The following is a 243,793-nucleotide window of genomic DNA, read 5'->3' as shown; positions in this document are numbered from 1 at the left end:
CTGATGGTCCTCCATCAGCCAGCTCCCCACCATGATTACCAGCCCCCCCACATCTCCATCGGGCACACAAAACTCAAAACGGTCAACCAGTTTACCTATCTCGGCTGCACCATTTCATCAGATGCAAGGATCGACAATGAGATAGACAACAGACTCGCCAAGGCAAATAGCGCCTTTGGAAGACTACACAAAAGAGTCTGGAAAAACAACCAACTTAAAAAAAAAACAACCTCCGGCACTATCCCCATATCTAATGACATTTGAAAAATTACCGCCAGAGCCTCTGCTATTTCCTCCTTCACTTCTCTCAATGTCCTGGGGAAGATCCCGTCTGGTCCCGGAGACTTATCCACCTTTATATTCTTCAAAAGCCTTAAAACTACACCTTTTGTAATCTCTATATTCCCCATATTTACCCAATTTGCTTTTTTTATCCCACATCTCCCAATATCCTTCTCCTTAGTGAATACCGAAGAAAAGAAACTGTTCAATATTTCCCCCATTTCTCTCGGTTCCACACACAGTTTTCCACTCTGATTTTCTAAGGGACCAATTTTGTCTCTAGCTTTCCTCTTACCATTAACATATTTGTAGAACTCTTTTGGATTAGTTTTCACCCTGCTTGCCATAGTTTTCTCGTACCTTCTTTTAGCTTTCCTAATTCCTCTCTTAAGATTCCTCTTACATTCAATGTATCTTTCAAACATCTCCTTAACTCCATGCTTCTTATATCTAATGTACGCCTCCCTTTTTCTTCGAACCAAGTTTCCAATATTCCTTGAAAACCACGGCTCTCTCAAACCTTTTGCCCCTCCTTTTAACCTAACAGGAACATAAAGCTTTTGCACTCTCAAAATCTGATCTTTAAAAGACTTCCATCTCTCTACTACATCCTGCCCATAAAACAAATTGTCCCAATGCACACCCTGCAAGTCCTTTCGCATCTCCTCAAATCTAGCTTTTCCCCAATCAAAAACCTCAATCCTTGGCCCTGATTTCTCTCTTTCCATAATGACATTGAAGCTGATGGCATTATGATCACTGGACCCGAAGTGCTCGCCAACACAAACCTCCGTCACTTGACCCATCCCATTTGCCATCAGTAGATCTAACACTGCTCCTTCTCTGGTCGGCACCTCTACATATTGTTGTAAAAAACTATCTTGCACACATTTCACAAACTCTAACCCATCCATTCCTTTCACAGAATGTGTTTCCCAATCTATATGTGGAAAATTAAAATCTCCCATAATTACAACCCTGTGCTTATCACAAATATCTACTATCTCCCTACAGATTTGCTCCTCTAGGTCTCGGTCCCCTCCGGGTGGTCTATAATACACCCCTACAAGTGTAACCTCTCCTTTCCTACTCCTCAGTTCCACCCAAATAGCCTCCGTGGATGTGCCCTCTAATCTATCCTTCCTAGGCACCGCTGTAATATTTTCCCTGACAAGCAATGCAACCCCACCTCCTCTTGCCCCTCCGACTCTATCACACCTAAAACAACGAAACCCAGGGATATTCAGTTGCCAATCACATCCCTTGGGTAAAAAACACAATGAACCCAATTCTCAAGGATTGGGTTTCCAAATCTCTATATAATTCAAGTCAAGTTTATTGTCATCTGATTCCATAAGCACAAAGTTCACCAGTCCTCAGTGCAAGACACACAACCACACATTACACACGTGCAGACAACCAATTCATATGCAGGCAAGCATTCATAGGTACAAATAAATATATAAATAAATTTTATCTCATGAACATGAGTGTCTTGGATGGTTAGTATGAACAGTTCCCTTGATTGTTCAGCATTTTCACTGCCTGCGGGAAGAAGCTGTTCTTCATCCTGCTAGTGCTGCCTATGAGACTCCTGTATCTCTTTCCCAAAGTGAGCAGCTAAAAGTTTCTGTGTGCAAGGTGGAAGGGAACCTCAATGATTTTGTATGTCCTCTTCTGACAACATTCCCAGAAGATCATGTTGATGGGGGAGAGGGGGACCCCAGTGATCCTCTCTTCCCTTCTTATGGCCCAATGGATTTATCTCTGATCCATTTCTCTGCCACAACCATACCACACAGTGATGCAGCCAGCCAGGACATTCTCGGGAGAGCTCATGTGGAAGGTTGACATAATGGTGGCCAGTAGCCTTGCCTGCTTCAGACTTTTCAGGAAGTACAGTCGCTGTTGCGCCTTCTTGACAAGTGACGAGATCACTAGTTAACTGAACGCAAAGAACCATGGTGCTCTCCACTCTCTCTCCACTACATTGCTTGTTCCTGTTCTCAAAACCTATTGCAATGAAGACAAAAATATTATTTGTTTTCTTGGCTTGTATAGGAACATCTTGCTATATCCATATGTTTGCTTTTATTGGTGTTCAAGGACAATTATGGAACACCTTTTTCCAATCTGTCTCCCATTAAATTTGTCATAAAAGCTGCAAGATAATTTAAAAACTCATAAATTACTGATATATTGAGAAATTAGCCAATTACCGGTATATTAAATAGCCAAAATGTTCAGGAAAATTATTGAAAACATCAATCACCCTCACAAGTTCTCCCTGCTCACCAGTAAGTTGTTCACTGTGCACAATTGGATTCCAAAAAAGTCATTTAGCTGTAGTTGTGTCTTTCACTTCACCATGATCAGAGCTTAAACCAGAAGAGAAGTGAGCAGGGGTAAAATGCGAAAGTCTGCAGACACTGTGGTTGAAGTAAAAACTCAATGCTGGAGAAATTCAGCAGGTCAAACAGTGTCCTTTATATAGCAAAGATAAAGGTATATATCCAATGTTTCGGGCTTCAGCTCTTCATCAAGGTCTGAAAAAATGTAGACAGGCGTCCAAACATAATAGTGGATGGGGGAAGGGGAGGAAAGAGATCATAACAGCAAGCAGGATGAGGAAGATGTGAATGGAGAGGGAAGAGGGTGGAGAACTGGAGAAATGAAGACAAAAGAAAAGGGAAGGGAGAGAGAACAGAGAGTGGGCTAACAGAAACTGGACATGTCGATGTTAATGCTGAGACAGAAAATTAAGTGTTACTCCTCCAATATGAGGCCATGGACAGACATATCAGCATGGGAGTGGGACACAGCATTGAAGTGGTTCACCACTTGAAAGGACTGTTTAGGACCCCAAATAATGGTGAGAGAGGAGGTGTGGGTGCAGGTGTGAAATTTGGAAGGTGCCAAGGGGGTGATTGGTGGAAAGGGATGAATAGATGAGGGAGTTATGGAGGGAGTGGTCCGTACAGAAAGTGGAGAGGGGAAAAGAGAGGAAGATGTGTCAGATGGATAGATCATGTTCTAGGTGGTGGAAATTATAAAGGATAATGTGTTGGATGCAGAGGCTCATAGGTTTGTAGGTAAGGACAAGGGGAACCCTCTGTTTGATACATCTGGGGGCAGAGGGGCCAGGCAGATGAGCAGGAAATGGAGGAGATATGGGTAATGGGTGACTTGATGACAGTGGAAGGGAAGCCACATTAGTGGAAGAATGAGGATATTTCAGATGATCTGGACTGGAAGACCTCATCTTGGGAACAGATATGGCAGAGTCAGAGAAATTGGGAGAAAGGAATAGAATCCTTGGAGGGAACGGGGTGCAAAGAAGTATAGTTGAGATAGTTACAGGAGTTAGTGGGTTTGTAAAATATGTTGGTGGAAAGCTTGTTTCCCAAGATGGAGACAGAAAGATCAAGAAAGGGGAGAGTAGCACCAGAGATGGACCAGGTGAATTTGAGATCAGTGTGGAAGTTGGCAACCAAGTGAATGAACTTGGCAAGCTCATCACGCTACATGAGGCATCCCGATGTCGTGTCAATATTGAGGAGGATGAGTTGAGGGGCCTTGTCTGTGTTGGCTTGCAGTATAGATTGCTCCACAAACAGGCAGACGTAGCTGGGACCCATGGCTACTCCTGAGATTTGAAGAAAGTGGGATAAGTCATCCATCCCAACAGGGAAATAATTGGGTTCAAAGAAATGGGACGTGGTGCAAATGAGGGGCTCTTGTTTGTTTTGTTTTGTTTTTGGCCCTAAACCCTTTTTTATTTAAGTACCTGGGGGTTTTTTCTCAGTTTTTTCCAAGTGTCGTTGACCTCACCAGGATTTTTATAATTTATATAACTTTATTCTTGGATGTACTGGGGGTTGGGGGGAGGGGAGGGGATAAACAGACTTAGCATGTTATGCATAAGGGTATTAACAAAGTGTATCATTGCCTGAATTTATACGAGTCTTTGAAAATCAAAAATAAAATAGTCAAAAAATAGAAAATGGGGTACATCAAAGGAGAAGTTGTGTGAGAACAAGTTCTGCCAGATGGAGGAGGATGGTGGAGGAGGGAGATTGGCAGGGTCTCTTGTCAAGAAAGAAACAAATAGAAATGAACCTGAGTCAACATTGGTCTGTCTTCCCATTTCTTTTCAGTCAGAAAAAATACCTTCTGTATTGTTCATTTTTCTGTTGTAGAATTTTTCTTCATAAGTCCATTCACAAATGCCTCACAAAATATAGTTTGCTATTTTAGATTGACAACATGGGCTCTTCATTCAAATGCTATGAATGAAATGAATTTAAGTCATCCTCGTAATGTATAATAGTTGAAAGAATGTTAAGACAATCCAGACTATCAACTATGAATCCAGCCATCTCAAAGAATAATTTGAACTTAAACTGACAAAAAATTGATGAAATGCAGATAATTTTGTTGTCAAAAAGAGCACCAGGCATTTGGATCTTGCTACAATATAATGGAATGGGATCAAATTCAAGACTGAAGAGAAACAGCAGAAAATCATGTTTTTTTATTATGAAGTCAAAAGTCAGGAATTTATGATCTTTTACTTGGCAACTAATGATTCTTGCTGAGGTTTGTTGATTTTTTACTGGGAGGAATGAACTTTTTCAACAGCATATCAGGAGTCGAGAATTTTCATATTTTTGTCCTTCATTGCAACATTCCACTAACTTATCTGTAATAAAGAAGAAATTGTTATATCTGCATTTCCCCTGGTGCAACCATTATGAAGCAAACTCATTGAAGACATTTTACTGCAATTATTTAAATGGATATAAGGTGTTTGTACATTCACACCGTGTATACATGGGTTTCCTCTGGGGGCTCTGGTTTCCTCCCATCGTTCAAAATGTTCCGGGGGGGTTGTAGGTCAATTGGGTGTAACTGGATGGCACGGACACGTGGGCCAAAATGGCCTGTTACCATGCTGTTTGTGTAAATTTAAAATTTAAAAGTTTTAATTTTAATTGTTTAAATTTTTTAATGTAAATGTCATGGATACTGATACATCAATCTGTTGAGAAATGGCTTATATTAGAACATGAAAATACAAACTCTGCTATAATATTTCATGCAGTGTTAATCCATGCTCATAATCTTTTGATGAAAAATCATTATCACTACATTCCATGACATGCCTCCATTAAAACTGAGAGTAAAACAAAGCCTCTAATCCAAAGTTCTGTTATTTATATAATTTTCACATCTCTCTTAATTTCAGTTTTGTAAGTAGGTATTGCTGGACAGCATAATTGTCAACATTGGCTGATATAATAATCAGTGCTGGTTCTGATTTGGGCTTACTTTTATGTTGACCCTCACGTCCTGGTTGTTCTTCAGGAATCGGATTTCAGTTCGTGAATATGCCAATGATGGGGTCCACAGTCAAAAAGACCACATGACCTCCCCCACATTAACTCTGAGTGCTTGAGCATCTTTCTGGAGATGACGTAGAAGGCTCTAAATCATCTCTGTATCTAATGTGGGTGGTCAACAGCCAACAATAGGGCAACACTATAATTCCAGAGAACTGTGAACAGTGAACCACACAGCACCTTTTGGCCTGCTCACTGCTGGACACAACTACAAAGACAATTTTTATCAACACTTCTAAGGAAATATATTTCAAGAAAAGAAAGTTAGGTTGACTACATGGGCTCTTAATTCAAATGCTATGAATAAAATGCATTTCCAAATGTTTTTAGTCAATCTCACAGTATATAATAGTTGAAAGAAACACGTCCAACCCAGAATGTTAAGACCATCCAGAATTTAACTATGAATCCAGCCTAAACTGTTAAAAATTCTGGAATTTCTCAGAAATTAATGTTGCCATTCTGATGGTATAAAGGATGAACAAAATTCTATTCAATGTATTCCCACAAACAGAAATGATATGATGATATGATAGTCTGTTGACCGAAAGATAAATATTAGCCAAGGTATCAATGATGGCTTCCCTGATTTTCTTTGGAATGGTGCCATTGGTGGTTAATTTGCATACACCTGAAAGAGTTGTCAGAGCTTTCTGTCTCATCCAAAGGATGCTTCATGAAGTCAGGTCTCACTTCATCAGTTAGCACTGGGATTTCAGCCTCCATTTTTATTGCTCAACTGCATGGAATAGACCTACCTTCTGACCCAAATGTAAAAGTTCTATAATTTAATGAATGGATTTCAATAATCTCTCTCTCTCTCTCTCTCTCTCTCTTTAATATTCATATGGTTGAATTGTAATTTTAGGCTTTAATTCAGCTGCTAACTCATGAAGACAGAAATGAGTACGATGAAACACAAGTTTCATCTATTTTCTCCCTCTCTACTTTTTGGATCGCACCATCTGCATTTAACATCTAAGATAAGATGGAAACTTTCACCCAGTTATCTACTAATTAAAATGTGTTGACTAATTAATGATTATTGAGTAATTAATTCAGATTGAATTACCTTACAGTTCTACTCTTGTAGATGGTCTTCAACCTATCCCAATAAAATGGGATTGGGAACTTGCTGTGTAAACCCACATCCAATCAATGTGTTATGAACTGCAAATGAACAAATGGAAGAAATAGCCTTGCAGTTCAACCCTTACTAAAGGTACAAACATTATTGAGCACTTGATGGGGAAAATTGGGAATTAATGCAGTAGTTATATCATTACTATATTGGAAGAAAGCTAATATGTACAACTTTTTATACTGTTGTTTCTACTGTTTGCAAGAAAATGTTTCTGTTGATGTAGGTGTGTTTGATGTAGGAAAGGTGCCAGAGAGCACGCGTGAAGATATAACTATCTGGCAAATGCATCAAGAAAAAAAAAAACTGATAATCAGTTACCAGTTAGTTTTTGGAGTATATTTTAATGACTGTTTGTCAATGTTATGGTAGTAACGACACAACTCTAGAGGAGAGATTATAATAATAACTATTTACAGGTAAGTAGGAGCTCTGTACGTGGTGGCCATACTGTGCCTGGACTCCTTGAACTCCAGCCCGCCAATCTGGAGCTCATCAAACATGCAGAGTCTATATTTATCCTCCACCCCCCCCCCCCACCCACCCTTGTACAACTGAAAGTACAGTCAATTAAATTACCTTGATAACAAAATGAAAAACCAAAAAAATTCTCCCACCCTTTTCCCCACTCCCAGTTTATCTTTACCCCCAGCACCATTTTGAGACATGCCCAGTGCATCCATCTATCTCTCTCCCTTTCCTTGAGCTCCCTGTATTCATTCTTACATCTAATATACATTCATCTTTAAACATTAACATTATGAAAAAAAACCCATCCCCCTCGTATTCCTCACAATTATAATATTTATAGTCCATCTTTCCCCGATTCCCTCTTTCCACCTTATTTTACATTTACATTTAATCCCGAAGCGGTGGCAGGGTTCTTACCAAATCCATTGCCTCCCTTGGATCCTTAAAAAACTTTCTTTCCCTTCCTGCCCTTCACTATCTTCAGTGTTGCCGGGTGAAGGAGGGTAAACTCAATTCCTTTTTGTTTAAGGCTCTTTTTAACTGGGTCAAATTCCCTCCTGTGTTTCAAAAGCATCCGCGCTTATGTCCAGGTAGAATAAACCTTCTCTCCCACATATTCCACCAAACTACCACACCACCCCACCCCCCCCCACCACCTTGCCTTCGCACACACCACTGCCCACAAAATCCTCTCTCTATCCTGGTAGTGAAGGAGCCTTACCAGGATAGAGCATGGCCGTTGGTTTGGACCAGGTTGGGGGGTGGGGGGGGTGGGCTAGAGATTAGTGGGCCCATTCTATTTCCAGGTTTGAGAGGGTTGGTGGGGGGGCGGGTGTGAGAGACTGGTGGGCCCATTCCAAGTTATTTCCCAATTGTTCCCAGTGAATCTGGGATCCACTTTTTCAGGAACTCCACCATGTCTCTCCCGTCCACCCCCACAATTTTAACCATGCTCCTCCTGCTGATGTTTTCTAAGGGATCTATCTTCTCCCATATGTTTTCCCCATCCCTTTCCCATGCATCTATTTCATTCTCTCTTTTTATCCAATCTTTCTCAATTCACTCTTCTGTTTCCTAAACCCTTTCTTTGATTGCCCCCTGCCCTGCCACCACTGTCTTCAAAATTCTTTTTACCTGGTCAGTGGCCTCCAGTATCTCTCTGGCAAAGGGCATCAGGCCCTCTGCCCCCTTTATCTGTCTTCTCCCCCCCCCCCTTGTAATGTCCTTCTTTTAATCCCTTATTTTTCCTCTTCCTCTTCTTCCTCCTCCTCCACACTTTCCCACTCAAGGCTTTCCTGCTGAATCCCTTCTGGCCACACTGCTCCTGGAGTCCACCAGGCCTAACACCTCGGAGTCAACCTCTTTGCACACACCGGTTAGAGCCAGTAAGTCTTTATTTTCTCCTTTACTGTTTATTCCACTCCGCAGGGTCCCTCTCTCCACTACCACCAGCATTGCCGTCCACTCCTCGGCTCAGCTCCCCCAACCTTGGCCCCCTGAATTGTCTGTGCCCGACAGCAGCTGGAACCTGTACTTGAGGTTCACCTTTCTGGCACAATTGTGCACTTTTTTTAAATTGGCATCATGTTTCTCTACGTTCTTGGCACCCCTTATGCTACTAGACATGTTGACTTGATGCATTGGCTTGACTTGTTCCCCTTTTCTTAGTCTGCTGAATGTCTTCTGCAACATGACATTGCACTTGGCTCCTGTGTCGACCTTCATTTCCGCTACCTTGCCATTGACCTTTATGGTTACGGAAGCTTCATTGTTTCCCCTAATCCTTTGAGTTCACTGCCATCCGCAATGTCAGCCCATTGACAAAATATGTTTCTTTTGTATTGCTTTCATCCTGTTCAGGCTCTAGTTGGTCAATCGTCCTTCTAGGTCTGGGCCTAGTATTGAACTGCTGTCTGAATCTGCAGCATCTTTGGAAATCGTTCCACTTTCTGCAGGCTTGATACTGTTGGCCGAAACCTGGACATATTTCCTTTCTTGCTGCATGGTCACCACCACAGTTGTTGCATTTCGTAATGGACGATGATGTGGTTTGGTCTGTCTGGCTCTTCCTTCTGGTCTCCAGCCATTGTTTCTTTGTGGATCCTACCTGGAATGCATCAACGCTCATGGTAGGCTGCTGTGGAGAGGCCAACTTCTTGCTCTTCTCCTCAGTCATTTCATCAATCAGACAGGTAGAGATGGCCTTCACTAGCATTAAGTCACTGTCAGGCTGAAGCCCCTACCTCATGCTGTCATTATAAATGCCACAGACTAGCCTGCCTCTGATTAATTCCTCGCAGAACATTCCAAAGTTGCAGGTCTTTGCTCTTATCTTTAAGTCGCTGATGTATGAATTGATCCATTTGCCAGGCTTTTGATCTCTTGAATTAAATTTGTGCCTTTTCATCATGATATTCATGTGTGGATTGCACTTTTCTCTACATTTCTTCTGCCAACAATCAGGGCCCTCTCTTGATTCTGCCGGACTAGGAATCAGCTCCCCTTCATGAACTTCACTTGCATAAACACATGACCTCTCCTTCTCTATGGCTTCCAGACCTGTCAAATTTAATAAAATGTACACTCTGGTGTGGGCAGGCTTGTCTCTCTGCACCACTGTGATAAATATATCATACTCTGTTCTGAAATACGCCATTTCTCTGCAACGTTATTCTCGAAGATGAGTGGGTTGGGTAGTCTGAATCGATCCACCATGGCGACTGTTACAACGTGGTGCTGGTTCTTCACTTGCAAATTGACTGGGAAGCTTCAAGCTCGGGATGCTCGGCATCCCATTTCTGACACCATGTTTGTCGATGTGGTAGTAACGACACAACTCGAGAGGAGAGGTTACAACAATAACTATTTACTACTCTCTACAGGTTAGTGGGAGCTGTGTACGATGGTGGCTGTACCGTGCCTGGACTCGGTTGAACTCTAGCCCACCAATCTGGAACTCACGCATGCGCAGCCCGCTACTGTGGGTACGGTGGCTGCAATGTGATTGCAGCGGGTGCCAAGCGACTGCTCTACAATTCACCTGCAACTTTAATTCAATTTTAAATATAGACATACACCACAGTAACAGGCCCTTTCAGCCCAAGTGCCTGTGCCACCCAATTACATCCAAGTGATCTAGACCCCTGTACATTTTGAAGGGTGGGATGAAACCAGAGCATCCTGAGAAAACCCACACAGAAACTGACAGAACATTCATCAGCGCTGGATTTGAACCCCAGTCACTGGCACTGTAACAGCCTTGCACTAAACATAATGCTAACCGTGCCACCCTGAGTGTACCACAAAATAAAAAGTAAGAAGGTTGCGGGTGTTTACTGATTATTCTCTGCGGTGTCTGAAAAGAGTAAATTTGATGGTCTTTTGTCATTGTCATACATTCTTAAGGAAACTAAAAAGAAAAAATATGAGACAAACACATAAAATATAAAAATGATGTCACTTTATAATTTCACTGGTCATCTGTCACTCAGCTGGCTTTGTTAGTTGAAATGCATGGGCAAGTTTCTTAATCCCACTCTTTAAACAAGGATGACCTGCTCAAAGAAAGGATTTCATAGTTCAGATTTATTGTCAGAGTGCATACATGACATCACATACAACCCTGAGATTCCCTTTTCCTGCGGGCACGGCAGAATTACCACTTATTGGTAGTGCAAAAAATAAACTGTACTCAATGAGATACATATACATGTTAACAAACTAACTGTACAATCCAGAAAGAAAAAAATGTTAGAAATTGAACTACAAAATAGTACGTCTGTGAGCTGAGAGCACAAGTTCACAAAATTTACTTAACTGTGTAATGTTTCTCCTCTTGTGCTGTATACCTGAAAGTTCACATTTATTGTCAGAGTACATAGCTGACATCACATATCCCCATGAGATTCTTTTTTCCTGTGGGCCAGGCAAAATTTCTACTTGTTGGTAACTAAACTGTACTCAAGAAAAAATATACGTGTACGAAAGAAAGAAATGTAAAGAAATAAATGTGAACAATTTAACTGTGCCATACAGTAAAAATAAAGTATTCAGTGACTCTCAGGAATTTAAATTTCCTCACAAAGCTATAAAATTATTAAAGGCCAGGACTCATAAATGCCAATCTGCTAATCAAAATGTGAACTGAAAGGCCAGCGAGACCAAAGAAAATGATTGCATATAATTGGAATGATTATAATCAAATTAATTCTCTGAGGCAATTCTGAGATTTAAGGTTACAAATGGTGTCCACAAATTCAAGAATGAAACATGAACTGAAATGATAGACTGATTATTATTTTTTCTGGCTATCTATCCCGAAGGATGATGATGGTTCATTTCAGTCAGTTTGTGGGGTTTGATATGAGGATGGCCCACACCTCAGAAAGGAACAGCGTGTGCATGAATAAATTTAGGTGAGTAGGGGGTTGCACAGGTCTATACTCACCCTCTCGACATCCCCTCCGGATCCAGCGGCATGGCAAGGTCCAAGACGGCTGGGGAAAGTTCTATTGCAGTGAATGGCCAGACCGAGCTTTGATGCAAGGAATACCTTTTCCGCACTTCACGGCATGTGTTTGCTAGAGGGCCATTGACCCTACGAGAGGCTCGTCCACCCTTTGACAGGTCTTATTTTTCATCCTGCAGGGTTTCTGGCCACCCTCTGCAACAGGCAACTGGGGAAATATATTATTTTTTGGAATGTTTATGCTGCTTATTGGAACAAAACAAATATTGGATTGTTTAGGAAAGATTGATCTATGTTTCCCAAAATTTCTGGAACTCATTAAGGAAGTAACTTCAGCAGTAAACCAAGTTTATCCAGGGATCATGATATGCTTCGGTTTCCAGAATTAGTGGATGAAGCTCTATTTCCAAATCTGATGGGCGTCCAGGGGCTTGGAAATGCTAAAATGCCCTTCATCTGAATTGAAAATTGACTTGTTGATGGAAACCTGAGGCAGACAAATAAAGAGGCTTTAAATGGGGAGCAGCATCTAGCAACATTCAACACAGATTTGTTGCAGATCACCCACTGGTAAAACATTCAAAAATACAGAATAGTACTTCTGTGGTAACACAACAAAATTAGAAAACAACAATTCACAGTCAAGGAATTGACGCCCGGAAACTCAAGCATTCGATCGTTTTGAATAAACAGGAGAAAGAATATTATGTACATAAATCTGTGCTAATATTCACTAATGCTTAAAACATGTATTTACATTTAATGGTGTTGTAATTTCATGTTAAAGATTAATAGAATTTTATGTTCACTGCTAACATAGAAAGGTGATGCTCTCTCCATTTGTCCAGCTATGTTTCCAAGAATTGGAATGAGCTGAGTCAGAAAACTCTATTTGGGGTCACTTGGGATGAATTCAAATGACATCATTTTACAATTAGCTAGCCCTTAGAAGAACTATTCTGATGAAAGTTCATCAACTTGAAAAGTTTACTCACTACAGATGCTGCCTGAACTGTAGCTCTAACAGACTCATTGTGATCCATACACAGATGAAGGCAGATGATTATACAGATCTGTACACATCAGCATTATAAGAACAGGTTGTATGTTAAGACTGATATGCCAGCATCAAATCTTTTATTATCTCTAGCTTATTTATGTATTATGACACAGAAGGAAGCCATTTGGCCCATCCATTTAAATCCCTGCAAGGCAATCCAATCAGTCCCATTCCTACTGGCATTACTTCAGATTTATTGTCAGAGTAAACACATGACATCACAAGCAACCCTGAGATAGTTTTTCCTGCGGGCGAGTCAGAATTACCCCTTAATGATAGTGCAAAAAAACCTGTACACAATGCACACATGTAAACAAATAAAGAACTGTCAACAGATAATGTAAATGAAATGTAAACAAACTGACTGTGCAATACAGAGAGAATTTTAAAAATCAATGAAGTGCAAAATGAGTCCTTAAATGAGTCCCTGATTGAGTTTATTGGTGAGGTGTCTGATGGTGGAGGGGTAGCAACTGTTCCTGAACCTGGTGGAGTGAGTGCTGTGGCATTTTTACCTCTTTCCTGATTGTAGCAGTGAGGACAGAGCATGTGATGTGGATCCTTGATGATTTCTGCTGTTCTCCAACAGTAGCGTTCCCTGTAGATGTTCTTGATGGTGGGGAGGGTTTTTCCTGTGATGTCCTGGACCTGAGTTCACTACCTATTGCAGGGCTTTCCATTCAGTGTATTGGTGTTCCCATACCAGACCATGATGCAGCCAGTCAGCACATTTTCCACCACACATCTGTAGAAATTTGCCAGGGTTTTTGGTGTCACACCAAACCTCCATAAACTGAGGAAGTCAAGTTGCTGACGAGCTTCCTTCATGATGCCATTAGTGTGTTTGGTCAAGGAAAGATCCTCTGAGCTAGTGACTCCCAAGAACTTAATCACCCTCTCCACTTCTAAATCCCCGAATAATTACCGAATCATATACCTCTGGCTTTCCTGAAGTCAACAATCAACTCCATACTTTTGATGACATTGAGTGCAAGATTGATATTGGTGCATCATTCAGCCAAGTTTTCAATCTCCCTCCTCCTCTATGCTGACTCATTACCTTTTTTTATACAACACACTACTGTGGTTACGTGGTATTCCCAGTAGTCTTGCAATTTAATCCATCTCAACAACCCCTGCTTTCATCCTTTTGACATTAACCAGCACAATTTATAATGGCCAATAAACCTCCCAACACAATTTTTGGATCTAGGAGGAAGACGGCACCCAAAATAAATCTCACAATCATGGTAAAAATGTGTCAAATCTCCACAATCACAAGGTCATGATCTAATCCACTGTGCCACTCTTGACATTTGCTTTCCTGGTCAGCATCTCAATATCCACTCTCCATGAGCTTAGTCAAATCTCTCTTCAATCATAGCAATACATTTCATTTGTAAAGCATGTTTAACAAAGCATAGACCCCAGTCCGCATCATGGGCCACAATCAAAAAATTTAATCTTCAGCCATGTTGGGTATATGAAGGCAATTGAACAAATATTGATCAAAGAGGAAATAAGATGGAGAAGTTTGGGGAAGAATTCTAAGGAATAAAACTGTCAGCTAGATTTACAACTGCTGGGGAAATTCAGGAAACTCAAGGGGCTGGAAATGGAGGGGCATCAATATCTTGAATGGTTGGGGTGCTGGATAAGGTTGTAGATACTGGGTTAGTTACTGCTAATGGTGCTGAGGGAGCTAGACAGAGGTTTACCCTCTTGATATTGATATGAAGCTTGTGTCCTCAATAACTCAATGTGTTAGTCAGTGTTTAATAAAATTAAAAGTGTTGGCAGCACCTTGGTTAAATTATACTTCTGTTTTGAATTTGCTGTATTGAGATTTATTGTCATTCTTACACCAACAAAATACTTCAACTTCCAGGATTTTCCTCCACCACTGAGTAAACAAATCATGAGCAGTAATTTTATTCTTTCATTGAAAATTTAATAAAGATCTTTGGTTTGTTGGAGAAAAGTTACTTTATGTCAATTTCACTGTAAAATGTGAGTTCAGCTTGCCTAGGGACGGGGAGGACAGTAGTTAATATAAAGATCTTGATAAAAATGTCATGTAAATGCCGTGCCAAATGTGCTTTAAATTTATAGAACGTATCTGGTGACATCCAGTGGCAACTTTAATAATTGCATCAACATTTTTAAAGTGATTATCATGTCAAGATCAGTGGCTATTTTGTTCAATAATTTATATTAGTAAGCACCACAGAGAACAAAAAATATTCTTATTTACAGTGTTTATCACAATAAGAATGGGACAAACTCTGAGCTGTTGAAAAGCTATTGATTCAGGCTGTTGTGGTGATGTGCTGAGGAGAGGGTCTAGATGCTAAAAGATTGTCAGTCTACATTTGAATGGTGTCACTAACATAAAGACAAGTGTATGTAACTTAGTTATTTTACTTTATTTAATGTTATTAATTCTTTGCTGATGCTTCAGTAGGTTTCTAATGATATTTATTTAATATTTTAAAAATAGAACAGTGACTTAAAGTTGTCTGAAGAGTTTTTAAATACCTCTGTGCATCAGAGTCATTTATCAATTATTACAAAGTGTTTGTCCACGCTGAGTTGTCAAGCACTGACACAGCATCCTGGAGATGAGCCTTCAAGATGTGTTCCCTGAGGCCTGGTGACCACTTGGAACTCACTCCACCATTGCCTCAACTTATTTTCCATGTCTGTAAAAATATGCCCAGCCACTGTGCAGTGGAAAAAATAAGGCTTCAGATCAATAATTCTGAATTTTTTTCCCTTGAATAATTCTTTGCTCCTTGGAAAGATATATATATATATATATATATAAACTCTGAGATGAAACTTGTGTATTGGCTACTAATGCTTCTTATAACTGCACAATAATTAGTACTAATAACTGTGATTGACTGATGATAAACTATTGAGGCAGCCCTAAATATAACCACATTCACAAATCTGTAAGATTAGTTTCAGGTTTTAATTAGCATAAGGGATAAATGGGGGGAGTGGGTGAACATTATGTATTTGGACATTTGCTTTCCTTATCACGTGGGATTTAGGGTGGTCCTGACATGCATTGACAATCAGTTAGTGGGTGACTAGCAGGGAGTGGAAGTAATGGTGTAATTTTGTTTGGGAGGTCAGAAAGATAGAAGTGAACAAATGGAACATAAGATGGAAAAGTTTGAGGCCATCCATCTACTTCAGTATAAAAAAATAGAAATGCAGAATATTTTTAAAATGGTTAGAGACTGAAAGATGTTGAACTTCAAAAGGGTACAGAAGGCAAATAGGAAATCAAACATGTTAACCTTTATTACAAGAAGATTTGAGTACAAGGGTAAATAGTTATAGACAGCCTTGGTGAGACCACACTTGCAATATCATGTACTGTTCTGATATTCCTACTTAAGGGATGAGATACTTGCAAAAAAGGGAGTTCAAAGAATGTCCATCAGATTAATTATTTGGATAGGGTAGTCTCTTATCAAGTGATATGAAGAGATTGAGCTACACTCTTTTTCATTTAAAAGAACAACTAATCACATTGAAACATAAAATTCCAATGGGATTGACAGGGTGGTTCAGTGATTCTCAATCATCATAGATGCTCTGTGGTTAATAAGGAATTACTTAAAGTTGTACATTGAGTGGGGGGAAAAATGGTTGAGAACCACTGGTTTCGAACAAATTGTCACTCACTGAAAATGAAAATCAGCTAATCAGGACAATGATTAGAAGAAATTCCTTCAAATAATGGGTAGTGAAACTTTAGAATTCTTCTCCAAAGTAGACTGCAAAAGCTTAGTTGCTGAGCAGCTGAAGACAGATCTTTGGATATTAAGCATATGAAACAAGTGATTGGAAAACAGTGCTAAGATTAAAAAAAATCATCCATAATCTTGTGAATGGTGAATCAGCCAAAAGAATCTGAATGGCTTATTCTTATTGCAATATCTTAGGGTCTGATATTGAGCTTCCATTATTTTATTATGAAAGAGAGTACATCAGCAGAAAAATAATTCACATTTAAATTATTCAAATGACTTGAAATATGCTATGTAAATAAAGATGAAGATCAGTTCAAACTTGAAATCAAGGTCATCATTTAGAAGACCTGCTTTATCTTGCAATTTGATTTCCATTTAGTTTGCATCAGTCATCTCAAAATAAGCAAGCGTGTCCAATTCATTCTGAAAATTGAACTTAGCATGGGTAATAATGCTCTCTTCTGATGAAACTGTCACAATTTTTCACACCTAAGTGATTTACATTAGAAAGGTAGAAATCGAGAAACCAAAGATAAAGGTGCAGGTGCAATTAGACTGTGACTGAGGTTCAGGGCATTTTGTACATCACACAGAGAAAACAATGTGCTATCAAAAATGTTTCTTTATTTATTGGCTTTCCGCAGATTGTTTCTCTGCCCAGATGACAAAATAATTGGAGTGATTAGTGATAAACTACATGGCTGGTTACAAATCTTTCGCTGCAGTTCCATTGACTGATTGATTGTAATTTAGGTATTCACACTTTTATAACATTGGTTACATTTGCAAAACATATTGGATACTGTGCAAATAATTATACCTGAGGAAGTAAATTAATTCTAAGGCAAGAAAGCTCAGGTGAAGCTATCTTGACTATTTCAAGCACTTCTGTTTGCAACTGTTAATGGAATTGTGGTCTCCTCTAAATCAGTGAGGCTGGATGGAGACTGAAAACTCTGTTTGCTGCAATAGCGGACCTCCCAGTAACCAACCATTTTCCTTCTGTACATTATTCCCACACCAATTGCCTTTCCTTGGCCTCATGCCCTGTCAAACTGAGGCTACCTGTAAATTGGAGGAACTGTACCTTATATTCTGTCTGGGCACTCTCCTACCAGATGGCATTAGCATCAATTTCTCCAATTCCTCCTCCGTCTCTCTCTTTCCCTATCGCTCTCTGATTTCCTCCACCTCCTCTTTCCCCTACATCTCCTATCAGAACTAACCTCCCCTATCGTTTCTCAGCATTTTTCCTCTTCTACCCTCCCACCTGTATCCACCTATGACCTCTTACCTGTTAGCCTGTACTTCTCCCCCTGCCCCTTCCTCCCTCTGCTCCTTTCCCCTCCCCCACCTTACCTTCTGATTCAGGCACCTGCCTGTTTTTCGCTCATGCATTGACGAAGGGCTCAGGCCCAAACCATTGGTTACCCTTACTTTTTGCAGATGTTGCTTGACAAGCTGTGTCTGTGTATTGAACACAACCCCAGTGTTATATATAGAGAATTTAGGTTAAAATGGCTTAAGTTAAAATGTGATGATTAATCATAAAAAGGGAAGCCAGAACGGACAGGGAGCTTACTAGCAGCCAAGGACAAAAGGTTCAGCTGGATATGTTTTTTTAAACATATCTTTCCATGGTCATAGTGAGAGACATGCAGGAGACAAAAGATTGATAAGAAGGGTGAGAAACAGAATTTAGTGTATGTAGAGTTCGCAGCGTACGTAACGAACGTGATAATTAAAAATGCAGTTGTACTTAGAATGCTTTTGCAATACTAACCAATTAAAACAGTATTAATAAGTAGGGGAAGGGCAAACAACAAGGGTATAAAAATCAATGCACTGTATGTATCGGGGCTTAACTGGTGAGAAGCCAGTTGAGTCCAACTCTGCAGACTTGTAAATAAAGCTTGTCGTGTCATCAGTTTTAAAGAGACTCATGTGTGAGAAGTTTTATTTCTGACAAATGGGGGCTCGTCCGGGATCTACACTCCGGCCGTGAGGGGAGGCGAGAAGAGGGACATCGGAGGTGGTGCACCCCGCTGAGTTCAGCGGCTCCTAGTCCCTTGCTCGTCGCTTCGGGCGGCTTGAGCGAGTGGTATCCGGACAAGATGACACGACAAGACGGAGAGGAGAAGGGTGACGGTTCAATCCCCGAGAAGACACCGGTAAGTGACGACTTACGATTGTGGTGTGGGGATTGGGTAACAGGTGTAACGGGATACACCTGTTAGGATAAAAAAACCTAACGTAATAGATCAGGTATAGAGCTTTTGTCGTGGCGTGAGGACCCTGTCGTGGGACTCTAGGATAGACCCCAGAGAAACCTCGGCGGTAACCGAAGGAGGGACAGCACCTCCGACGAAGTGCCGAGAAGAGAGGGGTCAACCCCAGGGAAACCTCAGCGGTAACCGAAGGAGGGACAGTACCTCCGACGAGGCGTCTGAGAAGAAGGGAGTAGGGTCCAGAATGAGAGGGTCCTCAGCAACGATAAACGGATCTAGGTGGGAAAATGGGAGGATCAAAATCTAAGGGCTCGTCTGAAAATTCAGGACAATTCCTGGGAGTTCCCCTTGACAGCCCTTTGGGGAGAATGTTTGAAAATTGGGATAGTAAAAGATATCGAGACAAAAACAAGAAAAAGATGGTTCAATATTGTCTCCTTTGGTCGAAACAACCTATTAAAGGTTCCTCGGTCTGGTGGCCGAAATTTGGATCTGATGAGGATTGGGTTAGACAAGCATTAAACATATATGTAAATTCGAGACCAAAGGTGAATCAAGAAGAGTCAGCATATGCATTTTGTTGGGTTCCCTGGCCAGGATCCTTAACAAAATGTTTTAAATTGAGGGTAGCGGGAGAAAAGAAGTGGGAACCTCTGGACAACCTTCCCCCTCCTTATATTCCCCCGGTGCCTACTGCGCCCGAGGAAAGCTCATTACCGGAGGGGAAAGGTGATGAATCTGATTGCCCCGAAAGGGGCCGGGAAAAAAAAGAATGAATTAAGGGAGTCGGACCCTAAACTTCCACCGGTAAACCGACCCTGGACAAGATCCCAGACTGGTCCAGGACCATCAAAGTTTTCAATAAGCCTAAATCCCCTGAGGGAAGTTCCTATGGGAGGACCGGGAGGGGGAACGGGATATGTGAATGTTCCCCTAACTAGTACAGAGGTGCGGGGATTTAAGAAAGAAATGAAAAAGTTATTGGAAGATCCTATAGGACTGGCCGAACAGCTTGACCAATTCCTGGGACCAAACACATATACGTGGGAAGAGATGCAGGCAATAATGGGAACATTATTCTCACCCCAGGAGAGGCAGATGATTCGACAGGCTGCCCTCCTCATGTGGGAATATGAACAACCTGGGGACCCCAGACCCCATGAACAAAAATATCCCTTAAATGAACCCAGGTGGCACAAACGAACACCCGAGGGATTGACAAGTATGAGACAATATAGAGAGTGGACAATTAAAGGGATACGGGAGGCTGTGCCAAAGGGTCACAATTTCACCAAGGCATTTGGGAACCACCAGGGGAAAGACGAGTCCCCTACTGATTTTTTGGAGAGGGTGAGAAAGAATGTCCAACAGTATGCGGGCGTGGACCCTAGTACACCAATGGGTGAACAGCTTATTCGAATTGAATTTGTTTCCAAATCATGGCAGGACATTAGAAAGAAACTAGAAAAGGAGGAGGACTGGAGCGAAAAACCCCTAAGCGACCTGTTAAAAAAGGCGCAAAAAGTATATGTGCAGAGAGAAGAAGAAGATCAAAAGAGGGCGACAAAGGTTATGGTACAGACTATCCGACAGATGAATGCCGAATCCAGAGGGGAAAGAAAACAAAACCTTCCTCTAAACAATCCAAGATATCCAAGAGAGGGAAGACCCCGGAGGTTTGTTAAGTGCTATTACTGCAATGAGGAAGGACACTTTAAGAGGGAATGCCCCCGATACAAGAGGGAATTGCGTGCCCTCGAACTTATGGAAGAAGATTAGGGGGGTCAGGGGTTCCAAATGTTAGGGACCAAGTATAAGAGGGAACCCCTGGTAAAACTAAAAATTGGTCCCAAGGGAGAAGAGGTGGTGTTTATGGTGGACACAGGAGCGGAACGAAGTAGTGTAATAACTGTGCCAATCGGGACTGAACCTGTAAAAAGTAATTTGAAAATTTCTGGGATAGAAGGGGCTCCCAGAATGGTATCAATAATTCCCCAAGTAACAGTGAAACTGGAAGAAAGAGAAGGGGTACAAGACCTCTTGTTGTTACCGTCGGCTGGATTTAACCTCCTAGGAAGGGACTTACAGGCTCTCCTAGGTTTGGGTGCTCTCCCTGTGGACGGAGAAGTGCGAGTCCACCTCTGTGCTCTAAAGGAAGAGGATGAACGGCAGATTGATGAGAGAGTCTGGTATAAGGAGGGAAATCGAGGAGGTCTGGACATCCCACCTTTACATGTCACATTAATACCAGGTCATCAGCCGGTAAGGAAACGTCAGTATCCTATTTCTTTGGAAGGGAGAAAAGGGCTACAGCCGGTAATTGAGACTCTAATACGAGACGGACTATTAGAAGAATGCATGTCACCTTATAACACCCCTATACTCCCAGTGAAAAAGTCAGATGGATCCTATCGCCTAGTTCAGGATCTAAGAAGTTTGAATGCTATTGTTCAGACCCGCCACCCAGTGGTGCCTAATCCCTATACTATTATGAGTCGGATTCCCCCAGACCATGAGTGGTTTAGTGTTATCGACTTGAAGGATGCCTTCTGGACGTGTCCATTAGAAGAGGAAAGTAGAGATATGTTCGCGTTTGAATGGGAAAATCCATGGACAGGTAGACGGAGACAGCTTCGGTGGACTGTATTGCCCCAAGGGTTCACTGAATCTCCGAACCTGTTTGGACAAATGCTAGAACAAATCCTGGCGGACTATCCACAATCTGATGATTCCCAACTAATGCAGTATGTGGACGATTTACTATTATCAGGACCCAAGGAACAAGAAATGAGGGGAGATACAATTAGACTCTTGAATTATCTGGGGAAAAAGGGTCTACGGGTGTCCAGGAACAAGTTACAGTTCGTTGAGAGAACTGTGGTATATCTGGGACACCAGATAAGTAAAGGACAGAAACGGATTACCCCTGAACGGATTGCGGGAATCACTAGAATGCCGTTACCCCGTAATAAGAAGGAAATAAGACAATTCCTGGGACTCTTAGGTTACTGTAGGTTATGGATAGAGGACTACTCAGCGTTGGTGAAGTTTATGTATGAAAAGCTGACAAATGAAAATGAATATCCATTGAAATGGACCCAGGAGGAGGAGGGATGGTTTGAGGACTTGAAGCATCGCCTGACACGAGCCCCGGTACTCACTCTGCCCTCTTTAAAACAGCCCTTCCAGCTATTTGTCACTCATAACCAAGGAACAGCAGTGGGGGTTTTAACACAGGAAAAAGGCGGTCAGCGACACCCAGTGGCTTTCCTTTCCAAAATGATGGACCCAGTGTCTCGCGGATGGCCGACGTGTATCCAGGGAGTAGCGGCTGCTGCTCTGTTGGTAGAGGAAGCACGTAAACTTACTTTTGGAGGAAAGATGACTGTGTACACCTCCCATTCTGTGAGTGTTTTATTAACACAAACTGCCCATCGATGGCTGACTGATTCTCGCATATTAAAGTATGAAACCATTTTAATGGTTGGAGAAGATCTACAGTTTGCAAAGATTAATAGCTGCAACCCAGCTCAGTTTTTATACGGCAGTGAAACAGAGAGAGAGGTGGAGCACGACTGTGTCGAGTTGACGGATCTTCAGACCAAGACCCGAGAAGACCTTTGCGATACTCCGCTGGGAGAAGGATATGAATTCTACATTGACGGCTCCGCCAGATGTGTTGACGGAATGAGAAGAAGTGGGTATGCTATAATAGAAGGAAATACTTGGAAAGTAGTAGAATCCACGAGACTACCCGGAAGCTGGTCAGCACAGTCCTGTGAACTATATGCCTTGCAGAGAGCCCTCAGAATACTGGCAAAGAAAATTGGAACGATTTACACTGATTCCAAATACGCATACGGGGTAGTGCATACCTTTGGTAAGATCTGGAAGGAGCGTGGTCTAATTACATCAAGAGGAAAGGAATTGACACACGAACAGATGATTATTCTGACTTTAGAAGCCTTGACATTACCCCAGGAAATAGCAGTGGTCTACATACCAGTAATAGATCACTTTACCCGATGGGTGGAAGCCTTCCCAACAGTAAATGCTACAGCCTCTACAGTAGCTCGCCTCCTCCTAGAGCAGATAATCCCCAGATATGATATAATGGATTCTATAGACTCAGACAGGGGTCCACATTTTTGTTCAAAAATCCAGCAATTGATTTGTAATGCATTACAGGTCTCTTGGAAATTGCATACCCCTTGGCATCCACAAAGCTCAGGGAGGGTTGAACGTATGAATGGAACCCTAAAAATGCAATTGACAAAATTAATGGTGGAAACTAAAATGCCTTGGATAAAGTGTCTGCCCCTGGCTTTATTAAGAATTCGTACTGCCCCACGAAAAGATGTAGGGTTGTCCCCTTATGAAATGATGTTTGGGCTTCCCTTCTGGAGTACAGTTGAGGGGTGTCCCACCTTGGGGGAAGGGGATATATTTGTTAGGAACTATTTACAGGCACTGTCACGCTCTCTTACAGATTTACGAAAGAGAGGACTATTGGCACAAATACCGCCTCTAGACTTTTCTTTACACAAAGTGGAACCACGAGACTGGATTCTCATCAAGACCTGGAAAACTGAAAAACTCCAGCCCCAGTGGGAAGGTCCATACCAAGTTCTCTTAACTACAGAGGCTGCAGCACGAACAAGAGAGAAGGGGTGGACGCACGCATCCAGATTTAAGGGACCTGTAGAGGCGCCTCAGGACCCTGATACGAACTCAGATTGGACTTGTGTTCCTGGAGAAAAACCTCTTACCTTGCGATTTCGCAGAAAGACTTGATTCACAATGTTATTGTTATGTTCTTTGATTTTTCTTAGTTTGCCTATGTCTTTATCAGGTGTGAAATGTAAGAAATGCAGAGACACAGTGGTCCTGTTTCAGGACCACATTTGGGGAAGAAAGGAGGGTAATTTTATTTCCCATACCTCAGTTCCTGAGAAATGCTGGGCAGAAAATACCACCCAACATCCATATACCCCTTGTGTGGAAAAAGAAGGAAATAATATGGGTCATTATATACAGATTCCTAATACCACTCCTTTCCCTCTTAACGGTTGGAAGGGTGACTCAGGCCCACCATGCCCTGATGGACTCTGGTTTTGCATACACACATTTTAAAGAGAGAAAGGGGTGGATTGTTATATATAGAGAATTTAGGTTAAAATGGCTTAAGTTAAAATGTGATGATTAATCATAAAAAGGGAAGCCAGAACGGACAGGGAGCTTACTAGCAGCCAAGGACAAAAGGTTCAGCTGGATATGTTTTTTTAAACATATCTTTCCATGGTCATAGTGAGAGACATGCAGGAGACAAAAGATTGATAAGAAGGGTGAGAAACAGAATTTAGTGTATGTAGAGTTCGCAGCGTACGTAACGAACGTGATAATTAAAAATGCAGTTGTACTTAGAATGCTTTTGCAATACTAACCAATTAAAACAGTATTAATAAGTAGGGGAAGTGCAAACAACAAGGGTATAAAAATCAATGCACTGTATGTATCGGGGCTTAACTGGTGAGAAGCCAGTTGAGTCCAACTCTGCAGACTTGTAAATAAAGCTTGTCGTGTCATCAGTTTTAAAGAGACTCATGTGTGAGAAGTTTTATTTCTGACACCCAGTATCACAGACTATTATTTAACTACATGCATTTATTTGTCTTATGCTGCGGATGACCATCGCTTCCATGCACAGCTACAAGAGGACCCTCGGAGCTCTACCTCACTCACCATGACCTGCCACATATCTCCTCACCAGATACACACCTCCAACCACCAGTTCTACATTTACATCAAGGATCAGAAGCTCACCTCCTTGGAAGCTGCCACCTTTGTGTCAATGCAAATCTCCAACCTGGACCCTGTGGCCTACAGGACCAAGCTTCCAACACGAACTTTCACCCTGACCTCAGCGTCCCTCAAGACGGAGTCATCACGAGTTCTCTTTCAGGTCCCCTTCACCCTCCCCACCCCCATTCTTACTTCCTCAATCCTCCCCTCCCTACTTGGATCCTTCATCCCCTCCATCTCCTGATTCATACCATCCTCCTAAAACTCCCCCCGACACCCTCCACCCCATTAACTCCCCACTCCAACCCCTTCCTAGTCCTCACAATTCTCCCCCACCCAACCTTCTCCTCTCAGAGATGGAAAGCTCCTCAGCAGAGGCCTCATCTCCGTCCCCCATTGCCCACACCAACAAGTTCTACATCCACCACGATTTCAAACATTTCTTCTGCCAGCTCCATTTCCAAGCCCACTTTTACAACCAGAATTCTCCACACCCCACAACAGACCCACTGTAAACCTTCTTCCTCCTCCTGGACACCTTGTTCAAGTCTTCTGCATGTTCTGGACCTTTATGTTTCCAACTGCCACCGAGACATCAACCGTCTCAACTTCACAATTCCCCTCACTCATTCCAATCTCACCATGCCCTCTATTTTCTCCGCACTAATCCCAATCTCATGACTAGAACCTGCAGACGAGCGTGGCACTTTTGTGGCCTGGTGCACTGACCTCTCTCTGGCCAAACTTGTTGAACATTTATGCACTTAATGAAGATGACCAGGAATTAATGCAGGATATTTTTTTAAAGATAGCAGACACACAGGGACACATTTTACTAGGGGGAGACTTTAATTTTGACCCATCAATAAATAAAACTGGGAAGACTATTACAAAAAATAAAGCAGCCAAATTTACATTAAATTCAATGCAGGATATGAAAGTAATTGATAAATGGAAAAAACAACATTCAAAAGAAAGAGATTATTCAAACAGACATAAAACCTATTCTAGGATTGATATGTTTATGTTGTCGGCATAGATTCAAGTGAGAGTTTGAAAGATCGACGATAAGGCAAGACTTTTATCAGACCACTCACCCTTGTTATTGACAATTGCTTCAGAAGATATTCTACCAAAAACATATAAATGAAGGCTAAACCCCATATTGTTAAAAAGGCAAGACTTTCGGGAATACATAGAACAACAAATTAAAAATATACTTCGAGACAAATGCAAATTCTGTAACAGACAAATTATATTATGGGACACATTGAAGGCCTTTATTAAGGGACAAATAATTATTTATACGACCAAGATTAAAAAAGAATATGATTGGGAAACAGAGCAGTTGGAAAAAGAGATAGTAACTATAGAGAAAGATTTAATGAGAAGAGAAGATATAGAGAAAAAGAGTGAATTGACAGAGAAAAAAATTAAAATATGATTCATTGCATATATACAAAGTGGAGAAAAATATTATGAAAACAAAGCAAATATGTTATGAATTAGGAGAGAAACCCTACAAAATATTGGCTTGGCAACTAAAAACAGAACAAGCAACAAGGAAGGAGGATAAACAGATCTCATATAACCCATTAGGGATGAATAGAAATCTTTAAAAAAATTATTAGCAATTGTATGAAACTTAAAACCCAGGGAAGAATGACAAAATAGATGAGGTTTTGTCAAACATTGAATTACCTCAATTACAATTGGAAGATCAAAATAAATTAATAAAGCCTCTGACAATTACAGAAATACATGACACGCTAATGGCATTACCAAATAATAAAGCACCAAGCAAAGATGGATTTCCCACAGAATTTTATAAGGTATTTAATAATCTATTAATTCCGCCCCTCTTAGAGGTAATGAAACAAGTGGAAGAGACCCAGAATTTGCCTGACTCATATAAAATGGCAATAATCACAGTAATTCCAAAAACTGCCTTTGTCACTGGCTTCATATAGATCGATGTCTTTACGAAAAACAGACTATAAATTAATTGCAAAATTACTAGCAAATAGATTAACAGATTGTGTACCGAAATTAGTGACGCTAGATCAGAGAGGATTTGTTTAAAATAAAAGAGTGGCAGACAATGTCTGTAAATTTATTAATTTAATCCATAAAGCGCAAATAAATAAAACACCAACTGTGGAAGTAGCTCTTGATGCAGAGAAAGCTTTTGATAGGGTGGAATGGAGTTACCTGTTAAAAAAATACTACAGAAATTCAAATTACCGAAAAAAATTATTAATTGGATTAGAGCACTGTATAATGGTCCTTTGGCAAAAGTGGTAACAAATGGATATGTTTCAGACCACTTTAAATTGAGTAGGTCAACAAGACAGGGATGCCCAATATCACCTTCCCTGTTTGCTTTGTCTTAGAACCATTTGCAGAGCTGATAAGAAAAGAACCTACAATACATTTATTCAAATGTAAATGAGGAAGAATTTAAAATGAGCTTATTTGCAGATGATATTATAGTAAATTTAATGGACCCAGATAAATAAAAAAAAAGGTTATATACAAAATTGAAAGAATATGGGGCGATATCAGGATACAAGGTTAATATTGATAAAAGTGAAGTGATGCCAATGAACAAAGTCAATTATACAAAATGTAAAAGGGAATCCCCTTTTAAATGGCAATCACAGGCCATACATTAGCTAGGTATCAGGATAGATAATAATTTAAATCATTTGCATAAATTAAATTACCAACCGTTAATAAACAAAATACAGGAAGACTTGGAGAAATGGAAAGATTTACCACTAACTCTAATAGGGAGAGAAAACTGCATCAAGATTAATGTATTTCCACAGCTACAATACCTGTTCCAAACACTACTGATTCCCTTGAAATTAAGTAAATTAATAAGAAAGTTTCTATGGGTAAAAAATCAAAAGTGGCTTTGGAAAAATTATCATGGGTACATATACAAGGAGGATTGCAGCTACTAAATTTCAAAAACTATTACAGAGAAGCACAGTTAAGATATCTATCAGATTTTTATCAGACGGGAGAAAAACCGACTTGGCTCAAGATAGAATTATATAAATTAGGCGAAAATTTACTCGATAAATGGGATGAGAAACTGGTGTAACATAACAATCTACCAATACCATATCATATACTAAATACATGGAAGAGAATACATCTGGAGAGAAAGATGATAAATGATCAAATACCAAAACTGTTATTAACACAAAATCCATTAATTCCTTTTACAATAGACAATTTATTTTTTAAGGAATGGGCAAGAAAAGGAATTAAAAGAATAAAAGATTGCTTTTTTAGGAAGTAATTTATTGATTTTTGAACAGTTAAAAATAAATAAATATGGAATATCGCAAGGTACTGTAGGGCTGGACACGGCCAAGAAAGACTCAGCCACCACATTGAAAGCCGTTAATGACTGTCTATTCAAATTCAGTCACCTCGTGGATTGTGACATCATAATCGCTGATCCAGGCGCGTGCTGTGCAGGAGACTTGAGGCAGGGAGAAAACCCTGACAGTGTCATCTTCCCATGGCTGCCCCGCCATGTGGCGTTACACGTGGGGCCAGTTCGCCATGAGAGAGTGCACCGCCACAGTACAATATTTTCATATTATCATTTGAAAACTTATTTAAAAGAAAAGTTGGGAACTAGTCTAAGATGACCTGAGAGTTGCTGCTATGAAAACTTAATTACAGACACTGTGATAGTAAAAAAAATGATCACAAACATGTATAGCAAATTGCAATACAGGGAAAATGATGAGCAAGGTTAGGAAAAAGATTTAAATGAATGAAACACGGAAGGAACTATGTGCAGGCACCCTGATTAATACAATAAATACTCAGTTTTGTATGATACAGTACAATTGGCTGCATAGACTCTATGTTACACCTCAAAAGTTAAAAGAATGGAATCCAACAATAACAGACAGATTCTTCCGTTGTAAACAAGAAATTGGAACAAAAGTACATGCAATTTGGACATGTACAAAAGTGAAAACCTTTTGGGAAGATTTTAACATAAAATTAAATAGAATTACAAAAAAATAGGAGACCAAATAACCCAAAAAATATTCCTGTTAAACATAAAAGATAAAGAATTAGGTCTAAAATTAGATTTATTTTGATTGCGCTTGCAGCAGCAAAAAAGTGCATAAATGATAACTTGGTCAACTGAAGCAACCTTAAAAATACAAAAAATGGTACATAGAAATGAACAAGTGTATTCCATGAGAGAAAAATTACCTTCAATCTAAAAGACAAATGTGTTCTATTTGAACAAATTTGGAAACCATACATAGAGTTTATTAGAAACCGTCAATTTCAGACCTCCATCTCTTGACGTGATAAGTTACAAGTATGAAAATAATTAAAGATGAAATATTCTCTGTTGTGCTTTTCTATCATTTATTTATTTCTTCTTTTCTTTCAGTTCCTGCTTTAAGTTATAGCGGGTGGGTGGAAGGGGGAGGAAATGAAAATGTCACTGTGTCTATTTTAATACTGTGTGGCAGCGCACATCCTCATGGCGAACCGGCCCCGCTTGTATCGTCACGTGGCGGGGCAGCCATGGGGAAATGGCGTCGTCAGACGTTTCTCTCTGACTCCATCCTCCCTTCCAGCGCCCACCCTGGGCAGTGATTATGATGTCACAACGCACCAGGTGATTGAGCTCCTGCTGCCCTCAGAGGGGCTCGCTGATTTAGAATAAAAACTGTCATTAACGACCCTCAACATGGTGGCTGTGTTTCTTCCATTGCTCCCACTGCCACAACTGAACATATATTGTTATTGATGTGGTTCACGGTGAAGTACTAAATAAAAAATTATAAAAAAGACGAGTTGATCATGAACTTTAGGAGGGACAGGAACGACCACCCTCCACGACACATCAACAACTCTGTAATGGGGAGCATCATGTTCCATGGAGTTCATGAACTAGTGACCTATTGTGGACACTCAGCATCTCCTCACCTCTCAGGAAGACGCAACAGTAACTACACTTCCTGAGGACTGAAGCGGGCAAGGCTACTGGCCACCATTATGTCAACCTTCTAGAGGAGCTCCATCTCGAGCGTCCTGGCTGGCTGCATCACCGTGGGGTACGGTTGCTGCAGAGAAATGGATCGGAGCTGAATCCACAGGACCTTAAGAGTGGCAGAGAAGATCACTGGAGTCTCTCTCCCCTCCCCCTCCACCATCAATGTGATCTAGTGGGATCATTGTTTGAAGAGGGCACATAGCATCTTTCAGCTGCTTCTGTCAGGAAAGAGAGACAGGAGGATCAGATCCAGCACCATCAGGCAAAGGAACAGCTCTTCCCACGGGGGGGGGGGGGGGGGTTGGAATGGTGAATGACCAAAAGGACTGCTCCCACTCACCATCTGAAACTCTCAGAGAAACAAACAATATTTCTTTATTCATTCCTCCAGATGAAATACTTGTCGTGCATATGTATTGTTTGACTGGACGTGTGTCATGTCTGCGAGTGTTGCACCGAGGACCGGGTTGGACTTGTCCAATCAGACAATAAACTTGACGACTTGGTCCTTGATTTAGTTTTGTGACTTGATCAAGGCAGAAATAGATGTGGTTACTTCAGTGGGGATGAAATCCTGTCACGACAGGTCAACAACTGGTCAGAAATGAACGTTACCAAATCTCTTCTCTCTCCTTCTTCCACGACGACATTCGCTCAATTCAATCGCTCCTAAACATGGCGAAGGTGACGCTGGACCTTCGGGTTTCCCTCTCAATAAAACACTGGATCTCGGCCACTCTCGACTCTTGGCCGAGGGCTGGGCATCGTCTCCAGCGCCGAAGCGAATGCAACAGGCGCGGGCCAAGCTGCTGAGGAGCAACGGGCGGAATGGCTCGCTCTCCAGCGGTTGAGGAGCCGCGCGCGGGGCGGGCAGCGATGATGCGCGTTGCCATGACAGCCGGCCTTCAGCAACCTGCGCGAGCGCTGTGTTTGTCGCGAGCGGGGGCAGAAGCCATTTTTGAGGTCAATTCCATGCTGGAAACCCGCAATCTCAGTTGGTTGGTGGAGCCGCCAAAGCGAACCAGGACGGGTCTCTTCACTGCAGACCCACGCTCGCTGCGGGACAGGCACCAACTGCTCGGCCTCGATAAATCACGAGTCCGCGCTTGTGTTGAAAAAATTACTTGCAGGCTGGCAGACAGGGGTTGCAGTGCGTGCAGCGATGGCTCTTTACTGCCATGACGAGGACGAGCGGGAATACTATGAATTTGAACCGCTGCCGACGCTTTTGGAAGATGAGGTTGGTGGCTCGGCTCGTATTTGGGGTGTTCAAAGCGCGGCGTCCCCACCCCCCACCCCCCAGTCAAGTCCCCACTCCCCCCAGTCAAGTCCCCCCCTTCCCGTCCCAGTGCCCCCCTTCCCGTCCCAGTGCCCCCCTTCCCGTCCCAGTGCCCCCCTTCCCGTCCCAGTGCCCCCCTTCCCGTCCCAGTGCCCCCCTTCCCGTCCCAGTGCCCCCCTTCCCGTCCCAGTGCCCCCCTTCCCGTCCCAGTGCCCCCTTCCCGTCCCAGTGCACCCCTTCCCGTCCCAGTGCACCCCTTCCCGTCCCAGTGCCCCCCTTCCCGTCCCAGTGCCCCCCTTCCCGTCCCAGTGCCCCCCTTCCCGTCCCAGTGCCCCCCTTCCCGTCCCAGTGCCCCCTTCCCGTCCCAGTGCCCCCCCTTCCCGTCCCAGTGCCCCCCCTTCCCGTCCCAGTGCCCCCCCTTCCCGTCCCAGTGCCCCCCCTTCCCGTCCCAGTGCCCCCCCTTCCCGTCCCAGTGCCCCCCCTTCCCGTCCCAGTGCCCCCCCCCTCCCGTCCCACTTCTCAATGACAACAATAGAATCTTTTCTTTGTTAACATTTACTGTTCAAAGGAAAGCTTCAATTTTGAAATGGGTCATCTTCAAATATGCTTTTTAATAATAATGATGAAGGAATAGAATAAAGTAGGCTTAAAAACAGATCAAATATATTAAATTCAGAAAATTACAGCACTCATGTTCACCATGATGTTAATCTAATCTCCTCCCATCTTTTTGCACATATTCCCTAGCCCTCATTTCCTTGTCTATTTATGTGTCCCATTAAACCAGGGGTGACCAACCATTTAACTTAGATAGACAGCACAGTAACAGGCTATTTCGGCCCACAAGTTTATGTCACCCAATTATCCTACACCCCAAGTACATACTTGTGAGCCAAAATGGCCTGTATGTCTAAATTAAAAATTTTTAAATTCAAATGTTTGCATTGGCTGTAGTCATCTCCCCAGGCAGCACCTCCCAGGAATCGTCCACGCTGAGTAAAAACAAAAAGCTTGCTTTGCAAACTCTTTATACTTTATCTCTCACCTTAAGCCTATGCTTACTGGTATCTGAAATTTACACCCTGGGGAAAAGGACTATGCCTTGCAGGTTACTCCCTCAGGCTCTGATGTTCTCAAATAAATAATTCATGTATATCAACCTCCTTTTGCACTCCAATATAGACAATGACTAGGTGAATCTCGTCTGTGCCTTCCCCAAAACTGACATAGCCTTTCTATAGAAATTAATCTATTTTAAAACTGCTACCAACAGGAATGTTCTGAAGCACTGAACTGTGTGTTTAAATATATGGTTAAGTTGAGAAATGGTGAAGATACTGAGGAGTTTATAAGAGAAAAAAGTTGATGCAAAAGACTGGTATCATTATCAAAATCTGTTCCACAATTTTCTTTCCCACACACAGCACAATATTGAATTGTTTATTGTCACCTGTACTTGGGTAATGTTTTGCATGATATCCAGGCAATGATGCTGCAGATCGTGCAGTATTAAGCAAATTAGTGGAAGGAAAACTGTTTCAATGTCAAATGGTGCAGGGCATTGAGAAAAATAGAGTTAAAATCAGTTTGGGGGATCCACTTTTTCCAGTGAGAGTCTGATAATAGCAGGAAATAGTCTTTGAATTTGAAGATGTGTGTTTTTAAACATATATATCTTTTACCAAATGGAAGAGTGATTTTTTTTTCAGGGGTGGGTGGTTAATGGTCCTTTAATTGGAAGATCCAGCTGCGCTGGATGGGTCACGTCTCCAGAATGGAGGACCATCGCCTTCCCAAGATCGTATTATATGGCGAGCTCTCCACTGGCCACCGTGACAGAGGTGCACCAAAGAAAAGGTACAAGGACTGCCTAAAGAAATCTCTTGGTGCCTGCCACATTGACCACCGCCAGTGGGCTGATAACGCCTCAAACCGTGCATCTTGGCGCCTCACAGTTTGGCGGGCAGCAGCCTCCTTTGAAGAAGACCGCAGAGCCCACCTCACTGACAAAAGGCAAAGGAGGAAAAACCCAACACCCAACACCAACCAACCAATTTTCCCTTGCAACCGCTGCAATCGTGTCTGCCTGTCCCGCATCGGACTGGTCAGCCACAAACGAGCCTGCAGCTGACGTGGACTTTTTTACCCCCTCCATAAATCTTCGTCCGCGAAGCCAAGCCAAAGAAGAGAAAAGAAAATTGGTAGCTTTCCAAAGACAGTGAGATGTATGGGGAAAGTCAATTTAAAGGGAGATTGATTCGTGTGATGGTGTGAGTTGTGTTTACTACTCTCTCTATCTATGGTTTCTTGTCATCTTGGATAGAATATTTCCCCCACCAAGCAGTGGTGCATCCAGAGAATGTACTGTTATGAGCCCAGAGGAGCCCAAAACTCAGAAGCAATAGATATTCACCAAGACAAATGGCTACTTAAACAAAAGTTGCTTTTAATTATCTTTAAACATGAAAACAGAATTACACTTTAACTTATCACGATTGACTTAACTAACCTAACTTAACCCCCTTCTAATTCTAAGCGCGCAAGTGTGTGCGTGTGCGCAAGTTCAGAAAAGTTCTTTGATTCACAGTCCAATCTCACTTCTCATTCGTCCAAATTCACTGGTTGCAGGCAATTCTTAGACTGCGCACAGAATTTAACATTTATAAAGTTCACCAGGCTTTGGTGCTTGAAATGGATACCACTCAGGAAGTTTTTTTGTCAGTTTTCAGAGAGAGATTTGTTGTACTTGCTGACAAAACCTGCCCCCTTCAGGGTTCTCCAAATGATAACCTCTTTCTTTCAGGTTACCACAGAGTGCCTTTTTGTTTCTCTTATTCCAAGTGAAACATGAGACAGCCAGTCCTTTCCTCTTGCATGAACCACAAGGGCTTTGACCAGGCTGAAATAAGAACCCGTCTTATAAATGGAGTTTTTCAACAAGCTTGCCAGCTTGTCCTGTTCCAGTCCCAGCTGCTGTTGCTGGCTGTAATACTGTAGAAGTGCTCGCTCTCTCTCTCTCTCTCTCTCTCTCTCTCTCTCTCTCTCTCTCTCTCTCTCTCTCTCTCTCTCTCTCTCTCTCTCTCTCTCTCTCTCTCTCTCTCTCTCTCTCTAGCCCCCAACTGAGACTGCGAGAAAGCCCATGTCACTTGCAAAACCCCTCCACCTTCTTCAGCAAACAACAGGAGTTATCCTTCTTGGTCAAGCTGTTGTTTTTAGGTAAACAAAACGTAGGAGTGACTTTTCTGTGAGCACTTTGTAGAAAGGTCAGAAGCCTTGTAGTTATTCAACCAGCCAGCCTGTCTTCAATCCAAACAATGGTCTATTCATTTCATGACATCATTTCAATTAGCACCTACTTGTGAAATGTGCATAGGTTTCTCTATTGTTTCTGTAAAGTTCCTGAATATGAATTCTTCAGTATTTCAAATAAGATCTGTTTTAAAATGTGTGTGCATGTATGTAACCTATTCTAATTGTACCAAATTCTCCCAAATTATCCTCTCCATTACCAACCACTGTTCTATTTTGAACACCTATGACTGTGTGGCAAGACACAATTTCAATGCCACTTACAAATTTTCTAATGACACCACTGTTTGCAGAATCACAGATGGCAATGAGGAAGCATATAGGAATGAAACAGATCAGTTGGTTGAGTGGTGTCACAAGAAAAACCTTGCACTCAAGGTTGTTTTTTTAAAAAAGAAATTGATTGTGGACTTCAGGAAGGGGAAGCCATGAGAACACAAACCAGTTCTCATCACTGGGTTTGCAGTGGAGAGAATTTAAAAAATTAAAATTCTTGGGTGTCAGTAATTCTGAAGACTTCTCCTGTGACCATGTCGATGCAATTATGAAGAAGACTCACATGTGGCTATATTTTAGGAGTTTGATGAGATTTGGTATATCACCAAAGACTCTTTCAAATTTCCTCAGATCCACTGGAGAGCATTCTGGCTGGTTGCATCACTGGTATGGAGGTGACCATGCACAGGACAGGAATAGGCTACAGAGGGTTGTAAACTCAGCCTATGCCATCATGGGCATTAGTCTTCACTCCATTAATGACATCTCAAGATTTTTCGGCAATGGGATAATGTTTTGTGCATGCTTTCCCCTGCCCCACCTCTCCACCCTGTCACTTCAGAGCTCCATTGGACATGAGGCTCAAAGTGCTAGCAGTTGTACAGCCTTGCACACCTACAGAGATCATGCTGTGTGGTCCTGGAGAATTGGATGAGTACGAAGTGGGGTGGGGGAGTGGAATGTTACTGTCTGTTTGGGAAGGTGGTGAGGGCTATGATTAACTTATTTGTATGATATTTGGTTATTTGAAGCATCATGGTTGTGCGCTGGCCAGGGAATGTACATATAGGTGGACATCCCAAAGGATGTGTCAACAAAGTGGCAACTTCGCGTCTGTTTACTGATAATAGGCAGTACATAATAAGTTACAACTTCCCAATCAATTGTGAGTCTTCTCGAACAGTGGTCTTTTGAGTGCTTTTTATCCTTGACCTTAGTCCTGTACTTGAGGCCTGTGCTTTTTGCACTTAATTGCTTCTGCACTTTGAGGGTATTGGCCTTGTTCTTGCTTCCAGTGTTACTAAAATTTGACACTGCCTCCTCAGTGCAACCTGATGGTACTCAAATGAGCAATGACCAAAAGAAATACTGAATGACTGTATTGATCTATTGCCAGCTCCCATTTTGAGACTTGAGGCCAATGCAGGACAATTCTATTTATTAACATTGCTGATTATCTTGTACAAAAGAACCTGAACCGTGGAAAATGAGTATTACTTGTGAGCTAATGAAAATTATCTATCATAAGTTTGAAATGGTCTTGACATGATCATCAACAATTAGTGCAAGATTGATGGCTAATGTATTCTTTATTGCTCAGCAGTAATACTGAGAGAAGTCCATGGACATTGGTTTCCAAATTCATGGCCTCTCTCTCCCTTTCCTTCCCCCTCTCATTTCTTTTAACTTTAGCTTGAGCAACAGAAGCAAATCACACAGTGAAAATTAATCTTTTTTTTTTAAAAAAGGACATGGCAGATGAGTTGTTGCCAGAAATTAAATTCCAAGTATAATGTTCTGTTGGAAGGTATAAAATACAGGAATAGTTCAACTTGCAGGGCAGTTATCTTAGGAGCAATTTCATAATTTGACTAAATATGCAGCATCAATTACACTGCACATGGATTTCAACATAACAATCAAGAAAGCACTCCAATGCCTGCTCTTGCTTGAAAGTTTTGAATGTCCCCCTCTCCCTCAACAACTTCTATAGATGCACAATTGAAGGCCTATGTATTAGATGCATCGCAATGTGGTTGTTCTCCAGATCGACAAGAACAACAGAAGGTAGTGAATGCAGGCCAGAAAAATAAAAGTTTTCATCCCCTTCATTGACTCCATCTCTGTCTCCTGTTTGGGAAAGGCAGACAGATTTGCTAAGCACAAATACATTGCTGTTTAACATGATGACAAATCCACTTTTAAGATTCTCTGGACATGTTTATCATCACAAAGAAGTGTCTGCAAAAGTTAACTGGTCAGGAAAGAGACCTCTCAATTTCTTGTTCAAGGTGTACTGTGACAGAGTATTTAGAGGTGGTTTGGGAGGAATTGTTAGAGTAGCTTGCACAGACACACACACACACACACACACACACACACACACACACACACACACACACACACACACACACACACACACACACACACACACACACACACACACTTTAAAACACAGAATATTTGCAGGACTTTTGCAGAATGCTTTTTGCAGAAGGCAACAAAGCATCGACAGCTTGCCTAGGAAAGCATGTGATCTTTGCAGGCAGAGAACAGTTTTGCTCTTAGAGAGGGAGGGTGTGAAACAGAGAGAGAGGAGACAGAATTCAGTTCCTGAAGGACAAAGCTGGCAAACTTTGAAAGGCTGCCTGGTCAAAGGAGGAGATTGGCGGTCTAAAAGGTGACCTGAAAGAAAGAGGATCATCTGGAGAACCTTGAAGGGGGCAAGTTTTGTCAGCAAGACTGATTGAGAAGAAATCTGTTGTGGATGCCCTGGAAAAGGAGTCTCTGAAAACCAACAAAAACCCTCCTGAGTGGTAACCATTTGCCTGTTAAGCACAAAAGACTGGTGAACTTTGTTAATCCTAACTTCTGTGCACAGTACAAGAATTGCCTGCAACCAGTGAGACTGGACTGTGATCCAAAGAACTTTTCTAATCTTAAATTGACATTACACACACCTGCGCTTAGTGTTAGAGGGGGGATTAAGTAGTTAGGTTAAGTAATAAGTTAAAGTTTAATTCTGTTTTCTTGTTCAATTATAATTAAAAACTACTTTTGTTTAAGTAGCCCTGTGTTGTGATGCGTATCTATTGCTGCTGGTTTTTGGGGTCCTCTGGACTCCGTAACAGTACAAATATTACAAGATGCCCAGTAGGAAAGCAAATGGGGTTTTTTTATTATCATAGCTGAGACAATGAACACCAAAATGCCAGAGGAACTCAGCTAGTTTATTCAGCATCTATAAGAGACAAAGCTATATTGCTGATGTTTCAGGCTTGAGCCTTTCTTCAAGGAAAAATCAGAAAAGGCAGAAGCAGGTTATGTCAGAAAGTCTCAGAATTCAAACAATGGGGGAGAAATCCAGACCAACAAAAGGTGTTAATTGAATATTTTAAAATTCTACCTCAACCCTTATCATGTCTTTGCAAAAGGAGATGAAGGGTCTGTGCCACGGAGAGATGACAGGAGAAGCAAGGGTGGGGGTATGGTTTAACAAAACCTAGAGAAGTCGATATTAATGCCCTCCGATTGATGAGGTGTTGTTCCTCTAATTTACAGGTGGTCTCAGACTGATGGTGGATGAGTCCATGGGCAAACATGTTGGCAAGGGAATGGAATGGGGAATTGAAATGAGTGGCCACTGGGAGATTCACGCTATTGTGGCAGACAGAGCCGATGTGTTCAACAAAGTGATCGCTCATTCGGCGTCCAGTCTCTCCGATGTATAGGAAACCACAGCAGTATAGGAAACCACACAGGGGTAGGTCCCAAGGAGACTATTGGTAGGGAGGGAGGAGTAGACAAAGGAGTCACTGAGGGATCTGTCCCTGCAGAAGGTGGAGAGGGGAATAACAATGTCTAGTGGTAGAATCACCTAGTAGGTGGCAGAAATGGCAGTGGAGGGTGTGTTGGATGTGGACATTGGTGGAGTGATAGATGAGAAGAGCAATCCTGTCCTTATTGCGTTTGGGGGCAGAGGAGGCCAGGTAAAGGATGATATGCAGGTGAGTGCTGAGTTGGTGATGATAAAGAAAAGGCATGTTATTTGAATAAGGAGAACACCTCTGATGATCTGGCATGGAAGTCCTCATCCTGGATGCAGATGCGACAGAGAATTGAGAGAATGAAATCCTTACAGGGGACAGGGTAGGAAGAGGTGTAGTTGAGGTATCTGTGGGAGTGGGTGGGCTTAGAGAAGATGTCTTTTGAGAGTTTGTCTCCTGAGATGGAAACCAAGAGATTGAGGAAAGAGTGTTGCGAGAGGTGGACCAAGTGAATTTGAGGTCGGGGATAGCTTGCCATCAGAATAGTAGAAAATTTGAGGTACGTCTTAAAATGTGCATAAATTATCAAAATCCATCACATCAGTGAATTTATTGGTAATTTGGTGACCTGATTCATGGAACCATTGTCGGGCTGTAAATATGACTGAACTTTTTGTTACTCAAGTTCTCCTTTTCGCTTTGCTTCGTCCACTGTTCTATTGGAACTTGTTGCAAGCTCAACTGGCCCAATATTAAGTCACAATGGATGGTTCAAAATTTTCAGATAATTTGCAATTTTAATTTATTTACTGTAAAATTGCTTTTTATAAACTAACTTTCTCCATTATTAGTTTTGTTCTTTATTCTTCGGCCATTTCAAAAATGTTTCCTTTTATTTCCTCCTTTCAACTTTGTCCTGCCTCTCAACACCTTCTATTCTTTCTCTGTACGTTTCTACCTCAAGTTTTCACCTTTGTTCAGGAATCATGATCTTCCATTTACTGTAGATAAAAGCTGGCATTTGGTCTTCCACCTCAGTTTGCAATGGATATTATCTTCCATTACATTGCCTTTTAACACTGCATTGTGAAGCTGACCAGAGGAGGAACTATGCTATCACTAAATTTAGTGAATGAACATGCGTATAAAACTAAATTGCCAAAAAAACTAAACTGGTTTTCTGCAGTTTATTTGGCCCACTCATTCTGATGCATTAATTTTAATTTTGGTTGTATGTAATTCTTTGTTTTCATCATTTATTTATTCATAGATTATTCCAGATGGTTGTTCTTAATTAATTATTTGGTGGGGGGGGGGGGGGGGGCAGGAGAAAAATGATAAACCAAAAAATAGTTGATGGGAAGTATGCAAGCTATATGGTTTGATTTTTTTTTTGAGATTATTAAGGCATTTTGAATTCCATGAAGCAACCAAACAGTATATACTGTAATAGCAACAGAAAAATGTGATTGTCTGTTGCCTGGAATTCATTTATGCTTCACATATCAACACTAATAAATACAATTAAGGTTCTTTTAAACTAATCTACTTTAATCTGGCAATTCAATTTGTGTCTTTCATTACCTACAGAATAGCTATGCAAAGTCAATAATCTTAATGGACTGAGCCTAAATATAGATGATTTTTTAAAAATGATTTCCCATATCACCAATGCAAGTTTCTTATTTATCTTATATATTTGGCAGGAGAATGTGTCCCTTGCTGACATCTTGTCACTGCGAGATAGCTGCCTCAGTGAGCAGGATATCTGGGCAGCCTGTCTTGAATGTTGCCTGTCAATGAAGAGCATCGCCCACACTCCACTCTTCCATACTCTCTGCATCACCCCAGATACGTTGGCTTTCAATGCTAATGGAAATGTTTGCTTTATGGAGCAGCTGAGTGGTAAGTACTATAGCTATTGCATGTGTACCTATGGCCTCAGTGAACGTAACATGATTGTATCGTTTCCACTTCCAGTTAGTCCTTTTTTTTTTAACTTGTTACAGTATATAAGTTAACAACTTTGGAAGACAAGGTAAATATGACTTAGCATCTTAATTGGTGTGTGAGGGGAAGGGTTGCGGTTCTCTGGTAAGAGTAGTCCAGTGTAGGTCAAAATAATCACTGGAATTTCTGCACTTGTGACCTAATAGCGCACAAATACTGGTAGGCTTTCTCAATGTCATGTAATAATGCAATGCATTATATATCATGTGAACCCACAATGACCCAGCTCTTGATCAAAAGAGTAAAGGTCTTAGCCTCTGAGGGAGTTTCAAATATTAAACTTCCTCTTTCGTGCTACCTGCTTCAGTTTTGTATCATTATTAGTCATCCCTATTGTCCTCACTCCCAGTGTTCTCATTTAGCTGAACCCCCTTCCCCCAGTCCTCATTCTGTTCACAAACACAGTCAATACTGTGGTGCTCTTTTTCACCCCAACCATGCCTGACACCTAAGGGTTTGTGCAAGGTAGAAAATGACAAAAGTTTTCTTTCAAAGGGTCTAAGCCAGTCATCCTTAAAGTGGGTGGTGCCACTCCGCTGGGGATAATGAGGAAAAAGAGAGCGCACCGCTCATAGCCCTTGGCCAACAGTGCCTTCTAGAGGGCAGCCATCTCTCTCTCTCTCTCTCTCTCTCTCTCTCTCTCTCTCTCTCTCTCTCTCTCTCTGTGTCTTCTCCTCACTTACTTGCTCTTTCCAATGCTGCAGTAGAAAGTGGTGGGAACTGGAGGAGCAAGCGAGCTCCTTTATACTCAAGTGGACAGAAATGAGAAACCGTTCTACAACCCCACCCTTGCACCTTGGCCACACAACTCATTTTGTGTTTCTCACCTCTGCTAAACCACCGGAAAATCGGCAAACCTGCCCTTCCGACCCACCAAACCTGCTGCATATTGACCTGTCAACTGCAGATCATCAGTCCCCCAGTGTCTCCATTCAAATTTGCCAGAACTTGCCCTGATCTGTCCAGTTCCACAAACCCTTTGGGTGCCTTAATGTTTTACCCATTCCTCAGCAGAAATTGGGCATTGTATTCTATGCTTGTGAAATACTTACACTTGTTCATAATGTTAGATTTATTGTTGTTTTAAATTTGCAGTAGATCTTACACTAAGAAAGAGGTGGGGGTGGCAGAGGCTTGGGCTGTGGCCAGGGAGCCAAGGGCCAGCAGCCTGAAAAAGTTTGGGAACCACTGGTCTCGGCCATGGTTAACAAGGAACAGGGGACATTGTTGACTTGATGAAATGGAAAGCTGTAATTTTGCTGTGAATGTGTGAAGCTATGTGGGAAGTATAAATAGAAGGATTAAGTAAATCTTGAAGGCCAACTCAACAAATGGACAAAACTGAGAAATGGATTTTAATACAGGTAAATATGAGTGAATCACTTAGGAATAAAAAAGGGCCTCCTAAATTATGAATAACTAGAAATAATGGGGTTCAATAGAGATGTTGGCATCCAATATATACAAGTTGTTAAAATGTGAAGGGAACCAGTAATGGACACTTTGCCTTTCTCTCTTTCTCTTGAGAGGATTGAAATACAAGTGGTTAAAGGTCTGCTGCAACTGAATCATATTCCTGTTAGACTTCACTGAAAGATCTATGAACAGTCGAGATGCCACATCTCCTGAAGACTATTGTAGTCTTGCAAGGAATGCCATATGATTTCTTGACTTCAAGGGTTAAATAACATGGGGAAATTAAAACAGAATATTTTTTTCACTGTGATTTGGATTTCAAGATCAAAAGGTGTACCAATCAGGGGAGAGGGGAAATTATTTTTGCTTGGTGGGCCTAGTAGAAATTAGGAATTTCTTCCAAAAATCCAATTTGCTCCCTGTAGGCAATGGTGTACTTTTTACTGTGGCTTCATGGTGATAGAACCAGCACTCTGGTCTTGATGGAGATCAATATATTCTCAGGTGGTATATCTCTGTTTCTGAGAGCAAATAAAAGCAATCTTCTTTCAGTGAACAGAAGTTGGTTCCCAACTGGCATCTCTATCCTCTGATGACAGCAGGTGGCAGTGAGCAAAGATCTAAATGGATTGGACTGGGTGTTATAGATTTCAGTGGGATCTTTTTATGTGGCTCTTCTCTATCAGCTGCTGTAAAATATAAGTATTGATTCCACTAGCATAGGCATAGGTACAGCCTTCAGTGCGGAAGTGAGGTGCTCTTGGTTCCATCTGAACTCTTGCGATAAGTTTTAAAACAAGGACTCCTTGCTTCTTGGTATCTTTTACAGTCTGTCATAAAGGCTGCATGGTAAGCACTTGAAAAAGCATGTTTCAGCTGTCATATATGATCCACATTGATGTCATTCAGTGTAGTGTTAAATATAACCTCTTTTGGGAAGTCACTTCCCTTTGCCTCTTACCTGATGGTAGCCACTATTTTTAAAAATCAACGAAGAGAAGTGAATTTTCAAACTTGCTATCTTAATCCTCACACTGGCTGCATTTGATCTGATGGATTACAGTCTTTGGTGTAATTAAGCAATCTGATGTTCTTCAATTTCATGGTTGTGTCTGATTCTAATCTTATTCAAGAAACCAGACACTTGTATTGGGAAAAGTTCAATGCAGTTTCATGAAGTCGATTTTTAGGTTGAAGAATTTCCAAGGTTTGTGGATATTTTCCCATTGTGTGGTATATAGAAGTAGATGGCATAGTTTCACTATAGGGGGATCACCCATTTAGACAGATGGAGAGGAATTTCTTTTGAATTCTGTCATCCAGAAAGCTAATCAAGAGAGGCAGTCATTGTATATATTCTGAGCCAAGATTTTGGGTAAGAGGTAGGAAAGATTGACCATGATCCTGTTGAATTACAATGGCAGTTCAGGACTGCATGGTCTGACTGCCACAATGAGAGGTTGAAAATGTCCGTAAACTCTTTGGCTAGTTGGTTGGCTCAGATTTTCAGTACCCTGCGAGGTACGCCATCAGGGCCTGATGCCTTGCAAGAGTTCACCCTCTTCACTGATGTGCCGTCAGGGCCTGATGCCTTGCGAGGGTTCACCCTCTTCAATGATGCTCTGATGTCGCCCTCAGACAGATATCACAGGGACCTCAGGATTTCTAGTAGGCATTGTTTAGTGGTTCTTCTCAAAGTGGGAATAGAAGGTGTGTCCACTTACTTCCATGCTTTCGTCCTCAAGAATCCTCTCCATTTTTTAGTTTGCACACCACTGGCTACCTTTATGTTTTGTTCCCTGCCTCTCTTTCCTCACTAACTCAGAGCACATAGTTTGGTCCATCTACCCTAATCTCTGCCCTCACATTCTGATTCCCACCCTCCCTGCCAAACTAGTTTAAATCCTTCCCCAACAGTTCTAGTTAATGTCCCTTGGGATATTGGTCCTCCTCCAATTCAGGTGCAGCCTGTCCTTTTTGTACAGATCAGACCTTTCCTAGAAGAGATCCTAATGATCCACAAATCTGAGCCCCTCCCCCTTGCACCAACTCTTCAGCCACACATTCATCTGCCACAACTTTCTGTTCCTACCCTTGCTGGCACATGGCACAGGCAGCAATCCTGAGGTTATCTCCCAAGAGGCCCTGCTTTTTAACTTCCTTCCAAACTCCTAATATCCCCTCTTCAGGACCTCATTCCTACTCCTATCTAAATCATTGGTCCCCTAGTGAACTATGACATCGAACTACTTGCCCTCCCCCTCCAGAATGCTATGAACTTGATCAGAGACATCCCTGACCCTGGAACCTGGGAGACAACATACCATCCAGGAGCCTCAATCTCATTCACAGACTCTCCTATCCACTTCTCTAACCAACAAGTCCCCAATCACCATCGCTCTCCTCTTCTCCCCCTTCTGACCCACGGGACCAGTCTCTGTTCCAGAGATGTGACCATCACAAGTTGTCCCTGGTAGGTCATTTTTCTCCCTCCCCCCACCAAAATAGTATACTTGTTGAGGAGAGCAGCCACAGGAGCTCTTGCATTATCTGCCTCTCCTGACAGTCACCTATCTCCTGACTTTTAGGGGTGACTGCCTTCCTGACTGTCTATCACTATCTCTGCCTCCCTTAAGATCCACAGTTCATCCAGCTCCAGCTCCCTAACTCAGTTTGTCTGGAGCTGTAACTGGATGCACCTTTTGCAGGTGCAGTCATCAGGATTAAGCTTGCTCTCCCCGACCTCCTAAACCGAAGCACTGGATTGCCTTAACTACTGTGTCCATTACCTACTCCAAAGCAATTAAATTTATTAAAGAAACTTGCTGGTCTTGTCTCTCAGGGATGAAGTGCTTTCTCAGTTTCTGCTTGCCAAAGCCTCACAGATCCATTCCTACCCTGTGCCACTCACATACTGGCTGCTCATTTAGCTTCCCTGCCAATTATCTTAATTACTTAATTACTCACACCCACAAATCTACACTCCTTAACCCTTTGCCCTCAATGCCCTTTTTAAATGATTCTAAACTCTAGTACACACATGTCAAACTCTGGCCCGCGGGCCAAATTTGGCCTGCGATATAATTATATTTGGCCCGCAAGATCATTTCAAAAATGTATTAGAGGTGGCCCGCCCTGCAGCAAGAGCCGATGCTGTTTTTGGATAATGTCACCCCCACCATCCTCCCCCTTCATTGCACATCCTTCCCCACCCCCTAACTATCCCCTCCCCCCTAAAACCACCCCCCTTAAAAGATGGCCAGAATATTCTCAAAAAGGAATCCAGAATGGTAAAGTTCCACAAACCTTCTGCTGGGAATCCTAACAACACCCGGGCATCAGATCCACGGGACGCGGAGGGTGCAAGAGTGTTGCAGGTTGACCGTGCAAACTTTGAGAACGGGGAAAACAAAACTGTAACACGAGAAGTCTGTCGATGTCATCAGCCGGCAAGCCAGTTGGAAGGCTCCCCGCACAACCAGTCACTTCTCCCACCTGTCGAGAGGTGCGGCGGATTGGCGAGCGCCTGTGATTTCCTGTCGGCGCGACGGACATGGCAGGCTGCGCACGGCCCCCGCTGTTCCGCAAAGGCCGATCGGCAGCGCGCTGGGCCTGAGTGGGTGCGTAAGCAGGGGTGGGCAGAGGGTGTAGGTGAGGAGTAATGGGCAGGGGAAGTTAAGGTGGTGCGAGGGGCAGTTAAAGGGAGGGATGAGTAGAAGGAGGGGTGGATAGGGAAGAGGTAAAAGGGGAGGGGCAGGGTGAGTAGGGGAAGGGTGATTAGAGGGTGAGAGACGGGTAGAGGAAGGAACAGGTTGAGGGGAGAGGCAGTAGAGGGGCATGTATAGGATGGGGTGGGTAGAGGCAGAGTGAGGGGTGAGTAGAGGTTGGGTAAAGGACTGGTCAGGTAGAGGGATGGTGGGTCGAGGGTGAATAGAGGCCTAGAGCCTGAGGAGTGAGCAGGAAATGCTGAGTCCTGATGCAGGCCAAAATGGACACAGCCTGTGAATGCTGACTACATCTCCTCAGGGACCAAATATGTTTCCCTCAGGTCAAGCAAAGGGTGAACTTGAGCTACCTACTCCTGACCTGTAACATTATCCTCCTAAAGTTATATCCTAAAGTTTAACATTACATATCTTGAAAGAAGAGAAAACATGCAGATGTTGTTGAAAATTTTCAATAAATATTTAGTTCGGCCCTCAACTTAGTCCAAGTTTTTAATTTTGGCCCTCCGTGAATTTGAGTTTGACACCCCTGCTCTAGTACTTCCCTCTTCAACAAGGCGTTTGCCCCTCTTCAGACTCTCCCATGATGCAAAAGGCATCCTTTAATTTGCACATGGCCTCAACCTGGCAGAACAGTAGCCCAGGGACTTGCATGTTAGAATGGGAAGTCAAATTAAAGTGACTGGCCGCAAGGAGATCCTTGGTGCTGTAGTGGATGAAGTGAAAGTGCTCAATTAAATGATTATCTGCTAATCTATTTCCATTAGGATAATATAGGTGTTTTTTTTTTTTTGCTTCAATAAACTAGCTACATATATGTAATCTTTGTATCTCCGAGGGGGTAATTAGCCTCAGAAGAACAATGAATTTCAAGCATTTTCCAAGGATGCCAATATTACTCATTGAAACCGTATACTTGTATCTTCAAGATTGTGATTGAGTTTCTTCATTGTTTATTTGCAGATGACCCAGAAGGAGCATTTGTTCCCCCTGAATTTGATGTTACTGGCAACACTTTTGAGGTGGGTCAAAACACTTGTGAAAGTCCAGGCCCCTCTACTCTTTTTTTTAAATTATTTTATTTATGAATTTTAAACCACAGTAATAGTTTCCTTGTATTCAATTCAAAAATTATATATGTGGTGTATAACCCTACCTTTCCACCTCCCCTCCCCACCCCTAAAAGGAAAAGAAAGACAAATAAGGACCAGAAGTTTCCAAAGGAATAAAACATAAGGTCTATATTGGAGGTCTTCAGAAAGTCTATTAAATATGCAAACCCATGTTTTGTAAATATGGGTGCCATATTTTCCAAAATATGATTTTTATCTCACAGTCTATAAGTAATCTTCCCTAATGGTCTGCAACTATGAAGTTTTGTTTGCCATCTTTCCATACCTCCATCTATTTCTGACTTCCATGATATTGCTATACATTTCCTAGAAACTGCTAAAGCAATGAATACAAATTCAATTTGATTCATATTTAATTTTAATTTTGGTTTTATAACCTTAATGTTACTCATTTCAAAAAAACAATTTGAATACCTAAATATTTAATACCTGCATCTGGCCACCAAAGTTTAGTCACCATTTTACAGACTGTGTAGTCAGCCACAGGTGTAATCTCACTTTTTTCCCAATTAAATATATATCCAGAAATTTCCCCATATTCTACCAACCTAACCTGTAATTGGGACAAAGAATTTATAGGATCAGTTAAATAAACCAAAACCTCATTATAAAATAAATTAATTTTATATTCTTCCTGATACACCTCAATCCCTTTAATCGTAGGATCTTGTCTAATAAGCTTAGCTAAAGGTTCAATTGGTAAAATAAACAAAGCCAGTGACAAAGGGCAACCTTGTCAACGATCTAGTTAATGGAAAAGAAGCAGATATATGACCATTAGTAATCACTTTTGCTAAAGGATTTTTATATAAAGCTTTAACCCAATTTATAAATGTAGAACTAAAATGAAACTTCTCCAACACCTTAAACAAAAAAATCCATTCTAATCTATCAAAGGCTTTTTCTGCATATTTCTTATAAAAATCAGATGGAAAACCATTTTCTCCCGGAGAGTAACCATTCGGTAATGAACTAAGCTCTTCATCAACTTCTCATGTTGTAAAAGAAGCATCTAAATTTCTCTGATCTTGATATGTCAAGCGAGACAAATTTATCTGAGATAAAAATTTATTAATTTAAATTTCATCACCAATAAATTCTGATTTATATAAATCAGAATTTTAAATAAAACTTTAAATAAATCATTAATTTCTCTTGAATCATAACTTGGAACTTTTTCTAACAGCATTTATTATTCCAGATGTTTTCTATGTTTTTAACAGCAAAGCTACAACTTTATGGGCTCTCTCTCTCCTAATTTGTAATATATTTACTAAGTTCTCTCAATTAATTTTACAGTTCTATATGTGAATCGTATTAAGATTAAACTCTTTCTTTATTAATTCCTTTCTTTTCTTATCTGTAGCCTTCTTCTGTATTTCTTTTCCAGATCCTGTCTTCCCCTTTTTAACTGATCATCGTCTTTCATATAGTCTTTTTTAAAATTTTGATGTAAAACTTGTATGTCCTTTCAAATATGCCTTTAATGCATCCCACACAATAAATTTGTCAACAACTGAATTAGAGTTTAATTCTTAAATACTCTTGAATCACAGAAATCTGTCCTTTTTGACAATGTAGAATTTAATCACCGTCTTTCAACCGTTTACTCCTTTTCAAAAACAAATATATCATTAAGAATGGCAAATAATCAGATCAGGCCTCTCTACTCTTGAAAACGGGAAGGAATGGGATGACGGTCATTAGAATCAGTTTTGATAGAGGGGGGTGTATTTATTTTTGGAGAAGAGTAGAGGGTATCTATGTAAAGTTTAATCAAAATAAGGACACCAAGCAAACCAGTCAAAAAAACTGAAAGATTTTTGTATTTGAGTTGAGGTGATAATGTGAGGAGTCCAAGGAGTTTCTGTGCTATATCTTCCATTAAATATTATGAACAGTACAAGCAAGTTTTTTTTATTTGGTGCCTTTCTCGCAAATTTTTTTGAAAATTCTATGAAAGAAATGTACTTGGGAAAGTTGATCAGGTTGATTTCAGTGCTGCTTTTAAATGATTGCTAATTGGAGTCAATTCAGATTGCAATAACGGTAAAAGCTTTACATTGTCTAAAATGCTATTAAATATGCAAACCCATGTTTTGTAACATGTGGGGTTTTTTTTTCAGTACAGGTGTGCTCTAGTTTGGAATTTATGCTTTGTGACAAAACCATATGAGTAAAACATTAATGTTTATTTTACATTTTTCATTATCTTTGTTGGAGTAAGGCCTAGAATTTTTTGGGCAAGTTTTTAACCTCTTGGAGTGGCCGTGTCGCGGGCGCACAGCGGTGCGGTGTGAACTGTCGCCGGTGCGATGCTACAGGCGTGCGGAACCATTATATGGATGTCTGCATACTCACCTAATGGACCGCACACGGGAGATGCTGAGTGCTGAGGAACGTTGAGTTGCTGAGTCTCCTGCCGGAAGGCGTGGGACACTCACAAGGCTAAATTTAAACCTGCTGGTCCTGTGGATCGGCAGCAATCTCATAATAATGTCCCACTTGTCCTGTGGAGCCCGGGGCAGGCAGAAGCCTGTCAACCCTGAATAAATCAGTTTTGAGTTGACTAGTCTGGCTTGTGTTTTGTATTACTTCGATAGCTCTACAATAGTAGCCGCTAAATTTGGTGACCTCCGACTGCGAGGTTCAGCAGAAGCCTGATTCTACAGTCATAATGGACGCAGCTACAGCAGCGGCGGCAGTTAACACAGTTGGACTTCACTTGCTTCCTTTCTGGACCCATCAACCTTTGGTTTGGCTTATTCAGGCTGAAACCCAGTTTTGTCTTCGGGGCATAACGGCGGAGGACACTCGGTTCTGGCATGTTGTAGGTGCATTGGATGCTGCTTCTGCATCTCAAGTAAGCAAATTTATTGCCAATCCCCCAGTGGAAAACTAGTACACCAGGTTCTGCCAGTTTCTCCTGAATACACTGGAATTGACGAGGCACAAACACGGCATATTGCTTTTGAATATGGAAGGCCTGGGTGAAAGAAATCCATCGGACCTAATGAATGAAATGCTTGCATTGGCGGATGGTCATTCTCATTGCCTGCTCTTTGAAACCCTATTCCTATCAAAGCTCCCAGCTCGTGTCGCCATTCCATCACTAGCATGGATTTCCGCCATCCCCATGACAGCACGAAGGGCTGACAGCCTCTATTGTACTCCTACACAAGAGTCTGCTCAAATACAGCCTGTTTTGTCAGCAGATACATCTCCCGTGTCCTACGAGCATCCTGTATCTGCAGTTCAATCAAAGAAGGATGATCGTGCTGATGTATGTCGAGATTGGTGTTTTTACCATCATTCTTGGGGGGAAAGAATTGCCCATAAATGTGTCTAGCCATGTACCTATTACAGGAAAAAGGCAGAAAACGAAAAGAGCTGGCTGCCAGTAGTGGCCTCGGCAGCTGACGCAAATAAGGGCCTATTGTATCTTCAAGACAACGCGGGTAAGCTCAAGTTTCTTGTAGACACAGGTGCTGAGGTCAGTCTACTCCTGCCTACCTATTTTGAAAGGACGTTTAAAAGACAAAACCTGGCTCCTCGAGCAGCAAATGGATCTACCGTTCCAAGCTTCGGCACAAGACTGATTTCAATTGGAATAGGAGGGACCACATTCCATTGGAATTGTGTCTTAGCTTCTGTTGCTCAGCCAATTTTGGGTGCGGACTTTTTATGATCCCATGATTTACTGGTGGACGTGAAATGGAAGAAATTGGTCATGCCACCACTTTTCAGACACACCCGCTGACATGCAGCAAAGGGAGTGTTCCCAGCTCGGGGTACAAATGCTGCACAAGAATGCCTATGCTGCCCTGCTCAATGAATTTTCCCATATTCTCACTCTAATTTCAATGCCTCAAAAACAGCCCATGGTGTCCCATTACATACACTTCAGGCCCACTGATTCAGAGTTCGTCGTCTTCCACCTGATAAACTGCTGCAAGCAAAGGCAGAGTTTGCAGCGAAGGAGCAGTTGGGTATCATTCAACGCTCCAACAGTCCTTGAGCATCACCATTACACATGATATCCAAGAAAACAGGAGGATGGAGATCCTGCAGCGATTACTACACCCAACAGGTACCCAATTCCTCATATACAAGATTTCACTGCCCATCTACACCATTGCCACATTTTTTCCAATGTTGATCTGGTCAAGGGATATCATCAGATACCTATCCATAAGGTCGATATTCCTAAAACAACAATTATTACCCCTTTTGAGCTTTTTGAATTTCTTAATGCCGTTTGGATTGAAAAATGCTGCTCAAACCTTCCAGCAGCTGATGAACGCTTTAGGCAGGGATTTTGAGTTTGCATACATTTACTTGGATGATATCCTCGTAGCCAGTCAAACTGAGCAAGATCACCAGCTGCATTAGCCCCGCCTTTTCCAATGGCTAGAGGAATTCGGTCTTGCCTTCAACCCTCCACCAGATCCACCATTGACTTCCTTGGACAAAAGATCACAGCTGACGGTATATTTCCCTTGTCCAGCAAGGTAGACGCAGTCTGTGCTTTTTCCAAACATACCACGGTAAAGGGACTGCAGAAATTCTTTGGTATGTTAAACTTTTATCACCGATTTATTCCTGCAGCTGCTGACATTCTTCGGTCACTGTTTCAGATCGTCTCCACCAAGCACAAGGTTGTTACCTGAACATCAGAGGTGGTGGTTGCGTTTATGACTGCCAAAGAGGCATTGGCCAAAGCAGCAATGCTTGCCCATCCCAACCCTGAGGCTACCTTGGGACTTTGCATTGACGCCTTGAGTACAGCCGAGGGTGCGGTTCTCAAGCAGTACGTCAATGGCCATTATCAACCCCTCGCTTTCTTCAGCGGGCATTTAAGGCCAGCAGAAGTGAAATATATATAGTACATTTGATTGGGAACTGTTGGCATTGTATCTAGCCACACGGCACTTCCGATATATTTTGGAAGGTTGCCATTTCACTGAGTTTACAGATCATAAGCCACTCATTTTTGCCTTCAGCAAAATAACGGATCCATGGACAACTGCGTCACTTCTTGTACCTTTCAGAATTCAGGACGGACATGCGTCATGTTTCAGGGAAAGACAATCTCATCACAGATATGCTGTCCAGACTGTTCAGGGTGAATCAATATTCCTGAATTGTCCAGTGCACAGCCATAGACCCTGGCATACAGTACGGCCATTACTAACCTGGACATACAATGGGTGGCACCACAACAGCGTAGCCCAACCTTTCTTTGAGACACGTCTTTGGGCTACCCTAGACCATTGATTCCGGCATCATGGAGGCGACGCCTTTTCGACCAGATACACGGCTTGTCTCATCCGTCCATCAGAGCGTCCGTCAAATAAATACATATGGCATGGACTAAGAAAAGATGTCGTTCAATGGGCACGTACATGCTCCTCCTGCCAGATGGCCAACATTCAGCGGCACAACAAGGCACCTCTTCAACCTTTTCCACTGGTACACAGGAGGTTTGAACATGTGCCATTGCCAGTATCTCGAAACATGAGATACATTTTAACAGTGGTGGACCATTCCATGCTGGCCAGAGGCCATCCAGTGACACTGAAACATTGTCAATTTGGTGTCCCAGCACACATAACTTCAGACCGCAGAGCTCAATTCACTTCTGCATTATGGTCTGCCTTTGTGAGCTTTTGTGGCACACATCTGCACCACACTATGGCATACCATCCACAGTCCAGGGCCTTGTGCAACTAAAGTCCGCACTTAAGGCCCGACTCACTGGTCCCAATTAGGTCGATGAGTTACCATGGGTTCTACTGGGAGTTTGCACGGCCCCAAAGGAGGATTTGTCTGCATCATCTGCAGAGATGGTTTATGGTACGGTCCTTATAGTTTCAGGGGACATTCATTTTGCAACCAACTCTGACTTAGACGTCCTTCAATAATTTCAAAATGGTGTCACTAGCAGGAAACCTGTTCCTACCAGCTGGCATGGAACCCCTAATCAATATGTGCCCCCAAAGCTCCAGGACGCTGATTTTGTTGTATGCAGGCAAGACCCAGGAGCGCTGTTACAACGACCGTATGAGGGCCCTTTCTGCATGATTAAGAGGGACAGAGTTGTGTTTACTTTGGACATTGAGGGACATTCGCACCTGTTTAGTGTGGACAGACTCAAGCCTGCCCATGTGGATCCCACTGCACCTATTCAATGCCCCCGACCCAGACGTGTGTCTAAGGCACATGCAATTGGTGTTTTAATTTCCGGCGACAATTCGGGGGGGGGGGGGGGTGATATTGTGGTGTGCGACAACGCAAACTGTCGTCGGCGCGGGTGTGCAGAACCATTATATGGATGTCTGCGTGCTCACCAAATGGACCGCACGCGGGAGATGCCGAGGAACGGCACATTGAGCTGTTGAGTCTCTTGCTGGAAGGCGCGGGACACTCACAAGGCTAAATTTAAACCTGCCTGTCCTGTGGATCGGCAGCAATCTAATAGTGACGTCCCACCTTGTCCCGTGCAGCCTGGGACTTTCAGAATATAAAAGAAGCCTGTAAACCCTGAATAAATCAGTTTTGAGTTGACTAGTCTGGCGGGTGTTTTTTTTTATTACTTCAGTAGCTCTACTGAAGTAGCCGCTACACTCTGCTATTAAAACTGAACAGAAGATTAAGCCACGATCTGATGCAGCGTTGCTTGAATAAATGACAAGTGTTGGGGAATGGACTTGGGAAGGGAGCATAATGGAGTTATTGGCTAATCGGCCATGCAGTCTGGTGAGAGGAATCAAAAGACATTATTATCTACATAGGGAGAGAATGCAAATGAGTGAAGTTCAGAGGGATCTAGATGATCTAGTGCATGAAACACAAAAGGCATATCCAACAAGTAGTAAAGAAGACAAATGCATTTTGGCCTTTGAAAGGTTTGAAGTTAAACAATAGAGAAGTTTGGTTACAGATCTTCATAGCTAGTGAGATCATACCTAGAATACTGCACAGTTTTGATCTCTTTACCTCAAGAAGAGGATATAGAATTGGAGGCAGCCCAAAGAAGATTCAACAGGCAATTTCTGGGATGAGACACTTGTCGACAGTTTTGCTCTGTTGATCTTTAGAAGAATGAAGGGTACCTTTATTCAAACATAAGATGAAATAGGATAACTATTGATAGGTTTTTCACTCATGGAAGAGTCGTGAGCAATGACATATCGCTACAAAGTGAGAGGTTGGTTGTTAAAGAGTGAGGTGTGTGGACACTTCTTTCCTCAGACAGTGGCATATCTTTTGAATTCTCTGTCACTGAAGTTGGTGGAGACCAGATCGTTAGATACATTTAAGGCGAAGATGAATATGCAAAAGACTAGGGAACTCAAACAGAAGAGGAGTTGGGTCAGCAGTGATAAGCCATGATTGAAATGAGCGATGTGATTTGCTTGCAGCGCCTGGGGACCTACTCCTTCCTTGCAGTTTCTTGAGTTCTATTGGCCAGAATGGAACCAATCATGGTCAAGGTTGTAAAGAAGGAGCCTCTCAAGCTATTTGGCACCTGAATGTTTGGATGCATGTTCATGCCAATTTTTTAATAGGTTAAAGCTGTAACTTATCATTTGAAAGTATTTTTATTAATCTAAGAGATGTGGCATATTAGTTTGGTTTCCTTTGAATTACTTTGTTAATACAAGTCCATCTTAATGGAAAAATATTATAGTTGATATTGGAACTTGGATTAGTGCACCTGTGCCTCAGGAAGGTGAATAGTACAGGACAAGATATTGTCACCCCACTTGGGAAGAACTATCTGTTATATTTGGATATTTTTTCTATTTGCTATATATTCATTCACAACATTTTGGCATTCATAAACTTGTGATATCCCAGTAGATGATAAATATTATTCTGTGCCCACCACAGGGCCAATAATAGCAACTAATCATACATTGCTAATTTAATTACTGTTTGCTAATAGATTTGCAAATGAAGTACTGAAATGATCAGTTGACATGAAAGAAATTAAGCTTTCTTAGTATTTGTAAAATAATGCTGAGGTCTTGCAAGAGACTTGTATTGAAACTGAGATTTTAAATTATTGTGGGTTAGAAAATTTACTTTGATTTTAATGCTTTTTCATTCATAGCAGCAATATAATTGGGATGCAGTTCCAAATCAGTATTTATTGTCTGTGTTTTGTGGCAGCATCATAGAACCATAGAAAGTTACAGCACAGAAAAACAGGCCATTCAACCCTTCTGGTCTGTTCTGACCAATAAAACTAGCTAGTCCCACTGATCTGCTCTCATTCCATAACCCTCCAGTCTACTCCTGTCCATAGATTTATCCAATTTATTTTTAAAATTCAAGATTGAATCTGCATTCACCACATCAGATGGCAGCTTATTCCACACTTGTTCCACTCTGAGTGAAAAACTTTTCCCTAATGTTCCCCTTGTACCTCTCCCCTTTCAGCTTAAGGCTATGACCTCTCGTATTTATCTCCCCCAATCTAAGTGGAAACATCCTACTCACATCTACTCTGTCTATACTCCTCAATCTTATAAACCATTATCAAGTCTTCTCTCATTCTTCTTCATTCCAAGGAGTATAGTCCTAACCTGTTTAATCTTTCCCAGTAACTGAACTCCTGACGACCCGGCAACATCTTGGTAAATCTTCTCTGCATGGTACACATGGAGAAGTTTACAAGAGTCTTTGGTGACATACCAAACTGCCTCAGACACCTCACAAAATAGAGCTGTTGGCGAGCTTTCTTTATGATTGCATCAAAGTGGAGGCTCCAGGACAGATCTTCTGAGATGTTGACACCCACCACTGATCCCTTGATGGGGACTGTATTGTGTTCCCCGGACTTTCTCCTAAAGTCCACAATCATCACCGAAAGGGTAAATTTGCAAAGAATGAGAGGCAAAACTTGAAATCTAGAAGACATCTGCATGAAGGTTATAGATCTAGAGCAGCAGTTGAAAAATTAAAAAACTGCAGATGCACAGGGCATTAAGGGAAGGACATTGAATGCTGGTCTTGCCAGAGACAAGCACATCTCAGAAATTAAAAGCACATCCTGCCTCACATTCATGACTTCAGTCTGATTTCCAACATTGGGAACAGAAAGGATTGCATCATTCTCAAATGCAGTACTTCTCGCTTTTTTTTTCAAACTTTATTTATAAGATATAAAATTAAAAAGAAAGTAAAACTAAAACCCTACAAAATATAGAATATTCCCCCCCCCCCCCCCCCACTATTCATTCCCCTCTCCACCCCCTACCCCTAACTTATCCCTATGAAAAGAGCCAAAAACATCTATCGGTTAATGATCTGTTGCTGTGGAGTGTGCCAAACCCTTAACATCTTTTAAAAAAAAGCTTTTAAGATCTATCTAAACCCATACATTTCAAATATGGAGTCCACATTTTAATAAAAAAGGAATAATTATTGTGTAAATTATGTTATATTTTCTAAATAAATACATGATCTCAACTCATTATGCCACCTTTGTATATTCAGTTCAATATCATTCATCCATGTGATTGCAATACATGCAGTACTTTTTGCTGAAGCCACATCCATCCATCACACCAGGCCTGGCAAAGAGAAAAGATTCAGCAGCACATATTGCCTACAAAAATGATCGGTGCAACTCTGTGGTTCCTGTGATTTCATGTGGAGGGCATTGATCAAGAGAAGTCATTACAACTCCAGATTTGAGTTGTTTCACTGCATCCTTGGACATTTTGATGTTAATTTTCACAAGCTCCTTGACAGGTATTTGGAATATGGTCCTTGAAATGTAGCAGAGTGGCACTGGCCACAATCAACAACTTTCTGCAGGTTGCAGAAACCACCAGAACAAAAACCCACAAAAGTACGCAAAGAAAACTTTGTAACTACTCGCCCCAGCAGCTGCATTCTATACAATCAGCTGCAGATGAACAGCTACAAAGGATTACTACCAAACTCCAAATCTCCAGGGCAACAGCAGCTGCAGGAACAGACCAGCTGCAAGGCAGAGGTCTTAAAGGGTCAGGCCACCACCAAGGTCAAGGTTGGAAACATGGAGTGATGGCTGGGATTTAAACAAATCTGAAGCGCAGGAGGCTGAGACCTCCCCTATCATCTATATTACTGGTAAATGTCTAGTCACTGGAAAATAAAATTGACGACCTGAGGACAAGGCGACTCTATCAGAGACAGGTAAGACAAATCTCAGTTGTTTGCTGCACCGAGACCTGGCTAACAGAACACACCAGACACTGCTATCCGACCAAACGGCCTCACCATCCATAGACTGGATCGGAATTCAGATTCTGGAAAAGGGACAGGAGGCGGTGTAGGCTTTGTCGTTAATACTGAGTGGTGCACGGACCCTAGAGCTATGTCGACCTCCTGCTCTACTCCCTTAGAGCAAATCTTGATTTGATGCAGACCTTTCTATCTACTCCGAGTTCTCAACTGTGATTCTCACCAGAGTTTACATCCTTCCCGATGCTGATTACAAGCAGACACTTGCGGAGCTGCATATGGTCATTAAACAAGAGACAGCCCAGCCCAATGCACTACAAATCTTAGTCAGTAACTTTAACCAGGCATGTGTCAAGAAACCCTGCCCAGTTACCAGCGGTATCAGAGGTCCCAGCACACTCAATCACTGCTACACCAAGATAAGGAAGGCCAACTCTTCTTTCTTGAGACTGAAGTTTGACAAGTGATTAGACATGGACCAGACAAGTGTTATACTAATATTGGACTTTTATTAACGGACTATAACCAACACTAAACTGGCTAGTGAGAAAGCATCTCCATCCGTTATACCAGTATGGTGGAATATCTCTACAGCCATAGCCAATAGCAAGCAGTCATCATCCCCCACAAAAATTGACCAATTTTAATAAAATACGATAATGGCAAAATCAAAAAAAAAATAATGGAAGATTGCAATCAGAATTAATGAGAATGCATAGCCAAAAAAAAACAAGCTGAGATCCTAAGATAATACAGGGTGACTCCACTCACTGTAATCATAGCTAAGATTAGAAATGGTCATAACAGAGGAGGCTTTGAGATTTGTATTGATCTTCACAAGGGCACAGATGGAGGAGACTTATCTTTAACCAAAGGATTTCTGTCGCTAGATGTGTAAGCGTGGCGAGCACGAGGAAACATTCCCATGAAGAGGGTACAGTTCCTGGAGTGTTTCTCGTGATGGGGAGGGTAGAGAAGGAGTCAGATCAGTGGAAGGGCTAGCAGGCTGTAGACCAGGCAAGGCTAGATTCCAAAGGGAAACAGTGTCCTTTCTTCCATCAGGAAAAATAACATGAGCATACTGCGAATTAGCATGAAGCAGTTGAACACACTCCACAAGCAGGTCAGCTTTGCTGGGTCAAACATGTTTTCTTAATAAAACTTCTCTGGACTTAGATAGCCAAGTTGGCAAGATCGATCCAGTTTTCGATTTTTTTTTTCTAGGGAAAACAAAAAGACGTTGGTGAGGAGTCTGTTACGATCCCAAATGACCCCAAAACCCAGCAGCAATAGACATTCACCAAGACCAGTGGTTTTTAAAACAAAAGTTATTTTTAATCATCTTTAAACATGAAAATAGAATCAAACTTGAACTTAACTAACCCAAATTAACCCCCTTCTAATTCTCAGCACACATATATGTAATGCGTGTGTAAATTTAAGAAAATTTCTTTGGTTCAAAGTTCAATCTCACTTCTCCTTCCAAGTTCTCTGGATGCAGGCAATTCTTATACTGTGCACAGAATTTAACATGTATTAAGTTCACCAGGCATCTGTCTTTTCTCATCAGCATGGCCACGTCACCTCCAGGGCATAGCTTGAGTGGGATGGCTGATGATTGGTGCCTGGGCCCCCAATCTACTGGTGGTGATTGACCAGTTTCACCGCTCTGCCGGCGGCCAATGGAAATGGGTGTTTCAGCCTGCACTATACTTTGCCAGTCACCACGTTCGACAGCCATTTCCTGTGTTTGCGCAGACCACTGCAGCAGAACTTTTTGTTGTTGCGAGAAATTGCAATGGTTGGTCAGTTGGATATAAGACTATGGACTACATTGAATTTTTTTTAGATTTAGATATACAGCAATGTAACAGACCATTTCAGCTCTCAAATCCATGTCACCCAATTAACCTACAACTCCTAGTACGATTCGAATAGCAGGAGGAAACTGGAGCCCCCGGGGAGGGGGAGGGGAGCCCATGCAGTCACAGGGATAATGTACAAACTCCTTGTAGACAGCACTGGATTTGAACTGGTCCCCATCGCTGGCACTGTAAAGGCGTGCTAATCGCTACACTGAAATTTGATATCCTATTGCTGCTCAGATTGAAGATACTGGAACTTCTGGTATTCATTTCTCTGCACAACTAAAGAATGATTCCATGGACCATTTTTTTCGTACATGAATATATTAACAAAATATCTGCAGATTATTACAGTAAAATGTGTGCTTTGTGATTCTTCATTATGCATTGTCTGTGTTCTTAGCCCTTCCAGCTGATTTCTGGGGAACACATCACCATACACAAAAGATACTTCAATATCATTTGTATTGATGCTGACAAAGGATCTCCTCATTATATAGTTTGATACTACTTGCATGTTAGTTTGTTCTTTCACAGCAAGCTTTAGGTGCATTGTTCCTAGTGCTGATCACAGTTTCAGATGCTGAACAGAGCACTCTGTTTCCTTGCATGACACAAGATGAGCTGTGAGGGTTTGCAAAGCAGAAAATTGTACCCTGTGAAGAAAGAACTAGTTTCTGGTTGGAGATTTTACAATACTGGGTTTTCACGGCATTTTTCAATGTCAACAATAGCTTTAACAAGTGCAAGTGACACAGCCCAGCACTGGCCTAAAAATTAGTGCCATTGGTAATGATGGGCATTAAGTTTGTAACTGCCATTGTTGGTACCTGGTCCAAGCAATTGGGTGAGCTCAGCTGGTTATTGCCACACAGGTCAAACAGATGTGATGTACAATTACAAAGTTTTCCTTTAGAAGAAGAGGGAGCGTGTCGATGGTGCCAATAAAGTGTGCTGAGTGCATACTTGTCTCACAACCAGTTAAATGATGGGTTAATGTGCTTTGTAGACACTTTTATGAAACCAACTTTACCAACCAAATAGGATGTGTCAGGGTGATTGTGGTCCATATAGTATTGTTTACTATTAAGAAAATTTAAAGTTAATTTATGATCTTTCCCATTTTGTGTAATTTGTGTCAATCAGTAAAAGATTTTGATTTGATTATGCCTCCAAAAAGGATTTGATAACCACCCTCAACAAACTAGCTAGATACCAATCTCAAACCGAGCAAAATAGAAAACATTACGACAGAAGAAAATAATATAAGAGTGAAGAATGTCTTTCAACACTGAGTGAAAAATGCCATGGGAAGGGAAAAAAGTAATCCAAGAAAACAGCAGTTAAGAACTTGTTACACTTCATTTGCTGTTCATTTTGACAGTTTTACTGTTATTTAAGATGGAGTTGCAGATAGTTCCATTGATATGGAGCAAGAGCAACATAATGTAACTATTTTGGGGTTCCTTCAATCATTTGAAAATGGCAGTAAATAAGCTGGCTTTGAATGTGGTGGTACACAATCTCGTACTATGGAATCTTCTCCCTGATGGGAAGTGGGGTAAAGAGTGTGGCTAGTGTCAGATGAATCTTCTGACATGTTGGCTGCTTTTCCAAGGCAAAGGGAGTTGTAGGTGGAGGTTAAGGAAGGGGTTGTGTGTGATGGACTTAACCCCTCAAACTGTCGTTGCTTGCTGTCTTTAGTGGCAGAGCTTCTGTACCACGCAGTGCATCCAGATGGAATGGTATCACTGGTGCACCTGTTTAAGTTGTTAAGGGATGCTGGCGGCCGGCCTCTGAGGAAGTAGATGTGTTGGTGTACTTGGCCATTGCATTGAAGTCGGAGGACTAGGAGAGGTTGCTTAAGATATTTACCCCTGGGAACTTCGCTTTCTACTAATTCCTCCTTATCATCATTGATGCAGACTGGGAAGGGAGCTCTGCCCCTCTGGAAGTCTATAACCAGCTAGTTGATTTTGTTGACATTGAAGGAAAGGTTACCTTGGCATCATGCCTCAAGTTCTTCTTTCTCTCTTCTGCCCTTTCCCTCGTTGCTATTGGAGATCCTGCCTATGACGATGGTGTCATTTGTGAATTTGTAGATGGAGTTGTAGCTGTGTTTGGCCATGTACTTGTGGGTATGCAGAGGATATAGTTGGAGCCAAACTGCTGGAGAAACTCTGCAAATCAAGAAACATCAGTGGAAGAAAAAGAATGAAATTTTGAGATAGGATAAATACATGATAACTTCCTAACGATAGAATCTTAATTATTTTGTGTGATAGAAGCAAGAGGAAGGTGAGAATTGACATTTTGGGTCAAAAGATTTATGACCTGGAATTTACTCTCTTAGAGTGGAAAGAGAATCACTCAGTGAATGCAAAAGGTATTTGAGTAGACTCTTGAAGGTAATTTATTGTAATGTCGGGAAGAGTATTGGCATCTGGCTGATGGGATTGCTGTATTTACAGTTGACATGGATTTGCTGTGCCAGATAACTCCCTTCAGTTTCACAACAATTCTTAGATTTTGTAAAGTTTTCCCTGAGTACATATTTCACTGGTGACCAATCAATTGAAGGAATAACTGCTTCCATTCTTGCAAACACTCGTAGGTTTTGGCCTGCTCCACTTTGTTCATAATGTGCAGTGTTATTCTTTTGATGCAAATCAAATTATACAACACAGTACAGGCCCTTTGGTCCTCAATGTTGTGCTGACCTATACTCCATTTTTTTTAAATACTAAATCCTCCCTACCCTGTAACTCTCTATTTTACTTCCATCCTTGTACCTGTCTGAGGGTCTCTTAAATGCCCCTAATGTTTCAGGCTCCACCACCATCCCTGGCAATGCATTTCAGGTACCCACAACTCTGTGTGTAATAAATAAATAAATAAATTGCCCCTGATGTCTCCCTTAAATTTCCTTCCCTGAACTTTGTACATATATCATCTGGTGTTTGCTGATCCTGTCCTGGGAAAGAGGCACTGGCTGTCCACCCTATCTATACCTCTCATAATCTTGTAGACCTCTATCAAATCTCTTCTCATCCTTCTACGCTCCAAAGAGAAAAGTCCCAGCTCTGCTCATCTTGCCTCATAACACTTACTTTCCAATCCAGGCAACATCCTAGTAAATCTCCTCTGCATCCTCTCCACCATCCTTCCTGTAATGAGGTGAGCAGAACTGAACACAATACTCCAGAGGTTTATAGAGTTGCAACATGAACTACTCTGGAACTCAACTTAATGAAGGCCAGCGCCCCATAGGCCTTCTTAACTATCCTATCCACCTGTGTGGTGACCTTTAGGGTTGGATGGATTTTGATCCCAAGGTCCCGCTTTTCATCCACACTTAAATAACCAACCATTAACCTGTTCTCAGCCTTTTGGTCTGTCCTTCCAAAATGCATCACCTCAGACTTATCTGGATTGAAATACATCTGCCACTTTTCCACCCAATTCTGCATCCTGTCAATATCTTTTTGTAACCTTCAACAACCTTCACCTCCAACCACAACTCTCACCTTCATGACATCTGCAAACTTACTGAGCCATCTTTCTGCCTCTTAATCCAGATCATTTATAAAAATTACTTGGAGTTGGGGAGGGGGGGGGGTTGTCAGAACAGATTCTTGCAGTGTTCCACTAGTCTCCGACCTCCAGGAAGAATACTTTCCTTCCACTACTAGTTGCTGCTTTCTTGCTACAAGCCAATTTTTTGCCACACAGCTAAAATTCCACTGATCCTGTGCCTCATGACTTTCTGAACGAATCTCTCATGGAGGACCTTGTCAAATGCCATTCTAAAATCCATATAGACCACATCTACCACCTTTACCTCATCAATTTCTTTTGTTATCTTCTCAAAAAACTCAATTAGGCTTGTGAGGCACTACCTTCCCTTCACAAAGCCATCTTGACTATAGACAATAGACAATAGGAGCTGGAGTAGGCCATTTGGCCCGTCGGGCCAGCACCGCCATTTTAGATCATGGCTGATCATTACCATCAGTACCCCTTTCCAGCCTTATCCCCATAACCCTTAACTCCGTTACCCACAAGAGTCTTATCTAACTCTCTTTTGAACATAGTCAGCGAATCCGCCTCTACCACCCTCTGTGGCAGAGCATTCCACAGATTCACACTTCTCTGGGTAAAAAAATGCTTTCTCATCTCCGTCCTAAAGGGCCTACCCTGTATTCTTAAACTATGCCCTCTAGTCCTCGTCTCCCCCATCATTGGGAACAAGTAATCAGACTTCACCTTGTCTATCCCCCTGATGATTTTGTATACCTCAATCATGTCCCCCCTCATCCTTCTAAACTCCAATGGATACAAGTCCAGTTTTTCTAGCCTTGCTGCATATGACAACCCTGCCATCTCTGGAACTAACCTTGTAAATCTGCGCTGCACACCCTCTATAGCTAGTATGTCCTTCCTCAAGTTTGGAGACCAGAACTGGACGCAATACTCCAGGTGGGGTCTCACCAGGGCCCTGTATAACTGCAGAAGGGTGTCTCTGTTCCTATACTCCAAACCCCTCTTTATGAAAGCCAACATTCCATTTGCCTTCTTCACAGCTTTCTGAACCTGCATGCTAGCCTTCAGAGACCGGTGAACAAGTACACCCAGATCCATTTGCACTTCCCCACTCCCTAGCTTGCCTCCATTTAAATAATACTCAGCTTTCCTATTACTTCCCCCAAAATGAATAACCTCACATTTGTTCACATTGAAATTCATCTTCCATTTAGCCGCCCACTCCTCCAGCCTGTCCAAGTCCCTCTGCATTTTCCTTACATCCTCCTCACACCCCACACCGCCACCCAGTTTAGTGTCATCTGCAAATTTGCTCATGTTATTTATAATCCCCTCATCCAAATCATTAACATAAATTACAAACAACTGAGGACCCAACACCGATCCCTGAGGCACTCCACTTGTCATTCTGAAAAAGACCCATTTACTCCAACCCTTTGTTTCCTATCTCTTATCCAATTTCCTATCCATGTCAGCACCTTACCTCCAATACCATGCTCCCTGATCTTGCCCACTAGACTCCCGTGCGGAGTCAAAGGCCTTCTGGAAGTCCAAATACACCACATCCACTGGCTCTCCCGAGTCCACCCTCTTTGTCAGACTATTTCTCCAAATACTCATAGATCCTATACCGGTCTATAATTCCCAGGATTCTCCCTATTACCTTTTTTAAAAAGGGGATCACATTTGCCATTCTCCAATCCTCTGGCACCTCCCCTTTGGCCAAAGAGGACTCAAAGATCATAGCTACTGTGCCAGCTGTCTCTTCACTCACTTTCCACAGCAACCTGGGGTATATCACATCCCAGAGTAATTAACCCTTCCCCAAGGAAGCACTTTCCCATTTTGTCTGCTTGTCTCCTTTTCCATGGTTATGCTGAACCCCAGCAAGTTGTGGTCACTCTCACCAAATGACTTTTCTTGGAAATGGGTCTTTTCACAAGACAGGGATACAAGGTACTTTTGTTGTTTTCTCTTCTGGCCTTTTCATGTTGGAACTTGTAAGTTGCCAACTCATTGAATTGAAGCAACTTTCTTCATGCAATGAAACTATTCATGATCGAGGTGATTTTTAAACCAGTTCTGTTAATTAACAACCACACTACCATCAATGAAGTCTCAGGAGCCTGGGCCTGCTGGAATCTTCACTGATGCAGGATATTGTTGACCATCCATTTCCCTCCATGAATGCTGCTTGACAACTGAGTTCCTTCAACAACAGTTTTTGGCACAATGTCATCCAGTGTCATCAAAAGGAGCAATGATGCAGATCGCAACTTTTTTTATTAGAAATCATCACTCACCTGTGGAGTGGAGGAGTCAGAAACCAGCTATGATAGTTGAGATGTTTCAATTGCGCAGGGAATGATACCAGAGTCGATAACTAAATAAACAAAAAATAATTTTATCATATTGTCTGGCATCTCTGCATGAGGAATTTAATCAACAACAGCACAGTCATAAAATGTTAAGATAACCCATAGAATTTAATTCTCACAATTCAGCTGTTTCTCTCTGGATTAAATTTTAGCATGTTCTATACAGGAGACAAGATGGTTATATCCTATCAAAATATGAGCAATGTAACAAGTGGCTTTCATTGTTTCTCTTCCCTGAGTCAACTCAGCAGGAAGAGATTGCAAGAGGATCTGATAAAGATGTTTGAAATCATGGTGTATTTTTTTGAATATTGCAATTTCGATTTTTTCAAGGCTCACACAAATATAGAACAACAGTGCAACCTTCTCAACAATGATATAGAAAAATACATAAAACAAGAGTACATCGTCTGTGCCATAACTCACCTCATTTATCTCAGTCATTTCACTATTAGTACAGATTTTTATCTTTCTTCCATTTAGAAGGGGTGTAATTATATCTACGTACCTATATACTACAGGTAAGGCTGCCATACCCTAATGAATGGTCATATTTTCTCCTTAAATTATACATGATTTTCTCCAGGAGATTACAAATCTACATTTCCATATTCCATTGTATTATATTTAGTTGGGAGTCAGACTTCCATGTGACTGCTGTACATTTCCCTGGCTAGCGTCAAGGCTACCTTCACAAACTGAATTTGATACTGAGACAGTTTAAAACTCACGTCCATAATGTTTCCCAGAAAGTACAGTTCTGGATCTTCTGGAAAATCCACCTTCGAAATTTTTTCAGAATGTCCCCCAGGTCATCCCAGAAGGATTTCAACTTTGTGCTCAGCCAGGTTGAATGGTTAAAGGTTCCAATCTCCACCCAGCACCTAAAGCATGTTTCCAAAATTTCTGGTTTGGATTTATGTAATTTTTGTGGTGTGAGGTACAGTTGATACAAGAAATTATATTGCACCAACCTGTACCTGGCATTAATGACTGCTCTCGTGCTGTCCCGACGCAGGTTGAACCAGCACCACTCATGGATTGTTGTGCCCAAGTCTGTCTCCCACCTTTCCTTTGCCTTATGTAAGCCCGGCTTCGCGCCCTCACCTTGGAACAGGAGATGCATCATAGAAATAAATTTGCACGTATTCCTCCTTCACATTAGAATCTCTGTGTGACTACAAATGAGTGGGGCCATGGATGATAATCATGAAGTGTATTGATAAAGTAGATCGACACAGCTGTGATTGGCAGAAGGCTCAAGATCAGGAGACATGGAATGAAGTTGATTGGTAAATTGGTTCTTAATCAACAAATGAAAATCAAATAAACTATAAATGTTGGAAACCTGAAATGAAAACAAAAATATTGGCTCTGCAGGTCAGGGGTATTTTTGAAAAGCAAAAAAGAGATTATGTTTCAGTTCTGGGACTCTTCGTCAATTGGTTGGAGTCTGGAATTCTCTGCTGGGGTCGAAATGGAATCATCCAACTTTGTTGACATTTCCTGGCCTAATTCTGCTTCTATATTTTATGGACTTATCAGAGATTTTGGGGGTTGGGGTTGGGGGGAAAGGCATGAGAATTGGTTTGAGAAGAAAAATACATCAGCTGTGATTCAAATGGTGGAACAGACACAAAAGGCCAAATGGTCTAATTCTGGTCCTACATCATATGGTCTTATCAGAGAGCTCATGGAGGAGTGAGGTAAACCAGTTTCTTTCAGAAGCCAGAATCAAATGGCTGCCTCCTATGGTATTATCGTTGCATGAAGTAGGTGTGGAGGCAAAAGAAACTCAAATGATCCTCAATTTAAAGGCAGCTGCTTATCCCCTGACCCTTCAAATCCTATTCGGCATAATCCAATCCTCCAATCTACATCCTGCCACCACTTCTCGTGTAAGTGCTTGATTTCTTTGATCTTTTTAACAAATGATAACTAGGTCAAAATCAATTCCTCTATTGTCATGCAATAGTACAAAATGTAATTTTACACAAAATTGATTCTGTCTGCCATAAGGCAAATAGTTGCTTTTAGTATCCCCTGGCAGAGTAAAAGGGAAAGAGAAGCAAAAGAGAGTCCCCTTCTCCCTCCACCCTCCCAACAGTAGTCACCACTACTTCCCTGTCTCTATGACAAAAGAGGACAGTTTTGGGATTGAAGATACAGTAACCAGAAAAGGTACAAAGAGATTCCAAAATCTCCATGTCAGAGAGAGAATATCCCTCGTTTCAAGAAACATTGCTCTGAACACAACTCTACAAGACATTTGTGAGTTTTAAAGAGGTCTGATGACTTGATGTTTCAACATACTTCATTATTGCTTTTGAACAACGGTAGGCTTTGAGTTTCAACACAAAAGCTTTCTGAGACTGAACTTTAAAATCATCTCTTCAGAATCAAGCTTAAACTGTAATGGTTTGGGTTTTAGCACCCACATATTTACATTTGCATGCAGTGGGGTGAGTTAAAGTTAAGTAAGAAGTGTTATTAATTAATAAAAAATTTTGTTTGGGGGGAAAAAAAGCATTGTCTTGGTAATTCCCATTGCTGCCGATTTAGTTCGTAACACCAGAGATGGTAAACTTTCAATATATGTTTTGTACTCTTTATTTTTGTCTCTACTATCAAATATCTGTCACCTGCAGTCACTCAGCATGGCTGCATTCATATTGAAATATGTATGGATAATTCCCAGTACCCTTCTTTTCACTGCCATCAGAGAAAGATAGGTTTTGCAGTTGATTGATGTTCATGGAAAGACATGCAGATACATCAACTCACCCTGAAGGTTCAGATGATCTCTACTGAAATTCCAAGAATAATGTTTGTACTGTCTTTGGCTTGGCTTCGCGGACGAAGATTTATGGAGGGGGTAAAAAGTCCACGTCAGCTGCAGGCTCGTTTGTGGCTGACCAGTCCGATGCGGGACAGGCAGACACGATTGCAGCGGTTGCAAGGGAAAATTGGTTGGTTGGGGTTGGGTGTTGGGTTTTTCCTCCTTTGCCTTTTGTCAGTGAGGTGGGCTCTGCGGTCTTCTTCAAAGGAGGCTGCTGCCCGCCAAACTGTGAGGCGCCAAGATGCACGGTTTGAGGCGTTATCAGCCCACTGGCGGTGGTCAATGTGGCAGGCACCAAGAGATTTCTTTAGGCAGTCCTTGTACCTTTTCTTTGGTGCACCTCTGTCACGGTGGCCAGTGGAGAGCTCGCCATATAATACGATCTTGGGAAGGCGATGGTCCTCCATTCTGGAGACGTGACCCATCCAGCGCAGCTTGATCTTCAGCAGCGTGGACTCGATGCTGTCGACCTCTGCCATCTCGAGTACCTCGACGTTAGGGGTGTGAGCGCTCCAATGGATGTTGAGGATGGAGCGGAGACAACGCTGGTGGAAGCGTTCTAGGAGCCGTAGGTGGTGCCGGTAGAGGACCCATGATTCGGAGCCGAACAGGAGTGTGGGTATGACAACGGCTCTGTATACGCTTATCTTTGTGAGGTTTTTCAGTTGGTTGTTTTTCCAGACTCTTTTGTGTAGTCTTCCAAAGGCGCTATTTGCCTTGGCGAGTCTGTTGTCTATCTCATTGTCGATCCTTGCATCTGATGAAATGGTGCAGCCGAGATAGGTAAACTGGTTGACCGTTTTGAGTTTTGTGTGCCCGATGGAGATGTGGGGGGGCTGGTAGTCATGGTGGGGAGCTGGCTGATGGAGGACCTCAGTTTTCTTCAGGCTGACTTCCAGGCCAAACATTTTGGCAGTTTCCGCAAAGCAGGACGTCAAGCGCTGAAGAGCTGGCTCTGAATGGGCAACTAAAGCGGCATCATCTGCAAAGAGTAGTTCACGGACAAGTTTCTCTTGTGTCTTGGTGTGAGCTTGCAGGCGCCTCAGTTTTTGTACTGTACATCAGTGCAAAATCTTGGTTCCACCAATCAGAGTTCCAACCAACAGAAATGATTAACGTATGATATTATCTAAATATTATGAAGTAACTTATTTTTTGATTGGCTGGATATATGAATGATATTATGGTGTTAAATTAATTATTTTCATTTTTTGCAGATTTAAGAAGGTTGGTTCACATTTAATGTGACCTAATTTCTTCTTTGTTACTTCACTTGAGTAAAATGTTGTTCAGCAATAAATGTAATAACGTTGCTTGGAATGTTTTCAGTGTTACATTAATACCCCTGGAAATGGTGTATAAATGTTAGAATATTCAATGAATATTATGACTAACTTTCTATGTACTTTGTCATCGATATTTTCAGGCTCACGTCTACTCACTGGGAGCTACACTTGCTGCTGCTGAATGTGTGATAGAGCCGGAACTGAAACTAGCCCTCAGCCAAGAATTAAAAAGCCTTCTCGATCAAATGCAGCAGGAAAAACCTGAAGACAGGCCAGATATTGAGGTACAAAAATATAATTTATGTTTTTCCATCTTTTTAAAACCATATCTGTTGACCATTAGGATAAGATCTGTTAAGGAAACTCAAAAACCTGCCGATACTTGCTTCCCAGTGATCACTCCTTCTACCTGTCTCTTCACCTCTTTCACCTTCTGTCCAATACCCTATCCCCTCTTGGCTTCTCCTCAGCTTCTTCCCACTCCCATTTTTTAAACTTAATAAATACCTTCTTACCTTAATCTTCAATAAAAGATCTTGAGCAAAATACTGACTGACCATTTCTACCTATGAATGGTGCCTCACCTGCTGAGTTCCTTCAGCGGCTCATTGTTTGGATCAAATATTTTGTTTGAAGACCTTCCAAGGCAGCAGTGAGATTAGAGAGAAATGGTGAAAAATTTTCCAGTTTCCCAAAGTTGGGCTGGTTGGTAAGTCATTTGGTTATAGTAAATTATCTTTGGAGTAAGTGAGTGGTAGGAAAATTAAAGTGAGGTTCCTAAGCTTGTGAGGGAGAAGAGGTATGGGGGAATGAGCGAGGGAATGTGAGTTAAGAGATTGCTGAAAGCCAGCATGGACTCGAGGGCCTGAATAGCCTTTTGTGTAGGAAGAATGCAAGAAAATTATTTACCTGGAGAGTGAATCCAAGGAAAGCATCTGGTTGGGAAAGAGTACCTATTAAAAATCTGTGCTAAATAACTTACCAGTGTATGCACGGATATCTTCAACTATCTCTCTGGCAGGGTCTGGTACCCACTTGTTTCAAATAGGCATCAAAAGTATATCAGTGCCTCCACTTGCTCAGAGTTTGAGGAGGTTTGGTATGACATCAGAAATCCTGGCAAATTTCTACAGGTGTGGTGGAAAGTGTGCTGATCAGCTACATCATGGTCCGCTATGGGGTCACTAATACCCTAAGTGTAAAGCCCTCCAAAAAGTAGTGGACACAGTCCAGGGCATCATTGGCAAAACCCTCCCACTATCAAGAACATTTACAGAGAGCCCTGCCGTCAGAGAGCAGCAGCAATCCTCAAGAATCCACACCACCCAGCACACGCTCTGTTCTCGCTGCTGCCATCAGGAAAGAGGTCTCGGTGCCATAAGACTCGCACCACCAGTTTCAGGAACGGCTGCTACCCCTCCAACATCAGACTCCTCAACCACAAACTAAGGATTCTTACTTGTGCACTTGTTTTTTCTTATTCTCTCTGACTGCACAGTCAGTTTTATATTTGTTATAGAACAATGCACCATAGTACAGCCCTTCAGCCCTCAATGTTGTGCCAACCCTTACAAAAAAAGTACCAAACCCTCCCTATCCCGTAACCCTCTATTTTTCTTTCATCCATGTGTCTAAGAATCTCTTAAATGACCCCAATGTTTCAGCCTCTACCACCATCCCCGGCAAGGTATTCCAGGTGCCCATAACACTCTGTATGAAAAAAAAACCCTGATGTCTCCCCTAAACTTCCCTCCCTTAACTTTGTACACATCTCCTCTGGTTTTTGCTGATCCTGCCCTGGGAAACAGGTGCTGGCTGCCCACCCTATCTATGCCTCTCATAATCTTGTAGACCTCTATCAAGTCTCCTCTCCTTCTACGCTCCAAAGAGAAATGTCCCAGCTCTGCTCACCTTGCCTCATAAAACTTGTTTCCCAATTCAGACAACATCCTGGTAAATCTTCTCTGAACCCTCTCTATAGCTTCACCATCCTTCCTGTAATGAGGTGGCCAGACTGAACACAATACTCTAAGTGTGGTCTTACCAAAGATTTGTAGAGTTATAATGTGACCTCTCTACTCCTGAATTCAATCCCCTTATGAATGAAGCCCAGCATCACATAGGCCTTCTTAACTATCTTATCAACCTGTGTGGTGACCTTGAGGGATGTATGGATTTGCTCCCCAAGTTCCCTCTGTTCATCCACACTCTGAAGTAACCAACCATTAACCTGTACTCAGCCTTCTGGTTTGTCCTTCCAAAATGCATCACCTCACACTTTTCTGCCCAACTCTGCATCCTGTCTATATCCTCTTGTAACCTTTGACAACCTTCAGCTCCATCCACAACTCCTCCAACCTTTGCATCATCTGCAAACTTACTGACCCACCCTTCCACCTCTTCATCCAAGTCATTTATAAAAATTACAAAGAGCACTTCAATCCCAGAACTGATCCCTGTGACACTTCACTAGTCACTGACCGCCAGAAAGAATACTTTCCTTCCACTACTGCTCTCTGCTTTCTTCCTACAAACCAATTTTTTATCCATACAGTTTATTTTCCACTGATCTCGTGCCTCTGGATGAGTCTCTCATGAGGGATCTTGACAAAAGTCTTGCTAAAGTCCATGTAGACCACATATACTGCCCTACTCTCTTCAATTTCTTTTACCTCCTCAAAAAACTGTTACAACTATTTTTTATTTGTTTACATGTGTGCATTGTGTAGTTTTATTTGCCTTGCCAATAAGTGGTAATTCTGCCTCGCCTGCAGGAAAAAGAATCTCGGTTGTATGTGAAGTCTTACATGTACTTTGACAATAAATTTGAAATCTAAATCTAAAAAAGAGCTACTGAACTAATCCTGCCTTCCAGCACTAGGTCCCTAGTTCCACATATCATGGCTTTCCAACTATATGTCCACAATCTTTGTGAGTTTCTGCTGGCCTTTTTCATCCTTTCAGACAATAAGTTGCAGGTCTTTGCCACCCCTTCAGATTTAAAGAATTTGGCCTTTTCTCCCATCTCCCTCCTGGTTAAGGTCTTTGAAATCCCACACTATTACTATCCATGAATATTTTCATTTGTCAGAAATTTACCTTAAATTTCTCTTCAATCCTCACTGAATGACAGGGTCACTCCTATTAGTATAACAGTACAATTGCCCCATTTTGTTCATTAAACCCTTTTGGCCTCATTTGAGGATCCTTGTAATATATCATCTTTTTTCACAGTTATGCTTGTTATTTGAAAAACAAAATTGCCACCTATGTTGATTTTGTATTTCCCTTTAGATGTCACCTGAAAACCGATAGCGAGAAATATCAATCTTCCAGCTCATCCCTCTAAGTCATGCTTCCGTATCTGGTATTCCTTTAATGTCTTTAACTCATCTGACATTCATTTTGCTCCTTGCATTTGAGTATGTACCAATATTTGATGATCCAAAATTTGATTGCTGATTAGGGTTACATTTTGGCAGTTCATTTCGGAACAAGCAGGATTAGTTGTGTTCTTAATATGATTAGAAGTTATTGGCCTGTAGTTTAATTTTGCATTCTATTCAGACAGAATCAAGATTTTCTAAATTAATTTCACTTTGGATTTTTAGAAAAGAGAGATTATTCAGATTGATTTAATCTGGAACTGCTGGCTATAAGATGGTATGTTAACCCATGATACCACTCAGTCCCTTCCAACAAAAGTGAGGGGGTTAAAATGAAAAGGCCTCTAACAATATTTTACAAATACTTATATTCCATAGAGAATCCTCAGCAAATGTGAAGAAAAACTGAAATGTTTGTCATCAGATATTATTTGCCGTAATCTCTCTGCCATAGGCCGACGAGTACTTTCAATTGAATCTGTTGGTGCTTTTCAAGGTAGGCAACACTAATATTTTAATGGCTTTGCCAATGAGATTGCTTTTGTGTATTCTAAAAATGCAGTGCAATTCAGAGTTGTGTCTGGAGGCGCCCAGCAGCTTATGAGCTTGCACTTGATGCTGTTTGATAGTAAGAGACAGTGAAGTGCAGGCAGCTTTCTACAGTTTCAGTGACCTGCCTTAGTCAGTGATGAAGCTGCAAAAGACCTCTCGCTCTTCCCATCAAGGGATACTTATGTAAAAGTGGACATTGAAACCTTGATGTTTGTTGAAAAATGTGTTCTTTGCCCAACCATTTTCATGCAGCTGGTTATTACCAAAGTGCTGCTACTTCATCCACATTTTCTTGTTCAGGTTCAGTGAGAGAAATGTTTTTTTATAGACTCTGGGTGTCTTACCACTTCCTTCTCCTTGCTCTTCTGGCATCGTATCCTGTTCTTTACAGCCTATGCTTATTCTCCCACTCACACCATACTTCAGAAAGTACGTTTGCTTGTGTCTGGGAACAACTATTTTATGCAAAATTGGAATTGGCACAAAATCTTTCAGCAGCTGCTAAACTATTCCAAGCAAACTTCAGCAACTTTAAGGAACTCCAGAAAATATCTGAGACTGTTAGAATTGTTCCAATAACAGAAAAATAATAGAAACCAAGTAACATGCAAGCAATTTATCTCTTAAGTAACACAGGTAAGTACGACTGAATCTATGTTCATCTGTTCAAAGTTAAGGCAGATGTTAGTAGGAGCATTGAGCTCCCAAATTGGAGCTCTGGATTCAAATGTGATTGATGTCATCATCTGATTAGTCTTTATGTCTCCTGTGAGTGTTAGTTCTGCAAGTGTTGGTGGTCTCACCAAGCTAAATCTTGGAACTGCCTACCCAACAGCAATGTGGGAGTACCTTTGTCAGAAGAACTGTAGCACTTTTAAGTAGACAGCTCGCCATCATGTCATGATGGCAATTAGAGATGGGCAATAAATTCTACCTTTCACAGTAAACGTAAATCTTGAAAAATGAATGAATAAGGAAAATGTTTAATGGCTGGTATACTCTGAATTTATGCCTATGGAAAAATCTTAGGTGCAGATTTTAATTACTAATACTTTTGAATGGAAAATAAACAGTTTCATTTATTGAAATTGAATTAGTCCTGATAGGTAGATTCTTTTAATTATTATGGATTTCACTTTGTTCATCTGTACAGTTTGTGTATGCACTGACTGGATTCTGGTATTTTATTGACCTGTGTTTTCAATTTATTTTTGCATAGATGAAAGTGAAGAAACCTATAAAGAGAAAAAGCGGCAGGCAGGAGTTGGCCGTGAGCTACAAACAGGTGAACGGAATCCAGCAGATGGATCATCAAGTACTGAAGACCTGACATGTGACTTGAGCATGCTCAATAGTGGAACTATAGAACTTGTGTGCCAGGTTGAGAAATGTTCTCAGAATGTCGATGAAGATTCAACTGCTGAAATTGATGAGGTTCTGCAGCAAGGCCTGGAAGATGCAACCACAATAGAAAAATGGAAGGCAAAAGAGGAGGAGCTGTCTATGAATCTTGCTGATCGAAAAACCAAAGGAGAAAAAGCTGACAGGATTTCATCTCTTCCCTCAAAACGATCATCAGCTCAGAAGAGAGTATTGCCTAAATTATTGCCAACAGAACTGTTGGACGGTGCCCAGCAACAGCATCATTCTAATTCTTTTGCATCTATTCCATCTCCACTTTCTCTTTCCAATATTGCTACTGAATTTTTGGACTTGTTGCCTCAGAGGGGGCAGTTTCGGACTCCGACTAATGATGTTTCTTTTATTGCAAGGAACATCCTTCCATTCAGAAGACTCGATGCAAATTATTCAAGTGACCATATCCACAAGGTCTCCAGTGTGGAAGCAATAAATAAGAACCTTTCCAACAGTGATAACTCTACATTCGATGAAAATTCAGAACAATTACTAACATATTCAGCCAGATTAGGGAAAAAGTCTTCCATTAAAAAGCTGAAAGCCAAAGTCTCAGCAATGTCAGTTCCTTCTCGAGATATAACTATCCCTTTTGCTTCAAGTGAAATATTATTAGAAACAAAGGCTACAGCTGAGCACTATGGTAACAGTGCTCCAAGAGCAGAAAAAAATTATTTGTTTTGCACAAATAATCATATTTCAGCTGCAGGAAAACCTGCTGAAAGTAATGACAGGAATAATTCCCAACATAGCCTTTCCCCAAGTGTAAATGATTTATCACAAAGTAATGTTCTGTTATTTAGAAACATCACACACTTTGAAGATGAAGATTGTGAGCCAATGCCTCCCATCAAAGCTACTAAAAGTGACCTTCCAGAATTCCTTGGTGATCAACAGGTATTTGTCAGGGTTTTAAGTATTCTTAAATTTGATATTCTGTATGGCAAAATAGAACTGTAGAGATCTAATTCTTGAAATTCAACTCTACAAGTCCTTCCAAGTGAAGCAGCATTTCACTTGTGGCATGCATTAATCATGCCACAACATTCCAGACCTGTTATGGTTTGCTCTGTGTCAGGAGCTTTGGGTTCATACCTGGGAGGAGGATTTATAGCTAGACACCTTTGCTCTGTCCATTGCAATAGCGGAGATCTCCCAGTGATAACCCATTTTAATTCCCTGCCCAATTCCCATGCCAACGTCTCTGTCCATGGTCTCATGCACAGCCAGACCAACACCACCTGCAAATTACATTACAATTACATTAGTTATGTTCTCCTCAGTGATAACCTTATATTGGTTCCATATGTTTAGTCTCAGGGTCCAGATCATTTCTAGCAATACTTTTCAGGATGAAGGGTGCCAGGCAGCTTTTACTTGAAAGTCCATTCCACAGCAAAGAATCTTTCCATTTGGCATTAATTACCAATGGTCAGAAATATTGATTTAGAAGTAATTCCATCTTGAAAATTTAGAATGGAAATAAATTTTTGGAACTTTTTTTCTGAATATTGCTTGATAAATCCTTCATTCATTGTTGCACAGAAACTAATGGTATCCAGAGACAACACACAAGAAAACAATTTGGTCCTTGTTGACTCTGCATGGAGCAAACACCCAGATCCCATTTCCCCTTCCTTATTTCTTTGTAGCTCATCAACTCCCTTTGATTCTTTTGCTTCTCGCGTGTGCCAATGGGCAATCTGCCACAATGTCTTTGAACTAAGGGAAGTAAGCAGAAAACCCCAAGAGAAGTGCAAACTCAGCACTGAGAGTTCAAGGACTGGATTGAACCAAGGATCTTGGAGTTTGAGGTTCCAGCACTAATGCTGCACTGTCTTGCCACCTTTTGAATTTCTTGATCTCTATTGTACTACTAATCCAATAATTTCCGCATTTAAATTTATTTTTTTTTAAATAAACATACAGCACAATAACAGGCCCCTTTGGCTGACAAGCCTGTACCACCCAAAAACATCCAATTGACGTACAATTCTCAGTACGTTTTGAAGGGTGGGAGGAAACTGGAGTACCCAGAGGAAACCTATACAGACATGGGGACAAATGCAAACTCCTAACAGACAGCACAGGATTCGAACCACGGTCGCTGGCATTTTTTAGCATTTCGCTGACAGCTAAACAAACTGTGCTGTCCACTTTTTGAGAAGTCTTTCAATAACAAAGTGTAATTTTATTTGCATATTTTATCTGGGTAGCAAGAATGTTAGCAAGATATGGTTGGTAGGTTAATGAAAATAAGCATGATTATCATAATTCCCTTCTTTCATGGAGCATCGTTCAACTTTACATTTGCTAAACTTTGTCTCATTTCTATTTTTAAAACTGCACTTAACATAGCTGTAGCTCTGCAAATAGCTTGCAAACTCAATGGGCTAAATGTATCCAGACGTCTGACTCTGGTTCTTTCCCTGAAAATAGTGCATTTCACTGGAGGAAATTCTCAGTGAGGGCAATAAACCTCTGAAAGATCATGAACTGTGGGCTCTCTGCCATGAATGTTTGATCAGTCTGAAATTCTGCAAAGATTATTCAGGTATTGTGCAACGATGTAATAAAATTACTCGTTAATTCGTGAAATATATTTCGTTTTGTGTTTTTGTACTGTGTAATTTACATTTTAAAATTCTGCTCTCCATATCCAATTTAATTACCATGGTTACTTTTGTAAGTGCCATTGTTATGTTAACAATCTCTGCTTAGACTCTAGCAAAAGTTGTTTATCTTGAGAGGCACTGTGTGCAAATATGAACATGTCGAAACTTATTGCATTTGATTGGTGTGCATGGTTAATCATCATGGCCAGACTATTGTTGGATTGTGCATTGATCATTGTCCATCAGCACAGTTGCTATAACCAGGAAAAAGAAAATTCCAAGTCCGATCGTTGCCCAATGTTTCCTGTGGAAAATTAGATACACGAATCATCTAAATTTGAATAGTTCATAGAAATCCACAGGCATAAATGTGAAGAAGTGTCCATTGTTTGAGATACCAGTGGTTACCTGCTATCTGCATTGTGGTATCCAAGATAAGTTGGCATATTTGACATAAATGGAAGAAAATCAGTGTAATTATAGATCTTGGAGAAGTCATTAATCACTGCCAAGTGCAAGCAGTAAAAGAAATTCAAAACCTTTTGTCACGAAATAGCGAATGTCACCCTAAAGGCGAACAAATTCTTCATCTGATTTATTATCAAACCAAGATATGTGCTTTCTTTTCAAAGTAGCACATTCAAGACTCACCATCCATCGTTGTACAAATACTCAATTTTAGTAACTTTTCTGAGCTTTTCCCAAATTAAGCTGATCATTGGACCACCAGGAACAGATCTTAACACGTTTTTTGTGTTTATTATTTCATGTTACTTAGGGGATTGTTTTAAAAAGAGTCACAATCCTTTTCTAATTCCTTTACCATAACGTTGGTCCTAAGTATGTTATTGTTTGATTTTTAAACAAATTACAAGACAATGAAGTTTGTCTTAAATTGTAAAGTGAATTTTCTTAAAATGCTGCAAATAGAACTGTTATTTTTCTGAAAGAATAAAATTATTCACAAATTGTTTCCTGCAACAATTACAGTTCATTTTTTTTTCAATAAAATTCATTATTGTTATTTTTAATTTATTTCTATCCAGATAAGGATTTGGTCCTTATTTAGGCAGGCTAATTTTTCTGCCTGCCTTTCTACTGTGTCATTTGAACCCCTCTATGCAGGTCACTAATTACAATAAAATGCTTAGATTCCTGACACATCATAAGGAACCGTCCTAGCCAGAGGTGGGTATGATCTGAAGGGGCCAATGTGAGTGATGGAGGTGATTTGTTTCACTCAATGTTTAGAAATTCCTTCCTGAATTTTTTTCCCCTCATTTTGTGCATTGATTTGTACTTTGTGGGTTTTCCACCCCCTGTTCATTTAGATTTATGACTCACATGAGTACTTTTAAATACGTTGATGCTATTTTCAGCCTTTTCGGGAACTGGAATGAAGAATAGAATTTTATTACTTTTCTTTTGAATGATTCTGCTATGCTTCACCACCTTCATGGTTCCTTTTATTGTCATGTAATAATACAATAAAAATGTACTTTTTCCTCCCGTAAACTATACACGTTGATGTGCAATTAACATGTCCTTCTCATTTAAGGCATATTTGGAAACTGCAAGACACATTTGCCTTTCATTTCCTTCCCAAATCTGGCTTTATATATTACTTATATTTATAAATAACTTCTGGACAAAATATTTTATGTTTGGCTTGGATGTTTAACTTGTTTTGCCTAACATTGTTTTGTGACTTGAATGTTAATTATTTTTGGGAATATTACCATATCCCTTTATACAAATGACATAAGTGTGGTTGTCCTGGTTTCTTTCCTGGTCCCATTTTGGTACGCATTTTCTAAATTGCTTATCGTTCAACTTCACAGCAGCTTATTTCCCATGCTACAGCTTCCTCAGTGCTCTTTTAAATTTTCATTGTTTTATCAAACTATTCCTTTAGATCTTTATTCTCATCTCTCCCATCTATGATTTTGTTTGCCAAAGTGCTTCAGCATTGAAGATCTAATTAAAATGTCTTTAATCTTCTTACAACAGCACACATTAAACAACATGCACACCATCTCAATTGTATAATTAAACCACTCACAAGCTGAATAACAAGTATGTACTTGTGACTTCATTCTTGTTGTTTGAAATGGCCATTTAACTTATTTGATTAGCCTTCTAAGTCAATTAACTGTTTGTGAAATTAAATGCAAGTTTGATCATTTCTTTTTGTTGATTTATAGAGAACCTATGTCTGGAATCCACATACATTGATTCTTGTGGAGAAGTTCTGTTTGTGTCATCAGTGAACAATAGTATGAGACACTTTTCTTTCTCTTTGTCTTAATTTTGTGGTCTGATAAAGGAATAAAGTAATATTAATTGTTAACAACCACTGGAAACTTTGGTTTACTAATGTGCATTTATTTTGCTTTAGGAAATCTGGATTCATTCTATCTGGCACCTGAATTTTTAAAGCAAGGAATAATTACTGAAAAGGTTTGTTAATTGAATTAAGAATATTTCTCTATTAAATCTTATTTATAGCCTGTTAAATTCTTTTGATTGAAAATATTTTCTTAACAGGTCTGTGTTTATGCTGTTGCTGCCATTTTGTGGACAGCAGCAAAATTCAATGCTCCAGTGAATCAAAAGTTACCTTTGTCCAAAAATCTCAAGACATTTCTGCTGGATATGGCAAAGAGGAATTCTGCAGAAAGGCCATCAATTACAGAGGCGCTCAAGGTACAGCCGTCAGTTCATTCACCCTAGTTTCTTATTTTCTCTGTAGTGTTATCCAAACCTTGCAGTCATTATGGTTCGGCATCATCTACTTCCATTTGCAGTTGTGATCTAACTTCCATACTTTGTTCAAATCATATTTATGGAAACTAAGTATTTAAACTTGGAGAACAATATGAATAATGTTGATGAAAAATTCATATCACTGTGACCTTGTATTATGATAAAAAGTTCAATAAATAGTTACTGTTGTATAAATTTTGCAGTGAAAAGTAAGCTCATTTCTGATAGCCTAAAATTAAGAAATTTTACAGCCATTGGTTATCAGGAGAGAATGGAGTTCAGTGTCATATCAACCCACAAACTAACAGCTTTTAGAACTACAAAGAATCATGTTATTAAATAACCTGACCCTGGTAGTCTGTTATTTAAAGCAATAATACAATTGTTCAATACAATCTTTTAAAGTGATCAAATAATGAAAGTCCACGAATGAGAATGAGGCCTTTGAAACTTATTGGATGTTTCTTTTCGGAAGAGCACAAAAAAATAGTAGCAGTGAGTTTTAAATTCCATTTATATGTTAACTTGGACTTGTGTTTGGAATATTATTGAGCCATTTTTCACATAAAGAAGCTAGTCCATGATGAGCTAAATTATGACAATTATTTGTAACCTATTTTCTTGCCCTTTTACCTCATTGCTCTTTAATTGACTTATAGACATGAACCTGGCAAAGAAAATAACTTAAATTTAATTTTAAGATGAAAACAACTTTTTGCTGTGAGTCACAATTTCTAGAGATTGAGCATAAATTTAAAATTGCAACAGCAAGTAACTTACAATAATGCCTTTTTATTTTTTCAGATTTGTAATGAATACCTGATAAATCGAGGAATTGACAGCAGAGAGGTTTTAATTGTGCTGAGGAATTCTTTTCTCCAGGTATTTCCATTGAATTAGATGTCACAAAATAGTTCTATTTGTAAGTGTCTGTTGTGGAAAGTTCGGTTTGAATTTGTCGTGCACCTTTGTGAAGATCTCCAACCACGAGAGCAAGCTCAAAAATGTCATTGGAAGGTGTATGCAGTCTAATGATTGAAATAGCATAATGGATTAGGAAGATTAGCATCATGATCAAATTCTTGGAGAAGATATCCAGACAGCAAGAAAATTGATTTCTAATTCACCACCTAATTCACGTATGACCTGTGGATGAAGAATTTAATTCGAGAATTAACCGCTAGATTTTGTGAGGACAACACATTACTAATCTTGTTTAGGGAAGCAAATTTTGTTTTTCTGATGTCCAATATCATTGCAGTACAGATTTATATTTATTACTGGAAGTACATTCACAAACTAATTTGCTAGTTAGCTGCTCCAAATCAGAGCAGGATTGGTAGTGGAATGTGATCAGAAAATCGTAGGCACGCAGTCGTTACCAATGACTGAATTCTTTTGGTGTTAACCCTTGTTGGATCACTCTTGTTGGATCAGGAGACCAGCTTTCCTCCAACATATACTACAAAACCTCCAATTCCCACAACTACCTGGACTACACTTCCTCACACCCTGTCCCCTGCAAGGATTCCATCCCCTTCTCTCAATTTCTTTGTCTCCACCGCATCTGTTCCCAAGATGAGGTCTTCCATTCCAGATCTGAAATATCTGCCGCCTTCTACAAATATGGCTTCCCCTCCACCACCATTAACTCAGCCCTCACCCGCAACTCCTCTATTTGCTGTTCATCTGTCCTGGACCCCTCTTCCCCCAGATGCAAGAAACATAGAATCCCCCTCATCCTCACCTACCAGCCCACCAGCCTCCGCATCCAATACATTATCCACCAGAATTTCCAGCACTTACTACAGGATCCCACCACCATATGCATTTTTTCTTCTCCTCTCTCGGCCTTCTGCAGGGACCGCTCCCTCCGCAATTCTCTCATGCACTTATCCCCCCTCTCTCCACCCCCCCCTCCCAATCGCACCCTCAGCACCTTCCTCTGTGCCTGGAGGAGGTGTAACACTTGCTCTCACACCTCCTCCCTCACCACGGTCTGGGGCCCTAAACAGGCCTTTCATATGAAGTAACACTTCACCTGTACATCCAGAGGACTTGTTACTGCATCCGGTGCTCCCTTTGTGGCATTCTCTACATCGGAGCGATTGGTCACAGACTGGGAGATTGCTTCGCTCAGCACCTCCACTCTGTTCGCAACTACAGTGACCTCCCGGTGACCAACAATTTTAATTCCAAGTCACACTCCCAGGCTCACATGTCTGTCCATGGCCTTGTGTACTATTCCCACCCTGACCACCTGCAAATTGGAGGAACAACACCTTATTTTCCATTTGGGCCCCCTCCAGCCAGATGGCATGAACATTGACTTTACTGTTTTCCAATAAACCTGCTCACCTTTTCTTTCCCCTCCCCTTTCTTGTCTTTCCAGTTCTTCCACCCATTCAGCCATCCCCCTCCCCCTTGTTGATGCTGTCCCCTCCCTCCTTTCTCCAACTATCATCTCCTACTTTGTTTGAATGCCTGCCAGCATTTTCTCATATTTTGTTGAAGGGCTCAAACCTGAAATGTTAGTTCTATATCTCTGCCTTTGCTATATAAAGTACACTGACCTGCTGAGCTTCTCCAGCATTTTGTGTTTTTGCTATCGAATATGTCTGAGTGCATCCATGTAGAGAGACACCTTGGAGCATATTTAGCCATGTGTGTATTATTGTCTGTTCTGCAAAATCTGGTCTCCAGTTATCTTGGACTCCCTTGATGCTGGATCCAGACCGATCAATATCTAATTTGTAAGTATTTATTGGAAGATAGCAGTGCCCATGCATTCTTGATATTGGAGCTGATGAATCTTTACTAATAGTCAGTGCCTCCCAATAACAACAATCAGGAATCTGTCATGTGCAATGCACTGAAAAGGAGTTGGTGTCTGTTACTTCTGTTACATGAACTGGTTAATATTAAGTTTTAATTAAGTAAATGTTCACAAACTTTATGAATAATGATGTGGCATTTAACTAGCAATTGATCTGCTTTCATTGCTTTTCAATTCCACTTATTCCAATTTCAGCCTCACTGTATCTGAAGGCAGATAACAACAGCATTATCAATTTTTGTAGAATGAGTAAGAAGCCAAGTTTGAAAAGCAGACAGATGAATGAGATACGAAATTCATTATCTCATGCAAGTTCATTAGTCTACTTGGATAATGCTATCATGAGGGGAATTGGTATGGGACCCATCTTCTGGCTATGAACTCCTTTACAAGTATTTTACAGTCAGGTAGGTGATAAAGTCAGGGTAGGATATTGACTGCACTACCTGGTAATAACTTCATGACATTAAAATATAATAAAATTAATGAGTATTACATTAATGTTGGAAAGAACATGCAATCTGTCCTGTCCAATAGATTTGCATATGAAATAAGCAGAAAGCTCTCCCTTCAATAACCTGAAGGAAAATTTCTCCAATATTTCATCCACTCTTATTTTGCTGAACAATATTTCCTCATCATTGTCATTTCCATTCATCCTATTAAATTGGAATTTGCAGGAACTAAATGTAACTAAGAGTTCCAAGTGGAAGTAGCAGCATTTCTCTGCATGTGTGCCACCAAGCCCAGGGCCCCTCAATATCAAAATTCAATTGGAGGGCAGCTGGGCACCTACAGTTTCCTGACTCTAATGCACCATTAGTGGTTAGCAGCAGTGGTCGAAAAACAAAGCTGAAAGATTTTTTGCTTCTCTGTAGCATTATGTTTTTATTCTTGCACTACCTGCTGTTCTGTGCAGCATTGGACTTGCCTGGATTGCACACCAAGTTTTTCATGGTGCTTTAGTCCATGTGACAGTAAACAATATGATTCAATTTCAAATTGGCCAGTACCTAGACAAGGGAATTTGTTCAAACAGCCAATTCATCTAAGTGGAGGAATGCCTATGTGGGAAAATGGTAAGTTTTAATTAATTTACAACTTTAAAAAAGAATTTATTTACGTTTTTGTTGAATTTCAGAATTTATTATCATGAACAAGTCACAAAATTCATTGTTTTGCGGCAGCATCACAGAGCAAACACTGTTAGCAATTACATTTCAAAAATAAATAGTGCAAGAAAATGGAAGAAAGTGAGATTGTGGTTCATTGTCCATTCACAAATCTGATGGCAGAGGGAAGAAGCTGTCCTTATGCCACTGAGTGCTCATCTTCAGGCTCTTGTATCTTTTTCCTGATGGGAGCAGAGAGAAGAAGTCATAGCCTGGGTGGAGGGGCCCTTGATAGAGGTTGTTTTCTTAAGACACCGCCTCTTGTAGATGTCCGCAATGGAGTGAAGGCTGGTGCCTGTGATGTCGCAGGCTGAGTTAACAACTCTGGAGATTTTTCCTGTTCTGTGCATTGACACCTCCATACCAAACAGTGATACAACCAGTCAGAATGCTTTCCACAGTGCAGCTGTAGAAAATTTCAATAGACTTTGATGTCATACTAAATCTCCTCAAACTCCTCATGGAGTATAGCCACTGGTGAGCCTTCTTCATGATTTAATCGATGTGCAGGCCCCAGGAATTTGAATTTCTTGACCCTCTCCTCTGCTCATTCCTCAGTGAGGATTGGTCTGTGTCCCGATTTCCTCCTGAAGTCCACAATCAGTTCTTTGGTCTTGCTAATATTGAATGCAAGGTTGTCAATGTAACACCACTCATCGAGCTGATCTGTCGTCCTCCTGGACGCTTCCTCATTGCTGTCTGTGATTCTGCCGACAACCGTGCTGTCATCAGCAAATTTGGAGATGGAATTCCCCCTTCATGGATATAGAGGGAAGTAGAGTAATGGGTTACGTTTGCAACCTGTGTTGATCGACAATGAGGAGGAGATGTTGCTATTTTTAATTTTGCTTTTAGAATATCCTTTTCAATAGGTTGGGAATTTTTAATGTTTTTTTAATATGTAAGACAATCAAAAACATTCATATTCCCACAAATGTGGCTTCATATTCTATTACAGGAATACAGATTTTAAAACAGCATTATGTGCAGCAGACCATATACAAGTTGTTTGTTCTATCAATTGAGGTGGCTGTTTTGAGGTGGCTGTTAGCATTGATAGAAATGAGAAACATCCTCTCTTCTTTGGCTTGGATTCGCGGACGAAGATTTATGGAGGGGTATGTCCACGTCTGCTGCAGGCTCGTTGGTGACTGACAAGTCCAATGTAGGACAGGCAGGCACGGTTGCAAGGGAAAATTGGTTGGTTGGGGTTGGGTGTTGGGTTTTTCCTCCTTTTGTCTTTTGTCAGTGAGGTGGGCTCTGCGGTCTTCTTCAAAGGAGGTTGCTGCCCGCCAAACTGTGAGGCGCCAAGATGCACGGTTGGAGGCAATATCGGCCCACTGGCGGTGGTCAATGTCGCAGGCACCAAGAGATTTTTTTAAATAGTCCTTGTACCTCTTCTCTGGTGCACCTCTGTCTCGGTGGCCAATGGAGAGCACGCCATATAACACGATCTTGAGAAGGCGATGGTCCTCCATTCTGGAGATGTGACCCACCCAGCACAGTTGGGTCTTCAGCAGCGTGGATTCGATGCTTGCGGACTCTGCCAGCTCGAGTACTTCGATGTTGGTGATGAAGTCACTCCAATGAATGTTGAGGATGGAGCGGAGACAGCGTTGATGGAAGCGTTCTCGGAGCCGAAGGTGATGCCGGTAGAGGACCCATGATTCGGAGCCGAACAGGAGCATGGGTATGACAATGGCTCTGTACACGCTGATCTTTGTGTGTTTCTTCAGGTGGTTGTTTTTCCAGACTCTTTTGTGTAGTCTTCCAAAGGCGCTATTTGCCTTGGCAAGTCTGATGTCTATCTCATTGTCGATCCTTGCATCCAATGAAATGGTGCAGCCGAGGTAAGTAAACTGGTTGACCGTTTTGAGTTGTGTGTGCGCCCGATGGAGATGTGGGGGGACTGGTAGTCATGGTGGTCATGAAAGACCTCAACAATGAAGACGCTGCCCTCTCTGGTTGGAGGAAAAGAGTATCCATCTTCAGTGTTCTCAGCTGCGGAGATTAAGACACAATGTGCGACTTCACTGAAGATCAGATCGCCGAATTTAAGGAGGCTTTCTACCTCTACGATCGAATTGGTGAAGGTAGGATCAGCTACAGCCAGTTTGCTGACCTCCTGCGCGCTGTTGGGCAAAATCCATGCAACGCTGAAGTCTTGAAAGTCCTTGGGAACCCAAAACCTGAAGATATGAATTTGAAAACGCTGGATTTTGAGCAATTCCTTCCCAAACTTCAAGACATTGCAAGAAACAAGGAACCGGGGACCTTTGAGGATTTTGCAGAGGGTCTGCGTGTCTTTGATAAGGAGGGAAATGGCACCCTTATTGGTGCTGAACTACATCATGTCCTGATCACTCTGGGGGAGAAAATGACAGAGGAAGAAGTGGAGACACTGGTCACAGGCCACGAGGATGCCAATGGCTGCATCAACTACGAGGCTTTTATCAGGCACATCATGTCTGGGTGAATAGCACGCCATGAATTGGTCCGAATGGTGATGAATGGCTGAATTTTAAGTGCCTTTTCTACTTTCGACACAAAACTTTTTTTCTCTAAGTGAATGATTTTCCTGTGCACTGATGTATGTAGACAAGAGAATAGATGCCCTAAAGGGTTGACTAGCTGGCGAGAGGAAATCGTTCCCTTCTGCGTTGCACCCGTCTGGATCTTCTTAGTAGCAAAGCCTCCCACGCGGTTTGAGTTGAGTGACTCAGCTTTCTCCTCTGTGTACACATGCATAGGGACACAAACACACTTTGTACCAAGGATGCCACGGGCCCAGATTGTATCTGAACATTCCCTTTATAAATCTGAAATACTTTTGTTGCTTCCAAGTCATTAAAAAAATCTGAACCGTTAAAAAAAAACAAAAAAAACAATGAAGACGCTGTTTACATCTGGTACCGCACAGATGGCAGTCTCTTCAATCTGAGGCGCCTGCAAGCTCACACCAAGACACAAGAGCAACTTGTCCGTGAACTACTCTTTGCAGATGATGCCGCTTTAGTTGCCCATTCAGAGCCAGCTCTCCAGCGCATGACGTCCTGTTTTGCAGAAACTGCCAAAATGTTTGGCCTGGAAGTCAGCCTGAAGAAAACTGAGGTCCTCCATCAGCCAGCTCCCCACCATGAGAAACATCGTAACAAACAAGAAAATAGCATGGACATCCGCCTTATAACTCTCAGCTGCTACATTCTTCCTACATTGATGTTCAGCTCCAAATCATGGACCATCACAAATGCAATGGAATAAAAAGAGTCAGTGCAGCAGAGATGTGGTTCTCAGAAGAATGCTGTGTATATCATAAATGGACAGGATAATAAATGAAGTTCTACAAAGAATAAAACAAAATGTACATGACTTAAAAGAATCAGAAAACACCAATCAAAATTCTTTGGGCACATCATGCGAAGAGCTACATGAGAACATTTAATTACAACTGGAAAGCTGGAAGGAAAAAGAAACAGAGGCTGACAGAGAGTGAAAGTGAGAGATGGATTAATATCATTGTTAGAAACAGGGGATGCAACAACTACAATTCAGAGGGTCAGAGATTGTGATGGAGTGACACAATCGCCCATGCCGAACAGCAGGCACCTAGACAAACGTTAATATTCTTTCAGCATTTTTGTTGGGAAGGTTTGTGGTGGGGTTGCAGAGCTCACTCATTCACACTCCAATTAGAGGTGGCATCATGCTGCAATATTGGTTTCAGGTCACCTGTTGTTGGCATATCTGAATTCTTCTCCTAAATCAGCATAACGAGGAGTCATGTGATGGAATAGTGGCTGGTAGGGGAAATACTAGCCCTCTCCAGAAAAGAAGAAATAAAGTGAAGAAAGTACAAAGTTCAAGAAATACAAAACATAACAAATAAAAGATAAAGTTGTCGAGAAAAGAAAGAAAATGGCACCAAAAAAGGAAAAAGTAAAAACAACGGGGAAAAAAAGAAGAAAAGATGCCGGAAGAGAAAGGAGAAGGCCTTATCTGCATGAAGAAACAGGGAGCCGTCGTGGAGAAGAGAGCCCGTTCTCCGAGGTTGTTGACGACCCCGCAGCGTCGCAACCCCTGGACTGCAAAAATGAGTCCAGACTGCAAAAATGAGCCAAACAAAAGTGCGCAACTGCGCATGCGCGAGGAATCGCACATGCACAGTGCACTGACTAAGGAGAAGGAGAACACTGACGGGAGGGGGGCTCAGCTGAGGAGTGGGCAAACACAACGCGACCAGCTGAGGGATGCCCGATACCAGGGCTCTCAGCTGGAAGAAGAGGAAAGCGACAGGAAAGGGAGTGAAAAGAAAGAAGAGCAGCAGCAGGAGGCCCAATAGATGAGTAGCCCAGAAGAAGAGGACCAACAGCAAGAAGCCAAGCAAGAAGAAGCCCAGCAAAATGAGACAAGCAACTCATCAGGAAAGTCAGAAGAGACACCGATACAAGGAAGAGAAGAAGAAGAAGAAGACACAAACACAGGTGCAGACACAGAAGAAGAGGAAGAAGACCAAGATGTGCACAGAGAAATAGAAGGTAAAACAGATGGACAGAATATAGACAGTTTTTTTTTCAAGAACAAATGAGAGCATTAAAAGAATGGTTGACGTTAGAATTTAGTGCAATTAAAAGAAAATGAAAAGTACAGAAGAAAAAGTGAATAGAATAGAGCTGGTCATGACAGAAATAGGGAAAAGATTAGAAAATGTGGAAGAACGAGAAATGGCTGCAGAAATGGAAGTGAATGACTTAAGAAGAAAATTGGAAGAAAGTGATTAAAAAAGTTAGAGTCACAAGAGTTGTTCGCTCAGAAAAATGATATGTTGGAAAATTATAGTAGGCATAAAAATAAATGGGCCTAAAGAAAGATGAAGAAGGCACAGATATGAAGGAATTTATAAAAGAATGGATCCCAAAGGTCCTGGGAATGACAGAAATACAGGAAGGAATGGAAATAGAAAGGGCACACAGAACACTAGCTCTGAAAGCACAGACACATCAAAAACCAAGATCCGTTTTAGTAAAATTTTTGAGATATACAACAAGAGAAAATATACTGGAGCGGGCAAGGAATAAAATTGGAGAAGACAATAAACCATTGGAATACAAGGGTCAAAAAATATTTATTTACCCAGACATAAGTTTTGAACTCTTAAAGAAGAGGAAGGAGTTTAATACAGCAAAATCGATCCTATAGAAAAAAGGTTATAAATTTATGTTGAGACATTCAGCTGTGCTTAAAATATTTATCCCTGGGAAGCAAAAAAGACTGTTCTCAGATCTGGAGAAAGCACAAGAATTTGCAGAACGCCTGCAGGACAGAAGGAGAGATGAAGAGATGTAGCAAGAATGAAGAACAGCGATAAAATACATATAAAGATGTAAAAATAATGTATATGTAAGAACTAAAGAAGGGAAAGAGAAGGGAAGAAAGGAAGGGGGAATAAAGTGGGCTTTGTTATATGTGTAAAAAAAAAGTCTTCTGGGGGGTTGGGTAGGGGAGAATAACTGTCACTGCGAAATCAGTTGACGCTTGCGAGCGGGTTCGCAATCCAAATAGAGAGGGGAGTTGTGGTTGCCCAACAAGGGATAAGGGGCAACTCAGAGGGGGGGGGACATTTGGGGCTAAGGGAATATTGGACGTGCGAGTTGTTGAATTATTTTATGTTTTAAATGTGTTATCATACATTGAGTTTAAAAAGGGAAAACTGAGAAATGAAAAGGGGGATGGTGGTGGTGAGGAAGCGGAAATGAGGTGTCAACAGGGTATGAGATGGCCATGCTGAATTATATGACTATAAATATTAATGGAATACATGACCAAATTAAACGGAAGAGGCTATTAAATTTACTGAAAAAAGAAAAAATAGATACAGCATTTGTGCAGGAAACGCATCTAACTGAAGTGGAATAGAAAAAATTAAAGAGAGACTGGGTAGGGCACATAGCGGCAGCATCATATAATTCAAAAGCTAGAGGTGTAGCTATATTAATTAATGAAAATGTACCAATCATAATAGAGGAGGAAATAATAGATCCAGCAGGGAGGTATGTAATGATAAAGTGTCAGACATATTCAGAATTTTGGAAATTGCTCAATATATATGCACCGAATGAAGAGGATCAAAAGTTTACGCAAGATATTTTTTTTGAAGATTGTAGATACGCAAGGGAATATATTGATAGGAGGGGATTTTAACCTTAATTTGGATCCACTGTTGGATAAAACTGGACAAAAGACTAGCAAAAAGAATAAAGTGACCAAATTTATGGTTAAATCAATGCAGGAAATGAAACTTATGGATATATGGAGGAGGCAACACCCAAGAGAGAATGAATTTTCATATTATTCGAGTAGGCTCAAAACTTACTCAAGGATTGAAATATTTTTGTTGTCAGCCCATATTCAAGGGAGAGTTAGGAAAACTGAGTATAAAGCTAGACTACTATCAGATCATTCACCCCTGTTATTAACAATAGAACTGGAGAACATCCCACCAAGAACATATAGATGGAGGTTAAACTTCATGCTACTTAAAAGACAGGAATTTAGGGAGTTTATTGAATGTCAAATTAAAACATATTTTGAAATAAACACAGGATCAGTGAAAGACAAATTTATATTATGGGATGCAATGAAAGCTTTCATTAGAGGGCAGATAATAGGTTATGTAACTAAGATGAAAAAGGACTACAATCATGAAATAGAACAGTTGGAAAGAATGATAGTATAGAAAATGAACTAGCAACAAGGGATGATATAACAAAAAGAAGAGAATTGGCAGACAAAAAAATAAAATACGAAACATTACAAACGTATAAGGTGGAGAAGAATATAATGAAAATAAAGCAAAAGTATTATGAACTTGGAGAAAAAACACACAAAATATTAGCCTGGCAACTTAAAACAGAACAAGCTAAAAGAACTATATTGGCATCAAGGACAAAGGGCAAACAAATTACATATAATCCAATGGAGATTAATGAGAACTTTAAGGAATTTTATGAACAATTATACCAAACTGAGAACGAGGGAAAAGATGATAAAATAGAAGAGTTTTTAGCTAAAATTGAACTGCTGAAATTACAAGAAGAACAAAACAAACTGATAAAACCATTTGAAATAGAGGAAGTACAGGATATATTAAAAAAGCTGCCGAACAATAAAACATCTGGGGAGGATGGATTTCCAATAGAATTCTATAAAACATTTAGAAAGTTATTAATTCTTCCTCTCCTGGAAGTAATGAACCAGATTGAAGAAACACAAAACTTGCCAAATTCATGTAAGACAGCAATAATTACAGTAATACCAAAGACGGGGAAGGATCCACTAACACCAGCATCATATAGACCAATATCTCTATTTAATTCAGATTATAAGATAATAGCAAAATTATTAGCAAACAGATTGGCCGACTGTGTACCAAAAATGGTAAAACAAGATCAAACTGGATTTATTAAGAAAAGATGAACAGCGGATAATGTCTGTAAATTTATTAATCTAATTCATGCAGTTCAAGGAAATAAAAAGCCAACAGTGACTGTTGCTTTAGACACAGAAAAAGCCTTTGTCAGGGTAGAATGGAATTATTTATTCAAAGTATTACAGAGGTTCAATCTACCAGAAAAATATATTAATTGGATTAAAGCATTATATAATGGACCATTGGCGAAGGTAACAATAAATGGTTATGTATCGAACCAATTTAAATTAAGTAGGTCAACTAAGCAGGGATGACCATTATCTCCCTCACTGTTCACTTTATCAGTTCTGCCAATGGTTCTATTGCTAACAACCGAAAATAAAGTAAAAGGGATAAAAATAAAGGAGAAGCAGTATAAAATCAGTTTATTTGCAGACTTAACAGAGCCATAAATATCAATAAAAGGACTACATAAGAAATTGAAGGAAAATGGAGAAATATAGGGGTACAAGATCAACAAAATAAAAGTGAAGTGATGCCAATGAGTAATGCGGATTTTACAGAATTTTAGAAGTATCACCATTTAAATGGCAAACACAAGCAATCCGATACCTAGGTATTAGGTTAGATAATAATTTAAGCCACTTGTACAAATTGAATTATCAGCCACTAATAAAGAAATTGCAGGAAGACTTAGAACATTGGAAAGAATTACCACTAACGTTGATAAGGGGGGTAAATTACATTAAAATGAATGTCTTCCCAAGGATACAATACTTATTTCAATCGTTACCAATTCCCTTAACAGAGAAATTCTTTAATGAACTAAAGAGAATAATAAGGAAATTTTTATGGAAAGGGGGGGGGGAAACCAAGAATAGCGTTAGATAAGTTAACAGAGAGGTACAACCAAGGTGGTTTGCAGTTACCAAACTTTAAAAAAATTATAATCGAGCAGCACAATTAAGGTATTTATCAGATTTTTATCAGACAAGGGAAAAACCAGACTGGACTAAGATAGAGCTAGATAAAATAGGGGAAAAGGTACCGGAACATATACTTTATAAGTGGGATGAAAAGCTGGTACGATATAAAAGCTCACCAGTATTGCATCATTTACTCAATATTTAGAAGATTCACTTAGAAAGGAAAAAAACAAATAACTAAATACCACAATTATTATTGACGCAAAATCAGCTAATCCCTTTTACAATAGATAACCTTTAGAGAATGGGAGATAAAAGGAATTAAAAGAATAGAAAATTGTTTTTTGGGAAATAATTTATTATCTTATGAACAAATGAAGTACAAATATGGAATAACTCATGGTACAATGTTTGCATATCATCAACTGAAAGCCTACTTTAAGGATAAATTGGGAAATAGACTGAGATTACCAGATGGAAGCAGCTTGGAATATGTGATTACAGAGACAATGATAATTCAAAGATTTATAACGAACATGTACATTAAGCTGCAAGAGAAGGAAAATAATGAAATAAGCTATAAACCCAAACAAAAGTGGGAAAAAGATTTAAACATAAAGATAAAAAATGAAACATGGGAAAAGTTATGTTCTGGAACTATGAAAAATATAATAAACACAAGGTTACGTATTATACAGTTTAATTGGTTAAACAGGATATATATCACGCCCCAAAAGTTTTAAAAAATGGGATCCAACGTTATCAGATAGAAGTTTTCGCTGTAAGAAGGAAATGGGAACAACAGCATATGCAATTTGGGCATGTGAGAAAGTGAAAAAGTTTTGGGAAGATCTAAATCAGGTTTTAAATAAAATCACAAAAAACAACATACCAAAAAATCCAGAGATCTTTCTTCTAAGTAATATTAGAAATAAGGAATTAGGCCTCAACAGGATGAAGCGCAAAAAAGATTTATTATGATAGCCTTAGCTGTAGCAAAAAAAAAGTATAATGTCAACTTGGAAATCAGAAGAGAGCCTGAGAGTACAGCAATGGTACATGGAAATGAATAAACGTATTCCATTGAAAAAAATAACATATAATTAAAAAAAATAAAGTCACATTATTTGAACAAATTTGGGAACCGTACATGGAACATAACAGAGAGGGCTTGCCTCGGACCTCCGCCCCCTAAAATGATAAGAAAACAAAATGACTTGATCCATTGTGTAAAATAGATGACACATTTTTCTTGTATATTTTTCATTGTGTGATGACATTGTTTAATGGTTTTATTGTAGTGTATATGTTGAATGTTTATTGGTTTTGGAGGGGGGTGGGAAGGGGGGAGGGAAGGTGGGGGGATAAAAGGGGAGAAAATGCCACTGTGTATATTTAAGAGGGAAATGTTTGTATGTATTTTGGTTGATATGGTTCACAGTGTGAAAAAATTTTAAAAATTTAAGAAGCAAAACAAAAATAAATCAGCATAACCTAGGCCATTCATTGCAGGGAAGGATTTTAAAATATTTGCACATTTTTCAATGTGATAGAATATTTGGGAATGTTTTGGGGAGATAAATTGATAAAATTAGGATAGGTTACATACATACACACATTTTAAAACCGATCTTATTTGAAATACTGAATTCGTATTCAGTGACTTTACAGAAATTATGGAGAATGCTATGAATATTTTAGAAGTAGGTGTTAATTGAAATGACATCATGAAATGAATGGACTGGAAACAGGATGTCTGTGTTGGACATTTCTGACCTCTCTGCAAAGTGCTCACTCAAATCTGAAAACAGCAGATGGGAGCAGAAGACTTAACTCTTATTATTTGCTGGAGAAGGTGGAGAGGCTGGGAGGGGGGATTTCCAAGTGAGAGAGAGAAGGACATGTAGCTGCAGTTTAAATCTCAGAGATGGAGATAGAGACACAGAGATGAAACAGTGTCAGCCAGGAGAAGCCTGTTGGAACTGAAACTGAACCTGGAAGTGCTATTTGTCTGATGTTTCTCTTGGAATTAAAGAAACAGAAAGGAACTCTGTGATAGCCTGAAAGAAAGAAGCTATCATCTGTAGAACCCTGAATGGGCAAGTTTCATCAGCAAGACACTGAGGTGACTAATGGTGGTACCTCAGTTGTAGAAATCCTAGAACGACACATCTCCCTCTGCAAACCTACGGAACCTTCCTGAGCGGTAAACATTTACCTTTTGAGCACCAAAGCCTGGTGAACATTATACATGTTAAATTCTATGCACAATATAATAATTGCCTGTAACCAGAGAACTTGGAAGAATAAGAAGTGAGATTGAACTGTGAACCAAAGAACTTTTCTTACATTTACACACACATTACATACATGGGCTACACACTCTATCTGGCAAGCCTCAGGCTGAACAACGCCTATCTGGTATTGGCTTCATGGTCAAGAACTCCATTGCCTCCAAACTCGAAAACCTCCCGACAGGCCACTCTGACCAGATCATGTCCATGCGACTCCCCCTTCAAAACAAGTGACGCATCACTCTCATCAGTGTCTATGCTCCAACCCTTCAGGCGAAACCAGCAGAAAAGGACAAGTTCTACACTGATCTGCGCAACCTCATCCAACGCACCCCTACAGCCGTCAAGGTTGTCACCCTTGGTGACCTCAACGCTCACGTCGGCAAAGACTCAGAAACCTGGCCAGGAATCCTTGGCAAGCATGGTGTCGGCAAGTGCAATTACAACGGGCGCCTCCTGTTGGAACTCTGCGCAGAACAGCGGCTTGTCATTACTAGCACCCTTTTCCAGCAGAGAGACAGCCTGAAGACTACCTGGATGCATCCCCGATCCAAACACTGGCACCTCCTGGACTACGTTCTGGTGCAAGGTAGAGACAAACGAGATGTGCTCCACACCAGGGTCATGCCCAGCGCGGAATGCCACACTGACCACCGGCTTGTTCGCTGCAAGCTCAACCTTCACTTCAAGCCAAAGTTCAAGAACAGTGGAGCCCCCAGAAAGAGGTTCAATGTTGGAAACTTGCAGTCAGACGTAGTGAGAGGAAACTTCCAGGCAAACCTCCAAGCAAGGCTCGAGGATGCAAACTGCCTCACGGACACGTCTCCTGAAACCCTCTGGGATCAGCTGAAAATGGCCATACTGCAATCCACTGAAGAGGTACTGGGCTTCTCCTCCAGGAAAAACAAGGACTGGTTTGACGAAAACAACCAGGAGCTGCTGGCAAAGAAGCGATCAGCCCACCAGGCTCACCTTGCAAAGCCTTCCTGGCCAGAGAAAAAAACGAGCCTTCCGCCTCGCATGCAGCCATCTTCAGCGCAAACTCCAGGAGATCCAAAATGAGTGGTGGACTAGCCTCGCCAAACGAACCCAGCTTAGCGCTGACATTGGTGACGTCAGGGGTTTTTATGAGACACTAAAGGCGGTGTACGACCCCTCACCCCAAGTCCAAAGCCCTCTGCGCAGCTCAGACAACGAAGTCCTCCTCAGCGACAAGAACTCCATCCTCAACCGATGGTCAGAACACTTCCAATCTCTTTTCAGTACCAACCGCTCAGTCCAAGATTCCGCCCTGCTCCAGCTCCCTCAACAGCCCCTAAGGCTAGAGCTGGATGAGGTTCCCACCCTGGATGAGACATATAAGGCAATTGAACAACTGAAAAGTGGCAAAGCAGCAGGTATGGTTGGAATCCCCCCCCCCCCACCCCCCCCAGAGGTCTGGAAGGCTGGCGGCAAAGCTCTGCATACCAAACTGCATGAGTTTTTCATGCTCTGCTGGGACCAAGGAAAGCTGCCTCAGGACCTTCGTGATGCCATCATCATCACCCTGTACAAAAACAAAGGCGAGAAAACAGACTGCTCAAACTACAGGGGAATCATGCTGCTCTCCATTGCAGGCAAAATCTTCGCTAGGATTCTCCTTAATAGACTAATACCTAGTGTCACCGAAAACGTCCTCCCAGAATCACAGTGTGGCTTTCGCGCAAACAGAGGAACTACAGACATGGTCTTTGCCCTCAGACAGCTCCAAGAAAAGTGCAGAGAACAAAACAAAGGACTCTACATCACCTTTGTTGACCTCACCACAGCCTTTGACACCGTGAGCAGGAAAGGGCTTTGGCAAATACTAGAGCGTCTCGGATGCGCCCCCCAAGTTCCTCAACAAGGTTATCCAACTGCACGAAAACCAACAAGGTCGGGTCAGATACAGCAATGAGCTCTCCGAAACCTCCATTGATAACGGCATGAAACAAGGCTGCGTCCTCGCACCAACCCTCTTTACTATCTTCTTCGGCATGATGCTGAAACAAGCCATGAAAGACCTCAACAATGAAGACGCTGTTTACATCCGGTACCGCACGGATGGCAGTCTCTTCAATCTGAGGCGCCTGCAAGCTCACACCAAGACACAAGAGCAACTTGTCCGTGAACTACTCTTTGCAGACGATGCCACTTTAGTTTGCCCATTCAGAGCCAGCTCTCCAGCGCATGACGTCCTGTTTTGCGGAAACTGCCAAAATGTTTGGCCTGGAAGTCAGCCTGAAGAAAACTGAGGTCCTCCATCACCCATCACCCCACCATGGCTACCAGCCCCCCACATCTCCATCGGGCACACAGAACTCAAAACAGTCAACCAGTTTACCTACCTCGGCTGCACCATTTCATCTGATGCAAGGATCAACAAAGAGATAGACAACAGACTCGCCAAGGCAAACAGCTCCTTTGGAAGACTACACAAAAGAGTCTGGAAAAACAACCACCTGAATAAACACACAAAGATCAGCGTGTACAGAGCCGTTGTCATACCCACGCTCCTGTTCGGCTCCGAATCATGGGTCCTCTATCGGCATCGCCTACGGCTCCTAGAACGCTTCCATCAGCGCTGTCCCCACTCCATCCTTAACATTCATTTGAATGACTTCATCACCAACATCGAAGTACTCGAGCTGGCAGAGTCCGCAAGCATCGAATCCATACTGCTGAAGACCCAACTGCGCTGGGTGGGTCACGTCTCCAGAATGGAGGACCATCGCCTTCCCAAGATTGTGTTATATGGCGAGCTCTCCACTGGCCACCGAGACAGAGGTACAAGGACTGCTTAAAGAAATCTCTTGGTGCCTCCCACATTGACCACCGCCAGTGGGCTGATCTCGCCTCCAACCATGCATCTTGGCACCTCACAGTTCGGCGGGCAGCAACCTCCTTTGAAGAAGACCTCAGAGCCCACCTCACTGACAAAAGACAAAGGAGGAAAAACCCAACACCCAACCGACCAATTTTCCCTTGCAACCGCTGCAACCGTGCCTGCCTGTCCCACATTGGACTTGTCATTCACCAATGAGCCTGCAGCAGACGTGGACATACCCCTCCATAAATCTTTGTCCGCGAAGCCAAGCCAAAGAAAGACATGCACGTGCTCTTAGATTTAGAAGGGGATTAAGTTGGGTAGTTGCTTCAAAGCAACCTCCTTTGAAGAAGACCGCAGAGCCCACCTCACTGACAAAAGGCAAAGGAGGAAAAACCCAACACCCAACCCCAACCAACCAATTTTCCCTTGCAACCGCTGCAATCGTGTCTGCCTGTCCCGCATCGGACTTGTCAGCCACAAACGAGCCTGCAGCTGACGTGGACTTTTTACCCCCTCCATAAATCTTCGTCCGCGAAGCCAAGCCAAAGAAGAAGAAGAAGTTGGGTAGTTAAGTTAATAGTGATAAGTTAAAGTTTGATTCTGTTTTCATGTTTAAAGATAATTAAAAACAACTTTTGTTTAAGTAATTACTTGTGGTGAATATCTATTGCTGCTGGGTTTTGGGGTTCTTTGGGCTTGTTACAAAGCAAAACATTCTTCTTTTCTTCTTTGGCTTTGTGAACTCCAATTGGTGTTGCTTTTGTTTTCATGTTTGGAGTGTTAGTCAGTTTCTGCATTTTGGTTTTGATTCTGTGATACATTCATTTTCCCATTGATAAAATAGTATGTAAATTCACAACTGTTCATTTCTTTTCCTTCAATTAGAACTTCCACAGGAAAGATATGACTGTCATTGGACTCAATTTCCAAACTGAGAAATTAGAGCATTCTTGTTCTTCACTGGAAAATACATCATATGCCCAAGAATCATCCAGATTAGGTATTGATTATTATTGAAGCCATGCACATTTTTTACATCAATCAACAAAAACATTGTCATTGAATTTTCTTTCTTTTTCAATCATTGCTTATAGGATTTGTACCTCTTGTGGTTGACAGTAAGCTGACAGCTGTTAAGGGACCAATTCCCTGTCAGTATTCTGTAAACACCAAGTCCCCTTCCAAACTTCCAGAAGCCTTCACTTCCTCAGCCACCCATTTCAAACCTATAATCCTTACACAGAGCAAAGAGAAAACCAGGTAATGCATTGATTATGGGACTTGACGTGCAGCTCAGTCTTTTGTAACTAAATCAATATTAAAAGCATTCAACGAATATAATTTTGCAATCAAAAATATATATATATATATAAAAAAGTTTTTAAATTACCCCATTTGTTAATTTTTTTCAAGGTTTTGAATTTTTTCTTTTAAAAAATATGATATTTAAAGCTTGCAATTTTGAAAGTAAAAATGTCTTCAACCAATGGGAGTGTTCTTTACAAACTAAAATCATTCATCAAATTGAATAAAATTAACAGCTGTTCATTTCTGCAGCATCAGGGAGAGATTCTTTAAAATTACTTCTTAGATTTAATTTTTTTTCTACTTTGGGCATTATGATACAATTTTACTTTAATTTTAAAAGTAATATTGATTACTAAATTAATCATTTTTATACTTTTCTGAAATGTATTCATTTTTAAGTGAAATTAAGGCATAGAATAGAAATGGTTGCATATAGATCACTTGTAGTATTTCTAGACTAGACCAAGGATATCGTGAGATTCGAAGGTACATAATTTAAACAGACTTTGACAATGATCTGCAGAAGATTATTCTACCTAACCCTCTCAAAATTTCCATGAGTACGGGGGATAAGGTTAAATTATTCTAGCATTTTTATACCAATAATTTCCCACTCAATACTGTCTCATTTCTTCACATTGTTTCATAGTATCTTGCATTCCTGCAGTAATTAAGAATATTGATGCACAGATATTAAAACAAAAATCAAGATGCTGTAAAAATAAGTAACCAATTTTAAATTATCTTTTTTTGTGGATGTGAAAATTACAATTTCCTTTGATTTCATTTTTCTAAATTTTTCTTATTTCAGCCGTATAAAGGTATCGAAAAAATGTCAAGAAGCCGAACAGTTTGTTAAAACTATAAAAGAGGAGATCCAGAAGAATCAGGGAGCAATGCCAATGGAAAATATTGAAAATGACATGGTTGTTGAAACATCTCCTTTGAACTTTGAGAATGAGACACTGGATAGCCAAATGTACACATCTGCATCTTTGAAGTCTTTGCTAAGCCAATCCAGTAACAGCTTGAGTTCATCTACTAACCTTTCACCAGTGGTTGAAAGCAAAACAAATCCACCACATCCATTTTCTTTGCAACAGCAGGATGGAAATTCTTTTTCTGTGACTGTTTCCACCATGTCAGTAAATGATGTTCTTCGCTTGCCTGTATTGAAGCATGCATCCCCAATTCCAAGTTCTGATGAAGACAAGTTATGTTGCTCCTTCCCAGCATATACAATCATTTCAGGCAGAAACTCTGGCAAAAGCAATGGAAACTGTTTTAAATGTACCGGATCACAATTGCTGAACACTTCCAATCCGAGGTTCAGTAGAAATGATGATAAAAGATCTACAATCAAAATGCATGCTTCTAATAACAAACATCATGATTTTGTAGATTTTAAGAGCATTGCCACTGAAATACCGCTATGTGACAGATGTTCATTTGAACAGGAGTCATTGGCTGTTAGAAATGAAATAAAAACATTCACAGCTACTCCAAGTAATTCTGCAGAAAGTTCAGAAAATACCTGTTTTCCTTCTGTATGCATTGCAGTGTCCTCTCAAGACAATCTTGTGGAAATAAATTCATCAAATTCAGAACCAATCAATCTTTTGCAAAAAACTGTTCATCTCATAAAAGAAGAATTTGCATTTGATGGTTACTTAGAACATGATGAAGAGGCCAGTACCATGGGTAGATTATATTTTAACAAGCATTTATAACTCAATATGCATTGAATATTTTATCCATAATCCTATTAACCAGGAAAATGTATCAGTGTTTCCAGTTGAACCAAGCACTTTTGAACTGTTAAAATTTGTTTAATATATAAAACAATTGCTATTTAAGATTTAAATATTTATGGCAGAAAAGGAGAGAAGTATCATTAGAATCTTGAGCCTGCTTGATTAAGATCACGGTTGATCCTATCATGTCTTCAGTGACACTTCCCCCCTTTCTATCTTCTTTCTCTCTCTCTCTCTCTTTCTCTCCTGCTTTCTCCCACTCTCTTTCTCTCCCTCTTCTCTCTCTCTTCTAACCCTCTCTCTTCCAACTCTTCCTCATCCCCCCCCCACCAATATCCCTTTACTTCCTATAACATGTTCAATAATTCCTCAACCACAGCTTCCTGGGATAGAGGTTTTCAAAGAATAATAAGCCTGTGAGAAGAAATTCATCCTCATCTCTGTGGATAATGCTTTGTTCTGAAACATTGTCCCCTTTTTCTTGATTCACCTATTAGGGCAAATATCCTGTTAGTACCCATCCTCCACACTCCCTGAGAATCTTGTATATTTTGACATCAACTTGCATACTTCAAGGCTCCAATAACTATTTGTCCAACATGTTTGACCTTTATTCATCGGTCACCTGATAATCCCAGGAATCAACTTTGTAACCCCTCTTCTACATTGCCTCCAGTGAACTATAACTTTTCTTCAATAGGGATACCAAAACTACACACAGTATTCTAGACACAGTCTCACCAGCATTCTGTAAACTTGCAAGAAAGTTATTTGGTTCATTCCATGTCATGGAGATTCTATACAGCTGAGTCCCATTTCCCCATTAGGACTACAGCTATGTAGTTTATAGGTTATCACTTGTTTATTCAAGTATTTTATAAATATTATTGGGGATTTTGTCATCACTGCTCTTTCAGGTACCACTCTTGAGTAAAAATAATTTTCTTCTATTTCCCACTAATCCTCTCATCAATTACCTTAAGTCTATGTTGATTGGGCTCTTCACCTCCCTACCTGTTCATCTTGTTTAAGTTATGCCATTAATTAAACCTCCCCTCAGCTTTCTTGGTTCCAAAGATATTAGCTACTGTCCAGTAACTCTCTTCACATAACAAAATTCTCCAACCTTTGCAATATCCTTGCAAATCTTACCTGAAGCAATATTTTTGCTATTGCTTGCTTCCAGACAAAGAACATAGAACAGTTTAGATCCTTTCAACCCATGTATCTGTGCCAAATATGATGCCTAATTTAAATAAAGCTCTGCTGCTTTCACATGATCCATGTCCTTCTATTCCCTACTTATTTGTGCATCTATCTTGAACCATTCCACCATTACTGGCAGCCGATTCCAAGTACTTAACACTAATAAAATTTTCCCTGCACATCTCTTTTAACAGACCTCACTTTAAACGCATATCCTCTCAGACATAATATTTTTTTTCTCTGAGGGAGAAAGATTATGGCTGCCCTATAATGCCAATCATAATTTTATAAACTTCAGTCAGGTCACCATTCAGCTTCTGGCACTGCAGAGAAATTTGTCAAACCTCTCCTTATCACACATACTCTAATTCCTTTGTGGTATTATCTGTGCTTTGAAAGATTACTCTGTTGCTCTAAATTTCTCAGCATTCTATCTTTTTATGTGTTCCACGGTGAATAGGTTTATTCCGAGCAGCAAATCACTATAAGGGCATTTAGGAATGAGCAGTCAAGGCTTCATATCTTAAGAATTTATAAATGATGAAAACCTTTCCAATTTCCAGATTAATTTCTCTTTGTGTATATGTTCATTTACCACACTGTCATAATGCCAGTTTAATTCCTTTTACTCTTTGCAGAGTTTGGGGGTGAATGGTTGAAGTCAGTTGGTTCGTGCTTTATTCTCACATCATCGCTTTACCCAATGATATTTGAGGCACCGGAAGGAAGGGGAGGTGTATTTAATTAATGTACTGAGGTCACAGGTTGACTGTGGCATTGCCACTGAAATGGCATGCAGATACATTAATGAAGCCTATCAGAAGGAAGAATGGGCTTGATTAATATTTTAAGGAAAAGTTGCTATAGGTATTTCTCATTATTTAATCCTTAAAAATGGCAGCATTCCCCCTCTCACCACCAACAGTGCTTTGGAGATGCTTCCCAGCATTACTGTTACACTGGGGCTGTTCCTTCATGTCTTCCCTTTTGTTAGCATCTTGCCTAATGCTGCAATTCCAATGTTTTAAAAGCCAATTAAAAGGGATATTGAGACATCGGGTTTGGGGGAGCGTTAGATTCATTGAATGTTGAGCAAGATTGTTGCCCAGGCTTGCATTGCCCAAGATTCCCACTGTGCATCAGCTCCCATACATGTGCAGAGGCAGGAGTACAAATTTATTGAAAGTACAATCATAACAATCCCTTCAGTTGACCCAATAAAATTTGAGTGCCTTACCTCTTTGGCATTTAGTGTGAAACATCTTGTTTTAAAAAAAAGATGATTTATTTTTCTTGGGCCACCTGCTTTTAAATCCAATTCAGTGAATATGAGGTCAAATGATGTTGATTGTTACTACTAGTTCTGATCAGAACTAGTATCATTCAAGGTTACTTTTCATTGTCATGTAATAATACTTTAAAAATGTAATGTACATAATATACTTTTACTTTATCCTGCTACACAGCAGACAAGTCACCTTTAGTATTGCCTGGCACCCCTTACAGTACAAAGGAAAGAGAAGCACTGAGTGTCTATGGATTCTACTGCAGCGCTCCTACAGCCTCTGCAGTCACATGAACTGTTCAATTCTTCAGCAACTCAAGGTCCAGATCCAAACCTTTGAGATGATCAGCAAGCCTTCAGGACCTGAGGGCCTTCAGGAGTCCTCCTTGCCCTCAGAATCTTCTCAAAACCCAGCTCAAATAACTGGTTCCCATGAACCAGTGTCCAGCAGCCTGCATCCTATGCAGATTCCATGACCACGTCACCAACAGTCCACAGCCTGTGTGGTCCCTCAGCTGCTAAACCACTCGCTGGTCAACCACCATGGTCACCTTTCTGTAGTCATCTCCTCTGCTTCTCCTTCTCAATGGGAGGGGGGGGGGGGATTGTTCTCCCTGTTTCTGGTGCCCTGCATCAGTCCACTGCTCCACCAGAGTCTGAAACCTCTCGTGGCCATAGCTGAGCACAGGGGTACCATTTTGGGCATAAACCTTACAGTTGGAGGATTTTACTTTCAAACAGCTCCTTTAAACGACCATTTAAAGTCTATAAGGAGCCACTGTTATTAGGACTGAGCAATTGAAACTTTCAGAGCAGTGCTTAAAATGCAAGCTGTTTCTGTCATGGACTATATGACAAAGCCCATTATGCTGTGCAGTCATCTTGTCTATATGAAGCCAGGTTAACCAAAGGGTAGGATTTGAGACCCTTTATTTTTAATGGGAGTGGTGGGGAAAAGATTTGAAAGGCAGAGTGAGATTAAGTTTGCTTCACTTAAATTCTAATTCATTGTATTTATGGTTTTTTTTTGTTAATTTTGATTATTTTGTTTCAAAAATAATTTTTACTTTTTCAGTTTACTTCAGTTCAATTGTTTTTAAATGTCTTTGTCAAAGACACTAAAAGACTCTTGTCATCCTTTGCATCTGCTGGTAAAGCCCTGACCCAATTTTGTTTACTGTCAGGATCATTTCAGGAACTTTGCCTCCTTACAGCAGTGCCAGAGGACCTGTCACTGTTCAACCCTGGCAGCTAAATTCTAGAATGTGGAGGGCTAGCAGGATGGGCTCTTTATATCCTAACACGTTAAGAACAATCAGGTCAAATCTGATGCAGGCCACATGTTGTGATTTTGGAAGAGAGGTACTGGGCTAGTGTCAACCAGCCCATTGATTCCTGTTAACATTTGGCTTCCTTGTTGCTTTCATTAAGAATAATAATAATTCAAATTGAAAATTCGTGAATTGAAAATGGTGAATTTGTAAAGAAAAAGTTATTCTATATGTGTTTATGATATATTTGTTTATATACACACTCTGTAAACTGTAATTCTACAGTATTTTCAACAGGATTTATTTCATTCTTAATTTCAGTGAATCTTCAGTGCACTTAATTGCTTCCTCTCAAGCATGGTTTGCTAGTCTATAAAAGTGGGATGTGGCACATGAAAGTTTCAAATGTCCAAAAGTGTTAAAAACCTGCAGCACTTTTGAAAACACTGTATCTGTTCACTATTTTCTTCTTTTTCACTTCTAATGCATTTTTAATCTGCTTGTGCTGTCCTTGAATCTTGCTATTGCTTTCTGCCTTTGAATATGGTGTGATAATTTACATACTGTTCACTGTCTTGGCACTAGTTTGGTGGGGTCGTTGGACCATTTCCTTAATTTTGTCCATTTGATATCCCCTGCACAGATTCCTGTCTGGACAGCAAAGCTGAAAATCTTTTCCTATGTCTCTTCTCTCATTGCTAATTCAATGTTGTTTTACTAAAATAATAATGTTCAGATTTTGTTTACAAACAAAAAATTTCTAATACAGAAATAAATGAAAAGTGCTGTACTTTTCTGGGTGATATTGAATAGTAAAAGCTGTAATATTTGAAAATCTCTATCTGCCTTGTATATCGTAATGCACATTACAAGAGAATAAATCTCAAATTTGATGTAGCTAGCTTCAGTTTGGCTCTTGGACAACAAAAGCATTATTTAAAACTGGTTGAAAGTAGCTATTTTATTACTTTCTGGTTAATGAAACAATATTACACCCTTGTAATTGATTTTGGACTTCTGATTTTTCATAAGGTGAGTACATCTTATCCTTGAAAAATCTTAAATTCAATACATTCAGTAGTGCAATATCGGAGAAGTTTTGTGATCTCTACTGGGATGACAATCTACTGGAACAGCTTTATGAAATTGCTAATGGAAATCCTCCCAATGCTACACCATTGTAAGTATTAATTTATATTTTTTATTATATTTTTGAAGTAAACTGTGCACAAAGTAATTGTCTTCAAAAATCCATGAGACTATAATCCTAACCATTTTTATTTGCACCATCTGATCTTGCTGCAGAATCAGTTAATTAAGACCTACAAAGGACTGTAGATGTGCAGACCCTGCATGATGCTGGGTTCCCCTCAATCCCCTCACATGCAGGATTTCAAACTCAAATTTGGCCTTGATGGTGAATGTGTGTCACACCATCCCGTTTACCAATCATGCCTTTTGAGATGCTGTATTTTTCTGAGGACCAGGACTCAGAGATTTATGTTTGTGATGTGGCCAATTTATTAGCATGTGCAAACACATTGGCCATACCTCATAAATTCCCATTAGTATTATTTAGGGAGACAACTGCAAATTTGAATGTTGGCACAGTAATTTGATTTGTTTCTTTCATCTGTATTACACAGCCTCCTAAACATTCAGTACGATTGGTAGAAAATGCATATTTTTAGTGACACTTCCTGCCATAATGATAATGGTTTTTTTTTTAAAGATGCATTTATTGCTCGTATCTGAAGATTTTGATCTCTTTACAAATGCATATAGTGTAAGTGCACGACTTCTGTTTGTTGAACCACTGCAGTTTGTGTCTACCTTGAGGTAGCCATCTACAATCAACAAAACTATGTATGCATGTGGCTCATCAGGTGAGCCATAACGGATCTGTTGAAGGTCCAAATAACAAACAGGTTTTTTTAAATATAGTTACTATATATGAAATGTACAAGAATCAGTCGAAATTCTCTACAACTGTCACTGTAGACAATTTGAGGAATTCCATGTCTTCAAATGTAAAGATCGATTTCATATATTTGATCACACAAGCAGTAGGCATATTGAGAAGTGGTGCTATCTTCAATTAGTTTGATAGATATCCAATAACCAGCAAGTAATTATTTCCATCAATATTCCATGTTTCTGCTGGTAAGTCAGTTATGATCATGGGTTCCTTTGTCTGCTTTGCATGATATTTCAAACAGATCTCACAGCTTGAAACCATCATATTATCCCTGACCAATAAACAGCAGTTCTGGCCCTCCTCTTGCCACAGTGATTGAAGAATAACCATTCTGCTTTTTCTGAGTAGAAGCCCATTAACAACACTCAGCTCAGCTCTGATGTTGTCGTACGGCTGACGTTCACCTCTAGGGCGTCCTTCATTCAGATTCTTGATGACCTTCTGTAGAACTGTGTCCTTTTCTGTTTCAGCTGCAATCTACTTGGATTTCATATCAGATATGGGAAGAGATTCAGGGATCAGATTTGTGTGGAGGTTAACATCTGTCTCTGTGGGACTCTCATTGTGTGCTTCACTCTGCATTGTTGCCCTTGAAAGCGCATCAACGAACACAATTCAAAGTCATAACATTGTAGCTTCATCATCAGTCTTTGGATTCATGGTGACATTTCACTGAGATTTTTCTTGATTATGGCTATAATCTGCCATAAATGTTGGTAGATCATACACAACTGTGGAATTTGACAAATCCAAAGACCAGTCCTAGACACTCTCGATCTGTGCATATTGACATTCAAATGACATTGTCCTTGACGCTTATGCTATTGGCCTCCAATCTTGTATAGCCTTAAGTATTATGGCACCTATTCCATCTTTTGAAGTATCCATAGATATTTTCGTCCCTCTGAGTACTGGTTCTGTAGTTAAAATGGTCTTTATTCATCCCCATTCTTCCTCATGGTTGTCTCCACTTGAATTCACATTTTTTCTGTAACACCTTCCTTAGGTACATTGTTTTGGAAGACAGGTTTGCTATGAATTTACCAATGAAATTGATCATTCCCAGCACTCTGAATGTACCTTTTTTGTCTGTGTGTCTGGGCATCTCCAGAATTGCTTTAATCTTTCTCTTGCCTGGCTCCACACCTGCCTCTGACTGTTTATCTCCCAGAAAGGTGATTTCCTTCACACCAAACTGACATTTTGCTCTGTTTAGCTTTAATTCATACTTCTGGATGTGTTGTAGCACTTCAATGAGCCTTTCATTGTGTTGCTCTTGTGTGGATCCCCATAGGATCTTGTCATCCATGTACACACATACCCCATTTATGCCTTCTATGATGTGCTCCATTGTCCTGTGGAACACTTCCAGAGCTGAGGAAATTCCAAAAGGCATCCTCAGACAGGAGTATTGGCAGAACGGTGTATCAAATATACAGTATTTTGTTCTATCATCATGCAGCTTTATTTGCCAGAAGCCCTGGGATGCATCCAATTTAGTGAAAAACTTTGTACTGCCCATCTCACTTGTAATTTCATCCCTGGTTGGAATCTGATAATGTTCCCTCTTCATATTGGCATTCACGTCTTTTTGGGTCCTTGCACGCACATACATCACTGTTCTTTTTTACACACTCCATTGAATTCACCCATTCTGTGGGCTCCTCCACTTTCTTTATGACCCCTAGTGCAGTCATTCAGTCGAGTTCCTGCTTCAGCTTTTCTTTTAGTGGTGCTGGAACCCTCCTTGGGGCATGCACTACTGGCTGTTCATCCACCTTTAACTGCACCTTATAGGTGAATGGTAGAATCCAAACCCCTTGAAGATGTCTGGAAATTGATCAAGTATTTCCTCTAAGCTGTTCCATGCAGTGGCGCTGTTCGTGTGCTTCACCCTCTTGACTAGACTTGTGTTTTTACATGCTTTATCACCAAGCAGTGATTCATGTCCATCTGGGATGACTGTGAACCTGAGGTGGTGCTCTTTATCTTTAACTTTCACCTTGAGTTTACATGTACCATTTGTGTTGATGCTCTGTCCATTGTAGGCTTTGAGCAGTACAGGATTTGTATGATGTATGGCTTTATCATTGTCCTAATCTCATGCTCACAGATCAAATTGACTTTTGCCCCTGTGTCCACCTTGAAAGGAATTTTTGTTCTATTTGTATGTAATGACACAGTCCACTTATCCTGCTCGACTCTGTTCAGTGTCTGTTGGTTTATAATCTCTTTCTGCACTACCATACCAACAAAGTGTTTCACTGAGAGCAGTTTCTTTTATAGTATGTACAATGTGCACACTTTCATTTCTGTTTGGTTTCCCTTTGGGGAAAAAAAATTGTTTTGTGTTTTGATTCTGCCCTTTGTGCGTATTATAGACATTTCCATAAGATGGGTATTGTTTTGGTGCATGTTGAGAGCAACATTGTTTAAAATTGAATGTCTCTCCATCTTTTTATTATTTCCTATATTTCATTTTTTGTTTGTGTGTGTGGACACACACTATTATGGCTTTTGAACTCAGTGAACTTCTTCGTGTGCTGCAGAGCTCATTCACTGGCATATCTTCACAACTCCAGCTAAAATAAATTCTGTTTCTTACAGCAACTTGTCTCTCACTTTCTTATCAATAATCCCAAACATAATTTGATCACAGATCATTGAATCTTGCAGCGATCCAAAATTGCATCTCCTTGCCTTTAATTTCAAGTCCATTTTTTTTTAATTATCAAACCTCTCTCCCTGAAGCTCAGGGTACATACCTCTCAAATGTTTCATTTTTCTTTGGTGAACAGTGTTCATCAAACATCTTGATAATGAATGGTTAAGAATATCACTAGCACTTTATCACTACAGGTAGGAGAGAAGTACAGAAGGAACCAAAATGACTGCTTCACAAGGAAGGGGCCCCATGAACCTTAAGCAGAATTCTAAGGGGGCCATAGCCAAAAAAAAATTGAAAGTGCCTGGTTTAGAGGACTTAAGACTGAAAGAAGTGGCTACCAAACTCGCTATATCATGAAGTTTAATCAAAGTCTGGAGATTAAGATGCAACCCTAACTTTGGCTTCTCCACTCTCTTTAGATTTCTGACATGGTAGCAGTAAGTCTGTGGATAATGAGGACTTTGTGTACTATTTTTTTTTTAATTTTAATTACTATAACCCCTCCCCCCTCCTATCACACTAAAAAACACTAACAATCTTTTAAAAAAACTTACCCCAACCCCCCCCCAAAAAAACTTAAAACAAAAATCAATATTCCCGGATTGGTGTGCCAAACTTATTACAATTAGTTAATTTCTATTGCCATATATTCACGTTGCTTTCGACACCGTGAGCAGGAAAGGGCTTTGGCAAATACTAGAGCGCATCGGATGTCCCCCAAAGTTCCTCAACATGATTATCCAACTGCACGAAAACCAACAAGGTCGGGTCAGATACAGCAATGAGCTCTCTGAACCCTTCTCCATTAACAATGGCGTGAAGCAAGGCTGTGTTCTCGCACCAACCCTCTTTTCAATCTTCTTCAGCATGATGCTGAACCAAGCCATGAAAGACCCCAACAATGAAGACGCTGTTTACATCCGGTACCGCACGGATGGCAGTCTCTTCAATCTGAGGCGCCTGCAAGCTCACACCAAGACACAAGAGAAACTTGTCCGTGAACTACTCTTTGCAGATGATGCCGCTTTAGTTGCCCATACAGAGCCAGCTCTTCAGCGCTTGACATCCTGCTTTGCGGAAACTGCCAAAATATTTGGCCTGGAAGTCAGCCTGAAGAAAACTGAGGTCCTCCATCAGCCAGCTCCCCACCATGACTACCAGCCCCCCCACATCTCCATCGGGCACACAAAACTCAAAACGGTCAACCAGTTTACCTATCTCGGCTGCACCATTTCATCAGATGCAAGGATCGACAATGAGATAGACAACAGACTCGCCAAGGCAAATAGCGCCTTTGGGTGACTACACAAGAGAGTCTGGAAAAACAACCAACTGAAAAACCTCACAAAGATAAGCGTATACAGAGCCGTTGTCATACCCACACTCCTGTTCGGCTCCGAATCATGGGTCCTCTACCGGCACCACCTACGGCTCCTAGAACGCTTCCACCAGCGTTGTTTCCGCTCCATCCTCAACATCCATTGGAGCGCTTACACCCCTAACGTCGAAGTACTCGAGATGGCAGAGGTCGACAGCATCGAGTCCACGCTGCTGAAGATCCAGCTGCGCTGGATGGGTCACGTCTCCAGAATGGAGGACCATCGCCTTCCCAAGATCGTGTTATATGGCGAGCTCTCCACTGGCCACCGTGACAGAGGTGCACCAAAGAAAAGGTACAAGGACTGCCTAAAGAAATCTCTTGGTGCCTGCCACATTGACCACCGCCAGTGGGCTGATATCGCCTCAAACCGTGCATCTTGGTGCCTCACAGTTTGGCGGGCAGCAACCTCCTTTGAAGAAGACCGCAGAGCCCACCTCACTGACAAAAGGCAAAGGAGGAAAAACCCAACACCCAACCCCAACCAACCAATTTTCCCTTGCAACCGCTGCAATCGTGTCTGCCTGTCCCGCATCGGACTTGTCAGCCACAAACGAGCCTGCAGCTGACGTGGACTTTTTACCCCCTCCATAAATCTTCGTCCGCGAAGCCAAGCCAAAGAAGATATTTCAAATATAATCCCCACATAGCAATAAAGAAAGAAAAATTATTTTTCACATTGTATATTAATTTTTCTAAATACAAACAAGATTGTAATTCATTATGCCAGCTTTGAAAATTTAATTGTAAATCATTCTTCCATGTAACAGCTATACATTTTGTTGCGTCTGCTAAAGCTAACTTTAAGAAAGCTAAATATGTTTTAGGCATTCTTAAATCGACAAATGGGGCCTTATCATATCCCAATAAACATAACCTTGGATCCAACCGAATATCCATTTTAAACAAATCTCTCAAAAATTTTATAATTTCCTCCCAAAAATATTTAATTTTCTTACACAACCAAACTGAATGTAAAAAAACGTACCTATCTGTTCTCAACATCTAAAACATAAATCTGTTATACTAAATCCACATCTTTTCAATTTCTCAAGAGTAAAATATAATTTTTTGCAAAAAAATTATAATTAACCATATTATCTCTCACATCAATTAATTTTGTAACACTATCAACACACATTTGTGACCATTCTTCCTCTGCCAATACAATATTTAAATCTTTTTCCCATTTCTCTTTAATTTTTTTCATATTTTCCTGTAACTATCTCTACATATCAGAAATAAAACCTTTTTCACTTTTATCTTCAATCAATAATTCAAATTTTGTTTGATATGGCAAATTTATTTTCTTGCCATAACACTTCTTTAAAAATTCTTAAAGTTGATAGTAAGCAAACAAAGAATTTGACACAATACCATATTTCTCTTGTAATCTATTAAATGAAGAAAACTTCCCTGCTTCAAAACAATCTATAACATTTACTCTTCCTTTATTTTTCCAATCCTTTAAATAAGGACTATTCAATTAAAAAGGAATTAATTTATTCTGATATATTGGTGATCTTATTGAGATCATCCCTTTACGCCCTATAATTAAATTACGATTATACCAGATATTAATTATATGTTGTAAAACTGGCAAATCAAATTCTTGTAACAATAAGGGATTCCATTTGTAAATAAAATGCTTAATGTTACCTTCCAAGATATGTTCCATTTCTATCTTCGCCCACCTAGGAGGTTATTCAGTATCAAATAGTCTATTAATAAATTTCAACTGAACTTCTTTGTAATAATTATAAAAACAAGGTCATTGAAAGCCACCTAATTCATAACTCCAAGTCAATTTTTGTAAGAAAACTCTTGATAATTTACCCTTCCATAGAAATAACCTAATTACCTAATTTATTTCCTTAAAAAACTATTTTAGTACCAAACATGGAATAGATTGAAAAAATACTGTACTCGAGGATAAATATTCATCTCTATACAATTCACTCTTCCAATTAACATCAATGGTAAATCTTTCCATTTATCTAAATCAATTTTAATTCAGTTTAATAAAGGTGCATAATTTAAATTAAACAAATATTTATAATTTTTATTTACAGCTACTCCTAAATATTTAATTTTATTTGACCATCTTAATTTAGTAATTTGTCTACAGTCTTTATAATCTTCTTCCATTAATGGTAAAATCTCACTCTTTTCCCAACTGACCTTGTATCCTAATTTACCATATTTATTTAATAATTCCTGTAATAACTTTAATAAAACCTTTGGATCAGTTAAATATATCAAAACATCATCTGCAAATAAACTAATTTTATATTCATTTTCCTTCACTCTAACCACCCCATACCTAAATCTTGTTGAACTGCCTGAGCTAAAGATTCAATCACTAAAGCAAATAAAGCAGGTGAAAGAGGACAACCTTGTCTTGTAGAACGAGACAAATTAAAAGAATTTGAAATCTGACCATTTGTTAACACCCTTGCTGTAGGTCCTGCATATAAAGCCTTAACCCAACCTCTTTTAAAAAAAAAAGACCAAAATTATTACTTTAAACAAATATTTCCATTCAACACGATCAAATGCCTTCTCAGCATCTAAAGATACAACCATTGGTTGATTATTTTGTTTCTTTGCCGCATTAATTAATGAAATCAACTTAACTATATTATCAGCTGAGTACCTGCCTTTAACAAAACCTACCTGATTAATATGAACCAATTTTAGTAAATAATTAATTAATCTATTTGCTAAGACTTTCGCCACCAATTTATAGTCAGTATTTAATAATTATATCAGTCTATATGATGATATTTTTAAAGAATATCGTTTTTTGGTATAACTCATCAGTGCTCTTGAGAAATAATCTGGAAATACACCTGTTTCAGTTGCTTGTTTCAAAACATCTATAACGGAAATAGTAAATCATTAAACTCTTTATAAAACTCCACTGTAAAACCAACTTCTCCAGGAGATTTCCCATTAGGCATCGATTGTAAAGCTTCCTTCAATTCTAATTCAGTAAATTAAATATCTAAATTTTTACTTCTGCTTCATTCAGCATTGATAAATTTAAATTATCCAAAAATAAATCAGTTTGATCAATATCCTGACTACCTTCTGATGTATACAGATTTTCATAAAATTTAAAAAATTCATCATTAATATCTTTTCGCTTATAAGTAATTTCTCCATTCTTCCTAATAGCATTAATTGTCCTCGATACTTGCTCAGTTTTTAAGTTGCGAAGCCAAAATCTTGTGTGCTCTTTCTCCCAATTCATAATAACATTTAGATCTCAGTATCAATTTCTCATATTTATATCTTTGTAAATTATTATAGTGTAATTTCAATTTAGATAACTGGACCTTATCATCCTCTGTACATTTTTTCTGTAACCTTTTCTCCAGACCTTCAATTTCTTCTTCCAAATTTGAACTTTCTAACTGATACTGTTTTTTTTTTATTTTTGTTGTATAACTAATAATTAATCCTCTTAAATATACTTTTAAAGCATCCCACAAAACAAACTTACTTTGAACTGAATTTTGATTCGTTTATAAATAAAAATTAATTTGATCTCTTATATATAACAAAATCTGGTCTCTTCAATAACATTTCAATAAACCTCCATCGAAAAGCTGTCTCCACCAATTCAGTACCTAAATATCTAATTAACAATAATTAATGATCTGACAATAATCTACTTTTATGTTCTCTAAATTAAACCTACCTTGTAAATGTGCAGAAATCAAAAATAAATATATTCTAGAAAAAGAATTATGTCGAGTTGAATAAAATGAATAATCTTTTTCCGTTGGGTTTAATTTCCTCCAAATTTCCACTAAATTCAAATCCTTCATCATTTCAAACAATCTTTTCGCCATCTTAGACCTTCTAACAATTTTTGGAGATTTGTCCAACAATGGGTCCAAACAGCAATTGAAATCCCCTCCCACCAATACATTCCCATTTGACTGATTCAGATTTAAAAATGCCTCTGAAATAAAAGCCTCATCTTCATTTGGGCATAAACATTCATTAAAGTCCAACTTTCAGAAAAAAATTTACAATTAAAACTCTTACCATATTTCCAAAAAGAGAATCTACCGCAAAAGGTATTTTCTTATTAACTAAAATACCCACCCCCTAGCTTCAGAATTAAATGAAGATGAAATTACATGTCCAACCCAAGATCTTTTTAATTTTAAATGTTCTTTTTCTGTTAAATGACTTTCTTGCAAAAATGCTATATCTACTTTTAATTTCTTAATATAATCTAAAATATGTTTCCTCTTTATTGGATGATTTAACCCCTTAACATTAAAAGTTGCTAAATTTAAATTACTCATTACAATCTATATAATGGCACCCAATCTTTCACAACTTACTAAAAAACCCTTAAGCTAAAAAAAAAACCCTCTCTAAAAGAAAACTCTTAAACCCCTCTAACAAAAAATCTGCAAAGCAGTAACTCCCTTATTAACCGGGTGCGATTAATACCAACAGTGGCTGATGACCCTAATGTTCTGTTTTCACAAGAGAGGATACAAATAACCTCCCAAGGATGTTGGGAAATATAGAGACTAATGCAAGGGAGGAACTGAAAGAAATCAGTATCTCTAAGGACATGGTCTTGGGGAAATTGAAGGGATTGAAGGCCGATAAATCCCAGGGGCCTGATAATCTAAATCCTAGGGTACTTAAAGAAGTGGACATTCAGATAGCAGATGCTTTAAGAATTATTTTCCAGAACTCGATAGACTCAGGATCAGTACCCATGGATTGGAGGGTAGCTAATGTTACCTCACTATTTAAAAAGGGGGGTAGAGAAAAAGCGGGGAATTACAGACCGGTGAGCCTTACATCAGTAGTGGGCAAAATGATGGAATCCATTATTAAGGATGTAATAGCGGAGCATATGACTAGCAGAGAAGGGATTGGACAGAGTCAACATGGATTTTACAACATGGATTTACAAAAGGTAAATTGTGCTTGACAAATCTATTGGAATTCTTTGAGATGGTGACAGGTAAAATAGATGGGGGAGAGCCAGTGGATGTGGTGTACCTGGATTTCCAAAAGGCTTTCGATAAGGTCCCACATAAACGACTGGCATGCAAAATCAAGGCTCATGGGATTGGGGGCAAGGTATTGATGTGGATTGAGAACTGGCTGACAGAAAGAAAACAGAGAGTTGGGATAAACAACTCATTTTCTGAGTGGCAGGCGGTGACCAGTGGGGTGCCACAGGGATCTGTACTGGGACCCCAGCTGTTCACAATTTACATTAATGATATAGATGAGGGAATTGGATGTAATATCTCCAAATTTGCAGATGACACTAAGCTAGGAGGGGTTCTCTGCACTGAAGAGGGGGTCAGAAAGCTCCAGTGTGATTTGGATAAATTGAGGAACTGGGCAGATACATGGCAAATGCACTACAATGTGGATAAATGTGAGGTTATCCACTTTGGTAATACAAACCGGAGGACAGATTACTATTTGAATGGCAAGAGATTGGGCGATGGGGAAGTGCAGAGAGACCTAGGAGTTCTTGTGCACCAGCCACTGAAGGCGAGCATGCAGGTACAGCAGGCGGTTAAAAAGGCAAATGGTATGTTGGCCTTCATATCAAGAGGGTTTGAGTATAGGAATAAGGATACCTTACTGCAGCTGTACAGAGCATTGGTGAGACCCCACCTGGAGTATTGTGTGCAGTTTTGGTCACCTTATCTCAGGAAGGATGTTCTTGCAATGGAGGGAGTGCAGAGGCGATTCACCAGACTGATACCTGGAATGGCAGGAATAACTTATGAGGAAAGATTGCGCAATTTGGGATTGTACTCGCTGGAGTTTAGAAGATTGAGAGGGGATCTCATAGACACATTTAAAATTCTGGCAAGACTGGACAGAATGGATGCAGAAGGGATGTTTCCAATGGTGGGGGGAGTCAAGAACCCGGGGCCATGGTTCGAGGATAATAGGCAAACCATTTAGAACCAAGATGAGGAAGAATTTCTTTACCCAGAGGGTGGTGAATCTGTGGAATTCAATGGCACAGAGAGCAGTAGAGGCAGGTTCATTGAATATATTTAAGAGGGAATTAGATATATTTCTTCAGTATAAGGGAATTAGGGATTATGGAGAGAAGGCGGGGATGGGGTACTGAACTTTAAGATCAGCCATGAACTCATTGAATGGTGGAGCAGGCTCGAAGGGCCAAACGACCTACTCCTGCTCCTATCTTCTATGTTTCTATGACTTCGGATTTTCTCCCCAGCCAGAGAGTAAAGAAACCCTTCATTTATTGAATGCTTCTGGAATTTCTTCTTGCAAATCCATCAATTGTTCAACTTCCAGTTCCTTCTCAACTTTCCCATTTCCAGCTTTATCCAACACCACCAATGGTTTCAACACGAATTCCTGTGTCAACTTAGAATCTGGTAAAGAATTTGCAAAAGTTAAAGCTGCCTGTAGATTTTCAAAACCCTGAGATTGGTATTTCCCATAAAATATTTTTAAAATTGCTGGATATCTAAAAGGGGATCTATAGTCTTTTTTCCATAAGACAGTTTAAGCAGGATTAAATTCTTTCCGGTTCATAACTACCTCCTGACTCAAATCCGCATAAAAAAAAACCATTGGACCATTCATAAGTGCCCGTAACTCCGCTGCACGTAAAATCATCTCACGATCTTGATACCTCAAACACCTCACGAAAATGGCTCTAGGTGGTTGCCCTGGTAATGGTTTTTTTCTTAACGTACGATGAGCTCTCTCTATCTCCAATCCTTCAGGAAAATACTCTGGACCAAATACTTCAACAATCCATTCTTTAAAAAACTTTGTAGGATTTACTCCCTCAAAACCTTCTGGTAACCCCACTATTTTTATATTATTCCGCCGACTGATTTTCTAACGAATCCATCTTCTGTAAAAAAAATTCTTCTCAATCTGACAACCGCTCCTTCCACTTGATCCACTCTATCTTTCATATTTTTAATTTTGTTTTCAACTTTATCCACCGCTGTCAAACATTTACTAACATCCACTTACATTGATGCAATTTCACCAGACATATCAGTAATTTTAAGTCTAATATCAGAAAGTTGCTGGTCAACATTTTGAAAACTAGTGGAAACATAATCCATCCAACTCTCATTTTGTTTTGTTATAGTTTCCAATTATGTCAGAAGGGGGTATAAGACTCGTAGTGCTGGGAGATTTATATGGTGAAGGTACTTTCAAAGATGTTGGAGTACCTTCCACTTTAGCTGTCGCTAGCAATAATTGATTGTCTTCTGCTTCCAGGTAGTGTTCAAAATCTTGTTCCCTCTCTTGTTGTATCTCAGCATCCTGAACTTCTTCAGGCTGGATGCAGGTCTGTTCCTCACTCGTCATCAAGCTGAGTTCCTCAGCCCAATGCTGAGCAGCAGCCCACGCAGCTCTCACCCATTTTGAGAGTGTCGCGCATGCACACCGCTGCCCATGTCCCTGTAACGACCACATAGCACTGGTAGGTCGTCCCTGGCACATCTCTCGTGTACTGCATTAAAGACGCAGTCGCAAGGAATGTGTTGAGTCTCCCCACGTTCAGCCGCACTATTTGACGTGCCCAACGCAGCTGATCCACGCACATCGCAGGACTCCCTTAATGACATCAATGACGCGGCTGCGCCATCTTGCGTCGCCCTTTGCGTATAAGATACCGTCGCTGTAGCCAACCTTGCCGATATAGGTTGCTGACTCTTCAGCTCCATCTTAACCTGAGTTCGAGGCTTCAAATCTTCAGTAAGGCCCATTTTTTACAACTCTTCCAACTTCTTAAAATGTAATTTTTTCGAATGTTGAACTTGTTTTCTCTTAATCAATTTTCTTCTCGTATCATATACAGACCTTTCATAAAGTTTTCAATCAAATACTAAGTTTTTTAATTCGGGTTCTGAACTTTCTAGCTGAGGAGAGATAAGCGCCCACGTCTTCACCCTACGCCATCTTGCCACGCCCCCGACTTTGTGTAGTATTGAATGATAATAAACCATTAGGATTTCCAAGCAATCAGATTCCAGGTTATAGGAGTTTTACTGGACTTTCTACAACCTGACAAATGGAAGCTGCAGACATGGTGATGTCACTTGACATCAAGTCAGAACTCTAATGGCACTTTGTCTTTGAACATTTCATTGGATTTCACCATTCTCACCCAAAATTCCTCCCAGCCACTTCTGGAGGAATCCTCTCACCCTCAGTGATTTGTGTCTAATCCTTTCAATGTACTGGTCTACTAAATTTGACCCTGCATGTAAGCTATCTCCACACACTCATGCTCACCTGCTTTTATACTCATATTGTCTTGATCATTGCCAAGGTCATATGTAACCAGTGCTTCAATTTTCCACATCTACACTACCCAACTGTTCACACAGTTAAGGCGGTGCAGCATGTAATTTCTACCTCAGCACAAGAGACCTGAGATCAATCATGTCTTTTGGGTGCTGTCTGTGTGGAGTTTGTACAGTCTCCCTGTGATGGTGTGGGTTTTCTCCAGGTGTCCTGATTGTCTCCTATATTCCAAAGAAGTGCAGATGGGTAAATTGATTGTCCTCAGTATGTAGGTTGATGGTAGAATCTCAAGGAAATTGATGAAAATCTTGGGAATATATATATACAATCACTGAGGGCTCGATTGGTTGAAGAGGACAGTCCATGCTATATCTTTTTAATGCTTCTATGAATCTATTACAATTTCCTTTATAGAGTCATAGAGTCCTATGGAATGTAACAGGCCATTCAACACATTTTTTTCCTTGCCGACCAAGTTGGCATTCTGGACAGTCCTATTTGCCTGCACGATCCATATCCTTCTAAGCTCTTCTTAATTTTTCTGTCCAAATATCTTTTGAATGTCAACATTGTGCCTGATTCTCCAGTTTCCTCTGGCAGCTGGTTCCAGATATGGGCCATACTCTTGGTGACAAAGCTGCTCCTCAGCTCTCAAATCTCTCCTGTCTCACCTTAAACGTATGCCCTCTACTTCGATTCTGTGAGAAAAGACTAAGTATTTACTTCATTTGTGGCCCTTGTGAACATCACCCCTGGCCTCTTTCACTCCAGGAAATGAACCCTCTCCTGTCCTGACCACATATTCATGAGTCTCCTCTACAACTCTTACAATTTATTGATGCCCTTCCTATAGCTGGGTGGCCAGAGCTGCACACATTACTCTGAGTGTGATCTCACCAATTCATGTGCAGCTGAATTATGGTCACAAATGTGAATTCAATACCCTACCCAATGAAGGCAAGAAGCCAAATATCTTCACCTTCTTAACCACCTGAGTTGCCACACTTTCAGCAAACCATGCATGTATCCTTAGGTCTAAGAGATGCAGCAGCAAAACAAAAGGGAAGATGATAGATCTATTTGTTTTGCATGGTGCCAAAAAATCAATTAGAGCAGAGTGCTGTAAGTATTGGTTATTTTGACCAAGCCAGAGATCCTATTGTGTTCTGAAATTCTCTCAAATGAATAATTTGATGTTGGCTCTTTATAAAATTATCTCTAGTTTTTAATAATTTTCATCTAATTTTGAAGGATGGAAAGAGCTTGTAAAACTTACTGCTTCAAGATAATTAAATTGAGATATCTTAGTGTACTGTACAACCCAAACTCAGGTTTCATACCAAACAAATGAGGAGTGTTTATACAGTTTAAAAAAACATTTTTTTTAAACTGGCAAAACTGCTGACTCAGGAGATAAAGATGAATCTAGGGCAAGTAAGCTGGAGAAAAACTGAATAAGAGCAGCCAGTGATTAAGAGTATCCAGGACAAATATATGCCTTAAAACATGACTGTGAGCAAGCATGAGTTCAATACAAACCCAAAAAAAAATTCTAATTCTTTCACTGTGGTCCTCCACTAAAATGAACAGAGATGCACTTCCTGCAGGAGATCCATTCTGGGAGTGGCTCTGTGGACAGATACCTCAGTTAAAGTTTTGCAGACTTGTCCCAGGCTTGAACTCCACACTGGACTTCATGACTAATGTTGGAGTTCTGTCGTGAAATTGGTGAAAAGGCTCAAGTTGTTTGCTGAGTTTATGGGACAATCCCAAACTCGATGGCTCTTGCATTGAGAAATACCAGCTGTTCCATATGAAATTGTTGGAGTATTCTCACAAAATCCATCTGATTAAATCATTATTTTGCCAAAGCAGTTATTTTGACACATAACTACGAAGAGACTGCAGATCCTGAAATCTGGAGCAAAAAACAACCTTCTGCAGTAACTCAGTGTGTCGAGCAGGCATCAGTCATAGAAACTGTCAATGTTTGAGGTTAGAATTAACTTTGATGAAAGATTCCAAACCAAAGCTTCTCTTCCAACTGATGTTGTTCAACCCACTAAATTCCCCCAGTTGATTTTTTTTTTCCAGTAGATATGTCAAGAAATTAGAAGAATTCAAAAGCTTCAAAGCTATAAAATACAATTATGGAAAAAAAATTGATAAATGAGAAAATGTAATGTTAAAAGCCATGATCTGAATTGATAGCCCAAAGCATGTGAATCAGGGAAATGTCTTTGTGCACAAGAATAAAATTAAATTGGGAATAAGGCTAGAATTATGGCAGTCATCAAATGTAGGATCTTCAGAAGAATTCACAGATTATTAATGCAAAGAAAAGTATAGAGCTCTTCTTTCTTTGGCTTGGCTTCGCAGACGAAGATTTATGGAGGGGGTAAAAAGTCCACGTCAGCTGCAGGCTCGTTTGTGGCTGACAAGTCCGATGTGGGACAGGCAGACACGATTGCAGCGGTTGCAGGGGGAAATTGGTTGGTTGGGGTTGGGTGTTGGGTTTTTCCTCCTTTGCCTTTTGTCAGTGAGGTGGGCTCTTAAGTTTTATTGAATAGACAAACATTTAGAAACATTTTATATTGACAATCATCTGTCTCAATTTTCACCGTGCCTAGCTCCCCTTATTCTCAAATGCATTCTTGCTTAATCCCTTCATTTTGTGTCAGATTTCATAATCAACCGTGCCAACTTTTTCAAGGTTGCAGAAAAAAAATGTGGAAAAGCTGTAGGCATTATGGGAAAACAAAAACCAGTACCTGAAAATACTTGTTTAATCAACGCAATGCATAGTGACCACACCAGTATTGTGAGAGGCCTCCCTGCAGATTTATCATTGCTATCATTGAGCAAACCGTAGAAATTAGTTGGGCTACAAGCCAAGTTTTGGACATAATGTCAAGGATCTGGGTCAGTTTGAAACGAAGACTACACTCTTCTAATCCAAGCCCAATGAGGGATTTAATTGAGTTGTGTAGTGAGGTGTGCAAATGTCATTTGTAATATTTGGATTTGCAAATGACAAATTATAGCATTTTCCATGCAAGCTTTTGAATGAGATCAATGTGCATGGAGTTGGGATAAAGAAAATCAAAATATACTCAGGTGAAAAAGAAGAATGCAGATGCTGAAATACTGAACAATGCACAAAGTTTCTGATGAAGTGTGTTCAACCTGACACATCCACTGTCTTTCTGCTTACTATACTCAGGTGTAAATGATGGAAAATGTGGACACAAAGATTATGACCAATAAATGTGAAAATGTAGTCTCCTGGCACATCATACTGGAAGCCACTTTCACACAATGTCGACAGTCCCCAGACTTCCAGAATGATATTTCTTGAACAAATCCAAAATATAATAGGAGTATCAGCACTGAGTATCATTTGAGATTCAAATGTTACATTTAAATTTGCTATCTTGATTGATAGGGAATGAATTGCAATGATCAGAGATTCCTCCGGAAATTTGCAATATATTTCAGGTGAAGTTGTAATTACTATTTGAAGACCAAGATACAATATCTCTGTTATTTGTGACCAGCCACAATTTTGGGAATCTACTGGAATCTGCGTTATCCTTGGTTCCTCTTTCATGCTTTGAGAAATACAAGGCTATTGATCAAAGGTCCAAGGTGAAGAAAGGTTTATTGAAATTATTATCCATCCTTCAAGTGGTCATAGCATAATGCAGGAACTTGCCAACTACATGCCTAGTATGGGAATTGCAATGGGCTGTTGGAACAATGGGGAAGGAGATATAGAACAAGAAATTACACTTAGCTAACCAGGAAAGAGGATAAACTGGCAGATTATTGAGGGGTTAGGAAAAGGGAGATAACCAAGACATTTTGCAGATGTGAGGTTGGGTGCAGGGAGACCAACAATAAGCTGAAGGGTGGAAGCAAGTAGACAGGCAAAGAGCAAATAGTGGGTGAGCAGGAGCAGGTATGAAAGTTTTGGGGAGAGTGTTGGGATTAAGCCAGAGTTTGGCAGAGTCGCTCTATCATGAATGGAGAACCAAGATTGCACTCCTCCCACTTTGACACAGTAGCATAAACTTGGTAATGCTGAAAGAACCCAATGATAACCAGCATGGTTCAAGTTCCCCCTCAATGCTGTGAAAGGAACTTTGTTGAGGGAATAATGTCATACTTTGAGTCCTTCATTCAGAAAACTATGATGGGTTACAATGGTTTCCTGAAAATATTTGAGGCAAGGGGCTCTAAACATGTCATAAGATTTTGGATTGTTAAACCTAGTGTTTGCCTTTATTGCCTTTATAACAAATATATCCTTCCCTGAATGGGAAGATTAGGACAGTACCATATGCCAGATGAAGTCTTACCCTGCAAAATGTTTCATTCTTGACTTCAAATCTTTTTGTAGTAAATGCAGCTTTTTATTCCAGCAGGTTAACTTTCAGTGGCTCATGTACACCATCACATTTCAGTTTCTAATCATTTAAAAATGCTCTGCTTTTCTATTTTTTTTCAAAGCAGATCTCATCTTCACTTGCTGCATCACTGATGTATGCTTCACCAAGCTATTTTCCTTGAAGCCTCGTTTGCATCCTCCTCACAACCTATTCTGCCACCTAACTTTGTCACCATTAAATTGATCTCCAAATTATTGATGTAGACGGTGAGCCATTTAAGATCTGAGCTCTAATGTCAATGACACCCAATTCATCATAGCTCTCATCACCAAAATGGCTGATTTATTTCCTGTTCTGTTTTCTGTCCATTAAACAATTCTTAGGCCATGCCTGTATATCACCCCAAAATCCTAAGTTTTTAAATTTTGTGTCACACCTCATTAGACCCCCAAAATGCATGTCCACTGCTTCACCCTTCATGTATTTTGCTAGTTACAACTTCAAAAATTAACAGCTTTCATAAATCTGTCTTGACTCATTCCTTTTATCATTTTCAAAGTCCCATAGTACTACCTCTTTAGACATTCTACTAATTTTCATTCCATGGATGTCAGGGTAACTGGTCTGATTCTCTGTTTTCTCTACTTTCTTCAATAGATAATTTTGCCAACTGCCAACATTACAAGAAACTTTAAAATTTTGGAGGATGGCATGTTCTCCTTTACACCACCCCTTTCAAAACTTTGCAGTGTTGGACATCAGGATTTATTGGCTTTCAGCCCATTTGTTTCTCCAATATTTATTTCACGACTGCCCATTTTCCAGCTTCTCTTCCAGTCTACATATTCTCTACTATTTTCAGAAGGGCTTTGTGTAATTTTTTGTGAAGTTTTAATCTTTGCAGCATTAGTCAAATTTTAATTGCATTGTCTGAGCTATTACCAATTATTATTTGTCTCAGGTCAAAGGTTGCAACAAGTCCAGTGTTTAATTATTTTAACCATGCACGACAAAACAAAAAGGAAAAGGAAATGTTTCTTATGCAGAAGAGACAAATAAGTGTTAAAGATGCCTCGGATAAAGCAACACACAAATCTGAAAAGCGAGCAGTTGATATGGAAGGCAGAGAAATCGACAAACATCCTCAATTATCACCAGAGTGTACAATATTGAAAGTGAACCACCTTTCCGACAATCTGACTGCAGGTATTATCTAGACTCCATTTGAAATTAAAAATTTGCATGATAGCTCTGGCTTATACAGAAATAAATTGGAATGATAAGCATTGCAATAAAATGAAAAATAATACCTGGTTCAATCATGCCCCCCTGACAGAATACCCTAAATGTCATACTTTGTGCAATTTCTGGTAAAAATTAAGAATTTAAATCACTTCAAAATGAGAGTACCATTTGGCCCCTTGGTACAGCTTATGAAACATGAAAAGGAGCAAATATTCATTGGCCTAGAACAGCCATTCCCCCACCTCACCCCCACCCCAGGGTCACATTTAATGGGGGCCATGGACTGAAATCATAAATTATTTTATGTTTCGTTAAGAGAGAGGTATGGAAGAAACTAACTGAACTTGACTGCTTCACAGAGAAGAGGGCCCATAAACTTTAAACAGAGTCCTAAGGGGCCCATAGCCCAAAAAAAAGGTTGAGAATAACTTTTTTGGAGCATGTTACTTGTAAAACTTCTGCCTAATTAAACATTCAGTGGAAGGCAAACAAAATTCAATCTTGAATGGGCCAAGGGATGAGATATAGTGGCAGGTGAGGGTGCAATGGGAAGGAATTGCTGGAGGTGATAATTGATGAGCTATCTGATGACACATTTTGTTTGATTTTCTGTAGTAATATGAAGCAAAGTTGAAATTAGTTAGCATTAAAGATGGAAGTCTATTGCAGGGAAAGAAATGGAACAGGATGAATTCAATAGCTATCACAGCACAGGCACGAGGGGAAAATAGTGTGCTTCCAAGCTATGTAATTATTTGAGTCCAATTTTCATCATATTAAATATAAATGTCTGCAGAAGAAATGTGGATATTTTGTCATTTATGCCAAGGTAGATGAGTCACTCCTGATGAGTTAGATTTTTTTTATTGGTGCAGATGACAAATATTAATGGATTTGTGTCAGTTTGCTTATGTTAGGACTTTCCTTGTACATTACTAAATATGATAGCCTGGATATGATTGACACAAGGGTGCATGACTACTGTCATGCAGTTGTTAGGTGCATGAGCTACAAAGAAGTGCTCCTGCCTTTGACCAATTTTCAAGTCTCAAGGTCAATAATGCCCCTTTACCAAGACATTCCCTGATCAAGGAACTATCTTAAGGGTTGAAGATTGGCCTGCTGGTGACGTAAATGTGCTCACTGCACATTTATATCACCAGTAGCCTCTATTATTTCATCATATGCAGGTGAAACAATATTTTATGTAATGGAGCATCATAAATTATAACATTTTAGATATACAACACAGTAACAGACCCTTCAGGCCCACGTCCATCCTGCCCAATTACACCCAATTGACCCACAACCCCAGAATGTTTTGAACGGTGGAGGAAACTAGAGCACCTGGAGGAAACCCATCCAGGTCACGGGGAAAACATACAAACTCCTTTGAGACAGTGAGAATTCGAACTCGGGCCACTGACACTGTTACAGCGATGTGTAAACACTACGCTAATGATGCCACTCTTTCATTTCATTTGAAAACATTTTCTGAATGATTGCACAGATAGTTTACATTTTTAAAATACTGTGGGTCCATTCCTAACTTTGGTGCCTGATCAAAATTTAATGAGAGAATATATCAGATTTAATACCTCCATCAGTTACTTAAAATTTAACACCGCAGATGGGAATGGGGGAATGCCGGGAAAATATCAAGAAAAGTCAAAGGATTCACTCTAATAAACTTTACCTTTCTTTGACTGTGTTATTTTGTGACAAAATATACCATAAACCCATAGAACACTACAGCACAGAAACCAGCCCTTTGACCCTTCGAGTGTATACCAAACTATTTTTCTAACTAGCCCCCCTGCACCCAGATCATAACCCGCCCATCCATGTCCCTGTCCAAATTTTTCTTAAATATCAGAATTAAACCCGCATTTATCAATTCAGCTGGCAGCTTGTTCCACACCAGTTATCCCTAATGTTCCCTTTAAATTTTCCCCTTTCACCCTTTGCCCAGGGCTTCAGTAGAAAAAGCCTGCTTGCATTTACTCTATGTATATCCATCTTAATTTTGTATACTTCTATCAAATCTCCCGCATTCTTCAACACTCCAGGGAATGAAGTCCTAACCTGTTTAACCTTTCCCAGAACTCAGTTCTTCAAATCTTGGCAACATCCTTGCATCTCCTCTGCACTCTTTCAATCTTATTGATATCTTTCCTTTAGGTAGGTGATTCAACTGCACACAATACTCCAAATTTGGTCTTACCAACATCTTACATATCTCTAACATAACTTCTCAAATCCTATACTTGGTACTTTGATTTATGAAAGGTAATGTGCCAAAAGTTCTTTTATGACCGTCTACCTGTGATGTCACTTTCAAGGAATTGTGTATCTGTATTCCCAGATCCCTCTGTTCGACCGCACTCCTCAGTGCCTGACTGTTTACAGTGTATGTCCTACTTTATTTTGTCCTTCCATATTGCAACACCTCACATTTGTCTTCATTAAATTCCATCTGCCATTTTGCAGCCCATTTTTCCAGCTGGTCCAGATCCCTTTGCAAGATTTGAAAGCCTTCCTCACTTCTAATTTTTGTATATTTGCAAACTTGCTGATCTAATTTACCACATTATTATTCAGATCATTGATATAGATAATGAACAACAGTGAACCCAGCACCAGTCCTTGAAGAACACCACTCTAGTCACAGGCCTCCATTGTGAGAGGCAACTTTCCACTACCTCTGGGTTCTCCCATAAAGCCAATGTCTAAGTATATTTACTGCCTCTCTAAGAGCATCAAGTGACTGAAGCTTCCAGACTAACCTCACAAACAGGGCTTTGTCAAGTAATATTCCTCTGCATTTATCAATTGGGTAAGGACATTGCATTATAACCCCCATGTTAAAATCATCACAAATGGGCAGGTGTCTTCAGTGCTCCTGCTGAGTAGATCTGGTAGGCAGGGCTGCCCACTGCCCCCAGCTCTGTTCATACAAGCTATTGAACCACTGGTGGAAACCATACAGAGGGATCCAGACATGAAAGGGTTCAAGGTGGGCCACATGGAACACAAAATCAACCTGTTTGCCGACGATGTGTTAGTGTGTTTGATGGATCCTGGGTGGGTTGTTGGCCAAACTGAAGACCATATTGGAGGACTACGGGAAGGCCTCAGAGTACAAGGTTAATCTGGATAAAAGCAAAATCAGGCCTTTGTTGAAAGGAGATTATAGACCCTATCAACAGGAAAGCTGATTCACGTGGCTGCAAGAAAGCATTAAACACATAGGGATAACAGTGGATAAAGACCTACACAATATACATAAATTATCTCCCTTTACTCTGGAAGATTGAGGAGGACCTGGCTAGATGGAAAATTCTGCCCATACACTGCTGGGCAGAGCTAACTAAAAATTAAGGTGATGCCAAGACAACAATATATTTTTCAAATGCTGCCCATTTCATTGCCCTTGTGCAATGTTAAAATGCTTAATGGATGTGTCAGATACCTTTTGTGGAATGGTAAGTTGTCTAGAGTCTCCATGGAAAAGTTAACATGGGAATATAAATTGGGGGACTTAAAACTGCCAGAATTTTTTTAAATACTATTGGGTGTCCCAGGCAAGGTTTCTTGCCTCATTTTTTTGAAGGAGGGGGTCCCCCTTGGGCACAAATTGGGTGACATGTGGAAGGGAAAAGATGGCATTAAATTTATATACAAATGGGACATTAAGTTTTAAAAAAAACCCCAGATGACTCCATAATAAAGCATGTGCGCCAGACATGGCGAAGTATAAATCAATGTATTGAATTGAGGGTGGGATTATCTCTTAAAACACCCTTGACCGAGAACAATTTAATACTCATGTCTCTGGGAAATAAGAACCTGGATACCTGGTGCTGGAAAGGGAAAGGGATCAGGTGTATCGAGGATTGTTATTATCAAGGGCAGCCCATGTCATTCGAGCAGCTGAGGACTAAATATGAGTTATCGAATAGAACATTCTTCTGCTCTCTGCAATTAATATCCTTCCTAAGGGACAAACTGGGACCAACAATAACTCTGCCTGACTGTAGTGACATGGAGACTCTAATTCGAAAGGGGATTGTGTGTAAATTTACCTTGAGGATGTATTCCATAATCCAAAGTGAAGGCTCAAAGCTGTTCTTACATCGGTCAAGAGAAAGATGGGAGTCAGACTTGTGCATAACAATTGATGAACAATGATAAGAAAATATGTGTTTGAATAGCCTGTTAATGCCAGACACATGCTGGTGCAATATAATTTCTTGCATCAATTATACCTCACACTGATAAAATTACACAATTCAAAACCAGAAATCTTGCATAGGTAGGAACCTTCGTCCATTCCACCTGGCTGTGTACAAGGGTGAGATTCTTCTGGGAAGACCTGGGGACACTGTATAATTTATGGGATGGGGAGGGTGCAAGGAGGAGGAAATAAGGACTGAGTAAATCATATTACAAGGAAAGAGAATGTAATATTTTGTTTATTGGATTTAAATGAGTCTTTGAAAAATCAAAAATAAAATATTTTTAAAAATAATATTCCTCTGGAAACCATTATCTATTTTAGCATCTCACACAATGGTGAATCAGACCTCTGTTAAGCCCTTCATCCAATTATGGTGTCTATATCTTCCTTATTAAAGAACAAGAAGTTAAGAATAGCCTAATTTCCCACAGGTAACAGTAACATGTTAATGAGATGTAAAAGGATAGGAAATTCAATTCCATTGGAAATACTTTACAATTTCCAATTATTTTTTTCCATCTAGTTTCTTTTTGAACATGCCAGATATTCCTGGGAGAATCTAATGAAAAATAAATGGAATTGCTGTTTGAAAGTAAAATTGACATGTTTGACGTGTATGTTTAACTGAACTGATTTTATTTCAGAATTGAGCTATGTCATGAGCAAGGCAAACATTGGTCAGAATTTGACATGAATCTTTGCTCGTATTGGTTGTCCTGGTAACTAATATTTGAATCAAACTTGCATCTCTTACAGAACGTAAGTGGATGGTCAAGCTGATCCAGGTGGTGTAGTGATCAGAATTTACAAACGATGCCAAATTGAACAGTGTCCCTATTAATGCAAATTACCTTATTATGTCTCGCACAGTTAAATGCAAGGAAGACCACCAAGAAGCAAATGCTGAAGATATCACTAATATTGCACTGGTTGAAACAGACTTTAAGAAGCCAAAGTCGGGTTGCAATGAAGAAGAAAACCTGTCAAAACATTTGCATCAGATGGAAAACAACTGGTGCTTTACTGCTGAAAGGTGTACTTTGAACGAAGATGTGAAGGTTAGCCAAAGGAAGGATGGGAAAAAGAAGAATGCCAACCTCACAACAGGGTCAAGCATAGGAAAAAAGAGATGCAATCCAGGATGGAGAAGCGCATTTTTTGGAATTGATTGTTTTAACCAGCAAATGAAGACCTGTTCAAAGCAACTGGATCAGATCAACTCAAGTGAAGAGGAGGACATAAAAGCCAAATTGTTTGTGAGTACCCTATTCGTCACTCTTCTTCAGTGACCTTAAAAGACTGCTTGACTCTTGTTCAATGAGTCATAGATTTTACTTAATAGAAAAACACTCATGCCTAGAAAGTGGTAAAAACAAAAATGTTATATGGTAACAGCAGCTATATTTCAGCAATGAATTTCAGAGCAAGTGCATCGTATTATTGCTATTAAGTGTTATCAACTTCGACACTTTCATCCATTTTTGTGTTCTCTGAATTTATTTTGGAAATGTCCATTTTATTTCAATTTGCCTTTTTTCACTTATTACAGTTTATATCAGTTTATATGTGAACTCCCATCCTTCCCCCCACCCATCCACCCTCCCCCAAAATGTATCAGAGAAAGAAAATAAAAGAAAGAGTTGGGAGAATGTCAAAAAAAATATAAAAGTCTCAATACTGATAATAATAGAACTGCGGGGGTGGGGGGGGGGGGTTACCAACAGGATGGGCTTTGAAAGAGTCATTCAAATTTTCAAACCAACATGTTGTAAGTGTGGGCTCCATATTTAAAAAAATAATAATACTTATTACATAAATTATGTTATTCTATCAAGTGAATACAAGTTGATGAGGTGCTGCAGAATGCTAATTTTAGCTATTTGGTCTTTCTGTTTGAGTAGTAATAGGGACCAACTTTTAATGCAGAGTCACCCATCCTAGACACTAACCATGACTGCAGTAACTAACTCTTTATGACTGCATACGCTGGAAGCTGAAGCTAGGCACAATCTGCCGGAGGAACTCAGAGGTTCAAGCAGCATCAAGGGAGAAAAAGTATAGTTGACATTTTGGACCGAAACCCTTCATTAGGACTGGGGGCATAGAGAAGAGAAGCTAGTGTAAAGAGGACAGAGTGGGGCCCATGTGGGATTGGTGAACCAGGGAGCGGGGAGGCATGATCTACAGACGTTCCTCAAATTTGTGTTGGGTCGCATTCTAGTTCTGAAGGTAAAGGATGGATAGGTCAGAATGGGAATGGAGATAAAATGACATGCAAGCAGGAGCTCAGAATGACTATTGCAGACAGAGTGTAGATCAGTGGTTTTCAACCTTTTTGTTTCCACTCACATTCTTTTTTTCTTTTCTTTGGCTTGGCTTCGCGGACGAAGATTTATGGAGGGGGTAAAAAGTCCACGTCAGCTGCAGGCTCGTTTGTGGCTGACCAGTCCGATGCGGGACAGGCAGACACGATTGCAGCGGTTGCAAGGGAAAATTGGTTGGTTGGGGTTGGGTGTTGGGTTTTTCCTCCTTTGCCTTTTGTCAGTGAGGTGGGCTCTGCGGTCTTCTTCAAAGGAGGCTGCTGCCCGCCAAACTGTGAGGCGCCAAGATGCACGGTTTGAGGCGTTATCAGCCCACTGGCGGTGGTCAATGTGGCAGGCACCAAGAGATTTCTTTAGGCAGTCCTTGTACCTCTTCTTTGGTGCACCTCTGTCACGGTGGCCAGTGGAGAGCTCGCCATATAATACGATCTTGGGAAGGCGATGGTCCTCCATTCTGGAGACGTGACCCATCCAGCGCAGCTTGATCTTCAGCAGCGTGGACTCGATGCTGTCGACCTCTGCCATCTCGAGTACCTCGACGTTAGGGGTGTGAGCGCTCCAATGGATGTTGAGGATGGAGCGGAGACAACGCTGGTGGAAGCGTTCTAGGAGCCGTAGGTGGTGCCGGTAGAGGACCCATGATTCGGAGCCGAACAGGAGTGTGGGTATGACAACGGCTCTGTATACGCTTATCTTTGTGAGGTTTTTCAGTTGGTTGTTTTTCCAGACTCTTTTGTGTAGTCTTCCAAAGGCACTATTTGCCTTGGCGAGTCTGTTGTCTATCTCATTGTCGATCCTTGCATCTGATGAAATGGTGCAGCCGAGATAGGTAAACTGGTTGACCGTTTTGAGTTTTGTGTGCCCGATGGAGATGTGGGGGGGCTGGTAGTCATGGTGGGGAGCTGGCTGATGGAGGACCTCAGTTTTCTTCAGTTTTCACTCACATATCACTTTAAGTAATCCCTATACCATCGGTGCTCTGTGATTAGTAAGAGATTGCTTAATGTTGGATGTGAGTGGGAAGGGAAAGTTGAGAACCACTGCTCCTGACCCTGTTGTTACTGAAATATTTTGTTGAGAAAAACTGTCATTGGCCCATTTCCTTTGGAGTTATGAAACCGTGCACATAATGAGTCAATTAGAGTCGATTAAAACAGTGGTTTACAAAACGTTTCTTTCCACTCACATACCAAGAAAGAGCACAAAAAAGAGAAAAAAATCTCCAGACTGAAAGAGGAACAGACCTTCTAGCATTCCTTGATGAGAGGGAACTATCATTTTTCAGTTGAAAATCACACTGAAAACTAATATTGGGTATTGTTACGAGCCCAAATGACCCCAAAACCCAGTAGCAATAGATATACACCAAGACTAATGGTTACTTAAACAAAAGTTGTTTTTAATTATCTTTAAACATGGAAACAGAATCAAACTTTAACTTAACTCTATTTTTAAACTTGCTTAAATTAACCCAGCTTAACCCCCTTCTAATTCTAAGCGCATGTGCATGTAATGTGTGTGTAAATTTAAGAAAGTTCACAATCCAATCTCACTTCCCATTCTTCCAAGTTCTCTGGTTGCAGGCAATTCTTAAACTGCGCACAGAATTTAATGTATAAAGTTCACCAGACTTTGGTGCTCAAAAGGTAAATCGTTAACGCTCAGGAAGGTTCTGGTAGGTTTTGTAGAGAGAGATATGTGGTTCCAGGATTTCCACAGCTGAGGTACCACCATTAGTCACCTCAATGTCTTGCTGGTAAAACTTGCCCCATCAAGGTTTTCCAGATAATAACCTATTTCTTTCAGGCTATTACAGAGTTCCCTTCTGTTCCACTTATTCCAAGAGAAACACTAGACAGCTCATTTTCTCCTCTTGCATGACACACAAGAGTAGGCCATCCTCCACTCTGGAGCTTCTGTTTCAGTTCCAACAAGCTTTTCCTGGCTGACACCATTCAGTCTCCCTCTCTCTCTGAGACACTGAGACTCTCAAACTGCCAGAAAGCCCGTGTGACTCTCTCTCTCTCACTTGTTAAAAAACACCTGACCTTCTCCAGCAAACAATAGAAATCAGTCTTCTGGTACATCTGTTGTTTTTAAATAAACAAGAACCCTTTAGTGACCTTTGAGCATTTTTGTCAATAGCTCAGCAAAAGTTGCTTTAAAGACAATAGTTCATTCATTCCACAAGTCAATTCAATTAACACCTATTTGTGAATCTCCATAGGTATTCTTCACAATTCTGCAAAGTCACTGTGGATATGAATTCTTCAGTATTTCAAATAAGATCTGTTTTAAAGTGTGTGTATGTATGTAACCTCTACTTTTCCCAATTTATCTCGCAAATATATTTCTATATATTCTGTCACAGTATCACACTAAAGTTGACATTGCTTTGAGAGATTTGCCACAGAGCTAGATTTCTCTAGATGAAATGTCAGAGGTTAAATTTCCTTCAAGACATGAAGCTGCATTGAAATGGACTAAATTTTACTTTGCTAGGAGTTAAATATACTTTTCAATTGCAAGGTACTGTTTTCTCAGTTATGCAAAAATGAATTTCAAGCTACTGATTTTTTTAACTTCCCAGTGATATTTTCAAATAATACTTTAAAGAATTGTTTATAAAATTCATCTATTTAGTGTAATTGTTCCATTAATGATATGGTATTGAAATAATAGGAGCAACAAGCATGTTCCTCCAGGACAACCTTAAATCCAATGGCATGACGTCCATTTTTCTGTTCTAATTTCAGGTAACTCACAACTCTGCTTCCATTCTTTCTACCGTTTCTTTACCCACTTCTGTTCTTACTTTTTCCCACATTCCCAGTGGTATCTCCCTTGCTTCTCTCTCCATCTTTCTCATCTTCTGTCTACTACACTATCACTTCTCAACCCCAGGACAACCTTAAATCCAGTCTCTTTTTCCCCTGTCCTATACTTTGTCATTACTTCTTACTTTAGTCTTGACAAAGGGTCCCAACTTGAAATGTTGACTAAACATTTCTGCCCGTGGATGCTGCACGACCCACTGAGTTCCTTCAGCATCACATTGTTGGCTCAAGATTCCAGTATCTGGAGTTTTGGTGTTTCACATTCCACATTCAAATAGTGTTATCAAGTTTCTCATGAAAGCAGTGCAAAGTTAATTTCACAGCATTAACAGTAAATCCGAAGCATTCTGTAGGAAAGGATGCAGGCTTTATTCATCTGGATGAATTAGCATTTACTTGTGAGAGCACAATGAGAGCAAATTTGCAAATACAGAGTATCCTTGTGTTATGACTGCCTTATGATCACTCATAGGTATGAACAACATTCAAACATTAGGGCCTAGATGAGAAAAGTCAATGTCAATGGAAACAATATATAGTATTGTTCATTTATCTGACAAGACTTGAAACTGGTAGTATTCCCAACTCCATTCCAGCAAGAGCTTACCAGAGAGACATAATTCAATGTCCTTGAAAAGGTTGGTATCCTCACTGGCTTTGGGAAATCCCTGGCCCATGATGTCAGAAAATCTTTGAGTTCATTTGACAAGAGCACATGGAAGCCCATCATAAATGGTGAAAACAGCATGCCATCTCCCAAACTACTCAGCCACCTTCTGCATCAAGCATCTCCTGACCCCACCTATTACTGAATCAGTGGGAACCACACCTGCCTCAACAGTCCTCTCGGGACTGGAGAGGAAGCAAGTCATCCCTAATCCAAGAAACTCCCTAACAGAGAAGGTACAAGTAACAAACCAAACTGCAGCTAATTCCTCCTGTGGTGCGCTGTTAGACAGAATCAGACACACACAAGGTAAAGACTGTACAACAGCCTTTCATCCACAAAGACTTCCACTGAGCCAGGCTGGCTGTGGCTGCAGCAACTCTGTGTGAGGCCTCGGGAGGGTGATTGACACCCAACCGGGTGAGGCTTGATCCATTCAGGCTGACTGATTGACAGCCGGCCAGGTGTTGACCTGTCCCCTTACTCTCCTGCAGGTACAGAGGTTATCCCCTGCAGTAGGCCGGTGGTGTACCACCACATTCACCCCCTTCTTTAAAATTGTCCCTGGTGGCGGGGGGGTGGGGAGGCAGCAACAAGGAATCACACCCACTATGTACATACAATATTTGCAGGTTGAGACGATTCGATGGCCGCCGGGGTCTCTGTGACTGTCGTAGGACTGGCTTCTGGTCAGAGGGGAAGTGGGGGGGCTGGTGGCAGGGGTGTGTGTGTCTGGTGTGGTGTCGCGCAGAGGGGTGGCCGGGGGACTGGGGTCGACATATGCGGGTCGTATTGGTGGGTGGGGGGTCGAGTTTGTCTCCTAAGGCTGAAGCGGGCCCCTAGTGGTCAAGGAGTCCCTGCGTGCCCCATAGCTGCTTGGGGATGGGGATGTATGCCCAGTCAGCGTCGTCCTGGGTTGGAGGGTGGCGTGGTGTGGTGGGTTCTCCTGCTGGTACCAGGTCCCTGGTTGAGACGGTGTCCTCCCTGCCACTGCCGAACCTAACGTAAGTGTAGTTATGGTTTGCATGAAGAAGGAAAACCTGCTCCACCAGGGCTTCAGCCTTGTGTGTCCGTACATGCTTACGCAGAAGCACCGGTCCCGGGGGCATGAGCCATGCTGGGAGTTACATTCAAGTCTCCAACGTCCTGGGGAATGAGAACAGGCATTCGTGAGGGGTCTCTTTGGTAGCCGTGCACAGCAGTGACCGAATGGCATGGAGCGCCTCGGGCAGAGGCCAGTACTCAATAGCCCACCATTTTGACCTGAGAGCTAGGAGGACTGCCTTCCAGACCACCCCATTCTCGCGTTCCACTTGCCCATTGCCTTTCAGGTTATAGGTTGTCGGGCAACTGGTCACAATGCCCCTCCCCATCAGGTACTGGCGCAGCTCGTCGTCCATGAAACTAGACCCCCTGTCGCTGTGGATGAAGGCAGGGTGGCCGTGGAGGTATCCGGACAAGGGATGGTGAAAGGGAAGGGTGAATACTCGTCCACTACTGTGAGGAAGTGGACATTTTGTTTTGTGGAAGGCAGGGGCCCTTTGAAGTCCACGCTGAGATACTCGAAAGGCTGAGTAGCCTTTACAACGTGGGCCTGGTGGGGGGGGGGCGGAAGAAGCGGGGTTTACTCTCCGCACAGACACAACAAGCCTCGGTCATGTCCCTGTTGCCCTTGATGGTGTACAGTAGATTTCGGGACTTAAGGAAATGGTACAAACTGGTGATGCCTAGATGGCATAGGGATTCATGCATTGCCTGCAACGTGTCGTCATGCATAGACGCGCAGGTGCGAGAGAGGGTATCAGAGGAGTCGTTAAACCTTTCAGGGCGGCACTGGATGTCATAGCTGTAGGTTGCCAGCTCGACTCTCCAGCACAGGATCTTGTCATTCTTGATCTTTCTCTTGTGAGTACTGTTAAACATGAACGCCACGGCCCGCTGGTCCGTGAGGAGGGTGAATCTCCTGCCGCCAGTGGCAGACCGCTTCCACAATCTCCTGGGCCTCCTTTTTAATGGCGGAATGTCCTAGCTCAGAGCCATGGAGGGTCCTGGAGAAGAAATCGATAGGGCGCCCCTCTTTGTTAAGGGTAGCGGTGAGGGCTACCTTGGAGGCATCGCTCTCCACCTGGAAGGGGAGAGTCCTCATCCACAACCTTCATCGTGACATCCGCGATGTCTTGTCTGATGCGGGTGAAGGCTGCCTGCACGTCAGGTGGGAGGGGAAAAGTTGTGGCTTGGGCCAGTGGGCGGACCTTGTCCGAGAAGCGAGGGACCCACTGCAAGTAATAAGAGAACAGGCCCAGGCACCTGCAGAGGGCCTTTAGCGTGGGGGGAAGGGGGTAACTCCATTAATGGGGGCATCCTTTCCGGATCTGGGCCGACGACACCATGGGCCACACTTAGGTGAATGAAGCTCTCAATGCTGCCACTATCCAACAGGTACTTTATTACCTGCCCATTGACTCGCACGTCCATCATCGAGTGCCCGAGATCGTGGGGGATGTCCCTGGTCAGCGTGGTGGTGGCCAGGACCGTCTCGGAGCTGGAGTCATCGCTATCTGGAGAGATGGGGAGTGTCGATAGGGCGGCCTGGTCATCGCACGTGTTGACCACGTCGACATCGGTTGTGAGGTGCAGCATGTGGTAGCCAATGGCCTCCGGAGGCGTGGGGAGCATCAGTAGGGCGGCCTGGTCATCGCCCGTGTTGACCACATTGCCGTCGGTCACCGGATGTGGCGTGCGGCAGCTGATGGCACCCGGAGGTGTGGGGAGTGTCAGTAGGGCAGCCTGGTCATTGTCCGTGTTGACCATGTCATTCTCAACATCGTCGGGGGCCCTCCGTGTCTGGCGCTGCCTGGCATAAGATGGCAGAGGCATGTGGGGAGCCGCTGCGTGGCTGGTCTCCTTCCCCAGCCCTGTCCGCTGCACCGGTGGAAGTGATGTCATCACGACCGGCGCCAGTGACATCGTTATGTCAACCGGATATGACATCTCTGTAGTTCTCAGTGAGTGGCACCGGCGAGGGCGGGGGCTGGTGCAGATGCTCATGGCACATGCTGTGACGGTCACTGGTGGAGACGGATTTTGCGTGGTCGAAGTCTGGGAAGCGGGAAGTCATCGCGGGGACAATGGCGTTGTCCGGCACGTGCACGTGGTGGGATCCACAGGGAGGTGGGGAGATCATAGAGGGCTGCTGTGCTGCCAGCAGGTTTAGAGAAGCACACTTTTGCAAAGTGACCGTTCTTACCGCATCGGGAACAATACTGGTTCTTAGCTGGACAGTTTTGGCGCGATCGTCGATCTGACCTACACCAGGACCCACAGTACTTACAGCGGCGCCAGGCGCCTGCCGCAGTGACGTTCTCTCCCCAGCTCGGCCTGGGGTGGCAGCTGCAGTGTGAAAGGGCCATGAGGGAACCTGGGGGAACCTGGAATCGAAGGCTTCGACGTGCAGGGCTGCTGCTTCCAGAGTTTGGATCACTTCCACAGTCCTGGTTAGGGCATACATGACGTCTTCCAGCAACTTCAGCCGGATGGCCATCGAGCGTAGCTCTTGGACAAGGGCGTCCCAGATCAGCCTCTCATCCTCCTCTATACCTACCCCGGGTACAGCCAGACACGGTCGGTCCAACTCTCGCAAGTGTCCCAGGTAAGACTCAGCTGTCTCCCCAGGTTACTGGGCTCGGTTGTTGAGGAGGTACCTTGCCCAGACCACATTCATGGGGGGCTTGTACAAGTTCTCGAGAGTGTCCGTTGCGCTCTTGTACGTGGAGCAGCCTTTGGTTACCTGGAAGGTGCGGGAACCCAGCTTTGACCGGAGTACGACCAACCTCTTCCAATCAGAGTCCAGGATGTCACCCTCATGTGCCTCGATGATTGCCTCGACCACGTGCTGCCAGATCTGAAGCGTGTCTGGGCTTCCGGGTGGCGTGGGTTGACTTCGAGGCTCTCTGCACTCAGGAGTTTTTCCATGGCAGCCATGGGAAAACCTTTTGGATTAAATTGTGGTGCGCTTTTTGACAGAATCAGACATTCACAAGGTAAAGATTGTACAACAGACTTTAATCCACAAAGACTTCCACAGAGCCAGGCTGGCTATGGCTGCAGCAACTCTGTGTGAGGCCTCGGGAGGCCGGTGCAGCCTTATATCCCGGAGGGTGATTGACACCCGACCGGGTGGGACTTGATCCATTCAGGCCAATTGATTGACAGCCAGCCAGGTATTGTTCTGTCCCCTTACACTCCTGCAGGTACAGAGGTTGCACCCTGAAGTCGGCCAGTAGTGTACCACCACACCTCCAGAAGCACATCCTTTATGCAATGGGGAAGAAAGCTGATTCTGGAATTATCAAATGAAAATAACCATTTTTGCATAAAAGGGCTAAATAACTATATTTATGTTCTGTGTCTGAAACAGTCTTTTATCCAATCCTTGAATGAGGCACTAAGTTTGAAATCTTAGTAATATTCTATGAATGATGTAAAGGGTTTTCACTTTCAGGGCTCCCTTGAGTGCTCCTGATTTAATTTAAAGAATGGCACAATATCACGTCGGAGCCCAGATACAGAAATAAAAAGGGTATAAAATAACTATTATACATACAAAAACTGTACTTTATATACTTAAAATATATGTAAGCTCTGGCAGTGAACGGATTTGTATGTATGGAGGAGGGAGGGAGGGACTGTTTTTGTTTTCATTTGTTGTGCTTGTAAGAAAAAGTTTAATATTTTCTTTATTTAAAATATTACAATGTATATTTTAGAAAAAAATCAAAAATAAAATATTCAAAAAATAAAGAAGAATGGCACAATGAAGCATTGATGTGGAATTCCAACAGTTCTGGCAACTAAAAAGTGTTACAGGACTTGGCGAGATCACTAGACAATAATTCAAATGTCATTGTTCATGATGGAATAGTGAAGAATTGTAACTAACAAAATGAAAGCCTCCATTGTACTGCTGCAGATGAAAATTATTTGTACTTGATATATGAAAGTTGTATTATTTCTTGTAACTGTATTGATGCCGCTCCTCGTACAGGAATTTGAGCAGCAGCTGATGATGGAGACGAAGAACTTCAGGAAAACTAAGATATTCTATCAGAAGCTCCTACAACAGGAAAAAGGAAGTAAAGGTTAATGATACATTTATGCATTTAATGATCAGTTTTTCTGTTTCTTTGAAACACTTGGGAATAATTGTAGAGTAATAAAATTTTGATCTCGTTGTCGATCCTTGCATTTGAAGAAGACCGCAGAGCCCACCTCACTGTCAAAAGACAAAGGAGGAAAAACCCAACACCCAACCCCAACCCACCAATTTTCCCTTGCAACCGCTGCAACTGTGTCTACCTATCCCGCATCGGACTTGTCAGCCACAAACGAGCCTGCAGCTGACGTGGACATTACCCCTCCATAAATCTTCATCCGCGAAGCCAAGCCAAAGAAAAAAAAATAAAATTTTGATCAAAATTAGCCTAATATTAGAATTAGTGTACAGACATTAAGAGTTTGCACAAAAATGCTAGAAAAAAGCAGCAAGTTATGTAGCCTTCTTTATACAGCAGAGATAAAGATACATAATCAATGTTTTGAACCTGAGGTCTTCATCAAGGTATGAACAAAAAACAGACATCTTTCTGAATAAATTATTGGGGGAGAGGGGCATGGGGAGGAGCACAGGCCCACAGACAAATGTCATAAGTGGATATGGGTGGGAAGGCACTCGAAGTCTGGTGGAGTGGGAGGTGAGGACGAGGGGAATTCTGTCCTAATTACATCTAGTAATAGAGAGGGCCAAGGCAAATGTGTGAGAAGTAGAGATGATGTGGGAAAGGGGTGAGTTGACGATGGTAGGGGGAGAAATCCATGTTTTTTGAAGAAGGAGGACATCTCAAATGATCCAGAATGAAAGAACTTACCCAGGGAGCAAATATGATGGCCACAAAGGAATTGAGAGAAAGGAGTAGAATTCTGAAAGAGGGCAGGGTGTAAAGAGGTGCAATTGAGGTATTTATAGGAGTTGGTGAGTTTTAAAAAATGTCTGAAGAAAGTTTCTCCTGAGATAGAGACAGAGAGATCAAGAAAGGAGAGAATGTTGCCAGAGATGGACCATGAATATAAGATCGGGGTGAAAATTCGTAGCAAAGTGGATAAAGTTGACAAGCTCATCTTGGGTACATGAGGCTGCAGAAAGGTATCCAGCAATACTGCAGAGAAAGAGTTCAGGAGACTTACCTGTGTGGGCTTGTAGCATGGATTGCTCCACATAGCCAACAAAAAGGAAGGCAAAGGTGGAACCCATGCAGGTACCCATAGCTACCCCTTTGACTTGGTGTAAGTGGGATGAGTCAAAGGAGAAGTTATTGAGGGTGAATCCGCCAACTGGAGGTGGAGGATTGCTGAACAAACTGTGGTCTCTTAACAAGCCAAATCCATTTGAAAAAATGCACAATTTCATCTTTCCAGCCAGAGTTACATATCTATGTTCTGTACTCAGATTGAGACATGACTTCAGTTCAGCTTGCACTGTCTTGTCATCAACCAAACCAGTGGTGCCAAAGATTACATTTTCCAAAGAGAGAAAAGACCAACAAGATTTTGCTCTAAGGCTTTCATTGGAGGATTTGATTTCAAATGATGTTTTCATTCTGCATTGTTACATCTTAATTTAAAGGGTCCGATGCAAAGATGATCCTCCCCAAGCTAAGACAAGAACTTCAGGAAATAAAGATGAAGGTGGAGCTGCTTGATCAGGAGAAGAAGTGTCTTGAGGTATTTTAAATGTTAAAGAATTAGTTTATATTGTGTGGGAATATCTTGAGTTACATTTTTATTCAGTATATCATTATTAAAATCAATGCTGTTTTGGTTTTCATGGATGTAGCTGACCCAAAATATTATTTTGTGTTCTTTTATTTACTTCAGAATCCCCACAACTCTATTCTCACCCTTATCTAAGCAAATAAATGCCTCTAAAATGATGGATGATCATCTTTTGTAGGACAAATTAAGAAAGAAAATGTTAATTAAAATAATTTTATTGATTAAATAAAAGCTATTTCTACAACTAGATTTTTATCCAATCATGAAATATGGGAGAAAAGCTTTTTCTTTTAAAGGGAACTTTTGATGTGAATTTGAAATCTGCTTTCATCACCAGCACTCATCAGTCATATTGAACCTACAGTCCAAATCAATGTCCCTTCCCAGGTCTGCATTCCCTGTATTGAGACCCCATTAAGCTCAATCAGCCCCATTCTGCAAGATGTGCAGGATCAAAAGTTTCTGGGTTTGCCACTGAAATGAAGTGTGATACTGCTGACCAGGCCAATGGTTAATACAGGAATGATGATGGTGAGGCAGGGGTGTGTCAGTGAATTTTGAAATGGGTGGTCACAGGGATGTACCTTCCTTATAGAACACCACCCCCCCCAACCACCACCCCTGCCAACCAATTTATTTTTCTAGGTCCAACAAAGAAGGAAATTTATTTATAATGATGGGCCTCTTCAAGTAATTTTGTTGTTTTGCTTTAATTCCCACATTCCCTCAACAGAATTTAAAATTATTCACTGGACTTGATTTTATTTAAATTAGTTTTATTTATTTAAATTATTTTTACCTTGCAAAATTTCATTAATATTAAAATATTCTAGCCGATAGGTTCTTATTGTGTTTTTGGTCTCTATAGATTTTGCAGATGGAACTATGGGGACTGGCTTCCTCCCGGCTTCTTTCTCTGGTCAGCTCTCCTTTCCAGATGAAAAAGCTTGATGTCAAGTCCAGCGATAGCACTCCTTCTCTCTCCTTCCATGCTCTAGGTGGTGATCAAAGCCACAACGAAAAACTTCAAGCTGGCACACCAATGGGTTTAATGGCTTACCTTTACAGCAGGTAAATGGCACAGAACGAAGAATGATTTTTTTAAAAAAGGAAAATATTTTTATATGGAAGGTTTTATCACCCCATGACTCCCAAAGTGATTTATAGGCTGCAACTACTTTAAGCTATGATTAGGTTCCATTTTTGAGCTATAATTATCAGTTCACACTCTTAACATTAATTGACATATGAGGAAATGTCACCATGGCCAGAAATGGACAGGGGAAACTGTTGATAATGCAGTATCAGTCTTCGGCAAAGGTAATTTGATGCTAATTCTGACAAACTGTGCTTCTGTAATCCAGCCACCAATGACTATATTTCTGATGAAGATTATCTTCGAACATATCCATTGTTCATCCCATTTAATCTTCTTCAGATTTCAGATTTATTGTCGGAGTACATACAACCCTGAGATTTCTTTTTCCTGTGGGCACAGCAGAATTACCACTAATTGGTGGTGCAAAAAATAAACTACACAGTATTAACATGTAAACAAGTAAAATAACTGTAAACAGATAATGAATGTAAACAAACTGTGCAAATCAGAGAGAGCAAAAAGAAAATCAATAAAATGCATAAGAGTCATTAAATTAGTCTCTGAGTTTGTTATTGAAGAGTCTGATGGTGGAGTGGTAGCAGCTGTTCCTGAACCTGGTGGTGCAAGTTTTGTGGCACCTACACCTCTTTTCTGATGGCAGCAGCGAGAACAGAACATGTACTGGATGATGTGGGTCTTTGATGATTGCTGCTGCCCTCTGACGTTCCCTGTTGACTTCCTCACCAGTGGGGAGGGTTTGCCTGTAATGTCCTAGGGTGTGTTCACTACCTTTTGGAGGGCTTTATGCTTAGGGGTATTGGTATCCCATACCAGGGTGTGATGTAGCCGTCAGCACTCTTTCCACCTCACATCTCTGGTTGCCAGGGTTTCTGGTGTCATACCAAACTTCCACAGCTCCTGAGGAAGTCGAGGCGCTGACATGCATTCTTCATGACGCCATTGTTGTGTTTGTTTGGTCCAGGAAAGACCCTCTGAGGTAGTGACTCCCAAGAACTTAATTTGCGCTTACCCTTTCTACCTCTAATTCTACCTTTGATCACTGGATTGAGGTCAACAATCAGCTGGTGACATTGAATGCAAGTTAGTTGTTGGTGCATCATTCAGCCAAATTTTCAATCTCCATCCTGTTTGTTGACTCATCCACTTCCATTATACAATCCACTACCCTGGTGTTGTCGGCAATTTACTGAAGTGTATCATTTCAGTGTCTTTTTGATCAAAACTACAGAATATATCCAATTATAAACAAGATGTGACCCTCAATATAATCAAGGATTAATGAAATTTTGTACTCCCATGTGCCTTTGCTTGATACCTTTAACTGGCATGGTTAGATGTGCAACTGAACTAGTGAAGATTCTGCATGATTTTGTGTGATTATAATTCAATGACTACATTTTGAACATCAGTCTTGAACTGCATTGACCTCCAATAAGGTCCAATCTGGATAGTTTACAGCCAGTAGTGAGAAAATGGTGGAAGACGAGAGCCAAAATCCTGAGTGGGATTAGGTTTGTGCTTCATAGATTCTATAGGATCAGGGCTAGACTCCCCATAACCCTTGACATTTCATGTAGGCCATCAAGCAATAAGATTTCTCTGCATAAAAGGACAATATTTTTTAAAACTCCTTCTGATTCCTAAGATTATTTCTCGTGTTATTGGGATAATTGAGAAATGGAAGCGGTGGCAAGTGATTGTTTTAAAATTTATGGTCAATGCTAAATATGCCAAATTATAGTAGTTTCCAACCTGATGAGAAATCCATAAAATGGGAATGTTTAACATGTTATTATTTTTACAGTAACGCTGTAATAGGAGGATATGTTCAGCAGTTCTTTTATACCTATCGTTATTTCACATCGCCCTGTGAATTCCTTCAGTTTCTGAAAGATAGATTCAAGAGTGTCACTGAAATCAGGTATTGTTTAAACTCCAGAAATCCTCTCTATTTCTAAATATTGCCCATTTGTGTCTTTATACTGCTTGGGAAAATGTTTAACACCGCAAGGGAGGTGATCCTAGTTACACTTTTACAAAATGCAATCAGTTCAGCAAAATATCCCAAAAAAAGAGTCTTGCAGTATCCAATCTCCTTGTAACTCAGGTTCTCTTCTCCCATCACCATTCTCTTCCTTAATCACATCCTGGTATACATGCCTTGGATGAGAATGTCAGGGTATGATGGGTAAATATTACAGATAATACATAAATTGGTGGAGCCATAGATAGTGAAGGTTGGCAAATCAATATCTGGACAAGCTGCCAGAGGAAGTAATGGAGGCAGATACAATTACAATGTTTAAAAGTCTTTGGAGCTGGCACTTGGATAGGAAGGGCATGGGAGGATGTAGACCTGAAACAGGCAAATGGGATTTGTGAAGAGAGACATCATGGTTGGTATTGACAAAGCGGGCATTTAAAGAGATTTAGGGTAACCATTTTTAAATCCTTTCTAAGTATTCTTAAAACAATATTTTGGTTATGATAAAATAAACTATTTGTTTTTAAAACTCTAGCCGGAAGGAAAAGGCATCTCCTGATGACATCAAAGTGTACAATCGAAGTTTAGATCTTCTGCAGGCTTGGATTGAAGAGTGCTACAATGTGGATCTTGCACAGGATGCTGTTATTCTCCAGAAGTTAGAAACTTGGATTTCCAGAAAGGTATTCTGAATCAATATGGATTTAAAAATGCTCATGCTGAATGCATTCATTAGTAAATATTCACTAAAGTAGGTGAATCGACCAACAGGTTGCTGAAGCGTAACTCGCATGTGGGGCATTGAACATGTCCCTGTTTTTTATTGTTCAGAGAAAATGGCTTCAGTTTTCCCCTGAATTGAATTTGTAAAATCATTGTGATCATTACCAGCAACAAAGTGGATACTCAAACAGAAGATACATTTTGTGACAGTCCAGTTCCAGATGAAAGCTGGGAAACTACCAGGAATTCCACTACGTCTGGACCTGTCTCATTCACCCAGAACTGGAAGCATTTCTTTCAGTTGAGTGAGTGGGAAGAAAGATTGGCCTGTGCAGAAAATGAGAGTGAAAAATCACAACTGGAGATGGGAGTGAGTAGTGGCGGGAAGGTGGGGGGGGGGGGGAGGAAGTATCCAGTTTTATGAACAGTCCTCATCCAAGGAATGGGGAGAGGGAATTTCAAAAGTGACATTTGGTCAGAAATACCCAGTCCAATTTCCTGAGTGATGTGCACCCCATGAAAGAGAGCCCAGGGCCAATAGGGTTGTGAAGTGCCAGATCATGGGGTCAAACAATAATCATGGCTTTTATTTGCAGAAACTCATGGTACAATAATGAAAGACAATGGGTGCATACACAGTTATACCCAAGGGGAGTGTCCTTAACAGTAGAGATAATGCACAGCCAATGTTAGTACAGCAAGGCTCGCCAGAGGGGAGACAGGCAGCTTGGCAGACATTCACTACAGGGACCTCTTATGTTTGGTTGAGGATAAGATGGTAAGAAAAGTGGTTGACAAAACAGGTGAGGCAGCTATTCAAAGAGGAAGAATACATTAGATGTAGGAAGCAAGAAACAGGAAGGGTTCATGAGAAGTATATGGTAGTCAGAAAGGGAGTTTAAGAAAGGAGAGCTCGAAGAGGGCATCAGAAGGCCTTGGCATGTAGGAATAAGGAAAACGACCAAGGCGTTCTATGAGTATGTGAAGATCAGAAGGAATGATGAGAATGAAGGTGGGGCCACTAAAGGATAAAGGAGGCAACATGTGTCTGGAGGCGAAGGACGTTGGAAGGTCCTAAATGAACACTTTGCTTCAGGATTCACAAGAGGAAAGGATCTTGATTGGAGTGAGTTGGATTAGAACAGGTTTATGTGCTGTACAATGGGAAGATTAGGGAAGAGGGAGTGTTGGATCTTCTTAAAAACACAGTTCTCTTGTTTAAAAAAGGTAATAGGAAGAATCCTGGGAATTATAGACCAGTGAGTCTTACGTCAATGTTGTGCAAACTATTGAAGAGTATTCTTAAGGATAGGATCTATGAACATTTGGAGAAGTTCAGTCTACTCAAGGATAGTTGGGTTTAATTGAATTTTTTGAGGAGGTAACAAAAGAAATTGATGAGGGTAAGGTGGTAGATGTGGTCTACATGGATTTTACCAATGTATTTGACAAGATCTTCAATGAGAGACTCATCGAGAAAGTCATGAGGCATGGAATCAGTGGAACCTTAACTGTGTGGATGAAAAATTGGCTTATAGGAAGAAAGCAGAGAGTAGTAGCAGAAGAAAAGTATTCTGCCTGGAGGTCGGTGACGAGTGGAGTGCCACAGGGATCTGTTCTGGGACCCTTGCTCTTGGTGATTTTTATAAATGACCTGGATGACAAGGCAAAAGGATGAGTCAGTAAGTCTGCAGATGATACAAAGGATGGAGGAGTTGTGGATGGGGCTGAAGGTTGTCAAAGGTTACAAGAGGATAGAGGCAGGATGCAGAGTTGGGCAGAAAAGTAGCAGATGGGCTTCAATCTGGCTAAGTGTGAGGTGATTCAGTTTGGAAGGACAAACCAGAAAGCTGGGTACAGGGTTAATGGACAGTTACTTAGGAGTGTGGATGAACAGAGGGATCTTGGGGTTCAAATCCAAATATCCCTCAAGGTCACCGCACAGGTTGATAAAATAGTTAAGAAGGCCAATGGGATGATCAGCTTCATTGATGGGGGATTGAGTGCAAGAAGTGAGAGGTTATGTTGCAACTCTACACTTAGAGTATTGTGTTCAGTTCTGGTCACCTCATTATAGGAAGGATGTGGAGAGGGTGTAGAGAAGATTTACCAAGATGTTACCTGGATTGGAAAAAAAGTCTTATGAGGCATCGTTAGTAGAGCTGGGACTTTTCTCTTTGGAGTGTAGGAGGATGAGAGGAGACTTGATAGAGGTCTACAAGATTATGAGGCTTAGATAGGATGGATAGCCAGCACCAGTTTCCCAGGGCAGGAATAGCAAATGCCAGAGGACATGTCCAAAGTGAAGGGAGGGAAGTTTAGGGGAGATATCAGGGGTAAGTTTTTTTTAACACAGAGAGTTGTGGGTGCCTGGAATGCCTTACCAAGAATGTGGTGGAGGCTGAAACATGAGAGGCATTTAAGAGGCACAAGGATGGAAGAAAAATATAAGGTTATGGGGTAAGGAGCGTTTACTATTTTCCAATATAAGAGAAATTGTAGATAATTATACATTATAAAATATTATAACAAAATAATATTTTCAAATATTTCCTTGACTAACGTGATTTTTCTTTTGCAGGTTATTCCATGTGGTAGCCAGGGCCAATATTTAATGAATTTACTTCAAAACCTCTCTGATGGTAAAATGGTCCTGAATCTGTCTAACTCCAGCTTCAATTTTGATAATGTGAGGAATGAAGAAAACAATGATTCATTTAATTATTTTTCTATAACATGTTCAGATGAAGCTATTTCAAGGAAGGTTTGTTGTTGCTTTATTCTCCTATTAAAATTAATAATGTAATATTTGATTTCCCTGCATTTTGTGCACAAAATATTTGCATCACAATGTGTCAGCGCCTGAAAAAGATTTGTAATTCCCATTGTTTAAAAAGGGCCAATGAGGGTTTTGTTTGTGTTCAAGGTGAAAACTTCTGAATAGGCCTGACAAATCGAGATTTATTCTTCTGGTGATGAATGACACAAAGGAAATCTGGCAATTCTATGGCTGAAGCCAGTAGGAGGAGCATGTGAGAAGAGTGGGAGAGAGATCTGGTTTGAGTTGGATTTTTTTGAGATCAGAAATGAGAGCTGGGGTAAATTGATGAGTAGAGGTGTTAGAGAGAGGGTGAACCACCAATAATTAGTTGGGAGTAGGATAATTAAATGTTTTAGGGATGAGGGCTAGAAGTCATGGTTAAGAATTTGGAAGGATGAGAGGGATGTCTTTGGTCTGGGTGCACGTGGTGCGCCCATCTGGAGTTCTCTGATGCACAATGAAAGTAAATTGTGGGCTTATTGTCCATAATATATTGCAGAAGTCCATGAAACAATTTCATTTTAGGGGGAGTCACGTGATGGAGTAGTGGCCGGACGGTGAACTCCAGCCCTCTCCAGAAAAGTCGGAAAAAACAAAGGAAAACACAAAGGCACAGAAATAAAAGTTAAAGAAAAGTGAGTATAAAGGTGGAAAGAAGATGGTGACAAAAAAAGAAAAATCGAAATCAACGGTAAGAAGAGAGGAAGAGAAGACAACGGAGGAAGAAGGAGAAGGCCTTACCTGTTCGAAGAGGCCCGCGGTGGAGAGAGAAACCCGCCCCCTCAGGTTGGTAGAAAGTGGACTACAAAAATGGCTCGTTGAGCCGAGTAAAAGTGCGCGATGCGCATGCAAAAAAACACACCGACGGGAGGGGTGACCAGCTGGGGAGTCGATCTCCACAGCCGGCAACGACAGCTGCAGAACAGCAGCAGCAAGAGGAGAACATAGAAGACAATGGAAACAAGAAAGAAGAGAAGAAAAGGGCAACAAAGAAACAACAGATGGCCAACCCAGAGGAAGAAGAAGAGGAAGAGGAAGAGTACAGTGAAATAGAAGAAGAAGGGAAAGGCAAGATAAAGGAGGTACTTTCTCTTATTAAAGAATACATGGAGTCATTTAAAGAATGGCAAACACAGGAATTTAATGATTTAAGAAGAAGAATAAACAACACAGAAGAGAAAATGAATAAAATAGATATGACCTTAACAGAAATGGGAAAGAAAATTGACAAGATGGAAGAGCGGGAAGCAGCAGTAGAAATGGAGGTAGAGGACTTAAAAAAGAAATTAGAGGAATCTAATAAAAAAGTTATAGAGACACAAGAACTGTTAGCTCAGAAAATAGATATAATGGAAAACTATAACAGAAGAAATAACATAAAGATAGTGGGCCTTAAGGAAGATGAAGAAGGCAAGAATATGAGAGAGTTTATAAAAGATTGGATCCCTAGGATCCTAGGGTGTCCAGAACTACAGCAAGAAATGGAAATAGAAAGGGCACATAGAGCATTGGCCTTTAAACCACAACCACAACAAAAACCAAGATCTATTTTAGTAAAATTCCTAAGATATACTACAAGAGAAAAGGTACTGGAGAAGACAATGGAAAAAGTAAGAGAGGGCAACAAGCCACTGGAGTACAAAGGGCAAAAAATCTTCATTTATCCAGATATAAGTTTTGAACTCCTAAAGAAGAGAAAGGAGTTCAATACAGCAAAGGCGATTTTATGAAAGAAAGGGTATAAATTTATACTAAAGCATCCAGCGGTATTGAAAATATTTATTCCAGGACAACAAAACAGACTATTCTGGGATCCAGAAGAAGCACGAAAATTTGCAGAACAATTACAAAATAGACTGAGGGATGAAGACGTGTAATGAGAGTAAAAATGACCACGATTTATATGTATGTGGGTAAAGAGGTATAAGAGTGTATATGTATAATGTGCATACGTGAATGTATCCGTATTTAGAGGAAAATATAGATAGTATAGACAAGAATTAATAAGGGAAGGAAATGGAATAGAGGGAATAAGGAGGGAACTAAAAGAGTGACCTTTGTTACATATGAAAAGTGAAATCTTTTCTGGGGGGGGGCTGGGTGGGGAGGAGTTGCGGTCACTGCAAAATCAGCTGACGCTTGCGAGTGAATTCGCAAACCCAAATGGAGAGGGGAGATGTAGTTGTCCGACAAGGGATAAAGGACAACTCAGGAGGGGAAGGGGAGATTGGGGCTAAAGAAGTTTTAAATAGGAGAATAAGGAAAATGTTTGATGTTTTAGGAATGTTGTCTTATAAAGGGTTTAAAATAAGAAAACAGAAATGGAAAAAAAAAACAATTTCATTTTATATTTGGTATTCTATCAAAGGATTATAAACAAAACTAACATTCTTTTTTAAAAGTGGCGTGCTCATCGAACACTTAAGATTCAATTATTTGAGAAGGTGAATGATACCACTTGCAATTTGTTATTGTCAGAATGCCACAGATAATTTGACATCCTTAGTTTATTACCAATATGCTTCTTCAATCTACCATGCATTCAAGTTGTACTCTTTCTATTTTCATTTAAACATATTGATGAATGTAAATTAATAATGTTGAAAGAATCTTTGAAAATAATTACCCTTTTTTCGGGGAAGCACGGATAGCACAGCGGTTGGCACAACATTATTACAGCACTAACGACCCAGGTTAAAATCCACCACTGTCTGTAAGAAGTTTGTATGACAGCATACAAGTCCCACAGTCCATAGATGTTTGAGTTGGGAGGTTCATTGGTCACAAGGGGCAGAAGTGCCTGTTACCGTGGTGTATTTCCAAACTTTTTTTTAAAAACTATGCATCTTTCCCGGACGTGTCTTTAATTGTGAGTCAATGTTTGTTCAGGTTACTTTGCTAATCTTGTATTGTTGAAGCAGAGTTTGAAGTGGAAGATTATTAAAGGCATTGAGTCATCAAGCCCTCGTCAGAAGAAAAGGTGTAACAATATTGCATCTCCACTACCAAGACCCCATTCTAACTTCACAACTGAACAGTTGGGGGTGTCCCAGAAAACTGAACAGGAAGACCTTTTCACATTGGCTGATTGCAGTGCACAGCATATCGCCCAGCAACTGACCCTGCTGCAACAGGTACCATCACAATTCTCATCAGAAAGTGTTTTAATAAAGTAACAAAGCAAAATGTGCTGCTTGTTTGTTTGCTCTCCAATTTCCTTTCTCTCTGCTCTCCAGCATTTCAAATAAGAACTGTTTTAAAGTGTTTGCATGTGACCTACCTCTAACAAACCTTTCCCAATTTATCTCCCATTCTGGCACAGTAGAGGGCAGGTTTGTTTCACAAAATATTTCTATCTCTCTCTTTATTAATTCACAGAAGAATGTTCTTTTAAGCATTGTTGTCTTGAGATGCCATCTGTGTACATTCCCTTACTTTTCCATTGTTGCTATAGTTAATATTAATGGAGAATGATCTGATAGAAGCCTTGCTAGATATTCCGTTTTCATCTCTCTACTTTTTAAATGGACAGACATTAAAAATAAATCAATCCTTGTAAGTGAGTCATGCACCCTTGAGTAAAAAGCGTAGTCTCTCTCTCTCTCTGCCTCCATACATCGATAAGATTTAGATCTTGCTGATTTATCTTGTATTTGGTCCAAGCAGAAATTAAAGTCTCCTGCAACTAATCTATTTTGTCTTCCCTCTGCTGTTTTTAAGAAGATTTTCTTTGTAAAAGCTTCGTCATAATTCGGGGCATAAATATTCATAAATGTCCATGCTTCTCCATAAATTTTACAGGGTGCCATTACATACCTTCTAGTTTGATCAATCGAGGTATCTTCTATTAACACTGGTGTATTTTTATTAACTAGAATCGCCACCCCTCTTGCCTTAAGACAATATTATTTGTCCCACCTATGCTCTTTTTAATTTATCATGTTCCAAATTGGTACGATATGCTTCCTGCAAAAGATTTATATACACTTTTAATTTATTTAAGTATGCCAAGTCCCTTTTCCTCTTCACTGGCATTATTTATCCCATTAATATTAAGACTAATAAACTTTAGTGTTTTATCCATCCCATTTTTTTTCTCTATTATTGTCTAAGGGGACGGTATTGGAGTGGCTGATAGTGGCAAGCTGATCTGCTACTGCATTATGTTGTGCCATGTTCGTCGTCACATTGGTATGGGCATCAACGTGATATATGGTTATCTCACGGTGGTGGGAAGCATCCCACAACAGCTGCCACAACTGTTTACACCATGTATCAGCCAGTTGTTCTTTTGCCAATCAGGCATCCATACCACTAGTCCATTAGCCATAGCCCAGGAATCAGTAAATAAGCTAAGAGGGTGATCATGGGGGTCTAGTGGTAAAGTGACCACCTTCAACTCAGCATACTGACTGGAGCCACCATCCCCCTTCTCCGATAAGTGAGTTCCCGACCTGAGATGGTAAGCCACCACTTTCCACTTCTGCTTTCCTTGCACCCACCGACTGCTACCATCAGTAAACAAGGCGTCCTCTTGTTCTGCTGGAGTGAGCGAATCATATGGTTTACCCCATTGAACTGGTGAAGGGGGTAAGAAAGGGGACGTGATGAGACGGAAGATCATGTATGTGGCCCACCCCTTCAGGTCCTCTGGTCGCACAACTCTGAATATACCACTTCCATTTAACAATAGAAGACTGTTGAGCCTGCCCGATCTTTAGATGAGCGTCATTAACCAGGACCCAGTTCATTATTGGAAGTGCAGGTCGCAACTGAACATCTGCGTTGCCTGTCATTCTTTCCGTCTCCAGCAAGGCCCAGTAACAAACCAGTAACTGTTGTTCAAAAGCAGAATAACGAGTGCCAGCCTCAGGCATGGTTCGTGACCAGAAGCCCAGTGGGACTCAGCGGCCCTCTTGTTTCTGCCAGAGGCTCCAGGAGGCCACATCATCAGTAACGGAGACCTGTAGTTCGTAGGGGGTATCTGGGACGCGGGGAGCAATGGGCAGAGCCTGAAGAATAGCTTGCTTGGCGGACTGGAACGCCCTTTCCTGATCGTTACCTTATAAAAAGTCTGCTTTCTTTCGGGTAATCTTGTCTAGAGGACATAAAAGCAATGCCAACTGTGGAATATGGCATCGCCAGTATCCCAATAACCCTAGGAAACGCTGGGTCTCTCTTTTGCTAGTAGGAGTGGCCAAGACTGCGATCTTATTGTGAACTTTATCAGGAACCACCTGTTCTCCAGTATGCCACTGAATTCCAAGGAAAATAACCGTCTGGGACGGGCCCTGCACCTTGGTGGGATTAATGGCCTACCCTCTTTGCATCAGGGTATCTTGGACACTCTCCATACCTTCCTGTACCATCTCTTCCGTGGCCCCTTGGATCATCACGTCATCAATACAATGCTGAATCGAGAGAGAAGGCGATACTGGCACCGCCTCCAAATCACGGGCAATTAGGCTGTGGCAAATAGTGGGAGAGTGTACATAGCCCTGAGGGAGGGGCTATTGTGGAATGCATACTGGATTTGGTAGGGGGTGGGGGGGGAGGCACCATCACAGGATCCCACTTAGCCCGACCCACCACTAGTCTTTTTGTAATGGTCCGAATTCCAAATGCAAATCCCCCTTGGCGAGTATTAAGGGCTATACCAGCCAACATATTGATACCCAGGATTCACTTGTCAGTGGCAGCCACCAGGGCATGTAACCATACAGGGGAAGGGCCATCACCCACCGTGGTGCGGACTTTTATTTCTTTCGCCAGGGTGATCGCGCCTCCCATCCCCTCTATTCGAAATGTCGGTCCAGTCCAGAGGTCAGGGTTACCAGGAACCACAGAGTGCTCCGCACTGGTATCGACCAAGGCCAAATATTAGTGGTCATTACCCCCACCCCAATGGATTGTCAACGGTATGTAGGGCCGCGTGTCCCCGTGTATCCGCCATATCTCAATGGAGTAGACACGGGAATCCCGCCCGCACCTTCATGCCTTAGTAGGGTTCAGGGGCTTCCAGGACCACATGCTACTATTATCCATAAGAGCCTTTTTAACCAATTGTTGTATCTCATCACGGATAACTGGAGCAAGAGAAGCTGGCTCGATAGGAGCAGCAGTGGAAGCAGAAGGCACAGCTGGGCCAGGAGGACTCAATAGCTGGGGATGATGTTCCCATGCCTTCCTCTTATAAAGGACCGCGGTAGGTTTCCCATCAATATCACTTTTAGGTACGCCTAACTTTAACAAGGTGAGAAAAAGGTCCTTCCTTGTCGCTCCGTTATTAGCAGCAGCCCCTCTCTTTTCATCCTAATTGTCTGATTTAACTTGGGTTGTACGTGAATGGATTTTACCTCCCAACTCTAATTCTCGAAACCCAGATAAGGCGTGCACCACCTCAGACACAGGGTGCCTAATTAGCAGACTAGTTACGGACAGAACCAGTCCCCGTATAGTGGGTTTGGCGGAATGAACCAATCGGGTATGCATTCCGGGAGTGAACGTCTCTTCGTCAGGGCTCCCCTCCATGTACCCACAGCCTCAAACTCCCTTTATACAAGACAGAGGCCAGGGCCTGTTGATGAATTACTGCTATACCCTCCTCTGGGGTCCCTCAATTGTTCTGCAAATATAAAACCCAATCTACTGGTGACGGTTATACTCGTAACAGGGCATCCCCTAGAGTGGCAAGTAAGTAATCCACCCCTCTCCTTCTACCACGTAGCTCAGCAGTGACCCGGATATCAGTAGTCAACATTCCTAATCCCAACAATTCCTCAGGGGTTAAAAATACATTACCCCCTCCTTGTTCCCAAACACGCAGGAGCCAGGCCGCCAGAGTTTCTCCAGTCTTTTGCCTAAATCGATCTCCTATGCCGGCCAGCTCTTTTATAGAGAAGTCACGTATTGTTGACTGCTCCTGACCCCTGTTCCCACTTTGGCCCACAGGCCCCTCTACCCAGTCTACGAGAGGAGGCCGAGGCCATCCTGCAGAGGGGGTGGGCCATAGAGGATAAGCAGGGGTTCGGGTATCTTCCCCTAGGTCCGCTTGGGAGACTGGGGTATCTATCCCTTCAATCTCTACCCTTACATCATTCCCCCATCCGTCTCCATCTGTTTGGGAAGTCTGCTGCCTTAGGAGGCGGGCATGAACAGCAGGTGGAGAGGGGAGTATGTCAGGCACATGGCAAGGGGTATCTGCATTATTACCATTGTCATCATTCCAGATATTCCCGTCCCAATCATCAATTACATCAGGATCGTCGTCATTCCTTATCATGGCACGAATACGATGTGGATCGAGTTCTACTCCATTCCTTTCCTTATCTGCACAGAGCTGCTGCAGGAGTTTAATACTACAGCAGATCGTTTGGACATGGTTATCCTCCCATTCTTTGGCTTGGTCCTGACTGGTGCAAACAATCTCGCTCATCATGGAACAGCATTGTTGCATGGCTTCTAGCTCCTCCTCTAGTTGCTCTCTCTTGTTTCTTGGATTCTACTTCTCGCTAAACTAATTCTGCTTCATGCTGAACGGCGCGGTGTAAGGCTGTGGCCAGCAGCCAAAAACAGTCCGTCAGTGTCCCCTTTTTAACAGGAAATTTACTTTCTCGAAGGAGAGTGACAACCCGCTCTCCCAGAGGCGCACCTGATGGATCTAACTTCTCTTCCCAACTAATGGGTGGTCCCAACAAAGATATGGTATTGGCCAACATGCCAAACCCATCGTCTTTGGATGTCCATCCTGGAATCAAGAACTGCTCAGGGCTCACCTCTTTCTTTCAGCGAAACATCTCAAGACCAATCCTGCCAACTATGCCAATTGTCCTGGGTAAACTTGTACCTCTCACTTTGTTCGTTTTAGATTGGTCACAGTGCTTGAGCTACCAAAAGAAAATAGACACACACACTGAGAGCACTTCAGTTTATACAAATCTTTTTTACAAATTCTAAAGCTGATATCAAACTACCATATGCAAGCCCTCCCCAATTATACTTATCAACGCCTGGACTAGTCCCAACTGCCGAGGCGAGGCAATGACTGCACACTTCTAGTAGGTTGTCGGGGTGCCGGTAGCAACTTCTCCACCTCCCCCGACTGGGACGTTGGCTGGACTCTAGAAGTTCTTCTTCTTGATGAGAGATGTTACCACATCTTGGAGAGTCTCAAACTTCAGCAGCGGGACAATGGCTTATATTACCCAAAAACTGCTTACTCAAGCAGCTATTCCCAATAAGCGAGCAAGCTAGCATGCCTAGGCTTCTATCGAATAACACAACTTTCTAGCTTATCACTTTGAATACTATGGTTTATTTTGCTTCAAGGTTAGGTCGCTCTCTGACAGTCTGTGACCAATATACTAACAAGCAGGAAGATTAAACGTTCTTGGTACACAGATGTCTTTTTGTCAAATAACTGCATCTCTGGGCCCCATGGTCGAATTTAGCATATGTCTGCTGAGTCTCAAAGCAGGTTACTAATTCTCACCCTTGCAGAAGCAAAAACATGGTTTAAATCTAAAGCAAAAGCATGGTTTAAGTCCTCCAATACACTTAAATGCTGAGGAAATTAGCAATGAGTAAAGTTGAGGCAAATTAGATGAACAAGGCAGATGGAAAACTCACTCAAAAACTCTAATAATTGAATTTGAAGGTAATAGAGGTATTGAATGAGGTAACTCAGATGAGTTGAGGCAGAGATAGGTGATGTTTGGAATTGGAATTAGGAATCTTCATGATGGGGAAGAGATGACATTGGAAATTCAATCTGACCTAAGTCAGAAAGTTGACATCATGAACATAGTGTTGCTTTTAACAATGACTTCATTTGGTTGCAGACAACATTTTGATTTGGTTGACAGTTGAATAATACTGTAGTATGGCGGCAATAGAAGGGTTAAGTGAGTTTAGGCAGAGTTTACAATTGTTAGTGTTCCTTGGAAAAAGGTTCTATGCTATCAGTGTGCAGCAGATGAAGAGGAGAAGGTCATGATGGAGGTGATGGGATCAGTGTGGGTTAAGAAGCAATTGCTGGAGGTGTTCTAGTACAACATGAAAAAAATCTTGGAAATAAACACAGATCACCCCTTGAAACAATCCACAGCAGGAGAGGTGTGAAAGAATTCTATGATCATGTTAAAGACTGCAGAAAAATTAGGGTGATGCATTTAATTTGCAGAGAATATCATTTGTGTCTTTAGTTGATTCCATTTTCACTGCTGTGGATGACAGGTGGAGAGATTTCAATTGGCATGAGAAAAAATATGCAGAAAAAGGAGCCAATAGCCAAGCTCATATTGACAATGATATCATTTAGTCCAGAAGGATCAAGAATGCTTTCTTAATGTGAAGCATGTTGAAATAAGGTTGGTGCTTCATCTGAAAATATTTATAATAGTAGCCATCTCAGAAAGTGAGAAATCACAAAATTAAAAGAATAGAAGCGAGTTGTAGTACATCCAAAAGGAGCAGTAACATGAGACAGAGAGAAATAGAGAAAGAAAGTGATAGTGTTATGGACCATGAACTGACCTTTTGGGCTGTGAACTGTCATCATGAAAGATGAAATTCTGCTGGGAACTCTGTGACTTGTGGTGCAACTGGGTCAAGCTGTGCTGACAGAGAGAATGAGACATTCAGAACAGCAGTTGGAGCAGCAGAGAGCTGTATGAAAGGCACATATCTCCTAAGATAATGAAAGGTTAAAATCCACAATTTGAGAACCAAAGGAAGTAATTTAAGGAGACTTTGAAAAAGGATTCTTCAGCTAACAGCAACTCAACATCAGTAATTTCTCTCTCCAGCGTTCAATACAATGTCTTTTTGTTATTTTGTTGGGAGAACTGTATTTGGACATTGAGCTTTGGGATTGAATTCTGTTGTCTGTGTTTTTGGACTGACTTGTGTGACTGACTGACCTGGGGGTTTTGGATAATTTTCTCATTTTGGATATTGGGCACAGACTGTAATGGTCTGGGTCGTTTTTATTACATACACACTTTTTATGATATATGATATTTGTATATTTGTTAGTTACCTATAGTGGGGTTAATTGGGTGAAGACATTATATTGTTAATAGTCATTAATAAATTTAAAGTCAAAATGTAACCTTTTTGCATTGCATCTTCTGCTGTTGTTAGTTTGAGGCATAATGAGAGAGAGTTAGAGAGTGTGTGTATGGCAGCCAAGGCAGGGGAACGCTCCTTTGACAGGATGTGGATTGTCAGGTAAGACAGAAAATCCTTGACTCCTTCATCTGTGAGACGTGCATCCAGCTGAAGCTCCTGAAAAACTAGGTTGGATGAACTCCAGAGCATTCAGGAGGCAGAGGGAGTGACTGATAAGAGTTATAGGGACATTATCACACCTGGGAGGCAGGAGGAGGGTAGAGGGGAAAAGGGATCAGGCAGGCAATGCACCCCTGTAGGTGTTCCCCTGAATAACAAATATACTATTTTGGGTACTGTTGGGGAATGACCTACCAGGCACAAAGGGAAGGGAGGAGAAGAGGTGAGCTGTAGTGATAGTGGATTCCATAGTTAGGGGGACAGATAAGGGGTTCTATGGAGGAGATTGAGTGTCCCGAATGGTATGTTGCCTCCCTGGTGCTAGAATTCAAGATATCTCAGATCGAGTTCACAGCATTCTCAGGAGATAGGTGAGCAGCCAAATGTCATAGTCCATATAGGGGATCAATGACATGGATAGGAACGGTGAGGATGTCTTGAAAGGAGAGTTCAGGGAGTTAGGCGCTTGGTTGAAGGACAGGACATCTGGGGTAGTGATCTCAGGATTGCTACCTGTGCAGCATGGTGATGAGGTCAGAAAAGAGAGGATAATGCAGCTTAATACGTGGATGAGATATGGTGTAGGTGGGACGGTTTCAGGTTTCTAGATCATTGGGCTCTCTTCCAGGGAAGGTGGGACCTTTTCTGACGGGTCAGTTTTCACCTGAACTGAAATGGGACTAACATCCTTGCGGGTAGGTTTGTTAGTGCTACACCGGTGGCTTTAAACTAGATTTGCAGGGGGATGGGAACCAGAGTGTTAGAGCAGATAGAGGAGTGGAGGAGGATAATGGTCATGCGAAGTCTGCATGTATAGACAGAAATCAAAGTTTGTAAGGGATAGAAATGTTCTCAGGCATATTTATTTTAGTACAAGAAATATTGTTGGAAAGCCAGATGATCTTAGGGAGTGGATTGGCATGTGGGATTATGACATTATTGCTATTAGTGAGACTTTGTTGCAGGAGGGGCAGGACTGGCAGCTCAATGTTCCGGGATTCCAATGTTTCAGATGTGATAGAGGGGAAGTGATGAAAGGGGGAGAAGTGGCATTCTTAGTCTTTCTTTTCCAATCTTTTTATTAATATTAAATTTAAGCATACAAAAGAGAAAAAATATATACATATTATATATAGTGCAGGTTACAGATTATAAATCAAAAGGTTAAACATCATAAACAAACAGTAATTGATTCCCCATAATTTTAATGTTCAAATAATAAAAACAGTAGGAAAGAGAAACTAACAAACTAATCCTAAACTAAATAAAGTAGCCTGACCCCAAACGTTATAATAGAAATTAGAAGTTGGGATGCCTTAAAACAATAAGATTCAAAAATAGAATGTTCCATAACATGAATAAAAATTGTTGACAAGAAGGGAAAAACAATAATAAACCATATTGTATTAAATTGGGTTTAAATATCATGAAAAAAATTCTTAAACGAGCGCCACATTCTATCAAACTTAATACTGGTATCAGTTGGGGCGCATGTAATCTTCTCTAGATTTAAACAAGGTAAGATTTGGCACATCCACTGGACATAGGGAGGTGGAATCGAATCTTTCCACCTAAGGAGAATAGATATTCTCGCCGGAAAGGATGTAGAGGAAATTTAGAGGGCATTTAGGGATGAGATTTTGAGAGTACAGGATCTTTATGTTCCAGTCAGCCTTAAAGGGAAGACCAAAGGTTCGAGGGAACCATGGTTTTCTGGTAAAATTAAGAAGTTGGTTCGGGACAAGAAGGAGGCCTATACTAAATATAAAAACATAGGGGATTGAGGAGATGTATGATCATTACTTAGATTGCAGGAAGAACCTTAAGAGGGAATTAGAAAGGCAAAAAGAAGGTATGAGGTGTCCATAGCTAATAAGGCGAAGGTGAATGCTAAGGGTTTTTACAGATACGTGAACTGTAAAAGGAGGGTTAAGGATAGAATAGGTTCACTGGATGTTGGGACTGGTGAACTATGTAAAGAACCATATAAGATGGGAGAAATATTGAACAATTTTTTCTCATCCATATTCACGAGGGAAAGGGACATTGGGCTATACGAGATAAGAGAGGCAAAGGGTTTAGTTATGGAGAGGATAGGAATTAGTAAAGCGAAGGTTTTGGAGATTCTAGGGTCAATAAAGGTGGATAAGTCTCCTGGTCCTGATGGGATTTTTCCCAGGACTTTAAGGGAGGTCAGGGAGCAAATAGCGGGGGCACTGACAGTGATTTTTCAAAGATCACTGGAGGAGATGGTGGTACCACGGGATTGGAGGGTTGCGAATGTAATTCCGTTGTTTAAAAAAGGCATTAGGTATAGGCCAAATAATTATCAGCCAGTAAGTTTGACTTCAGTGGTGGGGAAGGTTATGGAGGGTATTCTTCGAGATAGTATATACGCATATCTGGATAGGCAGGGATTGAATAGGGGTGCCCAGCATGGGTTTGTAAAGGAAAAGTTAAGTTTTATGAACCTTGTTGAGTTTTTTGAGGAAGTGACAAAATAAGTGGATGAAGATAGAGCGGTGGATGTGATCTATTTGAATTTCAGTAAGGCTTTTGATAAGGTTCTGCATGGAAGGTTAATAAGGAAGGTTCAGTCACTAGGAATTAGTAGAGAGATTATGACATGGGTTCAGAGGTGACTGGAAGATAGACAGCAGAGATTCATGGTGGACAACTGTCTTGTCAGTTTGGAAGCCTGTGACAAGTGGGGTGCCTCGGGGATCGATGCTGGGTCCCTTGTTGTTTATCATTTATATTAATGATTTAGAGGAGGGTGTGGTTAACTGTGTAAGCAAATATGCGGATGATACGAAAATAGGGGGAGTGGTAGATAGTGAGGTAGATTTTCTTGGATTACAGAAGGATTTGGTTTGTTTGGAAGAGTGGGCTGAAATATGGCAGATGGAATTCAATGTAGACAAATGCGAGGTGCTGCATGTTGGTAAAAATAACCAGAATAGGACATATGCAGTTAAGAGGAGGGCATTGAGGCACGCAGAGGGACCTGGGGGTTATGGTACAGAGTTCACTGAGGGTGAATTCCCATGTGGACAGGATGGTTAAGAAGGCATATGGTATGCTGGCCTTCATAAATCATAGTATAGAGTATAGGAGCTAGGAAATTATGCTGTGGCTGTTTAAGGCATTGGTGAAGCCTGGTTTGGAGTACTGTCCTCAGTTCTGGTCTCCAAATTATAGAAAAGATATAGATAAGGTGGAAAGGGTGCAGAGAAGGTTTACGAGGATGTTGCCTGCCTTACAGCATCTGGATTACAGGGAGAGATTAAGGAGACTGGGACTTTATTCATTGGAATGTAAATGACTGAGAGGGGACTTGATAGAGGTATTTAAAATTATGAAAGGAATAGATAGACTAGACATAAACAGACTCTTTCCCCTGAGGGCAGAGGAGGTTGGAACAAGAGGGCATGTTAAGGATAAGGGGGCAAAACTTTAGGAGAAATATTAGAGGATGCTTTTTCACTCAGCAAGTGGTGGGAGAATGGAATGATCTTCCAAAAGAGATAGTTGCAGCAGGGTCCCTTCTGTCATTTAAGAGAAGGTTGGATGTGTGCATGGAGGTGAGGGGGTTGGAGGGTTATGGGCAAAGAGCGGGAGGGTTGAGCTAGTGGAGTTGTTCAAGTGAACTGGTGTAGACTCGAAGGGCCGACATAGCCTGTTTCCGTGCCGTAAACAGTTATATGCTTATATAACAACATGCAATCGGATGACGACAGTGGTGATCTTCCATCACCACTCCAAATAATGCTGTAATTGGATTCGGCTGTAAACTAACAGCTAAAATTGTAGATAAAGTGTTAAAATATCTTTTCAATAATATTCCAATGCCAGGCAAAACCAAATTGTGAACTTAAGATGCCACCTTTGTCGCAAAGGGGATTGACAACTGGAAATACTCATGCCAGTTTATCATTAGACGTGCCCGATGTACAACCTTAAATCAGATGAGCGAATGACGGGCACAGATTAAGGATGAATTAAAAAGTTTAAAAATCGTTTCCCACAAATCATCAGAAATTGTTATTTGTAAATCCTGTTCCCATGCTCTTTTAATCTTATTAATTGGAACCTGACATAATTTCAATATAATATGATAAATGTGAGCAATTAAGCCCTTCTGGGAAGGATGCAAGAGAAAAATTACATTGACAGCATCTACTTCTTGAGAATAAGGAAAAGTTATTATTTGGGTGTTCAAAAAAATTCCTCATCTGCAAATCCTAAAATTTTGAGAATTTGGAAGATTAAATTTAAGAGATGGTTGTTCAAATAGATCTTAAAAATAACTAATACCTTTCTCTTTCACAGGATGGGGGAAATCTTGCATCAGTGTTTACTCAGGAAACTGGCCTGGTGTATAAGGAAGGAGGGGAAACGAGCAGTAATAGCACGGAACATATAGAGACTAAAGAGGAGGAGGTTCTTACTGCCTTACAGTGAATAAAGTAGATGAATCCCCTGGGCCTGACGTGATATTCCCTTGGGAGACTAGTATAGAAATTACAGTGGCCTGCATAATTATTTAAAATGTCCTTAGCCATGGGTAAGGTGCCAGAGGATGAGAGGGTAGCTCATGTTGTTCCGTTGTTTAAAAAAAAAGCTCCAAAAGAAAACCATGAAATTACAGGCCAGTGAACCTGACATCAGTAGCAGGTAAATTATTGGAGGGTATTCTGAGAGATCGGGTCGACAAGTATTTGGACAGCCAAGGGCTGATGAAGGATAGTCAGCATGGTTTTGTGTGTGGTAGTTTGTATTTAACAAATCATGCAGAGTTTTTCCAAGGAGGTTACCAAGAAAGTAGATGAAAGAAAGGCTGTCTACGTGAACTTTTGTAAGGTCTTTGACAAGGTCCCACATGGGAGGCTAGTTCAGAAGGTTTAGACACAAGGCATCCATGGAGAGGTAAACTGAATTCAAAATTGGTTGAATGGGAGAAGACAGAGAGTGGTAGTGGATGATTGCTTCTCAGTCTGGAGGCCTGTGATTAGTGGTGTGCTTCAGGGATTGGTGCTGGGACCATTGTTGTTTGTCATCTATAATGATAATGTGGTAAATTGGATCAGCAAGTTTGCAGATGATGCTAAGATTGGAGGCATTGTGGACAGCAAGCAAAGTTTTCAAAGCTTGCAGAGGGATCTGGACCAACTGGAAAACTGGGCCAGAAAGTGGCAGATGGAATTTAATGCAGACGAGAGTGAGATGTTGCATTTTGGAAGGACAAAGAAAAGTAGGACATAGACAGTAAATGGTTGGGTACTGAGGAGTGTGGAGGAACAAAGGGATCTGGGAATAGATACATAATTCCCTTAAAGTAGTGTCACAGGTAGACAGGGTTGTGAAGTTTTGACCATTATAAATCAAAGGAGTTGGGATGTTATGGTGAGGTTGGATAAGAAATTGGTGAGGCCAAATTTGAAGTATTTTGTGCATTTCTGGTCGCCAAACTACAGGAAAGATATCGGTAAGATCAAAAGAATGCAGAGAATATTTACTAGGACGTTGCCAGGAGTTGAGAGACAGGGAAAGATTAAACAGATTAGGGCATTATTCCTTGGAGTGTAGAAGAATGAGTGGAGATTTGATAAAGGTTTACAAAATTATGAGAGGTATAGACAATAATTGTGAGTAGGCTCTTTCCACGTAGATTAGGAGAGATAAATACAAGAGAACATGGCTTTTGGGTGAATGGGGAAAGGTTTAGAGGGAACATTAGTGGGAACATCTTCACTCAGAGTAGAGGGAATGAGGAACAAGCTGCCATCTGACATGGTTAATGCGGGCTCACTCTTAATTTTTAAGAATAAATTGGATAGAATCATGGATGGGAGAAGTCTACAGGGCTATGGAATGGTCAGTGGGATGAGAGGAATTATGTTTCAGCACAGACTAGAATGGCCGAATGGCCTGTTTTCTGTGCAGTAATGTTCTATGGTTCTAGAAATCTGAAATAAAATCAGAAAATGTTGGAAATACCTGGCAAGCCATCTATGATTGAGAAACTGAGTTAATATTTTCAGGTCAATGATCTTTCATCAGTGCCAAGAAAGGAAACAAACTGGTCAGAAATTTTGTAGGGATTTGACCAAGTGGAAAGGACAAAGTAGAAGTTGAGGTAGAAACTAGGCAGACTATAAGACCAAAAATATAGTTGATGTCAATTACTCAACTTTCCTTGTACACTCAGCAAAAGCACCCAGTTTTTCATTGTTTTTGTTATCCCACCTGATCACGCTCAACGGTTATGAAACATCATGTCATGTTTAAACTTAGAGAAGATTAGATGCTCAATTTCCGATTTGGGTGTAATCTTTCAAACACCATGGGGACCCTCTTTGAATTACTTTTATAATCTTTGACTTATGATGAAGGTAGACATGTTAAATCATGAGGTAATTTATCACTGATAAGAATTCTGTCTTTCTTTTTTTGGCCAAACGACTTCTTTCTTGGCTGTGGATTTAGATTTTACTTTTTAAAAATTAAAATGATAAATCAATACAATATAATTTGTTAGATTAAAATGTGGAGTACCTTAGATAAAATTTTATGATTTAAGTGTAATGTATCCTTTTGAATTATAACATGTATCCATATGTTCCCTGTATTTTTGGATGTGAAATTTCAATATTAATAAAAATATTGAAAAACAAATATTTTGCTTAATCCAATTATGTCCATCCTCTGATTAATAAGATAGTTGAGTGTCTTCGCTTTCCCTCTTGATTACCAGAAAGATTGCTGGTCCCTTTATCACCACAAAGAAAAACCATTTTCTCATCTGACCAATCCTTGAAAGCCCTCCCACCACCACACTTCCACATCCAGATTCTACATAGCAAACAAGCCCAATCACACTTCTGGGCAAAGTATCCAACCAGTCCTTGGAAATGTAGAAATGTGCATTTTCTGTAGCCTTTACCACAATTTGAATTTAAACAGTTCCTGTTGTATCTGCATCATTCCTTTTCTGTGAACATTTTTTTTAATGTAAAATTCAACCAAACCCTAAGAACTGAATGTTAATCATTTTGGTTCAAATATTTTCCTATGATTTCAGGAACTGTTCCAAGATTGTCATCCGGTCCATTTTCTGAATTCAAGATCATTTGGTGTAAATGACACACCCTCCAAGGTTCTGAAGTAGGTTTTCATTATTTCTAATTTTATAATAATTATAATCTATTATGCTATGAAATTATTTAAATTCTTTGAAGAAATGCAAACAAAAATAAGATACATTTCTCCACTATATTTGGGTTACATCGCAAACCCTTAGGAAAAAATATATTTTTCTTTCTTTAATTGGTTCAACTTCTGAATTATGAAAGCGCAAACATACTCAAGACTCTCATTTATCTTCAGACTTTTTGAAGATGATAGCTCTTTAAAAGCTGGAAATGTTTAATAGCAATAACCCCTCTCTTTTGCAAATTTTTATCTGGTAAATTTAAAAAGAAACTAAATCACAAATCATCAGAAAATAGTGAAGGATGCAACTAAGATTTGAATGCATTGACCCAGCAGCATTCCTTTAAATCTGCAGGTCTATTATCCAGTACCATACAACACGGGATCATTAGTAAGATGGGTAGCCTGTAAAGTTGAATAATTTTCCATTGTGAAGCTTTGTTGCTGTCAGGTCACTTGTGTTTGTTTAAGGCATTGAGTTCTATGAATAGGCAAGAGAACTGCCAAAGTAATGAGCAAGTGGAGTGGCCCGGCAGGTCAGGCATCCAGCATGGTGAGAAATGGCCAGTCCATCAAGATAAAGTGTCCTCCCTAGAAAAGTTGACTATCATTTCCACTATCAAGTCGGTTTCCAGGATAATGACAACAAAGATTATTATTGAGATTTTTCATTGTGTTCATTTCAACAGATTGGTGTCTGGATTTCCTCAAATGTCCACACAGGCACCTTCATATCGGTTTAGATAGCTTTTGGTAAAAAAAAATTTAATGAGGGATAATCTTGCATATCCAGAGAGAAGAATGCTGTACTAAAAGCCACATTTTGATGTGAATTATTTAAAATTATTCTTCAATAATTTCAAACGCCTATGATTTTATAGAACAGCCTCAAAGTTGCATCAAAGTTGTGATGAAGGGGTGGGGGCTTCATGAAAATTCAGTTCTCAGGTGCTGATCATTTTTATCATTACGGTTGAATCCATTGAAAATGTCACTGCATCTGTGTCATCTCAGCTACTGGAACCATTGGTTTGATTACCCGTTGCTATTTTTGGAACAGACAAGGGAGTAGAAACTCTGTCACTCTGCCGAAGATTTTTGCACATGATGAGATTATGATTTGTTTTCTGATTCAATGAGAAACTTTGCTCAGGAACTTTGGGTAATAAGGCCACAGACCTCTGCACTTGAAGTATTTGGATCTGTCTAATTTTGGTGCACAGCAGTTAGGTAACAATGTGCGATGGTGCCGAGGTTGTGGCTTTTTGGACAAATACAGACATGGGCTACAAACACAGGGACAGGCCAGAAAGTGTAGCCACCTCCAGTTTGTATTAAAAGATCCTAAACCCCTTTTAATGGATATTTTAAAGAACATTCAAAATGTCTTCCACACTTTGAGAAGAAATCAGAAATTTCTGACAATGCCATATTTGTTAGAGAAGGCATTTGGGCAAAACTTGCTAATTATGCCATGAAAATGAAAAACACACTCGTATCTCTGCTCATTTAGCAGAGTACCAAACTTTCATCTTCATACTTCCACAACATAATCCACAACATAACTAATAAAAATACAATGCTTCATTAACATTGTAAATCAGTAGATTAACATTACCTATTTATTACATGTCATTATCCCGTCTCTTCCATCTAACTTGATCATTTTTAACCATGTCTGAATCCAACTATTAATAGAATTGGTACATCAGTGCATATGCACTATTTTAAACTCGAAATAGCATTGCAAATAATAAATAATTTTCCAAATACCCAGTTATTTTGCACGATGTGCTTCTGAACTAGTGCCAAAGCTGACTTGCACTTGGCATTTGAAAAAGTTCCCTGAGTAAACAATGGTATGAATGGAGCAACGTGAATTGTGTTTATTTAATAAACATTGCTATTTTAACATCAGAATAATAGAAACTTATGAATAAATGAAACAAATCTTGGGATATTATTTTTACATGGTTTATTTCAAATAATCTTAAAGGCCCAATCAGTGAAATGTTGATTTAAACTTTCATTTCAGCCTTTGTTTATTTAGCAGCAGTTGCATCCAGTAGTTTTAACAGCAAAAATAATGTTATATTATGTGTCCTTATGAACAAAATTATTTTTGTTTTGAACACATATGTAATCCAGTAATATAATTCATATAAGCAGACAGCAGATTTTGATGATTTATTCTGGCCCTTGTATTCACAGATCAGTCACTTTGGAATCCACATCTTTATTTGTTCCAGACTACAAACAACAACAATACCTCCTGCAGCTGATTAGATATGCAGACAATGTCAGCCACTGGGTCTCTGCTCAAATTGTCACATGTAACACGTGTAAGGTGAGATTTCCAAATTTAATTAACATGTACATTTATGGTAATTCTACATCTTGAAACTCTTGTAATAAGTTATTTCCTTCATTTGATATTTTACACATTATGGAATGATCAAAGCAATATTCATCCTCTCAAAGTTATTGGAAATTAAAAACCAACTATTTGCAATTTCAGAATTTATTTTTTGATCAAGTCAGAAATTAATCAGTCAAAAGGTACAAAATCAGATTCAGTTGCACCATTTAGAATTCATCTTGATTCCCAAGGGTTCTATTTGACCCTCCCTCACTCAACTTCATTGTTTGCTGCCTGCAAGTGAGTGGCGCCAGCATTGTCCCAGTCTTCCAAGAACCTGATAACGTTCTGCTTCAGATCATTGGATGCAATTTCATTTCATCATTGTACTATTTTAAAAAGGTTCCTGCTCCTATTTCTTATGTATGTTCCTTTTATTATCTTATAATAATGCATTAAAATGTAATATTTTTGAGTTTTGTGTGCCCGATGGAGATGTGGGGGGGCTGGTAGTCATGATGGGGAGCTGGCTGATGGAGGACCTCAGTTTTCTTCAGGCTGACTTCCAGGCCAAACATTTTGGCAGTTTACCTATCTCGGCTGCACCATTTTCATCAGATGCAAGGATCGACAACGAGATAGACAACAGACTCGCCAAGGCAAATAGCGCCTTTGGAAGACTACACAAAAGAGTCTGGAAAAACAACCAACTGAAAAACCTCACAAAGATATGCATATACAGAGCCGTTGTCATACCCACACTCCTGTTCAGCTCCGAATCGTGGGTCCTCTACCAGCATCACCTATGGCTCCTAGAACGCTTCCACCAGCGTTGTCTCCGCTCCATCCTCAACATTCATTGGAGCGCTTTCATCCCTAACGTCGAAGTACTCGAGATGGCAGAGGTCGACAGCATCGAGTCCACGCTGCTGAAGATCCAGCTGCGCTGGATGGGTCATGTCTCCAGAATGGAGGACCATCGCCTTCCCAAGATCGTGTTATATGGCGAGCTCTCCACTGGCCACCATGTCAGAGGTGCACCAAAGAAAAGGTACAAGGACTGCCTAAAGAAATCTCTTGGTGCCTGCCACATTGACCACCGCCAGTGGGCTGATATTGCCTCAAACCGTGCATCTTGGCGCCTCACAGTTCGGCGGGCAGCAACCTCCTTTGAAGAAGACCGCAGAGCCCACCTCACTGACAAAAGGCAAAGGAGGAAAAACCCAATACCCAACCCCAACCAACCAATTTTCCCCTGCAACCGTGTCTGCCTGTCCCGCATCGGACTTGTCAGCCACAAACGAGCCTGCAGCTGACATGGACATTTACCCCCTCCATAAATCTTCATCCGCGAAGCCAAGCCAAAGAAGAAAATGTAATATACATGATGTACTTCAATTTTTGTCTGCCATAAGACAAACAAAGAGTCTTCATGAGTATTGCCCAGCTCCCCGAGAAAAAGGAGAAAGAAGCAAAGTAGAGTCCCTTCAGTGTCACTGAGTGTCCATGGATTTGCTTCCAGCGCTCCCACAGCCTCTGCAGCCGCACAGACTCCAGGTCATACGATGGGCACCCTGAGCTCCAGATCCAAATCTCTGACAAGACCAGGATCCCTTCAGCAACTGAGGCCTTTTGGGTTCCCTTCTATCCCTCAGCACCCTCTGAAATCCAGTTATGATATCTGGTTCCCATGAGCCAGTCTCCAGCAGCCTGTGTGGGTCCTTCATTCCCAAGTCACCTGCAGCCTGTGTAGATCCTTCAGCTGCTGAGCCCCTTACTGGTCCACTGTTGTAGTCATCTCCTGTTCTTCTCAATGGGGTGTGTTCTCCCCATTTCTGGTGCCTTGTGCCACTCACCTGCTCCTCCGAGTCTGCAAACCCTTGTGGTACACTGCCCAACACAGGTGCTGCTATCTTGGGCACAGACCTTGTGGTGACAGGATTAAAACAAAAACACCGTCAACTCCTTGCACAGGTCACTTAAAGCTTTTATGGAGCCATCAGCATCAGGACCAATGAGTAGTGCTTGTTCCCATTCTCTCAGATCTGCGGCACCACTACCATATCAGTAGCTCTGGAGCACTGCTTTTATTTTGCTTGAACCACTGATATCTGTGACACACACTCCACTCACTTTTCCAAGATTTTGACTCCATGACAGGAAAGAATGGAGTACGACATGGATACAAACATTGTGTTATTCACATGGACAAGCTGGCTTGGTTCTTTTTGATTGCAGAGATAGACAATCGGCAATAGGTGCAGGTTGGCTATAAACACGTGGTTAGTCTGGTCAGGCAGAGGATGGAAGTGGTACAGCACATGTGGAATGTCGCATCAAGTATTGCACAATCCGCATCCCGATCAGAACCCCCCCCACCCCGCTCAGCCTGGTCAGAACCCTCCCCCACCCCCCACCACGCTTAGCCCGGCCTAGGGCGCAAGGTAGTCTGGCAATGGCCCTGGGAATGGGTGAAAGTGAATGAAAATGGAAGGATCAAGGTACAAGCTCCCACACGAACCACCTTCCCACCCCTTCAAACACCTCTGGCCTATCTATGGCAGAACTTGTGACTCCCATGTGGCCCTCATCAGACACCTCAGAACCCATAAAGTAGAGTGGAAGAAAGGCATCTGCCAGCTCCAAAGTACCACCTAAGAAATAAAAAGGAAAAAGATGGCTGGCCTTTTGAAATTCTCTAAAGGTCCCAGAAAGATATGAATTGTTCCAGGATGATGTAGCTATTCTCCTTGAGGGGGAAATGGTTGAAAGCATTTGATAGTGATTAGAGTTGTGTGTCAGGTTTAGATATGGAATATAGAAATAAGCTGTGTTCATTGGCAGTGATTCAAGGATCAAAGGATACATTTACTGAAATAGGCAAAAGTTATGGAAAGTGTGTATCTGAGGAAATTATGGAAATAGAGTCAATCAGGACTTCCAGATTTAATTGAAAATACACTTCAGGGAAAATAATCTGCAAGCTCTGGAGAAAAAAAATGAAGTTTGGGATTAACACAATTGTTTCACTGCTATTTTCACAATTAATTAAATGTAATAACATGACCAGGTTTAATAAGCAACTCTCAGTAGTCACTGCAGCAATAACCTGTAAATAAAATGAATGGTCTCCAGAACAACAAACATCTTCATTTCTACAAGGTATTCAAGGCATTAAGTGCTTTCCTCTTGATTCATATTGCTTATTTTTTCTTGGGCTGCTTGAATTTTCTCAGTCAAGTTTATTCATAGTTGACCCTGAAAGTCACCTACATTGCATGTATACTGATCATTTATTTGAGTGGTCCTTAACTCCTCCTGTCCTATGACTTTGCACTAGTTTTCATCCTTTATGTTCCAACTTGTGTTTGACCATTTCCAGAACTCCTGCTGACCTCATAAGTCATGTATTTGTTTGAAACATCTTCTTGCTGCTAACCCATGCATCAATAAGTTTCTCTGCTTCAAAAGATATTGTATGCATCTCTCCACAAAGGCAGTGAACAGATAGTATGAAGTTTTAAATTAATATAGAGACTTTCTCTTTTGGTTTTGTGTTGGGATTGTAATTATTAATCCTTAGCTACAAAATGTATACCTCAATATTATAATGTAACATTTAGACAATTTTTTAAATAAAAATTTTCACAATACATAAATAAAAATTATTTAAATTTTAAAATAAAATAATGTCACACATTAACCTTGTAAGTCGTCCATAAAATAAAATGTTTGTCCCTGTTGCTCATTAATTAAAATAATCTAATATCTGTCATGCATTTGTTTTTTTAGTCACAAAGTGCACTTCTGTCAAAATTTCTATCCATTGGAAAATTTTGTTATGAATGGAGAAATTTTGCCACAGCCATGCAGATTCTCAGCAGCCTCGAAAACCTTATAGTGCGTCAATTACCTGTAAGTAATTGCTACGGTTGGAAAATAACTTGTTTGTCTGAGGCAATTAATGCTTCATATTTTGAGCAGTCAAAGCCAATGAAATAATGTTTTTACAATGACTTCATTTATCCTGGGCGAAGCAAAGGAAAAAATATCAACCAGGGTTCTACTTCCAAATGCTGTCTGATTACATCTTTATATTCAACTTTGAAAAGAGAGGATGAGACAAGAACAGTTATGTGGAATGATCTAGACTCAGAGGAGCAGAAGGTAGAATAGAGATAAGATAATGAAGGACAAGGAGCACTGATGGGAATAATTTACAGGCCCCCTACACTTTTTACTCATCTTGACATTGAAATCACTGAGAAGGACTAGCTTATTCCCATTAGGAAGTAGCCAGGGTTTTTTCAAGGTTGATAAACTTGGCCTCATCTATATTTTTAGGGTTGAGGGCATATGCACAATGGGAGGTGGGTCTTGTGCAGTACTTCCACTCCTGTTTCTTTTCTTGTCCACACGTCACCTCCTGCTGCCGGCCACCATTCTGCTCCTGCTCCCTGCAATACCTCTGCCCATGGTACCCTTACTTTGATCTCAGCCATATTCTTGCCCTGGTCCCAGGTGTACTCCTGCCCACTCTAATAATACCTTTTCAGTACTTCTTACCAGATGCTATACATCATCTCTGATATATAGGCAGCCACAGCCATTGGTCACCAGTGAAAAAGAGACAAGACCTCAAACTCAACACAAAGCTAATGATTGACCTGGCAGCAGTGGCCCCATGCCCTTATGTGCTTCTAAAACATGCCCAACCCAAAATAGACCTTGTAAACAACTGGAAAAATACCATTGACATTGACTCCACAAACTCATCCAAATGTACTGTCAGCAGAATTCCAAGAGTTTTGATGAGAATGTTAAGAGAAAAAATGTAACTGGAGAAAAAATTGGTCCCCTTAATGATCAGTGTGGTTGCCTACATGTGGGCCCACAGGGAATCGGTGAAGTCTTCAATGAATACTTCTCATCTGTATTTACTGTGGAGAAACCTGTGTAAACTAAAGAATTCAGGAGAAAGAACAGTGATGTCCTGAAACATACTCACATTACAAATATTGTGCAAAGGAAGGGAAGAATTTGCTGGTGCCTGGCAGAGATTATTGTATCAACCTTAACTATGGGTGAGGGACCAGATCGAGTGAAGGGCAACAAGGACAAGCCAGGGAACTAGTGGTCAGGAAGCCTAACATCAGTGGTGGGAATTCTGAGAGATGGCATCTATCCCCATTGAGAAAGACAAGGACTGATAAGGGATAGTCAGCAAGATTTTGTACATGGGAAATCCTGTCTCAAGACCGATAATTTTGAAGAGGTGACCGAGGGTTGATGAAGAAAGGGCAGCAGACATGGTCTACTATAGCAGGCTTTTGACAAGGTCCAAAATCGTAAGCTGGTCTGGAAGGCAATTTATGTGCATAGTGAATTAGCCAATAGGATACAAAATCGGCCTGGTAGTAGGAGACAGAGGATTGTCATGGAGGGCTGTTTCTGAAGAAACAGGCCTGTGACCAGTGATGTTTCGCAGAAATGGATGGGTTCACTGTTACTTTCTTATCCACTTTGTTGACATATACTGTATATAACAATGTTAGTGGCATGATTAGGTTTGTTGATGACATCAAAGTTGATGTTATGGTGTTCAGAGAAGAAGAATGTTTGAGGCTATAACAGGATCCAGATCAACTGGCAGAGTGGGCCAAAGAATGGCACAATGAAATTTAACTCATACAGGTCAAAACTAGGGCAGATGATCATTCCAGATACTGGAAACTGCATCAACACACGAAATGCTGGAAGAACTCGTGGGTCAGCAGCACCAGTGGAAAGCAATAGACAATTAACATTTTGGGATGAAACCATTCATTAGGAATAGCAAGTAACAGGCAGAAGCCTGAATAAATGTGTGTGGAATTAAACCATGGCAGCAAAATCACTGTGAATAACAGAGTCCCAGGGGTTGTTGTGGAACAGAGAGATGTACATACTTCTGAGAAAATGGTAACGTAGGTGGTAAAGAAGGTACAGCCATCCAGACCAGGAGTATTATGTGCAATTCTAGTCACTATACTATCAAAAGGATGTTCTTAAACTAGAGAGGATGCAGGAAAGATTCACAAGAATATTGCCAGGACTGGAGGTCTTGAGTTATAAGGAGAGACTGGATAGGCTGGGACTGTTTATCCCGGAGTGAAGGAGGCTGAGGAATCACCTGATAAAGGTTAAGAAAATCATGAGGTGCATAGATAAAATGGATTGTCATTGTCTTTTTTCCAGAGTATAAAAATCTTTTTAAAAAATTTGAGGTGAGAGGGAACAAATTTATAAGGGATCTGAAGTAAAATTTTCACACACTGTAAGTTGGGAGAAAAAAAACATAGGGACAGGTATAATTACAAGATATTTGGACACGTGCATGCAAAGGAAGATTTGGAGAACTATGGGTCAAATGTAGGCAGATAGGACAATCTCAGGAAGGCACCTTGGTTGGAATGTTCGAATTGGGTCAAAGGGCTTGTTTCAGTTCTTCATGAATCTATGAACAAACCAAAATTGATGTCTACTTCCAAACATCATCCCCTGTACTGGGGCCCTGATCACCATCACTCAGCTCTGATGAACAGTCTCCCAAAACAGCATTTGACTCTGAGCTTCATCATAACAAGAGATTGCTAGCTAGACAGAGGCCAAGATTCAATAATGTTCTCCTTGGAAAAAGTATAATGGATCCCTTGCACATTTAATGGAGCCCTATTTTCCCTCTACACTTGGTTCTGTTGAAGAATCTTGACCCATATATTAGCTAACTGTTTGTCTCATTAATCCATTGAGTTCTTCAGGCAGTAAAAATGTTGCAGTTGATTTGTTTTAATAAAGTTAGACAAGAAAGTCTGCAGATGCTGAGGTCAAGTGCAATGTACAAATGAGCTGGAGAAATTCAGCAGGTCACACAGATCCATAGGAAGTAAAGGATAACCAATGTTTCGGGCTTGGGTAAAGTACATGACCCAGGTCTGAAACATTGGCTACCCTTCGCTTCCTATGGATGCTGTGTGACCTGCTGAGTTTCTCCAGCATGTTTGTTTATTGCACTTGTTTTGATACTGTAGCTTTGGCTTCAACTACTCTAGTCCATGAGTGCTCTGTCTGTTGTGCTTTGTAATAATTTCTGTAATTACTTTCTGTACAAACATGTTATTGTGACCATAATTACCAGCAATGGAGATGTGGTATTTTCAGTGATCACCCAGAAAGTGCAAAAAAAAGCTTCATTCTTTCAGTATTAAAAACATGATTGTTGTTTCTCTCTTTTGTATATAAAAATCTTTCCACAATTTTAATGTCTGGTTCAATATCATTTTCAGTCTTGGAAAAGCTTGTCCTCAAAAGCGTTGGAAATCATGGAGGAACTAGCAGGTGTACAGGTATTAAATATATTTTAAAAGTGACCAAAATTCCACTTAATTTATTTTATCAATAAAACTTAGCTTTCGGTGGGTTTAAGTGAAGGGAAACACATGGTGAAAATGAGCAGGATTGTACATCGTAAACCCATCACCAATGGGACAAACATGAATGTTAGCATTCAAAACTAAATTGAGAAGATATGTCCATCTATCTGATGGATAGTTTAATATGCTTGTGACGATTTAAAGTGAGGGTGAAAAGAACTACCAAATCAGAATTTAAGACCCCTTTCAGGAGAGCAAATAGCAAGTATAGACCGGGTATATGGTAACTACCTATATAACCTGGAAACAAATAGCAAGTATAGACTGGGTATATGGTAACTACCTATATCTTCTTTGGCTTGGCTTCGCGGACGAAGATTTATGGCGGGGGTAAAAGTCCACGTCAGCTGCAGGCTCGTTTGTGGCTGACAAGTCCGATGCGGGACAGGCAGACACGGTTGCACCGGCTGCAGGGGAAAATTGGTTGGTTGGGGTTGGGTGTTGGGTTTTTCCTCCTTTGCCTTTTGTCAGTGAGGTGGGCTCTGCGGTCTTCTTCAAAGGAGGTTGCTGCCCGCCAAACTGTGATGCGCCAAGATGCACGGTTTGAGGCGTTATCAGCCCACTGGCGGTGGTCAATGTGGCAGGCACCAAGAGATTTCTTTAGGCAGTCCTTGTACCTTTTCTTTGTTGCACCTCTGTCACGGTGAGCTCGCCATATAACACGATCTTGGGAAGGCGATGGTCCTCCATTCTGGAGACGTGACCCATCCAGCGCAGCTGGATCTTCAGCAGCGTGGACTCGATGCTGTCGACCTCTGCCATCTCGAGTACTTCGACGTTAGGGATGAAAGCACTCCAATGGATGTTGAGGATGGAGCGGAGACAACGCTGGTGGAAGCGTTCTAGGATCCGTAGGTGGTGCCGGTAGAGGACCCATGATTCGGAGCCGAACAGGAGTGTGGGTATGACAACGGCTCTGTATACGCTTATCTTTTTGAGGTTTTTCAGTTGGTTGTTTTTCCAGACTCTCTTGTGTAGTCACCCAAAGGCGCTATTTGCCTTGGCGAGTCTGTTGTCTATCTCATTGTCGATCCTTGCATCTGATGAAATGGTGCAGCCGAGATAGGTAAACTGGTTGACCGTTTTGAGTTTTGTGTGCCCGATGGAGATGTGGGGGGGCTGGTAGTCATGGTGGGGAGCTGGCTGATGGAGGACCTCAGTTTTCTTCAGGCTGACTTCCAGGCCAAACATTTTGGCAGTTTCCGCAAAGCAGGACGTCAAGCGCTGAAGAGCTGGCTCTGAATGGGCAACTAAAGCGGCACCTATATAACCTGGAAACAAATAGCAAGTATAGACCGGGTATATGGTAACTACCTCCTTTTTCTTTGGCTTGGCTTCGCGGACGAAGATTTATGGAGGGGGTAAAAAGTCCACGTCAGCTGCAGGCTCGTTTGTGGCTGACAAGTCCGATGCGGGACAGGCAGACACGATTGCAGCGGTTGCAAGGGAAAATTGGTTGGTTGGGGTTGGGTGTTGGGTTTTTCCTCCTTTGCCTTTTTTCAGTGAGGTGGGCTCTGCGGTCTTCTTCAAAGGAGGCTGCTGCCCGCCAAACTGTGATGCGCCAAGATGCACGGTTTGAGGCGTTATCAGCCCACTGGCGGTGGTCAATGTGGCAGGCACCAAGAGATTTCTTTAGGCAGTCCTTGTACCTTTTCTTTGGTGCACCTCTGTCACGGTGGCCAGTGGAGAGCTCGCCATATAATACGATCTTGGGAAGGCGATGGTCCTCCATTCTGGAGACGTGACCCATCCAGCGCAGCTGGATCTTCAGCAGCGTGGACTCGATGCTGTCGACCTCTGCCATCTCGAGTACCTCGACGTTAGGGGTGTGAGCGCTCCAATGGATGTTGAGGATGGAGCGGAGACAACGCTGGTGGAAGCGTTCTAGGAGCCGTAGGTGGTGCCGGTAGAGGACCCATGATTCGGAGCCGAACAGGAGTGTGGGTATGACAACGGCTCTGTATGCGCTTATCTTTGTGAGGTTTTTCAGTTGGTTGTTTTTCCAGACTCTTTTGTGTAGTCTTCCAAAGGCGCTATTTGCCTTGGCGAGTCTGTTGTCTATCTCATTGTCGATCCTTGCATCTGATGAAATGGTGCAGCCGAGATAGGTAAACTGGTTGACCGTTTTGAGTTTTGTGTGCCCGATGGAGATGTGGGGGGGCTGGTAGTCATGGTGGGGAGCTGGCTGATGGAGGACCTCAGTTTTCTTCAGGCTGACTTCCAGGCCAAACATTTTGGCAGTTTCCGCAAAGCAGGACGTCAAGCGCTGAAGAGCTGGCTCTGAATGGGCAACTAAAGCGGCATCATCTGCAAAGAGTAGTTCACGGACAAGTTTCTCTTGTGTCTTGGTGTGAGCTTGCAGGCGCCTCAGATTGAAGAGACTGCCATCCGTGCGGTACCGGATGTAAACAGCGTCTTCATTGTTGGGGTCTTTCATGGCTTGGTTCAGCATCATGCTGAAGAAGATTGAAAAGAGGGTTGGTGCGAGAACACAGCCTTGCTTCACGCCATTGTTAATGGAGAAGGGTTCAGAGAGCTCATTGCTGTATCTGACCCGACCTTGTTGGTTTTCGTGCAGTTGGATAATCATGTTGAGGAACTTTGGGGGACATCCGATGCGCTCTAGTATTTGCCAAAGCCCTTTCCTGCTCACGGTGTCGAAGGCTTTGGTGAGGTCAACAAAGGTGATGTAGAGTCCTTTGTTTTGTTCTCTGCACTTTTCTTGGAGCTGTCTGAGGGCAAAGACCATGTCAGTGGTTCCTCTGTTTGCGCGAAAGCCGCACTGTGATTCTGGGAGAATATTCTCGGCGACACTAGGTATTATTCTATTTAGTAGAATCCTAGCGAAGATTTTGCCTGCAATGGAGAGCAACGTGATTCCCCTGTAGTTTGAGCAGTCTGATTTCTCACCTTTGTTTTTGTACAGGGTGATGATGGTGGCATCACGAAGATCCTGAGGCAGTTTACCTTGGTCCCAACAAAGCTTGAAAAACTCATGCAGTTTGGCATGCAGAGTTTTGCCGCCAGCCTTCCAGACTTCTGGGGGGATTCCATCCATACCTGCTGCTTTGCCACTTTTCAGTTGTTCGATTGCCTTATATGTCTCATCCAGGGTGGGAACCTCATCCAGCTCTAGCCTTAGGGGCTGTTGAGGGAGCTGGAGCAGGGCGGAATCTTGGACTGAGCGGTTGGTACTGAAAAGAGATTGGAAGTGTTCTGACCATCGGTTGAGGATGGAGATCTTGTCGCTGAGGAGGACTTTGCCGTCTGAGCTGCGCAGCGGGCTTTGGACTTGGGGTGAGGGGCCGTACACAGCCTTTAGAGCCTCGTAGAAACCCCTGAAGTCGCCAATGTCCGCGCTGAGCTGTGTTCGTTTGGCGAGGCTAGTCCACCACTCATTTTGCATCTCCCGGAGTTTGCGCTGAAGATGGCTGCATGCGCGACGGAAGGCTTGTTTTTTCTCTGGACAGGACGGCTTTGTAAGGTGAGCCTGGTGGGCAGCTCGCTTCTTTGCCAGCAGCTCCTGGATTTCCTGGCTGTTTTCGTCAAACCAGTCCTTGTTTTTCCTGGAGGAGAAGCCCAGTACCTCTTCAGTGGATTGAAGTATGGTAGTCTTCAACTGATCCCAGAGGGTTTCAGGGGACGGGTCCGTGAGGCGGGTTGCAACATCGAGCTTTGCTTTGAGGTTTGCCTGGAAGTTTCCTCTCGCTTCGTCTGACTGCAGTTTTCCAACATTGAACCTCTTTCTGGGGGCTTTATTGTTCCTGGGCTTTGGCTTGAAGTGAAGGTTGAGCTTGCAGCGAACCAGCCGGTGGTCAGTGTGGCATTCCGCGCTAGGCATGACCCTGGTGTGGAGCACATCTTGTTTGTCACTTTCTCGCACCAGGATGTAGTCCAGGAGGTGCCAGTGTTTGGATCGGGGATGCATCCAGGTGGTCTTAAGGCTGTCCCTCTGCTGAAAAAGGGTGTTTGTAATGACAAGCCGCTGTTCTGCGCAGAGCTCCAACAGGAGGCGCCCATTGTCGTTGCACTTGCCGACGCCATGCTTGCCCAGGATTCCTGGCCAGGTTTCTGAGTCTTTGCCGACACGAGCGTTGAAGTCGCCCAGGATGACAACCTTGTCGGCTATAGGCGTACGTTGGATGAGGTTGCGCAGGTCGGTGTAGAACTTGTTCTTTTCTGCTGGTTCCGCCTGGAGGGTTGGAGCATAGACACTGATGAGGGTGATGTGACGCTTGTTTTGAAGTGGGAGTCACATGGACATGATTCGGTCCGAGAGGCCTGTCGGAAGGTTTTCGAGTTTGGAGGCAATGAAGCTCTTGACCATGAAGCCTACACCAGATAGGCGTCGTTCATCCGAAGGCTTGCCAGACCAGTAGAGTGTGTAGCCCGCGCCGCATTCTTGGAGGCTGCCTACATCTGCCAGGCGGACTTCACTGAGAGCGGCTATGTTGATGTCAAGTCTGAGGAGTTCATGTGCAATGAGGGCAGACCGACGTTCAGGTCGGTGGCTGTCAGTCTTGTCTAGCATGGTTCTGATGTTCCAGCATGCTAGCTTGAGTTTGTGAGCATCTTTTGAGGGGGAGGACGTGGAGGGGGAGGACGTTGAGGGGGAGGACGTGGACCTGTCCTCGGGCCTGCGCAAAGGAGCTTTTAGGTGGAGTGCAGTGCGCGCAGTACTGGCCCCACCCTTTACAACCATGGTTCGTGTGCCGTGGCCAAGCAAGCTGGGACGTGGCAGCGAGGTCCTTGGGTCGTAGGTTTTATATCGGAGTGGCCTTCTTCTATGCAGGTTTCTTACCCGGGCTGGAGGGGCCTGCCTCCCCTCCTAGGTCGGTCCATACTGCCCGGACCGGGGCCGAGGCCGCCACAGTTCACCCTGTGCCTGGACTGGGGCCGCCGCCTCCCACTCCCTGCCCGGACCGGGGCCTCCGCCTGCCTCACTCGACCGAGGCCGGGGCCACCGTCTCCCCCTTGCTCCTGCCCGTATCGGGGCCGCCGCCGTCTACCCTTCGCCCGGACCGGGGCCGGGGCCGCTGCTGCTCTCCCTGTGCCTGGACTGGGGCCGCCGCCTCCCACTCCCTGTCCGGACCGGGGCCTCCGCCTGTCTCACTCGACCGAGGCCGGGGCCGCCGTCTCCCCCTTGCTCCTGCCCGTATCGGGGCCGCCGCCGTCTACCTATATAACTACCTATATAACCTGGAAACAAATAGCAAGTATAGACCGGGTATATGGTAACTACTATATAACCTGGAAACAAATAGCAAGTATAGACCGGGTATATGGTAACTACCTATATAACCTGGAAACAAATAGCAAGTATAGACCGGGTAAATGGTAACTACCTATATAACCTAGAAACAAATAGCAAGTATAGACCCGGTATATGGTAACTACCTATATAACGTGGAAACAAATAGCAAGTATAGACCGGGTATATGGTAACTACCTATATAACCTGGAAACAAATAGCAAGTATAGACCGGGTATATGGTAACTACCTATATAACCTGGAAACAAATAGCAAGTATAGACCGGGTATATGGTAACTACCTATATAACCTGGAAACAAATAGCAAGTATAGACTGGGTATATGGTAACTACCTATATAACCTGGAAACAAATAGCAAGTATAGACCGGGTATATGGTAACTACCTATATAAACTGGAAACAAATAGCAAGTATAGACCGGGTATATGGTAACTACCTATATAACCTGGAAACAAATAGCAAGTATAGACCGGATATATGGTAACTACCTATATAACCTGGAAACAAATAGCAAGTATAGACCGGGTATATGGTAACTACCTATATTTCTTTTCTCTTTCTTTGGCTTGGCTTCGCGGACAAAGATTTATGGAGGGGGTAAAAAGTCCACGTCAGCTGCAGGCTCGTTTGTGGCTGACAAGTCCGATGCGGGACAGGCAGACACGATTGCAGCGGTTGCAAGGGAAAATTGGTTGGTTGGGGTTGGGTGTTGGGTTTTTCCTCCTTTGCCTTTTGTCAGTGAGGTATATAACCTGGAAACAAATAGCAAGTATAGACCGGGTATATGGTAACTCCTATATAACCTGGAAACAAATAGCAAGTATAGACCGGGTAAATGGTAACTACCTATATAACCTAGAAACAAATAGCAAGTATAGACCAGGTATATGGTAACTACCTATATAACCTGGAAACAAATAGCAAGTATAGACCGGGTATATGGTAACTACCTATATAACCTGGAAACAAATAGCAAGTATAGACCGGGTATATGGTAACTACCTATATAACCTGGAAACAAATAGCAAGTATAGACTGGGTATATGGTAACTACCTATATAACCTGGAAACAAATAGCAAGTATAGACCGGGTATATGGTAACTACCTATATAAACTGGAAACAAATAGCAAGTATAGACCGGGTATATGGTAACTACCTATATAACCTGGAAACAAATAGCAAGTATAGACCGGATATATGGTAACTACCTATATAACCTGGAAACAAATAGCAAGTATAGACCGGGTATATGGTAACTACCTATATTTCTTTTCTCTTTCTTTGGCTTGGCTTCGCGGACGAAGATTTATGGAGGGGGTAAAAAGTCCACGTCAGCTGCAGGCTCGTTTGTGGCTGACAAGTCCGATGCGGGACAGGCAGACACGATTGCAGCGGTTGCAAGGGAAAATTGGTTGGTTGGGGTTGGGTGTTGGGTTTTTCCTCCTTTGCCTTTTGTCAGTGAGGTATATAACCTGGAAACAAATAGCAAGTATAGACCGGGTATATGGTAACTCCTATATAACCTGGAAACAAATAGCAAGTATAGACCGGGTAAATGGTAACTACCTATATAACCTAGAAACAAATAGCAAGTATAGACCCGGTATATGGTAACTACCTATATAACCTGGAAACAAATAGCAAGTATAGACCGGGTATATGGTAACTACCTATATAACCTGGGAACAAATGGACAAACTGGTATTTAAAGCCATTCAATAGGAAAACACCTTTGTGTGCCTGCCCCAAAGCTTAATTCCCAAGAAGTATTGTTTGTTTCATACTATTTTTATTGTCCTTTCTTTATAATTCTCAGGAATCCACCTCTGCAAAATGCAAATATCAAATTAGAAATCTTGTCAAACGCTCAACCAGCATCCGTGATGAAACTGTTTGCTAATGGGATGTTTGCAAATTGCCATAAAATTTCCCAAACTTGTAGATGGTAAAATGAAAACTTTCACTATCTATCTGCAAATACTTTGTGTTTGAAAGTTCAATCAAAGTTAGCAAAATGCTAACCATTTTGTAACTTTTTTTTGATGTGCAAGGAAGAAAGGGTACATTTCTTTGTCATATAATAAAAAATGATCCAAATTTTAAATTCTCTGCCCCTCATGTAAACAGTATTAACTTCAAATAGGTTTTTAATCATCTCTTCCACTTTCAAATATCAGCATGAATTCATTTTTTTCTTGCACATGCAAAGTGAAGGGAGAGGAGTTGAGGCGAGACAGCAGGAGCAAGTTTTTTTTTTACAGAATTGTGGGTGCCTGGAGAGCATTGCCAGGGATTGTGGTGGAGGCTAAAACATTAGGGGCATTTAATAGACACATGTCGCACATGCAGCCATCTTCAGCGCAAACTCCGGGAGATCCAAAATGAGTGGTGGACTAGCCTCGCCAAACGAACCCAGCTCAGCGCGGACATTGGCGACTTCAGGGGTTTCTACGAGGCTCTAAAGGCTGTGTATGGCCCCTCACCCCAAGTCCAAAGCCCGCTGCGCAGTTCAGACGGCAAAGTCCTCCTCAGCGACAAGATCTCCATCCTCAACCGATGGTCAGAACACTTCCAATCTCTTTTCAGTGCCAACCGCTCAGTCCAAGATTCCGCCCTGCTCCAGCTCCCTCAACAGCCCCTAAGGCTAGAGCTGGATGAGGTTCCCACCCTGGATGAGACATATAAGGCAATCGAACAACTGAAAAGTGGCAAAGCAGCAGGTATGGATGGAATCCCCCCCCAGAAGTCTGGAAGGCTGGCGGCAAAACTCTGCATGCCAAACTGCATGAGTTTTTCAAGCTTTGTTGGGACCAAGGTAAACTGCCTCAGGATCTTCGTGATGCCACCATCATCACCCTGTACAAAAACAAAGGCGAGAAATCAGACTGCTCAAACTACAGGGGAATCACGTTGCTCTCCATTGCAGGCAAAATCTTCGCTAGGATTCTACTAAATAGAATAATACCTAGTGTCGCCGAGAATATTCTCCCAGAATCACAGTGCGGCATTCGCGCAAACAGAGGAACCACTGACATGGTCTTTGCCCTCAGACAGCTCCAAGAAAAGTGCAGAGAACAAAACAAAGGACTCTACATCACCTTTGTTGACCTCACCAAAGCCTTCGACACCGTGAGCAGGAAAGGGCTTTGGCAAATACTGGAGCGCATCGGATGTCCCCCAAAGTTCCTCAACATGATTATCCAACTGCACGAAAACCAACAAGGTCGGGTCAGATACAGCAATGAGCTCTCTGAACCCTTCTCCATTAACAATGGCGTGAAGCAAGGCTGTGTTCTCGCACCAACCCTCTTTTCAATCTTCTTCAGCATGATGCTGAACCAAGCCATGAAAGACCCCAACAATGAAGACGCTGTTTACATCCGGTACCGCACGGATGGCAGTCTCTTCAATCTGAGGCGCCTGCAAGCTCACACCAAGACACAAGAGAAACTTGTCCGTGAACTACTCTTTGCAGATGATGCCGCTTTAGTTGCCCATTCAGAGCCAGCTCTTCAGCGCTTGACGTCCTGCTTTGCGGAAACTGCCAAAATGTTTGGCCTGGAAGTCAGCCTGAAGAAAACTGAGGTCCTCCATCAGCCAGCTCCCCACCATGACTACCAGCCCCCCCACATCTCCATCGGGCACACAAAACTCAAAACGGTCAACCAGTTTACCTATATCGGCTGCACCATTTCATCAGATGCAAGGATCGACAATGAGATAGACAACAGACTCGCCAAGGCAAATAGCGCCTTTGGAAGACTACACAAAAGAGTCTGGAAAAACAACCAACTGAAAAACCTCACAAAGATAAGCGTATACAGAGCCATTGTCATACCCACACTCCTGTTCGGCTCCGAATCATGGGTCCTCTACCGGCACCACCTACGGCTCCTAGAACGCTTCCACCAGCGTTGTCTCCGCTCCATCCTCAACATCCATTGGAGCGCTTACACCCCTAACGTCGAAGTACTCGAGATGGCAGAGGTCGACAGCATCGAGTCCACGCTGCTGAAGATCCAGCTGCGCTGGATGGGTCACGTCTCCAGAATGGAGGACCATCGCCTTTCCAAGATCGTGTTATATGGCGAGCTCTCCACTGGCCACCGTGACAGAGGTGCACCAAAGAAAAGGTACAAGGACTGCCTAAAGAAATCTCTTGGTGCCTGCCACATTGACCACCGCCAGTGGGCTGATAACGCCTCAAACCGTGCATCTTGGCGCATCACAGTTTGGCGGGCAGCAACCTCCTTTGAAGAAGACCGCAGAGCCCACCTCACTGACAAAAGGCAAAGGAGGAAAAACCCAACACCCAACCCCAACCAACCAATTTTCCCTTGCAACCGCTGCAATCGTGTCTGCCTGTCCCGCATCGGACTTGTCAGCCACAAACGAGCCTGCAGCTGACGTGGACTTTTTACCCCCTCCATAAATCTTCGTCCGCGAAGCCAAGCCAAAGAAGAAAAGGATGAAAGGAAAATAGAGGGTGACAGGGTAGGGAGTTTTTCGGTTTTTTTTGGAAGGAATATATGGGTCGACACAACATCAAGAGGTGAAGGTCCTGTACTATGCTGTATTGTTCTAAGTTCTTATCCCCAGCAACACTGGTTTCTTCAGCCCATCATCCCTTTCTCTCTTCTAGTTTCACCTATTGCCACCTAGTATCTTGCTCTATCCTCCCTGGCCCAGTTCTATTTGCCTAATTTACTTTGATCCATCCCTGCTTATACAGTTTATACCTACCACTTCTGCCTCATACACTTCCTCCTCCCCATCCAGCGCCATGTGCATAGTCTCTCTGCTGCCCCCTCTCAAAATTTGATTCCACCTATCATGTTCCATTCTTTGTCTCTTTCCCCACCCCCACCTTACTTCTGTATCCCTGTAATTTTCCCTCTACACACTCAGACCTGATGCAGGGTCTCAACCCTGCCGACCGTCCCTCTGCCTCCACAATCGCTGCCGACCATCCCTCTGTCTCCACAATCACTGCTTGACCTGTTGAGTTTTTTCAACAGTTTATTTCATGCTCCAATTCTTAGCATCTGCAGTTTGTTGTGTCTCAAGGTTTTTATTATACGTTCCAGCCTTTTGGAGTTTGGTGGTGGGTGGAAGGTGTCTCTAAACCATGGCCTTTCCCTTTTGTGGAGCTGCATCAATTTAGTATGTCCATTGCGTCATAACCCTACACTTTGAAATGCATCTATCTAGGACATTTGATTGTTGGCAGCACCTTGCCCTAGAGGGCAAGCAAACTTGTGGCAGATCAAATTGCTGCTTATCCTCCACCATCAGTTAATTTTAGTATGTATCCCTTGAAATAGCCACGGAGTAGAGTCCTGCGTTACGCAGGTTTACAAATTGAACCTTGTTAAAGAGCACAGCATTTCCTTTTTTTTGAATATTTTATTTTAAATTTTTCCATCCGTGCAATTATATACTTTACATAAGCAAAATTTGATTAAATTTAAAATTACAATGATTACACGATGGTTTAACCCTCCCTCTTAGAAATACATATAATATATAATTATACAAAAAAATTAAAAGAAAAAGATAACATTATTCTGGATTGCACATAGGATCGGCCCCCACATTGGGATCTTAACAGAATTTATATAGTCATTTTAGGGAAGAAGATTATTACAGGTTTTAAGAGGTCAGAAGTATATTTTTACATATTTATCCCTAAACCTTACATATACGGGTTCCAAAATTTTGTTTAAAAAGTTTTAATTTTTTTTAAATTATGTGATTTTCTCCATTTTTCCAAACTGAAATGTGCATCAGATTTCCAAGTCACTGCCATGCACTTCCTAACCACCACTAATGCAATTTGAATAAATTTCACATGATAGAAAGATGATTTTAATTTAGGTCTTGTTCCTTCTATGTTCCTATTAAAAATAAATCTGGATTTTGTGGAAATACAATACCAGTAATCTGTTCTTAAAAACTTTCCTAAATCCACTCAGAAGGTTCTAACTTGAGAACATGTCCAAGTAGAATGTAAAAAAAAAAGTACTTATTTATTCACATCTCAAGCATTTATATAATAAATCCGATTTCATTTTATGCAGTTTTTGTGGCGTTAAATATAATTGATGTAAATAATTATATTGAACTAAACTGTATCTAACATTAATATTTGTCATACAATTATGACAAAGATCTGGCCATCTTTTCTTATTAATTGTAATGTTTAAATCTGCCTAGATTTAGGATCTCTTTTTTAGTAGTACATGCTTGTAATAAAAGTTACATTGCATAAATAAATTTCTTAATATAGCCTTTCCTAATAAGAATTTCCAGATCACTACAAGCCAGTAATTTCATTCTGAAATCTAATTTTTCCCTCAAATATCCTCTCAATTGTAGATAGCAAGAAAAGTATATTCTGAGTTGTTCCATATTTATCTCTTAATTGTTGAAATTATATCATTTGAGTTTGTTCATAACAATCTTCTACATTTTTAATACCATTATGATATCAAATATTTAAAACTTGGTTGTCTTCAGTAAAGTTTTGGGATTATTTTGAATCAAAGGTGTCTTCGGTGATATACTTCCTTTTTTACCAATTTCATTATGGTATTTATTTTGTTACAGAGAGTAATCAATTATTTAAGCAAAGATGCTTCTTTATCACCAGTTATTAACTTTGAATCCCATTTATTGATAAATTCCTCTGCTAATTTCTCTCCTATTTTATCCATCTCTATTTTGACCCATGCTGGTTTTCCTGATCCCTCAAATAAAGAAGTAATAAATTTCAATTGTTCCATTGAAGTTGCAAACCTCCCAATTAGTATTTCCATGTTAATCTTTCTATCAATTGTAGTGGCTGCTGGAGAGGTTACGCTCAAAGAAGAGACGCACACTACGGGAGTGAATTCAACACTGCTTTTTTGTGCTGGCAGCTCTGCTTATAAAGGGCTCAGAAGCCCATCTCTGACGTCCTCATGCGCCCCCCCCCCCCCGACTGGTGGCAGTACGAGCCACTTCCTGGGATTTGTTGGTTAGTGCTATCCAGAGACCGGCCAATCAGTGAGCCCCTCTCATCCCTGGGTGTGGCTGTTTCCTGAGCTCCACTCGATTGGCTGCCACTGGCCAGCCCTTTGGAGTGGGGTGCTGCAGCCATGTGCTGCTGAGTCAAGTGCCGACTTCGAAGTGCGTAGCCTGTCTCAGCCAGCTGTGTAGGCTGCAGGCTCCCAGTGTTGGGTCACCGCTTCAGGCATGGTGCATTCGGCACCCGCTACCCGATTCTCTTGACATTTTACCTCCTGAATATTTTATTTATGAATTTCACAGACTTGCAAAACTTAACAAATCAATCAATTTTCCAACATTCCTGCATATATAGAGTCTTTATTTATCTCTTCTCACCCCACCCCCATATAGTGTAACATATGTTCAAATAACTATGTTAATACAATAATATACACACATCAATGGGCCTTTGACCCCAACCAACCCTGAACAGGAAAAAAAAGCTCATCGTCTGCATAATATTCTGTTTCATTAGTTACACTCCTTTTCCTACTGAGGACTAATTATTACACTATCTCTTTCCTTGGGATGGGGGGACTAGTCCGACTGGATGCCAATATATCTCAATTAAGGATGCCATATTCCAACGAATGTGTCATGCTTCTTAGATTGTATGTGATTTTTCTCCAGGGGAAGGCAATTCTGCATTTCCACATTCCATCATGTGATATTTAGTTGGGAGTTAGACTTCCACAAAACTGCTTTCCACTTCCTGGCTACCACCAAGGCGACCTTCACAAATCAAATTTGGTGTTTGGTCAGTCTAAACTGTGCACCTCCAATATCCCCCAGGAGATACAAATCTGGATCCTGTGGAAAGTCCACTTTTGTAATTTTTTTCCAGAATATCCCCCATGCCTTCCCAGAAGGGTCTCACCTATTGCTTAGCCAGGTAGAGGAGATGAAAGTTCCTACCTCCACACCTCATCTAAAGCACATCTCTGAAATTTCCAGTTTTGATTTGTGTAATTTTTGTGGTATAAGGTACAACTGGTGCAAGAAATTATACTGCACCAACCTATATCTGGTGTTGATGACCCCCAAAACACTGTTCAGACACAGGTCTTGCCACTATTCTTCATTGATTGTTTTTCTCAAGTCCAACTCCCATTTCTCCCTCGACCCATGTAAACCTGGCTTTGGGCCCTCACTTTGGAATATGTAATGTATCTTAGAAATAAATTTGCACACATTCCCCTTTCAAATTAGAATCTCCATGTTGCTGCATTCAGATAGTGCCATAGCTGGTCCCAATTTTTTCCTTAAGAAGGATCTTATTTGCAGATAGCAGAGGGGTGTTTTGTTTGACAAAGCATATTTGTTTCTCAACTGCCCAAGTGACATGAGCTGCCTCCTTTTATTACAATCCTCGATACACCTGATCCCTTCCTGGCATTTCACGATATTATTAGCCAGAGTCAAGGATACTAATGTATTCTGGGACAATGGTATTTTGGGGGATATCCCCACCTTCTATCCAATACATTGTTTTGCTCTTTTCCAAATCTGAAGTACATGCTTTCTGATGGGGCTATTTGTTTTCACTTTGGTGTCCCATTTATATATAAATTCTTCGTCTACCAAGTGTAGTTCAATTTGCATCCATGAGGGAACCTTGCCTGGGATGCCTCATAACAATTTTTAAAATTGGGTAATTTTAAGCCCTTCCCCTTAAGCTGTAGTCCTATGTTAACTTTTCCATGGAAAACTTTCCCATTCCATAGAAACTTTCTGACACATTCATTGAGCGCTTTAAAAAAAAACTGAGTAAATGAAACAGGCAACAACTGGATATTGGAGCCTTGGCATCACCTTCAATTTGACACAGTTGGCCCTGCCCATCAGCATTTTTGGAAGAGTTCTCCACCTCACCAGGTCCTCAATCTTCTGGAGCAATGGGATATAGTTAAGTTTATGTAAATCTTTATTTACTTTAATCCCCAAATATTTAATGCCTTCTTGTGGCCATTTGAACTGGCTTCCTTGTTGGTATTGTCCATAATCCCTATTCGTCAAAGGTATTATCTCACTTTTATCCAAATTTCCCTTGTACCCTGAAACCTTCCTGTTATTCTCCAGTGGTCCTTGGTCTGTCCACTGATTCCCCAGGGTCCTTCAAATATACTAACATATCATCAGCAAAAGGTTGATGTTGTGTTCCACCTGGCCCACCTCGAACCCCTTTATGTCTGGATCCCCCAAATGGCTTCTGCCAGCAGCTCAATGGCTAATGTGAACAGCGCTGGGGACAATGGGAAACCTTGCCTATTTAACCTGCTCAATGAAAATACTGGAGACATCTTCCCATTTGTTATAATTTTTGCTTGGGGCTTGTGATAAAGTGCCTTGATCCAATTAATAAATGTTTATCCAATCCAAATTTCTCCAGTACTTTAGACAGAAAGTCCCTCTCCAATCTGTCAAAGGCCTTCTCCTTGTGCCACTCCCAGATCCACCCCCGATTGTGCCGGGTGTACTAGACTTGGCAATCTAGCTATATTGTTATCCAATTGCCTCTTTTCTACAAAACTCACTTAATCCAGGTTCATTAATCTCAGTAAATATTCTGCAACCTATTGGCCAGAGCTTTTGCAATAATTTTGTAATCTGTGCACAGTAATGAGATGGGCCTATATGAGCCAGCTTTCAAAAGATCCCTGCCTTTTTTAGGAATCACTGTGATCACTGGAAGGGTATGTGTCTCTGCCACCTGATCTACCATCTTCATAAGAAGGGGCAACAAAACATCCTTGAACTCTGTAAAATTCAGCTGGGAAACCATCCTCCCCCAAGGACTTGCCTACCTGCAGAGAGCTCAGAGCCCATTACATTTCATACTTAATAAAAGGGGCACTCAGCCCCTCTCACTCCACCTGTCCCAAATTTGGCAAGTCCAATGGATACAAGAAATTATCTATCATAGTAGGGTTTCTGATTTATACAATTCTTTATAGAATCCTCGAAATGTGTCATTTATTTCCTTTGGTTTATATGAGATTTTGCCATTCCCTGCCTGGATCGCAGTAATTCTTCTTGAGGCATCCTCCACCCACACCTGCCAGGACAAGACTTTATGGGCCCTCTCCCCCAGCTCATTGTACTGCTGCCTATCTTAAGATCAACTATTCCATCTTGCACGTTTGCAGCGTATTGTACTTGAGCTTCTTATTCCCCAAGTTTCTGTATTTCTCTTCTGTTCCCAACCTTTGGTATTCCTTTTCCAATTGGACTATTTACAATTCCAAATCGTTGATCTTTTTCACATGTTCTTTTTTAATGCCCCTGATGTATCCAATTATCTGGCCCCTTAAATAAGCCTTCAATGTGTCCCATATCAGGAAGTTCTCCTCAGTAGAGGAACAGTTCAGTTTGTCTCACAGAACAATTCAACCTGAGCTCTAACAAAGCAGCAAAATTATTGTTTTCCCAACAGCGACGTGTTCAGGCACTATCTATACACCAAGGCCTGCTTATCAGGGATTATAATGGATAGGTTAAGGGTAAATTGTCCGACAGAAGCCAAGCCGTGTACTTATTTTCCATTATCCTACCCTACAATTGGGCTGATGCCATAAAAAAATCATTTCTATTGTAGGAATCATGTTGTCTCAAGTAAAAGGAGTAATCCCTTTCCTTCGGATTCAGACTTGTCCATATATCTATGAGATTCAGCTCTTTCATCAAGGCCAAGGTGGACTTGGCTGCCCTGGCCCTTGTTACTCTCTTTACTGACTTGTCTATGACCAGATCCATAAAAAAATTGAAATCTCCTCCAATCAAGACATTCTCACAACCTTCAGTTACTTTCAAAAATATATATTTTATGAGGGGAGTCACATGATAGAATAGTGGCGGTCGGGTGGAAAAAGCCCTCTCCTGAGAAAAGAAAAAAAAGTGTGAAAAAACAGAGATCAATAAACCTAAAATACAGGAAGAGAAAGCTAAAGTTACAGAGAAGAGACAGAATAAGGCACCCAAAAGGGAAAAAGTAAGAATAACAGAGAAAAGGGAAGAAGAAAAATCACTGGAGAAGAAGGCCTTACCTACACATCAGAGCAGAGACCCACCGTGGAGAGGAGCGGCCAATCTCCAGTAATGGTGATTCCCCAGTGGAGCAGTGTCCTCATGACCGGCGGACTTCAAAAATGGCTCTCAGAGCCAAGAAGAGGAGCGCAAGTGCACATGCCTGAAGAGTTGCGCATGCACAGTGCACAAGTAAAAGAAAAGGTTATCACCGACGGGAGGGGGACTCAGCTGAGGAGCGGCAAGCTGCAGAGCAGCCAGCTGAGAGTCACTCAGTATTGGGGTGTTCAGCTGGGGGAAGTAAACAAGAAAGAAGAAAAGAAGAGTGGTGAGAAAGAGAATGAAGGGCTGGAAGAGGGTGAACGGCAACGGGGGAACCGACAGGGGGACGACCTGCGGTATGATCCCAGCAGCAGGTCGGCCTGCAGCGGTCACCTGCAGCGGGAGGCCCAACAACTGGTCTACCTGCAGCAGGAGGCCCAACAACAGGAGACACAGCAGCTGGAGGCCCAGCAAGGATACAGAAGCAGCTCACCAGAGAAGAATGAAGATACAAAGATACAGAGAAAAGAAGATGATACAGACATAGATACGGACACAGAAGAAGAGTAGGAAGAAGACCAAGAATTTCAAAGGAAAGAAGAAGGTAAAATAGAAGGTCAAAGTTTAGATAAAGCCTTTTTCGAAGAACAAATGAGGTCATTAAAAGAATAGATAACATTAGAATTTAGTTCAATCAAAAGAAAAAGAGCTGAAGACAGAATGCAAAGCTTAGAGTTGGTCATGACTGAAATAGAGAAAAGAGTAGAAAATGTGGAGGAACAAGAAGCTCCTGTAGAAATGGAGATAAATGATTTAAGAGGGAAGTTGGAAGAGAGTGAGAAAAAAAATTAAAGACACAAGATTTATTGTCACAAAAATATTGATGTATTGGAAAACTACAGTAGGCGAAACAACATAAAAATAGTGGGCCTGAAAGAAGGCAAAGAAGGGTCAGATATGAAGGAATTTATAAAAGGATGGATCCCGAAGGTGCTGAGAATGACAGATTCACATGAAGAAATAGAAATCGAAAGGGCGCATAGAGTGCTAGTACCGAAACTGCCACCACATCAAAAACCAAGATCCATATTGGTAAAATTTCTAAGATATACTGCAAGAGAAAACATACTGGAGCAGGCAAGAAAGAAGGTTAGAGAAGACAATAAGCCGTTGGAATATAAGGGACAAAAAATATTTTTTTACCCGGACATAAGCTTCAAACTTTTAAAGAAGAGGAAGGAATTCAACACGGCGAAAAAAATCTTATGGAAGGAAGGGTATAACTTTATATTAAGACATCCAGCAGTACTCAAAGTATTCATTCTTGGGGAATGGAATAGACTGTTCTCGGACCCAAAGAAAGCCCAGGAATTTGCTGAACATTTGCAGGACAGGAGAAGAGAGGAGGAGGAGTGACAAAAAGAATGACCGGCAAGAAAATATACAAAAATATGTAAAATCATAAAGTAAAGATAATGTATAGATAAAGATTTTAAGATGGATAAAAGAAGGGGAAGAAGGAAAATAAAGGGAGAGAGCTTTGTTATAAGTATCGGAAAATAGTGTTCTCGGGGGGGGGGGGAATAATGGTCACTGTGAAATCGGTTGACGCTTGCGAGTAAGTTTGCACACCGAAAGGAAAGGGGAGTTGTGGTTGCCATCAAGGGACAAGAGGCAATCCAAAGAGAGGAGGTTCATTTGGGGTTAAAGGGTTACTGCTTGTGGGGATTGTTGGGGTATTTCATGTCTTAAATGTGTTGTCATATATTGAGATTAAAAAGGAAAACTTAAAAAACAGTAATGGAAAAAAGGGATGGAGGTGGTGAAGAGGCGAAAAAGAAGGGAAAATAAAGATATAAGATGACCACATTGGACTATAGGACTATAAACATTAATGGAATATATAACCAAGTTTAATGTATCCCATTGGGAAAAAAAAATCACATACAATTTAAAAGACAAAGTTACAATGATTGAATAAACCTGGGAACCAGCAATGGAACAGAACAGAAAGAGCAGGGCTCGGACCACCACCACCTAAAATGATAAGAAGATGAACACGATCAGATTTAATGTGAATAAGTAGATGAATCGTCTTTTTCGTTTGTATTCCTTTTGTAAAAGATATTGTTTTATTGTATTTTATATGTCCAATATTTACTGTTTTTGGAAGAGGGTGGGAAGGGAGGGATGGGGAAAAAAAGAGAAAATGTCACTGTGAATATTTAAAGAGATGCATCTGTAAATATATTGGTTGATATGGTTCATAGTGCGATAAATAATTACAAAAAATATATATATATTTTATAAATTTTTCATCATCAAATTTCGGGGCATATACATTCATCCAAGTCCAAGATTCTGAGAATATTTGACAATGCATCATCACGAATCTCCCTGCTGGGTCAGCAACCACCTCCTGGAACCCTGATGGAACATTTTTCCCTATCAATTTGGCCACTGCCCTGGCTCTGGAACTAAAGGAGAACACTACTACCTGACCCACCCACCCCCCTTTAGCTTTACGTGATCTAACTCTTGCAGAAATACTATGTCCACTTGCTTTTTTTTAAAGGTATTCCAAGACCTTCTTTTTCATCACTGCCCCATTAATCCCTTTGACATTGAAACTTACAAATTTAATTTATTTGTCCATTACCTCAGGGTTGTCCACATATCCTTACCCACCCCCACCCCCATCCATTTGCTTTCCTTTGACTCGTATCTTTCACCACCTTATCCCTCCACTGACTTGACATAGATGCCTGTGCTCAAACTAAAACATTTGTAAATTAAAAGAACCATGTATAACAAATCAATACAATATCATACAAACCCCCTATTAATCCTCCTTCCTCCCCCCTAAACTTCCCCTACTCCTCAAGTTGACCACAGAGTTGGTGCCAATTCCCCCACCAAACTGAGGAGTGACCACAGCACCCATCCAGTCTCCATCCCTCCACTGCATCTCTGAGCTCCCAATATTGAAACATCATTAACCTTCTGACCATTAATTTGAACAAAACCAAATAAATTTTACTTTTTACAACATTGTATACATGTACTGAAGAGAGTACTGAAGATTGTATACATGTACAATCTGAGGCGCCTGCAAGCTCACACCAAGACACAAGAGAAACTTGTCCGTGAACTACTCTTTGCAGATGATGCCGCTTTAGTTGCCCATTCAGAGCCAGCTCTTCAGCGCTTGACGTCCTGCTTTGCGGAAACTGCCAAAATGTTTGGCCTGGAAGTCAGCCTGAAGAAAACTGAGGTCCTCCATCAGCCAGCTCCCCACCATGACTACCAGCCCCCCCACATCTCCATCGGGCACACAAAACTCAAAACGGTCAACCAGTTTACCTATCTCGGCTGCACCATTTCATCAGATGCAAGGATCGACAATGAGATAGACAACAGACTCGCCAAGGCAAATAGCGCCTTTGGAAGACTACACAAAAGAGTCTGGAAAAACAACCAACTGAAAAACCTCACAAAGATAAGCGTATACAGAGCCGTTGTCATACCCACACTCCTGTTCGGCTCCGAATCATGGGTCCTCTACCGGCACCACCTACGGCTCCTAGAACGCTTCCACCAGCGTTGTCTCCGCTCCATCCTCAACATCCATTGGAGCGCTCACACCCCTAACGTCGAGGTACTCGAGATGGCAGAGGTCGACAGCATCGAGTCCACGCTGCTGAAGATCCAGCTGCGCTGGATGGGTCACGTCTCCAGAATGGAGGACCATCGCCTTCCCAAGATCGTATTATATGGCGAGCTCTCCACTGGCCACCGTGACAGAGGTGCACCAAAGAAAAGGTACAAGGACTGCCTAAAGAAATCTCTTGGTGCCTGCCACATTGACCACCGCCAGTGGGCTGATAACGCCTCAAACCGTGCATCTTGGCGCCTCACAGTTTGGCGGGCAGCAGCCTCCTTTGAAGAAGACCGCAGAGCCCACCTCACTGACAAAAGGCAAAGGAGGAAAAACCCAACACCCAACCCCAACCAACCAATTTTCCCTTGCAACCGCTGCAATCGTGTCTGCCTGTCCCGCATCGGACTGGTCAGCCACAAACGAGCCTGCAGCTGACGTGGACTTTTTACCCCCTCCATAAATCTTCGTCCGCGAAGCCAAGCCAAAGAAAAAAAAGAAGATACATGTACACAGTCAGAACCCCTCTCGTCCGACTGATTGTCCTATTTGGACGTCTTTCCACATGGCTTCCAGAGAATTCACAAACTTCAACACCTCCTTTGCTTCCACAAAGAATTTTTTATCCCCTCCCGGCAACACCTTCAATGTCACCGGGTGCTGTAACCTGTAGCTCACTCCCTTGCTCCACGTCAAACTCCTGCCTCCTCTTCAACAGTGTCAGGGAAAAGAGAACCTTGCTACCCCTCACCACCTCAACTGATCCACCCACTCTCACTCCTTCGGCTGCCGCCTTTTCCCTATCCTGAAATCCATCAAATTTTATCAGAATTGACTGGGGTCGCTGCCCTGGACCTGGTTTAGGGAAGAAAGACCAGTGAACCTTTTCTATCTGTAAATCTCCCCCATCCTATTACTACCCAGGACCCTGGGATCCAGTCTTTAAAAATGATTTATGGGGTAATTTCCCTCCAATATCTCTTTTACCCCCACAATCTTCATATTCTTTCTCCTATTAAAGTTCTCCAATGCATCCAACTTTTCCAAAATTTTCCAACTCTCTGATCCATGTTTCCCTTTGACTCTCTTCATGCTCTACACAATCCTCTACCTTGTCTCCCCTTTCCTCCATGGCCGTGACCCTCCCTGACAGGTCAGCCAGTCTTCGACTTCCCCATGTCCATTGACAGACTCCTCAGAACATTCTTTAATGTAGCTTCAGAGGCCCCCAGTACTGCTTCCATGACTTCCCTGAAGCCCTCCATGGTGGGCTTCTTCCTTTCACCCCTCTATCATCTTCACCTAGGTTTTCTCCTCATTTCCTGTGCTGTCTGCAACATTTCTTGGATTGTTTCTGACTTTTTCTTGTATTTTGTTCTATATTCTCTGGAGCTCTGTGATTTTGCTGTTATTCTCCTGTCATCACATTTCACCTTTCCCAAAGAAATGCTCTTGTTTGTTTATTTAATTCTTGAATATCTTTTTCAAACTTTACCATCATCGTTACCACAGATGTTTTTCATCTTAATACAATTTTCCTGCTAATGTTATTGGCAAGGTCGTCCTTATTTAAAATCCTCTTCGATTTTTTTTAAGCAATGGTAGATAATTCAGTTTATATAAATTATTTAAATTGTTATCTATCCTGATATCTAAGTATTTAATCACCTCTTTTTACCATTTAAATTGAGTATTTCTTCGACAAAGAGTATAAATCTACTGTGTAAGGGCCATAACTTCACTTTTATTCTAATTTACTTTATTACCTGAAATCTTACAGTATTCTTCCATTTTAAATGTAATTTGTGTTAGGAAGTCTTCAGTTCTGTCAGATATATCAAAGCATAGTCTATATCACCTAAAATGCCATTGATTAATCCTCCTTTGGTCTTTTCTAGAGATAATCAGTTCTTAAATATCTGGTACCCACATAAAGGGATTGTTAACATGGAAGATTGATATAAATTGAGAAACAAATATACTATAACCACATAGTACCCTTTTTTGTTACTTTCAATTAAGAGCATATTTGAGAGATAAATTGGGACCAACAATGTTTCTGGTCTAGCTGTACTGAGGTAGAACTTTTTATTAGGAGTGGGACTGTTTAAAAAAATATTTCTTTGATATATTTATTATTACAAGCAGAAACACCTATATCTAGGCAGAGATGGGAAATAGATTTGAATATTACAATAGACCAACAAATGTGGGAAAATTTATGAAAGGATAGTATGATTAATGCTATCAATGTAAGATGTAGATTGGTTCAAGACAATTTTTACATCATTTATATCTTACACCACAGAAATTGAATAGATTTAAGTCAGATTTATCAGATCAATGTTTTTGGTATGGTGAAAATGAAGGATCTTTTATACATTCAATGTGCTCTTGTCACATGTGAGACCTTTTTTGGGTGACTTTAGATAACTTTTTGGAACAAGTTACAGGAGTTAGTTTTCTGCTAAATCCCAATTTATTTTTATTAGGAAATATTGAAGGTACCACTCCTAAATTTAAATTTTCTATTTACCAATTCAAATTTGTTAAATTAACATTAGCAGTAGCAAGAAAATGTATTGCAATTACTTGGAAATTGGATATATCTTTCTGCCAAGGTGGCATGCTGAAATTCAAAGTTGTATTCCTTGTGGTATACCTCAGAAATTTGTTAAGGATTTAAATTCATTTATTAGGAAATTTTTATGTCAAGAGAAGATGACTAGAAAAAATTAACTTAAGTTTGAATCAGGAGATTTACAACTTCCACAATTTGAGAACTATTATAAAAGCTGCTCGATTGAAGTGCTTTAATGGAATGTTTGATTTAGACAAATCTTCAACTTGGGCTAAAATAGAATTAAGTAAAATATATGTAAGAATTTAGTTATAAATAGAACTCAAAGTTATTAATACGTACTAAGGATGCACCGATATGGAAACATTTAATTGAACTATGGAGTCAAATAGATTGAGAGATGGGAAAGGTTTGATTTTACGTGAAACACCTTGAGATCAAAATAAACTTTTCCCTTTTACTATTAATTTTTGAGGATTTGGAAGCTGGTAAATTTATTACCTTTCAATGAATGAAGGAAAAGTTTAATGTTCTGAGTAATACTTTTTGTTACTACTAGGCTATGGCCTTTTTAATTGATTAGGTCAAAATTTTAATTGATTAGGTCAAAATTTAAGATTACCTAGACAGATTTAATTAGAAATATTGATTACTAATGGAGATATAAATAAATTCATTTCAGAAATATATAAATTTCTTCAAAGAAAAGCACCTAAGTGAGGTATTCATAAATCAAGATTGAGATGGGAAATTGATTTGATAGGAAGATAGATGAGAATGATTGGGAGCAGTTGTGTAAAGATAATATGGTGAAAATTATTAATGTAAGATATCGATTGGTGCAATATAATTTTCTACATCAATTATACTTAACTCCTCAAAAATTAAAAAGATTTAATTTAACATTATTGGATTTAAATTTTGGGCATGGCTGAGAGATAGGTTCATTTTTTCATTCTACTTGGCAATGTACTATGGTTAAACCTTTTTGGATACAGGTGAAAATATTGTTGGACTTGATCCCATGTTATATTTACTGGGTAAAGATAATGGTTAGTCTTAAATTAAGATTAACTATGTACCAAATTGAATTTTTACATTTAGCTTTAGCTATTTCTAGGAAGTGTGTAGCCATTTCTTGGAATTCAGATATAGATTTAGGAATGCAAAGATGGCATACTGAGTTACGATCTTGTATTCCACTTGAAAAAATAACTTATAGTTTATGTAATAAATATAATTGCTTTTTAAAAATATGGAGCCCATATTTACAGTACATTGGTTTGAAGATTTTGAACTCTCAATAACTCATCCCGATGGTAATTTTCAGTTCCTCAGTTGTTGATTTGAAGTTGTGTTTGTATTTTTGACAATCTCCTTTCCTTTCTTTTTCTTTAGAGGTTAGGGGAAGTAGTGGGTAGGGGGAGCAGGGAGGGAGGGATTAGAGATATTTATACCACATGTATTTTTAATATAATTTATTATTAATAATGGTATTTGTGGTTTAAAATTTGTAAATAAAATATTTTTTAAAGAAAAAACTACTTCAAATTTAGGAAATAAATACCCTGTATTTACAATTTGGCACCTGTATGCTCAAATAATGGGATTAAATTTGTAGTGATTTTTTTTATCCCTCTAGTGCTGGAGAATCTTCCTCTCTATGTTTATGTTAGAACTGATGAATTGTACTGCACGGCATCTCTCTCTCCAATCCAAAGATCCTTTCTTTGCTTTCTTTTTTTAATACCTAGAATTCTTTTTACTCTTTTCAATCTGTATATTGTTTATTTTCTTGGGGGGAGGATAGGTTGGAGGGAGGGGTTTTGGGGTGGACTGAAAACCATCATGTATGAAATCATTTTGTTCCTTTTTTGATATCTATTTTAATAATTGTAGTTACTGCTTGGATGGAATATTAAACAATTTTTTTTTAAGATATATCAAAACATCATCTGCAAATAATCTAATTTTGTATTCCTCCTGACCAACCTTAAACACTTTAATTTTTAAATGACTCCTAATTACCTCTGTTAGTGGCTCTATAGCTAATATAAACAAGGGACAGCCTTGTCTACTAGATCTCGCCAAATGAAATGGATCAGACATCTGTACATTAGTTACTACTTTTGCTTTAGGATTATTATATAATGCCTTGATCCAATTTATAAAGTTTTGTCTAAATCCGAGCACTGCATTTCTGTGAAAACCTCTCAGCAAAGAAAATGCCTATGGAAAGTTAACGCATTTATAAATCGCACCATGTGTGTCATGAAACTTCTCAAAATCTGTTAGTTGTATTTTGTATCATCACATTTTAGTCAGTATTACTAGAAAAACATTACTATTGCATTCTAGTGTGTGAAGGGACTGGATTTTAATCATTGTGACAATAAATGGTTGCATGTAAAATATGATTTTACGTAAATGAAAACATTACCATAATTTGCATGAGAACATGTTTAATTTTAATTTTTAAATTTTTCTTTAAACTAATTGTTAGGTTTTTCTGAAGAGTGATAGCCTTTGTTTGATGGAGGGAGATGGTTTCAGAAAGCAACCAACATTGCCATGTGCTCGTATATTGGCAATGCACGTCCAGCAGCTAGAAATAGGTGCCTTTACCATGGCCAATGGCACTTACAAATGGCCAAAACTAAGGTGAGGTCTGACAAATTTAAGAAATTGGTTTTGAAAAATTAATAATTTCATAAATTTTAGGCTGCCCAAGATTTAGTTCAGTTTTTCCAAGTAGTTAGATTCATGGTTATATAATAAATAATTGAATATTCCTCTAAATTTTTCTGTTTTCTTGAATTTATTTTTAAATGTCTACAACTGGAGTACAGGAATTCTGCTTTAAATCAATTCATGAGAAGAATTGCCACACAATATTTGACTTTATTCTTGCAGATTTATGTTCTAAATATAATAGACAACTTCATTGTTTTATTTATATTGAGCTATTACTTGCAAGCTCTACAAAGGGGTGGGAAACTCCCTGGAAATGGAATTTCAAAATGCTGAATTTCCTTCAAGAAAAGCAACTGAACATTTTTTCCTTCTGGATTGAAACACATTAATGATCATAACACATTAATGATCATTTCCAGGTAGCTTCAATTTATTCAGGAAAGTTGACCTGGTCAAGCCAAACACAACTACTGCCTCATTGGCTCACAGGATATCTTATGGCATTTCTTGTGGAGCATTATGTGGGGACACTTAGACTACTTTTCTCCAGACCAATAATAATTGGTCATTTCAGAGTCAAGTATGTTTTATGATATTAGATTGGACATCTGCAGACTTCATGTTTACCTTGAATTGGAGCTCCTGTGATGTGTATGTGCCACTCTCATTGGCTTCTCAGATCACAGCTGCATTGCTAAGTGCCTGCACCAGCAAATTATCAAAACATATCAGTATATTAACATGCACCAAACAGCACAACATTAAAATAGGGAAACCAATATTTATTTAGTAAAGAATTCATTTGAATATTGCGATCCCAAGGGTTCTTTTGAAAACAGTGTTACTATGTCATACAATGCTGTTATAATACACCTACAATGTCTCAGATATTCCGACAGTGTATATTTTGGTGAAACCATTAAATCTGATCTTTTTGCAATTAGCTTGTCAAGAATCCCAGCTATTTAGAACAAGCCTTGAGACTAAGAAAGGGCAGTCATAATAATGGGAAAAGCATGTGGGCAGACCACAAATTCCATCTTTTAAGTTGAATTGTCACACCATTACAATAAAGTTAATGCAACTACAATGTTAATAGAGCTGGACTTGAGACCAAAGCAGCAATTAATTATTTCCTGCTTATCTGAAATCACTTGACCATGAGATTTTGGAGTTGTGAATTCATTTAGTAATCTGATGGTTTTTGTGTTGTTTCCTACATCCATTTTGCAAATGAGACAGGTAAATGTGAAATAATTGTACTCTACATTTTTGTACTTTTTTTTAAAAGGAAAATAGCGAAGGTGATCAGTCAGATTCAAGCGTTCCAAGAAAAACCCTACATGTTCAGCCCTGACCTGGAGCTCCAAAATTATTTGAGACAACAAATATCTTATTTCAATGAAGTGGACATCCACACACTTGCTGCAGAAAATAAGAATAATTTCTACAAGTCATCAACTGAAAGGCACTCACGTAAGATTCAAAGCACAATGCGCAAAATGAAAGCAAATTTTCAGTGATAATTTATGCCTACAATAATGTTCTCGGTTAGGGTCATAACTGATAGTGTCTTTCTAGATGTTAAGTTACTTGTGTAATTAATACAAAGACTAATTAAAAACAGATGCTAATCTTGCAGAGTTCTTTTATATTTCGCCAAAGTAATTCATTTGAATGAACAAATTATACTTAAAGAACCATATCTTTTAACTTACACCAGAATTAGTGGAAAACAAACTCCAAACAACTTAAGTTCTACAAGTACTTCACTAATATCAGTACACTGGGATCTGCTTTTTTTTTAAAATTTAATATGCTTACTTTAATAACCTAAATATCTTCACTGATCTTAGAATTAATGTAGAAATTTGACATTGATTTTACTACCATCAAGTGAAACTACTTGAATTAAAATGTACGTTCTCCCTGCAACTTCCTGGGTTATCCAGTAGCCTGCCACATCCAAAAATTACTGGGTTAATTGGCTAATTGTCCCTAGTGTTGGTGTGTCAGAGGAAAATCGTGAAGGATTTGATGGGCATGTGAGAGAGAAAAGGCTACAGGAAATAATTGGGAGAAATAATGAGATTGATGGAATTGTTCTGCAAGTGGACATGGACTCAATGGGTGAAATGGCTTCCTCCTGTGTCATAAGAAGGTATGAAGTGCAAAAAATATTGTAATTTGTTAATCAAACAGACCAATGAAGTGATGTTGCACGTTTTGAATTATGATGCTTGGGACCTAAACTTTCCATGTACCAGTTTATTAATATTGCTACAAAATGATGAATTATTACAATCAACATATTTGAATGATATTTAAAAATTGATAGAACATCCTGTGCTGTCTTTGCTAAATAGAAAAGAAACATAGATGTTTCTCAACATCCTGTAAGAGCTCTCCACAGGGAGAATGGAAAACAAACAGTTATAACTATTTTCTCTCAACCAGTACTAATATTTAATGTTCTGGAGCAGGAATTTAAAACTGCTTCCTTAAAAGGTTATGTTCCTTTCCCCATATTGTTATAGGGTGAAGACGTGCCTACAAGTCTTGTAACACATTTCCTTTTGATGATCTCTGAGTGGGGAGGGTGGGGATTTCATGCTTAATAGAAGACCGACAGAGCAGCTTGAAGTTGATGCACTTATTCCCACATTAATGGTAGTGAATGAAGGAGTCAACAGAGATTTTCAGGAGGAATGTGTGGTGCAATTAGGCTGTGACCTAAACAGATTTTATGCAAAACATTGATCAGAGGTCTTTTTTCTCACAAAAATAGACTTTATTCACAATTTTTTTTTAAATCTTGATCAGGATTATCCCAAACATTCAGAAGAAAACTGCAGCCTAGTACAATCAAATATTAATTTTTAATTATTCCATTCTTTTGAAAAATGTCTTCACTCAACGGAGTAAGTCTACCAGGCAGTCAAACTTGGAGATATCTGTCGGGAAATTACAAGTATTACAGTTTTTTTTTAAATTTTTTATTTTTCACACTATAAACCACATTGATCAAGATACATACATTTTCCTTTTCAAATATATACAGTGTCGTTTTCTCCCCCCCCCCTCTTCCCATCCCTCCCTCTCTACCTCAGAATCTAAGATACATTAAAACCCGTCAAACAATGTTGTCACTCAATAAAAATAAACAAGAAATTCCACTGAGTCAATTCTTTTCATTCCCTTCTCCTGTCATTTTAGGTGGTAGATGTCCCCGGTAGGTTTTCTCTATTGTGTTTCATGTATGGCTCCCATATTTGTTCAAATATTGTAATATTATTTCTTAAATTATATGTTATTTTTTCTAATGGAATACATTTATTCATTTCTATATGCCATTGTTGTATTCTCGTTATCTTCTAATTTCCAGGCTGACATAATACATTTTTTTGCTACAGCTAGGGCTATCCTAACAAATCTTTTTTGTGCACCATCCAAATCAAGTCCAAATTCTTTGTTTTTTTATGTTACTTAGGAGGAAGATCTCTGGGTTTTTTGGTATATTGCTTTTTATGATTTTATTTAATATCTGGTTTAGATCTTCCCAAAATTTTTTCACTTTCTCACATGTCCAGATTGCATGAATTGTTGTTCCCATTTCCTTTTTACAGCGAAAACATCTGTCAGATACTGTTGGGTCCCATTTATTTAACTTTTGAGGTGTAATATATAGCCTGTGTATCCAGTTATATTGTATCATACGTAACCTTGTATTTATTGTATTTCTCAAAGTTCCTGAGCATAACTTCTCCCATGTTTCCTTCTTTATCTTTATGTTTAGATCTTGTTCCCATTTTTGTTTAGTTTTACCATTTGTTTCCTCATTCTCCTTTTCTTGTAGTTTAATATACATGTTTGTTATAAATGTTTTGATTATCATTGTGTCTGTAATCACATATTCAAAATTACTTCCCTCTGGTAACCTCAGACTGCTTCCCAATTTGTCCTTCAAGTAGGATTTCAGTTGGTAGTATGCCAACACTGTATCGTGAGTTATGTTATATTTATCCTTCATTTGTTCAAAGGATAATAATTTATTTCCTGAAAAGCAATTTTCTATTCTTTTGATCCCTTTTTTCTCCCATTCTCTAAAGGAAAGGTTATCTATTGTAAAAGGGATTAGCTGATTTTGCGTCAGTATTAGTTTTGGTAGTTGGTAATTTGTTTTATTCCTTTCTACATGAATCTTCTTCCAAATATTGAGCAGATGATGTAATACTGGAGAATTCCTACGTTGTACCAATTTTTCATCCCATTTATATAATATATGTTCGGGTATCTTCTCCCCTATTTTATCTAGTTCTAATCTAGTCCAATCTGGCTTTTCCCTTGTTTGATAGAAATCTGATAGGTATCTTAATTGTGCGGCTCTATAATAATTTTTAAAGTTTGGTCGTTGTAAGCCTCCTTGTTTATACCATTCTATTAATTTATCTAGAGCTATCCTCGGTTTCCCCCCTTTCCATGAAAATTTCCTTATTTTTTTTTTAACTCCTTGAAGAATTTCTCCGTCAAGTGTATTGGCAATGCCTGAAATAGGTATTGTATCCTTGGGAAAATGTTCATTTTAATACAGTTTATCCTTCCTATTAGTGTTAGTGGTAAGTCTTTCCAATGCTCTAAGTCGTCCTGTAATTTTTTCATTAGTGGATAATAATTGAGTTTATATAGAAGGCCGAGGTTTTCATTTATTTGTATACCTAGGTATCATATTGCTTGCATTTGCCATCTGAATGGTGATTCTTTCTTAAATTTTGAGAAATCCGCATTATTCATTGGCATTGCTTCACTTTTATTTGCGTTAATCTTGTATCCCGACACTTCTTCATATTCCTTAAATTTCTTATGTAATTCTTTTATTGATATTTCTGGTTCTGTTAAGACAAGTATTACAGTATGATCAATTTACTGTTTGGCATTCAATTCAGAATATTTAACAGTTAGCTATTAATAATTAAGATATTTCACCTAGATCTTAAGTGAAAAATACATGTGATTTTCTTATCTCAGTTTCATTAAACATTAACTGTATTATCTTAGTAAAAATGTGAAAACACTCGCCATTGTATAGCATTGTAACAGCATGAGGAAATAGCAAAATAAAACATCCATTGCATGATAGACAGAAATCTTTAGATTTGTATAAATCTATCAAAATATTCCATTTGTAAAGCTGGTTCTCTTTAAGGAAAGAGAATTTGATTTGGCTGATGTATAAAGGCTTTAATGTACTTGTGAGGCAAGTCTGATAGCAACTTGGTATGTGACAGATTTCTGTTATCTGATCAGAGAAGAATCAAGTTGGATTTGTTGTAATGCGACCTACATTGGCATTAAAACTACCATATCAACTAATAAAAATGTACATAAATTTAATATTCATTTGATGCTTTGAAAATGGTGAATGTTCAATAGCAGAGTCAAATTGTTTACTGTGATCATGCCAGAGTTGACCTCTATATTTTAATCTATGCACCAGAGAAAGAAGGAATTAGCCCATTTCTTACACCATCTCAAAGTTAGTTCATTGTATTGCAGCTTTGGCTGAAGTCCAGGAACAGGATATTGTGGTGTAGTGACTGTTTAGGGAGCAGGAGGTGAAATGAAATAAAAGTGAAAAACTTATAACAAACATTAAACAGAAAAAATAGAAGTGAGCCGCTTGTCCCACCATTCAATGGGTATGGTTATTCTGATCCTCTCTGTGCCAGATGCAAGGAACACCAAATCCCCTGGTTTTCAAAACTTCATCTCCTCCAGTTTAAATGCTTCTAATGAGCTTACCTCTACAACTCTCTGAGGCAAAGAATACATCAATATGAATAAATTGATTACATTCAAAACTGCTTATTGCTCAGGTGTATGGTTTATCATGGTTATAATATATATTTTTAAACATAAAATGAATGCCTAATACAGGCAATTATTCTTTATTTCAGAAACATTGATTTATAATGTACATGTGAAATGTTAGGGGAGTAGTGGGTTGTATAAAGGATGGGGATGAGTCAACACTCCCCACTGTTGAGTACATCTACGAGGAATGCTGCCGTCAGAAGGCAGCAGCAATCATCAAAGACCCTCACTACCCAGCACACGCTCTGTTCTCGCTGCTACCATCAGACTCAACGGCAAACTCAATCAGAAACTCATGACTCATACTTGTGCACTTTATTGATTTTCTTTTTGTTCTCTCTGGATTGCACAGTCAATTTGTTGACATGTGTTATCTTTTTACAGTTATTTTATTTACATGATTATACAGTTTACATGCTGTATACAGTTTATTTTTTGCATTACCAATAAGTAGCAATTCTGCTGCACCCGCAGGAATAATGAAATCTCAGGGTTGTATGTCTTCTGACAATAGATCTGAAAACTGAATCTGCAAACATCCAGGTTGGATGAATATGCCGTGGGGTGTGGGAGCCAACCAGGACTGAAGTTGACACTTGTTTGGTGACAGAAAAAAGACAGAAACTTAGACAAATTACAAATCCATGGGTATCTTTTTCTGCAAGATTTATGCAATAATAATGTGATTTTGATCTCAAAATCCAGGCATTTGTGTTTTCTTGTTTATGCACTATTAATAATAAATTGGCATAAGCAAAAATATTAATGCTAAATTGATCAAGGTTTACAGACTTTCCAAGTTAAGTGCATCAGCGAAGAAGTACTCCAAATTAAAGTTTTCATTCAACTTTGAACTATCAACTCGAGATCAAATTGTCCAATGCAATTTGTGAATCACTAACACAAGCTTAAATTAAAAAAATTCATGACAGCTAGACACTAAGCTGTCTTGGGTTCAAAATGATGAATTACTTTGCTTTGCTTCAGTAAACTACTTCAGTTTTTCTTCTTGTGTTCAGTTTCAAGAACATGATAAAACATGATATTCCTATTGTTAGAATGAGAGCAAAATAAATGGGAAATACTTCATGCGTGGTAGGTAAACTATGCTCGAGAGCAACATCGTTGGATAAACTTCCACCTTTAGAGCTTTTCCCTTCTCTGACAAATTTATGGAAGAGTTATGGCCCACGGCTGCCACCTGATCCATCTTCCTTTTCATCAAGAATGTATAATCTTGTTTGCAGAGATGTCGTACAAATCTCCAGGGAATACATCAGGTGAATGGATTGTCTTTTGCCCAGATAGGGGAGTCAGTAACTAGAGGACATGGCTTTAAAGTTAAGGGGGAAGGATTTAATAGGAACCTGAAGGGTAACTTTTTTTTACACTGTTAGTTGTGAGCGTATGGAACAGCCTGCTGTCGTCATCAAAATAGCCTTACATCTATTTTCATATCAACTTGGAAACATTACATTTTGTTTTCTCCTCTGAATCATGAGTATGAATAATAAACAATTAAGGTGCCAGAATCGATCCCTAGGTATTGCATAACATCACTGATTTACCACAGCTTACAAACAAAGAATACACTCACTCGTTACATTCAGCACACCATGAGGTCGACTTTCTTTTCTATTCACTAAAGATAACATTGCATTCGTCATCTCCCCAAACACCACCCAGCCAAACTCCTCTGACCTTCTCATTGGCTCACTGCCACATGGGTGATCCTGACACTCTCACTCTCCTCTTGCATCTGAGATTCATCACCCATACGCTGACACTTAACACACCTGCTATTACCCCCGCACTTATATCATCAGGAGTGACCAACACCGCTCCTGACGAAAGGTAAGCTGGGCACATGCCAAGGAGTACCATGGACAAATGTTTACGCCACATAGATGTAGCACCACCTGCTGTTAAAGTCTTCATTTGTTGATGGAAATGCTTATTGAGGCTGTTAGCCTGTGGATGAAAAGCTGTAGAGTGAAACTGGGAGTGCCTAGAAGATCGGAGAGAGCTTGGAACAATGCTGATTTGAACTGAGACCCTCGATCCTTTGTAATAGTTTCTGGAACACCGAAAGATGGAATCCAATGATCCACGAAAACCCTAGTGACCATATCCACAGAGATGTCAATTATAGGAATGGCCTCCTGCCACCTGGAGTCCTGTCTTCACATGTGAGCAGATAAGCATATCCCCGAAATGGCAGAAGTGGGCCCATTAAGTCTTTGTGCATATGATGGAAATGGGAATCCAGAACAACAAAACCCCCATCTGAAGACTTTAGAACATTGACACTGAAAGCAGGTCCTTGCCCATAACCCAACATCCCATTTAACATGAAGCCAGGTAAAATGTTCCATAACTAGTTGGATTGATGCTCTTCTCCCAGGATGTGACAGATTGTGAAGAGACTCAAAATTCCCCTGCCTCATAGCTGCCAGCACAAAAGGCCTAGACCTTTCTGTGGAATAATTGCAGACTAATTTTACACCTGATTCATCCAGTGTCACATCTTGAAGATGGAGACCAGAGTTGATGCGGTGATACTGGATGAGATTGGGATTGGTGTGCTCTGCACGAGCCATGGTGGTGAAATAGATGGCAGTAGTTGTATGTAAGCCAACATTGTGGTGCCTGGACAGGGCTTTCGTTTTTCCTCAGATGTGCTGCATGTTCAATGAAAATTGTAGGATGAAGTCAAAGTGCCAGTCTCTGGGTGAGTAGAGATGCGTGCTTGTACTCGCAGTATGCGTAAGAGGCTGGTGGACTGTATAAATAGTGAAAGCACGACCCTCCAATAAAAAATCTAAATGTTTCACTACGAGATAGATGGCCAAGAGTTTTCGACCAAAAGTACTATACTTTGCCTGAGATAAATGCCAGAAGTTCCAATTGCCCATGGACTTATTGTTCTAACATTGCTCCCACAGCACTGACAGGTGTACCTCTGTGGGTAAAAGAGAGCAAGGCATTGGGCTTTTGATGTACAAGCATTGTGACATTTGCAAGCACAGTCTTCACATTGTTTTAAGTACATACAGCATTGTCTCCCAAAGTTGATGATCTTTTGGACACAGACCTATTGGATCCTTTTAGTAGTTCAGTGAGGGGTAATTGAGTTGCTGCAACATTCGGCAGGAGTTGGCAATAAAAATTAATCATGCCTAAAAAATGTCGCAACTGGCCAAACGTAACGGGTATAGGAAATTCTCAAATCTCTCGCACTTTTGATTTATCAGGCAAAATACCATGTTGCGTAACTCTGTGTCCCAAAAATATAGGATCAGCGGCACCAAAATCGCATTTTCTGGGATTGATGACAATGCCAAACTCATCAAGCCTCTGAAACAATAAGATCAGGTGGTACTTGTGCTCCTCTTCATCCACACTCAAGACCAGAATATTGTCGATGTAAACAAACACAATATCGAGGCCGGCAAGTACGTGCTCCATAAACCACTGGAATATCTAAACTGCATTCATAAACCGTAAGGCATTTGAAGAAACAAACAAGCCAAAACGTGGAATTTCTGCCGTCTTTGCGACATCAGAAGGATCAACTGGAATCTAACAGTAAGCACGTACAAGATCTATTTTCACAAATACATGTTTGCCATGGAGGTTTGCTGAAAAGTCTTGTAAATTGGGAATGTTGTATCGGTCAGGCACGGTAAAATTGTTCAGGGCATGATAATCACCATAAGGTCGCCAATACCCAGAAGGGTTTTTTGGAACAACATGCAACGGTGAAGCCCAGCAGTTGCAGGCCATTGGAACTTAGCAATTTGACCACTTTAAAACCGATGAGTTTCCCTAATACTTTATCCCTTATGTTTGGGATTGTTACAGATTCCTGCCTATTACCTAAAATTATCCCATCTTCTGCATGGTGAAAATGGATGCAAATTTTGATTTAACAGATGTCCAATCACTTTGTTTCCTGTAATTAAATCATCATCTCTACCTGAGCTGTCTACATCCTATTTAAACATGTATTGTTTTTGAAAATCACTCTTCTCCCTTTTATGAGCTTTTTGGTCTTGCTGCTTCTGGTAAACCACTGCATATATGTTTGGATATGTTAGGACATGCCCCTTGCTGACTGTGTCTGAGGCTCCTCCCACTGACCCCTGTGCCACAGCCCCCTCTTCAGTCCAGGACAGTCGACCAGCATGCACACTTCTCCAGTCTGTGGCCAATAAAAGTCGATCGGTTTCTCTGCATTTCTAGTCTTTGAAGTTATTGATGGTCCATCAATTTTATTCATAACAGCTTTTTTTATAATGGAGCACTTCCTGAAGCCAGAAAAGTTGGAACTTGACCTACAATTGACTGATGCACCCAACAGCTTTGAATTCTGGTTGCATTGCTTCAAAGATTTTCTGCAGGCTTTTCTGCAGATTTTATTGGGCTTGAATAAAAAGGGGACAGTTGCCTGTGTGACAGAGTATATAGATGTGTTTTTGGGAGATAAATTGGGAAAGGTTTGTTAGAGTCGGTCACATACAAACACTTTAAAAGAGATCTTATTTGAAATACTGGAGCTCTGCCCAATGCTAGACATATAGGGGCCGCACAGCTTTTGCAAGAGCTGTGAACAGTACTCAAGAGACTTCACTAATGGATTGTTATTTACAAAAGGCAACAGATGAAAGAGCATGTCAGCTGCTGCTGTCTGGAAGAGGGTCATGTGGTTTTGCAAGCAGGGAGAGTCAAACAGGCTTTCTCTCAGAGAGAGAGACACAGAGATCACTTGTACAGTGTTATATCCAGCAAACAGCATCTGGGACTGGAAATGGACAAGCTCGCAAGCTTGTAGAATGCCCCATTTTGGAAGACAATCTGGTTAAAGCCCTTGTGGTTCATGCAAGAGGAGAGAATAAGAGAAATAAAAAGGAACTGTGTTGTAACCTGAAAGAAAGAGATTATCATCTGGAGAACCCTGAAGGTGCAAGTTTTGTCAGCAAGACACTGAAGTGGCTGATGGAAGTACATCAGTTATGGATGTCCTGGAACAACACATTTCTCTCTGAAAACGAACAAGAACTTTTCTGAGCAGTAACCATTTACCTTTCAAGCACCAAAGCCTGATGAACTTTATAAATTCTGTGCACAGTATAAGAATTGCCTGCAACCATTGAACTTAGAGGAATGAGAGGTGAGATTGGATTGTGAACCAAAGAACTTTTCTGAACTTACGTGCACATTACATACACGTGCACTTAGAATTAGAAGGGGTTTAAGTTAGGTTAAGTAAGTTAATAGTGATAAGTTAATGTTTGATTCTATTTTCATGTTTAAAGATAATTAAAAGCAACTTTTGTTTAAGTAACCATTTGTCTTGGTGAATATCTATTGCTGCTGGGTTTTTGGGTCCTCTGGGCTCGTAACACCTGAAAGTCAGCATTTACTTGGAGCATTGCATCAAGAACCCCCAAGGACAGCATTGATGTGGATTCCCCCGGTAAGTGAATCTAATGGCTATGGTGTTGCATCAACAGCATGGAGTAATTTTAGCTTAATGTTTTAGTTCAAAATATCGTGACCTGTTCTTAAAATTATCTGCTGCAATTTTACACATATTAACAAAGAAACCTTTATCAATGGACTTGAATTGCAGACTTTATGCCAATAAAGAGGCAATAATTGGGTAGCCCTGATTCAGATCTGTCTTGTCAATTGGTTTGGACGTGAAGAAATGGAAGTGTAATTGATCAGGGATCCATCAGGGAAATGGACAGAGGCAGGATTGCATGCTTCCTATCAGCATTACTGTGATGTGCTGTGGTGCAGCAAGCAAACACCAAACACGAGAAGACTGTACTACAGACTTTAATCTGCTCAAACTGTACACACCAGTCTTAATATCTTTGCTGGCTCCATGTGTTCCAGACTCCTCTGCTGGCTCCACATGTCCAACTGACCAGGAGGGGCCAGCTCAAGTTAATATATAGGCCGGTGATTGACAGCCATCCAAGTGGGGCCAGCCTCCCAGGTTGCCTACCTGCAGGTACAGTGATTGCCTCCTGCAGTAGGCTGGTAGGAATACGGCCAGTGTTGTGGTTGTATCACCACATTCACCTCCTTCTTTAAAATGAGTCCTCATTGGGGTGGAGGGGGGGTGGTATTTACAAATTCAGGCAGTCTGTAGCAGGGCTGGCTCCTGGTCAATGGCCGGCAGGGATGGGGCTGCCTGAGGGTTGGCTGAGTCCAGGGTGTCTGGATGGTGCCTGGCCGTGGGAGTGTATAGGTGTAGAGTGGGTCCACGAGGAGTGGGGCCCTCTGGAGAGGCAGGGGATGGGGTTGGCTCCCGGGGAATCCTGGGTATGCCCAGGGTGGGAAGGTTGGGCCCCTGCTGGTGCCAGATCCCTGGTTGAGACTATGACCTCCCATCCATTGGGGTACCTAATGTAGGCATAGTTCAGGTTTGAATGGAGAAGGTGCTCCTGCTCGACCATGGGGTGGACTTGTGGGTCTGCAAGTGTATGTGGATGAGTACCGGTCCCAGACACATCAGCCATGCTGGCAGGGAGATGTCAGTCGCTGATTTCCTCGGAAAGGAGAAAAGGCATTCGTGAGGGGTCTGATTGGAAGCCATGCACAAGAATGACCATAATGCATGGAGTGCCTTGGGGAAGGCCTCTAGCCTGTAGTCAACAGACAAGCCTTTCAATTTCAGGGCCAGGAGGACTGTTTTCATGCTCCATCTGCCCGTTGCCCTAGGGGTTGTAGCTAGTGTTGAGACTAGTCAAGATGCCTCGCACTACCAGGTATTGGTGCAGCCCTTCACTCATGAAGCTGGATCACCGGTCACTGTGGATGAGTCCCAGGTATCCGAACATGGTGAAGATCTGCACCAGTGCCCTAATAACGGTGGCTGTGGAGATGTCAGGGCAAGGGATGGCGAAGGGAAAATGGGTGTATTCGACTATGAGCGAGAGGAAATAGATGTTCTTATTTGTGGAAGACAGTGGTCACTTGAAGTTGATGGTGAGTCGCTTGAAGGACTGAGTGGCTCTGGCTACATGGGCCTATGGAGGATGGAAGGAGCATAGTTTGCACTCTGCACAGACCCTGCACGTCACAGTTGTGGTCTGGACTTCTTGAATGGTGAAGGGGATGTTCTCGGACTTAATGAAATGGCACTGGTGCGTGACGCACGGATGGAAGAGGGTCTTGTGCAGCACCTGTAGTTGTTCAGACTGTACACTGGCACATGTTCGGGACAGGGCACTGGGAGAATCATTGAACCTTCCCTGCCTACACTGGATGACGTAGCTGAAGGTGGCCAGTTTAACTCCAGCAAAAGATCTTGTCATTTTTGATATTGCCTCTGTGGGTAGTGCTGAACCTGAATCCCACTGCGCACTGGTCAATGGGGAGAGTGAACCTTCTGCCTGCCAAGCAGACCATTTCCATGATCGTCTGGGCCTCCTTTTCAATGGCGGAGTGTCCGAACTCTGAACCATGAAGGGTCCTGGAGAAAAAGACCCATGGGTCTGCCCCCTTGATTAAGGGTGGCAGCGAGGGCAACATCAGAGTCATCGCACTCCACTTGGAATGGGATGTCCTCATCCACGGCATGCATCGTGGCATTGGCAATGTCCTGTCTGATGTGAGCAAAGGCCACTTGCACCTTGGGGGAGAGGGAAAAGATGGTGGCTTGGGAGAGTGGGTGGACCTTTCCTGACCCCGCCCCCCCCCCCCAACTATCAAGTCCACTAAGCAGCACCCGAGTGCCATGATGTAGTGGTCCTGGGCCGTGAAGGTAATAGAAAAGGTCGCTCTTGGATTGTGCTGATCTAACGTGTGGTTCATATCCCGCTGGAAGACAGAGACCCCATTTGTAACCCAAAAGGAACTCAGTGGAACTGGTAGAGCTGCTAATCTGCCTCAAAGGCGGTATTGTAGCTAACTGCGACAAGCTATGGCTCTGCAGAGCCTATAGCATAGAAGTTATAGCTGCATGCAGGTTAGCTCAGAAAGAACACTGTTCCCAGAAAGAATAACACAAACCCAGTTTAATGTAGTTAACACGAAGCTTTATTGGGCTCACAGCCCTGCTTTTATTCTCAAGCTGAGAGGCATGGTCAAAACTCTCTCAGCGTGTTTGTGATCTGCTTTCCCTGATAGGCCAGTTAAGCTCTTTTGGTTTTGGCCAATTGGAGGGCAGTGCTGCGGGCCTCGTGCAGCCTGCTGGATTGTTGCGTTCATCCTTCATTTTGTGAGGCCCTGTGAGCGAGCTACGAAGGGCCGCCACATGACCAGGCCCACCCCCCCCCCACCCCCCCAGAACTGGCGATTGGAATGTTGTTATTCTTGGAAGGCCAGCCTCTTGCTAGGGGGAGGGTGGTCGATCAGCTGGTTTCAACCTGTCAATGGTAAAGGTCTCCTCTCGGCCTCCGATGTCAATTACATAGGTTGAACAATTGTGCCGGACGACACGGTATGGCCCCTCATAGGGTCTCTGCAACAGGGGTCTGTGCGCTCCATGTTTTACGAAAACATGTGAGGTTCTGAAAATCTCTGGGGACAAACATTTGTGGTTGGCCATGGGCTTTGAGTGGTAAAGGGGCCAGGGTTCCCAACTGCTCATGAAGGTGCGCTAGTGCTTCCCTGGAGGAGTTCTTCAGTACCCCTGTTCATGGCCAGGAATTCACCCAGCACCCTGTATACAATTTCAGTGAATGAGACTTCCAAATCCTCTTTCAACGAGGTTTGGATACTGAAGAGGACCCAGGGTAATTCATCAGCCCAGTTGGGCCCAGTGAGTTGGGCCATCAGGGCTGTTTTTAGGTGCCTATGGAATCTCTCCATGAGGCCATTTGCCTGGGAATGGTAGGTTGTAGTGTGGTGCAGCTGTGTCCCAAGTGCAGTTGCTAAGGCCTTAGAAAGACTGAAGGTGAACTGGGCTTCCTGGTCTGAGGTAAGGTGCTCAAGGACCCTGAAACATGCCACCAAAGTGTTGAGGAGTGCCCTGGCTAATGCTTCAGTAGATATTTTGGGTAGGGGAATGGCTTCCAGCCATCTGGTAGACCTGTCTACCATAGTGAGTAGGTAATGAGCACCTCGGGAGACTGATAAGGGGCCCACTATATCAATGTGAACATGGCTAAACCTGCGTCATGGAGGTTCAAAGGTTTGGAGTAGGGCTTTAATGTGTGCTTGGACTTTTGAAGTTTAGCACTGTGTGCACATTCTGGCCCAATTGGTGACCGGTTTACGAAGGCCGTGCCAGACGTAACGGTTGGCCACCATCTTGTCCATGGTCTTGATGGCAGGATGGGCTAAATTGTGTACAGATTTGAATATCTGCCTCCTCCATGTGGTGGGGATAATGGGATGGTGTTTATCGGTCAAGGTGTCGCAGAGTAAAGTTGTGTTTTCTGTACCAAAGGGAATGTCCTCAATGTGGAGGCCAGTTATAGCCATTTTGTAGGCTGCAATGCCAGGATTGGAGTACTGTGCCTCAGCCAGGGCCTTGTAATCGATTCCTGGAGGGGTATGGACAGCCAACACGTTTGGGCGTGACAGCGCATCTGCCACAACATTCACCTTGCCAGTAATATGTTCAATGTCTGTGGTAACTTCTGATGCATAAGACGACACAGTTGTCTGGCCGACCAAGGGTCTGAGACCTTTTTGAAAACATGTGAGTAGCTTGTAGTCAGTAAACACTTTGAATCTCCTTCCTTCTAGGAAGTAACGAAAATGTCTTGTGTCCAGATACAGTGCCAGCAGTTCCCCTGTCGAATGCACTGTTTTGTTTCTCGGGTGGCCACAGGTGTTTACTGAAGAAAGCTAGAGGTCTCCAGTGTCCATCAACATTAATTGTTGTAATACTCCTCCAACTGTCGCATTGGAGGTATCAATCATGAGGGCTGTGGGTGCCTCTAATTGTGGATGTGCCAGGAGAATGGCATTTGCTAAAGCATCCTTAGCCTTTTGGAAGGCCTCTGAGGCTTCTGCATTCCATTTGAGATCTTTTTGGGTGCCTGACATTAGAGAGAAAAGGGGTCGCATGATGTGGGCTGCTGCCGGTATGAATCTATGATCAAAAATTAATCATCTCTGTGAATTTCTGAAGACCTTTAACTTTCATAGGCTGTGGGAAGGATTTAATGGCCTCTACCTTTTCAGGTAATGGCCTCGCACCGTGTATGTCAATGCAGTGGCCCAGAAAGTTGATTACCTCTTTTCCAAACTTGCATTTAGCTGGATTGATAGTCAGTCCATATTCACTCAGTCTATTGCACAGTAGTATTAAATGAGTGGCATGCTCTGCCCGGTCGTGGTTGGCATTTAGGATATCATCTAAGTAGACAAAAATAAAGTCGAGGTCCCTGCCCACAGCATCCATTACTCGTTAGAATGATTTGGCTGCATTTTTCAATCCAAAAGGCACCCTTAAAAACTCAAATAAGCTCAAATAAGCTAAATGGGGTGATAATGGCTCTTTTTGCGATCTCCTCTGGGTGGACCGGGATTTGGTGGTGGCCTTAGATTAAATAAATCTTGGAAAAGATGTGCAGTGAATTCCTGAATGAGGGGTATCAGGTAGCGGTCAGGCATTGTGGTCTCATTGAGGTGTCTGTAGTCCCTGCATGGCCTCCACCTTCCTGTGGTTTTAGGGACAATGTGGAGTGGTCCAGGGGCTGTCAGAGTGGGTATAATGCCCAGCACCTCCATTTTATGGAATTCCTTCTTTGCGAGGCTGAGCTTTTCTGGTGGGAGGTGGTGCACTGAATGAAGGGGCAGACCTGTAGTAAGAATATGTTGTCTTATCCCATGCTTGGCATTGGATGATGTAAATAATGGTATCGTAATGGGGGAAACTTTGGATAAGATTTGAACAAACTCATTGTCAGCCGGTGTCACCAAATGCAGGTGGTAACAGGATGCAGGAGATGAACCTTGCAGGCATGCATTAATCTGCGGCCTTTAATGACCACAAGCAGCGAGTTGGCTCATAGGAAATCTGCGCCCAGGTGTGGCTGTCGAACTGCTGCTATGGTGAAGGTCCACCTAAAATGGCTGCTCCCAATGCAGAGGGAGATGTTGTGAGTGCCATAAGTTTGTATGTCTGAATTGTTGATGTCCTTTAGTTGCTGGGCTGTTTTGCTGTTGTAGACATCAGTTTTGGTTGGGGGGAGCATACTTATCTCTGCCCTTGCGTCCACTAAAAAATGGCAGCCAGATAGGGAGTCTTGGACATGGAGGCTGTTAGGTGGCCAGCCATCGCAGCCATTAACAACAGCTGGCTTTGGCATTTCCCGGGAATGTGTAAAGGGAGAAACATCGACGGGCCTCTGCCTCCCACTGCAGATGGTAATGACACTATCACTCATCAGGGGTATCTGTTGCCCTCGTGGCTGGTCAGTCGGCTGGTTGGCAGTTGGGTCGTTGCTGCCGTAGCCTGCCCACGTGCTCCAGTGCTGGGGCGACGTTGTGTTTGATGGGCGTGGACATCTCGTGGAGAGCAAAAGCAGTTTCCCTCTTGGTCATCAGGGAGTCTGCCTTCTCTGCTACCTTTCATGGATCACTGAAGTAGTCTTCCTGGACCATCATCCGGACATTTTGTGGCAGCCTTTCCAAGAACAGTTCCTTTAAGAGCAAGCAGGGGGTGTGGCCATTATGTAGGGCAAGCATGTAGCCCATTAGGTCAGATTGGGCCCTGTCCCCCAACCCGTCCATAAGCAGCAGACGGGCTGTGCACTCAGGCAGTCTGAAAGTATGGGTCAATAGCTCTAAGATGGTTTTGTTCTTGCCCTCATTTTCAATAAATCTGTGATCTTGACAGCTGTGACTTGTTCGAGGGCGCCCACTGTCGGAGGTGATTTTCCTGAGGGTGAACTGTGCCTCAATTTGTTGGAACCATACTTCAGGCTGCGCTGCCCAGAAGCTCAGCATCTTCAATGACACAAAGTTGATTGCAGGGTCCCTCTGGGTCCAGAATGCCATCTGGACTGTTGGGGCCACCACTGTAACTAACTGCTACAAGCTATGGTTCTGTGGAGCCTACAGCACAGGAGAAGTTATAGCTGCATTGCAGGTTAGCTCAGAAAGAACACGCTGTTCCCAGAAAGAATGACACGAACCCAGTTGAGTGTAATTAACACTGAGCTTTATTGGGCTCACATCCCTGCTTTTATTCTCAAACTGAGAGGCATGGTCAAAACCCTCTCAGCCCTGATTGGTGTGTTTGTGATCCGCTTTCCCTGCTAGGCCAGTTAAGCTCTTTTGGTTGTGGCCAATTAGAGGGCAGCACTGCGGGCCTTGTGCAGCCTGCTGGATCATCCTTCATTTTGTGAGGTCCCGTGGGGGAGCTGCGAAAGGCCACCACTATACTGTAATTATCCCAGGTGTGGATGGGGAGCAGGTGGTCAATCAGGTCAATTGGCGATGTGGAGCAGAGGGTAGGTGTCCAACTGGGTGTACCGGATGATGGTCTGGCTATAGTAGATGACCATCCTCAGTTTGATGCCCCCTTTTATGACCAGGACCTGGGCTCTCCAGGGGCTGGTGCTGGGCTCTATGATTCCTTCTGCCAGAAGCTATTTCACCTCTGCCTTGATAAAGGTCCTGTTGGCTTCACAGTAGCACCTGCTCTTGGCAACTATGGGTTTACAGTATGGTATCAAGTAGCTGAAGAGGGATGGAGGGGGCACCCATAGAATGGAAAGCCCACAGATGGACTGGGGGTGGTCGTTCAGCTTCATGCTGTGGATGGTGAGTGAGGGGGAGTGGGCCACCGAAGGCAAGGATGAGACTGTGGAGGGGGCACTGGAAGTCTAGCCCCAGGATGACAGGGGCATGGAGCTTGGGCATGACCAGGGGCCTGAACCCTTGATATGTTCCCCCCTCCCCCCCCAACTGTCAGGTCCACTAAGCAGCACCCGAGTCCTGTGATGTAGTGGTCCTGGGCCACGAAGGCAATAGAGAGTTCGCTGGGTGTACCTTTCATTTCAGCATACAGACCACATTCAAGTGTACAAAATTCTCAGTATTACCACTTTCAAATAGGCATTTTGTTACCTTCCTGTTGAAAGTGATGCCTATCATCGTGTACCCAAGTCGATGGGGAATATCCTTCATTAGCATGGTGGACACTAGAAGCACCTCGGGGTCTGAGCCACTGCTCCCTGATGATTATGTTGAGTAGTGTTGGGTGCAGCAGGTGCATAGTTCTGCTTACACACACGTTGACCACATCGTCCAGTCAAGCAAGTTGGGGCGGTCGGGGGCTGGCTCATGATGGTAGTGCCCGGGGACACACATGGCGTCGGGCAACCTGACCAGAAGTGATACCGAAGGTAACGTTTTCAGTGTGGGTGGATGTAATGTCTTTGGTGCAGACGGAAATCGGACGATGAAAGATGGTGGTGCCCATGGTGAGCAGGCTGCGGCAATCTGGGCAGAACGCCAGGCCAGACATGACATTGACAGTGCGGGCAGAAGTGATGGGAAGAGTAATGGGGCTGTCCAGCATTCGCATGTGGCGGTGTCTAGGAGAGCTCACGGTTGGTCATGGAGGGCCACAGCACTCCCGGTAGATCTGGGGAAGCACACCTTAGTGAAGTGGCCTTTCTTGCTGCATCGGGAGCAATGTGAGTTCCTCATTGGGCAGCTCTTTCGGGCGTGTCTGACCCATACCAGGACCCACAGCACTTACAGCAGCGGGTTGCATCGGTGGCAGTGATCGTCTTTTTCACATGCTTTTGTTGGCATCGACCAGGCCAGAGGATGGGGGAGACAAGCATCGAAGGTCTCAACGTGGTGAGCTTCAGCTTCTTGGGAGTGGACCATCTCTGTGATTATGTTAAGGGAAGCATTATTCTCCTCCAACAGTCTCTGTCAAGTTGCCCTTGACTGGAACCCTTGCATACAGGCATCTTGGATGAGTCGCTCAATCTCCCTTTCAGTCACCCCAGCTTTGATTGTGCATGGGCATGCTAGCTCCCACAGTGCCCCCAGGTAAGCATCTGCCATCTCACCTGGCTGCTGAATCCTGATGCTGAGCAGGTACCGGGCATAGAGCATGTTCGTTGGGAGCCGGTACTTGACCACCAGGATGGCCATTGTTGTCTCGAAATCCATGCAGTCTTGGATAACCTAGAAAATACAGGGGCCAGGTTTGGTGCAAAATAACAAGTCTCTTCTGGTTCATATTGATGACCTCAGCCTGTGTCTGAATGATTGCCTCAATTGCACGCTTCCAGATTTCAAAGTACGCTGGATGTCTGGGTGTTGAGGGTCAATATCAAACTCTCGACGGTGAGGAACTTCTCCATGGTCCTTTAAAATTTTAAGCTGATTAAATTGTGATGCGCTGTGGTGCAGCAAGCAAACACAAAACATGAGAAGACTATACTACAGGCTTTAATCACCTCAAACTGTACACACCAGTCTTAATATCTTTGCTGGCTCCATGTGTGCCTGGCTGTCCTTTGCTGGCTCCACGTGTCCGACTGACCCTGGGAGGGCCCAGTTCAAGTCTATTTACAGCTGGTGATTGACAGCCAGCCAGGTGGGGCCAGCCTCCCAGGTTGTCTACCTGTAGCTACAGTGGTTTTCCCCCTGCAGTAGGCTGGTAGGAATGTGGCCAGTGTTGTGGTTGGATCACCTCATTTGCCACTGGATTTCTTGCTGATTTATGATTCAGTGTGCAAAATTAAAAACCAAAATAATGTGCTTGTGAACAATTGAACTAAATCATTTGATTATAATCCGAGTGAAGATTTCACTCATTGCGTTTTTTTTTATAATGTTACGGAGTGACACAATGACTTGGACGGTGAATTGTTAATAAAATCTTATTACGAGGATAAAGGTAGTGAAGAACAATATATATCCGAGGTGTTGACTGTTGACAGAGTGGAGGAAGTGATGGATCATAAGATTATAGAAACAGAATCTAGTGAGGGTAACCTCAAAGAAACCATGGTTCCTGTGCGCCTGTCTAATTCAACAATTTTGGAGAATTTGGAAGAAAAGTTAGGCCATCTTAAGTTACAGGAGCAGATGCAGTTGAAAGAATTACTTTTGAAATACACAAATTTGTTCCCTGATGTTCCAAAAAAGACATCAGTGATTTACCATGATGTAGATGTAGGAGAAGCAAATCCCATCAAACTGCATCCATGTAGAATAAACCTTCAGAGGAGTAAAATCCTGGATCAGGAGGTGGAAAATATATGTTGAGGAATGACATTATTCGACCTTCAAACTCAGATTGAAGTTCTCCTTGTATTCTGGTACCAAAACCAGATGGAACTGAGACAATTTGTAATTCCTGTACAAATTATAGGAAGGTTAATTCAGTAACTAAACCAGATGCTTATCCTATTCTGAGAATAGTTGACTTAATTGATAAAATTGGCAAAGCTAAATTTCTTACTAAGTTGGATTTGTTGAAGGGTTACTGGTGCGTGCCTTTAAGAATATTTCAGCCTTTGTCACTCCATCCGGTTTATACGAATATAATGTATTACCTTTTGGCATGAAAAATGCCCCTGCAACATTTCAGAGGATGATTAATTCTGTAATTTCAGGGTTAACACATACAGATGCTTATATTGATGACTTGGTCACAAAAAGTGACACATGGGAAGGACATCTAAGGCAATTGGACAAATTGTTTACAAAATTATCCAAAGCAAACTTAACTATTAATTCAGCAAAGAGTCAATTTGCAAATGCCACCGTAACATACTTGGGTTATGTAGTTGGCCATGGCAAAGTTGCACCTATTCAAGCTAAAGTGAATGCAATTACTGAGTTTCCTACTCCCAATGGCAAGAAAGCAGTGAGAAGGTTTTTAGGAATGGCAGAATATTACAGGAAATTTTGCTGAGGTTGCTCTTCTTTTAACCAATCTTCTGAAGAAAGGGAAAAAATTTGTGTGGACTAAAGATTGTCAGGCAGCTTTAGAAAATTTAAAGGAGATGCTATGCCACTGCCCTGTGTTAAAATCTCCTGATTTTGACAGACCATTTTCTGTTGCAGTGGAGGTCAGTGAGGGAGCAGCAGGTGCAGCTTTATTGCAAAAACATAATGAAATTGACCATCCAGTTGCCTACTTTTCAAAAAAATTCAATGTTCATCAAATGAACTATTCCACTATTGCAGGGGTCTCAAACTCAATTTACCCGGGGGCCGCTGGAGGTAGAGTCTGGGTGAGGCTGGGCCGCATCAGGTTTTCCACAAGAAAAGCTCTTACAAAAACATTCCAATGTTATCAAATGTCTTTATTTTTTATTTTTTAAATACAAAATAAGATGAAAAAATAAATAAATTAACAATTCATAAGAAAAAAAAATAAAATCAATCAGTAATAAATAAATAAAATGAAAATAATAATAATAAAAATAATAATAATACAGCAGATAAAGAAGACTGAAGAAACCACATATAGTTGCTGACTGGAGAAATGTAATTGTTATTATTCAGATTCAAATGTCTGTATTAACAGTTCTTTAACCTTTAACTTTCTGAACATGAATGGAACATTGAACATAAACTGTTATGAACATGTCTTCTTCTGCCTACTTCTTACTGCTAGAGATCTGGCAGCGCTTCCTCTCGCATAGCCGAGCCACATTTGGCTTAAGGGAGGAGGCAGTTGAGACCCTTAGTAGGGCTTGAAGATGCTCATCAGTAAGTCTGGACCTGTACTTGGACTTAATGAAGTTCAAGGTAGAGAAGAGCTTTTCGCACAAGTATGTGCTCCCAAAAAGACACATGGTCCGCTTGAACATTCGGGAAAGCTCAGGGAAGCTGGGGGGCAATTCTCTCAAAAATTGCCCAAGCTTGTCTGCTTTTCCACTCACCTCCCTGAACTTGGTTTTGAGTTCAGAGTTGCACTGCAGGTCAATGAGCTCCTTTTGAAGCACAGGAGGGGCATCTTGCACATCAAAGGAGAAGGGGTCCGCAAAAATTTGAAATGGGGCTCTGTGCATCTTGAAGTCTGCAAATCTGTGATCAAATTCCTCCTGGAGCTTCAAAATGACATCCACATACTTCTCACCACTGAATGGTGTGCCTGAATCCATGAGTGCCTTGCATGCTGGGAAATGGCAAAGGTTTGTCTGAGAAAGCTGGGCTTTCCATAACATAAGTTTCGCAGAGAATGCTCTCACCTTGTCATAGGCAGCACTGACAAGTTGCCCCTGGCCTTGTAACTTCTTGTTCAGTACATTAGCACATGTGTAATATCAACAAGAAAAGCTAAGTCCATGAGCCATTTGGGATCACTTAGCACGGGAACAGCAACCCCATCTTTCTCCATTAAGGCTTTCACTTCCGCTCTCAACTCAAAAAACCTCTTCAATATGTTTCCCCTGCTGAGCCAATGAACCTCGGTGAAGTAGAGCACATCCCCATAATCAGCTCCTGGATCTGATTTGGTTGATGCATTTCACAATGACAGACATCTCATTGTCAAACTTCAGACATTTGCTGCAAAGAGCCTGCTGATGGATAATGCAGTGCAGAGCAATGACCTCCTCCACACTCTCCTCTTCCAGTTTTTTTTTAACAAGTGCCACCAGTCCATTTTTCCTCCCTGTCATTGATGGCGCTCCATCGGTTGTTATTCCAACAAACCTCTTCCATGGCAAACCGCCATTCTCAATGGCATCACACAGCTGGTCAAATATCTCCTGAGCGGTGGTCTGGCCATGCATTGGAATTACTGTGAGCAACTTCTCTGTGACTTCAAGATTGTCATCAACACCACGAACATAGATTGTGAGCTGGGCAATGTTGATGATGTCTGTGGTCTCATCAAGAGTGACTGAGTATACACTGAAACATTTTGCTTTCTCACACAGTTGATCATAAACATCACTTGACAGGTCAGAAATGTGCTCTGCCACGGTGTTGGCAGAAAGGCTGATGTTGCTAAACTGACCTTTCTTTTCTGGACAGACAATACTTGCAGCCTGTAATATGCACTTTTTGACAAATTCACCTTCTGTGAATGGCTTTCTTGCTTTAACAATCATCTCACTAACCACGTAGCTAGCTTCGACTGCTGGATCATTCTCTTTGGTTGCTTTCTTAAAGAAATCTTGTTGCCTCACTAGACATGTTTCAAGATTAGCAACCCGGTTGGCTCTCTCATCTCCTTGGTATTTTGCATACTCCTCAGCATGTCTAGCTGTGTAATGACGTTTCAAATTGTATTCTTTGTGCACTGCAACTTTCTCTGTGCAAATAAGACACGTCGGGATACCCCTGTGCTCAACAAAGAAATATTGCACTTCCCACTTTTCCTGAAATTGTCTGTGCTCATCACCAACCTTTCTCTTCACTGCAGGCTTTGAAAAAGACATGTTTGGGGCTGTACAATATATATAATTCCACTTGGTGTCACTGTTGCATTGAAGTTTCAGTGTTTAGCCGATGCGTCTTTTCCGCTTCTTTTTCTGTCCCGCTGAGCAACAACTTCCGGGTTCAGACTGGATGCCGAAGCGCGTGAAGCGGGAGCGGCCGCGGAAATTGCGCATGTGCCGCATGCATATAATGACAAATAGAAAATGCACACAAATATGCTTATATTCGCAATAAGCCCAACCGATGTCCCACCCCTGAGAGCAATATACCCCACCGTGATTGGTAGGTTCGTTCAGCTCCGCACACAACACTGAAAAGTACCAATCATATCAAACTCGCGGGCCGCACTAACATTAAACTTTCATATTAAGGCGGGGCCACAAACTATCATCCCGAGGGCCGCAGTTGGCCCGCGGGCCGCAAGCTTGAGACCCCTGCACTATTGAAAAAGAACTATTGGCGATCATATTTGCTCTGCAGAATTTTGACATATATCTTGGTACCTCTCATGACCTAATTGTTATATTCACTGACCACAATCCTCTGGTGTTTTTGAATAAAATGAAGAATAAAAACAGAAGATTGTTAAACTGGAGTTTGATATTACAAGAATATGATCTGCAAATTAACCATATCTGAGGTGTAAATAATGTGATTGCAGATTGTTTGTCAAGATGTTAAAATTGATCGTGTATAAAAATACTTTCAAAATTGAATTACTGTATTATAACATGTTATATATTGTAATGGATAAATATTTGAGATAATTTGGTAATATTTGGGGGGATTTGGTAAAATCAGAATAGGTCACATACATAAACACATTTTAAAACAGATCTTATTTGAAAGATTGAAGAATTCATATTCAAATAACATTGCAGAAAGAATGGAGAATGTGATGCACATTTCACAATTAGGTGCTAATTGAACTGACGGCATAAACTGAATGGACTGGAGACAGGCTGGCTACGTACCTTTCTGCAAAGTGCTCACAGGAAGGTCAATCTGGGTTTTGTTTATCTAAGACAACAACTTGCACAAGGATAATTCCTGTTGTTTGCTGAAGAAGATGGGGCTTTTGAAAGTGAGAGAGTCACATTGGCTTGCTGGAAGTCTAAGTTGGAGAGAGAGAGAGAGAAAAAAAGTTAACAAGCTCTCTCAGCTAGTGTGTGTGACACTAAAAAGCAGCTGAAGAGTGCAAGCCAGGAAGAGCTGATTAAAACTGATGAAAAGTTCCGAAGCAATGGATGGCTGGAAGTGCTATCTGTCTAATGTTTCTCTTGGAATAAGAGGAACAGAAGGGGTTCTGTCATAACCTGAAAGAAAAATCTGAAAAACCCTGTTGGGACAAGTTTCATCAGTGAGATACTAAAGTGACTAATGGTGGTGCCTCAGTGGTGGAAATCCAGGAACAACAAGTATCTCTCTGCAAACCCCACAAGAACCTTCCTGAGTGGTAAACATTTACCTTTCGAGCATCAAAGCCTGGTGAACTTCATACATGTTAAATTCTGTGCACAGTATAAGAATTGCCTGCATCCAGAGAACTTGGAAGAAGGAGAAGTGAGATTGAACTATGAACCAAAGAACTTTTCTTAAATGTACACACACATTGCATACACGTGCGCTTAGAATTAGAAGGGGGTTAATTTAGGTTAGTTAAGTATAGAGTGAAGTTAGATTCTATTTTGAAGTTAAAGTTTGATTCTATTTTCATGTTTAAAGTTGATTAAAAATAACTTTTGTTTTAAAAACCACTTGTCTTGGTGAACATCTATTGCTGCTGGGTTTTGGGGTCCTTTGGGCTCGTAACAATATTGTTATCTCTTTCGTGATTTTTAAGGCAATTTAATTATAACTGTATTTTAACTCAAGAGTTAAAATTCCCTTTAAAGAGGGAAGGTGTGACAGAGTATTTAGACGTGGCTTGGGAGGAATTACTAGAGCAGCTTGCATGCACACATTTTAAAACACAGAATTTTTGCAGGACTTTTGCAGTGCTTTTTGCAGAAAGCAATGAAGTAGCAACGGCAGCAGCTGGCCTGGGAGAGCATGTGATCTTTGCAGGCAAGGGACAGAACAACTTTGCTCTCACAGAGGGAGGGAGTGAGAGAGAAGGAATCACAGAAATCAATTCCAGAGGGACAAGTTGGCAAACTTTGGAAGGCTGCCTGGTCGAAGGAGAAGACTGGCGGTCTGAAAGGTGACTTGAAAGAAAGAGGATAAACTGGAGAACCCTGAAGGGGGAAAGTTTTGTCAGCAAGATTGATTGAGAAGGAATCAGTTGTGGATGTCCTGGAAAAGGAATCTCTCTGAAAACCAGCAAGAACCGTCCTGAGTGATAACCATTTGTCTGTTAAGTACCAAAGACTGGTGAACTTTATTAATGCTAACTTCTGTGCACAGTCCAAGAATTGCCTGCAATCAGTGAGATTGGACTGTGATCCACAGAACTTTCCAAATATCAAATATACATTACACACACCTGCACTTAGTATTAGAGGGGGGATTAACTGGGTTAGCTAGGTTAAGTAAGTAGGTTAAGTAAGAAGTTAAAGTTTAATTCTGTTTTCTTGTTAAAATAGAATTAAAAACTACTTTTGTTTAAATAACCCTGTGTTGTAGTGCATATCTATTGTTGCTTGTTTTTGTAGGCACAAGCAAAGTTAGCTTACAAAAAAAAGCTTGCAAAAATTCTAGACACAATAGCTTGCAAAAAAACCCAATCAACTAATAATTCATAAAACTGCAATGTTCAAATCCCATAAAATGTTACGGAGTCCAGAGGTCCCCAAAAACCAGACATAGACTCACCTTCACAAGATGTTGGGTGAGATGAAAGAAGGAACCGAGTTGCACACAAGGATCCAAATACAGAGCACAATCCAGAACAAGCCTACGATATTTAACCTAAAGGTGAAGCTGTATACTGGATCATAAAGCAACGTCCTTCCACTCAAACTCTACTGCCAGATGTTCCCAGAAAACATATATAAAAGGGTATCCAAAAGATGGTGCTTTAGAAACAGCAAATATCATATTAACAGCCTCTGGATGGACCCATGATCAAGCAGCCAGGGAGAGGCTAAGATGAATGGCTGCCTTAAGGGAAAGAACATCCTCTGTATGTTCTACATGGTAGATGCAGACAGACCAGCAATTCTAGGTCTGGATAGCTGCTGGGAGTTGCAGTTGATCACTGTCTATTAAGAGATCCAGAGGAAGAAGATATGACAAAAGCATCAACAGATACACACAACAAAAAGAGGAAGTACGTGCCAGGCCATGGCACACAGTGGAGCAGACTTATTCACCAAGAATCAAGAGTGGTATTTAATAGTAGCCTGTTGCTATAAGTTTCCATTCGTCAAAAGGGTGATATAACTGAGAGCCTCATCTATCACCTCAGAAATGAGAGCGTTCCTTGCTGAACAAGGAATACCCGAGCAAGTAATATGTGTGCAATGGAACACAGTTCATGTCATAAAAATTCAGAAAGCTGGCTGCAGAGTATGGGTTTGTTATCACTAAATCATCCCCATACTACCCCAAAGGTCATGAGTTCATTGAAAGACAAGAGAAAACTGAAACACACTCTAGTTAAGTGTCGCAAAACAAAAGAAGACCCAGACCTAGCTCTTCTGTCATTATAAGCAATACCTTTAAAGGCTGACATGAAGTCCCTGGCAAAACTTCTAAATGGCAGGAGATATAAAACAACTCTACCAATGAAAATACATCATCCACAAGACTGGCTTAACACGAAAGAAGAAGGATGCCAGCATTATAACAAACGTGCACAAATGTTGTCAGAACTCTTCAGAGGGCAGCATGTGCATATTCCAGAGCCAATGTGGAAAACATGGACCCCAGCAAAGATAATCAGAGAAGCTGAGACATCAAGATCATACATTGTCAAGACAGACTCTGCAATCAGTTGAGGAGGAATAGAATTCGCATCTGGCCAACACAAAATGTGATGAAACAGAAAGCTTTAATATCAGCAAAGCCTGCAACACCAATATCAAGTGAATAGACCACAACCACTAATGCCAAAACATCAACTCAGCAGTTGTCAGATGAAGGTCAATGAGCTACATCACCTACCAGCAACACAGAGCACAACAGTCATAGCCAAATCTACAAGATGGCGAAGCAACATACTGCCACCAGTGTGATGTTGGTAGTTGTGCAAATAAAGTTCAGTTCCTTAAGTTTCACTGGAAAGAAAGTGATAAAGAACACTAATTTTTTCTTTATCTTGAGAAGGAGGGATGTTACATAGTCAAGATAATATTTTGTAACCACGTAAGAATATGCCTTTCTCACTGTGGTAACTGTAGTGCCCCACTGTGGGGCTTTTATATATGTGAGTGTGTGAACAGTTTCCTGTGATGGTGGAAGGCATCAGTCTCTTTTGTGATTTGTATCTTGCATCTCTAAATTACTTTAGAACCCTCTCAGCTAACACAGACATATAACACAGTCCTAAAGCAAGCATTTAGCACAGGGGCCTTGAAAATGCAGGGCCCATAGCATAAGCTACTTTTGCTACCAAGTTAATCTGCCACTGCCCATTCCCTGTGAACCAGACAGGTTTAGTTGATTTCTCCCTTACCAACTACATAAAAAACATTAAAAATGGTTTATAATTTCAGTCTGTGTTCCCCCACCCCCGCCACCGAAATGTGCTGTGGCCTGACTTGTGGGATGGGGTGGGAGGCTAAATGTCCCCATTGAGAATAGCAGCTCAAAATTATTAGTATATATGAGAAAAACAATGGGCCTACCACTGATCAATTGAGAAGGAAGGTTGAGTGGGGTTCACAGTTCAGATTTATTGTCAGAGTACATACATGACGTCACATACAAACCTGGGATACTTTTTTTTCCCCTGTTGTTGAGACAGAATTACCACTTACTGTCAATGCAAGAAACTGTAGTTAAGAAGATAAACCAAAAGAAATGTCAGCAAACTGTGCAATAGAGAGAGAAAAGAATCACTGAAGTGCAAGTCAGAGTCCTTAAATGAGCCTCTAATGTTTTTTAGATTGCAATGTCGAGAAATTCGCTGAAAAAATTAATATGATTACTGCCCATGTGGTCATTCACACTGGGCGCCTTTTTAGACTGCAAGTACCTGAGTGTAACAGTCAGGTTGGACGTGCAGGAGAGTAGATGATAGACAATAGATTTTTCCGGTATGATTTATGCTGCAGGCTTCCTCCAAAAAGTTGTCGGGGTCCTGCAGGATAAATCGTGGTGCTGGAATTGACTCCAAATTCCTACACATTCCTCTAGAGACTGTCCCGTGCAGCAGCATGGGTTTGTTAGCACTAAATCATCCCCATACTACCCCAAAGGTCATGAGTTCATTGAAAGACAAGAGAAAACTAAAATGTGCCTTGATTGTGCCGTTTTATGTCTGCAGTCTAAAAAACCATACCTAATGGCACCGATACCTCTTTCCTGATTGGGTTTGTCGTTGAGGAGCAGGGTTGGCGCCAGAACAGGTCTTAGCAGGGAGCACAATCTGACATTCAAAAACTCGCTCAGTGGGGTGGTGGTGGTGCTGCTTACCATGAACCTCCTCTCCCTCCGACGCTGCTTAGATTGCGGACTAGTGACGCTGGGCTGCGGGTGGGGGGGATCAATGGCTATGAGTGGGTGTGGGGTTATAATACCTCATTTGGAGGGTTAATGCCTGCGAATGCACCCCCTTGGCGCTGACCCTTTTGAGGAGACTGATGCTGGAGGGGGGGGGCAGCTGTTCCAAAACCTGGTGGGGCGAGTGTAATGGCACCGATACCTCTTTCCTGATGGTAGCATCAAGAACAGAATGTATGCTGGGTGGTGTGGTTTCTTGATGATTGCTGCCGGTGTCTGACAGCAGTATTCCCTGTAGATATTCTTGATGATGGGGAGGGTTTTTGCCTGTGATGTCCTGGGCTGTGTCCACTACCTTTTGAAGGGATTTACACTCAGGTGTATTGATGTAAGTCCACCACACCTGTAGAAATTTGCCAAGGTTTCTAATGTCATATCATACCTTCAAGATAATGACTCCTAAGTACTTAAATTTGCTCACCCTCTCCATCCCCCAATGATTACTGGATCATATACCTCAGGTTTTCCCTTCCTGAAGTCAACAATCAGCTCCTTGGTTTTGGTGACATTGAATGTGAGGTTGTTGATGGGGCACCATTCAGCCAAGTTTGCAATCTCTCTCCTTTATATTAACTCATCAGCTCTTTTCATACAACCCAATTACATGGTATTGTCAGCAAATTTGTAAATGGTGTTGTTGTAACAAGCCACATAGTCATTGGTGTAGAGCGAGTGGAGCAGGGGGCTAAGAAGGCAGAATAGACCTCGTCCTTTTCAAACTGACATTTCACAACAATTTCATCTTTGTTTCTCAATAACTTTTAGCCCCTTTCACACTTGCAAGGGGTCCCAGGAATAAACATTAGGGTTAGGGTTAAGCCAATCAGTCTAAAAAGGGGATAGTGTGAAAGGAAAATCTTCTCAATGCCGGCATGAACTTCATTGTTCTGTAGGCATTCTCTTACTGTTGTTTCAATGTCTCTGTCTATAGAGGGCCACCAGACATGCATCTGGGCCAGCGCCTTCATTTGTACAGTTCCTGGATAGTTGTGGTGCAGTTCTGATAACATGGTCATTTGCCATTTGGCTGGAATAATTGTACAGGTACCCCATAGTAAACATCCTTCTTCGACTGGTCGTTTATAGTGGTGTGTGTGGTAAGGTTTTAAATCTTCTGGAATAACTTCAGATTAGGGCCACCCATTAGAGGTAAAATATAGGATCTTACTTAATGTTGCCTCTTTTCGGGTTTCCTTTCCGATCATCTGGGCTGTAATAGGCAGTTGTTGAAGTTGTTCTTGTTGATGGCGGCTGCCTCTGCTCTCCATTTTATAATTTCTTCTTGTTGTTCTGTCTCGGGTAGCAGCATGCATAATAAGGCATCTCCATGGCTGTTAAGTGTTCCTGGTTTATGTTTTATATCATAGTTATACGCCGCTAGTAGCATGGCCCATCATTGAATTTTGTCCGCAGCTAATACTGGTATAATTTTGTGTGGCTCCAGGATTAAGCTAAGAGGCTTGTTGTCTGTGATCAGGGTGAATTTTTTTCTGTAAAGATATTGGTGGAATTTCTTTACACCAAAAATTGTTGCCAATCCTTCTTTTTCTAGTTGGGCATAATTGCATTCACTTGTGGTTAATGTTTGTGAAGCAAGCGCAACTGGTTGTTCACCTTTTTCTGTGATTTGGGATAGTACCGCTCCTAGTCCCACTGGTGAAGCATCCACGGCAAGTGTTACTTCTTTACTAGGGTCATAGTGTATCAGCACCTTATTTGTTGACGTTAGTATTTCCTTTAGTTGATCGACTGTGTTCTTAGTTTGTGCGTTCCAATACCATGTTTGATCTTTCTTGAGTAATTGGTTCAGCGGGTTGCGTAGTATAGACATATTAGGGATATGTTTTCGGTAGTGATTAACAAGTCCTAGGAGGGACTGTAATTCTGATTTGTTGGTTGGGTATGGGGCCTTGCGAACGGCTTCTGTTCCTCCTGGATTCATTCATACCCCCTCGTTGTCAAGGTATGTTACTGAGGGGCGCACGAAGAGACATTTGTCCTTTCATAATCATATATTAGCCTGTTGAAGTCTGGTTAAAACCTTTTCAAGGTTTTGTAAGTGTTCACTGTTGTTTCGGCCGTGATGATGATATCATCGAGGAAACACCCAACTGAGAATCCATGTAGTAATTTGTCCGTTGTTGCTTGGAAAGTCACAGGTGTTGCTGAAACTCCATAAGGCCCGTGTGTATCGGTGAATAGTCCCAGACGGGAATTGATTCTCACATATTCCCTTGATTTTTTTTGTCCATTTCTATCTGTTGATATGCTTGTGACAAATCTAGTTTTGAATATTTTTCCCCTCCATTTAGTGCTTGGAAAAATTCTGCCTTGGGCATGGGGTCTTCGGGTATTTTGAGTAATGGATTGATGATGACTTTGTAGTCACAGCAAATGCGAATCTCACCATTTGCTTTTCGTACAGGTATGATGGGCACTGCCCAATGACTGTATTGTATTGGTTCTAATATGCCTTCATGTTTTAGTCTTTAATTCAGCCTAAATATTCCCTTTCATAGCAAATGGGACTGTTCTGGCTTTGAAGAATTTTGGTTCTACATTATATTTAATTGCAATTTGGCTTGAACACCTTTGGTTTTCCATAATTCTTGTTAGAAAACCACTGCGTGATTGTTGAGGATTTGGTCGAGTTCTGGCTGGGACCAATTTCCAGTCAGTCTAGGGCAATATGTTGTAGCCAGTTTTTTCCGAAAAGTGCTTGTTCCTGGGTCTCTACGATGTAGAGAGAGAGTGTTTTTGGTTGATGTTGTTTTTTTTTTAAACTTTATTTAAAAGATTTTTAAACAGCATATAATCAAACAACAGAAATAAATCAATTTTTACATATATATATCTTAGAAAAACCCTCCTCACCCTCCCACCTCTTCAGCCATCTCCCTTAAGGGAGCCAAATAGAAAAACAGAGCAGAATATGCACAATATTTCAAAGTATTTCCAAATTCATATATTCCAAATAAGAAGACCACATTTTAACAAAAAAGGAATAATTATCATGCAGGTTTCATGTAATTTTTTTCCATAGTAATACAAGCTCTCAATTCATTAAGCCAACATGCTATATTAATCTCTGCATTATCTTTCCAAGTACTAGCTACACATTTTTGTGCTACAGACAACACTAAACGTACAAATGCAATCTGAAATTTATCCAGCCCCAATCCCTTCAAAGAGACCATATCCCCCAACAAAAAAAATCGATGAGTCTAATGGTAATTTAATTTTGAATAATTTTTCCAAGACCAACCTAATTCCTTTCCAAAATGGTTGTACTTTAACACAAGACCAAACAGCATGTAAAAAAGTTCCAGTACATAATCCACATCTAAAACGAGTCCAAATTACTAAACTAATATTTTTCAGTTTCTCTGAAGTCAAATATAACTAATGTAAAAAATTGTAATTAACCATTCCATATCTTACATTCATCAATTTAGTTACATTTTCATGACACATAACTTCCCAATTCTCTTGGGGGATAATATAAGTTAAATCACTTTCCCATTTTGTCCAAAATTTCTCCCATTCCAGTTTATCCATACTTTCTTGTAACAATTGATACGAAATATAACCTTTCTTTGATATAGAGGAAATCAAAGATTCAAATTTCGTTAACATAGGTAAATTCATCTCTTTACCATAATTATCTTTTATCAAAGCTCTGAGTTGATAATACACAAATAAAGAATTTACAGATATATCAAATTTCTCCCTCAATTGATTAAAAGAAAGAAACTGGCCTTCTTCAAAACAGTCCTAAACTATCATTATACTCTTAGAATTCCATCTCTTTAAATGATTATTGAACATTGAAAAAGGAATAAGCTGATTATGATATAACGGGGTTATACCCTTCGATCCTAAAACCGTATTTCTTTTAACCCATATCTTTAACAAATGTTTTAATACTGGCATATTACATTCCCGCAATAAGTTCATATTCCACTTAAATATAAACTGGTGTACCTCAACTTCAGAAATACAAGCCACTTCCACCTTCGCCAAACTTGGGGCTTGGTCCATATCTATCAATCTACTAACAAGTTTCAACTGAGATGCCTCATAATAATTTTGAAAATGAGCAAACGGTAATTTCTTATGAATTAAAATTGCTACACCTCTTGCCTTAGAATTAAAGGAAGAAAAAAACAAACGACCAACCCACTCTCTCTTCAATTTCAAATGTTCTTTTTCAGTCAAATGTGTCTTGCAAAAAAAATATCAACTTTCATTTTCTTTATGTAAGCCAATACTCGTTTACGATCCCTGAACATTAAAAGTTGCAAAGTTCAAATTAGACATTTTGTTAATAATAAACTTCATACTACTATAAAATATTGCTCCCCTTTCTAATTCCCTTAATATTCTAAACCTTCCCCCTATATAAAAATTCCAAACAGTCAAAAAAAAATATACTACCCTCCAAACAAGCTACTAGAATGTAGTAACTCCCTAAAAATTTGGGTGTGGTAAAACCCACTAGTGGCAGATGACTATAAGGTCTCAGTGTCATCCACCCCCCCACCCCAGTCAGACTGTCGCAAAGTACTTAATCAAATATATTCAACCCAATGATTCCAGTCCCAATGATTGTTCCGGGTCCTCAATATCAAAAAGACTTTGAGTCAATTCATCTTTCTTTCCATTCTTTCCGTATTTCCCATTCTTCCCATTCCCATTTCCATTTACCCTCCTTTTAGGCGACGATAATGGTGACCGTCCACTTCCTCACATATCTGGCAATGAATTAGCAAATATTAATGCATCATGATCATTAATCATAATCAACAAGTTGCTTAAGTGTTGAAGGAAGTTATCTTTAAGCCATTTTTGGTTACTGATGGTCTGAAATTCTTTTTAAAGGAATAAATATCAAAACCTCATGAAAGTATGTTCTACAAAAAAAAACCTTCAATACTCCTTCCCACACTTTCTATATTACTTGCTCATCAAAATGGATCCAAGAGCACTCAGTGTTCCAAGATTTTTATTTGCATTCTTGAAATCACTCCAATCTTACTACTGAAAGATAACCTCTTGGTATTGATCTGATCTAGGTATTGAAGAGCTGTATTAGAAGTAACAAGTACTTTCATTCTCTCCCCCCTTTGGAGAATGAGATTTTCCTGTGAACCTTCAGCCACAAGGAATGAAAAGATTTGTGATGCTTGGATAACACTTTTGTCAGAATGCAAGAAACTTGCGCCATCAGTCTTTTATTTTTCTTTGGCTTGGCTTCGCGGACGAAGATTTATGGAGGGGGTAAAAGTCCACGTCAGCTGCAGGCTCGTTTGTGGCTGACAAGTCCGATGCGGGACAGGCAGACACGGTTGCAGCGGCTGCAGGGGAAAATTGGTTGGTTGGGGTTGGGTGTTGGGTTTTTCCTCCTTTGCCTTTTGTCAGTGAGGTGGGCTCTGCGGTCTTCTTCAAAGGAGGTTGCTGCCCGCCAAACTGTGAGGCGCCAAGATGCACGGTTTGAGGCGATATCAGCCCACTGGCGGTGGTCAATGTGGCAGGCACCAAGAGATTTCTTTAGGCAGTCCTTGTACCAAAATTCAATTTGGAATAGCAATTATGTTTGCAGCATTTGATATGTAATGGCAAATCTAGTAATTAGTGCTGTGTAGATTGTATCACAGCTTCACAAGTTTGGAAGCTGAAATTGATCAATCTATAGATTTATTGTAATCCTTAGTAACAATGACTTCCTTAATACATTTAAATTAATTCAGTCAACAAATTGGACAGTTTATTTTAAAATTCTATACAATAATCTGACCAAGAAACCCAGTGTTCACAATTTTACACTGACCACACCAGTCACATTATGATGCAAATTATCAAGCATCATAACTTCCTACTCTTCAAGTAGTTCTATGGCCATCTGAAATATTTGGATAGATAAAGTTGCTTATGTGTATTAACCTTTTCAGTCAAAATATGACACATTCACATCAAGCAGCTTAAACAAAATGCTGCTGTTTGACATTACAAATCAATGCAATGCCAAACACATCCATGCTACCAGGCAGACTTTTTCCTGTTCTCATTCCATGTCACCCTGGATAACAATTCTTCCCCCCCCACCCCCCCAAAAAAAAAGTTTGTTTCCTGAAAACAAATTGGGGATTATGATAGACAAAATAAAGCTGAACATAATGATTTGCTGCATCATGTAGGAAGTTGGAGAAACAGTAAATTAACTTTCATTGAATTTAGCATGCCTAATCACATCCAATATCTCCTGTCCGTGTCAATAGTTGGCCAGCAATGATGGATTCCAGTTGCCCTGATTTTGCATTTTCCAATATCCTGGGGAAACCTTTCACCATGTTCATCACTGCACCAAGATCAGCAGGGAAAAAGTCCCATGCGAATGCAGAAAATGAATTTTCAATGACATGTTACACTTCATAGTTTATATGCTTGAAGCAGGTTGTCAATCAGCTGGATGAAGTTTGGTGCTCTATAGTTGCCAAGAAAATTCTCAACAACATATTTAAATGCTTTCCTGACTAAGTATTCCCAGGCCTAAAACAATATTTGCATAGCACCTGCACTGACTGCATGCCCAGGCATGCTTGGACTGACCAAAACAGCTAGCTTTGTGGGCAATGTATTAGTAGAAGCAGAATCAGAATACCACCAGTACGTGATAGGAAATTTTTCAGGTGATTTTTGTGATCAGCAGCCCAAAATCCATAAAATAAACCCAAAAGTGTTCAGGAGGCAAAACTTTGTTGTCCAGTGTTATCAAAGCACAAATGAACTTTTAGCCCATGATGGCCTTGCCACCCAGTATACCTACCAATACTAATTCTATTTATCTGCAGTCTATAGATTTTTGTAAGATAAGAAATTTGGGCAGTAGACCATTTCACCTGTTAAGCCTCTTCCACTATTTAATAATACAATGTCTGATTTGACAATGGAGTCAACTGTACACCTGCCTGTTCCCTTCCCCCCCCACCCCTTAACTGCCCTATTCTTCAAAAATGTTTCTATAATGGTCTTAAAAACATTAGTCTATGGCTTCTTTGGCAGAAAATTCCACAAATACATCTGGGCAACTGATGCTTCTTAAACATGTGAGATTATGGAGTAATGCCCTTCTCTTCAGTTGTAAATTCGAGTCAAACCACTTTTTTTTTTAAAAACCCTCAGATCCCTTCAAAACCTATGGTCTTCTCAGATGGCCCACCATGAAGATTTTCTTAACGATCTATTCGCTCTCAACTTTGTACACCTCTATTAGGTTAACTCTCATCTTCTTCCACACCATAGAAAACCTATCATTTTAAATTAGTGAGCATTTTTGCCTCCCAATCTTTGTCAGGCCATGTTTCAGACCTCTATAGAACATTACAGGAACAGGCTCTTCAGCCCCTCTAGTCTGTGCTGAATTGTTATTCTACCTAGTTCCATTGGCCTCCATACCCACCCCATCCACAAACCTATCTATTTTTTCCACATTAAATGTCAAAAATTGAGCCGCATTCATCACTTCACCTGACAGCTCATTGAAGTTCCCCCTGTGAGAAACAGAAGTACCTTCACAGAATTTGCTTGAGACAAAAATTGAGAACAAAGAACTTTTATTATACTATTACAACAATGCAAAGTTGGGTGCTTCCCCTTACCCTGGGAATACACACAGATACTGAGGCAGACCCAACTTTTATACATTTCATTTCAGTACAGAGATACCTTCCCCGTAACATTCTTCTGCCTCCTGGATTGGTTTAACATTAGGTAATTCCGCCCACGTGGATTCTAACTTCTTATCAGTTTATGTGCCTTCCTGCAAACTTGTTAGCCAGGAAATATCATGTCTTTGTTCTTTACTCATTAATCAATCCCCAAAACTTGCTAAAGCTATTTACTTGCTATCCTGTTTTGAAGATCCTTATTTTATACTTTTATAACCCTTCCTAACCCTTCCTCCCATTCCAGCATCCCTTCACCCTGATTTTACCCATAATACTTCATCCTTAATTAGCACTTGCTTGACTTCTCACATTCCAGTATCCCTTACAATCCACCATTTTTCTTTAGCTACGCTTAGTAAATCCCCATTCAGTAGTGTTCCATTAAGCTTGGTCCCTTTCCCAGCGAGTGAGTAAACGAACTGCGGCCTCAGCATCATCAGACGGAGTTTGGAAAGTATACATCATTTGGGTTGTAGTGACCTACCGAAGGGCCCGTTGAATTAAACACTGCACACAAGTCTTTAGGCAGGGGAGCACCGTAATGGCCAGAATATCGAGTCCAGCTGCTATAAAGGCTATGGGTATCAGACTCCAGTTACCAATAAAAAGTCTAGTCCATCCCACACCGGACCAAGGTTGCCAAGTCTGAACCTGGGTATGGGAAGATTTTCGAACTCCTGAAGAAGTGTCTTTAACCGCCTGACTGTTGTGAGCATTGTCCTTAACCAGTCTTTCACAAACGCTGCCTTCAGCAGCCAACGAGTAATCGAGAGCCAGGCGGTTTTGTTAAACTGTGGCTCGTATCTGTTGTTTTTCTTCAGCCCATAAATTCAGGGCCATCACTGTCTGTTCGGTGATGATCTCTGATCCTAAACGATTACTGATTAAACGATTTAAATGCCAAGCAGCTTTAGTATTCTGGAGCAGCTTACTTCGTTTACAGCTGGAACTCCCCTTACAGTGGTGTTTTTTTTTAACATTCCGAATGTCTATGTGACCCAAAGGATGCTTTACAGGAGACCAAGTTGGGGAGGGGTGTTTCTTGTCACTTAACCTGTGAGTTGCAGCTTGTCTGTGAACATTAGCATAAGTTTCACTGAGCCTGTGAGTTGCAGCCTGTCTGTGAACATTAGCATATGTATTAGCTCTATCTCTACCACATGTACAATCCTGACTACCATTCTGTCTGTCTGTCTTTGTCCCACCATCTCCTTTGTGCTATCCCTTTAAAACTCCTCTCTTTAATACCTGTAGAGGCCAAAATATAAATCAAATCTACTCCTCTAGAGCCGTTCTGTTCCCCTGGTCCATGTTGGGATCCTATATTAACCCATACCCCACTATGACTATACTTTATATCTATGCCCTGTCAACATTCTAAAGGTAAATAATTGTCACCTCTGCTGCCCCTATTCCAGGAGGACTTAATACATCGTGAGTAATTTAGGGATGTCCCAAAAACGGGGAACCAACAAGTAAACAATACAGTAAATGGTAAAAACAACATTACAGCACTTTTTCCCGGCATACTGTAACTTTCAGATCAGAAGGATGAAGGACAGCACGCCCGGTGGAGGGTAGATTATCAATGTCTTTAGTCCATGGATCAGCAGCTTGTTTAATTCGTTGTATTTGAGTTCACCCCTTTTCTTTCGTTCGCACTGCAGTGTCTGTAATCAAAAGTACACAATAGGGGCCATCCCAGACAGGTTTTAGTTGGTGATCTTGCCATGCTTTTACATATACCCAATCACCAGGTTTAATAGAATGAATAGGATACTCCAGGGGTGGGCAGTAACAGCTGCATGTCTATTATCTCCGTGAGCGCAGCCTGTTTGGCATCTGCATCTGCCTGTCTGTTCCCCTGTGCTTCAGGACTGTCACCACTTTGATGGCTCCGTACATGAACTACAGCTATTTCCTCAGGTAATGTAAGAGCATCTAGAGATTGGACAATTAAGTTTTCATGGATCAACTTTTGTCCTTTTCCAGTTATCATTCCCCGCTCTTTCCAGATCTCCCCAAAGGTGTGCACTACACCAAAAGCATACTCTGAGTCTGTGTAGATTGTGCCCACCTTGTTCTCTAGACCCTGGAGAGCTCTACAGAGGGCATACAATTCACAAGATTGTACTGACCAATGACCGGGAAGGTGACCAGCTTCAATCACCACTCCTTCTTTCCCATCCACTACACTATACCCGCTATAGCGAGTGCCATCAATGCAACGAGAAGATCCATCAATAAACCACCTTTCACCCTCCTGTAAAGGCTCATCACTTAAATCCTCTCTAATTTTGGTCTGTAAATCTATTACCTCTAAACATACATGCTCTAACTAATTTATGGTATTGTCAGAATTTGGAAAAACCAAGGAAGCTGCTGGATTGTGTTCTTTATTCGTAATCAGGGTCAAATCATCCCTATCCATTAGGATTGCTTCATATTTTAAAATTCTAGAGTCTGTGAGTCACCTTCCAGCACGTTGTAAGAGAATATTGCGGACTGTGTGAGGGGTGTGAACTATCATCGGGGCACCAAACATAATCTTTTGTCCTTCCTCATCTAAAATAGCAGTGGCTGCGATGGCTTGCACACACTCTGGCCATCCACGACAAACAGGGTCTAAAACTTTTGACAGAAAAGCAACTGGCTGTCTACAGCCTGCCCTCTCTTGTGTTAGTACTCCGGTGGCTACACCTCCTTTCGCATTGGTATATAGGTCAAATGGCTTATTTAGGTTGGGTAAAGCCAACACTGGGGCACTAATAAGGCACTGTTTCACCAAGTTAAAATCTTTAATCTCTTCCTCTGTCCAGACAACAGCTTCGCCCCCTAGAATTGTGAGTTTATCATAGAGAAATCTGACCAGGCTAGAATAATTTTCAATCCAGATTCTATAGTATCCCACTAAACTAAGGAATTTCCTAAGTTCTTGGGCATTCTGGGGGGGATCTGTAATATACCACATATCCTCTCTGGACTTATTTTCCTAGTTCCCTGACTTACCAGATGACCTAAGTATTTAACTTCTGATTGAACAAATTGTAATTTGGATTCGCTCACCCTAAGACCCTTATTCTCCAGAAAATTCAAAAGTCCAACAGTATACTGTTTAGCTAATTCATACATTTTTCCCGTAATTAACAAATCATCAACATATTGTATCAACTGACAATTCTCTCTCCGAGGAGCCTCATCTAGTATTTGTTCTAAGACCTGACCGAATAAATTTGGTGATTCTGTAAAGCCCTGGGGAAGGACCATGCACCGATATTGATTCTTGCGTCCAGTAAAAGGATTTTCCCATTCAAAGGCAAACATGTCTCTGCTCTCTGATGCTAACGAACAGGTCCAGAAAGCATCTTTGAGGTCAATCACACTAAACCATTTACTATGTGGATCGATTTTACCCATTATTGTATAGGGATTAGGTACAACCAGGTGACGGGTGAGGATAATTTTGTTCAGCTCCCTCAAGTCCTGCAATAATCGATAGGTACCGTCTGGTTTTTGGACAGGTAAAATTGGAGTATTAAAAGGTGACATACAAGGTTCGAGTATACCATCTTTCACCAACTGGTCAATTACTGGCTGCAGCCCCTTTCGGCCAGCCATAGGAATTGGATACTGTTTTCGTCTAATTACTTGTTCAGAATCTTTTAAAGTAACTTGCAGGGGAGGAATATCTAACCCTCCTCTATTTCCTTTTTTTTTCACCCATACTCTAGGATTTATTATTTTCCGATCCTCCTCTGTCAGCACATAAAATTGAACCCCGATACCTGATCCCTGTGGTCTGGTACCGATAGCCAATTGGTCCTGTAAATCACATCCCATCAAGCAAACCCCAGCTTGGGGAACTAGTAAAATATCCTCTGTTATTATCTTTTCTCCCATTTGTATTCTTACATCTCTTAATACAGGGACTGTAAAGTCTCTTCCTCCTACTCCCGATTCATCACGGTCCCCTCTATCTTAACACCCTCGGGTGGTTGTAAAATACTAGACTGGGCTGCCCCAGAATCTACTAAAAAGGTCATCTTGTCACTGTGGGGTCCTATGCTTAAATTTACCAATGGTTCTCCGTGCAGCCCCACGGTGTGTATTGACTGAGAACCGTGACCCCCCCTATTCATAATCTGTCTGACTCTGGCTTTACCCTACCCTTAATTTAGTCTATGTGTCGTCTGAGTCCAGCGTGTTCGTTAAATGAAGTGATAGGAGAATCAGTTTATTACACAGCATAAGAATAAAGCTTAACAGAGCTCTGGTTCAGTCATTAGTTCATAGGTCACCTGCACAGTGAGCTATTCCCCAAGACTGACCTCTACTGTCCAGTCTCTACAGTTTATATAGCTCAACCTTATCATATAGAACAAAAGTTGGCTTTCTTTGCTAGATTTCTTGCATAAGATTTATCATAAGTAATTTCCTGCTCTGCAGTTATCTGGGTTGTAGAGCTCCCATCTTTTTTAATCCTCAAGGTCAGAATATCCTGTTGTTTTGATCAGAAATCAATTCATACCCCAGATATTTCTAATTATTTCTTTGTTCTCATCTGGCCATATTCTTCTGTTCTACTAAACACCTCCTTCTGTCTTAGCTTCTTATTGATTCCATTCTCTTTGTTTCTGACAGTCTCTGTCAGGATTCTTTTTGTTTATGCTAATCAACACCTCCTTTTGCCTTAACCTTCCTACTAAATTGTTTCATACATATTCTCTTTTGTATTTTGGGAGCAGGCAATTCTAAACCTACTGTAATCAGCCAACTTTGCTACATATTGTGGCTGCCCCTTACTTACATTACTCTTTCCCTTCACCATGAGGTAAACATTAAACTGCCACATAGTACTGGATCCATGCACACAAACTGAACAGTACATAAGCACACACTCCACACACTCCCCACGATTAATTAACCCCTATATTCCAACACATCAGTGTGTAAGATTGCGTTTCCCTGGCTTGCATTGGGCATTCTCTCTTAAAATGTCCCTCCTTTTTACAATGGTAGCAAACTAATGCTCCTGTTTCCCAATTCCTACCGGGATTACCATGAGGTCCCGGGAATGGTCGTCATCCCCGGTTTCTACGAGGCTCTAAAGGCTGTGTACGGCCCCTCACCCCAAGTCCAAAGCCCGCTGCGCAGCTCAGACGGCAAAGTCCTCCTCAGCGACAAGATCTCCATCCTCAACCGATGGTCAGAACACTTCCAATCTCTTTTCAGTGCCAACCGCTCAGTCCAAGATTCCGCCCTACTCCAGCTCCCTCAACAGCCCCTAAGGCTAGAGCTGGATGAGGTCCTCACCCAGGATGAGACATATAAGGCAATCGAACAACTGAAAAGTGGCAAAGCAGCAGGTATGGATGGAATCCCCCCAGAGGTCTGGAAGGCTGGCGGCAAAACTCTGCATGCCAAACTGCATGAGTTTTTCAAGCTTTGTTGGGACCAAGGAAAACTGCCTCAGGACCTTCGTGATCATCACCCTGTACAAAAACAAAGGCGAGAAATCAGACCGCTCAAACTACAGGTGAATCACGCTGCTCTCCATTGCAGGCAAAATCTTCGCTAGGATTCTCCTAAATAGAATAATACCTAGTGTCACCGAGAATATTCTCCCAGAATCACAGTGCGGCTTTCGCGCAAACAGAGGAACTACTGACATGGTCTTTGCCCTCAGACAGCTCCAAGAAAAGTGCAGAGAACAAAACAAAAGACTCTACATCACCTTTGTTGACCTCACCAAAGCCTTCGACACCGTGAGCCGGAAAGGGCTTTGGCAAATACTAGAGCGCATCGAATGCCCCCCAAAGTTCCTCAACATGATTATCCAACTGCACGAAAACCAACAAGGTCGGGTCAGATACAGCAATGAGCTCACTGAACCCTTCTCCATTAACAATGGCATGAAGCAAGGCTGTGTTCTCGCACCAACCCTCTTTTCAATCTTCTTCAGCATGATGCTGAAACAAGCCATGAAAGACCTCAACAATGAAGACGCTGTTTACATCCGGTACCGCACGGATGGCAGTCTCTTCAATCTGAGGCGCCTGCAAGCTCACACCAAGGCACAAGAGAAACTTGTCCGTGAACTACTCTTTGCAGACGATGCTGCTTTAGTTGCCCATTCAGAGCCAGCTCTTCAGCGCTTGACGTCCTGCTTTGCGGAAACTGCCAAAATGTTTGGCCTGGAAGTCAGCCTGAAGAAAACTGAGGTCCTCCATCAGCCAGCTCCCCACCATGACTACCAGCCCCCTCACATCTCCGTCGGGCACACAAAACTCAAAACGGTCAGCCAGTTTACCTATCTCAGCTGCACCATTTCATCAGATGCAAGGATCGACAATGAGATAGACAACAGACTCGCCAAGGCAAATAGCGCCTTTGGAAGACTACACAAAAGAGTCTGGAAAAACAACCAACTGAAAAACCTCACAAAGATAAGCGTTATACAGAGCCGTTGTCATA

General features: G+C 41.2%; 2 protein-coding genes and 2 long non-coding RNA genes across 7 annotated transcripts; 2 read left to right on the top strand and 2 right to left on the bottom strand.

Annotated features, from left to right (window-relative positions):
* Positions 1-4,798: 4,798 nt before the first annotated feature.
* On the bottom strand, positions 4,799-30,766 carry LOC138744077 (uncharacterized). The gene is made up of 3 exons (XR_011345248.1): positions 30,015-30,766; positions 6,757-6,854; positions 4,799-4,984 (listed from the first exon to the last, which is right to left on the bottom strand). It is a non-coding gene; the product is annotated as an uncharacterized lncRNA (long non-coding RNA).
* On the top strand, positions 29,977-205,079 carry LOC138744074 (kinase non-catalytic C-lobe domain-containing protein 1). 4 transcript variants are annotated; one of them, XM_069899568.1, is made up of 30 exons: positions 29,977-30,914; positions 39,733-39,931; positions 46,141-46,199; positions 68,604-68,747; positions 72,228-72,345; positions 73,621-74,714; positions 76,257-76,371; positions 78,637-78,708; positions 78,831-78,892; positions 78,980-79,138; positions 80,003-80,080; positions 97,586-97,700; positions 97,795-97,960; positions 98,820-99,709; positions 104,557-104,704; positions 123,220-123,464; positions 128,614-128,999; positions 138,613-138,706; positions 140,248-140,345; positions 141,265-141,467; positions 143,321-143,437; positions 144,036-144,183; positions 146,805-146,912; positions 149,966-150,178; positions 164,419-164,501; positions 166,761-166,896; positions 170,701-170,823; positions 174,234-174,293; positions 199,513-199,670; positions 200,995-205,079. In XM_069899568.1, exons 1-30 carry the CDS (start codon positions 30,837-30,839, stop codon positions 201,224-201,226), a joined length of 5,901 nt encoding a protein of 1,966 aa, XP_069755669.1. In that variant the 5' UTR covers positions 29,977-30,836; the 3' UTR covers positions 201,227-205,079. The 4 variants fall into 4 exon arrangements, with proteins under 4 accessions (XP_069755669.1, XP_069755667.1, XP_069755668.1 ...); XM_069899566.1 differs by having other exon boundaries at positions 29,979-30,914; positions 146,805-146,987; XM_069899567.1 differs by lacking the exon at positions 174,234-174,293 and having other exon boundaries at positions 29,979-30,914; positions 146,805-146,987.
* On the bottom strand, positions 57,078-64,485 carry LOC138743870 (uncharacterized). Its single transcript, XR_011345083.1, has 4 exons — positions 64,458-64,485; positions 64,264-64,343; positions 60,419-60,597; positions 57,078-57,772 (listed from the first exon to the last, which is right to left on the bottom strand). It is a non-coding gene; the product is annotated as an uncharacterized lncRNA (long non-coding RNA).
* Positions 85,161-86,059, top strand: LOC138744076 (myosin light polypeptide 6-like). Its single transcript, XM_069899591.1, has one exon. It carries the CDS (start codon positions 85,227-85,229, stop codon positions 85,680-85,682), a length of 456 nt encoding a protein of 151 aa, XP_069755692.1. The 5' UTR covers positions 85,161-85,226; the 3' UTR covers positions 85,683-86,059.
* Positions 205,080-243,793: the final 38,714 nt, after the last annotated feature.

Source organism: Narcine bancroftii, chromosome 10 (genome assembly GCF_036971445.1).
Source record: "Narcine bancroftii isolate sNarBan1 chromosome 10, sNarBan1.hap1, whole genome shotgun sequence".
Taxonomy (NCBI): Eukaryota; Metazoa; Chordata; class Chondrichthyes; order Torpediniformes; family Narcinidae; genus Narcine; species Narcine bancroftii.
Note: the sequence above shows the minus strand (reverse complement) of the source record. Positions and strands in the feature narration are given on the sequence as shown.

What these genes read in the sequence shown, in the direction of transcription:
- LOC138744074 (XM_069899566.1), top strand. Translation starts at nt 30,837, where the DNA reads ATGGCTCTTTACTGCCATGACGAGGACGAGCGGGAATACTATGAATTT. An exon ending in TGTGTCATCAGTGAACAATA is followed by an intron (nt 78,709 to 78,830) that starts GTATGAGACACT and finishes ATTTTGCTTTAG; the next exon opens with GAAATCTGGATTCATTCTAT. An exon ending in AAGGAATAATTACTGAAAAG is followed by an intron (nt 78,893 to 78,979) that starts GTTTGTTAATTG and finishes TTTTCTTAACAG; the next exon opens with GTCTGTGTTTATGCTGTTGC.
- LOC138744076 (XM_069899591.1), top strand. Translation starts at nt 85,227, where the DNA reads ATGTGCGACTTCACTGAAGATCAGATCGCCGAATTTAAGGAGGCTTTC.